Source organism: Corvus moneduloides, chromosome 12, assembly GCF_009650955.1.
Source record: "Corvus moneduloides isolate bCorMon1 chromosome 12, bCorMon1.pri, whole genome shotgun sequence".
In the NCBI taxonomy this organism is placed as follows: Eukaryota; Metazoa; Chordata; class Aves; order Passeriformes; family Corvidae; genus Corvus; species Corvus moneduloides.
The window spans coordinates 12,678,515-12,966,872 of NC_045487.1; the positions used below are offsets into that span (position 1 = coordinate 12,678,515).

The following is a 288,358-nucleotide window of genomic DNA, read 5'->3' on the forward strand; positions in this document are numbered from 1 at the left end:
TCATGCTCCACTGGTCTTCCATTCCTAACTTCATTCCTGTTCTTGCTTTCTCTCATAAAACCCTCTAACTTAATTACTTCTTTCATTTCATTTCTGTTAATGACAGTGTCATTATCTTTTGTTTTCTATCTTGTGCTTTTGGATTGCAAATGCTTTTATCTCTGCATCACCTCATTCTGACTTCGTCAGAACCTTGCTGCACTAGAAGCCTTCCTGTACAAAATAGCTCAAAGTGTCACTCTTCGTTTTGGATAGAAGGTTAATGTCCAATGATTCCGTCATCATTTTCTCCAAAGGGGAGAAATCCAGAAGCCAGCAGATCTCTTCATAAAAGATCACTGTTTAAACTGAAATTTCATTTGTCATTTCTCCACATCAGCTGTAAATGGCCATCTGCTTGTAAGTAGCTGGAGCAGCAATTGTAAACCAGCAACTAAACAGGGCAGGCATCAGGAAGAAAACAGGCAAGTACCCCAGAACGAACTGTCAGTGAAAACAGAACTGCCACGGAACCCAGCTGCATTTGCATCCAGCATTTGCCTCTGCTAGAAAGATTTGAAATAGGAAGCTATTTCTGCTCCATTACTTTTAGAAATAAAACTTCTAAAAGGGATGTGACCTTTAAGGATTTCATACAAGGAACTGTAGAGCTCAAGCTCATTTGCAACCTAGGACTAAGTCTTTATAGTGGTATGGCAGTAACTCCACACATAAAAACATCAAAAATACTTTGTTTCTACAGCATTAATCATACTTTCCGCTAGCCTTGAAACACAGCATTCTTTCATCCAAAACAGCATCCCCAAAGTAATACTACATATTTTAACTTTGCTGCTATGATGAGAATAGCAATTACTGACTCTGCACATACTTTCCACTTATTTTGTAAAAATTACCCAGTATTTTTAAAGCTAGTATTTTTACTGGCTTATATGACAGCAAATATATAAATGAGACTATATTCACTTCTCATGTACATTAAATTACCCGCTATGTTTATCTGAATTGCAACACTCTCCCATCATTAAATATTCATATCTCACTAGACCTTCATTCTTTTCTTCATTACATGAAATAATTTTTCAATGACTGCTTCACTGTGCAGTGTATAATATCTAGGATTAAAGCATCAATAATTAGCACTGGGAAGAGAGAAAAAATGCAACAAAAAGTCCAAAATAATTAAATAATTTAAATAATGGTTCAAATTACCTCAGAGGAATTACAACCAAAAAAAGGCTAACATATGATATTCTAAGAGAATATAAAAAATGTAAATAAAATGCTGACACAATTTTGTTCTCCCAGAAACATCTAAGAAAGGAGACACCAAGTCATTGGCTGGTAAACACTGTAACGCCATCAGAATTACAGCTCAGTCCCAGTCTACCTCATAAAGGTTCTGTCCCATCACTCTGAACTCTTTAATCTGTATAAGCACAAAGTGAACATATTAATTGCGCTTCAGAAATACTGGATCTGCTGAGCACAGAGACAGTCTCAGGGAACTGGTGGTCCCTGAAATCACCTGTCTCACTGCACGTAAACACAACAGCAACCCAATGCAATGCTGCACTTTCTATTTACTCTGGATTTAATTTATTTTTAACCCAGGCACATGACAGATCACACAAGCACAAATCTATGGACAAATAAAGCCATCTAAGTGTCAAAAGCTCTAGATTTCTATTGTGAGCTGATATAAATGACATTTTGAGTCACTGAAAATACAATTCGGTAAAGGCACAAGGAAAATATTCTGAGCAATAGCACCACAAAATATAAAAAGTTGCAGCTCCACTCTGGTTTTCATTTAGATGGCAGGATATTTTGGATAAGGACCATCTTTCTGTGGGTAATTATAACACCTAGCACAATGAGCCCTTGACTTACATAGTGACAAAGCAGCTACCAGAGCACACATCAGACAGACAACCTTTTAATTGTTATATTCTAATGTTAACTGAAGCAAAACCATAGGGATATCATAATCCATAAAAAAATATCTGAGAGTTTTCGCATGAAGATGAGATCCAACATGCTGCTAATTTGGTCTGATAATCACAAAGAATAAGAAATTGTGAATTCTAGATGATAGTATGTGAATACAGATCCACAAAGTATATTCTCCCGACTACTACTACATCTGACTGTGAACTAAGACAATGAAATACGGAACTTCAGTTTCACTTAGAAGCAGTAGTTCCTATATTATCAAATTCAAAATCACGTCAGATATCTTTGCATTTATATCCAAATCTCAGCATTTCTGGAGAATCAATGCTGACCTAAATGCTGAATATTCTGCTCAAATAAAATGAGTCCAAAAGGAGATAGCACAATCCTGACATTCCCTGTACACAGAATCCTCCTTGTCATCTTCCCGAGTGCATGAACATCTTCCTTAGGTGAATGAACAGGCATTTGAGGTCTTCAATGACTTCATGGATAAATCGTTGTTTTACTGAAGATCAGGCAGCTCTCTAGGAGGAGGGGTTGACTTAGTGGTGGTCCTCTAAACTGTCTGCAGGCTGGCAGGTACTGGAGACGTGACATTATGAGAAAAGCTCAATGGCCTTTTTTTATGGGAGCAGCCGAGGAAAGCACCCACCATTCCCAACAGCCTAAAAGTTCTAGGAGTTGGGCCAGGTGGACTGAGGTTTTCCTTAACATTTGAATGCTAAAATCAGCCTGAAGATTTTTGGCAGTCACATCCAACTATATAAAGGCAACTTGAAGCAGCCAGAGGCAAAAAAAAAGTAGGCAGCTGGAAAGTCAAGGGCACAGGAAGAAAGGCATGGTAATATATCCCTGCGAGAAAGTAGGAGAGCAAGTGCACTCTGAAACAAAAGACTAGGAACTACAAGCCAAGAAATTATTTGCTGTTGTTTGATCCCATCCATGTTTAGATAAGGAGTACTATAGGTATTGTCTGTGAATAAGGAACTGCTTTTATGTGTCTTCCCACATGAAAATTTCTTCTCTTAGCAAAAACAATCTGTAAAACTCTAAACAAGTAATAAAGCTCTTTGGCTATTAATAGCCTGCATTTATAAAGCACCAGTTGTCATCAAGAATACTCAGTGCACCAGTCACTCCCAGAGCAACAGACCCATCGTTAAATATCCAGCAAGTGGTTGTATCAATAGTAAAGGACAGTGAAACATAAATCTACATTTGGCTAAAAATAAAGAAGGAAGAAGGAATATGACCAAATTTGCTAAGGACGCCAGAAAGTTCTACATCTCCCTTTTAGAATATGCTCTTCCTAAGTACCCATGTAAATTGCCAGCAACATCTACACATTCTTATGCATTTAGATAACTTATTTTAAAAGAGTAATGTGATTTGCCATAGAACCTGCAGTAGATGTAACACAGAATTCATGCTGAGAGGTCACTTTAGTATTTTCCTTCAGGAAAACTCTTTTATCCAAAAGATATAATTTGTTCAGTCCAGTAAGTCAGATATTTTAGGGTCTACTCACTAGCAGTGGAGTTTACAAGAACTTCCCTTTTCTGCAAACGCTGCCCAATCTTCCCTCCTGTGCCTTTACATTATGTTGAGCTCTAAGGTAAGGGCCTCATCACAAAAGTCCTTGTTTGGTGGGCATCCTTATAACCTCTGCATCAAGAAATGTTTGGAGCACCTGGAACTGTTGTTCTAAACTGCAGTGTTATCTTGCACTTAAATTATGTGAGTCTTTTTTATTCTTAAGGAACCACATTCCCCTGGTCAAACAAACAAGATCCATCAATTCCAGTTACACTGACCAGCAGTGTTCTACATAACCAGTCCCCACTAATAAATATCCTTCCACCCAAAAGGATAATCAGTAGGACTAACCTGAGAAGGAAAGCTGATGTTACTCAAAAGTATTAACTAGAATCTGTGCTAAAATGAAAAGCAACACAACAACCCAGAGGTCCAATATAGTTGCCAACATTTTTCTCTTTTGTGTGTCCTCTAGAGAACGACCAAAAACTGAACCAGGAAGCCAATATAATAGCATGAACTGAAGTTTCTTTCATCTAAAATGACCCCAAATGCTCTCCTGGAAAAAAAAAAAAAAAAGAAAAAAAAATGTGGGGGAAGAAACTTGTCTTCCCACACTACTGCTAAATCTCTGGGTTAAAAATCCATGCAAATCTAATGCAATGAAGAAATGTGATGAAAATGAAATTAATGTACATTTGAGGATTTGGAAGAATCCCCCTTTCTTTTGAACATATAAAATGAAAAGATCCACAACACCCAGAAGGCTGTGAATAATTATTTTTACTAACAGGACTGCCAGAAATTTTTAAACACTTACTAAGCACAAGATTTCAAGATTTAAAAAAAATTAACTTTTAAGTTTTTTTCCCCAGATTCCTTTCCTCAACAGACTTCACATAAAGAACTTATTTCAATTTTCCCCTCTATTAAAAATAAATGACATTAATAAAGCCAAAGAGGAGGCATTTCTATTCATCTAAATTCTGCAAGGAAGCATATTTATGCAGATGGATTTGGAAATGAACAGCACAAATCATTCAGAAGTGTGGCTGCAGTGCCTCAGGTCTGGCCTTCCTTGTGAAGTAAACAATAAACTCGATTCTGCTGTTAACTTAGTGATTGCACAGGTGCCACACCAACAGCATATTCTCACAGCTGATACAAAATACAAGTTCATCTTACTTCTTATGAACTTTCAGTAGCTGAAGCTGTATCACTTGGTGGCAAATGAAGGCTAAAGCACAGAACTCAGAATTATTTATAATGAGAGCCAACAGAGAGTTCAAATTCTTCTGTTGTTGGCACTGAAGTAATCCTAAAGTAACTTGATTTCTAGAACAAAATTGAGTTTTGATCTAAAATACTCCAGGAGTTGTGCTAACAATTAACTGCAAAAGAGTGAAGTAGTCTTTTTGCCCTTGTGAGCTAAGCTATACTCTTCCAAGGAGGAAGCATTTTACTGTTTATGAACTATAGCATTCCTGGGGAGAAACCATCTATCCTATCTGTTTTGCTCTTCTCTCTTGCTGATCAGCAAGTATTTCTATCAACCTGCGATCTCTAGAACATGTTGATGTGGGCTGCGAAATCCCCAACCACCAAGACTGACAAGGATTCAAGTATTTTTAATTTAATTTGTTAAGTAAAACATTATCTCAGTTCTTTTACGTGGTAGCCAAGATGGTGGCATAGCAAAAACAGCAGCTCATCCTTCCTGCAAAGTGCCTGGAATTTCATATTCACAGAATAAGCTCTCTTGGTATAAGGAAAATAACATAAAGCCTATGGTCAATGCTGTTTGTAATACAAAGAGGTTTTTAAGCTATTAACAGACTTAGAATCTTTCAGACTCTAACTGAACAGGTTTAATCAGCTGTCTGTTGGCTAAAAGAGGTAATCACATTTACACTCTTACTCCCTAATTTAGCCAAATTAAGCCATGTGCTTTCTTCTTTGGTTATAGATGTAAAAGCTCCAGCTATCTAGCTGGCCTATACAGCAAGACAGGCAGAACTCTGTCAGTGAATGGCTGCCAAAGAGTTTAAGAAAAAAATGTTGTCAATATTTAAGAATAGGCCATACAACTCCTTCCCTAAAAAATGAAATGCTCTTGAAGCACATTCAAGGCAATTGTTCACCTTTGTAAACCAGGTGAAAATACTGGGACTGTTATCTGGATTTCAATTCCAAATTTACTCTAGAAAAACAACTACTCTGTTTTTTTTAATCAGTTTGTGAGGTGAGCATCCTTGATAGAATGATAAAGTTCTGACAGTCTGCAATAGCCTGGGGAGACTATTCAATACGTCATTGTGCTAAGGCAGTGCTGTACTTCTGTTAAATACTTTAATACAGTGATATTGACAGGACCAAGAGAGCCTAAGGTAAATAAATAATGTCTCCCTTTTGAGAAAGTTGTTTGCTTCATGGTGTCTTCATCCTTAATAAATGCTCAGACTCGCTTTATGAGTTACACTTTTTTCACAAAATAAGGATTATTTTAATCACTTCAGTGACATACACCATGACACCTCGAGGCAGGTAAAAAAGTGTTCAGGCTCTGTTGAGTCAGGCATCAACAAGCAGCTGTAGAACATCTGCATGTTAGTTTTAAAGACCAGAGCCTTACATAATCTTTATCTATCCAAAGAACAGGATAAACCAAGAAATGGTGATTCATCTACCCAGCAGGTTTTTTTGTATTATTTCTGTATTTGCCTACATGGGAAACTGTAGTAAAAGCTAAAAATATTTTTCATATCAAGTAGAATAAAGCTGTTCTACTTCACATTCTTCAGTTTTTAGCAGATATTATAATTTCACAGAACAGGATGTTACTTTTTGCTTATATTTAGTGTTATATGTCTTTCAAGATCATGTACTGAGCAACAATCTAAAATAAATTAATACACTCAGCAAGAGATGAAAGAAAACAAAAATAATGAAGAGGCAACATGGTGTAGTACTTGTTATAAAATAAAGAGTTTGTGAGATCAGAGGGAGGAAAAAAATCAGTGTAGCTACATATTTAGGTGAGATTTGGGGTCAGACTCTACCTGTCCTTTAATCGTTTTTTTTTCAACAGCCCTGCAGCCCCAGCATGTAATGTGTGGTTAAGACAACCCACCTGTGTAATTGGAGATATTCTATCCTACCCTGGCTCCCTGTCCATAGTGGGCCTCTGTGCCTCAGCTCTGACCTTAACTCCTCATTCCACCACTCCTTAGCAAAGCTGATTAAATATGGAGCATCTTAATGGACTATTATTTATACTAACTTCATCCTTATTGTATAGTATATAAAAATACAAATTAAAATAGCTAAACCATATGTAGGAAATACCATTAAATATTCTAGCATATGAAAACCATTAAGAATTTCATGCAAGAAATCTCAAAAATTGCACAACAAAATTGCACATACTCCTTTCTCCTCCTATCCCAGCAAAGAGCAAATATCACAGCCAACATTGCATATACAATTCTGTATTTGAATTCTGAGCCCTAACTCTTAAAGTCAGGCTTAACTGCTATCTTGAGCTGGGAGGAGAGTTTCTAAATTAACTATTATTAGTTTTGTCTGTACTCCTTCATTGTTTATCCCCAAGGCACCATGGGAGTTTGTAGTTGACCACCAGGGGACAAGGCAGAAAGCTGTTAAAATAGAAGCTTTTGTAAATCTTAGGTAGAGTGGCTCCTACTATTTCTGTGGTGATACAGCAAACCAAAAATGTGACTGCAATACTGACCAACAAAAACCTCTACAGAGATTGTAAGTTAATAGTGCCCCCATCATTTCTGTTTCCATTGCTGCTCTGTTAGATGCACCAATACAGGACCAAAATACCATTTTGGTACAGATCTTTATAGATACTGAATACGCCTTTACCTTGGCTCATCTATGTGTACTCACACCAAACACAAAGCTACTGATTTCTGTTCCTTTTGGCCATGAGGTTGACTTAGCAATACACCTCTGGAAAATCTTTTAGTTTTCATCATATTACCTACCGCTGTACCAGCATTATTCCCTTCCCATGTTTTACATCCCGTATTATGTCAGAATAATAATGAACCAAATCAAAACACAGAATGACAGTGTTTACCTGATGTGAACATGCTCTGAGAGTGAAATTAGACTTGCTAAAACGCACTTGCATAAAACTCTCATCTTTTATATATATCATCTGGTGTTCTTAAAAATATGTAAGTACATATTATGAACAAAGTGCAGTTCAGCACAAAATGAAAATATGCTGGACCTGCTACAAGTTCCTTGTCCAACAAAAATTAGCTTTTACATGTTGTGGGAACATCTCTTGCATCATAATTTAAGGCTTATAGGTTTTTTGCTGTTTTGTCATGTCTTTCCTCATCAAGCTTTTCTTGATGGTTTTTCCACAGTTAACAGAACTCCAAATTTTCCAATTATCTGTGAGTTTTGCCCCCATTTGCTCCATGTACCAGGACATGCTTAACTATCGCCCTTCTTCCTAAGCAATTTCTTCTTAAAACCTTGCTATTTTCATCCATGTCTTCCCTGAATAAAGTAAGTCCGTGAAACAAAATCATTTTAAGCATATTACCTGTCAATTTTCAGTCATTGGCATGTAAACATGTATTTATCTTCTTTTGGTTGCTCAAATGAGTGGTAAATTGAGTCAGGTAGAACTGAGATCCTAGCACTTTCTAAAAACCACAATTAGACTGTTACGACTTTATCGATCTTGCAACCTACCAGTGAAAACTCTCATTTAAATTACAGTCTTGTAAACTTTTCTTCCTTCACTCTAGTAAATCCAAACATATAAATGAGGGGAAGAAAATGAAGTAATACAAATTATACATAGATATGTTAAAAGGCTATTCATCAGTACTTCAGTTAAACATCCCCAAACTCAGAGTGTTTTTGATGTTAACATCTTTAATCATTTTGCACACACAGAATAGATCCTATGACATTTTGACTTCTGTATTCTGTTAAAAACAGCAACAAGACAAAAAAAAAAGTGTTTCAGTAAATATTATCATAAAATATTGATTTTAATTTAAACAAAAAATAAGCAACCTGAGAGGCAATCAAAACATTCAGACTAAGAAAAACACTGTAAACTTTATCTTATTTTATCCTGCAGTTCTTCTCAATAATGTTTGTTTATAGCAACAAAAATAAGTATTACAATGTGCTAGATAAGAACATTTTAGGATGATTAAATAAACCTAGTGCTATTTTATCTTTAAAAAGAGATCAGACTTGCAAAGAAATACTCATTAGTAATTTGAAAACCATGTTATGCTACACTTGCATTTAATAAGGTAACGATTTACATTTATGCAGTACCTTTTATCCCAGAGCAATTTACAATTTACAGCCAGAGATTATCACTTCATCTCCAGTGGAACTCAGCAACTGTGAAGTGTTGCTCTGTACTATAAAGCACAAATTCTGGTAGGTAACAATAAATATAAGGTTTCAGTTGAATAACTGTGACCCTTAAATTTATGCCTCCAATTAAATCAAACAAAAATATTAAATTATTTTTATGAAGTTGCATTGCTCTCTTTACCTACCATCCACTTGCAAAATGAGAAACAGGTTCTACAAGAAGCAGAAAAACATTTGCCCACTACAGATTATCTAAAACTCAGCAATACAGCTGGTCCAGCAAGGATTCTGAAACTGCCACCTAAGATATGGGTAGAACTTCTTCCTGAAGTGCTTCCTATAAACAACAGTATTTAGGAATGTCTTGGGATGAGAAATCACATTTAGAAACACCTCTGATGTTCAGACATGACAATATAGACAATGTTTAAGAGAAAAAAATATAGATATACAAAGCATTTAAAATGTAACAAGTTTCACTTTATCCACTAGAATAATCATATTACCTTAAAGCAAGTTGTATACTTCCATTTTCTGTGAATTTACTCTCTGGAATGCACACTTTCCCCTTATAACCTGCATTAACAAAGATGAAGAATTGCTCCTTTAAAAAACAAAGAAACAAAACAAAAAGCATTGAAGGCAAGAAGTTATATCACTAAAAATACATTGGTTTTAGGGTAAAAACACTGGCTAGCTTGCTCTAAGGTTAAACAAAATCAGTTTTGCTTTTCCAAGAAAATTTGGCAGGAGTGTAACTATGACTCTAATTCGGGCTTTTCTGTATAGAAAAATAAGGACGTGAATGAAATGGACAGAAAGTATAAAACACTGATAAATCTGAAAACACCTCCTTGTCCAATCAGCCTGTGGAACCACCTGACATGAGATATGGTGAAAACCAAAATATGAGCTTAAAATTTCAGACACCAGTGGATCATTTCATCCTCAGCACACAAGCAAAGTCCTTCAACATTGGGAGGTAACATCCAGACTTGATCTCACCACCACACATTTAAGTTGCCTAATGCAACTCCATGTAAACTTTCATAACATGTTAAGCCATTTTTAGAATTTGTAGTCTCCTTTGGAGACATGATGACCCCAGAAGGGAAAGAAGAGTTAAACCTACATAAAAAGTCCATTTCAGTTCCAGGATCAGATTCTGATTCTTGCCCTGGGGCCTCCAGAGGGCTGTTGTTCTGTTGACCTTCTATCAGAGTGGGCAGAAGGAAGACACTGCAACAAGAGGCAGCTCTACCTGTTGGTGACAGAACCAGACAGATCACTGACCTGATTGATTTCATTTCACAGGATACACAAAAGTCCTATAAGAAGTGGCCATATTGTCATTTCCATGTTTTAAATTAATAGAAAGAACAAGTAAAGCACTAATTGATCATCTACTGTGAAAAGATCTGGAGAAATACTTAAAGCAGCAATGTGAATACCCTGTCAGAATAAATTATAAAACATGCATTTCCATATATATCTCAGAGCAAATACTTCATGCAGTCTGACAAGGGCATTTTGAATTGATCACATCCAGTTCTTCTCGGACGCTCATGCATAAACACTTGCTACAACAACATTAATGAGCAATGACATAAGGAATTTTGGTCTAACCAAACAGACTCCATCTGAACAGTTACATGCTTAAACCCTTAAACTCCTTCCCCATCTCCCTTAAGCAAATGAGAGGATTTTTTTTCTTTAAAGGTAAAAAGATTGATCATATAGTTGTCATTCAGTAAACTTTTTTCAGCAAACCCTCTCAATAGAAGTGCAGTATAGTAAACAGAAGCATGATAAAGCTACAGTGGAGCCATGTTCCTCCTCACAGATTGCATCCACCTCCCCTCTCATTCCACATCAGGCTAGTTATTCTCAAAGACTTTGAAAGAACTAAAATTGGTTCAGAGTTCTAGTAAATCAACCTAGCCAGAAAAATCTCTCACAGTTTTCATTTAATTTCATTTTCTCTGGAACTGTCACTTTCTGAACTCAGCCAATCTTTTCTAAAGACTGTATTCCACCAAGAGGATTTAGAATGAAGGGAAAAAAAAAAAAAAAAAAAAAAAGCAGAAGCTTAAACTAAAAGTTCTTAGTAATTTCTAAGAGATTCATGGTTTGCATTAGGTCTTAAACATCTGGATATTAAAATAATATTATTTTGGTTACATATAATTAGTAATCTGAAGGGTCAAGTGACCTTACAGTACACTCTGTTTATGCTGCTCTTCTCCAAGCTTTCACTCAGAGAACAAAATTGCAGAGCATATCACAGGAACTATAGAAGCGTGTTCCAAATTGTGAGTTCCCATCCACACTACATCTTTGGTCATCAGTACCACTTAGAAGTTTCAGGAGACAATATGTGTAACATAAGACCAATTATCTGCCACCTGGCTTGTGGTAGGAAAGTTAAAAATATTCAAGGTCTAATTTATGCAAAAATCTGCAGAGTGCTGAAGGTACTCCAGGAGAACATGATCCAGGATGCCATTATCTATAAGAACAAGCATTATAGCAACAGATAACCATCACTGGTGTTGTCTGTCTTCTGAAGCACCAGAATACCAATTCAAAGAGTAAGCTCCTCCTTACAGCTAACATGTGAAGGTCTCACTTCTACTACACATTCAGGCAAATGAAGCAAAACCAAGTACATTAGTATCCGTTGGGACACTACCCTGGTTGCTTGTTCTTAATGTTAGCAACTACTACTACTTAGCATGAGAACTGCTACTTCTTTTAGTACCTAAATATGATACAATCATCAAGGAGAAGGCTACATCAGATTTTCAATTTAGTCTGAACAGCCCATGCTGAAGTTGTTCTTAATTTTCACTTCTTTCTAGGTTGTAGACAAAAAAGCCAAACCAAACTCAAGCTAAATACCAGTCAAAACATCTTTATCTTTTCCTGCCTCAATCTGAAAATAAAACTTAACTGTTAGTTTGATATTTCTGTTAAACAGGAATGGAAACTTCCTCTTTTTTCCCTCATTTTTTCTTCCCCTCTGAAAGAAAATTCTGATTACTGCTTCAGAACAATAGTTTGACTAACACTGACATTTGTCAGTGGACCACACTTAGCACAGAAATTGTTTACTTCTGCTAGAATTTGCAGAGCAGCCTTATACTGATTCTTTTATCTTCATTTTTCTCCCTTGACATGAACACCAGTGCATACAATATAAAATGTAGTCTCTGCACACACTGTTCTGCAGACCCTGTGGCATCCTGCTGAGCTCAAACACCTTCCTTTAAGAAGTTTAAACTAAAAGTGACAGAAGGCTGGACCTTTAATTCTTCTTGTTGCAGGGAGAAATATAAATAGGCCCCACCAACCTGCCCTTGCAAACATTATCCTCCCCTTTGGTGCCCATGTGCATTTGCAGGAGAGTACAGGGCCCATTCCCTCTGCTTTCTGGTCACAACCTGTGCAGCTCAAGCCACCTCCAAAGCACTGCAATGCCACAGCTCCTCTCGAGCTCCTCCGTCAGTGTATAAAATACAAATACCTGGGGAGAAGCTCTTGCACCTGTTGGGAATGTGAAGGACACCAGACTCCAGCAGATGAAAACCAAAGCTGTTACATGGCAGGGGGACACTGCAGATCCCATGTGGCCCTCTCAATTCTTAAATTATACATTTCCCACAGAGAACTGTATCAGGATTTCTGAACCAACTAACAGACCATTAATAGCTTGAACGCAAACACCTTCAGAAAGAGCTGAGCTAAACCCAGAATTTATCCTACAAAATCTATTCGACTACTTGAATGAAATTAAAGGTCTTTAAAAAGTAACCATTAATGTAGTGTCATGTACTGTGCTTAATCAGATAATAAGCAAACAAAAGCGGTCTATTATGTAAATTTCCTTCACTTGAACATGACAAGTTGCTTTTCCTTTGCATATTACACCACCAAGTGGCCTAATGCTCTTATTTTTTCTGTTCAATTTGTTTCCTCTAGAGATACCACTACACAAAACAAAATTTAATTTAAAAGATTACTTGCTACCTAAACAAAAAAAAATTAACTGGAGTATCATCTAAGAGATTCAGCCAGACACTTGTATTAAACGTTCTCCTATTATAGTTTACAAGTGCAAATTTAATACAAGTACAAATTTCGTCATCTTTTTTCCTCTTACAGCAACTTAAAACTTCCTAGGAAAAGGTTTCTCTCCATGTTCCTTAGGTAATACATGTCTAATGGAGCACTGTGATGTGCCTGCTATAAGCGCAGGCATTTTCAGATGCTTTATTCAACTTAAAACATGACAAAAGTAATTAAAATACATACTGTGGAAAGAAAAAATGTCTAGGACTTTAATTAAAGTCTGGCCAAGAACGTGAATCAAGGAAGTTCAGAACTGGCTGGTAATATCTTAATTGAACGAGCAAACCTTGCATGTACTTGAAATGAGCAGGACTACACACGAGTGAGAGTGATGGAATCAGGCTCAGAACCAACAGTAAATATAATTTGGTTACATCTCAAAAAATTATTAGGTTGGACCCATCAGTTCAAACTAGAGCTCAAACTTTTCATCCTCAATTTCAATGCCCACTCTTATGCTGCTACCAGATGGTGTGGTTTTATCTGGAAATCCACTCCATATTTTGACTATATATATATATATATATATATTTAAAACATATTGGCCTCTGCCAGTAACATCTCTTCTCCCCAAGGAAATTACCTGCTGCAATTGCTAAGACAGGCTTCAGTTCCAACTTGCTTGCTGTTCAGGTTTCTCCCTTCTTTTGCTCCAAACCCACTACTTGACTAGGGAAAAGCAGGGATGATGGATAAATCCCATTTGTCCATCAATCTCCTCTCATGAGGATCCAGCTGAATCCTGTTTAATTTTCCCAACCTGTGCAGCAATAGCAGCCAAGAACCAAAGTCATAAATGTTTAAATTTCATGCAATTTCATGCACGTCTAGCAAAAATTTTGCTATTTTAGTTCAGAGATGTGCAACAAGGTATTTCTTCAGATGCACAAAATCACTTCAAAAGAGAGTTATTAAAAGAGGTGCCTGCAGGTTTTGGGCAAGGTCACAGGAAAGATATTTACGAAACACAGACTTGTACAAATACACACACATACACAGATCTTAGGGCATGATCCATATGAGTGCTCTATGGACAATAAGATAATCATGCTTATGACTGAATCACAACCTTATTATAAAGTTTATTACAGTCATAAGGATCTTGGGGAAGAAACAGATAATTGCCTATTTTCATGAGTAAATGAATTAGACACTTCAGTGCTAAACTGAAAAAAGAGAAAATGCATCATAATGATGAGACTGTCTATTAAAATTAAGGGAAAAAATTCCATCTGTCACAGTGGATTTTGTCAGGACATGCACATGGAAAATGACAATGTGTCTTTAATACTCACAGAACCAAGAAAATAGTAATATTGATCACATCTTTCAGCTAATGAGTAACTGACTTAAAAGTCATATTAATAACAGAACAATCAATAAAATATTGACTACATTCTTTACTTCAGCCATATGTATTCGGGTATTATTAGAAAGGTGTGTTAGTGTAAAATACTGGTTTAAAATGAATGTCTGTCACAAAAACTGCTTATCCCAATTTTTCCATATGTCACAGACTACAAACCAAACCTGCTTATGAAAAATTCTCAGTGACTTTAGCATCCCAGGTTTCTATATGTTTCTGCACTCACAGAAACTTTCTCCCTAAGACATTGCCACTCTCCTCCTGTGCCTTGCAGCAGCCACTGCACCTTCCTGCTGTTACCAGGATCTACCTCTTCCTCCTGAACCAGTGATTAAAGCAACAAGGTTTCACCAAGTTTTTACATCTTTCTTAACACATTAAATTATAATACCTGTGCTATATACTCACTGAGCAAAAACAAACCCACAAATGACCCTGCTTATTGCATCCTTCTTTTATCATTTGGAAAAAAACCAACCAAAAAAAAAAAAAAATGACCAATTTAAATAATTATGGTATTTGATGTCTAGCAAAATGAATATACACTAATATGATCTTATGCTTTCCATGGGTCTCAATAAAAGTTCTTTAGGAGACGGAAAACAGTACATGTGAAAACACTTGGATATCTTGGATGTGTTGGAGGCTAGACGGGATGGAGCTCTGAGCAACCTGGTCTAGTGAAGGGTGTCCTTGTCCCTGGCAGAGGGATTGGAACTAGGTGGTCTTTAAGGATCGTTCCAACCCAAACCATTCATGACTCAACCATCTGTTTTCAAGCATTTTCGCTGTTAGTGGCTAACAGTGATAACACACATTACTGTCTCTCACTCTTAAATGCTTGTTGCTTTAGAAACTTGACACAGATTAGGAACATGACTCTCAGAAAATAGGCAATGAATTGAACTTATTAATCCTGTGCATGCAACCAACAAGAATAACACTTTGCCTTTCAAATATCAAATGGCGATAACACTCTTCATAGGCTTACAAATTATATTTTAGACAGTATGCCCAACTAGGGTATGAGGGGTTCAGAGGGGGAAGAAATACTGATCTTCTAATGTGAAAGCAGAGCTAGAGACAAGGATGGCAAAGCCAGTGTGTATTCTAGGGGTGCGTGTGAGGACTAACTGTTCAGAAGTATCCTTCTCTGACCCAGAGGAGGCTATTGAAGGACACACCTAGCAGCTCTCAATATTGGCCAGAATCTCACATTACTTGCTGGTGTATAACTCTCTCAGATTTTATTAATTTCAGGGCAAGATTAGTCAGGAAATTTCAGAATAACAATTGAACAAATGGTCTTGCCATATGACATTTAAAAGAAAAGCCTTAGAAAGTCTGCCAGTCTTCTTGTGGGAACAGAGGATATAGCAACATTTTTTTCATTCTATAAAACATGTCCTTTAAATATTTACTAGTCTTGTATTTTCTACATGTGGTCACATCCCAAGCAAAAGCCCTCTACCTCTCACTAAAGCATGCTTAAGAACATTCACTGCATGTGTAATAAGAGTATTAAAGGATCCAGATGTGAATTAGAAAAACAACTGCATCCATTACAGCTGAATTTCAAACTACTGGAGTAAGATCAAGCAGGAAAGCTGTGGTTTATTCCAGAGCACCACCCACACAATTCTCTGAGTAGGAGACCAAATGACAGTAATGTAACCAGCAAAATGCAAAACAAAGCTGTCACATCTGATTACACTCCCAGTGACTGAATGGACAACAGACAAGAGATTTTCTCGATCTTCACAAGCTCTCAAAACAAACCTTATATCGCTGTACAGCCACACATATCATAAACTTCTAATTAACAACTTTCTTCTTTTTGGCTGTAAAACATCACATATGATTCAACAAAGTTGAGGAATACTTACAGGACTATTGTGTGGGAATAAATTAAAGCTTCTCTTTTGAAATAGAAGCAGTTTATTTTTCCACTCCAAACTTCAGAGAAGTGACATTTCAAGATGCATTATAGAAGAGGTCTTGGCAGAAAACAATACCTACACAGTGTTGTTGAAACAGCAATGACTGCAGCTTAAGCAATAACAAAAAGTATACTATTAACTTTGAAAGACTATACAATCAGAGTTGCATTTAATTTTGAAAACCAGTTGCTTGCTTTGGGAGCACTCTCAGGCAAGGCAAATGGGCAACTTGCAAGACTTCTAGGAGGTCAGAATTTCTAAGTTACTTTTGACTTGTAATGGACAATACATATATTTTCCTTAGAGTTTTAACATGATTATAAAGTATTTCTTTTCAAAACTGGTGAGCAAGTTTAGGCACTCAGTCAGCAAACCTGAGCCTGTCCCAGCCTGTGGAGGACAGGCACAACCATCACTGCTGTTTGGAGAGACATGTCGCTTGGATGGGTACAGATTCTACACACCTCTGCCAACCCTCCCTCGGGTAGACAAATCCCCTGCTCTTCTCACTGGTACAAATTCGGGCACAGGTTCTCAAACTCCAGGAACAGCAAGCCACGGCTAGCGGCCTTTGTCCCGGATTGAGGGTCTGTGGTTAGCTGGAGCTCTGCCGGACGTGCCCGGCCAGCAGCAGCAGCCAGGTCACGGCCACACCACAGCCAAGGAGCCGGCAACTCTCTCAGGCCCCTTGACATCCAGTCGAGTGCAGAGTAAACTCTGCTGTCAGAAGGACAGGCTGCCCCAGCACCCCTTCTGCTGCTGTCACTGTTGGCCCCTGGCACTCACAGTCATGGCAGGGGACATTCTGTGGCACCGGCTTCCGTGAGCAGCAGCACTCAGGCTGAGTACTCGGGTGGTGGAGACACCATCCCTGGGGGTGTTTAAGGAAAGACTGGACGCGGCACTCAGTGCCAGGGGCTGGTTGACGCGGTGGTGATCAGTCACAGGTGTGACTCGATGACCGCAGGTGTCTTTTCCAGCCTCAGTGATTCTGTGACTCCGTGAATCCTGCCGGAGCCTCTGAAACGCTGCAGTGCCCCGGGGCCCCAAGGGTGGGATAAGAGGGACAGGGATGCAGGCACAGCCCGCCTCAGGCTGGGAGCAAGGGGCACCGCCAGGGGAGCAGCAAGGAGCTGCTGCCGGCTGCGTGAGGGGAGAGGCCGCAGGAAGCTGGGGGCAGGCACAGGACAGGCGAGATTCACCTCAGATATTAGAAAAAAAAAAAAAATCGCTCTTCGGATGTCAGGCTGCCAAGGGAGGTGGTAGAGTCACCATTCCTAGAGGTGTTTAAGAGGTGCGTGGATCTGGCGCCAGGTGATGTGGTTTAAGGGTTACAGTGGTAGTGCTGGCTTCACAGCGGGACGTGATGATTTTAAAGGGCTCTTCCAACCTTGAACATTCCACGACTCGGTAGGATGCCGTGAGGGTTCTGGAGAGGCGACGCTGCCCGGGGAGCGGAAGGAGCTGCTCACAACGGAAAATGCCCCGAGCTCGCCGCTTCAGGCGCGGAACGTATCCCGAACCCCACAGCACGCCGCTCCCCGGCCACTGCGCCTGCGGCAGACCCCCAGCGCGCCAGGGGGCGCTGCGCCGCCGCCACCGCCTGCTCCCGGGCCGCGCGGGGCCGCGCCGGGCTCCGCCTCAACAGCGCGGCCTCTCCCGGGCGGGCCGGGCCTGGGCCATGGGGAAGAAGCATAAGAAGCACAAGTCGGACAAACATCCCTACGAGGGTGCGTCCCTGTGGGGGTGGGCGGGCAGAGGAGGCCGGCCAGCGCGGCCCGAAGCGAGCGCGGGCCCTCAAGCCCCCAGTGGCGGCCGCCCCGCCCCGCCGGGCCCATTTGAACGCTCCGCGCTGAGGCTGCGGGGCCCTCGGTCCGCCGGCGGGCCCGGGGTCGGCAGACGGGCGGGGCTCGGCTCTGCGCGGGGGAGAAGCAGCTGCAGGGGCTGGAAATGAGGAAATGGTGCGGTGACGGCCTCTGGAAGAAGCCAGAAGCAGCGGAGGGATCGCGCGGGGTTATTGAGGACGGAAGTGTGTTTTCTTTGGTACTCACACAGTTTGTTTCTCTGCTGGTTTAAGAATACGTAGAGAAGCCACTGAAGCTGGTGCTGAAAGTTGGAGGGAATGAAGTTGCTGAGCTCTCCACTGGAAATGCAGGACTTGATTCCAGCCTCTACGAAGATAAATCAGAACATGAAAAACACAAGGACAGAAAAAGAAAAAAGAGAAAGAAAGGAGAAAAACAAGTTCCTGGAGAAGAAAAGGAGAAAAGAAAGAGAAAAGTTAAGGTATGTGTTCATACTACTGCATTTTAGCAAAAAAAAAAAAAAAAATGTTTTGACTTTCTCTAGGTTTCCCATCAGAAGGTCAGCAGATAATGACTGTAACTTGTATCGTTAGACGGGAATACGTTCAGACTCGGTGTGTGAGGTGTTCCTGTCTCTTTTCTAAAGGACACACAGCATTAGCTGTCACATTTTCTAAAAAACTAATTCAGTGATACATTGCATTGTATGGCTGAATTATTTCAGTGTCCAGCAGATGGAGACAGTACATAAAGAATACAGAACTGTTAAACACTTGCAAACTATTCTTATTTTTTAAACTTTCTGAATTTGTTTTGAAAAATCTAGAGAGCATTATGTACAGTAATAATGCAGGGTTTTCAGGTGCTCTTACATTTCCATAACGATTTTTCCAGGAGGATAAAAGGAAACGAGATCGAGACCATGGAGACAGTGAGGGAGAACAGGAAATGAAATGTCAGACCCCGGTCAGAATGGAATTGTCGCCAGAGAAACCACTGACGAGTACTTTATCAAAGCAGGAAGGTAGGGGTATAAAAGAAATTTCTTTTGCTAATTCATGTTTTCTCTAGTCGACTCATGTTTTATTGTTCTTTGTTTCTATAGCAAGTGACTTGGCATTTTTTGCCATCTCAGTGTTTTTCTCCAAGTCATACAAGTTTGGAATTAGCTTGCTGTACACTTCTTTAGCACAGTGGTGTCTGGTACTTCTGTCAGAGCGAGCATAATGGCAAGTAAGGGCAATGAGAAATGCAGATCCCCTGTAGGTATTGTGGGGTTTGCCATCATATTCTTTTCTTTCTACTTAATTCTCAAGGTGTATCAGCTTTGTTCATTGATTTCTAATATCTTGGAGGTTTAATTCCTTGTGCAATCAGTTCTACCTCACACCCTTTCTCCCCGCCTTGTTTTTGGTCTAGAGGTGGAACAGACACCCCTTCAGGAAGCTCTGAATCAACTCATGAGACAGCTGCAGAGGTAATGTCTGTGCTCCAGGCTTGCAGAGCTGTGTAGTGAAAATAACACACAGTAAGGGAAGGGGCATATACAAAGCTGAGTGAAAATATTATTGTTAAATATATTGCTAAGAGGGCTATTTTAGAAATTTAAGTGCTAGTTTAAGAACATACACTTAGAACTTCTCTTCAAATTAGGCTTCTTGTGAACACCTGCACTTTCAAGTTCATAGTAGTTTTAAAAAGCTTTCAAACCCAGGATAATTTTCCAGTAATGTGATGCTTTCTTTAGGGGAACCTTTTGAAAGGAAGGCACAGGAGTTTATAATCAACTTGCCAAAGTTTCTTTTACCTTGAGTTCTCCTATTTTAGCATTATTTACTATAAAAAGGAAGCATGCACTTGAAAACTTCAACCATGTTCTCTTAATGTCTTACTAGCCAAATGTCTTTTGTTTAAAACAATCAAGTCTGCAGTTCTTTCAAGCAGTCTCTTATTTAAGATAATCTTTCTTGACTTTAAGAGTATCTGTGTCTTGTACAAGAGTGGTTGAAAAATCTTTCTCTTTAGCTGTCTCACCAGATTGAGCTTGAAACTTTGTTTGCAAGTTTTCTCTTATCCGTAAACTTTCAAGATCTAGGTGTGGTGTCAGTTATCAAAAAATGCCTGTGTTAGTTTTGGCTCCATTTCCCTGCATACAAAAAGCAGCACTTTTGATTTTGAACCCTGTCTCTTCCCTTCTGATAATGTCAGAGTAAGCGATGAATGACAAGAATATTCTTACGATATATATATATTTTTTAATTAATTATAATATAGTATAAAATCCCTGTGTTAAAATCCAAAATCTTTTTTAAAAGTTTGGGTTTTTTCATCCTTTTTGGAACGCAGGTAGTTATCTAAATATAGAAATAACTTCTAAAATACATTTGTAGCACTTTTTTGGTATATGGGTTTGCATACAAGATCTTTTCAACCTTGAAAGAGAAAGATTATGCTGACACAAGCTATTTCTCTCTTTATAGTTCTGAGTCCTTTTCAGCTTAGGTATTTCCTTTCTGTTTAATTCCAAACTCAGTATGTTCTTTGTTATAAGTTGAAACATCAAAAACTGTCTTTCCTTTCTTAACAGAAAGGATCCAAGTTCTTTCTTTTCATTTCCTGTGACTGACTTTATTGCCCCTGGCTATTCCATGATCATTAAAAACCCAATGGATTTTAGTACCATGAAAGAGAAGATCAAGAACAATGGGTACCAGTCCATAGAAGAATTAAAGGTAATGCTTTGAATTTTGTTTTGACTACAAAGATATATTATACTCAACTGACCTGAAGTCTAATATTTTATGAGAATATAAAGATGCCAAAAAGAACCAGTACTTCTGCCTCAAGAAATGTTTCTTCTTGAATTTTTGTGAGCGAGTAAGTTCTGGCAGTAAAAGAGAAAACACTTCTGGTTTGCAAATGTGCATCTCAAAAAGATGCAGATGGTTTCAGGTTTTGTGCAGCATTACATAGAACCTGTCAGTTTGTCCTTCAGCCTGTTTTTTTAGATCTGTTACTTCTTCCAGTCTAATCTAGTCATGTAGATCAATGAGTGAAGGCACAGTGTGCTTGGTCCTGTTGGCAGCAACCACTTATCCTGGTGCTGTAATGTGTCTAATGGATTTAAGGGCCTGTTTTTAAAGCCTCCTAAAGCTTTTAAAAGGTGTGGGACCTAGTTTTGTTTCGTTTTCTTCATCAGAAATACTCTCTAGTTCTTTACTGGGCTAGATGAGGACCTGAGAGGTGTAATTTGTGTGTAATTAAGAATTAGGCAGATGTTAGTTTATAGTATTGGTTGTATTTTCTTGCACATTCTTCTTTAGATTGCCAAAACTTAAGAAGAATATTACCTATTTTAACAGTTGTTTCTAGTTAGTTTTTAGTTTTAACTTTGTAAATAGATGAGAATGTGATAAAACATATTCACCTGTAGAGGCTGCAGTGCATATAGAAGTGCCGTTTCTAGCTCCCTTGAATTTCAAACAAGCATATGTTTCTTCATTGTAATTAAAATTTTTGCATATTCTTTGTAATAATTTAACTCTGAACTGCAGCTTTTCATTGTCTTTGTTATGTTGCTTCACTTTGGTTTTGTTTTAATTACTGCTCATTGGAGGTGGGTAGTTGTAGCTAAGAGGGCTTCCCTTAAAACTTGAAAAACTACAAACAATACTAAACACTTAAGAATACTTGCAGGATGTTTGTTGGGCCGATGGATTCAAGTCTTAAAACTAAGTTACATACTTATTCCTGTTTACATTTTTGATAGATTTCTTAAATTCATTCATTAAAAGTAGTCTTTAAGGTTTTTTTTTTCCCCTAAAGCTTGAGACACCACATTAGCAACAAAATATCAGTATAATACGCTGTAAAATTAACTTTCATTCCAAAATTATTAATGTTCATACAGGATAACTTCAAACTGATGTGTAATAATGCAATGATTTACAACAAACCAGACACCATTTACTACAAAGCTGCAAAAAAACTGCTGCACTCAGGGATGAAGATACTCAGCCAGGTAACAAAAAACACCAACCAAAATATTAAAAAGTATACTGCTTCTTTTTTTGATCTCTCTTTATTCCCTTTTACAGGGATCTCTTGAAAATTAATAAAACCTTGCTTGGTATTTATCAAATGCTTGTAGGTCGGAATATAAATAGTACATTGTTTTAGTACTGCTGCCAGATCAGTCATTGTACAAATAGTTGCATTTAATATTTCACCTTCTAGACTCTGTTTATATTTGCTAGTGTAAGAAAGAACTGAAATAAAATGAGCCTCCTGGTTAGGTTACAAAAGATTAATGGAAACAGCAAATAAAAGGATTTTGATGTTATTTAGGAGAGAATTCAGAGCCTGAAACAAAGTATAGAATTCATGGCTGACCTGCAGAAGACAAGGAAGCAGAAGGACAAGACAGAACTGCAGCAAACTGGGGAAGAGGAAAATGGTCCTGGGAAAGACAGAGCAGAACCTATGGATGGTGACACCAAAGCATTCAAAACACCTAGCAAAGAGCACAAAAAGTGAAGTATTATCTGAATAGTTATAGGATACACCTTTTAAATGCTACTGAAACAAGATGACTTAGGAACCAGTGGATATGGGTTTCTCTCTGGTACCACTTATACACTAAAACATTTTCACCTCAAGGTGTCAACACTTACAGAAAGCATCCTCATTTACTAAAACCAAATAAGTTTAGAATCTTTTATGGGATAAAATCATTTTTGCATGTAGATAACCTTGTACTGCTCATCACCTCCATTCCTTCAATTATTTTCTGGTTTAGTGTCTATTTCACAGAAATAGTATAGTTTTGGAGAAAGCTTGCAAACATGAGCTTTTAAACATATTGGTACAAAAAGCTACATAGCCAGTTTCGATTACTTTTTGTTGTTGTTGTTTGTGGCTGTATTTGAAACATGCAGCTGCCTAGCTACAGAAAGTGTACTTCCTGAAATAGCTTTTCATATCTAGAAATACCAGGTATGAAGATAGTAAATATTTAGGTAGATAAATACTGGATACTCAAATGAAGAGTATCTAATATACCAAAAGTATCTTAGTTTTGTGGGAGACCTTTACACAGAAATCTTTACGGTTACTAACATAGCATCTGCTGCTGTAAACCTTTGTCACGTGCCTTCCCCAGCTGTATTAAATACAGTCATATTCAATGGCACTTTCTTTCATTGTTAGTTGTTTGATCTACAAAACCAGTTGCAGAGTTGGCTAAAACAATATTGTCACAGTATCCTTTTGTGTTATTTAGCCAGTTGGTGTTCCAGCTAGTCACTACATTGTGTGGGTATATTCACAGGAAGGACAAAGACCTGCTCGAAGACAAATTACGAAGCACCAGCTTGGAAAGGGAACAAGAGCAGATTGATCGGATTGTTAGGGAGTCTGGAGGCAAGTTAACCAGGCGCCTTGCAAACAGCCAAGTAAGTATTGGGGGATTTGATAAGTCCTTTCACTTTTCCATAAACCAGGCTTCCTTGGCATCTTACACCAGTTGAAACTCCACATCCGCTTTTACTACAGCTTACACCATTTTGCACCATTGATAATCTATATAACCACTTTACACCATTGATGATTTATATAACATCATAAGGTTAAAAAAAAAAATCGCTATTTGAATGTATGCTAAATTTCATCAGCAGAGCAAGTTGAGCTTAAATTTTCAATAAAGTAATAGGAAAGGATGAATAGTAGAAAGCTCAAGAAAATAAATCTGACCTGCAAAAATCTCATAGTTCTGAAACAGACACATACCTGATCAAAGGTTATTAATGTTACAGGAGAAGGAACTCAGTTTGGTAATACTATGCTTGTTTCATTTTCTACATTTTTTGTCTCTTGGCCTCTGTAGAAACATTAATATTTATCATATCTTAATTCCTTGTACCTATACCTATAATAAAGTTACCTAGGGAAAGTAAAATTTTAGAGCAGCACTCACTTCTGAATGACTGATTTCCTTTCTTATTGCTGCAGATAGAACAGTTTCATTAAGTGTTTTCATTAGTTTAAGGATCAGGAATTTCAACTACTATGTAAATTAAAATAGTCTGATCTTATTTCAGTGTGAATTTGAAAGAAGAAAACCAGATGGTACAACCACTCTGGGCCTTCTTAATCCAGTTGACCTTGCTGCAGGAGGTAAGTTAGTATGGTTCAGGTAACAAGCCACTTCTACCTACCTGGTCTGCTGCTTCTTTGCAGGGGCAGATGAGCAAATCCTGGCCAAGAACTGAATGCCTCTTCCCAGTCTGATAAAGATCTGGATTGAAAAAGCTGCAGCTGAGGGATCACACAGCCTTAGCTGTGGCTGCTGTTAGGCGCAGCTGGTGAGAGCCCTCAGTGCTGTTGCTTTTCTGGTTTGTGTCAGTTGTTTGTGGAAGCTGCAAAAGAACAGTTTGCTGCTGAAGAATTTCCTGGGATCCTCTTATTTCTTGTCCATGTACAGAGTGCAGTGTCTGCTGACCCAAAAGGTCACAGATGTTTCAGAATTGGGAACTGTCTGGGTCCCAGATCATTAATATGAACCATTTGGATAGAAAAGCACACTTTGAGAGCCATGTCCTGTTTATTCTGAGTTTTTAGCTGTGAGTGTTAAGTGAATTTAGACATCGTCCTATGCCTTCTCTGTTTATGTATTTTGATATATCCTATTGCAGAACCAGGTTACTGCCCTGTAAAGCTGGGAATGACAGCAGGAAGGCTTCAGTCAGGGGTTAATACATTACAAGGGTTCAAAGAAGATAAAAGAAACAAGGTTACTCCAGGTAAGCGCTGATGTTTTTTTAAAAAATACAAATTCTTCTTGTATAAACAAAGTGTGTTGATCTTGTTACTAATTTGGAACTAAGGACTTCTAAAGATAAAGCACGTTATTATGTATTGCTGCCCATGGCAGGGGGGTTGGAACTGGATGATCTTTAAGGTCCCTTCCAATCCAAACCATTTTATGATTCTTTGTGTCTATCACACAATTAAACAGCACATCACAGAGTCCAGCTTAATTTAAACATACAAAAGGGATGAAATATTTACTTTTCATCTACATGGAGAAGAGAAACTACCAGATAGAGAAAGGGTTTTGGTAGCTTTAAAAGACGAGGGGGGAGCCTGAGAACCTGTTTCCAGCGTCAGACTGTTCATGCTGTGCTAAGGCACACAGTGGTGTTAATGACATATTTGTAAATACAAATGCATTTGATGTTACTAAAAGTTGTTACATTGTGAACAGATGGTGTTAGGTGAAGGCTTGTTTCCACCTTAAGAAATACATTCCTTTAAAGTTTCTTTTTGGAGATTGTTTTACAGCCCCTTCTCATTTCTATCTGATGCATGCAGAGCAGGGTAATAATTAATACTGTTGTTATTCAATTAGTGGCATACTTGAATTACGGCCCCTTCAGTTCCTATGCGCCAACCTACGATTCAACATTTGCCAACATAAGCAAAGAAGATTCTGACTTAATCTATTCAACATATGGGGAAGACTCTAATCAAGGATCTTCCAGGTAATCCAGCAACCAGGATGCATAGTACAGCTCACATGGACAGAAGCAGTTATGTGCAACTCTCTGCAGGATGGGCTTGCTTTTCTGTGGAATGCACTGCTGTCTTTATAGCTCGCAGGGGTTTGTGTAAGAAACAAATAGTTCAGTAGAAGAACCTGCCTCTAAAGTGTAATTAGCCAAGGTGGAAGTATTTTGATGCTGCTGATTCCTAATAATACACTGTCTAAACTTAGATGTATTTATAACTGAAGGGTTCATGTTCAAAGCCAGGAAAATATTGAGTTGTACAAATGTTTATACAAACAGGATTTTTTTTAACATTAAGTACTGCTTTGAACGAGATACAGCTTTGTAAAAATAATTAATTCTATTGGTTTATTATTCTTGATTATAAAAACTTCAAAGCTCTTTCGTTTTACGAGAATTTCACAAGGAGCAGGCACAGTGATATCAATTCTTAGGAAATGGGGAAATACTTTAGTACAGTGTTAACATGAAGTGCCTGTCCAAGTTTGCTTTTGTGTTGATGCGGCTGCCTGAGACACTACACTTTTCCAAGTTTTCCAGTGTTCCTTTCAGAATGGGTTCCTCAGCTACAGAAGGCATGGATGATTAAACTAAAGCAAGCCATTTAGATCAGGCCCTGTGCTACTTCTTGTGTTTTCTGTGCTGCACATACTGGTTTGACCTTGCGTAACTTTTTTACATTAGACGTTTGATACAAAAGTAGTTACCTTAACTATCTTTATTCTTTCAGTATTCAAGATTTTTTTATGAAATCCCAGGATTATCCTCTCTTAATGGCTGATAGTTTGCTTGATGTTCTAACTAAAGGAGGACATTCTAGAGCTCTCAGAGAACTAGAAATGGTAAGAATGGATTTGTGTGCTATCTGTTCTTTGATTTTAGCACACATGCTCTAAAGCAAGAGAAAGATGGTGCTGATCCTATTGATGAGCTTCCTTTTAACTGATAGAATTGGAAAATGAAGACTGACCTTTGTCTCCAGTGGCAGGATTTTCTGTAAAGGAATTATTATATTTTTAATTAGTGAAATGTGAATATTAACAACATATTGTAGATAGAGATATAATCACACATTTTGTCCATTGTCCCATTCCTATTATCACTAACTCCTGTTCCAAGACCAATAAGCAGTTGTTTAAAAATGAGGTGATCATTGATAGGCTTTTTTTCCATGAAAATTTTATCACATTCCTAGCTGCCAATGTTTAGTTCAGGAGAAATAATATGTAGTTTTTCCCTTTACTTGGTACCGTGCTTTTAAACTCAAATATGTGCTATGTAAAAATACCAAACAGCGTCTCTTTAAATTCTTAGGAGATTCCAGTCCTGTCTGTGCTAAACATAACTGGAATCAAAGGGGCTCATTTGACAACCTTAACTTAATTGACAATCCAAGAATTATTTGTGAATCTCCTCAGAACAGTTCCTTTTAACTAAAAGTCTTGCTTTGAGTTTCAAATCGATGCAAACTTGAAATAAACAGATTGTAGCCTTTTACTAATGGGTCAATTACCTAATTAATACTAGAAATAGTTCATGGACCAAAGATCACCTTTTTCCCTCAGTTCACACCTTTCCTTAGCATCACACGTTTAGCTCTTTCCTAGTACCCAGTAGGGGCACTGATTGACAGGGTTTGGCCACTTACTCTTGGCAGTATTAAGGGAAATACAGTTACATACAGAAACAGAAAATATTTCAGCCTCTAATAACCACCCTTCCTCTTCTACACCTCAGTAAATAGTCTCTGATGTGACATCACTGTGAACTTTGCAAAGAGAAAACCTGAGCTGAAAAAATGTATTTTAGTAAATGTTAATACCCCAAGAAAGACCCTAAAAAATAGCTGCATTATAAGTTGCTTTACAGTGTAAGAACATTACAACATTGCATATTTACCTCTCTTTAAAAATACTGCATCTTTAAGATTTTTCTTTGAATTTAAAAGAGTAATTTTAACGCCTTCTTTAAAAATCCTTTCTCTATTTAGCCATTGGAGGAAGCTGAAGGCCCACATGAAAGAAGCGATGCAATGAAAGATGTAAAGGTATAATACTTCTATATTAAGTAACTTCTCCAACCAGCCTGTCCAAGCTCACAGATATAAAACTGCCTAAAACCTTCAGGCCTGTACAGCCACACTGAGACTTTGACAAGCTGTAAATACACCCTGTGACTTGTAAAAATGGTGTGTCCCTTTGTAGGCATGAGAAGAGTAAGGTTCTCCAAAACATTGTCTTAACTATATGTCGACAGAACTGGAAGAAAATACTTATATATTTTTGTTTGTGATTGTTGGGAGCTATAGCTTTGTTTCTGTCGTAATCTGGGTTGGTTTAACATGAATTTGTAATGTACGTGTAAGATGCCACATGATATGTAGCAGTCTTTGAGAAGTTCTCACTTTGTGCCCCTGTAGGCAATACGTTATAGATCTCAAATCATTCCACCCAAACATTGCTCAATTAGAGAAAGCAGTTCTAGGGCCAGGGCTGCTCTCCTGAAGCATCTCTTCATCTGCAGCCAGTGCCCAGGTTTTCTGAATTTTGGCCTCAGATCTTCGATAAAATCTCCTTTAGGTGAGCTGAAGAAAATTTTAAACTGTTTTTAAATTGGGATGCTGGTCTTAAGTTACTACATCATTTGTGCATATCCCCAATGGTTTTGCAGATGGCATTTTCTATTTGGGTATGAAATAGAATAATAAACAGAGTAACTGTAGAACAGTAAGTTTCACAGGGTGTCTTTTCAGCTTTCCCTCTGTATGTCCACTTTATTTTTATAGAGCAGACTTGTTGGAACCCTGGGTTCTGAGAATTTCAGCCTTTCAGTGCTGAGAGGGAGTGATCCTCAGAAACACACTATATTCGATCCAAAACCCTGGGAAAAGTTTCCTAAATTGTGCGATAATACTGAGGTCGTTGCTGTGTAATTAAAAGTTACGTCACTGGGTGAAACATGTAGAAATGTAGAAAATTAGGTTTAAGAGATATAGGTACTAATAGGTTACAATATGGAGGATTTTGGGTGTGGATTTGTGTTTTCTTTCTTCTTCTTCTTCTTCACAAATCTGAATGTTCTGTCATTGGGTCAAAAGTTCCGCACTGCAGAACATGAAAAGTTAGTAATTGGATTGTAAGTAAAAACATATCTCATAATTGGTTAGTTTAGACTTTAAAAAGCTTGGAAAATTAAAACTCACAGCCATTTTCCACCCTTCCAACAAAGAGGCACACACTGTGCAGCTGTGTTACTGATAAGATACAATAAACAGCTAAGTCCGAACAAGAATACTCGATCTCCTGCGTCTCAATTCAAACTCTGAGTAAAAGAACTCAAGATGTAGAGAAAAAGAAGAAAAGGCAATACAGACTAACCTTAACTTTGTGTTCTGATCTTCCCCAGGCAGTTTTGTTGTTTCAAGGCTGAGTATTATCTAAATTATTACTTGCTGGTTTTTTGGGGTTTTTTTTCAGGTTATGGAAATGGATATTGCTGCCAGGTTGGACGCTAATAGTGACAGACTTACAGCTCTAAAAGCAGTTACAAACTTTGGCATGCCTATAGAAGAGTTTGATTCTGAGGGTGAGTCTTCTTGGTAGTCATACTTCTGATATATGTCTGTAATTCTTTCAGTTTCTCAGTCCCTTACAACATTTTATATCATAAAGTAAGTAAATAGACTTTTCTTAAGTCTTACTAGTGAGGACTTTCTTCTTCTCTTTAAACAGAGGCTGAAATCTTCCAGAGGAAACTTGATGAAACAACAAAGCTGCTCAGAGAACTCCAGGATGCTCAAAATGAACGACTGAGTACAAAACCACCCCCTAACATGATTTGTCTTCTGGGTCCATCTTACAGAGAAATGCATTTGGGTAAATACACTTTTTCTTATCATTCTTGCAGAATTGATCAAGTCCCAACTGCTATCAACTCCAAGAAGGAAAAAGTCTCAAGAGCTATAGTGTAGATTATGTGCCCTGCTAGGCCTAGAAGATTAATTTAAATTTTTTTTGCATGTAAAGCCAGATGAAAATTTTGAACAGTAGTTACAAGTATTTCCTCTTTTTTCCTAAATATCCCTAGAAGTGATTGAAGCTTCTCTATGCCATGGGGCAGACAATAGCCAAATACCTCCATAAGTTTTGCAGTGTCTTTGAATAAGGGTTGTTTAACTATTACCAAGTTCCTATTGCAAGACTAGCTTTGGTCCAGGATTAATCTAGTTATCAGTCTATTGTGTTACACTAATTAATACCACTCATACATTCCTTAGTTATTTAAGCAAAGCTTCTTGTGTTACAGGTCAATTAAATTACACAGCTTGTGTTAATGGTAACCCTCTAAGACAAGACTCTGTGCAGAGAGTGAATGTTTTGCAAGTAAAACTGACTTGTGCAACACTATTCGTGGTCTAAACTAAACCATGTTGATGTGATTAGATAAATTCCCCATTATTGAAGAAATATGACTAAGTTGGTACTACACCAAGTCTAAACCAGATCAAATACTATCTCTTTTAAGTTTCACTACTTACAGCTTCCTTCTTGAGGGAAAACCACATTTGTAGCAACAAGAACAATCTCTCTAGTTTACATCCACAGCTCTGTGCTGAATCCCAGAATCTGTCTATTACTAGCAATGGTGCTGTGTGGGTGGCACCAGCCCTCTCCCAGCTGCTGAGTGTAGCCCAAGTTTCATTAACTTACTCTTTAACTTCCGGTGTTTCCTGATGGCAGCAAGCCTCGTGCAACAGCTGTTTCACTCTTCCTGTTCTTCTTACCCATCTCTTCGTGCCCAAGATGCCTTGCATGGCTGCACGCAGCACAACAGAACTCTTCTGGTGCAGAAACATTATTTAACATAGTTCCTTTTGTACTTAAATGATTAAACTGCTTGCAGGGTGCTTCAACAATTTTGTGTCTATCTATAGCATATAAACACATCCTCTTACCTTTTCTAGCGGAGAGAGTAACCAATAACCTGAAAGAACTTGCCCAGCAAGTGACTCCAGGTGATATTGTCAGTACCTATGGAATCCGGAAAGCAATGGGAATCTCGGTTCCCCTGCCTGAGACAGAAGACAACTGGGTAGATCTGACAGAGGGTGAGTATACTAAAACATCTTGTAGCATCTGTTCAGCTGGAACAAAACCACAGCTGGAGATGCTTATACTAGTTTATGGTAGAACGTGCAGTAGTGTGGTTCCAATTTTCAGTTCTTCTCTCCTTTTTAAATTCTGTTTCAAATGGAAACTTGCTGCCTTTGGTCTTGGTCCAAAATCAATCTTTTGTATGTATGGAACTTTGGTTCAGCTACATGATTACTTTATAATCCATCTTATATTACTGCCAAGTTTTAAAGCTTGGTAATTCATTCAATTTTAGTTTTTCCATTTAGTGTGAAGTTGCAGGAGAGGAGTTAAAATTCCTCACTTGCTAAAATGAGAACATCATGATTCCTTCTTCACCAGGCTTTTGGCTGCACACTCCTTTTGCTTAGTTTGGCCAGCTGTTGTGCTTTGTAAATTGACAGCATTTCAACTCACCTCATCCAGACAAAAGTAGTGGCTGTTTTGCTGGATTAGGGGGTCTGATCAGTGGAGTCTCAGTGCCAGACCCAGACCTCCCCTGTGTAGTACATGTGCACCAAAAGTGTTCCTAGAGTTGGGGTAGGGCAGGGAAGAATTTCTTCTCAAGAAATGCAATTCACATACCAAATGTACTCGATCTGTGGTTTGTGAAAGTTTTCGTTAAATAACATTTCAACTGAAAGAGTAGGATTAATTCAGGAACTCGTTCCTATTTTCAAGGAAACTGCTCAAGAAATTTCAATTTCAAAATTACTGAGCCTTTTCTTTTCCATAACATTACACAGAGGCTTTGTGACAGAACCAACTGGAACACAGGATTTTCTGGGACTGTTGCAGACCAACCAGCTAACACAGGGCTATCTGCACAAATAGCAAATGACTTGTGGTGTGCTCTGCTGTATATGTATGTCTTTCATTGCATATTCTGTGCTCAGTGACCTGCTATCTGTTGTAAACTTTCAGACTTTGAAGAGCCTAAGAAGACCATCACTGTCCCTGAAAATGAGTGTGGTGCAGTTACAGGCTGAAGATTCTGTTCAGTTTACAGCTGTTTGTTTGATTTTGTTTAAGAACCAGGTAAACGTCCTTCAGGTGCATTCACCATGTGTGTATATTGTGTGTTAAACTAATTTTGTTTATTAAATTTTGGAACTGATGGCTTTTGAAGGGTTTGTATTAGTTACTTCTGCTACGATAAAGCACTAAACTATTCTTTTTGCATTCTCTATTATTTTTAAGCTCCTCTGCTGCATATAAGTTTTCCTAGACTACCAAGTATCTGGAAAAGTCAAAGCATAACTAAAATGTGCCTATATACCGTGCAGGGACTCAACCAAAAGTTTCTAGAAGCAATGTGTAGACTTGTCTCTGAGTCTAGTTAGTGCAAACATCATTGGTGTCTGAACGTACAACTTCCCTCTTTTTAAAATTACTGTGCAACTCTCATGAACATGAGGAAGAGAAATAAACTTTTTATATAAAACTGATGCAGTGTGATGAATTAACAAAAGCTCAGCTTTGTGAGACTGAATGTTTCTTAGAGAAACCTTGCTATCTACTTATAGCATCCTAAAACTGGAGGGCAAGCTCAGACCCATGACCAGAAGTGAAACTAACAAACCCACCTGCTGTCAGTATATAAAAATACCCCATGGGTGTAGTGTAGTGATCTCTGAGACACTCAGGCAGACAATTCTTCATATTATGTAGAGGTATTACCAGACACTGTCTGGATAATGATTCTAGGCTTTCTTATCAGAAAGGAGCATATATTTAGAAACCCCTCACATTAAAAGGCAGTTCCCTGTTCACCAAAGCTGCAGACCAATAGCACAGCTCTCAGGCACAGAGAACTCAAGCACCGTTGTCAGGGTACAGGTGCAGCCAGTGGCTCATCCAAGGAGGCTTTTCCCTGTGCTCCTCACTTCTCTCACACCCTCACACAGTGCTGCACATGGCTTCTACCCCAGGCATCCTTAATTGTTTTTAAATGTTGCTTTTCTTTAATCCATGATCCAGTATAACCCTGGACTCAAGAGGAGTGAGGTGTAGTGTTCCAGTTCCATCTGCTCCGCCATCCCTGATGTGTGCAGTGGCAGGGAACTGAACTAAGAGGTAACTTGCAGGCCAAACAGCATTGTGAATTCCACCCTCTTCCCTCACTCTTACGGCCAACATCATCCTTGCTTCTTCCCTTCCTTCCTCTCTAAAAATGCCTGCAGAAACATTTGTTTTTAAACTTTCACAACTATTAAAACACATTCCAAAAAGTTCTGTTAACCTGGCTTTTTCTCCAGTAGTTTCAATTCTCCCAGAAGAGTTCTTAATAGTCACCACTGGAATTTTTTCAGTTCTAGGTACTTGCAGCTGAATAATTACTCTAGGGAATGAATTTTTCCATTAATATATAAATCATTTTAGTGTCAAGAAAAAGACAAGATGCATGGCAACTGTACGAAATCCTTACTGGCTCCTTCCATAGCATCTCATTGCCCACCACTCACCTTTCAGATGGTGCAGGAGGTGACTGCCAATGATGGAAATATTGACATCTCTCATCAGCTGTTGAACATGTAGATGTCACTCTAAGCATTTTCTACTGGCAACATTTTTTAAAAAGATAAACTAAACTCAGTATTTATGAATAAAAATGGTCCCATTAACTCTGCAGCACTATAAAAAATCTGCCTCTTTTTCATGGGTATCTTCATCAAAATAATTGCAAAACTAGACATGTTTCAAGAAGATTTTTTATTTCATAGTAAAAACAAAAGTTTGTTCTTTAAAACAGGTTGCTAAGTTCCAGATGTTATTAGCTCTTCAAGTTAGATACAGTGCCATTTTTTCAATTTAAGAAAAAAAATAATGCTGCAAGGAAGATTTTTCTACTACAATTGTTTCCTCAATGTTAAGTTTCACAGTTCACTCTCAGAAGGACTGCTGAAAACAATTATTTCAGTACAATTGCTTGTTAAATTGAACTTTTTCTGTGGTTGAATATAGGTTTCATATTATACAGTTCCAGTTCTGGTGAGAAATTAGTCATCCTCTTTTTCATTACACACAGTTTCTAACTTCCCCAAGAAGGCTGTGCACAGCACACCAACTGAGCAGTCCTTTCAAACCTGCAACCAAACCCAACTCCTTCCCCTTTGGAAGCTGCAGCTCTTCCTGCCACTTCTGCAAATGAGGTTGAGTTGAAGTTACACCCAAACAAGTTATCAGCCTGACAGGCAACATCATGTAAACAAAAGCATTTCAAAATGCTGTTACAGACAGAAAATGTTCTTTCATAGATAACTTAAATCTACAGTCTACTAGTTCTGTGAACAGGAGCACTTCAGAGCCAGCTCTATTTATAGGCAAAATAGATTCTTGAGACTAATGGTCACTTTACCTAACATGACATCAAAGACTGCTGAAAGGAGCCTTTGACACATGCATGGTCCTATAAAACAATAAATATCTCAAAACAAATGCTTGCTGAGCACCTGTAACTAACAAATACACAACATACAAGGGTAGCAAAAGCTATTTGAAGGTTTATTCAACCACAACACTGACTTGCACTAACATGACAGCAAGAATGACACTTCCTTCTGCAGCAGAGCCCATGCGTGAACTAGATGACCTCAAATTAAGGTTTTCTTACATGCTGTTTTCTGTTGGGGACCTACTACATACATAGATTAGATCTACAAAATTGACAAAGGCTATAAGCACAATTTTTAATCCACAGTTGGACAATATTTAGATTTGTTCCTATCTTGAAACATAGTCACTTCATGTTCTATAGAAATTACACAGTAATTAGAAAGCGTCAGTGATGCACAGGACTGCTTAAACACTTGTCCAGGACAGGTTGGTACTAAACCCAGAAGCATTAGGAAATGCTGCTCTGTTTGTGGAAGAGTAAGGCTCAACCAAACAGCTGTTACACTCACTAATCACTGTGCTGTTCAGCACTACTCCATGTGGTATATGGGAAAGGGGGAATCCATCCTTAGTAATGGACATAATTGGGCACAAGATGTTAGCCTTACAAACTACTATCATCTCCACCAACAGAAAACAGATTAAGAGATTGCAATAAGTTAAAAATGCCAATGTAGAAATTAGCAAAAGCCACTAACAGCTTAAAAACCTTACAAACTAAACTAATCTACACCAAGTCCACAATGATGTTATGAATGCTCCACTCATACTTCCAGTATTGGGGCTCTGCTGAAATATTTCCATTATAAATACATTTTTTCCATACATCCTTTCCATACATAACCTTCAAAACCAGTTTATGCAAAAAATTGCATTGCCTTTGAAAGGCATAGAAACCAGCCAATGGCTAGTCAAACTGTGGAAGTAAGAACAGAAAAAAAAAAACAAACCAAACCCCACCACAGACACAGTTCTGTTTATACAGTATCTGCTACTGTTTCTAATACTATTTCAGTAATTCTGTTCTTCAGCTTCCCAGCAATTCAGAACAGATTATTTTTTCTTCCCTAAGTGCCCTCAAGAACACAGCACAGAATCAGAATTCCTGCGGGGATCAGCAACAGCTGGTGCTGTCAGAGCCTGTCCCCCATGCTCCTCACCATCACATGTATTTTTTGAAATTTAAAGTGAAAAATTTAAGACTTAGCATGACTGAACAAAATGCACATGCAGATACTAATTACAGAGAAATACAAAGGAGAACATGTAATATAATGTAAACACACTGAACAAGATGAAAGTTACTTCTGAACAGCTCTTGGTCATCAAAACATCTGCATAACACAAGGTACTGCTGTGGAGGAGGCGAGGGTGGTGAAGTGACCCCATACTGTGCAATTCAGGTTTTTTCTCAAAAGAGCTCAGCACAGTTATCATATGATACACTTGAGTTTCCTTACATTCCTCTTCCCGTTATTCAGCTGTCTTCTGCTGTGAAGTCTGTTCAGCATTAATAGCAGGATCCGCAGAGCCCGCAGTATCACTGCACGTGTCTGGACAAACACAATACTGTAAGCAGGTGTGTGTCAACCAGGCAATGGAATGTCCTAACATGGTAATGAGTTCTACAGTGCATCCACACGTGTCACCGGAGCTATTAAGACTCCCAGTGCAGGTAACTGAAAATGCTTCATGGCAATTCCAAGTAAATCTTCAAATTACTTCAGGAAAAAGTAGTCTTTTTCAGACTGACGGTTGCGTATCTTCTATGAGCTTCTCAGAATTCTTCTTCATCAAAAAAAAATTATCTTGAGATGTAGAAGAGATATGAACAGTATATACATGTTTTTAGAATAAAGTCCTTCACATAAGGAGGGAAATTCTACATCTTCACAGAAGGGAGGCAGATCTAAGTCTATTTTGGTTAACTTCATTGTAGCCTCAGTTCAGTCCGAGGCCTTGGAACTTGGCTGTCTCGGTGCAAACAAAGTAAGTCCTCAGTTCTCCCTTGCCTTTGACATTGATGAGTCCCCTACATTCACATGAGTATCCCAGCTCCTGTAGTATTTTGCTTGTTTCTTCTGTGACCTTTGTGTGAAAAGAATTAGAAACTTGTGAATAATCAGAAGAATTTCACATTAAAGCAAAATTCCACAACCAATTAGAACTAATGCCTTAGACATTGCAAGGCTCATACGTTTACCTGGATCTTGCCAAGTTCCCCCGTACTCTCCATTCGGCTTGCAACATTAACAGTGTTGCCCCAAATATCATACTGAGGCTTCCGGGCACCAATCACACCAGCAATCACCGGGCCATGATTGATTCCTGCATAAACACAAGCAGGTGTCATTGCTGAGGCAGGAAGTGATGTGACTTCCAGCTTCATTGTTAGCTGTAGCTTCAGGTGAAAAAACCATCCGAAAACTTAACTGCAACACCTTTTTAGCAATCAGTACTGTTCTATAAATATTCATACTGTGGCTCGGGAGATGTGAAGTGACTCACTCATTGTAAAATTAGGAAGTCTAGGGCACAAAGCAAAAGTCTCTCTCTTCTACTTTTAATCCAGAAATAAGCATTGTTAATGACAATACTGTCTAGTCAACAGCCACTAACAAGGTACTTCACTCCTCATCTGTACCTTTCATTTCCTCCAAGTTCATCCAGCTGCACTGTTCCTGCTGCTCCCTCCAGTGATGAGAAAAGCCCATCCATGGAGGAGCCTGGCCTGTCTGAAAAGCTGACCAGACAGCCTTTGGCTGTTCAGCACTTGGACCTACATCATCCCACCTCATTTCTCACTTGTCTGAGCTGTGGAGTTCACATTCTCCACAAGCAGTACTTACCAACACGTAGGCGGAAGTTGTTAAAGGAATGTCGGTTGATGCCATCCAGTTTACTCATCAGGGCAATTCCATACTCCACCATAATCCCAATGTGAGCATGCTGCCTTTCCCTATCCTGTGCAAGTCATAATACATAGTAATGATCAAATTACAACATGGAAGGCTGTGTCAGGCTGCTATTCCAAAGCAGTACTGGCAGGGACCTGGAGTGTTTATAAGGATGAGATCACTCGTCCTTGTAACCAGAACTGCAGAATTTCAAAACTCCATTAAATTCAGCTGGGATGGCTGTGAGGCAACAAGCGTGATATGATTAAATTTTATAACAAATTAATGTTTGTCCTTTAGGATTTCAGCTTTAATTTTACATATCTTGGGTGTATTATTGTATGCATCTTAATGTCATACACAAAGCTGCTATACTGAAAACGAGCCAGAGAAATTCTTCTGGGTGACAAACACTTTCAGACCTAATGTGGCACTTCATGATTCTCTTTCTGTGCCAGTTCTCAGGTATCACAAAAAGCCTACTGTCAATTCCGAGACGGCCTTTCCTTTGGCTCCCATTCTTTGAGTCCCCTATTATTAGAGCCCTTCTGTTAGGCATCTAGGAATGTTAAACTACTGGAATCAAAGATGAAAGATGTAACAAGTATGCTGGGATTACAGACTTAATATCTGCTTTGGAAATAAAATGAAACTAAGAGATAAATAGTGAATTCAGCAGGAGACAATACACTCTTGTCACCTTTTTCCGTATTTCAGGAAGCCACCCTTCACGATTTACTTTTTTGTATCAGGTTACATTTTGTTACTTTGAACACAGCTTTTCATCACAGAATACTGAAGGCAGATTCGGAGCCAACGTACCTGGTTGTTCTCCTGGCCTGGTGTAACACTGAGACCAGCTGCTGCCATGTAAGTGCTTCCAATGGTTTTTATTTTTTCAACACCACTAAATTTAGGTTTTAACAAGAGCTGTTCGAATGGAAAGAAAACAAAAACTTGAGACTTTAATACCACATTTCAGTGTACTTAACCAGAAATTTTATACTGTCTACAATAAGCATTAAACATCTCTAGCAATACTATCACTCACATGAAGATTAGATAAAATACTGAAAATTAGGTTCACAGTTTTACTCTACCCACTCACAGGAGAAATACTGTGATACTGAAGTACTGAAATAAAGTCTTTAAATTCATGACTTTAAAACTATACTTCTAATGGATTCGATGATGTACTTGGAAATCCCAACCAGATAGGAATACATGTTTCAAGACTGCAAGACTAAGTCAGAATATAAATTCAGTATAAAAATAGTTTTCCCCCCTCTAATGCTCAGAGATCTAGTGAAACATTTATTTTGCAGTAAATATGTAATCCAGTGCATTTTTGAAAGAAGCTTAATTACCTCATCAAAATCAGCAATGATTTCATTTAACAGCCGCAGGCATTCCAGGCCTTCTTTATTAACATCACATTCAGTGTAAAACACCTTAAAATCTGGTACCGATGCAAACATGACACAGACACAGTCATAGGATTGATGGTACCAGTCCTAAAGGAAAACAATAAACCCACACATGGTCAGCAGCCACGTTCACCTACAAGTGCTCACACTCATGACAATTGTCTGTAACCAGTAAACAAATTACAGCTTTCCTATGAAGTCAGCCACGTCTTTTATTCTATCAGAAACATTAACAAAGTGGATTTGCCTAAGGAAAAGCTGAGATTCCTTAAAGGTATCTTAAAGGTTTTCATCTACTTGGACGCTGCCAATCTTCTGAGACACAGCATTGTTCACTCTGATGACATGCTGGCAGAATGAGATTTCTTTAAAAAAAAACCCCTCATTATCAGTGAACTTCTCTCTGGGAGATATTATCTGTTCGTCAACTAATTTCTCTAAAAACTATGACCTATCCTCTGGTAAAATACAGGCTTTGGAAAGCAGTAAATCTCGTTTAAATATTTGCCAAATTCTGAGAACAGATTTCAGTGACTGACACTAAAAGTTTGCATTTTTCTGAGGCCATCAGGTTAACAGGTTCTCAGGTTTACAAAGGTCTTGGAATACAAATAAGAGGCAAGGATTGCAGAAGTTTACATTCTGTTCTTTTTCGCATCATTATATATATCACAGAAGTCCAATTTGCTGTCCTTCACATAGGAGAGACTCAACATACCTCATTTCGTTTTTCTCCAATGAAATATGCAGCAACGTGTGCTGGAAGTACATTTTCCAGCAAAAGCCTGTTAACATTCTCCATAGTTTCAAATTGTTCATGCTCTTTTTTAAACTTATTCTTCCACAGACAATCCAGTCGACAGTAATAGTCAATCTGCAAAGAGACCAGATAGGATAAATCCATAAAATAACTCGTTGAAAAATATTAGGCAATTTTCTCAAGAAGTATAGTAGCAATAGTTTCTTCAAGGCCTTTTGGGTCTATATAGTTATGAAAAATGTGCTTAGAGAGCAAAGGTCAGAAAAATATGAAACAACCACTAAGACCAAATGTCATTTGGCACCATCAGGTATATCTACCAAAATGACACTTTAATAATATGATGATTATTTTTATCTTGAATTGCTATGTTGATTTGGAATGAATACTGATATATAAACACAGATAGATCAAAAGTGGAAGAACCAGGAAGTTATCATGTCTGTGATGCAAACACTGTTGAAAACTAGAAAAATATTCCCATCCTTTCACAGTAAAAATTTTTTGCATTACCAGCAACTAATTACAAGTATGTTATCTTCAAGACCAGAATATTAAAAAAAGATAAAAATATATACTAATTTGAAGCACGATTTCCAGGAACAAAACTTTTGCATTTTATTTAAATCAACTTGCTGCAAGTAAAGGAACTACGTGATTACATTTTAAATACATACCTGTTTTGCAAGTAAAACTAGGGTTATGTAAAACAGAACCAGATATAAGTTAGTCATTATCCTTGGCTCTTTGATGAAAAACCTGAAAATAAGAAAGCAGTACAAAGTCATCTGTATGCTTTAAAGAAAATCTGCACAATGGAGAGCTGGGCTAGGAGGTGAGGGGAAAAGCATGTTTGTTCACACTTGCACCACAGTGTCACTGTGTGTTTGTGCCAGTGACTGCCTGGGGACAGGTCCTGTCCTAACAACAAGAAAGGATTATCTGACAGTGCAATACATGGAATGATTCATTTCACATCAGGACACACTGGGTGCTGAAACCTTGTTCAGCAGCTGTTGTAGTGAGATGTTCAAGTAAACATGGCTTTATCTTAACAGAGCCATCTTAATTTTCACCAGACTGAGTTTCAGTTTCCATCCCACACTGCCCTACAAAAATATAGCCAACAAAACCTTGAGGTAGGAAAAGAAACTCTCTTATTTGTGAAAGGAAAGACAATAACAAATTAAGAACCTGAATTCCTAAGACAAAGACAGCAGTAAAATCATACCTGTATCTGAGTCACCACATATTTTTCATAGTAAGATCAGTCTTACCACATCTATTAATTTTCACAAATGCAAACTAAATTCTCATCATATGAATGATTAAGTTCACACAAGCTTTTTTAAGGTGTGCTGACAGGTTACAGCCCCTGCAAAATAAGCTTATTCTAATCTTCAGCTATGAAACTACGCTGAGGAATCTGAGAAAGACTTAAAAATTGACAATAAAACCTTTGCATGTGATTTCTCTTCAGTATTTTCAGTTTCTGCAATTAGATCAGGTAAATTGCTGTTATTTTTCAAAATATCTTCACTTAGTAAGGTTAGTACATGTAGAGTTCACCATCCTATTGACTACCAAGGTCTCACAAGCACAGCTTGTGCCTCAGACTTTTAGCAAGACTTTTCTTCATAACTTAACAGAAGATCAACCTTATTATGACATTAATATTCTACTTCCTAGTCCTTAATGTAATCCAAGGCTTCCAGGGATCTCAGAAGCCACATTACAGAATGTTTTCAGAGAACACACACTTTGTTTAAAAAGAAAAAGAAAAAAAAGAAGGTGAAATGGCCTAATATTATTTCCAGGTTGTTAACTTTATAGAAAAGTTTGCAATGTCTGGCTCACATGATTTTGATATTTAATACTCCAGTAAGCGCACAAACATCTAACACCTCCTTAAATGAAACATTAAAGGAAAAGAAACTTTACAGTGCACCTTGTACTGTTGCCATAGAAGTCTTTGTGCTGAAGGGTATTAAAAATGATGAGGTAGACAGTCACAGCAATGGACAGGAGGAGAACTTTGAGTTCGAAGCTCATTTGAAGGAATACCGAGCAGGCTATGAACCCCAATATACAGCAGTAAGCATAATACTGTAAAAGAGGAATTTAAAGAGCCTTTGCATTATTCAGAACCTATGTCCAAGAGCTGTTCAAACCACAGCAAATGTTCTGGATTCATGGTCACTACAATTTAAAACAAAGAAATTACAGTCACTTAAAGCTTTATTTTTAATGGCACTAAAAGGATAAACTTAATATTGATTTTAGTTTACTTTTAAAATTTGTTATGGGTAAACAAAAATATTTAAACAGAAGAACATCAAAATAAGTAAGCAGTGCCAGATAAAAACTGAAGCATTGAGAATTTATCTCCTGAAGTTTATTAATTTAAGCAATTATTTATTTAAAGTTCAAGACTAATCTAAAGTAGTTCATAGTCCAGTAAACCAGCTCTAAACCAACAAGTCCAGCATTCTAATCCTATTTTGACTGTGCTTTCCCATTGTAACCTTAAGCAGATACCACATTCCCACCTCCCACCCCAGTAACATGTGAAGACCGTGACTGGTTATCCAGCCTTAGACACTGCTCCTTCATAAGAACTTTGATGCTAAAAAGCATTATCAAGCTATGGCCACTATCCCTATTGTGGAATTACTGAGCACTTTTCCAGGGGAATCCCAGTTCAGGCATGGTGTCCAAGGTCAGCATGCAGCTGGCAGCACCAAACATGGTACCAGGTGTAGACAGGATTGCTCCCTGCAGCCTGGGCACAGGTGTGAGGTGCTGAACTGCCATACTTTATTCTACAAGCAACTCTGCTCCTCAAGAATTCAGTTCTCTTTACGCACAAAGCACAGTTTTCCCACCTATAATAACACAGACCTGCCACAGAACTGTGAGATTCTTGGCTAAACAGTTAACATTTCTGCTAAAGTGAATGAAACCAGAACAATTTATGAGGCAATTCCTAATCAGAGCCCATATATAACACATGATACCAACACTGTCATCCTAAAGACACTGAGTCTACCTCCAAAAGAAAACACTCTCCCCTCAAGCCAAACCTCTGAAAAAGGAACCACTATGTAGAGAACACCAACAGAGGTCTGTCAGCCACTTAAGCCCTTTCACTCTATAAAAACACTTTCCTGGGACACTTGCAAGTACAGCTCTCACCTTTCAGACTCAAACATTGTCATCACCCTGTTCTGCTGGTTTTTTCCTTAGAGCTTTAGACCTACTTTTAAGTCTGAAATTTCAAAAAACTGCAAAGCCATACTTTACTCAGCACAACAACAGCAGCTGAATAATCTTGATATCATAAAGAAATTTTCTGCTGTCAGATACCTAAAAAAGCTACTTTTTATAGAGCAACAGAACCTGCCACTTGGCAGTAATATACATGACATTCAAAGATCTGGCTTTCAAATAAGATGCACTCACTACTTACTGTTTCCTCAACGCAGGAATGAGTTGTGTTTCCAAAAGCCTGATTTACAAACATGCAAGAACAAAAAATTACCAGATGAATACAATGTGCATTTCATATGTGTAACTTAGGATTTGTCATAAGCACGTGAATGAAAGACTCCTCACACAACCTGCTGCACATCATTCAAAAATATGTCCATCATCTAAAGGGATGGCCAGGTGGCAAAGGAGCATCCCAAACACTTGGATGAACTCAAAACAGAATACTACTTTGGAATTAAAGACATAACAAGTGAAACCCTTAGAAATAATAAGGGTATTATGCTTTTGTGTATTATGCTGAATTTAGCTTTACAGAAATGCTAGAGAATACCCTTCAAATATGCTGAGAGATCAAAATAAACCAAAACTTCAGTTTTATACATGAGTACTCCAGACTTCTGCAAATCCCTACAGGATGCACAGGAAAGCCATATATAACAACAGAAAATATCCCTTATAACTGCCTTGTGTCATGAGCAAGTCTTCTTGTTCAACAATTAAAAAAACCCCTAACTTTATAAATAATAAGAAAATATATCAAAATACGGCCATCCATCTATATGATAGGAGTTGGACTTTGATGATCTTTGTGGGTCCCTTCTGACCCAGGATGTTCTATGATTCTATACCCACCATCCAAGACTCATTTCATTTTAATCCTAGAAATTAAGATGGTACTCTACTCACATTTGTGGTAGCACACAGGTCATTTGATCCAGTAAAGTTGGCAGGTTTGTTCTTTTCAGTAGTCTTGATTTATTGGAGAGGAGGGAAAAAAACCACAAAACAAAACACATCAACAAAACCACCATACAAACGTGCTAGCAGATAGTCACTGATTTTAAGTTTTTTCTCCATGTATTATACAGAGTGCTGATCTGGTTGTCTTTTCAGTGCTACTGAATAAATGTTGAACTACAATGGCATCCCATGTAGTTGTATTAAACATATCTGCACACACAAGCTGCAAGAAGGTTAAAATTTACTTATTTTCTGATTGGGGGGTAAAGTTTTACATTATGGCTGTGTTAATCTAGCAGCTATCTGGCACAAACATGTGGTTTTGTCTCATCCCCCAGTTTCACAGCTGCTGTTCCTGTTTTCTTTCAAGCTGCCTCTGGTGGTGTTCACATGACACCACTGTGAGTCAATTCAAGGACCTAAGCCAGCGGAAAAAAGACCCTACAAAAGAAAATTAAGCATTTTCTGCAGTATTGCTTTCAGAATGAACTCCCTGTGGAATCAGAAGAATGGCAAGGCAAACAAACACAAAGGATCAGGAGGACATCAGTTTTAGTAGTTAACTATCAGTTAGGTGGAACTGTTAACACACAGAGCTTGTTTAAATAAAAAACACAGCACAGTTATTCAAAGGTACATACCCCAGGTGCAATACACTATTCAAACTAAATTTATAAAACAGATGCCATTTCCATCTTACTCCAGCAGTAACTATCCTCAAAGCCTTTGCTTTTCAAAGAGCCCTCCCTCATCTACATTACTGCTAGTGAGTGCAAATACCACAGTGAACTGCTTGAAGTGCTGCCTGCCACAGCCAAACCTTTAAAGCCACATTAAAAAAGGAACACCATCTTAGTGATGAGGGTTACAATCAGGAGTTTTTATAAGTGCCATCTTGAAAACAAGAAAAGGTGGTGCAAACTAGAACTGAAATCTATCTACATGTACTTTCAGTTCTACAGACTGGGTGCTTTTACTTGACATCATGCACTATCCCTGTGGAAATCAACTCGTTGCAAATCAGCATTAGAAAAAGCAGCAAAAACTGGTACTTCATGAAAAGAATACAGGAAGTTACTTAAACTGCGCATGTTACAATAAATTCATCAATTAATGTGATTACTTACCATATTAAAAATGGCTATAATCAGCAAGGCAGCTATAGTGATGACTGCTAAAGGAAGCCTAAGCAAAGGCATTGTTTCCACCTTTTCTGAGACAGCACACAGATGGCGCAGGAAAGGCCACTGATCTGAGCAGCACTTCTGTAAACAAAATTAATTCATTTCAGTAACAGATAACAGTTTGATACAGGGGAAGAAATATTTCTAAATATAAAGCTGACCTTTTTGCTACAGGAGAGTGTCAAGAGCCTTCACTGGAATTCTAATTTAGAACTTTGAATCTTGTCATTCAGAGTCAATGTTTAACACCTTTCCCCAACTGAAAACAGAGACAATGCTTCCTTTCTTCAATGGGGTTGGGTGCTAAAATTTTCTAAATTTTGCTTTAAAAATACAGAATTATGACCTGTTTGAAAGTTCTAGAGAAAAGTAAATAAAAACTCAGTAAAAAATTTGTATTTTTTTAGTTATAGAGCTAAAATGTTATATTTGGAACTACATTTTCAGATTACTAAATCAAAACCAACCATAGGCAGTCCCCATTCTTGCCATCCCCATATCCTCCAATTGCTGCTACAGAGAAGAACATTCAGTAAAGCATATAATTTTAATGACTGCAAGCATTATTCCGTGATACTACACCAAAACACTCCTAGCATAAAACTCAAGTCTGATGCAACTGCAGTCTTGGAATTTTCTGTTTTCTCCATGTGTTTCTACACATGTAGAAAAAACACCTGAATGCATGTACACACATCCCTCTCTCTACAGACATGTATGCAAAAATCCATCTATATATATATAAATACCATACATACATAAGATCCATATATCTGTCTAACCATAGTATTAAATGAATCATAAATCTTTATCCCATGTCCTGAGTGCAGTTTTCTCCTATTTTTTCTTTCCCCTTTACACAGCTTGAACGTGGCTCTGTAAGAGACCGTTTCTCTGCTGGGAGAGCTCCATCCCCACCCTGGGATGCTGCAGTGCAGTGGTGGTGCCTGTCCTCAGCAGCACCTCAGACTTCTCTCTCACCCTCGCTCTGGCACAGTGCAGGTTTGATGAGTGCAAGGAACAGTCTAAAATCCCTTCTCCAAAATCTCTTCCCTCTCCCCACCCTGCCCCCAGGCAGTTCTCTTGAATTGAAGATTTTTTTTTTTTCCTTTGTATCATTGGACTCTCCATCACTATGGGCCCTCTCTGTCACTGTATATTTTTAAACAGTAATTTCATGTGTTTAATAATGCAAAGAAAAAGGAACTACAAGTGCAAAGTGTCCTAATTGATGTAATGGTGAATTTGGAATTCTAACAGCTATGAAATTGTTGCCAATAAATTATTCATTTGTTTGTAATTTTCACTACACTTCATAAATTATTATGAAAACTGATCTTCTGTTCCAACTTGTTTCAATATTGTTTCCAGTACAGAAAGTAACAGTATTTACAACCAAAATTACTATTAATGACCAACATAAAAATAAAAATACATTTTAAGAAAATCAACCCCGCCTCCTCCCTCCTACCCATCTATTCTTGCACCCAAATAATTCTGAACTCCTGTGAGAATTTTCAGACATGAAAATCTGTTTCAGGCAATGGAATCTTCTGGTAACTTGAGGTTCAAGGCTCCTGTAACTCCTATTGAAGTTACTAAAATTTCATCAGCCTAAAAGATAGACCAAGTTGCTGAAATATATCCATCCACTTTTGAAAACAGGAAGTGTTTTTTAAAAGTAAACTTACCAGACATTTCTCAGCAAAGCACACAAACAAAATGAGCACAATAATGACTGCAACAACTCCAAAGGAGATTCCCAGTTTTGCAGTTCTAAACAGAAGAAGAAAGCACTAAACAAACCAAGTTTAAATATGATTTTTCTTCAAATAGCACTGAATGACCACAACATCACACAGGTTATGGTTGCTCTGTTACACAATCACTGCTTTCAGAGATTCTGCTCCTGTTGGCCTGAGCCACTGCCCTGTGCATAAACCACATGGAAACTGCACTGCAACAGCCACAAAAAACAAACGTGCCATAAACTTCAGAATTATCCATCATCTGCTTTCTCGGAGGTGTGAGAAGCAGCTCAAAGTAGCTCTTTGTAGCTCTACAGAAAAGGATCACTGAGCAGAGTTTAACCAGCTAAACCCCATCTTTCTACTGCTCAATGTCCTTACAGCCAACTGTTCTTATAAAATAATATTTCTCACTTAACTGACCATCTCCCTGTCTGTACTATAAAGAAATATTTCTATTTTATTTTCATACTGATGTCTAGGCTCTTATGCCAACAACATGAATGCACTCCTTTATCATGGAGTAAATTAATGTATGTTTCTTGAAATGTAACCCTTCAGGAACTCCAAAAAGTTCCACGCACATGAGGTTCACTTTAGCTGTTGGTTAACTTGAATTATAAATAATTAAAATACCCAGCACTTACTTTGGCATGATAAACATCTGGATCACAAATATACAGAGGAACACGAAACTGGCACAGGCAAAGTAACTCCTGAGTTTTAGAATAGGAATGGTGCGATACTGAAAGACAAAGAATAAAGCATCAGGGTCACTTTCAGGGCTGTTTTTTCTTAATTTTATTACATTTTTGTGATGACACATATATACAAGTTTATACTGTATTATTAAAAATATATCCAGAACTAAAAGAGAACAAAAGAAAATCACCACCCCCCAAAAAAAAACCCAAAAAAAACCACTTGAACATCTTTCAAGAAAAATAGCCCAGTCTAAAGGATAATTTCCAACCTAGAGGGAAATCCAGGCAGTATGTAAATCAGCTCTCCACAGATGCCCGTGGTCAAAATCTTTATCAAATAAGGACATACACAGAAGTAAACCTAAAGTGAATGTACAGACCCACACCAGTAACTAATCCACAGAGCAGCAAATTAAACAGCAGTTATTCAAACAGAAAAAGTACACTGCACCTAACAAACAGTATTATATCTACAATGAAACAGCCACAGAAAACAAAGTATTTTTATTATGGATGCAGAAATCCTTTTTTTTTTTTCCTTCTTTAAATCTCTTTACTTTTGAGAGAAGTAGTTTATATAGAAAAATTGCCAAACTCCCACAAACTCCCTCATGGCAAGAATTTGATCACAGATTAGAGACAATCTCATTTAATCTCAGAATTTACATTCTCATGGAAGAATGACTGGCTCAAACGACTCATGAGATCTGCTTTCCATTAGTTACCAAAAACCTCTTAGGATGTGCAGTCACCTCCAGAATCCAGTTTCAGAATGAAAAATTTCAAACACAGCCTTATGCTGCTCTGAAGGGCAAATCAAAGACCAAAAAGGATTATTTTGCTCTTACCAACCTCTTTTTCAAGACCAGGTTCTGCAAAGATCAGTGAGAATCCACAGAAGTCATCTGATTTGCCACACCAAGGACTGCAGCCAGAGAGAGACAGGGGTTACAAGGAGCCAAGGACAAAGACACAAAATCATCGCTGCAGTTGAGACCCCACAGCTCATGGGCTGAGAGTGCCACTCTCAACACACATTTGATGCTTCTGCAAGGTCTTTATGTTTCATAGCAGAACAAACCAGTGGTTATGTTTTTATACATCTGACAGGCAGATCCACAACACTCACAGACAGCAGCATCTGCCAGCAACACAAAAAATGTGTAACTCCAAACCTTCCTGAAGGCTTACAAATAGGAAAGTATAACAGCAGATGTTAGAGAGGGCTCACAGCCTCCAAAAACTTTCCCTTAACAATATCAGATTCCTATTAGGAATGCCTGAGGCACAGCCTTCCTAGAATTTAGATGAAAGAATTTTTCTTCTCAAATTCAGTGTTTTACATTATTAGGAATTCAAATATTGTATTTTAAATTAAAACAAAACAAAAAAAGACCAAACCACCAGCATTTCTCTGTTTGTCTGCTTTTAAATGCAAATGTACTGCCAAAGGAATTACCTGCACCTGACAGACCATTTGCCTTCAGTGGGCCAGACACTAAAGCAACTCTATTTTGACTTCATACATAGTTTTTTTGTTCAGGACAACACCCACTTCATGAAACTTCTTGTTTTAATAAAGAAAGCATGAACATTAATTTCCTATCCCATCCTACACTGCATTTCAGCTCATTACTTTGGGACACTCATAAGAGACAAAGCAATGATTTTCCTAATTCATAGTGCCACACCACATTGAACAGCAAGACTGATCACCAGCTTGCTATAATAGTGCAGTAACTCTCATATTCAAATTAAATCGAAAAAGAAACTAAGTAAAAAACAAAGACCAAAAAAAGGGCAAGACAAAAATCCTGATGATTCTTCATTTTGCAAAAGTAAATTTTAGATCTAGGCCTAAATTGAGAATGCAGGTTAATCTCAAAGAAAAGATGAAGAAAAAATTTAAGCACTGCATACTTAGTTGAACTGAGGCCTTCAATGGTTGACATCATTTCATCATAAATATCTTCCTCTATCCTTCCCTTCTGAGATGAATTTCTGAGGATGAAATGAAGTCTGTGTGACAAATGCTACTCAGAAACAAGTAATGGGTACAGAGCACACTTTCTCAGCACACAGTGGGGCAAGCTTCCAGGGAAAAGTCAAACCAGAATGTGCCATACTGATTAAAACATACACCCATGAGTACTTTACTAAGTATTTCTCTAGTTACTCAAATAATGCACTTTTCAAGACAGCATTTTGACAATCTGAGGGAATGTTCCACAAGTGAAAATCAGCTCCTTATTTAACTCAATGCTACAGGCAGCCTTGTAAGTGTCAATTCTTTATCACATTGTAATGGCAAACATTAATAACACTAACCAAACCCAAATCTTTCCACTGCTCTTTAGGGCTCTCCCTTCCCAATTCCCTTCCACCCTGCTGCAGCCCAGCAAGCAAAATGGAATCTGAATGACTGAGGGGCAGTAAGACAAGGAGGGGGGAAGCTCCTTTTAGAGTCTGCTAACAATAACAAACATGAGCTGAGAAATCTTCTAAAGGCCAAAGATTTATCTTAACCTTTCTAAGGCAGGACTACCATACACACAGTGATTAATCAACCAAATGATCACATGCTTACAGCACACTGAACTGCAAGAGAAGCACACGAGCACAAAAAAAAGAAAAGAAGGTACTTGACAAACCTATCAGAAGTTCTCTGGCGCCCAGTAGAACACAAAGGTATTTCCTAAATAAAATAGGAATTAAGAATAAGTTACACACTCTTTGAATTGCAAACAACTATGGAAAACAAACATCAAGAAACTGCCAAAACCATTTTTATTCAAAAATTTTTAAAAAATCAAGAATCATTCTCAAATAGAAAAGCTTATAAAAATCAACCCTTTCCAGCAATGTTTTCTGCTTTAACAAATGAGAAGTGAGTGTTTTCTGAAAAAAAAAGATTGATAGAAAACAAGTAAACAGATCTTCCCTCCCATTTTTCTCTACACACCAAAATAACTAAGCAAGCACCAGCAGAGGCAAGCAGACTGAAAACCACTTCCACACCTGAATGGATGTAGTAAATTAAAATTTACTGCAGCTGTGGCTCCAGAACCACACCTAAAACCATGCACATCTCCTACTTCCAGCTTTCAGGAAGGGCAGATGGAAGGAAAAATTAGTTTTCTTGTGTTTTGAAATCTTAAAAACCTTGAGAATTCTTGATCTTAAAAATTCTTTACTGATAAAATCCAGTTGCAGGGAGAGCATGTGGAGGGCCTATTTATTTTCTATACATTTCAAGTAAGTATTGAGTGCATCTATCTTTTTTTTATAAAGCCCCATGTAGCAGGCAGGATCTCAAGATGGAAAAATGATAGGAAAAATAGATAGTTTTGCTCTGAAGTTATAATATGGTTTATAGTATGCTAGAGAGATTAACAGTCTGAATATGGTTCAGTCCAGACAGAAAGAGATGTTGCACAGATACCCTCTCAGCTCTGTGTGCACACTGAACACCAAGGGTACGAGCCGACATTCAGCCACAAAAATCACATCAGGTTTTGAGTTTCACACCGTAGACACCAGGAGCAGTTTGTAATTGCAGGTTGCCATTAACCACTCGAGGCCTCACCTTCCTTTGCCTGCCTTGGGAACTGGAAGAGTCGCTGCTGACGCTCTCCCTGTGGTTGAGGTGGGCGAAGGGCCTGGCTGCTCCCCAGGACTCCAGGTACCGCGTCATCCGCACGGACGCGCGCATCTTCAGCCCGTCGTTAACTCGAGTTTTAGGGAGATGATTGTTTGATAGGCATTGTTTGGACTAACAGAAAGAAAACACACTCATGGAGAAACCAGAAATTCAGACAAATTACAAAAAAAACTGAAGCTCTGTGTACTGAGTAGTTTAAGACTATAAAATCTCGCTGTTTAGTAGGACTCTGAACACATCAGCAACATGTCAGCCAACCTCAATTCCTTTATCTCAGTTAATTAATGTGAGCTAAAACAAGTCACAGCATACACAATGAATTGCTTCAGCTGCCTTTACGAGCCTTCACTTGCAACACCGCACCAGTCGAACTTCCAGGTTTATTTTCAGTGATGCAAGGACTCACAGGATCTTACAAACACATACAGTTTCCTTGCAGTCAGCACTACAGCAGGGGAAAAAGGTTCCAAATACCTGAGCTGGGGTGTATCAAACAGTGGTTAGAAGATCCCACAAATTACAGACTCCACATTAGATTATACCCCTGTGCCACAGGTGCTGAGTCAGGCAGTACAGATGGGGTGTACAGCAATACCCTTGAAGAACTACAGGGAAGCTAAAACTACAGAATAAACCAAGACAACTGGTAATTCTCTAACATTTCACAAGTATCTTCAAGGGAGCAGAGACCATTTTAATGGACATAGGTCCTCATTCTGATAGTATGTGCTGTGTGCAGCTGGGGGAGGGTTGCAGTACTGAAAAACGTAACCAAGATGAGATTGATTTCTTGCTAATTAAAAGTGGCTCTATGCTGTTCCTTCCTGTAAAGATCAGGACGGAAAGAAGTTTCTCATGTGCATTCCTTTTTCATTCGAAACATTTTACTCATCAACCACAAGCCAATTCAAAATAGCAATACTCCAGGTGTTTGTAGTTACCAGGCTCTAAAGGAGCAACCCACAGTTGCTAACTTCACACCCTGAAAAGAAGGTGAATCTTACTTTTCAGATAGTGAGGGAGATGTCTGATGCTATTTTACAGGGAATGTTTTAGCAGGAAGTGGCCAGTTAGAACAGGTATTCTTTCATTCCTTCATCCTCACCTTTTGAACTGGGTTTTTGAGACATTTCACACAAATAGTTAAATATGTGTTTTTACTCTAAGTGGGTCACATAAGAGGTTTCAGCATAACACTTGCTACCTTCAATGTAATAGGCATGTCATAAAAAAGCAGGATGTCCTTTCAGATCTGAACTCCCAAATCCAAGCTGCTCAGATGACTCACACCACGCTTAAATTCTGTTCCTGAATGAAAAACTGTATGCACCACAGAAACCTATGATCTTAAAATGTGTGTATATACTTGAACAAATATATATATGTTTAAAAAACACATACATACCCTTGGATCGACCACTAAGTAGGTTTTGATATTCATGGATTCAAGGTAAGGATCCCTTAGGTGTCCATTCCCTTCTTCTACTTCATAAGCTTTGCCTAGGTGATTTAATGTCGCTTCAGTGATGTGCACACGGCTGAGAAGGGGAGAAAGAACAAGAGACCCAAACACTCACAGAAAGGTCACATTAAGCATTTAATTTACATTTCAATGGCCACTGCTGACATTTCTGCTTTTCAGACATCTCCTGCTTTGGCAGCCAACTGAAAAATCCTGCCAGTACTTAAAATTATATTGCAATCTTTTACTACAGTACATCATTCATAGCAAGCATGCTAAAAAACCACTTCCCATAATGAGATAGTATCGGCATAAAATTAAATTGAAATAAGCATGGAGATAAACGAAACAAGAAGAAATGTGATCAAAGGAGATCTGATGACTCACAAGACAGGCAGGCTCACAGACAGGTTGTGAGAGCTGCAGGGAAAACTCATGAACAAAACACAAGCGAGGACTGCTTTGTGCTAGAAATGCACAAGGAGGGGAGGAGACAGTTACAAAGTCTGGGAAAAGAAAGCTGGAGAAGGTTTTTCTGAACTCTGAGGAGAATTCTGAAAGTCTGCCCTTTCTGACTGATACAATCCGAGGACAAGACAACACAGTAACAACACCAACACGCTCTGAGGAGAGCAGCCAGTATTTTTCTGAACCTATTCACACTTTCCCTTAAATGTTATTTCGCTCAGTATCCCAAATCATGTATTTCCACATAAGTTATGAGTAATATCTTTCCATATAATTTCTCAACAAGAGGCTGGAGGGAGTTCATAAAACAGCATTTCTTAAGTTCTACTTTCTCATTGTTCACCTTCCCATGCTTTTCTCTCTTTTCTTTGGCACAGAGGGGTTAGACACTCTCCTACAATCCATTAGCTCAGGGCTGGGAAAAGCACAATTCCAGAATGGAAACTGGCAGTGTGCAGCACTGCTGCCTAACTACAGAGAGCAAGGGAATCACTGTCCCATCCACCTCTCCTCCTCAATGCTGAACATAGGTTTGTAGAAGGTAATGTATCCAAGACATGAAAAGTACTGACTGTAGCTTCTAAGAGGGAAGAATAAAAACTTCCTCGGTACTTTTCAAGCCAACAGTAAGAACTGCAGAGGGTGCATGCTTTTATTTGTTTACTGGTAATTTTCTAAAAAAAAGTTTAATTGTTACCTTGACTACAAAGTTTTGCAATTAAGGTGAACCCTCAAATCTGAAATTTTCAAGTTTGCTCTAAAGCATCATTTTCTGCCACAGAGACTGGGGCATTCTGTGTGATGTCTGTACCCTGAACCTTAAAACACCGCCATGTACTGCAGCAAGTTTCCTGTGCTTTTCCACTTATGCCAAAGGCAGTACATTTGTTCACGACCCACCGTTTTGCATTTTACCAAGCGTCCTTCCCCCTCTCCCTCAAATCACACGCTGCTGCAGGACATTTCTGATCTTACTACAAACTTCCAAATTAGATGCCAGTGATCTCTCAGCAGTTACTAATTGCCTACTGGATTCCAGGATAAGCACATAACCAAGAGCTGCTCTCACAGGCAAGCTGGAGCACGCACTGTTGCCCTTGCCATGTCAGGACAGAACACCCAGCACACTGTACCCAGTTTCCTATGCTGACAGGAGAACAACGCATGCTGAGCTTTCAGACATTTACACGTTAGAGAGAATTGGTCACAAATGCATTCTTAGTTTTGGTTTCATGCTAATCCTTTCTGCTTTAGTAGTGTATTACACTGTTACGAACACGAGCAATTTTTGAAATCACAAGGAAGATGAACAAGGATACTCTGTCACTGGAAAGAAAATACTTATAAAACTAGAAGTTTTCCTGCATCCTTTCAAAAGTCTTTAGAATTCCTTCATTTACAGAAACTCAAAATAGATATACTTCCTATTTTAAACAAAACCTCTAACTGCTCCTAATGATAAAGCTGCTTCCAAAGGAGCTAACATTGGAATGAGGACTCCCCAACAAATAATTTCCCTGCAGAGCAGGAAACAAGTATAATATAACATTTGCATAGTGAATAATACCCCTTCTACCCTGTCAGGCTCAGTCTTCCACAAGTGGAAGGTGTTTCCTCTGGCCAGTTTTAAAGCACAAGATAAGCAAGTACTACACAGGTATAGGAAGTAATAAGGGTAATGTTTCTGAATCAGCATGACAACCTAAACTAGCTTAATTCTTTACCAGCTTATCAACTATAAACCTGACAACCATAAGGGAATAATCAGAGTTTTCAAGATTAGGCAAAGGTCCTAAACGTGACTAACAAAGTATGTTTTTGTGCCATATTCAGAGTCATGTTGTTTGCTTTACCAACAAAAGAAACTTTACAACTCTGTATTCTTGTTTAATCACACTGAATCAACACACCAAACCCTTCAGCCTGGCTGATGTTGGAACTGTTAACCAAGCTCCAAGTAGTTTTCTTTCTGTTTCAGTCGCCAATGCAATGAAGTATTTTGATATTCATAAGCCCTTATCACTCGATAAATCACTTTAATTTCTAAGTTACAAACATATACCTACAAGCTGTCTGAGGTATAGAAATAATAAGAAATACTACAATGTCACTGATTAGAACCACTCACCAAAAAAATCTAATTTGCACAGACTACCATGAAACCAAAAAAAATCACGGTCTGATTTGGGAACGAAAAAAGGAAAAGTCTTATAATGGCCTTTTTTTGTGCAAACTACCAAAATAAGAAAGAAAGAAAGGGGTTCTTAGATGAATTCTAATTCTCAAATTTAACTTAGAAAACAGAAAAAGAGTATACTTTCCTAAATGAGAAAAATGCAAATGCTGGGGTGTTTGAAAAACATTTATACTTGTTCTTTTCCATGAGCATCTTAAAAAGGATGCAAGAGACCAACCTCAAACCCAATCCTTGTATTACTGAGCAGCACATGGCAAGTTACATTCAGCTCTCCAATTCAGCACCACTCCCTTCCCTTCGTTCTGCCCATGGCAAATGCACAACAAACAACAGCTCAGACTCTCCCTGCTGGGATACTCCCTGATGCATTTTAATTTTGGAGTCATTTGTAGGGTTTGAGTGGTGGGGCTGGTGAATATAGAGCTGATACAAAGCAGGTGGGACTAATCAATACATTAGCAGAAACACTGGGTAAAGACACAGCTTAGCCTTGTTGACCTAAGACGCACAACTGTTCTTTATCTAAACTCACAAATGTACAATTATCCCCATGTACAGCATGGATTAGCTAAGTCAACATAATGCCCTGCTGAAGATGCACATGTTTCTCCAATGAAGGGAAGGTCAAGAAGCAGTCACTTGCCTAAGAATAGAATTTTATAGCCCATTGAAAACACAGTCAGAAAATATTAACGTTTTACAGCTCTGCTAAGTACACATTTGTCCTATTTCCACCATGCCATGATGAGGATTTGTGTCATGGCACAGTTACAGATTCCAGGCCCATGACAGAGCGATTCAGCCCCGGCAGGGAGGATCCTCACCCCGGCACTCCGGCGGATTCCATGCGGTTGGCCAGGGACACGTCGTGTGACCACACGTCGTACTGCCACTTCCGCAGGCCGATCACCCCGCACAGCACGTTCCCGGAGTGAATCCCGACCCTCATGTTGATGTCCACTCCCGTGGCTTCTCTCACCTGCCTGGGGAGGCATGAGGGGATTAGAGCAGGAGACTTTTCATTTTCTCTCCTCCTTCTGGAGATCTGTTAAACTTTAGTCTCATCATACACTTGGTGCAAAGATGAGACAAACTTATGATCAGAACTATCCAACTACAGATAATAAATGCACTTTGAATGTTGACAAGAAAACTAATTACTTTATTCAATATCTTCACAGTATCTATATTTTAAACAGCCTTCTGTGTAATACTTACTTTATTGCTTCACACATGTCGAGCCCCATTTTAACACAGTTCCTGGCATGAACTGGTAAGGACACAGGCAGGCCTGAGACACAGTAGTAACAGTCTCCCAGGATTTTTATTCTCATGCATTCATTCTCCTGCAAAATTACAGCAAACTTTTTTAACAGGAAAAAATTGACTGGAAGTAGGCCAAGAGCTCCAAAGGCTCTGGTTTGAAAAGTCAGGCTTTGTTCAGTCCTTGTTGAAACAAAGCTTAATTCTTTTTCCCCACATGTGAATGCCTGGACATCGCTCACTGGAGAGAAAAAAGAAGATGACTTAAAGCATTTCTGAAATAGAACCACCTTGTTAGTTTCTCACCTTTTTCTTGGAAGCAATTGAAAAACTATAAATAAGATAAAACTGTCATAGAATTTATCATCTGAAGAATGAAATCTATTTATCTATCTTTTAATCTTCACCTTCATTTGAATTGTGGGCAGTTTTCCCTCTATTTTTACAAGGCAGCCTCATAAGTAACAGTGTGAGGTGTCATAAAACCTCCCAGCACTGAGGAAAAACTTAGGAATTCAGATGCCCAATCTGGTAGCTGTGCAGATGCAAAATGGGGTTTTTTTGTCGTTTCAAATATGACTGAAGAGGAAGCTGGCACACACTACAGTTTGCTATTGCTAATAAAAAAACCCCACAATACAGCAAAAAAAACCTTTCCTAACTGTGCAACAGAGGATACTGCTGCCAATGACTGGCAGGAGAGAGCAAAAAGTCTCTCACACACTGTCTTTTGTTAACACTTTACTGAATAATTTTAACTACAAAGGTTGCAAGCAAGCCAGGACTAATTCTGCAAGGCTGTGTTGTATTTGACTGATGAGCAGAGATGGCTTAATTTGGGCCAGCCAATATCTCCAGCTGTTCAACCCTACCTGCTGTGGGAACACCCCAGCAGTTCCTAAACCAACTCCAAAATCAGCCCAAATGTGTGACAATTTCCCAAACTGAGCTGTTCTCCCTTGTCAGTTAAAGCCTTAACAGAACATCCATCATTCTCCACATCTTAATCCATCCCAGTGGGTTCTGAGCAGTGCACAAGTGACAAGCTTAGAGGGATCAGCAGGGAAACCCAGCCCTGGATTAGAGCTGCTGTACTTCAGCATCCAGCTCAGTGTCCAGCTTAGCCATCAATTTTTATTGGGTAAACTGGAGCTTGCAGCACTTGTACATTATGGAAAAGATGACAGAACGCTCTCTGGCAGAACAAAAATAGCACAAAAAGCAGGAACCTCTTCTCACAGCTCAACCACAGAGTTGCAAAAGACCTTGACTCACTAAATCCAGACATTACAGTGCAATTTGCAGACAGGAGTGAGAAATTAAAACATAACACTCAAAATTTAGAATTTTTTCTATTTTTCTATCTGCAAAACAGTTACAAAACCTGACCAAATGTGTTTAACCTCAGCTTCTATACAGCATTAAAAGAAATTTTGCCATTTGGCAACTAAGATGACAAAACTTTACAGGTGCTTCAAAACAATACAATTGCAATAGATATAGTATAACTCTTATTTGTCAGGACTTGAACACTTAACAGCAACTGAATTCAAACAAACACAAAGATTAGCCATGTCATTTAGTCAAAATTGTTACCAGCATTTTAGTCAGGTTTTAATCAGTGATATATTTAAGGATTTATTCAATGACATCCACAAGGGTTTAATTACAGCAATTTCACTCCTCTGCTACATTAATAATGTTACAGTTTTCCAGCTTTTTCTGACAAATGTTTAGGATTTCACAAATGCAACACACAAACATGTAGGTAATACAGCCCCTGTAATGTGAGAAATAAAAACCTGAGTTTGTGATTACAGCTGCAAAAAATTAACCTCAAGCAGCACCTGGAAGTGGTAACAATTCCTGCCAGGCTGAAGGGTCAGTACTGAGGGTGTGTCTTAATAGGGACCATTTTAAACTACTCCCCATTCTTTCACTTTTTCTAAGTATCCATTAGTAACAGAAAGCTTTCTTTAGCTCACTCATAAGCTAATGAACTCTTTGCCTGATGCCTCTGAATTCATGAATTTAAATGTGTATCTGAGAGTTCTCCATTTGTGGAGTCAAACAAACCTTCAAGCTGAACACAGTAGAGCTCCTGAGTGGAGTTTGTACACAGAACCTCCTATAGCCCTGTTGCAATCACCATCAGACAATTTCCTAAATGATACAGATAAACCTCCAAACCCAAGAACTGGAATTACAGTAGCAGCTTGCTAAATCTCCCATTTTTTGTTTTAAATTTTGTTTTACTGTGATTTGGCTAGTTAGCTTTAAAGCCAAAGCATCTTGCCTTTCTGACTTCAGGACTGACACCCCGCTGCCTCCTGTTGTGCAAAAAGACTTCTTTTTCCAAAGGCCTTTATCCTACAGCACAAACTGTAAACCTACCTTTGCAATTTGATCAAACTTTCCAAAGAGTTCATTCAGCATCACTACAAGTTCCTTAGGAGAGCAGTCACTGGCAAGGCGAGTGAATCCTACGATGTCTGCATAAAGAATGCTAGACAAGAGCAAAAGGAAAAAGCAGGAAAAGTGAAATATGAAGATATGTCAATTCTACAGTCAGCATAACTACTGAAATGCATTTAAGAGAAAGCACCTCTCTCCTCTTTGGGAAACAACTCCAGCAAAAAGGGTTCAAGTATCTCCCCTGATTTAGAAGACAGCACACCAGTTCAACACACATTATAATGGGAAAGAAGCTCACTTCAGCCTGAAATTCTGCCTTCAAATTTTAATTTCATTGGATCATATGAACTGATAAGAATCAGAAATTTATATTAATACAATTAGTTCTAGAGTTTCCACTTACCTAACATTTTGGTGCCTTTTTACATATAAACTGTGGAAGTTGTTGTCATGCATTTGCCTGTTATCATTAGTTTCCTTCAGTCGCTCAATGATTGCCAGCTTCATTTCCATAGAGATATGAGCAGGCAGGATGGATAAAAGCAAATTTTCCTAAAAAGAATGGGGTGAAAACAATTATGCAAAATTATTAACACAGTGCAGTTTGAAACTGCAGAATTTTATTGACTGCAAGAAGGCATTTAAAAAAACCAAAACCGAAAACGCCTTTATTTGAGTAATGCATGTCAGGTTTTCCAGAAGACACTCTTACATTGCTGTTCTCCAAGTTATTGATTTTACAATTATGCAAGGATGTTGCATATTCTTTCTTTTGCTCCTCGTGGCCTAGGTGTGACACCCCCTTGTAACCATGAAACATACACACAGAAAAATTCAGTATTCAGTACCAGATTTTCTGGATAAATTACATTTTGTTTTGTCCACTAATCTCAGTGTTACATTGGCATTGTCCTATAAAGCTTCTATAAAAGCTTATGTTCTGTACCTAACAATCTATTCAGTATTAAAAATATTTGTAAATTCTCAAATGCTGGAAAAGCAGCAACAGATACAAAAGTGTCAGCTACATGCTGCTATAGCTTAAGTGAACCAGGAAACAGTGCCACTGAAATGAAGTCTTTTGAACTCAACGAGAAACAGACTCCTCCACATGCACTTCCATTGTTTGACTACTCAGGGCACCATTTTACACTGACTCTGATTCAAGAGCCCATTCTTCAAAGAAGACCCTGGTAACTTGCTGGGCAGAAGAGGATGACAAAAAGAGAATACTTTGAGCCAGGAAGGGCTCTCCCATCCCAGAGATGGAAGAGGAAATGTGTGGAGCAGCTACAAGCAGGAACTTTTTTGGACAACATCAACAGCAAGATTAACACATTGTGCAGCCAAGTAAAATGCTAAATGCTGTCCCCTGGAGACAAATCCTTGTCCCCTTTTCCTGAATACTGCCATGTGCAGACATCAGTAAGCTGCCAGGGTTACTTGATTAGTGCCTGCCACCAAGAAGAAATACCCCAGCATCACAGTGGGAAGAGGTAGCCCTTGAGCACAAAGTACTTATCTACGCAAGGCAGCAGTTTAGTTTGAGACTGATCCCAGAAAAAGAAACACCTCCTTTCCCTTATCTACTGTTTTGGTACTAGGAGAGTCAACACTGGGAAAGAATTTAAACTGGCAGCCGAATCCCAGGGAATATAACAGGGCCATGGGAGGCTGACACATCTCTCAGTTTTCAAGGAAGCAATGAGGAACCCTGAATTGCAGTTCTCACACCTTTTTCACAGAGAGGAAGTGGGTGGCAAAAAGGATACTCAGAATTGCCTGACAAATTGCAACACGGATGAAAAGAAAGCTCTTCATAGACTTAAGCATATTTACACTTCAAACAAGCAACCATTAAAAAAAAAAAAATTCCCAAAATCAAAATCCTGAACACCCATGGAAGTGAGCACATTGCCCAGGAAATGAGAGCACACTGCCTGCATAAGGTGATCAGAAGCTTCCCTGGCAGCTGCATGGGGAGATTCTGCCAGGGCTTTCATGCATATTTGTCATCTCATCTCCCAAGATTAGCATCAGAGAACAGATAGAACTAGCAGTGTGGCATTTTCTTCTTCTCAGTTTGATCAGGTCAGTCACCTTTCAGCCTCTTCCTTTTATCTAATAACTGGTGGGCAGAGAACACGGTACACATCAGCCTTGTAGAGCTCTTCTTAACTCTGTTTAAACCAGGAAAGGTTCCCCAGTTTCAGCTTTGATACCTCTCTACAATCCTTCCTCAGCAAGAAATTCATGTTCCTTGCTTATTCTTTGAATACCACTGGAGTTTATGGAAATAAATACCGAAATCTATTATATGATTTTCTTCTCCCTTCACACCCAATTTTCTCCTTCTACCAAAGGAAAAATAGTTTATAAGACAATAAAATACAAGAACAAATAATACTTTAGAATTCAATGCAAAAAAAAGGTGACCAAGGGAAGCATAAAACTAACTGCTAAAATTACCTTACATGTAATTTCAGGGCATTAAGAGCAGATTCTCAAGTTACCTTAGGCCAGTCCCTGGAACAGTTTATTCTAGGAAAAAAGGAACTAAAATGACTGGCAATTACATTCCTGTAACAAATACTGTGATTTTCATGTAGACAAGCCCCAGAGAACAGCTTCCTCCCTTTAACTTCCTTCTTTTGTTATACACGGCACAGCTCTTATTTTTGACACTAGGTGGGTATCACAAGGATCAGACCAAGCCTTTCAACATGGATTAGTCACCAACGTTATGAATTTATACAGACTTAGGAAACGAAAACAAGGAATTCATAACATGAACTAGCTCACTCACTTGTTGCCTCTTCTCAACCTTCAGTTTCATTCGCACCTGAATGCACTTTAAGGTGTATCTGTACAAATCCCACGAAGCAACCTGCATTTGGCGTTTGTGAAATGCACCCACGAAGTTGCCACAAAGGAAAATTACAGCATTGGCAAGGAGCTGCACAAGAAGGAAAATATTTACCCACTACAAGGCAGTCACTGATACTTCACTAACACATGTATTAGTCCCATGAAAACAATCAATCCCAGACCATGTTTCATTTCCTCTTACCCCATCCCATAACAAATCAGGGTGTTGCTATCAGCCAGCATGGACCTGGCAGATACAAGCTAACATTCACAGTCACAGGCATTCCTGTGCAAACATCCAGCAGAATAATGAAACAGAAAATCATATTATACCATTTAACATTTATTTGCAGGCACCAGTGTTTGATTTGTGCAAAACCAGCGCACAAACTCATGCATCAGCACACTGTGTGGAGTCTGGCACAGGCCTGCACAGAATGAGCTGGGGTGCTGCTTTGAACACACCCTGTTAATGAGTGTTGGGAGCCCTGAACACAGCGAGCAACACTCCCAGGCCCTGCTGACACCCCAGGGCAGCAAGGGCCCTTTTGATCCACCCTGTGGGTAGTGCCTGACGAAGTTACAAAGGCCCACCTGAAAGAGCACAGATTGGGAAGAATGACTAAGTTAGGCATATTTTTAACAACTTAGTTTAAAAATTAACAAAACAATCCTACTTTTTCCACTTTGGTCAGAAAAACAAAACGCACAATAGGTTTAAAAATTTGCAATTTTACAAAAAGCTCAAGACTTTTTGGGCCCAAGCTCCAAATCCATGAACTTGAAACATCCATGTGAAAGTTTGGAACTTTTCTAAACAGAATAGTTATGCCAAAAGCAAAGGGTAACATGACTAGGGTATTTCATTATGTAACCAAGTTATTTCCTTACCTGAAACAGAATGGATTCCTTATTTTCTTGAGAAGTCACGCTTACCACAGTGCTTAGAACAATAATATGGGAGAGAGCAGAAACAACACTAATTATGACAGCACCTCTCATCCCAAAGGGGAGCATGGTATAAACTGTGAAGATCATGAACAGAAAGAATGGCACCTTTGGAAAGAAAAAGGAAAAAAAAAATAAAAGAGTCACTACAGAAATAGGAGAAAAGTAGCAGGATTCTTGCTCAATTTCAGGCTGAACAATTAGATATTGACATTTCAAAATACAGTTCAAATCATAAGGACAGTGGTAGTTCTAAGAGTTTTGAGGGATTAACAGCTGTAGATTCACAGACACGATGGGTTAACATGACATATCAGCTACAATTTTTTTCAGTTGTCCTTGCCCTTTATCCTGAACTTATCCTTTACAGCTGGAGATGCACTTTGGATGCACTTTGTACTCACACTTCAGGAACAGTGTGTTGTAAGGGTAGCAATACTGAATAGAATCAGATTTCTCACCTTCTGCAAGATATTTTTCTAATTTTAACATCACCCAATCACATGTGTATGTTTGCTTCGTGTTTGATAAAAACCAAAAATCCAACCAATACTTCCTGGTCCTCCCACAAGAGAATAACCTTTATTACCACTAACTATATATTTAGCTGCACAGATTCTACAAAATGCACAACAGGCCACTAAACTACTCCAGATCAGTGAGAAGGTCTGTAAAACTTAAATCCATATTTATAGAACTTTTACAGCTGTTAGCTTATATATACGGAAACTAACCACCCTGATCAGAAGAATGTATTGGAGCATTCCTGGCTCAGCTCCATCTCATCATGGCAACTCAACTTGTGCCATTCCAGAGAAGAGCTTCCTTCGAGGATGTCTCAAGGTCCAGTCTGCCCTTAAATGTTTTGCCAGAATAAATAGTTTGACTGGGACAACAATAAACAGACAAATAAAAGTTTTCATTCAACGAAAATATTTTTCTTTGTGTATCTTACTATTTTAGCTGGAGTAAAAACATTTTTTTCTGCCATATTTGCAACCCCCATCACACAATGTTCTGAATGCTGTGTGATAGTTCTATAAACATGGGCAAGCAAACGCCATACCTGCATTTAAACAGTAGCTTTAATTAGTGATAAATTCATAACTTGAGGTGAAAGTCTGAAATTAATCTATTCACTTTTCAGAGTAGGGCGTCATTATATTTTAGACTTAAAATCAATATAAACGAATTATTACCACATGAAAACACCACACTGGCTTGCAGCACTGAAAGCAGGAAACCCAATCTTGCTTTGTTACATATTTGCATTTATAGTTAAGAACAATACATTTGAGGGATTTTCCTAAGGTAATAGGCACTTCCTTAAGTTAAAAAATACTGAACAGCAACTCCAAATATACAGTGCTGGATCCAGGCTATAATGCAAATCAGATTTTGGTTGTTTAACTGATAATTTATATCTTTCTTTATTCAAATAAAGAAGGGAAGGGGCAGAGTCTGTGAAACAAGATTAAAAGTCCTTTTTATTTAATTAAAACTCTTCTGCTTGCATTATGAGATCTTAGGAGGAGTTTCCTACAAATTATGATATTTCTGGCTTCATGAAATCGCCCATCTTCTGGTCAGAGATAGCAAGCAATGGAGTTTAGCCACACCCAGCAATGCCAGGATGTGTCATTAACTCTTATTGTTCACTTCACCTCTCCCACTGACTTAAAAACCTGCTCCCTAGAGTACACCCAGCTCTGGAGTCCTTTATACATTCTTGAACATCTCTTTGACCCATATAAATTATCAAAGCAAGTATTACTAATAAAAAATTCTCTCAGAGATTAATTCATAGTAATTAAGGTTTAGTAAAAATCCTAAATAAAAATACAGTTCAATTACAACTTAAATATGCAATTCCCACATAGATTTATGAAGTTATCCAATTTTCTCACTGAAATGTGTTCTCACTGTAATACAGAACACCAACTAAAATTTACTGCAATAAATCAGCAAAACCAATTTTTAAAAGTTAACCTAAATCTCAGAAAAGTTATTACACAGTCATAATATTCTGAAAAAATAAAGCACACAAACACATTCATACAAACACATCCACAACTGACTACCAGTTCCATGTAAGTACCAGAATGAACACAACATACCTGTTCCCACAGCTGGTAATCACTTCCTTTTTCAAAAAGGGATACATATCCCACAGTGAGGAAGCAGATCCAAATCATCACTCCAAATAACGTCAGCCATCTCCGAAACAGGGATTCCATACACAGCAGGAAGTACATGACTGTAAACACGGCCAGGGCGGCACACACTGCAAGGATGAAGGCAAGGTGGGAATGTGCTTCCTGCAAAAGCAAAACAAAGGGTTACAGCTGGTCCAAATGCCCCCTTTAGAAAAAGGAAAAATGCATCTATACTATCCTAGAAACAGCTTGGATGCCTTTAAAATAAGTTAACCTGAGTTCCTAAGTAGACTAGCTGTGGCAGCATGAATCTTCCTGATATTCACACATACAGAGATAATATAATAAATACTATTAGAGATACTCATTCTACCCCAGTTCCACCATTATTATTTTCCAAACTAGCTTTAAAGACAAACCCCAGACCACTAAGTTCTAACTATACTATATCTATAATGCAGATGTACCCAAAGAAATGTATTTAGAGTTCAAACTTTGCTAAAGAGGAGTGTAACAGCTCTCTTTCTAAGTTTTACAGGAGATAAATTGTTAAAAATAGTGTTGCTACTTTTTTCCTTTCCTAAGAAATAAAAAGTAAAAGGACAGAAGTGCAATTGGTGAGATTTGATTTGTTGCTAAAGAGAGACTTGAAGACCCTTTATCATGAAGCACAGTGTTTGGAAAGCGTTGTTAGAAGGCAATGAAAGATTATAACAGCTACTTTACTACCTTTTTACAACATTATCTTTAAATCAACTCATCTTTTTACCAGCTGTCAGCTGAGCTTGTAGAACACCAAATTTCTTTATGGAAAATCAAATTACACTACATAAAGAAATCTTAAAGCTGCATCTTTTCTATGCCTATAGGATCACTGCTCTTTGCTAAATAAATATTGATTCCACCGATCACCCACTATACTGGGAGATTCCTGTTGTGTTTTTATTAACAAAAAAAGAAAAAGGAAAAAAAAGGAAATTAACATATCTTTTAAGAAAAAATCACCTCGGAAATAACCTAACGAATAACCAAGTCACTACAATACTTTATAGTTCTTAGATGACTCTAAAAAAATGCGAGAAATGCAGGACATTTTAACTTGCGTTCCTGTTCCTTCCTTGGCCCTTACTTAATATCATAGCTAGCATTCAATACAGATTATGATTTGTTCCTAGCATATTGAAAGGAAAGAGCAATCCTTTTAGCAACTGTACATGTGCCTGAAAACAGTCTCCACTCTTCCCATCCCTTCAAAAACATGCACAGCATTACACGCACAGTTACTTGATTTCTTTCAGCACTGCAACTCTGATACCATGTGGCTCAAAATACTATATAGCCAAAAACGTTTAGTGTGCTGTCACAGTGACTCCTTATCATCTCTGGAAACATTGAACATGTACAAAAGAAGTTTACTCACATTCGTAACAAAAAAGATTATAATTAGAGTAGTCCAGAAGAGGATTGCAATGAAGAGCAGCAGCAGCAGGAGGGGATGCTGCTGGCTGGTGTAGCGGTACTTCTCGTAGAGCGGGTCTGACATGCTGCAGTCATCGCTGTCGTTGAAGAAGTATTTCCCTTTAGCTGGCATCTTCTCCCAGGCTGGCTGCTATTTCTCTCAGTTCCCAGTGCACAGAGTAGGACACAGCTGAAGCTACAGCTTCAAAGAGAAGTTTTGTCGTTTCACTGCTGCTTCTGTGATCCTTAGGCACACTGAGTAACCCACGTTCTCTGATTTTACTTCTCATGAGCACTAACTTCAGATTTCCAACACAATCGAAAGCAAGAATTAGCCTCCCCAAAACCACGGCCAATTCATCATCAGCTCTAAGCGTGAAGCTCCAGATCAACTTGCATTGGTGTAGATAAGCGTTTTTGGCATGAGGGCTTTTTAATTATTCCTTTTCAAATCTCTAACTCCTTTTCATAAGCTTGAATCTCACTTCCTGGGATGAATCCTGCAGAGAGACAGGATGAGTAAATTAATAGTTAATCATACACAATGTTCCCCAAGGGGGGAGGGAATAAAAATAGTTGATTCCTTAAACTTTCCTTGAACTTTCTACCTGCATGCTCTGAGCAGGGAGCAAAAGCTGTGTGCTGCTGGTGGGTGGGAGCCCAGGAGCCTCGTGCACGGGCAGTGGTGCCCGGCAGCGCTGGGGCAGCGCTGGCCAAGGGCTGCTCTGCTCACCCCGACTGCACCTTGTTCGGGCAACTCAAGCATTTTCATATACAAATGTACTACATGGGGGTTTTTGCCTTTGAGCAAATGACACAGTTCCCGTGAGCGTATTGTGTAATTGAATGGTCACAACTCTTCAGAAGTTGTGTGTGTCTCTGTGTAAGTGTCTATATAATCTTTAATCACAATACACTTGGCATTCTTTTTCAAAACATGCATCTTAAAAGTTAAGAAATCTTTTTATTCATTTCACATTTTAATTAAGGCATAGAAAAATGAGAAAAGAATACACCTGTCCAAGGCAAAATTCATTAAATTTTTTTTTAAAGATACTCTACATCTAGTTCTGTGTATTTCATTCTACCCTAAGTAATACTGTTTCCAAGGCAATACATGTGTTCTGCTAAACAATGAACATTAAGGAATAAACTGTATTGTCAATTACTAATGACCAGTGTTTTTCAAATAGGTTCATGAACATGAATATAGTTCATTCAATGCCAAGAGCTATAAAAACAAAAACACAGAGATGTGATGGAAAACAGGATTTCATAAGTCTTATTAAAACTTAGTAACAGGACCACAGCTTCTTTGCCACTTGACTGCTGTCACCATGGTGCCCAAGGCCATTGCTCCAGGGAGAAAGAACCCACTAAAACCTGCTTTTTTTTTTTTCCCCCCCTCAGAAAAGCCAAATGCCAGCCAGTTACCTTCAAAAAGCAAATGCTTAACTGCATACACACATTCAGACTGCATTCACACTACAAGCAGGAAAAAGTGTCAGAAAACATACTGAGCGATTCTGCCTCTGGCAAATAGAGCCAACCACTAACATACTATCCAATTATTAATGACCAAGCAGGCAAAACCAGATATATCAACAGCAAGACTGGACAAAAAAAAAAAAGTGTTACTTTTGCAAAATGAGTAACTAGAACTTCTTGCCCAGAGTATACTACAAATTTGGATTAATCACAAAAAAAGATCATGTTGCACCACCTTTATTCAGTAACACCCAGAATAAACTGACATATGTATAAATATATTAATACGTATATATATATAATATGTAAATAAAATTGAAGACCTCTTTTAATACATCTTTCCCATGTATACCTAATGTCTCACCTGTACTGGTTATTACTGAGCTTTTCATCATAATTAAAGTCCTCCCATTTTTCACTTAAAAAAAATTATTCTGGTACTGATACCATTTGCATGTGTATAATAATGCTCTTGAAAACAAGTGTGAATCTCAGAAACCACTGACACTCAAAGGAGATATGAAGAAGAAATCAAAACATTTGCATCATGTTTTAATGCATTTTCCATATCGAAGGTAACTGCACAATTACTTCACTTGGCTGTTAGCCAGTTTTTTCCTGAAGAAGCAGCTGTCAGAAGGTGTGCACAGGGGCAAGTATTTCAATCGGAATTCGTCTATCAGTAACAAAGACAACACACTCTAGACAGTGGGAAGGTTTGGACTGTGATGCACCAGAGAGGCAGACAGCTCATTAAACAGCCTGAGGAATTCCTTTACCATGGGGCTGGGGGTGCAGGAACTCACTCTGCCTGATGTGAACCACTAGGTGAAAGAGATGACAGGCTTGCTATCCCAGTTCCCTCTAAAAGTGTATTTCAGAACAAAAACAATGAAAAAACTTCTTTGATATACTTGCAGAAATATTTTGAGGGTAATTGTGATGATATAGAGGTATTTTGAGAGACAACTTTGTTTTTCCAGTTAGCAGAATTAATTTTCAAAAAATAACTATTAATTTCTAAGCAGCGATACATTCACAATTATGTAAAACAAATTTTCCTGTCTTGGGCTACTAAATATTAAAATCCAAGAAAAATTACTTCACAGCTTGCTTTCTGTAACTTCTCCTGATTATGTCAATGAAAAAACAGTACCAAGGACAATGTCTATTCTACAGAATTATACTGTGTGGCTGTGGTTCAGTTATCTGATGCTCAAAAGATGAAAAATGGGTGCAGTGTCAGCTTGGAACCATCTCTGAATATTATTGAAGAGTTTTACAGGATAGAAAATTGAAGAGACATGTCTTTTCAGTAGTCTAACCCATTTTAATAAAAAAGAGATTGCTATCTTATTGATTTGTTTCTTCCTGGCTGATCTCCATAGATGTGCATTGCTAGTAATTATGAATGACCCCTGGGTCACAGAACTTTCTTCTCAAAACTCTGCTAGGTAAAGAAACACCCCAACATTACTTTATTGATTTACCAAGAATCCATAATGCACCACCACAAGTGCTACTTTGAAACGAGTAATTCAACTCCAAACTAGTTTCAATTTGAATCCCCTGTCCCACTGCCACTAGCACCTCCCTTTTTAAAAGTCCCCACTTTTTGTGTCTTTCCTCCTTTGAATTTTTTCCAACAACCTTCTGAAAATGTAGAAGGTAGATTTGAGAGGGAGAAGAAGATTCTGTCATGGATGGTATCACACAGTAGAAAAACGATCAACTCAACATGCTCCTGTGTATATGTTTAAGAATCATGTGAGCACTGGGTACTACAGCATCACTTTTACTTTTTTTGGTCAGTGTTTCTTGAAGATTTGTTGTTATGACACACCAAGAGAGGTGTAACCCTGAAACAGCAACAACCCACAAAAAACAACACTCCCAGAAGCACCAGTGGTAAACACACTGAGCCAAATGGGGACTGGATCTGGACTGTTGCCCTAAAACCATGGAGCTCTGATCAGCAGTTTATCAAGAAAAAGCCTCATTTCCTTAGAAGCCTTCATCGTTTTTGGATGAAAAAGAGAAGGATTTGTCACTCAGGTTAGGATATGCAAGGATATATAAGAAACAACACTGGAGGTATGAGTTAGAAACAGCACTGACAACCTTCAGGAACAACCACCAAACAAATATGATTTAGTCAAATCTGTGTGAGCTCTATAGCCATTTGAAAGCCAATTAACATGTAAAACATTTTGCCAGATAAAGAAATTTGCCCAATGAATAAGTAAGAACACTGGACATGCAAGAAGTATAAAAAAATGACAACAGAATACCTTCCAGAACATGAATCAAAACAGGTACTTCCTTTCAAATCTACTCTGTTTCAAGTCAGTGGAAACAAGGATGTGCTCAGATTCAGCAATAGAAGCTTTTGTAGGTAAGTACTGGGCAAGACCTGACACAAAAGAACAGCCGCCTTTCACCTGCAAGCAAAGAAGACATTTCTACAAACCTGGGTATTGCTCTATGCTTTCCTCGCCACAGATGGGACTTTTCAAGCATTGCTGAACTCTCCAGTCTCCTACTGACACATCAATAGAATTTTGTCGCAAAAAATACGAAAGCAAATATTTCATTAGTCTATCAGGCTTGGACTGAAGCCCTTATGTTCTCCCAGGCTAGTTAAAGCTGTCCACCGTGCTTTGTGTCAATCCAGCACGTTTTCTTAAGAACTGGCCTGGACTCAAAAGCTGCAGAATAGCCATGGCCTGTACAGAGCCTGTAGAGCCCAAGTGTTTTAAAGAAACACACACCAGCCCAAGGGTGTTGATGCATGGGGTAATTTTGTCCCCTTCTTCCCCAGCAGTTGTCTGCATGGAGCAGTGTGAGGGCAGATGGGGAAGGGGAAAGGGAAGGGCATTCAAGACATGGAGAGAGCAGAGAAGAGCACAAAATCACCCATCCCAGGGAGCTCCCTCTGGAGCTCTGGCACAAAGAGCAGTCTTCCCCCAGCAATGCACGGTGGAGCAACAGAATGAATGATGTGCTATCTGATACAAAAGTCAGACTGATAACAACAAAACAGCTCTTGGGATGGCTTCCTTTATTCTCTGCCTCTGCAGAGTGTGAAGAGTTTCCAGGTGCTAGCTCAGTCACAGGCAGGGGAGGGGGCGTGGAAAACCTGCACCCTCCTGCCCACCCTGTCGCTCACACACCAGGATGGACAGACAGTCAGTGACAACATCCTATTCCCCCTCTCTTGAGAGAATTATTCACAGCAGCTCCCGACCAGTGAAAGCCTTTCCAAACAGAATCCAAGTATGTTGTGGTTCTGTTTTTAATTTCAAAGCTCCTGATGTATTCACAAGCGAACACAGCCACAGTAACCACCTGGATAATTTATAAAGTATTTTTTCTCTTAGTTGTTCATTTGCCAAGGACTCAAGTCTTGATCACCCAGAGCTGCCTAGTTACCAAAGAGCAGTGTCACCCTGAAATATTAGAACAAACCCTAATAGCAAGAACCAAGCAAATCAATATAAATTGCCTTATTCCTCTCAATATCTTCAGTATAAAATCAAGCAGAACCACTTTTTTCTTCTATAACTACTACAGCACCAGACAGACAGTACAGTTTTGATTTTCAGTCCATCTTTTGTTTCACACAAATAACAACAGTGTTTCTGAAATTACTTTAGCAATTTCCATGACAAGAATGATCTCTGACTGTAATTACCCATTAGCAGATATTAAAAGGGAACCAGGAATCTATAAACATGCAGCAGAATAATTGAAGGAGATTAGTAGCTGAATTATGAATCTCAAGTAAAAATAATCTCCAGTCTAGTGGACTCCACAACTATTTCAGTCTAGGAAATGAACTTTAGCAATCCAAAGATCACAGGAAATACCATTCATGTTAAAGACAACACTTCTTCCTTTTAGACTTTGCTTTCAAATGCTAGCCTGCAGCCATCTTGGCTTTTTCTACTCATATAAAAATATTGAGTGAAGAAGAGGTGTGTTTTTAATGATCTATCTGCTATCAGTGAGTGTCTTTACAAAGGTGAACCTCTTTTTATACATATTTTGAAGTTTTTCATGTGAAATCGCACCTTTCTTGCTGAAGAGCTCCTTCTGCAATACAGAAAAAAAAATCTTACTTATATTCACCTTCTATTTTCTCACAAAAACTGAGCATATCCACTTCAACTCATCAGCACTCAGAACTATATTTACCTTAAAAAGCCAAATCAATACAAAAAGTAGACTGTCATTCGAAAAAAAAAAATCTCATGACATGTCAGAGCAATCAGTGACAGTACATCCCTTAGGCTTTGCCCTTGAACATTGACAGCCACAGCAATGATAGTGCTAAATGTACTGCAAAGAAAGCATTGAAACAGAACTTTTTAAATTCACATTCTTATTTTGGTAGATTGAGTCTTCTCATAATGTTTGTTCTACAATACTTTTTAAAGTAGGAATAAATAACAAGTTGTTTAATTTGGAAACAGTCCTTCAGTCTTTTGCACAAGCGGAAGACGTGAAATAACAAAGGCTGTGGTTTGGTAAGCTGCTGAGTCCAGGAGCCAGCTCTGAGCAGCCAAAGGAGAAGGTCTGGCTCACTCAGACCCCCCATCCTGTGCCAGGTGCCTGCACCCAGCTCCTGCTGGGCTCTCTGCAGAGCCCATTCACCAAAGACAGCAACAGAAAGACAATTTTGGCAGGTCACTTCCCTGTCAGGGTGGGGGAGTGCAGCAGGTAGCAGAGGTATAGATGATCTCCGGAGCTGGCCCGGGGTTTGGAAAGGAAAAGCAAACCACAAGTAGGAAAGCAAGCACAGCAGTGAGCTCTTAAACTGACTCATCACTTCTCACGGGTCCACAGCCTAAGAAAAAGAATATCAAGGGTACCACTGCTAAAGCTGGGGGTGGGGGGAGGGTGTTTGTTGCTCATTTTTAACTACCAGTATTATTACAGGATGTGCTCTGTGGAAAGAGATTACAGTCACAAAGAAATCTCTGTGCTACTGATCCAGGTAGGACAGAAAACAGTGACAGAATATGGTTCAGAAAACTGATTGGTAATTTAAGACAAGCTCACAAACTAAGTTAGTAAAAAAGAAAGAAAAGTCCATATAACCAGACTGATGCAACAGAACTATATGTGAGAGTTTACTACTGTTCTAAGGTACTTTTAATTGTGAAAACACGTAGTGGGGTTCAACCAACAAATCTATTAAGCCTTGTAATTAAGTGCTGGGTCTGGCTCAGCAGGGCGGGGGAGGAGGAGTCCTTTTATAACACTGGTTTTCACAAGCAGCAAACTCCAGGGTGTAAAAAGATACATCACACCAGAAGAGAATTGAGCTGTGCTTTGCATCTTTCCAAACCAAGGTGTGTGATTATTTCTTGACTTCCCGACCCCCTGTCACATATTACAGATAGATTTTCTGACTTTAGCTGATTTAAAATTGAACTTACCACAGCAAAAGTCAATATTGCCCTTACACTTTCAGTTTTCAGACCTATTTAAAATTCATGTCTTTGAACACAGTGTCCTCAGAAGCCAGGATGGATTTCAATGTGTAATTTCAGTTTAATTATATCAAAAGCAGAATGCTTGTGCAGTTATTGAAAGCACTAAAACCTGCAATATTGAGCTATATAAACTGCAGAAAAAACCCTGAAACACAGAACATTAAATTTCAGCACTATGAGGAATTTTCAGCTGAGACAGAAATAAGGACAGAGTCCTTGTGTGTGTAAGACCCAATAATTTCTATTACAATATCCCTGATTTTCACAGAAAGTAAAACTCCTGACATTTTCAGAAGATCTGTTTCTTAAGAAAAAAAAATGCATCACACTCAGTAATACTGAGTCTCTGCTGAAATCAGCAATAAAACAAAAATTCAAGAAAGGTGTGTTTGAACTGTCAATTTGGTTTTTTTAGGCATTGTCCCATTTAGATTACAGACAGACAGACAGCAAATAAAATAGCGCAGGCTGACAAGTTTTCTATGCTCAGTATAATTAATTACACATAGAATGAATTCTCTGTCACCTGTATTGCAATATTCTGAATATGCCTCAGATAACCTATTTCAGTAAAGCAGTCAAGAAGCACAGATGTGACAGAGCCAGAGTATTGGGATGTAACTGGACTCGTCTATGACTAGATACAACAACAGATGTGCAAAAAGTAAAAAAATAACAAAAATTTTGAAAATCACTGTGAACAAGAGTGTAATGGGCATCATATATTGCTCTCATTTTTTTCCTGTCTCACATAGTTATTTAAGGGGAATGTACAGTTCAACATAGAACTGAGTCTTTCCCACCTCTAGGTAAATAGTGTATTTGCACAGAGCAGGTGCAATGACAATATGGCATGGGACAAGGCAGGAAGAAGATAAAACCTGCCCTGAGTAAGATAAGAAATCACTTCCGATTTCAGTTGAGTCCATCTAAAACCAGTAAAACAGAGAAGGAGGCTCCTCTCTCTCCTACCTGAAATATTCCCACCCCACTGAAGTGAATAAAAATACAAACTGACATCTGAAATTCAAACAATGCAATGACACAACAACTTCAGTTTCCTTGACTTTTGTCCCACTCTCTAATTTTTACAGAACAAAGTATTTTTTAAAATTATTTTGTCAAACATGGTTGCTTCTGAATTTCTGCTTACTCAACTCTTCCCGAAACAATGTCACTTTGGACATAAAACTCAGCCCAAGGCCAAGAGATGGACACAGAAAAACATGATTGTGCATCAGTACTCGGAGCAGTGCACTGCAGGGTGGTATTGCAGCACAAATATATTTGTTAATGTATAAAATAACCTTTGTGAAAACAAAGTCTTTGTACTATTTAAGGAAGAAGGGGGAAGGTAAGGAGACAGATGAAATCCAAAACCCCCTTTAAATAATGACTAGTACTTCAAGAGTAAGTCCTATCAAATACCTGCTTTAAACATCTTATTTCTCTATAGCATTTATTACAGGGGAATTTTAACGTTCCCCAAACTTAACCGTGCAACATTTGTTACACCACCACATCCATACTTCACAGCCAAAAAAACTAAAACTAACACTTGCAATAAGGAAGTTCCCTCCCTTGGAGGTTAAATATTAAAAACACCACCAAGGAGACAGACATTTCTTATGGAAGCATTGTTTCTAGAGTCATACCCTACCTCAGGACACAAAGCTGTCAAACACCCACAATTCTTTTTTAAAAGTTTTCCAAAATGTAATACCAAGTTTTGGAAAGGTCCTTCGTGGAGTCATTCTGAAATAAAACAATGATAGACGACTGCAGACCTCAGAAATCTTCTATTTTCAGTCTCACTTGACAGCAACACACACTAGAAAACTGTTAGGAGTTGTGTACATATTTATCATTGATCCAAAGGGCCACAGGAGCCAAACATTCACAAGGGCCTGGGTGAGCTCCTTTGGATCATAAAGAGGGAAACATGCAGAAGCAGTGAGAGCTTTCCAGTGACAACCAACATGCCTCATGGAATTTTTTTTCTACATTAAGTTTTGATTGTCTACTAAGATACTAAGATGTCTGAACACAGATCTAATCACTATCACTCTTCTTGTTTCATCTTATCTTTCATCTTACCATTTACAAAGCTTTGTTTGACAGCCAGCCCTGTCAAACTGCTCCAACTCCAACAGGCCACTGGAAACTTGCACCATGCAAAGCACTGACTCACCAGGGCAAATGTGGATATCTCACCTGGCACAGCTAAAACAAAGCAGACACTTTTAAATTAAATTCTCCTGAAGCAGATTTATCCTTTGGATTTGCTGATACTAAGGCCAGTTAATGAGTATTAAAGCAGAGCTAGTTAATTCCAAACCTGAAATAATACCCCAGACACAGCAAATCTTCAGGATGTGGCAAAAATCACTTCTCAAAACAGCTTGCAGTTACTGCCTCAAAGTGACGTGAAGTCCACAGAAGAACCTTCCAAACCAGTGAGGCACCACGAACACCCAAGTGAAGGTTACACTGCTCAGCACCCAGCCGGCCCCCAGGGCTGGGTGCTAAACCAGCAGCACTGAGAAAGCATTTTTACCTGGACTGCAAAGCTCAGCTGTGCACAGCAGATTACACCAGGCTTTTATTTACTGGGACCACTGATAAGAAATGCATGCTTGTTGTTTGCTTACTGTTACAGGCCACAGGATTCATTGGCAAATTCCATATTTCTCCACTCCACCATGGTCTGTTCACTCATTTTGGAATTCCTGCAGGATACTGAGTGCAGCCTGCTCAGGTGTAATCCTTGACACTAAATCTTTTGATGTAGCACACACAGGAACCTGCAACAAGACAGGGAATCTTTACTCCAGTGACCACTATAGGCATTAACAATGCTTTATTTCCTCCCCTCATAGTTCAAGGAAGAAAAATATACTCAATCTCCATCATACATTTTATGAACCTTTACCCAGACAATCAGTAGAAGAAAAAGTACTTAACTAACTGTGGCATGCATGAGTATAACTTGATTGAAACACTTCATCATAGTTGGAAATGCCTGAGAAGGAGGCTCAAGACTGATGAGAGGCATCATCTTTATGCTAACTGATCCCAATGCGTTTCAAGCAAGGCCTGCATGACAACAAAGGGCACTGCTAAAAATAGGGTAAGAATGTGTAACTAACTTTGTCAACACTATAGATAATGAAAGTCCTACGTTTTTCAGGAAGTTTTGTTACACACAAGATCAAATACCAGCAATTAAAAAAAACAAAACAAAAAAACAACGCTCCAAGAACAGCAACTTAAATTAAAAAATATATAATTCAAAACAACTCAAAATATTGCAGATCAGCAAATATGACAATATGGCAGGAAAACAGCTGAAAAAAAAACCAAAACCACACCAACAAAACATTCCTTCTCTGGACCTTGTAACTCTGGATAAAGACTTATCTACTTGCTAGTGTGCAAATGAAGAGATTCTGACACTAAGTTCGCTTGTCTTGGAATACAAGAAGAGCAGAAATGCATATTCCTAGGATGTTGTGAACAGAAAATTTTGTCTCCAGTTAGGCAGATGATGACAAGACGTGGTTAGGTATCATCCTTGAACCCAGTGCACCAGGTATCTAGTAGGGGAATTCATAACATGCATAACAGCTCCTGGTTTTGTCTCATTCTCTTCCTGCCTTATCCTCTTCATATGCATTCTGGGAACAACTCTGCAGATGTGACAAGATGCCAAAGAAGTTCAACACCTCAGCACAGCACCAGGCACTGGCAGGAGCCCTGGTTCCTCACTGTTCCTTGTTGGAATCCAGTGCACGCTCACCAGGGGCAGGAACCCAGGAGTAAATGGTTATAGAGCAGTGTTGAAACAATGACCCAAAGAGAGGCCCAGAGCAGGAAATCTGAATTAGGATGCCACTGAGGAACTTGATACAAGTTAAACAGCTGTGTTGGGAAGAGACAGTATCAACATCTACTTCGCAGCTCACCCCAAAGCTGTGTCACAAGGGACCCACTTTGGAAAGCAGAAGGCAAGGGAAACTGCCAAATAATCTGGCACAAAATCAGAATGGATGCAAAGTATTTTATCATAACAAGAATTAAAGTCAATCTATTGCCATTTTCTGTTAAATTTTTGGTAAAATATACAAACTACTTGAACCACCACTCAAAATAGGCACTCCACTCTGTCACAGTGGGTTAAATGTCTAGCTCATACCTAAGCCCTGGGACGGCTGTGGCCATTTCCATTAGATTTTGGCCAGGAGTTAGCTGTACCTAGCCAAGTCCTACATACATCAGCATTCATAAAAGTTGGGTGAAAACTGGAAAATATTCTTATGAAAAAGGTTAAAACCCTGACAAAGGCTTTTGGCAGCCTTGGAGAGAGATGAGAGGAAAAACCACAAGAATATCTCACAGAGTTCATCTGAAAAGGCAGATATAAATCTGATGTGTCTGAGCATGCGTAAAAAGCAGATAAAAATAAGACTTCATTAAACCTGTTACATGTTCAATTTGGAATGCCTAAATAAGCTGCTGCTTTACTTTCACTGTGTTATGTATCCAATATTAAGGATGAGTCTCTGATAATCATGAGATGCCTCATGTTCCTTTGAAATGGACCAGTGTTATCTGGAGAGCAGCACATGAGAAGGATGTCCCAGAAATATCATAATGCCTTTTAGAAAAATTAACTATGAGAGTTTTAAAAATCATCCCATGTTTATGAAGGTGCTCAGTTGTAGTTATTCATATTTATAACACACTCTAGAGAATTACAGTGTGATTTTAGAGAATAATGTCAACACCAAGTAGACAAAGTTTCACTGACTTTTACTTTTTTTTTTAATTTTTAAAATCTATGCCTAAAAACATAATTTTGGTCAGAGCCCTTGATAAACAGCTTTATGCAAGATTCCCTTTAGTTACAGAGGGATCAAGGCGCTGCTCCCTAGAAGTGTTACCTCAGGATCAGGTCCTGGGGACAGTATACTTTCTGTCCTACACAGACATTATAAACAAAGATAATGCACAGGAGAAATGCTCCACATCAAAACATAAAGGGAAGAGAGTTAAAAAAGAAAAAGATTCTCTCTGTATTTGTAACTGAAGTTCCTCAGAGGCACAGAGAGCAGTCTGCTGATAAGCAGCAAGTTTCCGGCAGTAAAGTGATACACAAAGTGCTTGGAGCCAATTTTTGATCTACAAGACAGACAAGCCTCTCTGCATTCAGCACTAACCACAGGAGCCTATTTCCCTAGCAACAGCTTGTGGGGCACTTTCATTTTAACTGAAGAACATTCAACCAGTTACATTATGAGCCCTGCACCTTGCTGCTACAGCAGCAGTTGCTTTTCACACCTACCAAATTGTTATTTGTGTGGTATTGAGCTGCTGGATCAATGCTGCACCTGCAGCACAGATTTGCTTTATCGTGTTTTGGTGGTTTGGGGCTTTTTTGGATTTTTTTAACTATCTGAACTTTATTAAGCTAAAACTGGTCAAAAGTCAAAAAAACCCCCAAAACCTTACAGTATGGAAAAAAAGGTAACTTATATACTTAGTAAAACCTCTTTTATTTTCCAGATATTTCCTTTGGTTTAAGTTTGGAGTATTAGAGCACAGAGAAGCACTCAACAGCAGTCATGTATGTAACAAGCACAGTCCTTGATTAATTTTAGGGAGACTTAATTCAAATAAATGAGACAGAAAATGTACTGAACTAATAATTCAAAATCAACTAGTCACCATCAGATCAAATGGCATAATGAGATAAAAAAAATTAAAGTGACAAAAATTGAGAAATTGCAATCTAGGAAGTAATCATTCAAAACTGAGAAAAAGCAATATCCTTCAATGAAAATGTAATTGAACGCTACAACACATCCATCCCGAGTTTATCCTCAGACACTGAGGAAGGAAACAACAAGTTTTCATTAATACTATGCCCCAACGAAATGAAAACCACTGATGGACATAAGCCATAGCCCAAAGGTCCAACCTGTTTCTTAAAGATAACCATGATTCAAAGACCTCACATTCTGCACAGAACCCCAAGGAGAAAGCCAGCAGTTACACGTAGGGAAAGTGCTCAACCAAAACCCATGCAATGAAGCACATCAGGAGCAGATCTGGGAAGAGAATCCAAACTTGAGAGTTTACTGGTCAAATCTTCCCTGGTAGATCAGGGAGTTCCTGTAGAAGCACAAATCACTTAAATTAGTGTCAGCTGTTCAAAATTCTGATTATTTCTGACTTCCGCTGGAGTTGTTCAGCGCAGTTTAAGAGCAGGCCTGAGAGCCAACTGTTGCCAAAAGCCCAAGAACATTATTTCAATAACCACATCCTGTGGTTAAAGCACAATAAATTCCAGAATTATTTTTCATCCTTGTAATCCCGTATTTCCACCTTGTGCACATACAAATTCTCAAAACCTTCTGAAGCCCTTAGCCTCTGTATGAGAAGGACAACTATATTTAAACCAAGAAGTCAAATCCATTTTCTTTCATCCCTCCTATGGATTTTCTCTGACAGGCTCCAAGTGTGCAGCATCCCCTTTCTTCTCTCCTAAAGGAACTGACCTAATGCCAACATCCACCCACAAAAGATGCCAACAACATAAATGAATACTCACAAGACATTTTAGGAATACAGTAGTCCCAAGCTAATAAGGCACAAATAATTTTTGACTATAACAATTCATTACAGTAAACATCTTTGTTGGCACTTAAATCTTTTGCTGGATTTTATTCTCCTACTTCCAGAAACTGATATAATTCCTGGAGGAGAATGTCTGTTCAGTTGTGCCAGGAAGCACAACGCTGGGCTTTAAATATCACATAAAATAATAATTAAGTTATTGTGTAATAGCATTATATTTTCAAAAATAAATATATAATTAGATAAGAATGCATGATGTTAAGGATAGCAGAATGCCCGTCCTTCAGCTCCCACTGACAGACATGGTGGTTACAAAAACAACACAGTGAATCAGTGCTGTAAATTCACTTACAGAAACGAGGGGGGATCTTTCATTTAACACTAGTTTTCCAGTAGCAAATGGAATCAGCATCTCTGAGCAAAGGCGTGACAGAACAAGGGATGAAATCATGAGGTTCCTTTCATTCCTTTCACATGGCTGTAACACCACCACTACTGAGGTACAGTTCAAGCTGACACCTTTGCCATAGCTTCCTTATTGCTAAGGTACAGCTCCCTGCCCAAGCAGCAAACCAGATATAATGGGGGAGGGCCTACATGTGGAATGGGAGGTGTTGGGGATGTGCTCAATTACAAACATCTTCAGCGGCCAGTAAGCGTTTATTCATAAATCACCATCCTCCCTACACACAGAGTTTAGGTCAGTTTAATGAACAGAAACCTAGAGAGGAAGTTTTGCTCTCCATTTTAAAGAAATAAACCCACAGGTCCTGGCTATGGCTCTGCAACAGGGGCATCTACAGTAATATTTCTCAACAAGTTTCTCCTCCTCTTCCCTCTTCCTCCCCACCACTTATTCCTATCTTGTTGCCAAACCATTCTTTCAGTATGTGCATGTCACTGTTTCTAGAACTACATAAAGTCAGTTCAACTCAAAAATAACCATTTGTCTCTCCTAGGTTTTGTTTCTTTTTGTCCAAAAGGCATATGGGGTCAGTGATGGTGTGCAGCAGCTTTGAGGGCACCTCAGCCAGCACAGCTGAGAGCAGTTGGCTGCAGAGCAGAGGCAGAACAATGAGGTGACAGCAGGAATGTGCTCCTTAACCTAAAAATGCTGCTGCAGTGGTCATAGGGAGGAACTGTGCTTCCACATGTGCCCCAAGATGAGGAACAGCCCAGAGAGATGCTAGGCAAGAGCCAGGAATAGAAGAGATCAGCTTCTCAGGGGAAAACAGACCTCTCAATGCCTTTAGCACTAAGCAAGTAGTCAGGGTGGTGTGAAATTCTCTAACGTATGACAAAAGCCATTAATAGTTCAGTTATGCACAGTCTGTGACCTGCAGGAAATAGTCAAGACTGAAAAGAACAGGGACAGATAAATATATGCAAGAAGCGAAGACTCACCCCAGTCAGATTGGATCACCCCACCTCTGAAAACTGAATGAGGAGATCCAAGATGTTCTCCCAGAGCAAGGAGGAGAGTTGTAGTTGCATCATTTTTCTAGATGAGCAGTGTCAACGATTTATGCTGAGTCAGCCCTGAGCCCATCAATGCCTTGCGCTGGTCCCTGGGGCACTGTTCTATTAGAAGTGATGACTTTCACAACAGGCTGCTGAGCAGGATCCAAACAGAAACACACTTATTAAAGAAAGGAGAACTGCTACTTTATTTTTCAGTAAGAGCAAGAACACGCTGCCAGTACTTTGGGCAACTTCCAGCAGCCAAATTACTGTTAATGTCCAGAACGCTTTCCACTTTTGTCTGGGAGTTTCCAGGATGAGTAAATCAGACCTCATGTACTCTTATTTCTATCAACAATTCACAGAATGAAAAAGCCAGAAATAAATCAGACTTGCTAGAATCACCCTGTGAGCAGTACTCAGGTTTATGCTTCCACCACTAAATCACACTTCAAGTTTGCTGCCTAAAATTCCAGTAATTTCATGAGGAGAAAAAAAAAAGTGCTCTTCCCCTCCACCTTACAATTTTTGCATGACAAGATATACACCAAAAGAATCTGTATTCAAGAGCAGGAAATAGGGAAGGAAGAATTAAGGGACTTTGCAGATAAAAAGAACTATTTGAAAAGTTTAGCTCACTCTGTTAGGCAGAATGCAGTTAAGCACACAAACTGAAAAAATATCAAACATATGTGACCAATTTGCAGCTTCTAATATGTTTTTTATCTTGCGCACCTTCCAGAGGCTAATCTCCAAACCAAGTACTTTTGCATTTGATTGCCATCTCAAAAGACATATGAGCTCCCAGCGATAAAGAAAAGAAAAAGCCAAACATTTATGTGTGTAGAGTGTTTCTGACGTAACACAATCCGCACATATTTACAAATCCAAACCCCACACACTAACAGTTCGCTCATTTTTGTTGGTTTTAAATTGATTTTAACAAATGAAGCAGAAATTACTGAAATACCATATAATGCAAAATATGATAAACCCCATGTTCATATCTATCTCTGAGTTAGCCCACTTCATACAGGAACTAACAATCAAATGTTTCAGGGTAAGGAAAATCATAAGCCATATGCAACCCTTCAGTGACCTTAACTGTGCATAAAACAGGCAAATCTACATTTTTAGGTACTCTATGTATTACACACAGACATAAAAATGCTGTAACCTTTATTTAAATCATAAAACACTGGTTTACACCCACATTTCTACTACTTTATCACCATGCTAAGCCTAAGCATACAGACCTGCAAGTCAGAAACAAGGAAGGGAAGGAATAAAATGTAAGTGAAAATGCCTGTTATGTGTTTTTGTTAAAATCCACTCCTTAAAAATGACTGTTAGCAATTACTCTGTTCAGGTGCATATATGTTGGACTATACCAATAATTTCATCACTGGCTATTTGCTAAATATACCTATAAGCATGTATAAGCACAAAGAAACCCCAGATGATAAAATAAGTTGAAATTAATTGTAAGCAAACAGTCAAAACTTAGATCTCAAAACACTCTAACTGCTCCACAGCATTTTTACAAAAAGACACTGGAAGTGTTCAGTGACAAGCATAGAAAAAGGCTTTCTATGTCTTTCACACAAGCTCCCATCTTTAGGTGGTTTAAAAAAAGGTGTGTGGGGGAGACAGCAGATTTGCAAGAAATGTGCAAAAGTTCAAGTGATGTTCAAAGAAAATCAGTGGGGTAAAAGAAAAAAGTGTCCCGTTGGGAAACATATTGTACACTGTCAGTGGCAGATGTCAAGCACAAATTAAGAAAGCATTAAGATAAATTTTTATATTTAGACACCAGCTAGTGTCTAAATGTGATGAATATGGAAACCAACAATCACTGAACTCTCCACCCAAACCACTGATTTACGAAATCCTGATTTCCTAGACGGGCTGACAAAAGAAGTAAAATGAAGCAAAATCAAAGCTGCAAATCAAGCATCCCAAATATAAGAGAGATTTTACACGTACTATGAACACTAGATGTACACTTTATCAACATCACAGCTGAAAATAAATCTGTATTATGAACATAAAGCAAGACTCAAATCAACCAGAATAAACAAAAGTTAAGATTTTGCAGAAAAAATATATTCATGACAGCAAATATAATAACTAATACATCAATTATTTAAAGTGGTGTTAGATTTTATCAATTTCCTTTAACGTTTCCTCCTTTGGCTGAGATGAATCTGAACGTTAGCACAAAACCATGTTTCCCAAGGGGCTCTGACTGGGCTGTGTGTGAGTGACCTCCCCAGAGCCGATACAGACTGGACACAAATGGATACTCCCCCCTTGCAGCCAGGGAGCAGCACTTGGCTCCTCCTCTGAGCCCTTGAGTGATTGTCCCAGTTTGCCCCGGTTTTATGACCCTACAGAAAGGATCAAGAGGAGGTCAGTCTAAGGAACAGGGATGATTCAGTGAATGACGCATCAAGGAACTCAGACTGCGGGTCAAGAAATCCCAAAGAAGAAAAGGAGTATTCTCATTCTGGCAAGAGTCAGACAAAAGAAAAGTCAGGAAGCTCATCAATAAAAGCAGATATTTGTGTCAGTACTCTGAGCACGCAGTATATCTAGTTCTGGTCAGAAATTAGTCTCTTGCACAAACAAGCTACTGTACAAACTCAAGGTAACTGCATCAATACAAAACCCAAAATGGTACATTCCAGAAACAGAGCATATAACCTTCGCCATATAGTTCTTCAATTAGTATGCTTGAAGTTATTGGGAAATATATGTAAAAAACTAAAGGTCCAAAGAAACTGTTTAAAAGTTTGCTGACTTCGTCGTTAAGACAGGAAGGAAATTATAAAAACGTTTAGGACCACTGACACAGCACTGGTGTTTTATCAGAATATTAAGGTTAGCAGACATTTTTAGTGGACCCTAAGTCACATTTTGTGTTTTAAACAAAGTTTTTAGCATTTGACTGCAGAGAAACACTCACATTCAGCCAAAAGGAGATAACAATTCGTAAGAGAAGTGAGGAATCAGCATACAGTTCTGAAAGGCTTTTTTCTTTTTGTAAACAATTCAAAACCAAAAGCTATGTTTGGCAATACTGCAAGGAAGGTGCAGTAACCCCTCATGTTACTACCATGTTATAAAAAAAGGCTTGGCTTTTTTAGAAAGAGAAAGGGCAGGTGAATAAAACTCACTGTTGCCTATCTTCCCTATGCTGTTAGCTATATAGCAACATAGAAAAGAATTAACAATTAGTGAATAGTTTATGGGAATACAAGCAATCATCTCAAGTAGGTTAGAACTAGAGAAAACTACATCTTGAGATCATTCTGATGCAGGGTTTACTTCCAATAAAATGGCACACAATACAGTTTGTGTGCTACAAATGATCTGTCCAAATTATCAAATTATCCAGATTTTAAAGATTTTTTAAAGGCTACCATGGCAAAGAAAACTACCTACCTAGTTATACAAACAAATTATCAGCAGATCAATTAAAACATGAAGATTAATAGCATGTAAAATTTCCCATAGTAACTGCCAATGTAAAAACTCACAGCCTCCTGTAAAGAAAAGCAGAATAACTGGTCTCACAATTTACCTTATGTTGGATAACAGCATACACAGGTAATAAAAAAGGCATTTTAACTTGCTCCCTGACAACATTTTGTGCAGCCACCCTCCTAGGTTATTGTCTAAAAACTACTGTGGCCATAATTACCATGTTGCTCCCCTGGTGTAAGAATATACATTTATGTTAGAAGGTATTTGTGCAGCCTGTGTGCATTGCTGGGGGAGGTGAGGAAACTCTGCTATCATAAGCAGCTCTGCTCTGTAATCTCAAATTCCTCATGGCTGTCACAGGAGCCTACATGTATCTGAAGTTTTCCTGGACATTCTTAAAGCTCTTTAAACATAAGAGTCCTTCATTTGACAAGGGGAGCACAGGAAGGGCTGGTTGGATGGCACTGCAAGGAGCAGCACTCAGCCTCCTCTGCTGAATAAGACACCAGCAAAGATCATCCACAACCACCTGGCTGTTCCCTAGCAGAACAGGTGCATATAAAAACCAGTTTTTCAGGTCTGAACTCAAATTGTAGGGTAACCATGCAACAGACCACCCAAGGGTCTGTGACTGGCCAGCAGTTGCACAGCAGCAGAGGGAACCAGAATCAAAGTCTGCTTGGATCTTTCTCACGAAGCAAAGCCCATACGGGGAGTGTCAAGTACAGGAACAGGGACGTGGGAAGCCTGGGAAGCATTGACTAAATCCTAAAGAACACTTCAAAGAACGAAGATTCAGGGAACAGCATGCTGTATAGCTTGTTTTGCACTGACCAGCAATTGCTAGCATCGCCTGGAAAACTGCTTTAAAAGTTCCCCCCACTACTAGCTCTATGTCTTTGTGACTGTCAGCTATCTCATGCCTCCAAGAGTTAAGTGTTACTAGCACATGGGATCCCAGAAAAGTTTGTTTACTTCAAAAAGACAGAGTCAGAACTGATTTTAATGTCCAGGGCATTTGTTCCTAAGGTCCAGGCTGAGTGAGTGGGTGCAGAGAGGCAGCACCCATTGCATATGGGGTGGACACAAATACAGCTGACTGGTGTCTTCCAAAGAAGGCACAAATCAGGGTGATACCATCACTAACTTGCATACAAAAAGAGAACTTATTAAAATTCAACCACAAGGCTGGAAAGAGCGATGGAGTTGTTCCCCACTCAGAGCTGACACACTTCCCCTGCCCACTGCCAGGCCACTGCTCTGACAGCACAGTTCAGGTTACAGCAACTAAAAAGTATTTCTGGACAACTTGATTTCCAATGTGTTAGGCAGCTGCCTTCAGAAGTGCTTCTAAAATACAGCAGGTTTCCAGAAGACATACACTACGTTCTCCCTTCCGGTATCTCCAGAGTCCCCCCCATCGATGGCACTAACCCAAGCCTGACTCTGGATCAGGGCAAGTTCTTCCCGGGTCCACTATAGTATCATTGTGCAATAATAATGCAATATAATTAGGTCTCCTCTGCCTGCAACCCATCCCATTTCTGTGAGGGCAGTGCACAGCTAAAGAAATCCTTCCTCCTCCCCCTGATCTCACTTTTTTCTCCACTTGAAAACCCTTCAGGTTCTACTGAGAATATTTTTATAGCACATGAAAACTGCAACAATTGATTCATGGCTTTCTGATTCCCAGAGTTCCCATGGTTTCTACAACCACATAGTTTCTACAACTACTTACCAGCAAGTAGTAAGTTTGGTTGTTTTGGGGTTTTTTTTGGCTAGTGCTTCTTAAAAAATTGGCTGTTTGTAAATGCACAAGCCCAAAGAACGATGCCTGGGATACTGATATACAGAATGTGATGAAGATACTGGGGTACTGATGCACAGAATGTGCCATTCAGAAAGATAAAAAGACACAAGCACAGTATTTTCGATTCTGTGGCCTTCAAAAATGATGCTTTAGTTAGTTTTCTTTATTTATGCCAATAGATGTACATGTATCTTTACATATACACATTTTTATTGGCAGCAGAGAACTCCAGGAAAAGCCTAACCATGAACAATGCAGTTTAAAACAAGTACAGGAGAATGCATTTCCAAATACAGCTGCCTGCATAAAAGTAGGACAGAAATTAATTCAACATGTAAAACAAGTGTCTAATGCTACTGTGATAAACCAGTTTAGCTACAACTACATCCAAAATCCCTGTGTAAACATGCTTGATAAATGGTTATGGAATACAGAGCCAATATAAGAAAAGAGCAACTCATTTCTTGCCTAAGTCCAGAATCTTGAAAAGCAAAACTTCCTCCTTTATTCTCCCAATATAAGATACATTAATTGCCATTTAATCTCCTTTATCTAACAAGATTGTTAAATAATTGGTCTGCACCTGATCAGAAGCAGTTAACACCCACATGCAGCTCTGCTCAGACTGAAAACCTGTGTCACTGAATCGTGTTCTACAACTCCACAAGTGAGCTCTGAACATGCCAGCAATCAACACATCAGCTCACTGGAGAAAATAAAACAGCTGGTGTGGAATTTCGCCTTTTGTGGCACTGTAAAAACTGCATCAAACTGTTTTTACAAAGTAACTACACTGGGTTTTTGCTATTTCTTTGAAAGCCAAACGTGGTGTTTGTACTGTTATCAAATCAAATTCTCACTTTTCAGAGCAACTCCTAGCTCTGAGTACCTTCAACAGCTGTGTATTTGTATTTGCAATAACACTGCACAGTCTCAAGCAAACCACAATATACATCAACCCCTGCTGTAGCGCTGCAAAGCATCTTCTGCCTTATTTTGAAAGTGCAGCATCCTGAGGGAGAAGAGAGTGGGGGGCTTGTAATTGTTACAATTAGCAATCTAAAAATAAAAAGTAAAAACTACTAAATTCAAAACAGGATACTCCTCAGGAACTTGAAAAAAAAATACAGATGATTTTTAAAAAGCACTACAGTGAAATATATTTACGTTAATTTCCTGATGTAAAACAGCAGAACAGAGCTCACTCTTAAGAAATAGTGAAATCGGGATAACAATTCAACTGGCAATGCCTCCAACCAAAGCACAGTCCAGATCACTTTTCCAGCATGTTTTCAGAAGTGTAACTTACTACTTGGATAACCAGGAGCCAAATTTTACAGTACAGCCACCACTGACAAGGAGGGAACTGTCCCCACGCGTCTCTCTAGAAGTTCAACAACACATTCTGGCCACTTCCTCTAGGCTGGTTGTTCTGTTCCGACAGAGGAAAAAAATCATACTTAAAAAATGCTTATCCTATGAAAAAAAAATTGCATTTTGTCCATTTAGCTTCATGAATCATCTGCAGCAGGTCAGATGAGCACCAGTGCTGACTTCAGGGGGGGGTGGTGGAAGCACAGGGGCAGGAAGTAAACAGAGCTGCTGGCTTTTAGTGACAGCTGCTCCTTGAGCCAGCTTAGCTGCACCATAAAAATCACAGCCTTCAGTGCATTTACTCCTGTGTTCATACTCAAAGTCATATATTTCTAGAAAAAACCCACTTTTTTTATTCAAACATCATTAGTCATTGTTACATAACAAGTGAGCAGAAAGGGATTTAAAGTTCCCAGGACGTTCCCAAAAGAGGCTGTGTCCTCCTGTATACACACAAGACCTTGCTGGAAAAAAAAGAAAAATCATTAATTCATGAACAAGGTGGATATTTCATAACAGAGAAAAACTGGGCCCAAAAACCCCAAAACTCAATCTGCTCACAAGCATACAAAGTGACTGGTAGTTATGTTAAATCTAGAGGAATATAAATTTTAACCTCAAAACCAAGTTCCTGATTAAAATATAATGCCTACAAACATTTACCACATTTTCTGTTATTTGTATTAGTTTATTCCCATAAACTTGTATCTCATGAATATATAAATGTTTGTTTTCTTGGCATTGAAATGCCTGCCATCTTCACAGCTGAAACTGCCAGTAAAGAAGGAGCAGAAGGTCAGGCAAAGAGTGTCAGGAAATGAGAAAGTTCTGATAGCGGTACCCCAACTTCCTTTCAAATGAGAAAATTGAAACCAAAATTCTGTTCTGCTACTGCAACTTATTTTTTTGATTTATTCCCACATGTACTCAGTAGCAATAACAGGGAAAAAGAGACAGACACACAGAAAAGCTCCAGTACAAAGTTCATCCCCTTTCAACTTGACCCAGTCTGGGGTTTTCCCCACAGCCTGACTAAGTCTGAGCTTGTTTGAGCAAGCAGGTCCTGCCTGAAATACCGCAACAGATGGGCTCAGGTTGACAAGAGCCAGATGCTAAGAATATCTGGCATTTAAATGATCAGGGCTTTATTGCCCATTGCCATTAATTTCAGTTGAGTTTGAATAAACTTCAGTGAGCTCAGTCTGTCCCAATCTACCTTTGTGAGCTCCTTCCCAGCTGCACTCTTTACCCAGCCCTTCCGTGTGATCTGTCATCCTATTGGAACGCTTGTTCCCTCACTATTTTGGTTACCTGGATGGAAAACGGTATTCAAGTAAGAATTAGTCACTGCTAGGTGGTTTGATCATCGACTAGTTCTTTCAAAGAACCCCCAGTATGAATGTTTATTTTTATATAAATAAAGCAGAAAATGTCCCAGACTGGACATTAAGTAAATAATTAAGTAATGACTAAAACCCAGGCTATAGCACAAATGAAGAGCATCTTACTGCAATATTTTATTCAACTCATTGAAATGCTAACTCATTATTATTAGTCATAACAAAAATCCATGGAGTGAAAAGTAATAACCTAAACCCAAAATTATATAGTCACAGGTAAACTATTTCTACATTTGTCTACCTATAAAACACTTACTATGTTGTCTCCTTCCTTGAAATAAAGTATGCAGTCTCAAGACCTGACAACTTTGTCAAAGCCCTTTAAAGCATTTTTGTATTGATTCTATTATGAGACTATGCTTGGGGCTTTATAACAAGCCATTTACAAGGCAGCATTATCAAAAAAAAAGAGAATTTATTGCTATTCTTGCTGAACACCTCAGAAAAATACATTCCCTTCGTTGTGGGCTGAATGGGAACTTGCATGTCAAACAGCACTTGTCTCTGCATCCCACAGAACAGAAGGTGGGACAAAGCCCTGCCACTACTCTTAAGCGATGCAGGACACTGGAGAATGAGCCTGAAAATTACCTCCTTCAATTATCTTTGCCAGCAGGCCCCAGCAGCAACCTGAGCAGAGCAAACACACAGACACTGCAGTGAACAAAGCACACACGGAGCACTGGGGCACTGGAGGGAGAAGCTGCCAGAAACAGCCAGCTCTGCTCAGAAAGACTTGTCACCTTTCTCTGACTTATGCCAGTTGCAGCCTTGGTAATCTTTGTTATTTCTGTTTTTAACTAGAATCATTATTTATTCACTTTAGTTTTGTGCCCAGAGACAGAAGTTAAACACACCCTGTTGGTTCCTTCTCTCTAATTACAGACCAGAAGCTACTTTTATTGCTGAAAAGAGGATTACAGAACAGCTGTTAAGAGAGGAACGTTTTGGCCATTAGCTGTGAAGGAAGCTCTTAGGAAAAGCAGTGTATACAGCCCTGCTGCCACAGGACAGACAGCTTTTACTTTGTTTCTTCTTTAATGCGCAACAGACCTGAAGCCTCTGAACTGTAGGGCCTGTGCTGTAAAAATCAAACCAGCAGCTTGGCTGCTACAGGGGAGGATGTTTATTTATTTTTTATAAAAGTGCTACTGAAAAGAGACTACACAAAACAAAGCTGTTTGAAGGGCACATTTTGACACATGTCATAATTCCAAGGTAGTGAGGTAAAGCAATGCTTTGGTTAGAAAAGGAACAACAGCCCCAGGTTCTACTTAAATTCTGCTGTTTATCTTTGAGTAACATAGACAAAATCATTCCACCTTTTACACCTTAACTTTACTAACTCTGAAAAGGTAACATTCAGCAGTAGCAACCTGCACATGGTGTGCAGGAAATTTCACTACAGCATATTTATGCTATCATATGTTATTATTAAGCAAAGAAAAACACTTCCAAAGGGAAGATCCAATGTATGGCTTGCCCCCCTGCCTGCATATATGGATTACCCTGTTGCTCAGCACCACAAGACAGAGCCTGGATCCTACTTGAGGAGCCTCAGGAAGATAGGATGGTGTTAGAGGTGAAAGACAAACAACAACAGTTACTTGAAGCGATTTCCAAGTCTCTGGAGATAACAATGATAGTGATTTTTATTATGAGATAAGAGTGTTGTAAAATTCCTAATTTTTTAAGACAGCATTTTTTTTCCAGCTGAAAATGTTGTGGTTTTGTAAGTAAGAGTAGGAGAAAATCTGAGATTGATGTGTTTACTGTTCTCAAAATGTAAAATATAAAATTCATTTTTTTAGCAAACACAAGACAGACTCTTCATGAAGTCCGCTGTAATGGCCTGAGGAAGAAGTTGCACTTCCTTATTGTAATACAAGATGATCTAACTACACAGTGCTTACAAACTATTTCACACTGTAACATCCTGTCAGTTTAGCAAATAATCATCTTGAAACTTTGCAGATGTTAGTTTAATAGATTATCTCTCTCTTTATGCGGTATTCAGGTTAGCTCCTCGAATGGCGCTTTAAATTTGAATATTGGCTGGGTTTTATTAGGGAAGAAAAGAGAGATCTTTGGCTCAGCCAGGTCCCAACTTTCATCTGAAAAGCCTTGTTGATTTAAGGAAGATCTGTAACTCTTTAGCAGTGCACCCAAGTCTTTGGAGCTGCTTGTGAGCTCAGCTGTTTGCCAGAGAGAGCCAAAGAACAGCAGAGAGCAGCGAGTGGCAGCGCAGGGGCCAAGGCTCCCCAGTGCCACTGACCCTCCCGTGGCACCCACAGCACATCCCACTCCTGCCCAGCTGCACCTACACACCTCAGCTCCCAGGCTGACTTCCTAGGACAATAAAACACCTCTTGATTTACACGAAAAAGTATTTCTATACAGAAAAATCCCAAATGACACTTGCAATACAGAAGCTTTGCACATGCTGAGTGCAGTTTGACCATTACATTTTATTAATCTGAAACAAATCCAGGTAGTCTGGATCCTTTTTCAGAAAGATAAAACATAGCTTCAACACAAACTCTAAGACTGAGAGAGCAATCACCGGGTGAAGTATTTCACCCTATGTTTTACAGTCTTCATAATAAGTTAAAATCAGAACAAGTAATTTTGATAAATTCTGCAGCGTTAAACCCAAGTCAATGGTGTAGCGCAAGAATAAATCTAAGTTTTCAATTTAGAGATTTTATTGTAATTGCATGGTGAATACTGCCTTTTTCTTTTTTATTTCTTTTTCTTTTTTTAACCTAAGAGCAACTAGCAACTACACAAACACCCACCTTAACAGAAAACAGTGATCATCGTTTCTAGGCTTACACCTTAAACTAATTAGCTCTCAACCAGCACCTGCTCTTTCACTTAGCACAAGCCCTGAGAACATAAATACCCACATACATTAGGGAATGAAGTCTCTCCTTTGTTTACTCTTAATGGTGTTGACATTAGTTTCATTAAGAAAAAATTTAAGCAGTTTAATGGCTGCTTTACAAGAACCCCCAATGACCCTAATTGCTGTTCCTAATGGCTTCTGGAAGCAAAAACAACATGCTATAATGGCCATTAGAAATCCATATTGGCTTACTGTTTTCAGAGAGGTATTGCATGTACCCCTCTGTTTCTGTTCCACACTTCTGGATAGGGGAAACTGTCAAGGTGTGGCGACTTTGGCAAATACTGGTTTTAATGTCACCCACTCCAGTGAACACTTTTTTCAGAAGTACTTAATTCACCATAGACACAAATATACCATGAGTGCACTGTATGACACCTCAACACATTCTTTCTCCACCTATAGCGGATCATAAAAAACTGTCCAGATCTGTACTTCAACATTTGAAAGATCAGGATACGTAAACAAACAATGAAACCCCTCCAACACATACAACAACCACTCCCCCCTCTTTATTTATTTACTTCTGACACAAACATTAAACCCTTCTGGAATTTTTCTCTTTCTCTCCTGGAATGCTGCTTGCATAAAAATAGTACAGGAAATTATTCTTATTAGCCTTTAAAATATATAATAGCTACAGAATTTCTTCATAGTACTTTTCCTTTTTAGACATAAACAAGTTCATATATATATATATATATATATATATTTTTTTTTTTAAGGTGAGCTCCTTTTAGAAGTTCCCAGGTCCCTCTCTTCTATTAACAAAAAAACCCCCACCCCCCCCCCTCCAACCCTTCCATCGTGAATCTTAGCAGAAAACAGTAAGGTCACTAATGCAGGTACATTTACATCCTATTTCCCACTATGAAGAAATTTTCATATTGCTGTGTCCAGAAGCTTTATTCCCTGTAATAATTCTCAACCACTTCAGAATCAAATCCAAAGTTTTTAGGTACACTTGTGGGGATTTTCCCCACCTTGTATTTGCACAGCACTTATCACAGCAGGGTCTTGGGGCACAACCAAGCGTGTCAGGCTCCCAGTAATACAGATGAAATAGAACACATCTGACAGGAGAAAAACAGACTTCTGTGCTGAACCAAATTCAAACATTACACCGCATATTTACTTTGTGTCTCCAAAAAGGTTTCAAAGTGTCTCTGCCCAGTTCTCAGCACCTGTGCTGACCACATCCTTACTGCTTATGACAGAAGTCTCAGGCTTAACAGACTTCAGTATGGTCCTGGGTCATTGCTGATGATATGCCCCGTTCCTGATCCTTCATCTGCCACTGGCAAACATCAGATCCCAGCAATAGTGATCCAATGCTGTTCTATATGTTTTAAAGCATTTCAACCCCTTTATTACCAGTGGTTATAAAAATGCCATAACACATCCCATGGAGATTAGAAATAACTTACCTATTCAGCAGTAAAAAAAGACACAAACCAAACTTCTGCTGATATTTCAAGCACGCTCTGGTATTTAAGTACCTCCTTCAGCAGTTTAAAGCCCTATTGTGCTAAAAAAGTGCAATCCAAAAAGGATCCAAAATACGCTCTAGTAAGAAGCAGCCAGCTTTTGGCTTTTGAGTGCAAAAGACAACCCCAAACTTCTCCATTCATGAACCAGTGCTCAGGCCTCGCAGCTTTACCAAATCCGCCTTTTCTGAGCAAAATAAACTTGGAGAAGAGGTTTATGGGCCCCAACACTTTTTCGCCGTTCCCAAGTGTATCAAGTGGTGTCACACGAGGTAGTAAATAACCATTACACGGGAAACTCATCGAGCCCTCGACTCTTGCTGTCGTGCTCCGCGCAGCGCGACCCCGAGCCCTCACCCTCCCAGGGCATCTCCCCTCCCAGGGCGGTCTCTCACCTGCGGCCGGCGGAACAGCAGCGGGGCAGGGCTTCAGCTCCTGCTGGGGCTGGGACCGGGACTGGGCCCTTCTTCTGCTGCTGCTGCTGCTGCTCCTCCTCCTCCTCCTCCTGCCGCCGCCCGAGGTGTCTCTGGGGCCCGCGGAGCCTCCCCGGCGCGGCGAGGGCGGGACCGCGGCGGCATCGCCCCTCCTGCCTCTGCCTCTGCCTCTGCCTCTGCCTCTGCCTCTGCCTCTGCCTCTGCCTCTGCCTCTGTCTGTGCCTGTGCCTCTGCCTGTGCCTCTGCCTGTGCTTGTGCCTCTGCCTCTGCCTCTGTCTGTGCCTGTGCCTCTGCCTGTGCCTCTGCCTGTGCCTCTGCCTCTGCCTCTCCTCGGCGCGGGGAGCGCCGGCGGCACCTCCAGGGGATCGCCCGAGGGGTGAGGGGCTCCCCCTCAGCTCTGCCCCGCTCCGGGTCTGCAGCACCCCGTCCCGCACAGCTCGGGGGTTCCGTGTGTCCCCCCAGCAGCGTTCACACTGTACAGCGGTGGAAACAAACTTCTGCCCAGGACTCTGAAAAATACAAAAGTTTACAGCCAGCTTTTTTACTTCTGGCCACTACTGTGGTGGTTCTGGCAGGACTCCCAACCTCGTCACAGCCAGGCTGCACCCGGGGACAAGGGACCTGACCAGCTGTACCCGAGGGACCTGACCATGGCTGCAGCCGCCCCACGGCAGCGGGGTCCCATCGCTCCATTGGCTTGAGTCCCCGAGACTGCTCTGTGGGAGTTTCGCTCGGCTGGCAGTGATTCCTCAGAGCATCAAGCCTTGAGCATATGGCCACTAATTCAGACCCGGCCTGGCTCTACCACACATCAAGTCTGATGCAAAGCTCACTGGAGGCAACAGAAAGAAATGCTGATTTCCATGGATTTTTTGGATTAAGCTTATCGGGTGAGCTGTTAGTCACTGGCAACCGCACACAGCCCATGGCAGGCAGGCGTGTGCCCAGCTACATGCAGCTACAACCACGTGTTAGTCATCCATGGACGTCCCATTACTGCAATAATGCCTTAGTAACTAAATACAATTTGTATTTGAGTCCTGCCAGCCAGCTGGTGCTTCCCACTCTCAGTAGGCCCAAGTGATGTGCTTGAATTGACTCTCAGGGAGCAGCAGCTCAGTGCACACACCACAGGCGCGACAGCTTTATGTGACTCTCTAAGCTCCTGTTCCAGTATTAGCGGGAATATAGGAAAGGCTGTGCTGACTGGGGCTGCCCAGCCATTAGGATGATTTCAGGCTGTTAGGGCTGGGAATTTTGGAAAGGAATTTAAATCCAGCTTCAGCAATGTGAGACAGTAGATAAGGCACACAGCTGGAGAAGTGGTTACGTACCTGAGGCACAGGACTGTGCAGCAAGTGAACTGGACTCTGCTCCTCTGAACCCTGCCCTGCAATACTTTCATGTGCAGTCTTGAGCATGGTACCTAATCATACCTTGGTCTTCCCGTTCCTGTTTTGGATGTAGCGTCCAAAAGCATTGGAAATTATAGGCACATTCAGATGGAAGCAGTGCATAGGCTATTCAGACCATTTCTTAGGGGAGAGGAGAAGGATCTTCCAGTAAAATGATTGTTAAAAAGAACTGTCTTCACTGGAAGTTGGATTAGATAACAAGATTTAAAAACTGCAGGAAATGGAAAATACATTGTTCTGCTGAGATCATAAATGGAGTAGTTTCAGAACAGATGGACTCAATTTATCACTTCATCAAAATTTTGTGGACCTTCCGAGTACCCAGATTGCTTAACATCATTTCTGTATAACCACAAAAAATATTTGCTATCCCAGAGTAAGATCCAAAATTCCTGCATGATTCAACACGACTGACATTGTAGGGGTTTTTTAATGGCAGCAGCTCCAAAGCATTCCAAGTGCTTTATGTACACTGTTGTGCAGATTACTCTTAAACTATGAGCAATTACTGTAACATATTTTTAGCCCAAAAAAAAGGATAGAAAAGGAAAAAAAACCCAAATTATGGAAATTAATATCCAATTCCCTGCTTCCTGCATATGTTACATACAGACTTCCCCCATTCTTTTTTCTGCAGCTGTTTCTCTCAGCGCTGGCAGCTGAAGCACAGGCAGGGCTGGTTCTCACAAGCAGATGCTACCACCCCTTACTGGAGAGCACCTGGCACTGCTGGGAGCCTGCTCAACGCCACCACCCAAGCACAAGGATCTGTCCTGTGTGAGAAGAGTGACAGTATCTCACCTGTGCTTTTAGTGACTTTTAGACTTATCTTTTTGCCCCTGTAAATTATCTAAAATAAATTTCCTATACACACGTGGTAGCTGCAAATGTGGGATACTGTGGAAATGTAGCCCTTCATTGGAGGTCCATCTGAAGTGTCCAGATTTGAATACAGCAATTCCTAGGGTTGTATTTGTTTCTGTGAAAGTGTTCTTCACAGTCAAGCAACCATTATTTTTTTCAAGCTCTTGCTTAGAAAAATATTCAACAGTTCTAAAATTAGATGTACATCTTGAGTGTATAAAGTCAGAGTATTAAACACAGAAATCTAAATCTTTCTCAAGATTGAACTGGATAACTGTACCATAAATAGTTTTAGAGATTTGGTTAAAACGCAACATATTTGCTGATAAAAATCTAATAAAATAAAATTTTTAGTTTTTTGTTTAAAGTGTTTGTAGATAGGATGTTTTAAACAAATGTAGTTGCAAAGTAAGTTATAGAGCATTACAGGAGTCTGTTTTGTACAATTCAGATGTGTGCTTCACTGGAAATTGCCATAGTACCCAGGGCCATAAATCAATATGAAACAGAGAAAGATCACTATTTTTAAAAGAAGCAGAGATAGAAAAACATAGTAAACTTCAAGTATGGTTCTCATCTGAGGGGTTTACATTTTTCTCTTAATAAGTCACCGTGGGTTGAACCTGCCTTCAGTTTGAGCATGCTTGTACTATTCATAGTAGTAAAGGGGATGACAGCATTTGGTTCTAAATAATTTTATTTGCAAAATGTTTCAACATTCAGATTTTCAGTGGCTCCCATAAATGAGTCAGTTAGGACTCAGAGGATGGTTGCTGACCAAATAAACATGTGACAAAAGCAAATCAGAAATATAGTTATAACCTCAGAAAATATTCTTTAAACCTTTAGGAAAAATTTGAAAATTAATATAGAGCAGACGGTTTGTGGGTTAGACATTATATAAAGTAGCACAATATGTTAAGTTAGACTTGTAAAATTAGCAGACAGACTTTTAATATGTTCATTCCTTTTAAATGCTCCTTTGATGTCCTGCAACACCACAGCATGTAGGGTAGCGTGCTTCACCATACTGCCTTTTTGTAGTTCCTCAAATACCCAGAAACAGTGACCCCGACAACCTTAATTTCTGCTTTTCTTCACTAGTTTCATCATTCTGATTCAGAAAGCCAGAAATAAAATGTTGTTTTTAATGAACTCTGCTGTAGGAAGTATTTATTAGAATATTGTTTGCTTGTTTGTTTTGGATGAGATTTAGCATCTATTTACCAGTGTGCATCTGCACACACTCCACTCTCTTTGGCCACTGATCAATTTAGAGAACGAGACAAACAACTTGAGTAAATTATTTGCTATTTCCTGTAGAGATATCTAATAATAGAACAATCCCAATGTCCTAGGCACGACATGCTTAGGAAGGATATAGTAAGACATTATTTTGAGCTGCTACAGTGCTGTCACCCTCATTTACAGGACAATATTAGAATCAATTGCTGAAGACCATTAGGTTTATGCTGCTAAACGCAGGAGCACCTCACTGCATCAGCCTGGCTAAAGAGAAGGCAGAGTTTCGCTGCTGTTACGTGGTTTGCATTTTTGGCTCCTGGATCAATTGAACAAACTTTGGGGAATAGTTTGCTGCTTTCTGTAAACAGAGCAATAGATGTCATACATGTTTCTTTAAGGACATGAAAAGCTATTCAGGTCTCTCGTCCTATTTGTTATTTGTTTTAAAGTTGTCAAAGACTCTTGGCTGACTTGGAAAGACAATCATGTTTTCTAGCATTCCAGATTTCATTCAAGTCAGTGGGACAACAGTAATTTCTCCAAAGAAAACTTGAAGCTCACAGCACTGGAAAACAATAATTAGGGAAGGTACCAACAACGCAAAGAAGTGTGTGACTGAGGAGCTTATGCAGTGTTTCCTAGAGGAACTGAAGGACTTAGGAATACAAGTCCCACCACCTCCAGCTCCAGTGCCTGGGCTAGGAGGTTTTGTTTGACTTCTTGGATTGACAACCAAAAAAACACCTGCATCTCCTCTCCTGTTCATGCTTAAGATTCTATCTCCAGAACAAGAAAACGCATTATTCCTTGGAAAATCAGTGCCTGGTTAATTGCTTAAACCTTTTTACTTGTACTTGCAGGTGTGATTTGTACTGAACCAAGGGCTATAGATCAGACTGGGTTTTAAATCTTTCTGTATACTCAAGTTGATCTGTACTAAAATGGAACGTTTTCTTCTAGAAATTTAATTACTCTCAACAATGACAGACAATCTGGTCTGTGGCTTCCTAGAAAACCGTTAGATGGTCTTTATTGAAGAGTCACTCTTTTTATTAATTGGTAAGTTACACAAGAAAAGAAAAAAAATGAAAGGAAGACCGTTTCCCTATTAGGTGCCCTAACGCTGCAGGTGGAGTTTGTCACAAAATGGAAGATGTTATTGATTGAAAGAACACAGAAAAGAACAGATCATTTTATGTTCACAGTAAGTGATGAAACTATTTAGCTAACTGTTTTCAATTTGCACTTTCAGTATCTCTGCATTAGTAGCTAGGATGGTATACTGGAAAGAAAAGAAGAATACTTTGGAAAAATCAGTAAGGAACGAATGGACCATGTATTTAACTAGGAGAAAATGCTCTTACATAAATTGGAATACAATTCTAGAACACAAAATTCTAAAAGAACCCACTAGGAAATATGGATTTACTAAAAGAAAATCAAGCCAAAAACTACCCCAATCCTGTTACAAATCAATTTTAAAAGTGTGTGGACAAACTTCATCTGATTAAATCAATGTAGCCCTAATATAGTGAAACCAATGAAGAAAAAATTAGTTCTGTTACCTGAGGATGTAGCCTTTCATATTACCTCACTGAGCTAACGAAAGTAACTTATTCCTTGAAGATTAGCTTATTTAGACCACAGTGGGGATTATAAAAGAGAGAATACAAAGTAAAAACATAACCCACCCTTTATTTTCTTTTATGCTGAGAAATGGAGTGTGTTCTCTTCCAAGTAGTTGGTATTTTCAAAGAAAACAATATAATAACTGTGCCAAAGCTGAGAGGGACTATGGTGGAAAATACTTTAGTTTCTTACTATACTGAAATCACAGAGTCCTGCCTGCTGTCACTGACATCAGTGGAAGAACTCCCCTTAAATTAAAAAAAAACAGGCTGTCACAATTCTTAGAGTAAGGCAAAAGAGTAACCTAAAATTTCCAACAGCAAAGGTTTCTCTCCTTTGCAGTAAAATCTTAGAATTTATTGATATAGTAAACTTAAAATTATACTCATCGTCACTACACTTCTTTTCAGTACAACACATTATTAACTGAAATCATCTGGGCAGTGATTAGTTTCATGAGGTAAGGATTGTCTGGTGCTTTAGCATGTCCACATCACAGTCAGTTGTGCTGGCATTACAATAAATTTTTTCCATGTGGATAGACTACTGAACCGGGAAGAAACCTGGCTAGCTTATAACAGGACTGTATCCAAAATGGATACTCTCTGTCTTTAAAAATGATCCATCCAGCTCATAAAACTTAATCTCAAGGAAGGCCAGCAGCCAGTTTGGGATACAGGACAGCCGTGATGTGCTACGCAGGCCAGATGAGGCACCAAGGTAGGAAAAGCCTGTAAAAACTGAGACACTGATGAAGACGCTAAAGAAGAAATGAAAATGAATAACTTTCCAATAATGACGTCCAAGAAACAGACATCAGTTCTAATTTATGTCCTTTTAGTGTTTCAGCAGCTCATCACAATATTACAGTTTTCCCTCACTAAGCAGCACCAGAACATTAAGACTCTCACAAATGTACCAATACAGTAATTACAGTTCACAACTACTGTTTTTTTGTGGACAGTTTTTTATGTCTAAGTGTGAGAATTAGAAAAATAAATACATAATACAGAAACTATAGAACTGCATTATTTCATGACTTGTTATTGTTTTCTATTGCTTTTACTTCAAAAATACTCCTCTAAAATGGTAACCCAAAATATCACTTTATTCAATAGAAATAAAGTGCAGTAATGCACTTGAAGATTTAGGTGTTGTTTTGGTTTGTTCCTTTAAAAATCAGACTGTCCATGCAAGGTAAAGTTATCAGAGCAGTGCTCAGTGTAACTGCAAAGATTGGATTCCTTCTTTTTCACTTAATGCCTCAGCTTCCAGATTCCCAACAACTGTATTTGCCTGAACTCTCCATGAAGTTTGTTCTGCTTTTGACAGACCATCATGTGACTTTGTTCTGAAGAGTTCAGAAGTACTGACTTAAAAGTCAAGTGCCAAGTGCTAAAAGCACTTGGTGTAGGGAGAGCAGGTCCAGGGCAGTGTGGTCTCTGCCCGAGCCAAAGCTGCCCCTTTGCACAACAGAAAGAGGCCAGGGTAGCCTTTTCTTGGAGCCAGGATTGCTCTTACCACCTTGGCTTTTCACCCTACTAACATTGTGCCAATATTACTCTGCAACAAAATTCAGTTTTCTCAGCTCTACCCTTAGATTAGTGGGATTCTGTGGGTAGTTACCACTACCTGAAGGTGCTACTGTCTGCATACAAACAACATTATAAAGCAGGAGCCTTCAAACTACCTTTTGTAGTTGGAGTTGGTGGCTTAGACACTGCACAGAAGTGATTCAGTAGGTGGCACACACTGCAGGTCAGACATACTCGAAATTTTCAGCAATTGTGCTTTATAGATAAAAGTTGATATCATAACATCGGTTTAGTAAGAGACTTTGGGATGAAAAGGATCTTATAGAAATAAGTACATTATTTTATAAGTTATTCCTCCTGTGCACTGCGAAAAATTTTGAAAAGGAAAAGCAATCATGAAGACAATATGAAAGATTTCTACCTGCTGTTGGGTTAGCCATTGATTTTTCTGACTGAGAATGTCTTTTCATACTGATTACCAGGCAACCACAAAGGAGCTTGATTCAAGATCCACTATGGTGAAGAGGGAAAAAACTCAAACCAGCCTTAATCAGTCTCCTACTTGCTGTAAGAATGAACAACAGTCCTGTTTGGAAATAGGTCACAGGAGGAGGGAAATTAAAACAGTAACAATTAATGCACATTTCACCTAAACCACATCATGTCTTTTTGTAAGAAAAATATTTCTTCACACTCCTGCAATAATCTGTTGTGTACAGACCAGCAAGATGGATTTGTTTGAGGATTTTGGTTTTGTCTTTTTAAGATGGGAGCTTTAAGTTCAGCACAGATATTTTTGTATTACATTGCCAGGCAGCATAAACGAGCAATTTGAACCAGGATTATTTTCAGATTTCACTGTCATCAAATCTAGCACAACAACTGAACTTTAGACCTGGGAAAATGCAGGCGAGAGCACAGATTAGTTTCACTAATACCTATTCAGAAGCATTTGATTGCTTAATGATCTTTAAGCTCAAGAGTCAAACATTGCTTCATACAGAAGCAAAAGTCATTTTATATACCCACACAAGAGCATTTTATTTATTTTAAATAGGCAAGCACTCACCAAATCTGCACTCATGGTTCCTCAGATTTCTCACCACAGAAATGCATTCTTTACAAGCCAGCTCTTGCACAGAGTCAAGTATTTTTTTCTGGCAGAGTTTTGCACTATGGGAAAGTAGGACTTCATTATACAGAAGGACTAAAAAACTCAGCCTCACATCCCAACATTAGATTGTCGAATAATTTACACAGAAACTAGCTTCAAATGTGGATATGTGAGGGCAGGGGGACACATTCCTACTTCAGCCTGCTTAATCAATGGGGTTTTGGGTCTATTTTCCTTTAAAGAGCTGCTGTAGCAGCAGAAAATTCCCTTCTTAAAGCACTAACAATCTGAATCCCCTTTGTGCTTCACTATAACCTGTTGGACAGGATTTGATAAATGTCACATTTAGCACCAAAAAAACAAAGGTGGGCTCAGTTGAAAAAAGGATTAGGAAACTCAATGCAGCAAGTTTCAAATGTGAAAAGCTATTTAGACCTGCTGCAGGGCAGAGACACCTTCAAGAGATTCATTGCTGAGGTCATTCGTATCCCACAGGTAATGCCTGAGCAAGGGGACCCACAGCACCTCACTTTCATGCATCTTGGAAGCAAAAAGATGCCATTCCTCCAAATGGCTTTTATGCAGAGGATAAGATTTTTCATCTTCCCCTACTTCTGTGTGTACCTAAATGATTTTCAGAATCCCATCAGCTTTCAGTAATTAACTTACAGCAAAGTAAAATTCACAATCTTATTCCTGCCTGGTTTCATCCATATCCTGCCCTGCTACAGGGAAGGAGCAAATGGGAACAGGCCATCTCTTAGCTGGCTATTGCCAAAAGAAAGGCCCATGGAACAGCATGGCCAAGGTGCCCAACAAACGCACCATACTTCTCCTTTTTGGAGTTTTTTGAGTTCACAGATTGACAAAATGATCATGGTGGGCCAACCACTAAATATACAAACAATTAAAATCAAAGCTTTTTAAAATAACTGATCTAAATTTTAGAGTAATCTGAAATGTATATTATCTAGCATTACCATGCCCAAGTAACAGACACTTTCGGGCACTCTCCTTTCTATTTTCAAGCAGATATTTGACAGAAACTTTGGGCTTGTAAAGACTCAACAAAGCCATTCCAATTGTAATTCCTGTGTTACTCAGGACATTAAGTAACTTGCAAAGGATTCTTGGTGTTGGATATTTCTTTCTCTGGGATCATCTCAAACATCCTAACAATCAACTTTGAAGGTTAGTTCATTAGGCTCAGAGCAAATTACTTCGGGGAAGAGCCTAAGGCACTTTGGCAAAAGGAAAATCTACAGCCATGATGAAATTAAGCATCACGAGAACAGCAAAGCTGTTTTCAACTTGTAGATGAAATCATGAATAATGTAATTGTCAGAACTGCCAGTAAATGGCTCCTGGAAAGAGAGTCAAGACACACTTACACTTAGGTCACTGCACTCAGAAAACATTTTTGAGGAAAACTTGTGAAAACACTACAAATTAAGTAGGATATAAAGCTCTCAAAACCTGCACTTTCAAGATGAAGTTTTAAGACACACTAAACTTGATTATTAGAATATTATTTTGCATTGTTAAGCAGAAGAATTGAGTTCTAGGAATCAGCAGAATAATCACTTTTTGCCCTTTAACAGTAGCTGGAATAATTGAATTTATTTTTTGCTACAGTCTCTAAATAGGTAAATATACTCCCTTCTCGAGTAATTACACACTTTATCTCCTATAGCTTTTACTCTTTAAGAAATAAAGTTGGAGACTATTTTCTAACCAGCTGCTCACACTATATTTAGGATACAGTCATGGTGACTCCAGATATAAAATGGAAAAAGTCCATTTTGAAAGTACATTAAAAAAGTTGCCACCAGCCACTGGACTGCTATTATTTTCTAAAGATAACAAGCTTGGTTTTCAGTATTTAAAAACCTGAGCTGTAAATTCTGAGGAAACAGAATCAAGTCTTGTCTCAGAAGGAAGATTTACTTACATTTCAGCTTCTTTTCTGCCACAAGGGAGAATGACTGACAATTAACAAATACACAGATCTTTAACTATAAACACCATTTGATCAATTTTCTTTTCAATTAAGATTCTCAGCAAATCAATTTCATGCCGAACAGGAAGATACATAAACATTTCAGGTTATTTATGTATTTCCAAGGGTCAGGGAAGAAAGACTACCAGAACTTGTAGTATGTGCACATCTCCGAAGGGAAGACATCAACAAGAACACACTTCAGTAACATCAGCCACACTTCAGGAATTGCTGAACATGGAGTTTAGCTGGAAGCAAATCCAATTAACTCTTGCATAGTTCTACACAAACCCCCTGCTGCTGCAACACCACCCCAAAGCCAAGTTCAGAAGACAACGGATCCTTCCACAAGTTTCCTGTGTATTTGAGGATGAAAATTAGACAAAAACCATACATAAAGAAACCTTTACACGTGTATATTCTTCCATTTATTCTCGGGCTTACAGACTCTGCTCCAGCTCTCTTGAAAGCAAAAACAGCAGACCAGGGCCACCTGAACAAAATCAGCTTCCAAACTCCAAGCAGAGGGCCCAGGACTCAACTGGGGAAGGACCCTGACAGTACGAAAAATGTTACTTGAGTAACTCTTTCCACAGTGCTGTGAAGGGGAAGACAGAGTGTCAAGAATGCTGATAAACTGCAGTAGTTAGATTAAACATTTATTTTTTTCATATATTCACAAAATCTTCACAAAAGTATTGAAACTCAAAAAGGAATTAGACTTGAGTCAAATACAGAGATGAAATGTACAAGACAAATGAGCAGGCAAACTAAAAGGTCTTGAAAGTATTTTACTTCAGATTGAAAAACGAACAGTTCAACTGTTCCGTTTAAATAAAGTTTTGCAAGATATACAGTATTTTATGAATACAATGCTGGTCATTTGAGGCAATGTAAAATACCTCAATTTTTCCTTCATGCTTTTTTTTTTTCTTTTTTTTTTCTTTTTTTTTTTTCTTTTAGAAAGATACTGTTTACCAAAAAGAAACTTGAGCAGTCCAGGAAAAGCTATTTTCCATTAAATTTATGAAAACCATAAATTGAGGCAAACCTAAGATTCCCAATGGAATCAAGATTATCTTCCCGCTACCACCACCTTAAAATTATCACATGCTTATTGGAACACTAATATCTGCACCCTAGGAGTACACTTGCTTTCAACAATGAGGGTGATTCTTTTAAAAACACTTCAGTGTGGTAAATGCGATACAGATCTTTGCAAGTATTAAGTTTTGGAACAGTTTTGCTAATAGCAGCTAACAATACTGGATTAATATAATTTATAAATAATTGTTCCCTAAGCGGTGAACATAAGTCTACACATTCACAATAATCTAAAACAAAATAAATAGTGATTATGCATAATGTGGTACAACTTTTACTAGTTTCTATGAAGAAAAGCTGAACATCTTGATAAAATTATCTGATCAAATTAAAATATGACTCTAAAAATTTAAAAAAAAATTGTCAAATTAACATCACTTAAGCTTAGTGTTGGAGTACATGTTATGACTTTCTGTATTTTTGGAATATATATATATTTTCCTTTTTGAAGTAAAACACTTTAACACATTGAAAATGTTTATTAATTTAAGTGATGACATCAGTTCTGGTCTCATTTTACTTTAAAAATCATTGCACTCATTAGCGCCCATGAAGGTCAGGTTGGTCTGTAGTATTCTGTAAATGTATATAAAAAGTTTCTCTAAGCTAACAGTACTTTTAATAAAAGCATCATCTCAGAACTGCTGCATTTAATACAGCCACATACGCCAAGTACAGACTTTCCTCTTTACAGAAATATGTGAAAGTAAATGCCACTTAACTCTTTACCACTGAAGTGTCCCAACTCCTGTTCCAAACTATGCTTGTGAGTGCAATTTTACATTTCATTCGCATTCATGGCATCAAAGGTACTGCAACCTAGACTTGTGATGCGACTGAACCACACACATGTGGAGTTTCAATGAAATGAGAACTAGGTCAATGAAGAAATATTATGAGATATGAAAGGTTTGGGTCGTTAAGGCAATACAAAGTATATTTCACTATTTGAAATTGGTTTGTTTTGTTTTTAGTAATTAAGTGTAAATATAAAAATGCCTAAGAGGGGAGTGAGAAAAAAATACTTTAATTGTAAAATTTACTTAAAGCTTCAACAGTTATCATCCTCCTACAGGAGTTAGCAAAAATATAAAAGACAAAAAAACCCAGACCTGGAAGGGGGAGGAAAGGCACAAACAAGGAGGCATGGGATTAAAGCAGCCCAGGAATGCAAACGTCTGTAACAAACTGAGTTTCGTTGTTTTGTTTTTTTAAAACCAAAAAAAAGAAAACAATCACCACCATCAATCAAACAAAAAACCCCCGAGTGGCCTTATGTTGTTTCTTTAAAAAAAAGAAGGAAGGGTCGAGGAGAGACCACTAAGGGGAGGAAGAGAAGGATGCAACTATAAAACCCCATTGCCTGAAATGATGGCACTCTAGAAAACAAGGTGAAGGTTACTTCTCAGAGATGACAAGCTCAGTGTCTACACAAAGTACATGTACACTTTATACAAATGAAAATCTTCATTTGCCACCATAAACCTTTCTTTCAGAGGAACAGCTTTTGCAGATCAAAAGTTCTATTAGATCTTCCAAATGCCAAGAAAAGAAATTCTGAGCAATATAACTAGTCTCTTTATATGGATGTTAAGATGACAATTCAGATTATTTTCCAAACTAATCCTGAGAAAAATTTATGTTTACAATTTAAACAGTAATGTTATGTAAAAAGTATTAACAAATCCACTATTACAAATGTCAGTTTTCCTATATGGTCATCTATATATACACAATAAAATGGTAAGTATATGCAAAAATAATTAAAAAATCATGCACAAATTACTTTCACCTTTAAAGGCTGGGTTTCCCTCAAAATACAATTTTTTGCCTTTTTTTTCCTATTTTTTTGTGTTTTATTTGTTTGTTACCACCCCCTAGACACACTGAGTACTATCTCTACAGGTCAGCATGAGCTGATGGGAAATACATTTATTTTACATTCAAGCTTTTATATCCTAAATGACCCTGTTGTAGCATATGACTTATCAAATGAGCAGCCTTTTTCCTCTTTTTAAAAAATTATTTTTTCCTTTTTTTTCCATTTTTTTCTCTTTTTTTTTTCCTTTTTTTTTTTTTTTGCAGTGATCAATCTTCATGTTCCGTTCCGTGGCGAGCTGGGAAAAAAAAATGCAGTTGCTAATCTATGTCTGAACAGTCTGAAGCTCCAGAAGAGATCCAAGGAGTCACTATCAAACTATCCTGTAGCATGAGATCATTGCACACAGAAGAACAGTCATAAAGTAGGCAACTATCTACAAAGGTCTGACAGAGCTGCATCCCTCTTGTGTTTCCTCTTTTTGCCGTGGAAAAACTGATGGTGTGATTTGCTGCCTTGGTGTTGTTTGTTTGTGACTGAGGTACCGTGGCTTGAGTTTGTTGGACCTTGGAAGCCTTTGTTAGAAGAGCGAAATAACCGTGCAGATCCATGCTGTGGAAGAAAGAGAACATGGTAAATCCATGGGAATAAAGCATTGCAATCACACATCCCTGCTTCTGGATAACGAGCATGGTGACTTCTGAAAACGGCACAACTGAAAAACTTGCTACGGCAAAGGAAGCCTGGTCATTGCTGAGACAGCAGCACAGCACTGCCAATCTCCCACTTGGGTGTTTGCAAACAAATATTCATCTCTGGCCCCAAAATGAGTCCAGAGAAAAGAGCAGAGCACTTAGAATTTTGGAAAGGATAAAGGTGTTTTACAGAAACGTCCATAATCCAAGACAATAGAGGAAGATTGCTCAAATCTCATCCAGGACTAATCTTATGCCACATCTTTTCAGAGATGTAGGGTATGTCAGATCGTGCACATGCACATTCCAGCCTGGAATTAGTTCTGCCCAATAACACAAACACACATTCATGGCATAGCCAAGGCCTAGTGTGTGAATTGTCTTGTTAGAAGACAGATCATCAGCAAATAAGAGGCATGACTTCAGAATTATTTTCAGGAATAGTATTCCAGAGGGTTCTGGACTATGTTTCAAACATAAAAGTTCTAAATTTTGAAAAAGTGGAAGAATTTAGACTGCATATATCCAGAGTATATTGTATATAGAGGCATATAATGTTTCCAGAATACTGAGTTGCCATAGAAGCATTCCTCAACGTGGGAAATCTCCTAAATGCATAAGCTCTGATGGGTGTCATCATAAAGATGTTTGTCTATAGGAGAAAATGAGGGGGAATGTCACGTATCAGCAAAGAATCTTCACCTCCCTTAGTGGAAGACAGATCAACAAGTTATCACCAGCTAAAAGAGCAGCCAGTCAGAGTTTTAAACATACATTTTTGCTAACTGCTTTTCACTGAGTGTAGGCACACCTAATTTCTCAAATTTTGCAATCAAAACTGGACTGACGTGCTTTTTTCAAAAGAGGAAATGGGTGCAACACAGCTGTACACCTCTGGAAAATTTGGTGTCCCAAAATAAAATCAGACCAATTTCATCTATTTTAAAGCTGGGAAAGCCACGGTTGCAAATTCATCTGCGCAAGCTAAACAGAGAACGAGGTGGCTTTAGATACAATCAGTGCTGGAACCTTTTTAGTGGGGCAAAAGGGAGGTGAAAAATGCAGTGTTCCCTTTCCAGAACAAGTTACCCTTCCGTGGGGGATATGTGTAATATTCAAATAATCTACACAGTTGTTGTTTCAAACATTCCACAAACCTGAGATTTGTTCGTGTTGCTGGATGTATTGGCTGTTTGGCTATTTTGTGTTTTCCCACTTGACTGGGAGGATTCCAGTGACACTTCTTGTGACCCCACTCTGTTTGTGGTAGACTGACGACAACTCAACTGTTTAGAGGTTTTGCAAGGTGTTCCATCAGAATCCTTCAGGAAAATGTAAAGGATTAGTGAGTTTTTCTTAAGAGTGAGTTTTTCTAAAAGTGAGTTTTCCTTTAAAAAGAAAGCTAACAATGGACAAAATTGAAAACTTGTTTATTTTACTAGATATTAAAATTCTTTCAATCCAGAATTCTTATCGAGTAAACAGATTTAAAAATGTGTGATTTTGGTTTTGAGATTTGCCTTTTGTTTTTTAAATAGAATTCCCAAACAAATTTTTTTCAAGGCTTTAGGCCTGTTTGTTTTTTAAAGCATGTGGCTTAGAACTACCAGTCTTATTTATTTTTAAAATACAGTTTTCCCAGAGGAAAGAGGGCTGTGGAACTTTGTATCTACTACAGTCACTTTCTACATGTATTGTATCAAAAACACACTGCAACTTACATGTGTCGAAATTGCATAAGAGTTTGCATCTTATGCAAGTTAGGATTCTGGATGAATTAACTGACTAGGACTGTGAGCTTCCAAAATGTATTCTGTGACAATATAAATCAGAAGAGAAAAACCCTGAAGAAATTTTAAAAAGCCAAGTCAGAAAACCTCCAGTACTTACTACATCACTAGAGCTGGACAGTGTGGATGATGATGATGATAAAGGACCTGATGAAGAATTTGAAGAATGTTTACTAAGTGTTTCTGAAGTTTTATTCCTAGGCTTTCCCAGTGCTTCATTCTCTTCAGCAAGATTATTGTTGCATTTGTCCAGCTGCTGAGTATCTACTATCAAGGTTACTCCATTACCTAATAAAAACAAAACAGAAACATCACCACACATAAACTGCAAAAATATGTTGCCTTGGGGTTTTTTAATATACCCCCTAAGATACGTAATACATGTTACATCCCACAGGACATGCACAGACATCTGCACACATCCACACCCTAAATCCATGCAGACACACGAGCGCGCATCCGTGTGTGTGCACTGCAGGCCAGCACCTCCCAGATGGGTGGTGACTTCCTGATAGGATTCACTAATGCACAGAGCATTGCCCATGGTTCAAGATGGAAATTAGGGACAGAAGACATGGAAGAAGGCAGTAACAAAGTTCAGATGTGCTGCTGCAGATTGCTTCACGCCACGCTTCAACAGCAATCAAATACATAGGTTTAAATTCTGTTCCTATATGCCCAATACTCAGCAACTCCCATTTTTCTTCTGCTGGAGCTGCTAGTATCAGAAGAACTCCAAGTAAGCCTCATTGCTTTGTATGATTTCCTACATTGAAAATTCAAGATACAAGAACTCTCATATCTCACTAAGCTCTGCCTTAAAAAAAAAAAAAAAAGAATTGGAACTTAAATCTAAACTATATCAACATGACAACCACTGTAACTGTCACCATTACCTTCCTCATACAGGGTTATTTTTCTTTTTTTGATTGCTGTTTTATCTCAAATAAGACACTTAGGAGTTAGAGATTCACATAATGTCCATGTGTTGCCCCACCAGCTGTATTTGCATGTAGGCAGCTAAAAGGGAGGTGATGGGAGCTCCTGGAACTGAGCACCGGCTGTCTGCCATTCCCAGGGACAGCAGGGCCACCAGGGCCTGCAGGCTGACAGCACGAATGGCACAGAGCACATTCAGCTGACAAATCACTAACACAGGCTCTAAAAACAAGCAAACAAAATCTCAACCTAGCCAAAAGAATGGGTAGTTGCGACATCTTCTCTGATTAATCGCTAACAAGAGAACACTTCTGATAGGCATAATTCGAAAATTCATTGCAGAGTATTAAACTTAATTTTAGTTTGAAAACTTCCAGACAGCAGACACACCTGCACCAAGAGAGGGTGGCAACTGACTGCTAAAGTCAGAAGATGGGCAATGGATTAAAGGTGATTCAAAAGGGCATTGGCATTGTCATCAAGTTCCCTGGCTAGATTTTGTGTGCTTCCATTTATTCAAAACAAGAAACATAGTTGATATTTCAGGACTTTCCTGTTTAAAATACTTATTCCACTTATATAGTGAATCCTGGTTTAAGTATTGCTTCCGTACACATACGGTATGTTAGACTTTAAATGAAGAATAAAACCACAGAAGTTATGAATTCAGATTTAAACTAGAATGCCCAGTAATTCTTTTTAAAACCTTGTCCACATTTGAAGGACAAAGGAAATGTGACAGTGACAATGCAGTAAATTAAATTGGAAGTTTTTCCAAAGTCTCCTTTTGGAAGGCAGCACTCTTTACAGACCTCTCTACTGACCAAATCTATTGCAGTACAATAAAGATGGGCCATTTTACTCTTGTAGAAATCTGACTTTTCTGGATGAAAAGACAAGAATACTGAACAAAAAAGGAACTTGCTATTAAGATGCACACATTGCCTTATGTGAGGCAAAAGGAACAACAAAATCTATACAATCAAGTTGTGAAGGAAGTTTCCCCCCTCAGCCCTGCTGAGTCAAAACTCACCATTACATGAAGATTCTGTCCTGCTTTGCATTCCCCACTGCTTGGATATCCAGTCTCTGTATGTGGCCACTTCTTGTGTTACTCTAATTATTCGCCCTAATATACTGCAAACCAGGAAAAAAACAAAACCATCACCACAATTAATTTTTAGACACAGAAAAATACAAGCAATGAATGTCTGAGATTTAGAATCAGAGACTTTACCTTTCTGTTTCGTTGTTAGGATAATATTTAGCTATTGGGGAAACTGCATGGCTCAGAACAACATAGGCATAATCAAAAGCCTGCTTCACTTGCATGGCACCATAGGAACTCCTCCCAACATCATTACCTTAAAATAAGAATACAAATAAATGAGTAAGGTTGAAACTGTGGTTATCACCTTTCAGGCAGGAAACAGTAATCTCTTTTAAAAATTGCCCTTAAGTCCCAACTAACTGCAATCACCTCTTGTAGGACAGGATTAGCATAAAGCATAAATATTTGAAAGAGCTTAAAAGATCTATAGATGTTTACATGTACAGAAGTCCAAACCAGCAATTCTCTGGGTAAAAGTACAATAAACAAAGAAAAAAAAAAATCCTGCACTGCATCTATCACACATTTAAGTACTGTTATTCTATTTTGGTTTCTGAGGGTACCTGGCTGTAAGGGATCCTCGATGTACAGCATTGATGGTCTGTAGCCATCCAACATGCTTTTCTGCACTTCATCCTTGGCAACGTAAGAGCCACCATCCTTTATTCGGATTCCAGTCTTCAGATAATTGAAGTGACGTCCATATAATTCAAAAAACTCTATTAAAAGAACACCATAGTTGGCATTGGGCATACAGGCATCTTCCCTGGGATGCAGCTATTAAGAAGAGAGAAAAAAAAAATCATTTTTTAAGACTTCAAGTTTAAAGCGCTTTCTCTTTGTCACAGAAAACATGTCTAAATACAGTAATAAATAATATAACATAAAGCAAATATGTCTAAACATAGTATTTTCCCTTGATTAAGCAGTTTTGCATCTTTAAGATACTGCGACAACTTTTATACAATAATTATCTCTTTAAAAAAAGGCTGTCAAGCACTAATCTTCTTGCATTTTAACTTTAAGTCCAATAAGTGAACTTCCAGCACTAATGGCAGGGTTCTTGCCAGGTTAAAATATCATGCAGATATTTGCACCTCACAAAACTGAGTCTGCAATACAAATACAGGCTTCCCATGTGCACAGCTATATATAGGACCCCCTCTGCTGTTAAGTAAGCAGCCTGAGAGACTGTGAACAAAACCAGCTCAGAATCGTAACAGAGATGAAACCTGACTTTTTTTTTTTTTTTTAAATGAGCAAATGGAAATGCTGTTACTCAATATAAGAAAAAAATGGGGTTGGGAGAGATTTTGCTTTTAAACTATATGCCTGTTGCCTTAATTTCTTTTGTGCTCAGCAGGGAACTGCAAAGGCACTCAGCAAACACCGAGCTCCAGTTCCAGGCTCAAGTTTTAGAGTAGTATGGACATACACTTGCAAACACAGTTATAGGTAACATTTAGTTCAGGAAAAAGAACAGGGCTGATACAGCCAGAAATCAGCTACTTCATATTTGTCCAGTATTTTCCTCCCCCACGCACAACAATATAGATTTAGCTCATGCATTTTGTTCTATTAGATTTAAGAGAAAGTTGTAAAACATGTTTGTTTGGTATCAGCTTAGAAACCCAGAGAATCCAGATTCCACTGCATTTGTTGAAGCACATACAGGATATATGACCTGGAGATCAAGTGTTATAAAGGACAACTGCAGCTAACACCAACCTTATGGAACTTGTTCCAAGTAAGTTACCCAATATTCAAGCTGTTTTACCATGAATGACATATGTCATATCATATGTATCAATAGCATATGTATCAGTGCCTGGCACTGGTACACCAACAGATGTTCCAAACACCTTTCATACCAAAAGGATTATCATCAGAGAAAGAACAGAAGACAGGCAGGACATTTCTAATTTTAAATGAAAAGGGCGTGCAAACCCATAAACATGATGGCTTAAATAGTTAAATTTAAGGGTGGATCAAATTCTTTCTTAAGGTGATGTCCTTATGCACCAATGGCATTGATAGATTCCATTGAACTTACCTGAAGGAAACTGACAGCCATTAAAAAGAGACTATAAGAACCAATTCCACCTGTAAATACTTCATTAAGGTCCCTCTGCAACAGGAACTGTTTCAATACTAAAACTAGAAATGGTAACACAGGATATTTCTGAAAGAGAAAAACAAAGCTGTTACAATACTGTGATGTGAGCATACAATGGATGCTGAGAGAGCATATTGAAATGTCTGTTTTATATTCAGTCTTAAAGCTAAGTATAATTCTAACCTATCATTTTTAGTGACAGGGAGAAGCCAAGTGCCCTGCCTGTGATCAACACAGGTATTTTACCTGTTTGACTCTGGTGGCAGATATTAATAACAAAAAAAAGTTACTACATCATAAAATCGGAACTATTTGGTTTGAATATATAAATACACTTGCTTTTCTCATACAAGTGAGAAGTATAGCAAAGGAAGAACTACGGAGATATTGGCATCTGTAACAGAACTTTCTTGCTCCAACTGAGGGGCAGCTCAAAGTGTACTGAGATTTCTGTCCTGGAAGTACTTTGGATGCCCTTAGTTAAAGAAAGCCCTTCAAAATTACTACACCCAGGTAACATTTTCAAATGAGTGAAATACCTTTGGGTAACTGGTCCTTTAATAGGTTTATCTGCATGGATTCCCCTAAGAGGTGTGGAGAACACAGACCTTTCGGACAGCAGAGGAGGCTGGGCTATGCCTGCACTCTGTACACCCCCCACAGGGGAGGGGCAAAGAGGCTCAATAATATCACTGCTTTTATCAACACAGCCAAAAAGTTCCTTAGTGTCACAGATGAGATGTGGGTCATGAGGTCCATGACTACAAAAAGATTAAAGGGAAAGAAGAATTTTGCTAAGAACCTCTCTGCATGAGCCTTACAGTGAGTATTGGGAGCCCTATTTAACTGAAGATCCCTAACTATTCAACTGAAATTTTGAAACTACTAAGAACTTCCTGTTACAAGCTGAAGTGTTGAATATCAGTATATACCAAAACAGAAAGATGGAATTTTTCTCAGAAAACTGCATACCCTTAACTAAGGCTCCAACTGCCTCAGACTTCCTAAATAACCTGGATGAAGAGAAGGAGGCCTCTCCAAGCCTAATACCAAATATGACACCTCAGTTAGATACTGAAAGTTATGTGGGACAAAATAAGACCCAAGAGATTGCCCCACAAGTGTTTTATAGAGGGTGCTTCAAGAACACCAATGAAGTCACTTGGCAAGAACACACCAAGTTTTCTCCAAGTCAAACAAAGGACCCTCCTCAGCAGCAGAGACACCTGTGCCACCTCTTCCTTAGCTGCCCAAGCTCAAGGCCAGCTGTGGTGTGGCACAGCTGCACAGCCTGGGCTCAGGCTGCTGGGAAAACAGCCCTGTGGGAAAGCACCATGTGAGAAGCCTTGCTGGGAGTGCCTCCACTTTGCTTGAGAGCTGCTTCCCACCTCAGCTGTTCCCTGTGCTGTCTGCCTGAGCCACGTTGCCCCACACTGGTGCTAATCCTGACCCTAATCCTGGTCCTAACCACAGTCTCAACATCCTCACTGGGCACTTGTCTGCCAGGCGTTGGCCAGACTGGGAGCTGACCCCAGCTACTGTCACCAGACCTGCTCTGCTCTTTGGGCTGGGGGTACCACAGGGCTGCAGCCTTGCCCCTGCTGCCACACACAGCTCCTGCTGCACCCCCGGGGCACAGACCCCTCTCACCCCCTGACCCAAGGCCAAAGGGTCACAAGTAGCCCAGGCAATGGGAACACACAAAAGCTTTTTTTTATTCTTTCACACTCAAAAATGCCTTCTGGCTTTCATGAGAAGACTATCTCCCATCTTGAAATTCAGAAATACATAGTTCTATGAACTACAGTTAAAAGAGCAGAACACTTAAGACAGGGATTAGTGCAATTTCCTTAACCATTGTACTATTAAAACTGCTCCATATTTTATTCTTATGTTCATGTCTTTTAAGGCAACATATCTAAAACTTAAGGACATGCCTCAGCCTTATTAGACAACAAAAAATAACAGAGTAAAAGTGTATGTCTAGTAAGGATGCAGTCAAAGTAAAATAGAAAATAAAATTAAGTTATCAAATACTCAGCATGTAGTTCTATGATAGTGTTGCCTAACCTTGATAAAATCTTTGATGAGCTGGGCTGCTTTAACCCCGTTCTGTACATTAAAGCTTATATCAACTTTTACTTCAGTGAAGGAATCTGTCAGTTTAATAATAGGTACCTGCAAAAGAAAGACACATTAAGTCAATACAGATTTCCAAGACACACTTTGTTTCATTTATAACTTATATGCACCAGTAAAACTGAAATGCTTCATGAATTTATAGAGAGGAGGTAGCTAGTGAAATCAGGACTCACTCTCCTTGCTGATCTGTTTACATAAACTTTGCTTTTCTAACTCATAAATGCTATTTTCAATTTAGTGTTCTGCTGAGCAGAACTTAATGCTTCACCTTCCCAGTGATTCTTTTTGGATTGGTTTGGGTGAGTTGCTGGTGCAGCAGCTCAGCTCTGGTGGGGACCACAGACACCAGAGGGAGACAAACACTGGAGAAACAGAGAAACGGCCCTGGAGACATCAGAAATGACAAAACTCTTGTCACTGGGGTCATCACTTCCTCACCAAAATGAACTTCAATCAAGAAGTACAAGATATGGAGAGCACTCTGATATAGCTCCATCTGAGTGGAGCTCTCTCCTAATAACAGCTGTGACTTAGATACCCCAGTATTCTTACATACTCTTACAATTAGCAAAAGGTATGAAACTATAATGGAATTAATCTATTCTGTGCAAGACATACCACTACCTATTTAGACTGTACTTAGTACTTCTATGTGAAAATTGATTATACCTGCTTACTTGCAAAAAGAAAAATTATTTACTTATGTAAAAACTCAGTCCAGAAATTCACTAGTTTAAACACATCAGTGCACAACACTGACTAGTCCAATCTCTCTTAAAAGCAACATATGAAATATCAGACAATTTCCACAGTAGAAAAAATGCTTTTGTTTTTGCACTAGCAATGAAAATCATACGAAATAAAAAATCTATTTCGTCTATTTCAAATTTAATATACAAAATAGTTTCTGCTTATGAAAATTCATTATTTTAACCAACATCTTTCTTTGATTAGAAATTTAGCTTTGAACAAGGAAATACCCTCTTCCCCCAAACTTACAGTTGCTTTATCTAAAACCTTTACTGAGTTTTCATCTGCTACATTGTGCTTTCTAAGAGCTTCTTCCAGGGTCCAAAGAGGTAATGTCTCCCATTTTCCAAACACAACTAAATCAATATCACTGAAATAGAAAAAAAAATAGATTTATTCAAATTTAAAGACCAATACACTTAAAATACAAACAAATGACATCTATACATAACTAGAATAAAGCTGACAGAACATAGCTTAACCAAATAATTTACTCTGATTTTTCCAAGGAAATGGTTGGACATGAACTCTTACACTTGGGGAAATACAGAACATTTCAGGTTACCTAGGGGAGAGGACAGATAAACACAAATCAATTAGGCTGCAAAGCCTAAGATTAGTCTCCTCAGGCCACAGTGTGAGCAGAGAGGGATCAGCTTCTCTGGAGTGATTCAGAGCAAGAAACTAACTTGTTGTGAATCACCACCTTTGGGCTGTATTAATCAGGAATGTCAATTTAACAGCCTGACACCAAAAGGAAAAGTCCTGTTTCCCGTCCTCTACTCCCAGATGCATGACCCTGTCTCCTCCTTTGTTCCAAGCCTGGTATTTCCCAATTCCACAGCAAATCAGTTCAACCTATTAATGGGTCTGGCAGAAACCTTCTTCATTCTCCTTTTAAAGAACCCCCAGAATATTCTGGGGTAATTTCCTGCCTCTTTGCATCTCTAAGTTGGTTTTCTGGATGATCAGAGCACCAGAGGGCACAGGGTAAGTTTCTGTCCTGTAGTGCCAAGAACAGGGAGCAAGGAAAGGGAGAAGAAAACATGGCAACTTTGACTTCAGGAAGCAACAAGCTATTAAGTAAGATCAAGCCACCTAATTAAGTTCACTCATTAACTCAGCTCCTTGAAGAGGTGTCTCCATCCCACTACACTTCCTCCCTATGCACACACATACTCCTTTCACTACACAAGGAGCTGACATCCTAATTCAATCCCTGAACTCAAACTCAAAAGGTGGCTGGTGTCACATCTGAAGCCAGTGAGGGCTACTGTAAGGTCCTGAGCTTCTTCCTCTTTGCTTCCCAAGTTCTTTGATTTCCCTGCTTGGCTGGGAACATGAAGGAGGTGAGCGTGTAACCCTATAGTTATGCTAGCAGGATACTTCAGTGATATGGAAAAGTGCACAACAGAAAACACAAAAAAGCTTAAAATACTTCCCCCTGCAACAGATTGTACAGGTCTGCTGGTTGACAAACACCACTACTTTAACAATCCCAAAGAAACTACATGTGCATTAGATGAGCTGTCTCCTGCCAAGCAGCAGCAGTTCAGCCACAGACCATTGGGCTGACAAGGACAGGCAGCACTTGGCTGCTTTCAGAATACTGTGTTCAAAACTGGCTTGGAGAGCAGGAATTGCTGCTGGACATTTCTAAACTAAATTAGTGTTAAACTCACTGCTGACAGTTAAAAACAGGAGAGATTTTTCTGATGCACACTGAGAGAGAAAAAGCAGCTCTGTTGCCACCTTGAGCATAAATACTGCCTTCAAAAGGATGCAGAGATCCAGCAGCAAAACAACTGTGTGCCCAAACCTTCAACAGCAGCTTAAGTAAATGGATACAAAGCAAATCCCAACAGCATTAAGAACACACTTCAGGTCCTTCTGAATACCAAAGCCTGAAACCTAAACAAACTATACAGTTACTGAGAGGTAAGGAAAACCTAAGGTGAAGGGAAGCTTTGATAGAAGGCAACAGTGAATTAATGACCAACACACAAATGATGACTATTTTAAAAGTTTGGCATGCATTGCCACAGGAAGGTTTCCTGTGGGTTTATGTACTGTATTTGAAGTATCTGCATTTTTTCTCCCCCAAAACCTCACCTGAAACAAATACTCAAGAAAGACAGCATATTGCAATAGAAAAGCATTTTTGTTACATCTGTTTCAAAACAATCAAGCAAATATAGTACAGCATCCATCAAGTGGCTAGGAATATCTCTGTAGCATTACCAGCATCAAATCAAATTTAATTAAGCCTATTTAAAATAAAATTTTAAAAGGCCAGGAATGAGGCCAAATGTGAAAACAATGAGTATTTGTATACCTCACTTCTGGCTTTACAAATACAAACTGAGAAATTAGACTTCCTTAAAACTCCTGAAACTAAAGCAGGTACTAAAGCATCTGTCAGGTTCTTTGTTTTACAAAGAAACATTAAATAGTGACAAGGATATCCATCACCTGCAGTCAGTACTAGATGTCCTCCTGTTCCCAAAGTATGGAACTCAGCTCAAATGTTATCCTCAGATTTATGCTATTTAAATGTGTTCATCCCCTGCAGCCATTTAAGCCTTTCACTCCATTTCCATTTAGTTGTGATAAATACAATTTCTACACAGAAGATGCCAGTGTCACTGAGTAGAGACTCTTCTTTATGAAAACTAGCAATAAATTTGGAATAGGTAGATGTTGACTATTGTACAGATTTCACAAAAGAAGACTGAAAGAAAAAAGCTAATTCTCCATGTCATATTTTCTCTACAGCACTAACATTAACAGTGTAATGTTAAAGGTTTCAGTTTAGTTGTCTGTGGAGATAAAATTTAGCTTTTCTTTTAGGGTCAGCATCTTCTCTTGGTATTAATGAAGCGAAATCCTTTGCCTTTTTTTGACCACATGGTAATTCAGATCCTTTTACTGATACATGCAAGATCTATATAGACACATGTTACAGTCACTAGTCTTATTTATTGTATTTCTGTACATTTGCAGAGAACTAATAGCTTAACACTTTCTTAGTATAACAAGTATTGACACAAGTAATAGATCCTAGGAGAGTAGATAAATAACCCCAGGGTTACAGGTCCAACAAGTCACTTTTCTCTTGTGTGGAATTTACACTGAAGAATTACTAACCTTGTAGGCAGATATAAACCAGTTTTAAAACTTCCAAATATCTGCACCTGAAACACAAGAAAAGGATATATAAGAAAACATATAGGAAGAAATAAGAAAATTTTCAGGCTTCAGAAGACAAAGAAATCTATTAAGCCGCTTGTAAAGGCTGGCTACTGCTACCCTCCATTGGTAGATTTTGGTATTGCTAACAGGTACTGAACACTTCTGTTGAAACATACACATCTTTAATGTATTAAAAAGAGCTGATCCTCATTGTTTTTACTCATGAAACATTAATAACTTTGACTTTTCTATTAAAAAACTGCTTTGCAATGTAAAAATTGATTCCATGACTAAATTTGTCAAAAACCTAGAACCCAAGACTTTGAAATGCTTAATGACAGAACATTTAAGAGAAACAGTATCAGTTTAATTTGCTTTTTGTTTTCACATCTCAGAGTATACCCCTCAGTATTTAAGCATTTTTGAAGTTTCATGTATTTCCATTACTTGCATACTTTAAAAAAAAATCAATTCTATCATGACCCATTTTTTTTTCTGAATTACAAAGCAAGTAGCACTACTCTGTCTATTTCTGCTTCAACAACAAACAAAAAAGTTTCATAAATTTCACATCCCACAGAATTACTTTATTATGCTGGATTTTTACTAGCGCTGGAGGTGTAAATTATCAGGTTTCCCCTGTAAGCTGTCCAAAACCACACTCTCATTACTTAGCCAAGCCTCACAGGGAGGCTGGACTCATGAGTTGAGTCTCAAAGGGGGGTTGGTGAGACTTCAAAGTAAAAATATCTACACATCTGGGCTAATTTTCAACCACTCTTCTGATGTGTTTCCTGGAGCCACCTTATACAGACTTGAGTATTCTGCTTTAATGAGTCTCATACGCCAGCTTGATTGCCACCTATTTGTATGTCAAGCGACCCACTTTTTACTTTTTTTCCCCTTCAGGATAAGTAAAAGGGGGAGACAGGAAAGGATGATGTTTTGCAAGTGCCTTAATACTTAGTAGACTAAGAAGTAGTTTAGTGCTTCTTCTTGATTTTTTTTTATCACTTCACTCCTCTTAGCCCCTCACCCCATTGCCCAGTGAAAAGTACATACACAATTGAATGTTGGAAGTTCATAGCTTATCAAACTGGCAAAGACTGTGAGAGGTGCCACAGCACAAGCATCAATACTGTACTAAAGCATAAAGGCATCAAAAAGCTAAGAATGTACTACTAATAATTATCACTGTTTTTAATCCAAGATTAATAAAAGTACCCTCTATGATACTGGGTTCAGTCAAACCAGGATTCACTTGGGCACCAGAAACACCAGAAAAGTGCTTTTGCACAATAAAACAAACACTGATGGGTTAGGAAAAAACTAAATGTGCTTTCACATTATCAAACAAAATAGTGTGTTCAGCTGAACAGCAAAGAGAGCCTTTACTGAATAAACAACCCTGAAAGTATTCATAAACTTACTGATACAACATATATGACCTATACCAAAAGGAATGAGACAACATCTGCTCTTGTACAATAATCTGGAGTATGAGAAACACTGAACTATTATAGAAGAAAGCCACACCCACACTTCAACCACTCTCTTACAAAAACTGGAAAGACAGAAGAGTGGGGAAATCAGAACACAAATTTTAAAGGATTTTGATTTATTATCAATTTGGAATTTAAACTGTTGAAGTTCTGTAGCCATGCATGTATTTAAAGCATCCCAAACACCGGACACTATTATGACTTGAGACATGCACATTAGTTTTTGTGGTGTGCTAACACTGCCAATCATGCTTTTATTGTTTGTGGACAGAGATCTGCATTTGCACTCATAAGATAACTTTAGTCTTCATAGTAATGACTCCCACTCCTCTATGTTATCGTAACTGTTTATCCCACATTTCTGTGAACTTGTTCACATTAAATTCTGAAGTTCCTGAAGGAGTTTTAATTACAGTATGTGTCCAAATACATGCTCACAAAGCACACCAGAACTTGGAAACCCACAAAAGCTTGGTAAATTTTTGGTACCAAAATTCCTCCATCAAAACAGAACAAAAAAATCTCTCCACAGCCAACTTAGTTTCCCTTTCTTCTACATCTTTCAGTAGAACTTTCTGAAGTTTGTTAAACTAAATAGAGTTCATCTTTCTACTTCCATTCCCAATCATAGTATTTTCATAACTGAAGTGTGTGAAGTATGCAACATTCGCTCTTTTCAGATCTATGAGGTCACATGGACATGAAGCTGAGGACAATAAGACAAATGTATCCTAAATTCCACTGTGTAAATACTTATTTGTTTAATAGGCAAATTTTCATATTGAACCGGTCAAAAATCTTTGTCTTAAAATGGTTTCATTTAAATGCTTTGGGTTGTTTGGTTTCAGCATAATTAAAATGTTTCTTATGGTCAGAGACTTGCTGATGCCAAGAACTATTCTCACTTACTAGGAATGTTTCCTTCTAAGCACATTCCCTTGAGAAAGAGAGCAAATGACACAATTGCTCACTTCTATAAATAAAGTAACAGTGTAGAATACCTAGTTTTACCCCCCCCTCCATCTGCTTTTTCAGCCTTTTCCTAAGTGGAACAGGGGAGAGGGAAAAAAAAGGACTTGCTCAGGCACATTCCACATGTATGTTCTCTGTACACTTAGATTCATGAAGCCTTATTTTCCTTTTGTTGGTACCTGATTTTCATATATTTATATATATTTTTTACGCCTTACCTATGTGTTTAGCGAGAAACTACTAACTAAATGTGTATGTTTAACTTCCAAGTTTATTTTAGCTGGTTTGGCTGCATCGACGACTCAAAATGAACAGCTTAAACATTAACTCATCACTTTACACTACAGCTAGAGCTGAGGACATTGGACCAGATAACACTCCACCTTCTCAGAGCATGTACTCAAAACTTGAATCTTAGAAGTAGCTAAACCAACACAGATTTTCAAAAAGTTAGTGATTAACTCAAAGGACTGAAAAATTACAAGAGACTGTCCAAGTTGAACACAGTTGAGTTCAGCAGTTCAGTTCCCAAGCTGATCTGGCAAAGCAAGTTTTAGAAAAATAACATCACAGTAATGCTGTTGTCACCATTCAGTTCCCTTTTAGCCTCGAGAAAACGGAAAGACATACAAAAGGAGAATTCTTCCTCAACGTAACAACTGCAGACAAAATGCAGTTGGGCTTTGAAGAACAGTTATTGACTCGAGAAAAAGGAGCTGGCACACTCTCGCTCTCCAACATTTTCAAGCACAGCGGAGAAAGACAGTCCTGGCAGTTTTAACTGGCACTAATTGAAAAGTGAACTTCAGTTTTCCAACTACACAGTGTGTGCTTCCTCTCGGTCACGTTACAGCTAAGCCCAGTGGTCAGCTGTCTCTTGTGGAAGGGCTTGCAATATGCTTCCCCTCCTTCAATACCTTGCGGCTACAAACAACTTTCAGCAGCTTAAAGACAGACTGTTTTCTCAAGGACGCAAAGAGTCCTATATACACACACACCCCTCTAGATATGTATGTAAAAAGTTATTCTTAATACAAAAGACTTACAGATCAAGCCTGTCCTATAGAGTATCTCTGGAAGCAGTATGTTCTTGTGCCCCATTCAAAGTGCTAGTGGCAACAAAGAGAGATAGCCTGGTAATAAATCCATTCACCCCATTAGACTAGTTAAGTTTGCAGCACACAAACTTGCCTAGGAAATAGCAACATTTCTAGGCTGAAGCAATCAGTGGTTTTGGTGAAATCCTCTCCTCCAAGGCACTGGCAGGGTGAATCACAGCATGCACTGTTTCATACCCACACTGTTCCCTACAACTCCTGCTCTTGATTAAGGTCTACCTGGCTGTTTCACTGGGGTAGAGGAGAGCTGTACAACACCTGTGACACATGCTGCTCTCTTACACAGTTCCCATGGAAAGGTTGCTGGGTTTGCTCAAAGAGAAAATTGCCAGATATGTGGAGTAATGACTCAACCACCTCCCTCCAGCTGTGCAAAGGCAGCAATCACCGAGTGGAGAGTGCTCCTTCCATATGATGCTCACTGATACATTGTCCATAAAAATAATCACTTTGAAAATGTGAGTATATTTTACACACAAACCCACACACCACACACACAGAGCTTGTACAGAATTCACATTCTGTCATATCCTGTTAATTTCTAAAAACACATTCCAAAAAAACAGGTTAAGATTTGAAATGAGCAGTGGATTTAAGTCACTCATGTCAAAACACTATCTTTACTGTGGCAGGATCAAAGAGCATTCCTTATACTAGAGATTCTGCTGTCTGAATCTGGTTTCCTATTCTGACTAGCAAGCCCAAATTTTCAGCTACTGTATCTACAAATAGATGACTACAGCTAGAAATTTACATTCTGGAAATGAACACCGTATCAGTAGAAGAATACAACTAAACTAGATTCAGTTATGCCAGAAACCCAACTATGTGCCCATAAAACCATATTGACTTATAAACTCAACTTCCCCGTCTTCTCTTTAATCTAACCTTTATCAAAAAAACCACAGCTCTGCATAGGAGAAACTCTTGTTTTGAATGAGTATGTACTAGCAAAAACCCATCATCAGTGGAAAGAGGCATTACAGATTACAAGCTCAGCACACAGGTCTACAGGCTTGCTTCTTCCTATACAGAGACTCCTGGGGTTTTTTTTTAATTTGTAAAATATATCAATTTAGTTTAACTGCCCATTAAAAATACCATGGGCTATGTAATGCGACATTGCTGGTACACCACCTTAACAAACTTATTCAAGATTACGGTTCTTTGCACTAAAAGCCCTACTACTAAAGACAGGAGTTTCAGAAGATTTTTTTTTAACACAATACATGCATGCATGTCTGATATGTTCCCATTCATCTTATCAAATAAATATTCATGAGACTGAACATTACCCCACCTTATGACTTTTCTTTGACTACAACAGGACTAACTTGTCTGTGGTCCTATGTGTGATGGAAAATGTTAACCTGTATTATTTGAGAAAGAAAGATCACCTCTCTCATTTCAACAGAAGTCTTCTTATGTTTAACATGGAAAAATAAACAGCATTTGCAATGTTATAGGCGTTGTTCCCGTTCAGGCAGTTTGATGCATCCTAATTCGGGTTGTACGGGTGTTAGGTAGGATAGTTGAATGTTATGATTTGGGTTGTATGAAGTTATGCTGCTCAGACTGTTGAACAGAGTTGGAAGCCCTTTGTTTCAAAAGACTGCAGGTGATCTAAAGAGGCCAGGAGGAGGTGGTGATATGGAGTATGGAAGGTCCCTAAGCGCCATCGGGATGACATCAGCCCTGAGAGAGGCAGCTGCACCCACCAATCACCAGCCTCCCTCCAACCCGGACCTTGCACCAATCACTCGACGCATCGTGGGGGAGGGGGCGGGACCTAGCGACGAGCCAATCATCACCTGAGAAGCGGGAAACCTAAGCCAATGAACTGAGCCGCTAAGCAGCAACCCTGCGGACTGACCAATCAGAAGGACTGAAAGAGAGCATAAAAGGCGGTGTTCCCCTCAGTACATGTCCTCCCTGGCTTCGAGCCTCTCACAGTGAAGTCCTCTTGAGAACGAAACCTGTCACAGCGAGGTCCTCCCGCTGCTGGGTTAAGAGGAGAGGGCTACTCCCCCTCCTGGGTTCTTTCACCTGGTCTGTTTGTTTTGTTCTCTTTTCTTTTAATAAATTACCAGTTAATCACCTTTGTGGATAACTGGCCCTCATTTATTACATACAATATTCAGTATTTCATAAAGTAAACAGGCACAAAATGTTGCTTTTACATATTAACAAATAAAACAGGGTCCTACTCACATCTGCATTAGGCCAGAGCTCTTTGATAACATTTTCTATTCTGGTCACCACTTCCATCCGCATTCTCTCTTCTTCAGGTCTGGGAGACATATACTTATAGAAGTCAATGATTTCTTCATGAAGACTAAGAAAGAAAAAAAAAAGAAAGAACAAAAACTCAGAAAAACCTCTGCATGCAAATGAAATAGCAACTATTCTAACCAAAAATGCTTTTTAAGCTCCTAGTTCCCAATTTTGTTAAAGGGCAATTTTAGAGCAGCATGCAAATAAAAAAAAAAACAACACATTCACAACACTTTGTAACACTTAGATCCACATTAGCTTCTTATGCCAACAGGTCAATACTGCGCTTCATTTGCTAAAAGCATGGAAGCAAACCTAAATGCAAGTGCCTTCAATTCACATTGAAAGTCACACGCTATTTTAATGCCAGCGTAACACAGAAATGGTTCAGTCTCCAACTATGAACGCAGCTGTAGCTCTGAGTACACACTTCACAAAAATTTAAACAGGTTTTTAGCCAACACTTCCTTGTCAGCCCCTTGGCACCAGGCAGGGAGTTTCACGCAGCAGTCTGTATGTATTCAGTACCACGCTTGCAAAAGTTGACAGTAATTCTGCCAGTACTAGAGCTAGAAAAAGTCCTCCTTTTACTGCTTATAGAAGTCACATAAACTAAAAATGTATTCTCCCCCCATAACCCCAGAAAATAAGTAGTACACACGCAGCAGCATTTGCTCAGAAGAATAAGTGACTGACAGACAGTTAACCCATGTATAATTTACCATATTATATGTGTTTCACATTGTCAGTAAGTTAAGTTTAGCTTGCCTACGATGAGAGCTGAAATAAAAATGTCTTCATAAAGTGCTACAAAATTCTGTGCTTCTGTAGTATCATAAACATCATCAACTTGACTAATAATGCATTTCCAGCCACAGAATAACTAATTTCATTTATTTCCTTCAATGACCATTATATTAATAGCTAGTTATCTTTTAAGAATGGATTATTTCTAGTTACCAAGTGCAACTGCATCTTTCATTAAAGCTCTGAGGGACCACCAAAAGAGATCAATTTATTAAGACCAAGCCCTTAGCTGAGATGGGGAATCGAATACTTCCCTACTGCACACACACTTAAATAAATCAAGTGTTAATAACTGGAAGCTGTATACAGGTGTCAACAAAACTGATTAAAATATCCGACAGTTGTGTTCAAGAGAGTCAGAGCAGGGAAAGAACTCAAACCACCTGCGTTAAGTTCTCCCAATACTGCAGCGTTACAAACACCACAAGCTTCTCTCCCTCCACCACCAAGTTACGGGAACAGTCACAAAAGCCTGGCAGCTTGTGGCGGCCACCACCACAACTGTCTATACAGATAAAGCTAAGAGAAAGACTCCTCTGACAGAGGACATCTCTTACCTCCTCCTACAGCTGCTTTCTTGCTTTTCCTTGGAAGCATACACCCTGGAGTTAATGTGCACATTCCAAACCACCACTTACACCTTACACCACACTGATTACTCTGCCTTCAGCTTCTCAGCCGTCTCCAGTTCTTCTACTCTTCACTGCTATTCCATGTGTTGGCATTTAAACTTTCTTACAGTTATCTTCCCAGTTCAACTACTGGATTCAGGTGAGAAGTATGTGATAAAGGACAGGTTGAGCACTCCAATGACCAAGTTCACTCTCTGTCCTCACTGCCAGTCACATGTACTGAATGACTAATTTAGTTTCCACATGCTTAACCACCAATCTAGCTTTCAAAACCAGAAGCAACAAGGAAAATGGGCAAAACCCCAATAATTAAACTCCTGAAAATAGAAATTATTTTTCAACTGTAATTTGGTGAACCAGCTTACGTACAGGAAGACCTGGGAGTCAGGTCTGTCTTTAGGGGGGTACATAGTGGGGAACTGATCAAGAAACACAGCCCTATTTCTGCCTCTCCTCTTCTGGACTAGCTGGAGCAGACCAGTTACATCCACAAGGCACATTATTTGCCCCAGAGCAGTGTTTTCAGCAAGGACTGAATGCCCACATGCACTGTGAGCCACAAGGAGCAACAGCACGTTGTCTGAGGGCACTGAATGGCATGAGACATGCTGCGATGATACCAAGGGAGTATCCCTGGGGAGAAACTCATGTGTGGCACAGCACAAATCCATACTGTCCATCATTAGTGGGCCCAGCTGCTCCCAGGCTTGTGCTTTATGGGAGTTAATTGTTGCCCTGTCCCATCAGGGAACTTTGAAAGAACAAGGCAATCAAGAAAGAGGTCCCTAAAGTGCACAGAGAGCCAAGCCATACAGACACTGCAGTTCTCAGGGCACGGCTCTTTATTAACTCCACTGACACTCTTAATCCAGATAATTATTACAATTGGTGCATTCTTTAGAACCACATAAAATAATGATGTGTTGTCAGAAACATAAGTATTTCTTTTTCTAAACATAAATAACAGATGTCTGCATTTCTTTGAATGGGATCCCTCTTATTCTTAGGTAGTCATGAAAAGCTTTGTGGCAAAATAAAAAATTAAGTTACCTGCAAACACACAAACTTACATTACAGATGCACAGAATGTTAGTAAACACGTAGAAAAAAATGAAATCTGAACTTTTTCAATGATAGAAGAAAGGCTTAAAGACTACTAGAGAGAGTTCTCATCAGCACTCCAGTTGGAAATAGTACTGTGTTGAATGAAACATATCTGTGTTTCATCTGCTGCAAGACTGCACACTGCCAGGACCTCCTGTGCTGCATAGAGCCACGGTGTGCAGAAGGCAGGCAGAAGCTATAGGGGCTCGAGACTACACCTGGATCCATATTTCTCTGCCCAATAACAGGCTGCTGTCAAGAAATAAGGGAATGATTAATTAAAGCCAAGACAAACAGAGGTAGGGACACGTGGATTTCAGAGCAGTACAACATGACTTAGAGGCATGACTCCAATTAATGTGGAGTTAACTCATGCTGTATTGAAAATCAAAACTCAAGGTTACTCACTGTCTTAATCACCATCTATTATAGTCTCTGTTTTTCAAAACAATTTGTTAGGATTAATGGAGTCTGTTTACAAAAGTCTCTAGTGAAATTTTCTATATTTAGCCAAAATGAAGATCAAAGAGACTGAGATGTTCTTTTTGGCATCATAACAGTATTTTATTATTTAATTATTTAATACCATTACACTCATCAGTTATTTCAGATGAAAGTCTTTAAAAGGAGACTTGTTTATAGAAGGCAGTTACACTGTAATAAACCTGATTTCACTACAGAAAGGTATTTCGTTTGGCTTCATAGTCATACTGAAGCATTCCAACACCCAAAACACACTTAGGATGCATGGAGAGAATTCTCTACAATGCATAAGAGCATTAGTTTGCCTTTTTTTACAGTAAATAAGAGTAAACAAGGGGTCTTTGTCCTGTACGTTAGGAAATCTTAACACATGGGGAAAGGAAAAATAAAGAGGTCTCTCACACTTTCTCTAAACAGGTTTTAAAACAAAGTTCTACCTCCATCACACCTCTTTTCAAGTCTGGTAAGCTGATTCCATCAGAATTTCACAGAGAGAACAGAATTATAGAGAAGCCACTCAATTTAATTTCATGTTCACCTGAGGACAGTGATACATCATTAAAAATAAACTGTGGCTGCAAAAGTTGTAATCACAAAAATGATTTCCCATGGTAACATTACTGAATAGCCCCAAGAGGAACACAAGACTGTGAGATTCAAGTCTTTTAGGTGAAAAATCGCAGCTTTTGTGAGGTGCAAGTACTATAGAACACAGTGCATTACATAACTTTTTTAGTTTGATCACACCTTACTTTATTTTGTAGCACAATTTGTGGGCTCTAAATGTGCAACTCAAGAAACTCAAGCTCCTTTACATAAGACGTTGTTATTCTGGAGTATGAATCTTGCTACACGTCTGGCAATCAATTAAAAAATAATCACGTATGAACAAAATGTCATTTCTGTTTGATATGCAGAGCACACAGGTAATGTGGCCAAGCACATACATTGACTGTACACTTCAGCTACCGACACCTAAACCAGCACAACTCTCTCCTGCTGCAAGTTCAGAACTGGAACCAAGAGTGACACTGGGAGGCACGGCACAGTATGAAACACAACTGGAGATACTACAAGTGTCACTTCCCTGCACTCAGATCCTGATGCAGAATAAATGAGTAGCCCACTGTCCTCACAAATTTTGGCAGCTTGGAGGAAGCCAGCGTGATCAAACCAGTGTCCAGGGCTCAACAGGCACACCAATGGCTGCCCCAGGTGGGCCATTCCCTTGGCCCCCACTGTCCTGAGCAGCTGAGCAGCAAAACCCAGTCCTGCTAAAGCAGAGCAGCCAGCAAGGTCAAGATCATTCTGACCTGTTTTGCTTTATAAAGGATAGCAGTTAAGTGCTGCTTTGTGGGTCAACACACCATATTATACTAACCAGAATAATTGGGTTTAATTGAAAAAATTCCTGCTTTTGTCATTCTGGAATTGTGCTATACTTCCACTCTCCGCTGGCTCTTCTTTATTCTTCATTTCACAGGAGAAATTACGCAGGCATGCATGTTCTGATTTCTCTCATCAGGGTGTTACCCATGGCTTCTACTCCAGCTGTTCAAAATTCTGCTCATCCATCCCAAAGAGCTTCTCTGCCTTAGGCATATATATTCCTTTGCACACAAAAGGCTATTGGCAACGTCACTGAAGATAATTTAAAACAGTGGATATCAATTATACTCAAAAAAACCATCTAGTGCTCGTGCACTACAGTTTGGTTTTGGCAGGATTTTCTGATGGAAGTTTTGTTTGCAGAATGATGAAAATCTAAATTATTTAGAAACTCTGTGGATGGTGGGCTGAAGTAAGCAATGAACACACAGGTGACTTTCACCTTCCCAAACTCTGTGCTTTAAACTTTAAGAGTTTAAGGGACATTTGCAACATAGCCCTGCAGCACTAAACAAGCCTTTTGTACCTGAGTTTTCTTTGGATAAATAATTCCTAAAGGACAGTGTTTAGTTGCCCCTACCATCTGAAGTCTCCTCTGGGCTTAAAAAAAAAAAATCAAAGGAAACAAAGAGAAATACTGTAGAATTTCAGGATTATAATTGTCTTTGGAGAAGAATGTGAAGGAGGAACCTGAGGTATTTTAGCCACTGAAAGCATCAATACTTAAGAATCCAAACTGCATCCATCCCTTCATTCCCAAAAGGAAAGCTAGCATTGCACAGGAGAAAGAATAACTTCAGTTTGAACCCCTACCATTCATGACCTATTTGGTTTTGAAACAGTTTTGAACAACAATTGTACTAAGGTAAAGGAAAGACACAGAGAGCCCAATCTTCACTCTCCCCCTCACAAGTGTATTGGGGAATTCAACACCTTCCTAAATTAACCTTCAATTTTAACACTGATCTTCCATAAGCTTAATAAAATGATTTCTAAATTTCTACATGTGTTGAATAATAAAGTAGGAACAACAGCAGACATTGTAAAGATGACAAATTATTTTCCCACCTACAAACTCAAGCAAAACCAAACATTAGAGTCCTGAAGGGAACTGTAAATATGAAGCATCTGCTGTGGTCCTTTCCCTACCACCTGGGCAGACAAATCCTTTTAATATTTGCTGGCTTAAGTTACTGAAAAAAAACCACTTAACTGCATTTGCAGGTGATTTAATAGGCACTTAAGTTTCATGGTGACTGACACATCAATCCTCATAAGAAAATAAAATTATGCATAATAAAGGAAACAATTTTCAAAAGCCTCAGAGACTTTGACCATCAATTTTTATATCCTTAGTTACTGAACCATATCAATATATTACAGGTCACATAGTAATCATATTTTGAGACACATATGCCCTTATGGGAGCTTTAAAATCAAACATCCCAAAACACGTCCATAATAGCAACCTGACAAAACCAGGGAAGCTTAAGGAGCCGGGTTTTTGATATCACACATTTTTTTCTTCAGTTCACCCATTTGAATTACAGCTTCACAGACCACCTTTTCACAGTTTACCTAAAAACAGACATGCAGAAAAAACCCAGGTATTCCACTGCCATATGATTGCTAAACATCACCAAAAATCAGGATATCCACTGTATAAACACTGTCTTAAGGTGCAAATGGAGAATTTCCCTTTGCAGACAGCTAGGAAAATGAGATTTATATCTGTCCCCATCCATTATAGACCAGGTGTTTGTTACCACTGCCTGGCTTCCCAGAGACAGGGTCTGTTATAACAGGATTACACAAACCACCCTAATCCATCCAGGGCAAAGTTAGCCAAGCTAAATCTCACCACCTTTATCAGCTCTGGTAAAGCATCCACTCTTCAGAGCTGTGGGGAGCCCAAGGAGGAGCCCTCACCCCCTGAGTCCCCGCCCAGATGGTAAGAGGCAAAAAGATGCAAGCAGAACTCCTTCAATGGGCATAGCAACACCCAGAAAACCACGTCTGGCAACCACCTCTGGGCAGCTTTCAGGGCTTACCCAAGAACAGCCTGACCTTTCTAACTAATATTTGTAGTCTACTGAGTAATTCACAGAATTGCCTTTTAGGACCAAGGGAGAGCAAAATTTCCACTAATACGTAAATGATTTAGGAACCCTGATCTTGTTTTCAGGACTAATGTCTTTTGGGGTTAATCTGATCATGCTGATACTGAGTTTGAAAACATGGAGATAATTTGTTCACTTCCACCAATTATGGTGGACTGATTATGCACATTTCTTCAAAAGCTGTGGAGAAAAAAAAAAAACCCACTAAATTTACACTACAAGACCTACACTTTCTATCCTCTGCAAATTTTTGAAAGCCTATTTCTTCCTCCCAGTCGACACCCACTGCCCCCAAATCCCTCAAATTAATGTAGTTTTTTTCACCTATGTTCTGTATTTTACATTAATTTATGGGTTTAACTGCATCATAAAAGGCACTACAATAGCATTGCTTTATGGAAACAGCAGAGTGTAGTAGAGACATTAAAACATTGGACAAAGAAGAAATGTGTACAGTTCTTTTTAATTATTTAAACTGGTATCTCTATCTTTCCAGTTTTGTATTTATTTTATAGATCCTTTGTTTCAATCAGTATGAGTGCTCTCTTCTTCAAACTGATTCGAGCTAGTTCCAACTAAAATTCCCAAGCATATTCTTTAGTCAAGAAGTAATGTAATCAACTCTTTTCCTATCAAGGTAAAAGTGAGCATTTTTTGTGTGTTTATAAATTTCATTACGTGCTTTGCCTTCCTAAAATACACTCTGATGTATTAGAATTTTTTCTACAGAAATTTGTCTTTCAAGAGGTGGAAAAATCCTACTGAACTTTAATTATAAATCAAATGCTTGAATTAGTCCTATCAATGAGTGATTTGAAGTGTAACTCTGCAACTAATCCACTGGCTTTTAAATCCATGCCATATGCACGCTGAGTCTTGCTCTCTATTTTTGCAGCACTTCCAGCAAAAACATCAAATGCCAACTGGAAGGACTGTTTTGAGAAATACCCGTAGTTCCCACTGCCTTTTTTTTTTTTTTTTTTTTAATCACACTGTACATAAAAACAATCTAGCTGAATCACTGTGTGTGTGAGAATAACCTTCTATTTCTTCCCTGGAAAGTATCTACATATCATCCCTCCTTCCCACCTCTGTAAGCAAGTGCTGTGAGAGTCTGTTGCTTCTCTTCCCTCAGGTGATGGAAGATGAATTTTGCTAACAGAAGAGTGAAAAAAAAAATGAAAGAAACTGCTGCCTCAACTGATCTGAAACAAGCAAACAGAACACAAAAATGAAGCAGGAGAAGAAGGTTTTGTACAGGAAAATCAAAGTGGGAAGAGCAGCAATGTGAAGAAGCTGATTTATTTCATAATGACAAGGAGTTCAACTCCAGTAATATCTAATTATCTTGAAACACAGCAGTAATTCTAGCATCTCCTATAGAAGACAGCCACAAGGTTTTTCTTTAGCTCACTTGCTAAAGAAAGTGTTAGTCTGCTGGAACAGTTGCACATGCAGACTAACCATGCAGTTTACAACCTCACCGTTTAAAATACAGATACATATCTTTAAGAAGCCTTAAAGTGCAACTATTAGCATTCACTTTGTATATTCTGTAATTACAACTTCAGGTAAATTTCCAAACAATTAAAACCACAGAGAAGTTGAAGTGGGGAATTAGTAATTCCTCAGCCTGCCGATTCCCTTTGTTTAAAAAAACACTCAAATAGACCAAACAACAATTTATAAGTTTGCTTTAAAACAAGAGTTTAACAAGTAAAAGTAACTATCAGTATCAACAGTAGTTCATTTAATATTAGCTGAACTTTCCAAGTAAAACAGCAATATTTGGGTTTGTGTTAGAGCTGTAACAAAATCTAAAGCTACTAAATTACTGTAGCACACTAATAGCTCTGACCCAGAACAACAGGGACGACCAGAGAGTTTTAAAACAAATAAAGGTCTATTACACCAGTTCTGCAAATCACACCAGTGATGTTACTATTAAACCAAGCTAGAAGGAAACAGCAGGTCAGGTAATCTGCCTTTCTGTCTCCATAAAGCCAGGGAGCACAGATCTTTATACGGCTCTAGTATATTGCTCCTATTTTGTCAGTGTAGTAAATACTATCACATAAACAAACAATCTGTGACCTTCTGATATCTGGCACCACATACTACCTGGGCAGAGGCAAGACTAACACACTCCCAGGAGACTGATGAGCGCTTCTGACGGATAACGGGCTTGGGAAAAAAATCTCCACCTGAAAACTCTTATGGGAGAAAAAACCTGCAACACAGACCTTTGCCACCATGTGTATGGCAGCAGGTCACCCAACATGAAGCCCGGCAAGCCTTGCACAAGGTTTTGTCATACAGAACAGAGTGGAGAAAACTCTACTTCCACACACACAGCAGGTTCTGCCTGGCAAATATTCTTGTTTATGACTTCATAAATTATTTGACTTGAAAGATCAGTTAAATGAAAGAACACAGAGCAATGTAATTATTGACTCCTGTCTCCTTCTATCAGAGCAGATTTACACTTTCAAATGTCGACTCCAAACAAGCCCACACCAGTCCCTAAGAAGGAAAGGACACTACCACGATGCCAGGCTTTCACTGTTCACGTCAAAGCCAAGACAAAAGGCTGTTTGAGGTCTGTGTTCCCACCGGTGGCTGGTGCTGCTGCCACACTTGGCCCCACAGATCAGTTACGCATCCCGAGCATGCTGTGCTCACTCCAGAAACCCTCTGCACATCCATCTGTGCAGCAAACCTGCTCAGTAGGCAGGAGAACCAAGAACAGAATAAAACTCTGAACACCTCTCCTTCAGGAACATGGGATCAAACTGAAAAGAATTTAATAAAAAAATATTAAGTCAAATAACTAGCCATAGCTGCAGTTTGTTAATAACTTTTCAGCTCCAGAATAAGAACATTTTCAAATTAAATGTGAAGTGCCAGTATGCCATCTGGCAAGTCAAGGCAGACTCCCAAGGCTTTCCAGCATCTTCTCATATTCACAGTCTTTTGGGCAGCGTTTTTTGGTTGGTTTTTTTTTTTTTTTAGAGGAGGGACTTTTGCACAGCATTTGGGAACATTCAAGGAATACAAAACTGAGCCCCAAGTTACCTTGCTACATTTCCTATATCAGAAGTATTCAAAACTTCTTATGAAAATATTTGAAGTTAGCAATTACAGTTAAAACTACAAGGTTGAGTTTGCAGCTTAAATTTCTATTCCCTGAGCAAAATGGAGAGTGACCCCAAGTTACCTGTTTTGAAACCAGTTTATCACCCATTTATTACTTGTTAGTTCACTTTGGTGATACTTTGCTACAGTACTAATACAAGTTTAGATGCACTGCTGTCATACCCAGCCAAAACTGAAATCACAGATGTAGTTCTCCCACTCACTTTCAAATGCTTAGAAGCAACTGCAGTGGATGCACTTTGAAGGACGAGGAACAATCACACATACTATGGCAAAGGTACAAGGAACATTTCGGGTAACTTTTTACTTGGATGAATTGCTATCTTTACAGTAGGGGTGTGCACAGTGAACTATGTTCAGATTAAACAATGTATTCATTATAGGACTCATGATGTAGTATTATGGTCCCTTAAAAGTATATATTGGAAACTATTCGTTCATGTTCTGATTTGTTCTCTTGTGCTCAGATACTCTTGCTTGCAAGGCAGGATGCACAGGTACCAGAAACACCATGGGCTGGGAGCAGTAACACTGCAAAGTTTTTTGGAGTCAACAGCCACCATTTGCTCTGGTTGTCATCCCAGGATAGAAAGCTACAAACCATAACAATCAAAAAAGGACACTGCCTAAGCAGATCACAGAAGAATGCTTCCTGTGCTCACCTCTATCAGCCCAGTGATAGAGATGCACACTTAGCAACTTCCATGTCAGGAACTACAAAAAATGCTTCTTCCTCCAATGTAGGTGACAGATCTCATCCTTCCAAGTATCTGGAGAAGCTGGTCTCTGACTAAACCTGTGGATCAAATCATGGGGTTTATCTTCTTTATTCCCCCTGAAGCTTCAGCTAGTATATACGTCAGAAAACTACTCATACAAAAATGAGAAGAAAATGCTAGAAAATACTGCACAGAAATACTTCCCATGAGGCCAAAATGTTAAAAGACCAACCCATACTGAAAGATGACTTAGGAAAGATTTCACACATCTACCTCAGTTACTGGATTTTGCTTGGACATAAAGATAGAAGAATCAGCACATGATGGGAAAAGGGGGACTTTTAACGGTCTGACAAAGACCTAATATCACAAAGGTGACTACTGGAACCCACTCCAGGATGGGGCATCCCTGGCATGGCACATCTCCTCACACCATCCACATGTGCACTGACGTATTTGTGCAGAGTCTTCCAACAGAAGTAGCAAATACAGAGTGAGAGGCAGTGCAGAGCTCTCAGAAACACACTCAAGATTCATTCAAGTCACTTGCTGGAATCAGTCTCTAAAAATAATTTGAAGATTACATAAAAGTGTCTTGTGTACCCAAAACATGAGTAGAAGATGTAGCAGTGACCAGTTGTGAGAGGTTTAAGAGGATCACTGTGAGCTCACAAACTGCAGAATCAATAGCAACTGAAAAAGCACGTTTCAGCATGCCTGAAGCAGGTTTGCTTCAGACGAGCAAAGGCTGAAGTGAACTATTCCAACATATAATGTTCAGTGACTTACTGCCTGCAGGCAAATACCACACCGCACAAAAAACAAGGGAGGAAGTTTGTTAATACAGTTAATCTCTTCTTTACTCCTAGGTACTTCTATGCCAGGAGCTGACACTGTTACTTATTGCCATTGAAACTTTCTCTTTTACCAGCTGTACGCCCTGTCACATTAGTCCAGGTTGTAACAACAGCAGCTTCAAAAGACCACTGGTTAGTTCAAATTTAGATTGAAGAACAATGCAAATTATGTACAATGTAATTACAAAAGAAGCAGGACTGTACTGTCCTTTCTGCCTCATCTCAAAAACTATCCCATAAGAAGTAATCTAACAGCTTGATGAGGCAAACTTCTCTTCCACCTGATGTTGGAAGCAGAGGTACATGTAAAGAAGCTGCGTAACTCAATAACAAACTAGGTCTTCAAGGCAAAAATCAACATGAAAATTTTCTCATGTGGGTACCTGCCAAGTATGACTACTACAGTAGTCATTCCCCATGGATGAATGAGCATAAGATACTGAGTCCGCAGCACACCAGAAAGCTGAGTATATAGATCCTCAAACATATGAGTTGAATCAGCATGAGTGTGACAGAACAAAGCAAAAATTAAATAAAATTAACCTTAGGACTTAATTTTTTCAGCCTGACTCAATAATGTGACCTGAGACTGTGATCTGCAATCATGCCCATTATTCAGATCAAGATAGTTCCTTCACCACACTACGTTTAACTCAATACTTTAACTGGCAGCTGTGGAAAGCTTGCCAACCACGAGTGCCTCTGAATACATAAGAGATAAAGCCAGATTCAAGGCACAAGTCCTTCACACCACTTTCAGAAACTATATGCATACTTTAGATTAAAGCCAAAATCTTACTGAGGGATAAGGGGGAGGAATGCAAATGTATATAAAGGAGTATACTTTTTATAACAACCCTGTTGAAACGAAGCAAACCAAAAAAACCCTCAAAACCAGAACAAAAACCACTTAACTTTTTGTAGCACACAGGAAAAAAATCAGCTGTTCCTGAAGTAACATAGGAAGTGAACAGCTCTAAAATTAACAGAGTGAGAATTAAGAAAGCCTAAGAAAGTAAGTTATCACACTTCCTCAGTCTAGCTTAAACACAGCATCAAGAGGTCAGACAGGGTCAACAAGCTTTGATTAAGGACTCCCTGTCTTCAGACTATACACACTGACACATAATAGTAAGATCAACACCTTAGTCATCACTCAAACTACAGCACAATGTTCCCACATGCTGTATCTTAGAGGACATTAAAAGAAGGGCTTATCTACACTCGGTATTTGTGACAGGTTAATGCAAGTTCTTTCAGGTGTTACTGCATCCATAAACAAAGTAATTGCAAGAAAGCACGTGATACTTTCAATAGGTGCACCCGAATGTAACTGAAAGTAAATCTACACTGAGTGAAGGTGATAGGCCAATGTAGCTACTCATCTATACACCTCTCACTTATCCTAGAATACTACCCTCATTTCCCTGATTTGGAAGTTTCTAGAGGACTTTAATGTTTGAATTTGTCCCTTGTTATACTCTATTACTTGTAGAATCACAATGCTATTTCCTTCACACTGTCTTAACATCTTGAATATTGTGTTTGCTACTTCTCCAATAAGAGATCACACCGACAAGACAGAAGAGCAGAGGTGCACAAACACTATGATCCGACACCTCTGCTACCATTGTTTTCCAGTAAAAATCCTAAAAAATGCAATGCAAAAAAAACCTGCACAATGCATGCAATACAGTATGGTGATGCAGAATTCCACACTATAAAGCCTTGTCAAGCAATTGTAGCAAGACTGTGCCTCTTTCACTGAACATCAACATTGAATAATTCAGATGTAGATCTCATACCATAAGAGGATGTTATGAGGCCATCAGAGAGGCTGATCTGGAATGAGGGCTGCCAAATAATCTTAATTGTCACCATGGGAGGAAGAAAATTAACAAATGTTGCATCCCAGCATAAGACAACTCCAGCCTCGGTCAGGCAGCCAGTTCACCCTCACGCTGAGCTGCTGCGCTAGAGCTGCCCTCCCAGCCATGATCCACCCTGAGAGCTTGGCAGCCCCAAGGGACACAATCAGTGTGGCTCAGTCTCACACAGATTTTGTGACACAACTTTAAGGGTCAGGAAGACAACCATCAGGGACAGGCAGTATCAGGAGACCTGTACTGAATGCAGCAATACATTGATTGTACGACTATGATACAACACACCAGTATCACCAATACAAAGTTACTGGAAAGATTTATACTGGCTCTAGTGAGCTGTAGGAGAGAGTTTTGTACAAACCTATAAACAAGAGTTCTGCTCTCTTGATTCATGTCTGTCTCTTGTTTTGATATCCTACATTCGTAGTATTGCCAGAAAAAATTCCTGCTGTGTTACCTATTGCTTAAAGTTACAAAATGATTCAAGTTCAAATTGCTCCCGCTATAGCTATTTGCAGCCGAGGAAAAACATCTGAAGCCCATACCGAGTTCACCAGTTTTCCTCTCCTCTTCTGGCTTATAGAAATATTTCCTTTAACCCTCATTTCTAGGCAAAGGCACAGAAAGTAAGACTCAAATACTCATGACGTCTTAAGCACTCTTTGGCAGTTCATCCAAAAAGATAATTAAAAAAGACAAACACTCATAATTTAAGAATTTCCAGCATGTTCAAATAATAAATTAACATTCCAACTGCACACTAAGAACAGCAATAGCATTTATTTGCTTCTAATATGTATTATGCAAGATTTCACTGGTTGTGTTGCTCTATCACTACCAGCACACCTCCCTCCCTCAATACAACACCTAAGCTGACTCTAGGCCGCATTCTGCTCCTGCTGCCAGTTCCAACATCCAGCAAGAAGAGCATACAAGCCACTGTTTTACATCACATACAACATAAACAAAAAGCTTTGAAGCAACAGCCATCTCTGAAATTTTGGCATATGCATGATTTTGGGAGCATGTACACCGTATTGAAAAATGTGTTCAGAATCCCCACATGACGAGATCAATAAAAAAAGAAATACTAAGTATTTCTATTATTGCCTATTCTATCATTTTCATAGTAAAGCTATGCACACAACTTCTGAAAACCACATTTAAAAGTTTCCAAAGTGAAAAACAGACTTTACATTCTAATTTTAAATAAATTATTAGAAATGGCCCAGGAACAAAGTATAATATGGAGATGGCAGAAAAAAAATTGAAGGTGAGAAAAGAGCAATAATGTGCTGTCATGATACAGGTCTCCATCTATCTGTGTTTCCTAGGACTGACAATATGATACCAGGCTTCCTGAAACTGACCTTATGCCAACAGTTTGACAACTGAAAAATAAGAGCTACGACCCCAGCATGGTTTAATATAATACTAATAAAGATTCAGGGTGAACAGATCCTCTTTCTTCAATGCATACTGCTACGTGAAACACACAGCAGCTCTTGGGAATCAGCAAGCACACAAGAGGGAATGACACACTCTTCCTATTACTTAATATAGTAATCCATCAACCAAGAAAAGTCTGCCACACTTCTGTTCCTTATATAGACACTCCAAGGTAAATAGGTATCCAAGTCCCAAACAGAAGATATGAATCAGAGAAAACAGAACAGTTCATAAGAGTACATTCACACGCTGTCTCCTTGCACACGTAGAAATCAGCAGCCTCTGAAGTCTTCCTTAAACTGTTTAAACAAAACATGCCAAAAAGTTGGTCCTATTCCAAAACCCTGCAACCTCAAATAATACTGTTATATAATATTCACCATGTATTTCTTAAAGGCTTTATCAAACTGCCTTTAGTCCAGCATCTTCATCCCTAGTAAACCTGTTTCTCTCTCCCAGCCCTTCCAAAAGAAGTAATTTCTTACCACAGGAGGCTGTGGGAAAATATCCGGTTTCACATCCATAAAACCCAGCTGACTGCCTTCAAGAGCTGCACAAGCTGTCACAAGGGTACTGCCAGGATGGTGCTGTGGCATGACTCAGGACGAGACAGAGAGTGACAGTGGATCTCATCAGACAGGTACAAGAAAAGGATCTGCACTCCAGTCACATCCCTGCACTTCTACCTCACAGCCAGGACACGCAGCCACAGAGTGAGGACAGAGTACTGCTCTAGGAGGCTTTTTCAGGAAGCAAGCAGATTTGTGTCTACAGATTTTTCCAAGTAACTCCTTTTTACATGTGATATGCACAGTGAATTCATCTGCAGCCCATGTTTTAATGTACGTGAGTTCACCAAATCCAAAACACATGCAACTATACTCTAACAGAGGATGCATGAAGCAGTCACGCACATGCCTCCTTGTTTCACCAGAAATCAGAAGCCTGTGCACAAAGGTGTTTGTTTCACCTACACTAAGCATTTGTATCAAGTAATATAACAGTAAATCAAGCACCAACCCCGCATTTTATTTAAGCACTTAAGAGTTTATGATGAAAACCAACACAACTGATTAGGATTTTATCAGATTTCCCTAAGTCAGGCATTCAGGCTGGTTTGATGTTTTGCTGGAGGTTCCCAGACTTGCTCTGTTCACACTACACTCAGCTCTTTCTGTTTGTGCTCCAGCCCACATGGAAATCATGCTCCCATGGCTGATACCACACAAGAGTCCGAGCAAACACAGCTAAGGACATACAGGGTCACAGGCAGACAGCCACCTTAATGTGGCTCCATGTCCTCTGGTCAGCTCACACCTGGGACAAGGGGTTTGTGTCTGCCTTAATGCACTTTACTTCTTTCAAAAATGAGACTAAAAGACCTGAGAAGCTGACAAACTTCACATCAAAAACTCATAATGGAATTTCTGTAGCAAAGACTTATGGCTTTAAGCTATTTCTTTCCCTAAAGTAGTTATTCTTTTATTTCACGGTACCCTCTGTAATCCTGGGCAACATGCTGGGAACCCTTACATTAAATAAGCAGAAATCTGCTCAAGTCTGTGCCAATCAGTTCAGCAGCATGGGAGTGTGTGCATGTCTGTGTGCAGCCCCCTCCTGTGGGGGTCACAGGATGCTCTCCCTTTCATGGCAAAGTTTCCATCAGTACTTCAAAACATGCGCATTCAATATTTCAAAATGCAGTTTTCTATCTAATCCGTGTTTCTCCTCAGGAGTACACATCACAAATTTACCTCCTTAAACTCACACATCAACTGGGTTCTTGCCTTCAGATGCAGATTACTGTGAAAACAGCTCCCTACACAGTCCCCAAATCCACAACTCCTTCCTAGGAACTGTGTAGCACTGGGCTCTTTCCTTTGGCACAAGAATCACAGAAACTTACAATAAATAGGCCAAACTTAAGTGCAAGTCTTTATTTTTGGGTTTTGTTGCACTTAAGGCTTCTTGTTTCAGCAGTTCTTTTGTCACCTTTTAGCCAGGCTCAATCTGAACGTGGTGAAAGCTGTAAAATAGCCATTTCAGTATCCCAAATACTTTTTCTTCCTTTCTAATTGTGACACTACTAACATTATTTACTGCTGCCCTTGGGACCCAGACACACAGAGAATCCCATCCAAAACCCCCAACCCACACATCCTCCTACATCCTTGAGTTTTGCTACTAACTACCCCGCCAAGGCAAACCCAATTTAACTCCTCAAAGGTATATATTAACTCAACAGTAACATCATAGTCATGCTGTGAAACTTTTCATTCATTTTCTGCATTATCTGTTCTTTTCAGAACTACTGTCTGATGACAGTCCCCAGAGGATGGAAGACATGGAAGCTGACTCTGACTAGTGCAAAGCAACTTGCAGGCAGCACTATGAAATTGATTTACAGTGATATTTCACAAGCCACCAAGTTAAGAGTGCCGCAACAAAGCAGAGTACCTGTCATGCAAACACCTGCATTATTAATAAAACTGCAAGTCTGAGAATTTGGACTAAGGAAAAATATTAAAGAGAGGCCAGAATACAATGTACACAACAGCACCATTAACTCCAAGGGAGCAAAAACTCCCTTGTGCTGAATGTCTGTATTTCAGCACAGGTAAATGTCAGGAAATATTGTGCATACTTTGTAAAAAATCTATCTTGAAACCAAACGCAATACTGTTGTGGGTTATTTTTTAATTATTTGATTACCTCTTTATATGTGTACATAGCATTAACTTAGAAGAAAAAATATCAAGATTTGACTGAACAGCTACTTAGCTTTTAACCAAAATCTCTATTTCAACATTTACCTTACCTAAATCTTTCGACAGCGAGTTACACACTGTTATGTGTTTACATAATCTGTTCAACTAGCTAAAAATTATTGGACTGGTTTTCCAGGCAGCTGATCAATAGAATTGCATATTCAGAGCTGGTTTTGCACAGCCATCCACACAAGTGACATCCTTGCACTGGAAATATGAATGCCATATGTCAGCTTTCAGTTGTGCTTGCCAACAAATCTGGTCACATCTTTCTAAAAGTGGAACTGTTCCACAACTCTGTTGTATTCCAAAGAGTCAAAGTTTAAAGTGATTAACTTAACAAAATTACAGGGTGGTATATAGGGAAAAGCACTGAGAGCCATTACTACATTTTCACAATTTGCTTAGTAACAATCAGAGAAGAAAAAGATACCTGTTAACACACGAGTAATGATACAATAGCAATGCTGGTATCTTTTTTTTTTTCCCAGTAACTGCTAGAACTACTCAACACGATTTTGGAAATTTACATTGGAAATAATGAATTTAAAATACTTAGTTTAGCAACCTCATTTGCTAGGTTACAAAACTCTCTATCCATCCTTACTGCCCTGTGTCTCCAGATGCAGACAGATGCCTTAGAACACAGTTGTTCAAGAGAAGCTTGCAGTCGGGAGCAAAGGCAGCATCTCAGGTCACACCGCAGGCACAGGAGGCTTCACCTGGCCTTGCCAGCAGCCAGTCAGTCACACTGCAACCTTCACAGCACCTAGGCATTGTCTAGGCTTTCCTAGGAAGCTTCAGGTCCTTTTAGAAATTGCTTCCACAATTTTTCACTCAAATTGTTAGCCAACAGCCTCTTAACACTTTTTATAGCTTTCAAAAGCAAACTTCCATAATTTAGGAAAAGCAACGTAGGAGTGTATTTTAGAGACACTCTACCTTACTGTGCTTTGAATAAAGTAAATAGCTAAAACAGAAGCTCAGCATCACGTCAATATATGCCACAAACTAGACAGTCAATACACATGCAGACTAAGACACCTGAGTATGTCTTGATACTGTTAAAAAAAAAGTCCACAAGGGGCTACCACTTGGAGTTTGAAACAGATACCACCAAAATTTAACTCTAGCAACACTTAGAATACTTTGGCACAGTTGTTGTTATTATTACTAATCTCTTGCTGAAGCTCACTCTTTTTTCACCCCATTATTATTACTCTTACTGTCTTGTTGAAACTTACCCTTTTTCACCCTGTATCTTCAATACAGAAAAAAATTTACATATTTACAAGACACAGAGAGAGTAAAGCACTTCTAAAAATGTTCCTTAGCCTTCAAGTAAATAAGTTACAAGGCAGAATATAACCAGAGTCCAAAAACTAACTTAACAAAAATTCAGTACTTGGTATGTTCTACACACAATACTTTAAAGTTGTGTGAAGAAAGTTGCAGAAAGTTCCAAGGTACGGTGACTAGAACACTTAAAATAGCATAATTCTGCAGTGTCACTTTATGAATTATTATAACCCCAGCAGTAAAGGTAACATAGGAGCTGGCAAGAAAACAGGGAGCCAGAGGTTAGAGGTTAGAACTTGCCTTCCAAAACGACCAGCAAATTTGAATAGTCATTATGACAAATCTTACAGAACAGCAACTTCAGAAGGCAAAGAGGTTGATGCTTTCCTGTGTGAGAGGGCTGAAGGACCCTTAGGTACAAGCTGAGCACACAAAAACTCATGCAACTAAATCACTACTGATTTCTAAAATGAGCTCTGCCAGGCTTTCAACTTTTACCATACACCTCCGTCATCTAGACCCTGGAGGGTTCAAGGCAAAGGTTATGTTTTGAAAAGCGTGAACTTTACAAAAAAAAAAAAAAAATCCACAGAAGTTACCAAATGGTCTTTATCCAGGGCATCACCCATATCAAAAGCCACTGTGTTTAAAAAAAGGGGAGGGCTCAAACCAGTGTTCAGGTAAACAGAAGGTAGATGATTGCCTGCCTTCCATCTCCATGGACTCATGCAATGCGAACTGATGAGACCTAAGCTAACACAAAAACACTAAGGACAAAATATTCAGATCAGCATATGCATTCCACAAGCAGAGATCCATGACAACCATTAAAAACCCGACACTAAAACCCACTGCACACTATCCATGCATGGAAGTTTATTTCTGAGAGCAGGTGCCTGCCTGCCTGCACACCTTCTCTTGTCACGTCTCAGAAAATACACACCCCGGGAAATTACCTAGTCTGTGCGCTTTCTTTTAACACCAAGAGATGATTATTGGTATTTTTAAGTTCTAGTCCCTACCACGCATTTGTTCCGCAGGCAGCACAAAGCGTTAGAGGTGAGCTTGACAGTGCTGCGGAGGGCAGGCGTGCCGGCCCTGTGCCTGCCCCGGCCCCGCGCCTGCCCCGGCCCCGCGCCTGCCCCGGCCCCGCGCCTGCCCCGGCCCTGTGCCTGCCCCGGCCCCGTGCCTGCCCCGGCCCCGCGCCTGCCCCGGCCCTGTGCCTGCCCCGGCGCCGCCGCACGTGCGGGAGCAGCGAGGGCAGCACCCGGCGCTACAGCAGCGACAACCCCGCGCACAGCGGCGCTGACAGCGGAACGCTGTGTCCGAGGAGCCCGGCGGCACCGGCCGGCAGCGTGTAACACGCGCACGGGCGGTGACAGCGGAGGACCGGCGGGGCTCCCGTCCCTGCGGATAGGCGTGCCTTGCTCCATCAGCATACACACGGGCACCGCCGCCGCACGCGTGTGGCCCCGGCCCCGCGGAGCCACCGCCCCGGCGGGCGGGACGCTCGGCGCAGGGGCTGCCCCGCACAGGCCGCTCGAGCACCGGCGAGGCGCAGCTGTCAGTCACCACGGCCGGGCAGCGACAGCCCGGCACCCACCGCCCGCCGCCCCTGCCCAGCCCCGCGGACCCGGCCCGGCTCCCTGCGCCACCCGCTGGGCCCGCGCCGCGCCCCAGGTGCCGCGGCCCAGCGGCCCCCGGCGTGCGGCCCCGGGGCGGGGAAGGACCTCGGCCCCCGCCTCCTCCTCCTTCTCCTCCGGAGGCCGAGCGGGGCCGGGCCCGGCACCCCCCTCGCCCACCCCGCGGACGCTCACCCCACGACTCCCTGGCTGTAGTTCCTCTTCTTCCAGGGGGTGCCGGTGTAGAGCGGCTCGGCTAGGCCGGGCTGGGCGCGGGCGGCCGGCTCGTCGGCCGGGGCGGGGGCGCGGCCCAGCAGCAGGCTGTAGTTGAGCCCGAAGGTGCTGGCCTTGTTGTCGCGCTTCCTCTTGTTGCTGGCGGCGGCGGCGGCGGCGGCGGCGGGCGGCGCCCCCCGCGCGGGCCGGGCCCAGGCGGCGGCCCCCGGGGGCGGCGAGGCCTGGCGGTGCCCGCGGCTGTGCGGGTTGTTGGCGCTTTCGAGCGGCAGGAAGTCGGGCGGGGGGTCGGCGCGGGGGGCGCGGTACATGCCGGGCGGGGAGGCCGGGCCGGCCGCGGCGGGGGCGCTCTGCTGCTGCTGCTGCTGCTGCTGCTCCTGCTGTTGCTGCTGCTGGAAGTAGAGGTTGCGGACCCCCTGCGTGGTCTCCCAGATCTGCATCCACAGGCGGTTCGAGGGGCCGAGCTGCTCTGGCTGGAACCAGGCTATCCGGGGATCCATCAAACGGGGACCCACCCCGGCTGATCCGCTCCCCGCGCCGCGCCGGCCGCCGCCGCCGAGACCCTGTCAGCGGGTCCCAGCGCTAATGGCGGCTCCTATGGAAGGGCAGCGCCGCGCCTGCCTGCTCGCTGCTGCCGCCGTCGCTCCACAGCCCCCGCCCCTCCTGGCGAGCGCGGCGAGGCGGGGCCGGGCCGCTCGAGCCGCCGGCACGCGGGCCGCGCGCAGCACGGGGGGTGGCGGCGCCCCGGTCGCTCCCCCGGCGCCCCCGCGCTGCCCCCGGGCCGGGGCGCGAAGCGGGGCCCGGGCTCGGCGGTCCCGTCCCGGCACAGCCGCCGCCGGCGCCCCCGCGCCCCACGGGGCGACAGCCGCGCTCCGAGGGCCGAACCCTCGCACCGGCCCCGCGGGTGCCCGAGCGGCCGTGACTCCGGCCCCGCTGCTGCCAGCGCGCCGGGCTGCGGCTCGGGCACAGGGAGAGGTGCGGGCAGACCCGGGCCGGCGTCCCCCTGTCCGCACACCGACAGCCGCCGCTGCACCCCCCCCTAAAACTCTTGTGGGGAGGTCGTCCTGTCTTTTATTCCGCACCAAAGGAGAGGCAAAGGCAGCCTAGGTGCAGCCTTTTCTGCAGATGGAAAAATACATCACATACACAATACCCCAAACAGCAACACTAAGTAGTACCAGTTCTTGTTAGACTCGGTTTTATTTTTAGTATTTTCATACTACAGCCTTAAAACATCTTTAATATCAGCTACAAAGTTTCCAGCACTCTGCATGAAGGGCCTACTGCTTCCCCCACTTTCAGAATTGCAGGGGAGATGATTTCTCTTCAGGAAGCTGGAGGTGGAGGGTTTAGAATTAAAAAGTCGCATTCCAACTTCAAGCATTCTGTGAACAGTTTGCGAAGAAGAAGACTTAGCACCATTTCCTGGTGACAACTGAAGACTGAAGTTCTGGGTTCTCCCCACCAGCCCAGAGCAGAACATACTGTCCTCAACACTCCTCTGTGCTGTGTCACAGCGTGTCTGATCTGCACTGACCAAGAGAAAATGAACCACAGCAAGAGGGTGAAATCTGGGGCTTGACAAACTTAATTGCTTCGAAAATTAGGACCAAAAGCTACTACCGAAAGCCAAGTAGAAACCGGTGGGACTTGAACATGTCTTGGAATTGGGGAATAACCACTATGAATAACCCTATTTTCCAAACCCCACATTCTTCAGTTATTCTGAGAATTATAAGCATAGCAGGAAAAGGTAACAAGATGGGTTTAAATGATGTTCCCTGCACATCACAAATGCAAATAGAAATGTTTCAATTAATGAACTGCTTTTTAAAAAGCAACAAAGAAAACTGCAAGTCAAATAAAAGATTTCGCATTACCCTTAAGGAGGTAAAAGTAACATGAAAACAACTGATTTGTTTCCTTTTCTTTTTTAATAAAGCTAATTCTGAAAAAATCCATGATTTAGTGTATACTCATAGCACATAAACACAAACAAGTTTTCTATAGGACTGAGGTTTATTAATTTACAGGATTCCTCAGTAACAACCCTGGTCCCAAGCAAATACAGCCAGGACACAACAGAGGTGGTGTAGTAACACAATGCTTTAGATTAGCAAGTATGCCCGGGTGGCATAAAAAACAAACAAAACCCACACTTTATTATGGTCAAATTGGTTTTTTTAATCACTGCTTTGAATTTTAACTCTAGTATTTACTAAAAAGAGAACTTCCCAGAAAAGGTTATTTGGAAACATCATGCTTTACTAGCTGAATCAGCCATTCATCCATTAAGTTCTGGAAGTGCTTTTCACTCTCCATTTGAAGGGGCAGAGAGGAGCAAAGAGGCCAGTGCAATAGTCCTTAAAAATTAAAAAAAGAATTCACATGTCAGAGGAGAAAGAAGACAATTCTCAATGGGATTTTTATCACAGCAGGAACACAAAACCGGGAAAAGGTTGACTGAAAGCCCAACACAGCTTTCAGCGTGGTGCAGGGATTTATGCGAGCACCTCGCAACGCCAGGGCTGCATCAGGACCCTCATTGTGCTGAGAACACGCAGCAGCCACAATCATTTCAACAGCACACAGATTATTACAGGGATCTTAGTTCAGTTCCCAAGCAGTTGGACTTAAACCCATAATGTAACAGTGGTGCAAGGAGTTCCTGACACCCAGATTCAAAAGAAAAAAGCATCTTCCTATATCCTCAGGTGTGCAAGCCTCAAACTATGCTCTATGTGGTCACTGAATTATGTCTATGTTTGACAAAATGCCTCTCACAGAGGCAAGAAGCTTACAAAAAGCTTCATCAAACAGAATGGCTCACCGTGTGTCAGCCCTGGTGGAAAAACTTCAAGTTCCTTTATCTGCTGTATCTGTCAGAGACCTCAGATTTTGCCAATTATCTTAAAGTTATATATCTTAACAGCTTGTCCAGCACAAACTATATATAGATTGTTTGCTTAAGTCACCTGTGCCAGAAAGGAACAATTACATTATTTTCAATTACCACTACCATTGCCTGAATTGGAATTTGCAACAGTAAATGTAAGGCTAGATGTTTCTATCCAATCCTCGGGAATGTTTTTATTGAAATTCCCTTACTAAGGAAACAGGATTTGAGTTTATGGGCATTTTTTGTTGGTTGTCTTATGTTAACATTCTACAAGATATGAATTTCATTTATAATACTTAAACTACAAACTAGTTTAAAATTCATTTGTTCTCCAGTGCAGTTCTCATTTTATAATTTTACTGTGCTCTCTTTTTTTTTTGTATTTGTCTCTCAAAATACAAATATCAAACCAAGCCAAGCAGTACTGGTTGAAGTCATTCTTGATCCTCTAAGAAAATAGTCTTTAAAAAAAAAAAAAAAAAAGCCCATAAACCCCAAAGAGTTAAACTATTGACTTGACTGTGGTATACAGCCATCTTCCGCTTCTGAATGTCAAGGCACAATGTATAAAAAACACCTCACAACAAATGCACATTTAAATCTTGCCACTTCTTTCTTTTCATAGAGAGCAAGAAAAAAGACACACAAATGATAATTCCTTATTTCCACAGCTGGGAATTCAACATTTTGCAAGCTGCAGAGACCAAGGCAGCAGAAAATGCCAGTGGTTCTGAACAGGGCAGGGGACCCACAGCCCCCTTTGCAATCTTTCCTTGACACCACAGACCAAGGTAAATTCAGCACCTATTTTGGTATTACAGCTCAACTCAGAGCCAGTCTGTTGTGCTCAGCATCAGACAGGGACACAAGTAAAGCAGCAATCCATACTTTCCAAGGATTGTGGTTTTTGACTGAAGCAGACAGATGATGCCTCAGTGACCAGAATAAGCAACCAAATTCAGATACCTGTTTTGATACCAGTCTTATCTGTGTGATTAGATTAAGTGATGAAGATCACTTACATCTATTTAGTATCTATTTACTTAGGCTACACAGTCTACATCAGTCCAGTTTCTGCCACCCTCAAAGTACCAAGATCCGTCTTCCCCTTTGTAGGCTGTAAAGGATCTTGTCTTTGTCTGAAGCATGCCCTAGACCTATTAAATAAACCAGTGTTCAAAGAGCCCCAAAACATTTAATTTGAACATTATCATCACTTCTGCTGCTGCCTTAATTGTCCTTAGTTGTGTCAGAACAACTTCTGTAGCCCCAATGTTATAGCTTAGTTCTTTTGTACCTGTGTATCTCATCTGGTTTTAGTCCCTGATCTGACACTTCTTTAAATCACTCACAACTTGCCTTGTCTTCTATAGATGCATTCATATTCTTCTTTAAATGATATGGTTTGTACTATGCACCAATCTCATTATGAAAATATTTTTCAAGACATTTAGCTCATCAGTGCATAGCAAAAAAATAATCTGTGCATTCCAATTGCCAGAATAGTCTGAGATCTAAATGTCAGTCTGTTTTTTAACTTGAAGAAAAAAAAAAAAGAGTCTAATTGATTATATTAAGAAAACCATGTTTTCTAGCGGGTGCCCTATCTTCTGTATATTTATCTGCAACTTTCAGATTTATATTTGTAGACGAAATGTTTCTTTCACTATCAACCTAAAAGAAAAACATGAAAAAAATACTTTGGTTTTCTGGCAGTCCCCAGGAAACAGATTCTGGGTGTTAACACTTGTAAAATGTAAAGTTCTACACTTGAAACAGTGCTCTTGACTGAATGACCAAAGAACAGCTTTGGAGAGAAGGACCAAAGGGTTCTGGTGGACAGTAAGTTGGAATCACCAACTGCACCCTTGCAGTAACAACAGCTAAAACAACAGGCTGCATTGGCAGGAGCATGGCCAGCAGGACAAGAAAATCAATTACTTCCCTCTATTCAGCACCTAGGAGATCACATCTGGAGTAGTGTGTCCGGTTTTGGGCCCTCTGTACAAGACACAGTAGAGCAGGTCAAGCAGAAGGCCACTAAGATAGTTGGAGGGTGAGAAGACGTACAAGGAACAGCTGAGGAAGCAGGGTTTATTTGGCCTGGAGAAGAAGAAAATACAATTGCTGTTTTCAGCTACCAAGTGGGGGTTATGAGACGGAGCCAGACTCTTCTTGGTGGTGTGCAGTCAAAGAGGACAAGGGGCACATTTTGCAGCAGAGAAGTCCTACAAGGCACAAGGGGAAAAGGGAAAAAAATGTGTTTCCAGTGAGGGCAGTCAAGCCCTGGAAAAGGCTGTCCAGAGTTATAGAATTTCCATTCTGGGAGATGTTCAAGGCCTAGCCCAACCTGCCTCCCAAGTTAGCCCTGCTTTGATCAGGGGACTAGACTAAGACCTCCAGAGATCCTTTCCAATCCAGAACATCCTGCAATTCAATGTAACACCCAGAAAATGAGAGCAGAACTTCCCACATCGAAGTCCTTTAAGTGCTCCAAACAAATACTAGTACCTTTCATCAGGCGAATAGTGTACAGCAGTGTACAGCAAGTATAGCTAACACTAGGACTAAAATCCACACACTGTAGGGTATTATGCCATAATCCACCTTTCTTCAGCTGTTACGCTCCAGACTTCTTCACTGCCTGCCCTGCCAAATCCCTGGATAACCCTGCAACTGCTCCACGCTCACGACTTCTCCTGGATTTCTCCAGGCCAGCCTCAATGGCCCTTGAGCCCTCCCAACCCCACCCTCTCGCTCATTTCACTGGCAGGCATCACATCACATATTTCATCTGACTCCTGTAAAGTAACAGCAATAACAGCACTTCCAGGCAGTACAGCTGCTTAAACTCATCTTTCACTTTCTCTTGCATTTGACAAGATACCACGTCAGGATTTCAGAAAGTCAGTCATTTGCAAGTTACCAGTCAGTTCTCAAGTCTACTTTCCAATCTTAGAGACCAAAATCTAACAAACCAAGCAAATTTGGTCTTTTTAAGTTCCATGCTTTTATCATGGGAAAAATTTTGCTAAAAACTGGATGCCTGAGCTAAGGCAGCACATTGAGAGAGAGGAGAAAAAACCTCCCACTTCAAAAACCAGAAAAACAAAATGCTTTTGTGTTTGGTTGTGTGGTTTTTTCTTGAAAAATGTTTATGAGAGGATCTCAGTCACAGAAACAAGACCAAAGCTTTTGATATATGGAAGTTCACATGCAATTTCCATGAATCAATGATATTTTTAAAAAATAGTTTCTGTATTTTACAGCTTAAAAATCTCCATCACATATTTTTGCAAAAGGTATTGTAAGCAAATACAAATTTACTTCAGGTAATACCTCAGTATAAAAAATACTTTCTGTTAGGTTTACCACTTCCCTGAATTCAAACTCGTCCTGATGTAGAATTACAAGGAAGACTAAAATAGGAGACTTAATTTTCAGAAATACCAATCAAAATAAAGACAGGGAGCTGTGTCTAGGTGTACTATCTGCTTACACTGACGTTCACAGCAAAAAAGCTATCATACTGAATTTATCATAAATGAATCTGAAAATTTTCTCCTCATGAGCCTCATGAAATAACAGATCCAAGTGCTGACAGCAATCTACACATTTGTCACACACTTCTGTTGGGAAGTCTGCCACAAGTGCCTGTGCAATTCTAGGAACAGGTAAGAGCAAATAGCAAATATTAACATTTTCCCACTGCTCAATTCCCTGAAATATATCTTGAGCTTTTACTTTTTTTTTAATCTGTCACATGACCAAGAATATTTTCTAAATTACTTTTTCACACAAGTGTAGTTTTCTGCCAGGGTACATGAAGCAATCTAGACAATGACAGTGGTGCTACGTACAGACCTCAGGACCTAAAGAGCACCTTCTTACCACTCCCAACAATATCAGGGTACACTACGGGGTTTTTTATGCTGATATGTCTTTCATATTGCATCAACCCGAAAGTATAAAAATACTGAATGTTATAAAATGTAGCATTAATATCAAAGTGAAACTGCTCTGCTCAGTAAAGTTTGGAAGTTCAAAACAGTTGTATTTTTTGAAAACATTACTCAATAAGGAAAACCTTAAAAGTTCCTCGATGCTTCAAGTTGGGGTTTTCCCTAATGTCTCCTGATATGCAATGAATCTTCTCAAATTCATCTTCACATTGTCAAGAACACACAGTTGATCTGTACTATATAGTCCTTTGCCTTCTTTTCGCATCTGTGAAACCAAAAGAATACATGGGTTATTAATGGAGATGTTTCTGCTATTAGAGACCTCAAGTTTATTGAAACTCTGTATATAGGTCTTCTATAAAGATACGCTACCCATGGCTTGTGAGAGCTCCAAGGTGTTCGTTCCCATGTACACATGTGGAGCTTAGCAATTATTTCTGCAAGTCAATTTGCTGTAATACACTGCTGCCTAAAACCAGACTAATGGCATGTTATTTCATTCAAAAATCTGTGACATACACTTCTTTTCTGTGGCTTCTCATATGGAAAACCTTGCACATTTAACCAAACAACTGAAGCACCATCAGGTAAGTACTTTGTGTGTACAGTGCTTAGCTTTTAGACCATGAAAGTCACTCCTCAGGCTGCATCTGACCAAATAAACGACGTGTGGAAGGTCATTCTCTATTTAAGACAAGGATATACCTAAAATTACAGTTTAGAATACCAGCCGTGTTATTCTTGAAAATACAGGATACATGAACTGTTTTAATTAACCAAGAACAGAACAAAAACATCCAACCACAACTACAAGTTAAAAACCAAAGATGTCAATTTAACTTCAGAAAGGACTTCTCTCCCACCTCCAGAGACATCTGCAGGATATTTTTTACAACTGTTTCAGAACCATAAAGTGATTTGGACATTAGTAATACTGATGGTGTAATGCAGATGTTGCAATGTAGGTACTGCACTGTTACCTTGACACTTCCATGAACTTTAAGGTAATTGTGTTTGCTTTCCTCTAAAGTGGAATATCAGAAAATCAAACACCTTTTTTTCTGTCACATTATAAATTAATTATCTCTTCTAGGACCCCTACACTCAAAGCTTTAACCCACATCGTGTGCTGAGACCCTGAGCTGGCTGCCCTTGATGCCTACCCTCATTCTGAACACTGGCTGAAATTCCTTCAGAGTTGGAAGCAACTTTATCTGTAACGCCGCCTTTTCTGCTTCTTTACCATCTGCAAATACATCAAAAAGTGCATCCAAGGCTTCCCCTGCTACCACAAGAGAAGATTCCTTCATAGCAACCTCAAGAAGAAATTTTCCAATCATCTGAAATAAGAAAGAAGAATTGATTTTTCCAGCAATTCTAAAGAAAATTGAAAGAAATATCACAATTCTTTTAAGCTTGCAATGCAAAGTTTGCTTTTTCACCTTCAGTGTTTCAGCTGTATCTTGTCCTTTTGCCAGGACACTGCCAAAAATTCCAAGGATGCTCACCACGTTCACTCTAACACTGGCATTGCTGCTTTGAATACCAGCCTCACACAAAGCCAATAGCTGCTCAGGAGTCATACACTGGTCAGCAAGGGGAAAGGAGGGAAGGAAAGAAAGAGACACCATTACATTTTCATGAAAGTTTTGAAATATGACATTTAGACACTGTGCTTTTATAGAACACAGGCAAATTCTTAACAGAGAAACAGAGTCCTAGATTATGAAAACTATATGAATTCTGAAAATGCAATTACCAAGAAGGTAAGTAAACTCTCCTGTTCAATTTAAGGTGTTTCTTCCAAAACATAACCAAAGCTGACAGGAAGTTGAAGGAAAAGTTCTGAGATTTTCACAAATTTACCTAGCTCAATAGTTGCTTCCAACTCTTCACAACTTACAGCATAGAAGCTCAGTTTTCAGTTTAAGACCAGAAAGGACTAGCAGACTAACTAGTTTTGTATCTTGAATAACAAACTATTATGCTTCATTCCTGTATTCAGCTCACTAATTCATGTCCAACCAAGATTCAAGAAGGACCACCAGCTTCAACTAGGTGACATCAGAAAATAAAGAATCCACATTTCTAGGTGCTAATTTTCTAAATATTTCTCATTATAACTATCTCCTAAAGATACCCGTGGCCTATCGCTATTCTGGTTTGAAATACCTTTAATCTGTTTACATCTTGAGGAGGAGATATATAAAAAAATATTCCTGTAAGGTCCATGAAAAACCACAGGTAATGCTATTAAATCTGTTCTTCCAGTGTTCACAACTGCTGAAATTTTGAATTAAATTTATATTGTTTCGTTTCAAAAACTTTCCAGCCCAATCTCACAGGAATTTGAACCTACCAGAGCATTTGAGTTTGAAAGCTTTTACCTGGGAAATGTTCTTTGATGCCATTGTTTGTAGGAGAGCCCTCAAAGCACTGGTTACAGCTTCCAGGAATTCTGTGTCTGTAGGGAGTTCTGTCAAAGAATAGAACCCAGAGCCAGAAGTTAAACAGTAAGATGAGGGACACAGGAAGCAAAGAAATAAATTCCTTAATCCCTTAATTGTTCCTCCAGGTACGACCACAACAGGAAAAGTTAGATTTTCAGAGACTGGTCTATGTAGGTTGTAACCATAGTGATTTGTTTGAATTCAGCATTAACTGCATCTGGAGGTTAGAACACAGCTGGGCCTCATTTTCAGGCACATCCCTGGTTGAGACACTTGTGTGACCTAATGGACAGTACCAGCCACTGTCACCAGAACAGCAGCTGAACACTGGTATGACATGGAGGCCATAATACAGGAACTGAGAAAAATACAGAAGCTGACTGCATACTTTACCTCCTTTCTTCTGCCTTCTTAACCAAGCTTTTCAGACACCCGAAACACTGGACTCTTTCCAATTCATATAAAGAGCATGTTTTCCGGTGGTTTAATAACATTTCAGGAACGTATGACTCAAACACTGCATTATTCTGTTTAACTACGAACTCATCGGTAGCAGCCATCACCTTCCACTGTGTTCTGCATTTCTTGAGGCTTTTTATTTTCCTCTAATACGTTTACTTTCTGGACCACTCCAGATGCAAAACTTCTTGATTTATGCGCATCTCCTCCTTTCTCATGTAAACAATCTGATCTTTATGCCTCTTTTTTACCCTGTAAACCACAGAATTCCTTCTAACCACGTTGATATGTTATCAACTCTATCTGGCAGTTTTCATTACATAGCATTTAAACATCGAAAAATGGGCCTGTGCCATTAAATTAATTTTAGCAGCCTTAGCTGTCTCCAGATAGCAACTTCTCCAGCTTCATCGGAGATCTTTCTGACTATTACAAAGCATAACATGTAGACCCAAAATCTTGGAATTCCTCTCTTCAAGCATGAGACATGTTTTATGTGAACTTCCTTGCATATGTTTTCATAGGTATTTTCATTTCAGCATTTTAGTTTTCCACACACTGCACTCTCAGTAATAATATTGCCATAGACTGATCACACGTCTTTAAAGACAAGTGAGAAAAAAGTGTGTTTTGCAGGCAAATGCATTTTCAAGCACTAATGCAGTGTCATTTTATACACCACAGCAGAGAACTACATAAGCTGCATCTGTGGCTACAAATGAAGACACTTGAAGGAAGGGAAGGAAACTGAACTTCTTGAGCTTCTAAGAGACAAGAAATGACAAAGCCACACATATGCCAGACTTCAACAGAACTGTCTTAGGGAAAATGTTTTCTGACAGTTTTGAGAGTTGGCAGCTCTTACAGGCTCTAAGAATCTCTCTTATTTTTTGTAAACCCATCACGACTGACCTTAAAACAAAGATTATCAGAATAGTCTGAATGAAACAGCCTGTTAGGGACCCACATCCTCAGTTTGGAACCAGGCAGGGTTTTCTCGCCTTTTTTTTTTTTTTTTTTTTTTAATTTCGGTTCAGCTTCTCTCATGTCAGTAACAGAGAGATCATAGCATACATGATCCAACAGGGTTATGGACATTGACGCTGCTCTCATGTATAGGATCACAGAAAGTAGCTGGAAATGCTAACTGCTGTATAGATGATCCAATAACACTGTGCTAGCAGATGTATGGGGAAACCTTCACAGTATTATCTCTATGAAATAATGCACCTTGGATGAGCTACAGTGGATACATTCTAGTGTTTACCAGGATGTATCACAGAGTCTATGAGGTTGGAAAAGACCTCTCAGATCGAGTCCAGCCTGTGACCGATCACCGCTGTGTTGACCAGACCCTGGCACTGAGTGCCACATCCAGTCTTTCCTTAAACAGGGACGGTGGTTGCAGAGTCTCCCTGGGCAGCCCATTCCAGAGCCTAAATACAGATCTAATAGATATCTCATATATATATATATATATATATATATATATATATATAAAATATCTTCTAAAATAGTATTTTTAGAAAAATTAAATTTATTACCTTCTGTTGAAATTGAACCACAGCCAGAACAGGAAGCTGAGCAGCTTTAATATTTAGTCACAAAAACTTTGCACACTTTCTTACTACAAATATATTTCCAATAAAGCTAAGCCATCATAAGCATAAAGTATGTCCTGGGGACAAGGTGGCTGCTCTCTTTCCTACTGTAACAAGCATGGACACTCTTGAGATTTTTGCAACAACCGCCTTTGCCATAATTTGGTAAGATTACTAGAAAAAAAATGATGTGAAAGACTGTGCTAGACAACTTTTGTTTTCACATCTCCTTAGGCTAGTTAGGACATTTAAAAAGAAAATCTCCCATCTTTTTCATGGCTAGTCTGATTGATGAAAAACTGCTATTATCACAAATATGATCAAGCAAACAGTTCTGGTCTCCCAACAAGGCAGTGTTTATCCTCTAAGTGACTTCCTGCATAGACCCAAATGTGAAGCAGATTCTTGCATTACAGGCAGACTTGCTCAAGGTGCATAAACATGTGCATGTGTGGATAAACACATCTTAACGGGATACAGTGTGATGTCAGTACATTGCCAACATCCACTATCCTTATTTTGAAGGACCAGAGGGATAAAATTAGTAATAAACAGCATTAGAACATAATAACATACATGGCTACCTTATATCTAGCTGATCAGCAAAAGGCATCAACCAAGTCCCCTCCACTAAACACCTCACCTGTTTTAGAAAAGATCAGCTGTGAGAGATGCTGTGCAAGGGACTGAAGTGCTGAAGCTCCCCCAAGACAATCCAAATCTGACACCAACAAAATGCTCTGAAGACACGTTAAAGCTCTACACTGCACTGTATTCAGTCTGAAACAAACAAAAAGCACACTGAGCAGGTATTCTTGAAAATACATGCTGAAATATAAAGAAGAATCTTGAATTTAATAAGGCTGTGATCTGGTGTGCAGTTCACAAAAACATTTGTATCTCTTTATTCAAAATCATGTATCAGATCTGCCAGTTTCCAGATCTTAAGAGTAGTCCAAGGATGGACAATCCTTCTAAGAGTTTGAAAACAACTGAATATACATGAAAAATAGTAAGAGAGACAATGAAATGCCTACTTTTTAATTAATGGTTTCCAAGACGGATTGTGCATACAGATGTCTAGAGCAACACTGTTCGGAAAAGCAGTTTTTTCAAGAATCTGAAGAGGGGAAAAAGAAAGGTTTAGCAATAAAGCCTTTTTTTTCCTTTTGTTTTAATAACGTGTTCAGAGGGAAGACTGAAATTTTAGCTTAATGTCAAACAGATACTTCAAACTACGTATTTCAAAGCTTTCCAGATAGCAAATATCTCGCCTGCTAAAAATGCCAGAATTTTCCTCAATTACTTAAATGGTGTAATTATACACTGGATTCAGCATAGCATATTTTAAGTGTTCAACTGCACTAACAACAGGTCATTTTCTAGGTCTCTGCTATTCTTTCTTATTTAGCTCTTTCTTCTTCTGGATTCTGCTACAGGATTTGCAGATAGCTGCAAGTCTGGAAGGCCGTGCCATGAAACTCTGACTATTAAGTACAAAAAGCCTTCAAAGTTTTCACCTTGCACCTTGATGTCTTAGGTGAGAATTCTACAATGCTGCTGAACTAGCACAGTAACTGATTCAAATAATTCAAACTTCACTTTTACAGCCCCAAATAAAAATGAGCAAAACAACTCTGAAACAAAAACATCTAATTTCCTGTCACTGCCAAATACTGTATTTCAGACACTTTTTATAAAACAGGGGGAGAGGAACTTTCACTTTTTCAGTGCTGACTGCTGCCATTCATAAATGTTACTTCCACCTCATTTAGCTAATATGGAAATCTGGCTGTCACGCTTCAGCCAAGTTTCCTTTCTTTCTATGGGTAATCTTTTTTATGTCCAAATCAAGGAATAACAACCTTTGTATTTGGGGAAAAAAAAAATAATGAAAAAACCCCCTACCAGATTTCTGACACACATGACCCCTCTATTCCCACTTACATGAGGAAATTATTTAGATCATGCAAAGATGCACCACCTCTAGGCCAAAAAAGTGAGGCCAAACTCATTTTAAAAAATACTCCTTTCCTCAAGGTCAGTTGGGATAATTTGTTTGCCTAACCTGGGATAGAAAGCAGGAACAAGGGCAAGGACTGTACCATGTGCTGGAAATAAAATAGAAGACAATACCTTCTTTGGAATGAGGTTGTTCAGAAATGCTGAGTTAACCTCATCAGAGAGGCACAGGGGTGACAGCAACAGCCCAGTGCCCTCGTTGTATGAGTTTTCCATGAACAAGTCACTCTCATCACTGCTGGAGAGTTCCTCCCACTCGTCATCGGAAGGATCTGAGAACACATGACAAGACTTGTAAATGTAACATAACAGCCCTCATGCAACAGGTATCCTACTTCCCAAATGAACATGGCTCCTCCACTTCTGGGATTAGCCATCTTGAAGCTCTTGGGCTCTAACAAGCTCCTCACAAACCAAGTGCCATTAAGCCACAGTTCTAAATATTTTATTAAAAAATATTTTATATTCACTGAGGCACAAATATTCTTCATACGTGGGCATGTTAATCTCTGATATTAACAATGCATTGTTTGAAAATATCAAAAAAAGGTATAGAATAAACATTTCATAAAGATTTACTAAGATATTAAGTTGCATTGTACCATTTCACTTTCTGAGGTTGATTCAAGCATGCAAATACACCAGTTTAACTTCACTTATTTACTAATTGCAGTCAGTTTAAGGCAATTGTTTCCTCTGGTAATACTGAGGCCACAGACAGATGTCCTCTGCCTGGGCAGTAACTGGGCTGGATGAAGATGTTACTATCTCCACAGCAAGGCCAGTTGAAAAGAAATGATGACACCAAAGAAAGCCAAACAAACTCTGATAGTCATTTCAGGCAACATATTTCACACAAATTAAACTAGGTTTATAATCTTAAACCTGAACTAGGCTATACTTGCATGACTTATTCTACTAGCAGATCTGTACGGGCAGATACGGTGAGAGGAGATCACTGTAAAGTGAATCATCTGTCCACAGCTAAAGGGAGACTTGGGCTGACAAGCACAAACTACAATCATCGTAATTTATATTTAAACCCATATATCTACATCCACAGAGTTCACACTCATTTATCTGAAGTTTCTTTAAATCTGGTTACATTTTAACTAGTGTTTACCCAAGTCCTAAGTCTACAAGTTGGACTGATCCTCCTATCTAACAGACGAAAGCTCTGTGTACATAGGTCAGGATATTTAACTATTGTGACAAAAAAATATCATATTCACCCCCAAGTAATTTTGTCTGACAACACAGGTTCTCATGAGATGTAGGTCCTGTAGTAACTACAGGAACAGCCACACACTTCTGTGGCAAAAGGTAAACTCACTAAAAATACAGCAAGAAAGATCCAAATGAACGCATTTCACTTGTACTGTGCAAGTTTAAGAATTTATTTGAAGGTGATGGCTGTGGTTTGTCTGATGCAAAGTAACTCATCAAAGTGTGGCAACTTGACCACACAGGCATCTTCTGTTATCTTATGGTAATAGCCAATTAATTCCACAGCCATAATGCTGGTGTTAATAGCCTTTGCATGAGAAAATGGTTGTCTTTCATGCTTTACCAAATCATTGCAGCAAGAAACATGAAAACAAAGCAGTCATCCCCCTTTCAGTCTCTTGCCTCTTCTAAAAAAATTCCTTTTGCATCTTTAGAAAACAAAGAAAGCAAAAAATATCCCTTGAAACCTAACTGATAACAATAAGAGCTGACATTGCAATTCAGCAACAAAGACAGCAGTTGTCATATGTTGACAGAGAGTGAACAGGGCAGAGCAGGAACTGGGATCTAGAACACTGGCCCATAACTATGATCAGGTTCCTTGTAATGTTCTGGGAAACAGAGAGGCACTTCCAGCAGCAGTCCCATCTCACCTAGCACTGGTAACCCAAGAACTACAGACTGGACAGCAGTGGTGGAGTCTCTTGGCTTCTTGCCCAGGTGCCCATCAAAGGGGAGCACTCTGCTTCTTCCCAAACACTGGCCAGTGTTCAGTAAAACACATCTCTTGCCAGCCTGGTTATTTCTCTCAGTTCTGTTGCAAGCTGAGTGTTTTTATGAACTCAGCATAATGGCTAAAGCTATTTCAGTCCTCAAATAATTTGAAAATTAAATGAACAGCTGCCTATGGAATCTCCTAATTTCTAGAGACTGTTTCTGTCTGCCCATGAACGGGTAGAATACTGTAGTGAAATACAACACAATCAATCTTACATTACACTGAGTGAATGGCAGAATATGCAGCTTATCCACAAGAGATTTTCCAATTAAAGGGGAAAGCTTATGAATTACAGCTCATTAGATGAGAAATGCAGTTATGAAAGGAGCTTCATACACTAGGTGCAGAATTTCCTTGTGCTGTAAGAGAAAAAAAGTCACCATTGGGAATAACTGGGTATTACTGTGGATTTTATTAGAACCTGAAAGTCTTACTCAGTTACTTTCTACACAATTACTCCTGCATAAGGCTAAAACTATAATAGCAATCAAAATTTTAAGGTTTTGGAAGGTTTAGGGGATTAGTCTAGTTTGTTTGTTGGCTTTTTAAAATAGAATTTGATAATCTCTCATTTGTTTTCCCGAAGATTAGAAGAAAAGCGATCACAACTGAGTTTCAGAGTTCATAAAAGATACAGAATATCTATACCCTACTCCCCTCCAAGTAACGGCCTCTCTTTCCCTCCTCCTCCTAAAAAGCTCATAAAGGCAGAACTCTGGAAGCCTAGATCTACATTGTTGCCAGAATTGCATGCAAAAGCTGTCCCTACTCCTAATTTTGCAACACTTCTAGTACCAAAACTAAATCAAAGCAACAAGATTTATCTGGTTTAAAAAAATTGATGCCCCCATCCTGCAATGAGATTGGCACACGTCTTGCGTCAAAAGAACAGTCAGACCACACTCTAACTGAACAAAGATTTTGCCATAACAGTTTAGGAAATATCTCTTGGTGTGAGTGCTTTTTTGTTTGTTCTTAAATGTTGGCACATGCAGTATCATAAAAAAAAATAAATAAATTAAGCAACATAAGTCACTTAAATGAAGAAAAAACCACTTAAATTAGATATAGAAATGACAACCTACTCTGTCCCCAGATGAGGATATCAGGGACAACATGCCCACGGGCATTCACCCTCAAAAACCCAGATGACCAAACAACAAACTAAATGTGACCTACTCAGAAACAAAACACACCACAACACTTGCAATGAACAAGACTCCTACAAACCTTCACTGCAGCACATATTAACAATGACTTCCAGAGCAGTCTGCTGAGCCGTCAGTAAAGCTGTCACTTCTTTCAGTTCCCACTTATCAGACTAAAAAATTAAAAACATGAACCAAATTTGATTTTGGAAAACAACATTTAAGAGCCATTTAAAGTATCCAAGCTGTCAGTTAAAAATACAGTCCAGTCATTTCCTCTTCTCAGTCTACACCCAAACTTGAAAAAAAAAACCAAAACACAAATCCAAGTGGTGTTATCTACCATCTTTTTGTTGAATGTTCCAGAGGAAATTTTATTCTCGAGGAATGCCACTTGCACTAAAGTTGTCCAAAAGCCGGCAGCCACACTTACCGGAAGTAAATCCGAAACGTCATTTTCTCTTCTGAGTTTTCCTTTTGGTATTTCTTCCATGTTATCATCTTCACTCAAAACACAGTTTTCTGTAATATCATTCATGTTTTCCTCAGCTTCTGCTTCCACAGCAAATTTTAACCTGTTTTTTTCAGCTTCATTCATATGAATAATTGTTTCACCAGCGTCTATTGCCAATGATTCTGAAAATATCTTCAGGATTGCATTAACCGTGCTTCCCAGGCTGCCTGGTGGAATGGTATCCTTTATATTCCAGATAGTGCCTAAATGTGACATAACCAAATTATATAAATTATTAAAGTGCTCAATTCCCAGCTCTGTAATAGCCACTTTGTAAGGACACAGCCTCCACTACTTAAAATACTCAGTGCTTACATTCACTACAAATGTTCAAGTCTTTTCTCTACAGATTTGTATTTTTTTATAACATTTCATATATTCATCTGTAAGAATTGTTATGCCCACATCTTAAGCTCGAGTAAATTTCAACATGTCAGTATTTACAGAATATTTATGTGGAGTGACCTTGGTGTCACTCTGTACCTGAGATAACAAATCCACTTGCAAGAATCATTTTCTAAGGATTCTCAAAATTAATTTATTACACTCCAGCATCAAAAATCATCATAGCTAAGCATCTGAGGTAACAAAAATTCAAGGTGGAGAATCTGAGGTAAAAAAATCTACACCTATTAAGATCAAAACAACTCCTGTACCACTTACTGATTCATTTCATTGTTGAAAACCAAATGAGCAGTTAAAGTGGGCTATCACACTGAGCAGGGGCTGAAATCAGAATCAAGCATTTAAGACAGTTTTAAAACTAGTTGCAAATACCTATTTGCAGTTCCAAAAGGCAGATATAACCTCACAAACCATATGTACAGGCCTTGACAATCCGAAGTCCAGATCATAGCAGAGAAGACTAAGCCTTCTGTCCTTCCCAGCCTCCTTTACCTGCCATGCTACCCATCCCAAGGCAATGAACCCCCTTGAGCACTGTACCTGCTATCAGTGTTCTCAGAAGGATGTGCTTCATGGTGCTCTCTGGACACAACATCACTGTTTCCAGTACTTGTTGTGCAGAAGCGTTAAATGAAGAAAGAAGATCTGGATTATCTTCCGTCACTGCCTGCAAGCAGTTTGCTGCAGCAAACAACAAGAGCAAACATAATTAACAAACCCAGTAGCAGCTTTTGCTCTGCTAATGAGAAAACATTATCTTCCTGAAAGCTGGAGTCATGAAATGCTAACACAGGAAAAAAAAGTCATGCAGCATTATGTTGTAATGGTCTAACACTGTCCTTCACAAGCTGTGTTTCGGATTAGAAGACATTCTGTGGCAAACCTGTACATAAAACAGGTGAGGACAATACCACATCAGCCATGGAATTGGTTGTATTAATTTCAGCTACTCATAATTAAATTTCTCCATTGTATACTGACAATGGATAACATAAAAAAATGTTGGAAGCACACACACCTGTATCACCATTATAAACCCGTAATAACAATAATACTGATAAAACCACATTGAAAGTGATTGGAATTGTTTGGGGTTCTTTTAGAAGGACTATCTCCTCTGCTCAACAAATTAAACCCTCCATTACCAAAACATGAAAACAAAATGAAAAACATAGCCTCCCTCTAAAGCCCTCTTCCCACAAAATTTTTCTTCCCATGTAACCACCAATAAGCCATTCTCCTTTGGACTGAAAACAAGCACAACAGACGTCAACTTCTTCATTACATGCTGTTCAAAAATGGATTTAAAGTCTTATACTCAGTGCAAAGTTAAGCAATGCTAAAGCAGGTCCATTATGCAATGAATGTAATATCAGTGTTACATTCATATAGTAAAAAAAAAAAAAAAAAAAAAAAAGGTATCTTTAAACCCTTCTCTTTTCTTTTTCACCACTTACCTACTGAAATAGCCAGATCCACATTTGTGGCAAATTTCTTCATGTAATGTAACACAGCCTCCAGACATCCTTCTTTATTGAATATGTATAGGGCAGTATTGTTGCATTCACTAATGTATGAAAAAGATCAGTCAAACCCTTTTCCAGGAAAAAAAAAGAATACTACAGCAACGCTTTAAGCACCCCATACTTGTTATTACTCACATTAAAAAAAAAAACCTAAGAATTATGCATTAGTCAAAGAGCTATCCTTCATTACTGAGGTTATGATCAACTCTATACAAGATGCTGAAAGAGAAGCTGCAAAACCCTGGACACTTTTGAGGAAAGTTATCTTGTGCCAGCTGCTTCCTCACACAGAGCATTCGAAGTTATTTGGGAGCCTAACTACAGTCTCCCGCTGGAGGGTGAATGGCAGCTCAGAGCTGTGGGCTGCAAGCCAGCCCAGGGCTTCCTGCAGCCACAGGAGACTTCACCCACAAACCCACTGCCTCACACATCAGTATTCACTCACTCCACAAAATGACTGCTCCTACCATTCAGAAACGCATTTACTTTCACTATCTAACAGTGGGATTTGTGTTTCTTCAAGTTCTCACAGCTACTCTCTCTTTTAAACTGATACATTGATATAAGCCTAATTCAAACTAAAAAAGCACAGGAGCTAACTAGCTATAAGGGTCTTCAAAAATTTACTTTTGAAAATATTATGTCTCAGCATCAATGCCAGCCCTAATTTTATCAGTACTAAACTTAGCAACAAAATAAGCAGTTCACATTCATTGCCACAAAGTTCAAAATCCCGAAGTGATTTACATTCACACTTAATGATCATACTTCCTGCTCTCAAGCACTGACTACAAAAGCCAAAAAAAAATGAACACATGACATTGTTGAGTCAGAGTTACAAAGGGTCATGCATTCTGTGCAAGATGCTGAACAAGCAGTTTATCTGCTGTTCTAGATTCTAATCCCTAAAAAATAAATATCCCAGTTTAGAAACAAGGCCTCAAGCCAGCAGCCATATCACACAGGCACAGAGGTAGTTCCCACTGAGGCACTGTACAGCACTGAACAAAATCCTGTACGCAAAGTGTATAATGGGAAAAAATGAAGATAAACAACACAAAGCTCAAGCAGAACTTTTGGAATGGATTTGCATCACTTCAATGTTTATAGTCATTTCTGTATAAATAGTATTGCCATTTCTCTTCCTTCACCTGATGCTTCCAATGTAAATTACTAATAGAACAATTTACATTATTTTCTCACATAATAAGTAGATTTTTATCAGTGCCTCAGTAACTAAGGGACAGTTGCCCCAAACAGTTAATTTTTGGGATGACCTGCAGACAGAGGAAGTAGTATAAAAACTCCTCATATTCCTAGAGGACTGGAGTCCACTGATCAGAATTTCATTTTCTCCATTTCTTGTACCATGATATGGATCTACAGGAAATAAATTCAAGATGCCACAACCCAAACTGTACAACAGACTATGACAGAACATCTTCAGAAAACAGGATCAGAACCCAGGATGAAGAACCAGTAGAAAAAAAATTTGTTACTCTTCTAAAACTAATGACCAACCCTGTGCTCTTTTAGAATCCTTCACTTAAAAAAAAAAAATCTACACTAGAAGATAAACTTTTATTTCAGATGAAATGAGGGCTCACCATTATTAGAGCAAGGTACACGTAGGAGCAACACAATCAGAATCAGCAAATGAATGCATCTTCCCATGCCAGGACAGTAACTTCTTTTCTGCCTCAATTAGCACACTCCTTTTCAGGAACAATTTAATTTAGCTAAAATGCCAGTGTTTACACAGCACTTACCATATATTCCACAGCAAATTAATAGCCTCATTGGCTATGTCTTCAATATAATTTTTGTTTATTCCTCTGCATTTCTTTGGAGAGAGCTGGTTAGCATCTAGTCCAGTGCTGCACTACAACCAAACAAAAGAACCAGGATTGGAAAACAAGCCACGAAGAGAAGCAAAACTTTAAAATATTAGCCGCAGTGAGTGAAGAGATCCTCTCATCATGAGTTCATTACCAAAAAACCTGACTAGTTTCCTTTCTCTATGAAAACTTTCTCACTAAAAAAAAATACCTGGGAATTTTAGAACTTGGAAGTTCTGTTTCTTGCTAATAGGCTGTCTGCAGTTGTCAACAGTTCTTTCTAACCACAAAGATTAATTCAGCTAATACCTTACTGTGCTTTATAGTAATGCCATTACTCATATTTTAAAATGGAGAAGAAACATACAGAAAATGATGGTATTGGACAAGGTTGCTCATACAAAGACAGCAGGTAAGAGAACTCAATGAAATTTCCAAACTGCAGTGCAACACCTGGACCAAACAAAGAATACCAATTCAGTACAGGTTATTCTACAATAATTACCCAACTGTAAACCCAAACATCCATTTAGACAAAACTGCTTACCAGAAAAAAACATTACTAGAATAATGTTGCAACATACACGAAGGACCTGGATTCTCACTGACAGAATAAACTTGTCTTGACTGACATTACAAACACAAAATCTCCAGAACTTTCACTCAAAAATCATCCTAGGCAGCAAACCTCACCATGGACACAAGTTAGCTGGCCAAGAGGCAGAAGGTAGTGGTTAGAAATCTCTGGAATAACTTTTGTACCATTAAACCTATTGAAACATTCTTTCAAGTATCTTATTTTAATAATAGCTACAAAAATAGAACTGGTTTTGTATATGGGATAATTCAATGCCTAGGTCAGGTTTAAAATCAAAATAAAAATATACACACCTCTTTCAAAAGTGCAACCAGGGGTGTCATAATGTCGTTTGTCACCATATCATCACAGACATCAAATCCTCCACAAGCGCTTAGATTTCTGGGGAAAGCAAAAAAATTAATGCTTTGGATGAGATACAATACTTTCCAAGAATGTTTCAAAAACCCCATGCATTTGATATTCTTCTCTAAAGGTTATGGTACTTTTTGTTTTAAAATCAATTTGTTTAATTAGTAGCTTTAGTCTTCTACCTCCCTAACACTAACTTCGGTGTTAGAAAAAAAAAATTATTTTCATTTACTCATCAAGCATAACTAGAAAGCTTATCTGTACTAAAACATCATGATACAAAATGTCATACAAACTGCACTCAAGTTCTCTATATTTCCTCATAAAGCCATACGTTTCTAGTGTAAAGCCTGCTCCTGACATTAAAGGCTCACAGAGCAAGAAGAGCCCCTCTCCCACACACTTCAGCTGACATGGGCATAGCTACCCAGACCAGAATTAAAGCAAGAGAGGCTGGCACTCAAGTTCACAGCTGTCACCAGCAGAACCCCACTGTTTCTCCCCGGTGCCAGGATCCCCTCATTCTACCTGTGCAGTAACAAGGGCTTACCGGAGAGCTCCTGCAGCTGTCTCCCGAACAGCTAAACTGTGATCCATCAGCAACGGCCCCAAACAGCGCACCACGTCCCTCTGCACAAAGGCTGGGATGACGTGCTTCTGCTGCAACAGCTTGGAAATACTGGCACAGGCATACTCTCTCACTTCAGCACTCGGATGCTGCAGCTGCAGAGACACAGGGCACACCACAGCGAGGGTAAAGGGAGCTGGAAGGTTATACTGAGTGAAAAGATTGATCAGGGCCAGCACTGTCGCTCCTATTTTACTGCTCCTGAATGGAAGCAAGAGCTTTTAATTTCCATGAAAGTTTATAAATCCTTGCCTGGGTTATGTGTCTTAACTGTATGACTAGATAAATACTATTCTGGATATTTTTAACAAGACAGCCATAGTCCAGACACAGATTTGACGCTAGCTGGCAATGGTGAGACCTCAATTACCATGTATTAAAAAAAGGAAAAAAGTGGTGGGGAGGAAATATTATCAAAGTATCACAGACACAACACATACCACCATAAAGAAAAGTTGAAGAATCAAAAGATAAGAAAAAAAATTATAGCCTTTAGATTAAAAGCACCTGCTTAACAGCAAGATGTTTTCTATGTCCCCAAGACAATGTTGACTTGTGCTGTAACAGAGTTTTAGGTGAGATACAAGAATTACAAATTGTAAAAATAATAACAGAGCAGAAGCACATATCGTAGAAGGTCACAGAGTTTGTTGAAAACCTAACAGAAGAGATAAACATCTGCTGAACAGCAGAACAGAAGAGTGGTAACATCAGATCCTGCCTCCATTGAAAAAGGTGTCTCAGCTCACCCTCACCTGTACCTTTATTTACCCTCTCTTCCCCTCTCTCTCCTAAACAGGTTAGTCCAGAAGAATAACCAAGCTGTGATGTGTTCAATGAATTCGGTTGGGCAAAGTGAACAAAGGGGATTTAATTACTTAAAGGAAAACGGATTTTTGCTTCTGATTCTTAAGTCACACCTGTAGAAGGAGGTTTACACCAGCTTCCATCTGCAGTATTTAAACCAGGACTATGGCCTACAAGTGGCCAAGCCGTCTTCTTCAGCATTTTCTACTCGTTACTCCTTACGTGTGGCTCTTGGACTCATGGCTCTGGCCACCTGTAGAAGTCTCCGGCCGGGGAGACCGAGCCCAAGCCCTGCAAGAACTCCTTGGCAGCCCCCGCAGGGACGAGGGACACGGAGCTCCGCCGCCCTGCACGGAGCGCGGGCGGTGCCGGTGCCGCCCCGCCCCGCCGGGCCGCGCGGCCGTGACGCCGGGGGAGCGACTCGGCGGGAGGGGAGGGAGGGGAGGGAAGAGGAGGGAGGGGCGGTCCTGCGCGGCCGCTCGGCTCCTTCCCGCCGGGGGCGGGACCGCGCCCGGGCCCTCGCCGGCACCGCCGCGGGGGAAGCCGAGGCCTCGCCCCCCCCCCCGTCCGGACCCGCAGCCCCCGCCGTTGCCCCGGTCCGCAGCGGGGCTCACGCCGAGCCCGCCCGCGCCCGCCGCTCGGCCCTGTGCGCACCTTCTCCAGCAGCTCCGCCGCCGCCTCCTCCTCGGGGCCGCGCTCGCCGTCGCGCTGCTGCGCGGGGTCGGCGGGGGCTCGGGGCGCCCTGCGGAACCGCCGCGCCCGGCTCTTGCCCATGGCTGCGCTCGGCGCCGGCGCGCCCACGTGTGCGGCCCCGCGCAGGCGCCGCGCCCGCCCCGCTCCGCACACCCCGCCCTGCCGCAGCCCGGCCGCACCGCCGGACAAACCGCGCTCCGACCCTCGCGTCCCACCCGAGCGAGGACACCGCGCCTACTGCGGGTGTTTCCCCAGGTCAACAACTCAAACAAGATAATTATCAATAGAAACAATTTCCTCTAAGGGCACTTACAGAGGCGGGATTGACCTGGAGGATGGAAACCTGGAAGGGGTTTCCTCTCTGGTGTCAGTATCTTAGATTTTAAGAACCACATCAAATACAGGAAATGTTGGTCCGGTATGAAAGTTACAGAGTGCAGCTATGTATTTTCTGAAGTTCTTCTGTGTTCAGTGGAGATCTGTATTTGCACAGTACAAAAGAAGATAACACCTGTTTATACAAAGATTTTATTTTATACACATTTACCTACAAAATATACAGCAGTTAAAAATAATGGATGGGCAGAAGACTTACTGGAAAAAAAATCCAGAAGACAATTCTTGAAGTTTCAACCGACAAAGTTACATCAATAGGCTGCCTTTAAAAGCCAGTCTACCCTGTAGTAGGGGTTACTGAAGTTGCAAGAGCTTTGCAGTTAGAGTCAATTTAAAGTCCAAAATATTTAAAAAGGCACCTTGAACAACTTAAACTCTTAAAACTTGACAGTTTTAGCTATTCAAAAGTTACACTTTATGCATATATCATCCACACCTTGTTGTTAACACTCTGAATAACAAATTTTGTTATTTTATTGTGGCACTCTAGATTTTCTTCCCCAAATCTGAAGTTATACATTTGCAATACTAGTTTCATATTCTGACTATCACAGCATAAAAATCCACTCAGACTGGTTGGGTGGACTTTAGATACAGTACAACCTTACAACTGGGAAGATACAAGCATATTTAAGACAATTTTAAAAAAATTAAAATCTTAAAATTAAGTGTTTTGAACCAGATCAAACGAGGAACTACGTATGACCACAAGGAAAGTGGCTGGTGCACTATATACACAACTTGACAAATGTGATCCTTGATATATTTGCGAAGTTCTTAGACAGTAAGACCAGTTTTCTCCAGCACAAACAGTCAGTCTTCCTGCGAGCCTTTAAACCAGTTCCAAAAAGAGTGACCAGGAGACAAGGACAGCTGTAATGAGGAAGTGTGCTAATAAAACATCAGGAGAATGGCAAACATTCCTTTCAATACTCTTCATGAGAACAAGAAAATCCACAGACCAGGTATTACTTTTTTCCTGAACATTGGCATCCATCTGCTATTTACAATAGCTTACAAAGACACGTAACACAAATGAGGTTTCATTTTCAAGTTCAACTTCATTGCCAATTAACATACTTCACCTGTATGTTCTGTTCTAGCTGAAGTAAAAAAGTGACACAAATACTGAAAAAGAGGTAATCAGAAGTAGCAAAAGCACTGATAATATGATAACAAAGAATTTGGATAAATATTCAAGAAAGTAATATTGCACACTTTCACTGTCAACTGTGTTAAGACTTTTACTCCCAGGCAGTGACAACCAGTCCCATTTGATTTTTTGCTGTCATACTACCTTAAAAAAGGTCATTTTTGGTTTCCATGGCAGTGGAAAAAAATGAAGGAAGACAGCCCTTATTGAACATGAGGCCTAGGTTTCAAAATTAATTTTCCAGTCTGCAAGACAGAAAACAAAATAAATAAAGTTTGAACCCTGAAAGTTGAACCAAACAATTACATTTCAATGTTATGGACAGTGCAAAACAACACACAAAACAGTACTAAGTATTCCACATTCCAGTTTTACAGACACAGAATTTGCTGAGGTATATACAAGTGCTGTTCAGAAAAACAAACTGTGTGTCTTTTTGAATTATTTCCTTTTTTTTTTTTTTTTTTTTTTTACAAACAAGGTTTAGGCAACGAAGCACTAACACTTACATCATCACAGGACATATTATATTCTGCCAGAACAGTTCGACATCGGGCTGCTATACTGTGTGGATTGTGTCAAGGAAAGCAGCTAACACTTGAACACACAGTAAGCAACAATTAAAAAGCAATATTGGCATAGGCTTCAACAACTGCAGTAACTACACCTGTAACCTGACAAACATTATCAAAGGATACATTGATGGTGCCACCACTCTTTTATGTATTCCAGCAAAGAACAAGCCTATTAGCGTAATACAGCTAATTGTGAAAAATGGGTGATTCCAAAGTGATGTGAAAAATGATACCTAGGAAAGAAATCAGATTAGTCCCACTGCATACTTTCTAAAACACACAGAAAGTCACCGCCTAGGTCGCTTAACTAAAAATAAAATACTGCTCCTAGCCATTTCCAAGTACTTGTGAACAATTCTTTAGATAAGCATTCAGGGTACAGTATTTTGGCAGACGTTATCCCAGGACACATTCCACAACAATTCCAGACAGCTTGAGAGCTTTACTAAAAATCATCTCCCAGTTTCATGTGAGAACCATGTTTAGCCTTTCAGTTTTCAATACACCACTTGACTGCAGCACCAAGCTATGGAACACACCACATTTGGCATTAGCCTGACCTTACCTTTTGTGTCTCTGGGTCTATTAACCAGTTCCAAGCCCCAGTTGCTGTGCAGACTGATACCACTATCAAAATCACTGATGAAGAAAAGAATGAGAGTCACAAACAGTATACCTCACTCATATTTAAACGCATTTATTTTTCAGCAGCAACTCAAACATATATTTCTTTTCTCACTTCTGAAGGAGGAAAAGCTTCTAATTGGAAAGCAGAAATGAAAATATGCAAAGAAACTTCTAATATGGGAAACCCTAAGGATTCTGTACAAGCTTCCTGGACAGAACAAGTACATATGAAAAATCTAAATTCTGTCAAGTAAAAACATCCTAGTCCTTTGAAGAAACCAAAGTTATCTTTTCAAAAGAAAGTTGAAAACGATCTAACAAAAGCATAAAGCTTCTTCTCTACATCATATAAATACTTTCTTTTCAGGATAACAGGACAAAAAGTTAACACTGGCTACACACCCCATTCTAATTAAAATAGAAAGTTCCTCTTTTATGTGAATTACAAAACAAGCAGTTTGGGAAAAAACATGAGTCACTGAATACAATACAGGTTATGCAAACCTCATTTAAATATGCTTAAAAGTTTCCAGTATTTTTTTAAAATTATAACTGACAGAAAATAGCAATTTTGGAAGCCAAATGCACTCCTAAAGCAGGCATGTGCAAATTTAGCAGAACTACAAATAAATATTTGCTTGCACCCTGATTGCTCAGAAAGAAAGGGGTTTGAGGTGGTGGTTTTGCTTTTTAAGTAGTCATTCCTTCAGTTTCTTCATTCAAAATTGACCTCTCAGGAGAAAAGATACTATTTTATGTGTTCTAAAAAAGTCTGTATTCTTTGAGTGGGTAAAAACCAGCAAAGTCTCAAAACAAAACAAAGTTGCGTGTTTCTACCACAGGGTACTAATCCCAAAGCTGGCAACATTTCTGTGGTATTTTCTGCCTTTCCCTCTCCTTCAAACTTTCCTGTCACAACAGCTGCCTTTATGGCACACTGCTGTAACTTTTTCACCTTCAGTTTTACAGGGACTATCTCACCTGATCATATTTAGTTTAAATAACTGTAACAACTGTCTGGAAAGTCTCAGCCTTGAAGAAAAAAACTTCAACAAAATAAAAACCAGAATAAAACAGCAACAAGCACAACAACTTATTGTTCCAGCTATTTCCAGAATAATTCAGCTTTGAGCCAATTCAATCTTAACCTCATTTTTCTAACTCTGGCTAAAGTATTAGTTTATTATCCTGTATTAACTTGTTGCAGAGTGTTCGAATGTGTGCCACAAATTTTAAAGCAAGTCTAAATACAGATTTTTCTTTGGCAAACCTAAATAGAAGATACACACTGGTAAATCTAACAAGCTTGAAAGACAGAATCCTATTTATTGCTTGGAACATCAAACTTACTTCTCCAACGTCCTGTAGCTGGTTGCAAACATGCAATGTATTCAGTAAGTCTTCTTTCAAAAGCTTTGAGATCTGGGGAGGATGTATATCAAACATAATTAGATCTTCATCTACTTAGTAAAACTTCAAAGTAGAAGATAAAAAGAATTCACTTTCCCCCCATGCACACCCAATTCTTAAACAGGCAGAGAAAACCAATGCAATGATCATTTATATGCAATGAAAGCCCAGTCATAGTAGCTTTACTCAACTTCAGGTAGAAAGTACAGTGTTAATCTAAATGCAAGAAACATTCCCACTTACAAAAAAGAAAAATCAATACAGTTGAGAAATCACACTATTTCAGACATCTTTGTAAATACTGAGTTAAGATTTATAGTAGCTTAAAGTGCCTCTGAAAACAGAAAGAAAGTATCACATTTTGAAGTATATCAGGAAACCATTAAGTCCTATAATCAATATAATGGCAATTTTTTTAAAAAAAGTTGGCCATTTGCTTCTGTTCAAGGGATTATTTGTAGTAATGTGGCTTTGTTTACTTTGTTTTGTAGAAACTTTGTGTGTCATATATATGCACACACATATGCAAAAAATCCCACAGCAAACACCAGTCCAATAATCTTACTCCAATAACTTCTTTTTTTTTAGATAGATCTTTCTTCTTATTACCATCATTTTCCCATGGTTTTTCCACTGAAATTACTGCTAAATCCATTTCAAGTTGATACTCCTAATTGTCTCCAAGGAGCTGTTTCACCTTAAGTCCAGGTTAGATTTACACTTCCGTTCAACAAGGTCAATATCTGACAACATTCCAGTCAAAACTAGAATTCTACCTAGAGTTAAATTTCAATTAGGATCAACTTAACTTTCAGCTAAAGTCTCCATCAGGATCAATGTGGAACTTCAACTTCCAACTATTACTATATTAGTTATCACAATAAAGCAAATGAAGAATAAGCTTAGAAGAAATAAATCTATTATGATCACTACAAAAGCAGTCTTCTAAACTGTGAATTTATTCCTAAGTGGTTTGCATGTGAATTTATGGGGGAAGATTACAGCATCTTGACTTCAGCCACAGAACAGCTAACTAGTCTTAATTACTGCCAAGAACACAGTAGTTAATGGCCTGTCCTCCACTTCCCTTCTGGGGAAGTTAAACCACTGCCGGCAATTATAGCTAATTAACAGTTGCCTGACTAGCACAAGCCCCTCCAACTAGTCACTGAAACGAGAGGGGGAACACAAGGCACCATATAAAAACCTGCTCTTTGAGAAACAGCACCCTGAAGGCATTAAATCAGGCTATTGACACCAAAGCTCTCAAGAAAACACTCATGTAACGCAGATATCACTGAAACAAAAAATGAAAAAAACTCTTTTCAGAAAAAAAGAAAATTGAAGTTTTAACTTATTTTCAACTACGCACATTCCAAGAACCTTCTCTGAGTTGATCCCTTTGGCAGCTGTGACTAGCAGGGCACGCTTCTGGGATCCCTCAGCTTGTACAAGCACAGCAACAAAGCCGTGACAACGCCGGACTATCGCTTTCTGTCGACGTTGCCTACTTCTAGTACCAGCTACAAAACACCTGCTAATTCCGAAACACAGGTGCATTTTTAAAATCTCTACCAGTCTTTGGACACTACAAACTCTTTCAGGGTTCTGACATCCTGTAAGCTGTAACTTCAAAGAACTAGTAACGCAAACCATCAAGTGTCTCCAGACAAGAAGCGGCTATTTGAGGTCGCGTTCTTCAAACGCAAGAGGAGCCCTGGCACAGTGTAACGCCTAGTGGGGCTCAAGAGCTGAAAGAAACGCGTCTCACGCAAAAAACCCTGAGCGGGGAAGGAGCTCCCAGAGCACAAGAGGGTTTTCATCAGCTACAGCCGAGCAGCGGCACCGAAAGGAACCGCGAGCACTCCCTTCTCCCAGGGCAGGCAGCAGCCCCTCAGCACAGGCCCTCCCGCGGGCCCTGCTCTCCGGGCCGGCCGGGGAGCAGCGCAGCCCGCCCCGAGCGCGGGACGCCGAGGTGGCCCCGGAACCCCGCCCCAGCTCGCCTGTCTGGGCCGAGGAGGAGCGCCGGGAGCGCGGTGCAGAGGGAGCCGAGGCCTCCCGCGGCCGCTTCGTCCCGCTCCGCAGGGATGGGGCAGCGCGCTCGGGCAGCCCGGGCACAGAGCCGGCAGCTCCCGGCTCGCCGAAGAAGCAGCTCCGGGCTCGCTCCGAGCGGCCGCACTCACCCTCAGCCTGGTCCAGGGAGTTCATGGCGGGCGGGCGGAGCGGCGCGCACCGGGCGGAGCACCGAGCACGGGCCGTTCCCCCGCGGCCCCACGCACCGCCCCGCCGGCCCGGCCCCGCAACAACGCCCCGCGCTACTCGCCCGCCGCGCCGCCCGCAGCAAGCGCGCCTCGCATTGGCTACCGGCAGGGAAGGGGCGCGGCGCGGCCGGCTCAGGGCGGTGGCTGTTGGCACGCAGCTGTGTTGACCTTTATTTATTAAACAGCAGCTTCGCGGGTTTTTTTCTTTTTTTTGCGCCTCCTAACACTCTCGCATGACTTGAGGGAGCTGTTCAATATAAGCATCTCGGCAGAAAATAAAAGCTAGAAAAGATACAATATTATCCCTTCCAGACAGTCCAGGGTCAACTTCTAGGCTTGTTCACTTGGGGGCTTTTCTACACCCCTCCCACTTGCAGTCACCAGACAGCACTCCGGCACAGCCAGGCTGCTCACCTGACTGCTTGTGAGAGCATTTCAGGGCACAGATTTAAACGCTGCTTTTGAAAACAGGTCCACTGAGACTGACTTATGATCTCCCCAGTAGGGCCAGACAAAGCTCTTGCAAGCTACAAGCACAAGCAGTAGGCTGAATATCCCACACAAGCAATTACGGTTCATCGGGGTTTCTATGCAGGAGGATGGCACTGGGCCATGAAGACCATCTGCCTCTGGGTGTGCGGTCTGTATCTGTGTTAGGAGAAGGGGTGCCAGGTGTTTCCACACATCACCCCTTACCCTTCGTCCCTTGGGTTTATTGCCGCAGGAGCGGTGTGGCACCAGAGGGATGTCTTTGGATAGGGACAGCAACAGTGATGGTGTCCCCGCTGTGCTGCCAGTGGTAGCGCTGCTCGTCCCGGCTGTGCTCCAGTGGTAGCAATCGTGTACTGGATGGCAACGGCTGAAATAGTGGCCATCCAAAACTGGTGCTGAAAGGTCGGGTTTCTTTGCCCGTTGTAAGTGTCCCATTGAACATACAGGGATCAGCCATCATGACCCCACAGCCCTGCCTGCTGCTGGCCCAGCTGGGCTACAGAGGTAACTGAACTGGTCTGTTTTCTAAATGAAAGCTTTCTGAGTTACCGACTGACACGATTAGTGAGCTCTCCAGGGACCCGGGCTCTCTGCACTGCCATCTGTTTTCAGCTGACTGGTACTGGAGCCTGGATTGCATTTTGTAGTCCAGTAAGAATTTTGTGTTGCTTAAAGCAGAGGAGCTGCAGTGCTCTCAGGAGTTGGAATGTGGTGTAATTTCTCTCCTTCTGTTTCTTAAAAGGAACTAGAGAAATCATGAAAATATGATTTATAGTAATTTTGCTGTCATTGGTTTAAGCATAATTACGAAAAATTGTGTTTTCTAGAAATTCATACATTACTTTTGCTTTGGTGATGGCTCACTGAATGTAAGTGATGGCCTATTATTTTCTTAATAGTGTTCGAGTCCAGCTCATAGTTTTGCCTAGTTAGTTTACACCAGTTTTGCCAGTGTAAAAACTAGAAGAAACACTAATGTTTCTTGTTGGTGGTTGGAATTATGTCTGCCATGTGGAAAGGCTGAACACCTCAGTGGTGTTTTTTCTGGCTGTTGACAAAGACTATAGCAGATGCTAGCACTGGAGTGTTTCACTGAACCAAAAGACCAGAGTGTGGGAAGAAGATGTTTTCTTCGTTACTAAAACTGTACTCTTGCAGTTTGTAGAACCTTAAATTAATCAGACCCCAAGAAACTGGATGCTGCTCTGAAATGTGCAGTTCTCTGCATAGCCCTTGTAGGTTTCCAGCATCCTGAAAGGATCAGAAAGTTGTAATTTGTATTAGGCTATTTATACTTCTGTGAGCTTGCTGATGTACAGATCTCCTCTGGTCTTTTATGTTGCTCCAGCTATTAGGTTTATATCTGAACAGATACAGATCTCATAAAGCTCTTTTTTATTCAAACTTTGATGATTTGTGACACTTAGAGGCTGAACCTACATTAGGAAAAAAAATTTCAAGAGCTATAACCCTTGAGATACTTAAGTAAATTATAATTCTTTTATTGTTTCTAATGTAAAGCTTCTTGGACAGTTAAAAATGTTTTGGGTTGTCTTTTTCCCCCAAATAGATTTTACTGTCTTCTGTACAATTCTGTTGACTGGCCAAGATAAATGAGGCAAGACAATGTAACTGTCATCACACTACAACTATAACTTGAATAAACTGTTTCTTAGGGTTAGTGCATCGGTTAATAATCCTTGATACCTTTTTCTGCCAACGCCTGTGAAGCCTTAAAATTAACAGCTTAAGGAAAAGGGCTCAGTGTACATTTGGATTGCTTCACAATGCTGAGGTGATTTGAAGAACCATGCTTTGTCAGTTTAGAGTGCTACCTCAAGTATCTCTTCTCGAAGGTGCAAGGGATGCATTTTCCTGGGTTTAGCATTTTTAGTATCTATTTCTGGTTCTCACAGCTGTACTTGGAGCATAATGTGAGAGCATCTGTTGGCAGCATCTGCTATCAGAGATAATTAGGATGGGTCACTTGTTTCTTAGTTTGATTGCTTTTCCAGCCTTCTGCATTTTTTAGTCTACGTATCCTTTCTCCTACTCATTTTCCTCTGAACAATCCCTCCCTCTTGAGGCAACATGTTATTTCAGAGATATGTGGTGATGTTTAAGGCTGTTGCATATTCAGGATTTTTGAATTTACTAATCCTGTATTTTTATAAATCTGTTTACTGTAGTAACTGCCTTCCAAGTTTGAAGAGTATAATCCTAACTTGCATTTAGTGATACAAGGATAGTGTTTAAATGCTTTATATTCGTTTTTTGAGTACATTTTGGAAGCTTAAAGCTTAAATCTTATCAAGAGACTGTCCTTTTTTTCTTTATTCTATCTCATTTTCTCTGAAAAGTCTTTTACTTATCTACAGTAGTGCTGGGGTTTTTCTGCAAGAGGATCCATATTCAGGACTTCTTGGTTTAGACAACAACAACAAAAAAATCTGATCAGAAAACTCCATTACTTTTTTTTTTTTTTTTTGGTAGCAGGCCTATAGAAAATATTTTAAAGTTTATCCTGGAAGATGCATATTCTGTAGAAAAGAGAATGCCTTTTGTAAGACATCTGTACGAAGTCCAGAGGATCATCTCTACACAATATAAGTACAGTGTAGAAATACAGATTTTGTTTGTGTGGCTTGATGTAATAGAAGATTCATTTTCACTTCTTAGAATTGTAGTATGAAACTTGTTCTGCCACACTGAATATAAGTTATGGTTTATATAAGAGAGAGGCTATAACTGTTTGAATTTTGGTAGTCTGAAAAGCTAATTTGTGTTCCTTTGCTCTTTTTCTGCAACTGGAGTGAGGTTTTTATATACTTCTAGGTACTTACAGCAGGGGTGGTAAAACTTCACTGTCATAACACTTCAGAAGACAGACTTCTTTCATTCAGGATAACTTAATTCCTTATTTAGCGTATTGTTTTTCTTTACACATTTGTCACACGAGAGGCACATCAGTTTCTGAGCGAGAAATAGAATCGCTGCCAGCAAACCAATAAGAATCTGCATTTCTGATGTTTCAGTAATTTTCTATTTGTGAATCAGACCATGATACTTCTTATGAACTTGTACTGCTGAACTGGCTGTGCATTTCTGTTACTTACTTACTGTGCTGAACTGGCTTTTACTCAGAAATTAGGCCCTGCCACCCCGAGCCCCTCTGATAACTGAGGACCAACTGGAATGCAAGGGGATTTATTTTCTGCCAAATTTACTTACACTTAGCACAAGAAACTCCCTCATCAACTTCTTGTTCACTTTTTTGTCACTTTTTAAAATTAGGATATGGATTCTGGCTCAGTCTTGAACCATATGTATTCAGCTTTTCCATTTTCTAGTCCTTCCCATTTAAATCCCCAGTAGAGTCTTCTCAGCCTCTTATTCTCTATGTTCTCCTACACATTGTATTTGGTTTTCTAAAAGCTGTCAGGGAACAGATGTATTAATATGATTTTTCTTTGTTTTCAGACTGCTTTAGTCCTTCAAATGTCACTCCTGGTATGAAAATAGAGTGACAACACTGTCTTCTTTTACTGACTTTCAGGTTGAAAGTGAAATGTTTAGAACAAGGACATTTTTCTTTGAAATCTTAGATTTATGCCAAAGACATTGCACCATAACAATACAGGCTCTTAGGAAAACCAAACTGTTTGTTACTAACAATGTAGAGAAGCCAAGACTAGAAGCTGGATCAGTTTCATTTCTTTTGGAGGTAGCGGTGTCATGTCTGTGCTGTGGGCAGACAGACCTTGAGAGGTGATGGGGCCGCTGTTCCTGTGTGCCTGATCATTCCCTGTGGGTATGTCCCCATCTCCCTCCCTGCCTGGCAGCTGCCACCTCTGAGTGGGGCAGCCCTTAGGTGTTCTCAGCAGCTGTGATGGGTGCAGAGCACAGTGGGACAGGTTGTGGTGCTGGAACAGCTGCATTCCTCTGGCAGCTTCCTGAGAGCTGGCATCTAATCATTTGTTTGAACTGCTCTGCTCACAGCCTGCCTTGTGCCAGACACAGGAGTAGGAGGTTTGTTGGCTTTTGAAATGATGAGCCATGTACACTGCAGGCTTGCCAGGATATGCTGTATTTCTTGTTGTATTTCTTGTTGTTTCCAACCATGGTTTTGGGCATTTGTTTGTTCAGCCTGAGATCCTATTCACAGCAGCTGCTGTGAGGGTTGTTTGCATTCAGTTGTCTGCTTGTCCTGTAGGGTTAAAGTTTGATACTACTTTTGCAGAGCACTCATCCCTTCCAGGCTAGTAAGTGCTTCTTATTAAAAACCAGCAAAATAACCACAAGCACACAAATCTGGTTACAGCTTTTATCTCACATAGCTCCATCCCATACCTGCTTCTAGAAGGGCATATTCTGAAATAACATGGCAATCCCTCTGTTAAGTAAACTTCCCTTGCTTTTCTCTCTGTAGTATTGCAGCTATACCAGAGAAGTGGGAGATAATTTCCCGTGAGGTTTTTGGTTAATCATCTTCTGAGGAAAAAACACTGTTTCTAGATAAATACAGAACCTAAATGGATTCTTTATATTTAATTATTTGTACTCAGGTTATCAGTACCTTTAAAAAACAAAATCCATTGTTAGTGCCCTTATAACTGGCAATCCTGAACCCACTTTCCTGTTGCTTCAATAAGCTGTACTATTTATGAATCTGTAATCATGGAAGTTCTTACTGAACTCAGCCAGACCCATAGCACTGAATTGGTTCTAAGCAGAAATCAAGCCCGGTCACACCCAGCCCCTCTGATCTCTGAGGTCCAGCTGGAATGCAAAGGGGGATATATTTTCCCTTAAATTTCTATTTCCTTACTGCAAAAGTTACTTCTAGATGCTGATGCTTAATGAAGGCACTTGCTGCTGTACACTTTTCAGTACCTCTTTACTTAAGGGAAAAATGGATGTAGCAAAAGCTTTAGAAGCATCTTGTGTAAGCAGAAAGTTTGGCTTAAAATGTCCCACTGTGGCTGCAAATTTTTGCTGTGACTGTTGTGATGTCACTGTACTTCTTTAGATTTTATTTAAGCAATGTCAGGAGGAGCTGACTGAGCTGCTCTAAGTGTGTTATAAGGCATTCAGTAATTTACGCAAACCCAAAGAAGGAAATCTGACCTTTTCACGTCTCCCTAGAGTTTGTTAATGAAGAGTGGTGAAGGAAAAATAGTACATTGCTTCTAGTTGATATGACACTCTTTACAAAACAAATGTAGAGTGAAAATCTATTAAATATGCTTATTTTATCAGTTTGGATTTGTCTAGCTTTTAAAAGTCTTTTCTGGTAACATAAACTCATATTTCTTACCTTTTCTAGTAGAAATCCTTACGAAATGCACTGTACCTTTAAATCAAGGTAAGAGAAGCTTAAGCAAATAATCATATTTAATAGTCTTTAATAATAATAGTAGCTTAGCCAAATAGTGATGTAGACTCATTATGCAAATATTGCCTGAATAGAACTGTATAAATATGCTTGTCCTTTTGGCCTTTGGTATGCTGTGTGTATATTTTGCAGGTCCCCAAAAAATTGGAAGGTGGCTTATGTTGGAGATAGGCAAGGAAGCTCATTTCTGATGAATCCTACATTGGTGTCTGTCTATTGTGGGTATTTTTTCAACATGGATTTAAAAGTATTTAGGAAAGATGTTCTGTAACACAGGTGAGAAATATTCCTGGTTAATCTCTAGTGTCTGGCTGTAGGCTGGTGGCTTTTCCTAGTCTCACTGCCTTCACCTGGAGTGAGATTTGAGTCCCAGCATCAAAATGGAAGAAAGTCTCGGAGAGAATGCTGTAAAAGTAATGCTCTGTGGATTGGAATAGATGAATGGGCTGCTCTCAGTAGAATAATTCTGAGAAGTTTGCAGCCAAGTTTAACCATGTTTCTTATGCATTTTTTGCATGTGTGACAAATATCCTCAGGGAAAAAGAAAAACAGGGGAAAACCCCCTTGCTTTAAAGAACTATTTTTATAATTTTTAGCAGTATTGTTAAACAGTAAAGTAGTGAAACTTGGTGATGTTCTAATATAGTTTTGCAGTCTGTGCTGCTCCTTAATTGATTTTTCACTTGGTTGCAGATGACTGCACTAGGGGTGATTGTAGAGAGAAGCTATACATGCAGTTTTACCAAAAGATGCAGAAAGAATGAGACACCTTCTGACTGTCATTGCTGTCACCAGCAAGGAGCAAAAGGAGGTTTCTATTAAGGGTTTGTTGGGGTTTTTTTGGCTAATTCTATTACAGAGATGGTAATTACATAGGTAGGTATAACCTAGTTCAGAAGTGTGACCCTGCAAATATGTAGATAATGTTTGAAGATCATGCCTATTTAATGTTTCTGAATCACCTTAAAACTTCTAGCTAGTTTTAAAATTTCTTATGCATCTCTGAGGCAACATTTTTTGCAATATTTAATTCCCTTCCTCTTCACTGACTTCCATATTTGATGTATCTCCTTCTGATAGTCATGACTGGAACTACCCCAGAGATTCTCTGTTTTGGTTCATGGAGTGTTGCACATTTGTTGTGGTACATAATCTCTTCAAACGAGAGTTAGAAGTTCTCTGCCACTATCACAGTTTAGTGACCTATTGAAATGTTTAGGCACAGAAATCCAGATAGAACTACAGCTGCTTCAGCTGGGTTGGTTAATGTGTCTGAAATGCAAAGATCATGTGGGATAATTGGAGCAGGTTGTAAATTGACTTATAATTTTTTTAAACTATTAAATAGCGAAGCTGAGAAATTCATTTCTTTTCAGTTGTTTTAAGCCAAATATGTGGCTTTATTATGTAGAGGAAACACTTTTAGAACTGCTTAAAAAAGTAGGTGTATTCCAATATATAAAATATTAGTTCTTCCCTGACTATCTACTGTGCCACTCATAATTTCAGGATCAATGTTAACAAACATTTTTGTTGGTGAAGCAAATGGAATTTGTGACTTTCATCTTTCCACATTGCTAAGAAATGTAATCTTCCAAGTTAAATGACTAAAATCAAGTTATCAGTAAAATTCTTAAAGGATAGTATTCAGCATCAATGCTCAGAACGTATGTATTGCTAGTCTTAATTTTTGTGCTATCTTCAGTATTTTTGCAAAAAAACAGGCTACTCACAAAATTACAGTAATGTCAGTGTAATAGTTCATAATAGACAATATTCTTTTCAGCTGAATATTTCCCATTATACTAGGGTGATGAGATAGAATCTGATTATAAATAGAAATAATTTTAATAGTTTTTTACTCTAGGACTAAAATGTGATCAAGTAGGAATCATTAACTAAAAATCTTCCTGATGTATATTACAGCTTCCTACTAAAACAAATACAAAATTTTTTGCATAGCTTAAAATAGAGATCACAATTACTTCCCAATTTTGTGGAAGCTGTTTCTGATCAAAAGAACACATTGTTCTGTGGGTTTCTCACACCTCAACATAGGACTTGGTACTTGTGGCTTCTGGCACATACAAGATGGCAACAGCATAGCAATGGGAAACAGTGACACAGACTTTTATATAACCAGCTTCTCTTTTCTTCAGGGGATTATTCTAGAGTTACAGGCAATCGCTTACAAGAACATGAACATGAGGTGAAAATAACATATCTCACATAAGTCAGATCTCATACCTGCACTCCAAGGAGTTAAATGACTGTTTTGTATTCTTGAACAGCTCAACGTAGCATTTTCCTCTTGCCCTGTAATCAGACTTCATTATTCTATCCAGAGAAAGTTTAGGTTGGTTGAGAGATGTTGCTTAAAATATTCTCCAATTTAGAACTGCAGTTTAAATTTCTTTCAACCCATTTAAATTTTAAACACAGATTCATTGCACTTCTGGGTAACAGAATTTGACCTAGTTAAAATGAGACAGCTTTGAAATAATTCCCTGAATTAATTTCTAACAATGCATAATACATGTAGTGATTAAATGTCTGTCCTGGATTGCTGCTTACATGGCATAAAATGCATGTAACAAACTCACATGTAATAATTAAATTATAGGAAGTTATATAGCAGCTGCATAGTTACAATTTCATTTTCTTGTGCTGATTCTCTGTAAATAAATAAAAATGCTTCTTGAGATTTGTCTCTATTTGTTTCAGAACTTTTTATTGTAAATGTACAAATTTCACATATTTTCATGTATCAGGAACACAATAATAAAAATGCAGTTTCTCCTGGAGCGAAAGTAACTGCCCCCTTCTTCAGTTAAAAATACTCGGAAATTAAGAAAAAAATCTGTACAAATCCTATTATTTCGGGTGTAGATGTTTGTAAAAGTCTTTGTGTGGAATTGGGAATCTTTATCTTGTTCATGATCTAAAGTTAAAACTGATCAATAATGATTTGACAGTGGGAAGGAGAAATTACAGCTTTTCATTTGTATTTCAAATGAAGTTCATTTACTGGTTCTAAATCAAAATTAACCTCTGCAGCTACAGGAGTGCTGTGTCAATACTGAACTGAAGGCTTTAAACATTTCACTCTGTTATATTGCACAGACTTAGCAGCTTTATTTTTCCATCTGTCTGGAGAAGTGCAAAGTCGATGAAAACACCAGTTTGATAAAGCCATCTCTCTCTTCTCTGTAGTACATCATAATGTGCCTGTGCAGGATGCACTGCCTCTCATAGTTAAAGCTTTTGGGAACAGATTTTCTGAGTGTGAGCAACAGGGGTGCACCAGCGTTTCACACAAGACAGCTGATCTGGTAGGTGACTGCCTACAGTGGGAACTGTGAGATGTGCAGTGTGCCTCTGGACATTAGACTTATTTCTGTTACAAGCAGGAAAATACTTGGATTGATTGGAGTTGAAGCCAGAAAGAGACCCTGCAACTACCAGAAGAGAGATAATAGAAGATATTAATTTTTTCCCTCTGAAATGCAACTCTGAGCATCTTTTAAATCTGATGTAAGCTTGCATGTACATAAGAAATAATCTGTAAATAAGTGATAGGCACTAGAGATCATAGGCTTGTATGAAAAATGCTGCTGTGTCTATTAATGGACGTGGATCCTGCAGTATGTGCAGATATTCTTCACAAAATTAGACATGTTCTAAGGACATATACACATGTCCCTAATGGGGAATTGCTCTCTCACAGGTTATGGTTGCAAAGTGTTTGATCATCTGCTAATGCTGTTGAGGATTTAAGTTGTAATAGCATTGCACACAGAAATGCATTTAAGTTAGTGATCATCAAAATCATCAGTTAGTTATCCATTAAAATAAAACGCAACTCTTGGTTTAACAGGATTCAATAATATAGTGGTACATAAACTTATTTTGATTTAAAAGTTTAAGATTCAGCAGAATACCTCAAAAAAAGTCCCCACCCAACAGCATATGTAAATTACAGACTTGGAATATCTGTATCATTTTGTCTGTAGAACTACTCTACAGAAAATTCTTGGGTCTCCTTGTGATAAGGGGAGAGTGATAAGGGGATAAGAGGATAGTGATATTCTTGCAGGCTTCTACTTGTGCTCCTAATTTCTTTTGAAGAGTTGCTCACCACTTCTGTTCATTTAGACTAAGCCTTATTGAACAAACTCATCCTTCACCTGAAGACACAATCTGATGAGGATGCAAGGCCACAGGCAAGCATTGCCATCCACACCTTAAGCACACCTTCACTCCTCTGCTGCCAAGCAGTATTGCTGTCGTAGGCCAGTCATCCCTTCCTAAGGTTAAACCTTGATTTGGGTGAAAGGCTGTCAGGGGTTCTTCTTCCAGCACTCTTTCAGTTTTGTATTTCAAAGTAATTAATTTTGTTTCCATGACTGACTTGATCACTTGCCACAGTACATTTACTCATAGAAGTAGAACAAAACATAGTAGATACTACATGAACTGCAATCAAGTAGATGGGTGAGATATGGAAAAATCTGAACTTGCAAATATTTGGCAGTGATCAAATAATAGTTGAAAGAGTGGAACTCAGCCATGCTATTTTCAGAGCAAATTTTATGTGAAAGAATTGGAGAGTAGGGGAGTATACTGTTCTTTATCTAAAAATGAATTCGTTCTAACATTATAAAAGCATAAGAACATAATGCTCATCTTTCATGTCCTTAGTCTGAAATCAGATTCAGCTACTGTCCTTGCATCTGTTTGAAGTTGGTATGGGTTGAGGTGAACACCTGGCTATTTTAGAAAGGCTTTTTTTCCTCCCCTGTTGTGAACTTTTCCCATTCTACAAAGCTTTCTTTTTTAGTTACCAAGTTGGTTGCAATTCTTTTGAGTTTCTGAAGCTCGTGGGAAACCAAAAGGGCAGCAGAAACGGTGAGGGCGGTTCAGGTTTTAAACATGAATATTCTTGGATGCATAGGATTAGAGTATAGTGTTTTGTTGTAAATTAAATACTGCTTTAATGATTGAAAATGATGGGGAAGTCAGCAAAAAATATTGTAACATCTGCTTAATGGGATTATTTTCTTTTATTAAATGCTGGTGTGAAAAGAAGCTACACGTACACTCTTGACAGCTATTGATGTGCTGAGTCTGATTCCTTGGATGAATACTAGGCACAAACTCTATCAAAACTAGTGACCTACATTATGGTCATGGATTAAATCCTTGCTTAGAACCAGCCTCAGATGACATTTGTTTGTCATGAAATAAAATCTGGCTTTAACTTTTCATGCCAATTGCACTTCATTTGTCAGTTTGTTTTAACTTGTGTGTGCAGGTTAACATTAATATCAGAGAGTTTGACTTTGTAGTGTGCTCATGCTATGATTAGTAACACTGCAGGCCAGTGTGCTCTGTCGTTAATACCTACGGGAGGGTTGGACTGGTGGCTCAGTGCCTGTACATCTTTTAAAGTAGGACACTGAATGAGAGAGGCAAAGGTGTTTGCAGCTGTAGGGGTATGGTGCCACTGCTTTGGCTGCAGTGCTCATTTCTAGACCTGCTTTCAGTTACCTGTTTTCAGACATTTCTTAAGCCTAGTGGTTTTAGACCCTCACAGTTAAAAGAGTGTCCTGTGCAAGCAAAGGTAGATTTTACTGTTTGTTTCAAAACAGTTGACAAAATGCAAAAACTATTTCCAAACAGGACTGTCAGATGCAAAGGATAATTCTTGACCTCTTCTTTTAGCACCTGCTAAAAAGGTTTGGACTTCTGGGATGTTCTTGACATCAACCTGCAAAATGGCGACAGCTTGGAGGGACACCTGGCCTTTTGCCACCAGGTGAGTGACAAAGCCCTGTAGCTGTTTGGTTTAATAACTGTAAATCAATTCTAGTTAGAACCTGATGCTGACAATGACACATCTCTTCTACCTGGAGAACTTAATAGAATTTAAATAATGAAAACAAAGCAATTTTTCTTCAAGCCTGTGTCAGCCTGAAAGGTACTGTTTCTATATGGAAAATAATTAGATCCTTCCTTCCTTCCTTCCTTCCTTCCTTCCTTCCTTCCTTCCTTCCTTCCTTCCTTCCTTCCTTCCTTCCTTCCTTCCTTCCTTCCTTCCGAATTCCTTCCTTCCTTCCGAATTCCTTCCTTCCTTCCTTCCTTCCTTCCGAATTCCTTCCGAATTCCTTCCTTCCTTCCGAATTCCTTCCTTCCTTCCGAATTCCTTCCTTCCTTCCTTTTCTTCCTTTTCTTCCTTTTCTTCCTTCCTTCTGAATTCCTTCCTGCCTTCCTTCCTTTTCTTCCTTTTCTTCCTTTTCTTCCTTCCTTCCGAATTCCTTCCTGCCTTCCTGCCTTCCTTCCTTCTCCTTCCTTCTCCTTCCTTTCACTCTACCCCTTATTCAAAAATCCACCACCATGTGTTTATATGAGAAGGGACTAAATAACCAGTTTTCATGCCAAGCATTTAATTTACTAATAAAACTTCGTGAGTTTTTGTGGTCCCTCTGACCTTTGTCATTCCTGTCCAACCATGGGCATCCATGCAACTGCCTGATTTTTTCCCTTTCAGGGTGGGACACCACAAGGACATGGAACACACCAAAGTTTATAGCAAATCATTAGGTTTGATAATACAATAAAATGAAACACTGAGGTGGCAATTAACCTTTCACTGATAAAAGAGGGGATTGATTTTTAGATGTAAGCAGATGTGGGGAGGATGACCAAATATAGAAACTACAACTGTATTTGTTATATTTTGTCACAGCCATTTGTGTTAAACCAGTACAGCCCCAACAGGGAGCTTTAGCCAAGAGGACACTGCTGACAGCACTGGCAATAGTGGAAGTTCTGTAACCACCATCACACCATCTGTCACCTGTGAGAAATGAAAAATTTAAAACAGTTTTTCCATTAAAACAAATGTTCATGGATGTCACTGTTGTACCTTTGTAATTTTAAATTAGAAGTTGTAAGCAGTCACAGAATAAAGTTGTGTGTTTTACACAGTTGCCACCGATTTCAGCTTGGGTTTGAACTTCATCTGACTATTCAGATTGGAATGGGCAGGTTTTGGGCTGGAAACCCAAAGGAATGGGCTGGCTTTCTCTGCATGTTGCATAGGGTGGATGGAATTTCTCTTAATTCATGGAAAGTCCCTCAGTTGTTTCTGCATTTTACCTTAGAGAGATGAAGGTGAAGAGATTGACCAAGAATTGTTGGTGCGAACTGCTCGCCTGTAAACTGACAGTTTGAAACAGTTTGGCAGTTTTATATCAGTCTCATTAACATGCTTGGGATTGGGTATTTTTGTGTTTTCAGCTGCTTTAATTTCCATTATAAATTAAAATTATAACAGTGGGAAAACTAAGGAAAACAATTGAAATAATTGTAGTTAGAAAAGCAGTCAAGTAAGCTAATGTGAAGAACTGCCTTGATTTGTGTTACATACATTCAATCAAATATCAGATTTAAACATCTTTAACATCCATACTATGCAAATACCAAGTATACTTGAACTTAATACATGCAAAATAAATGGCAGATGCTCTGCAAAAATACTTGATTAAAATATTGCTTATAGATTGAACATAAACAAACATGCCAGCAATGCTGATCTTGAAATTTTATGTGGATTTTTCCAACTTCTGAGAGAGACAATTACTTTCATACAGAAAATAGTTTAGAAGTATGGGAAGTATATGTCAAGTTACTGAAAGCAACTTCTGTAATGCATTAAATACATCATAAGTATTACTTGCAACCATAATAGGCACAGCACCTCTTCAGAAAGGAGTGAAATTTTAAAATTATTGGAATGTCTTAAAAAATGTGAAGTAGCTTTTGTTCTATATTTCTGGAGTGTGACAGCTGTTTTTCATAATAGTGGGAGAAAATTTCCACTGGTAGTGAATAGCAAAGAACATGACTAGTATGTGTTCTTATCAGTATATCAGAGTAATTAAATATTTTTGTTCTTCTTGAAAGACAGACTAATATCATCACTGTGCATTGTGTAGTGGAGCATTTCACTGTCTAGAATGTTACACAGTGACTTCAGTATCAAGTTTTTCCGATAGTGCTTGCTAGAGTTGCTCCATCACAACTCATGTTGTCAGATGACTTTTCATTATTAAATTCGTTCATTCTATTAATTAAATCAATTCATAAATTTACTTTTTTGCCAAGAAGCAATACCAGTTATAAATCTTAGTGGAACAAAATTTCTCTGCAGTGCAAACCATAGAAAATAGTCCTGTGCTGGAGAACTAAGTGATGTCTTTCTGTAAGACCTGCCAATTTATTTTTATCTTGCAGCTTTTTTCACTCATTCATCATTTTCATTAATACATTAACTAAACCCTTAGGAACTACCTGTCAGCCCAGAAGAAAGTAATAACATAACTTACTATTTTTCAAGACTCTAATATCAATTTTTAAGAATTATTTGTGGTAAGTTATAGTCTAATGGTAGTGCCCTCATTGGATGATAACTAGTCCTCAAAATTATTGAACCTCACCTAACTCCTAACTATGAATTTATTTAGCTGTTGGTACTACAATGTCTGAGGGCTGCACACACTTATAAATTGCCCTGCTGGTGTCCATGTGAGATAGAAGATTGCATAGGCTTTCCCAGGGGAACCTGGAAGCTTGTTTCAGAGTCTGGAATTGAACTAATTCTCTTGAGCCCCACAGTAGGTCCTTAATCACAAAATCATTCCCCACTTCCCCCAAAGGGATTAAATGTAATAACTTGTATCATTTAAGGGCTTTTCTTTTTTAACACTTGAGGTTGAGGGTTTGAGGTGAACTTTGCTAAAGAGTTAGCTGTCACGGTGTAGAATTTCTCTTTCCAAAGGCGGGGAGTGGGAAGTTGAGATGCTGCTCTGGCACACAGGGATTGATTGGGCCCGGCTGGCCCTGCAGTGGCCTCCAGCTGTGAGTGGCACCTTGGTAAACACTAATCCTTCTGTGTCCTGAGGAAGGTGCTAAAACCAAGTATCCCAAGGAAATACAGTGAAAGACGTACATACCTGCACTGTGAAGAATGGAAATGAGACGTGTAAAAGGGAAAAGGAATAATATGTCATTTTAGGAGTCAGCTTGGGCCTCTGATTTCACATCTGAACAGGCAATTTAAAGGCGCTAAAAATGCAAAACCAGTTTATACCTACATTTGGACACAAGTGGGGACTTCTGTGGGTGCTTACTTTTCAAGGAAATTAGATTAAATTCAGTAACTGTTTGGACATGAAATTAGCGTAAAACTAAACTCAGCACACCTGTGCACAAAGGAAATGTTTGAAACGTCAATCATTTAAATACAGAAAAAAATCCCACACAAACCAGCCAAGTCAAACAAACAAACAGACAAACCCAAGCCTTGCAGAATGTTGTCATCTAAGTGAATTGTAAACTTTGAATTTATTTTCCTGAGGAAACTTCTGAGCAGTGTATGTACTTGTTTCGTTGTCCTGCTATTTTCAGATTCTCACTGTAGTCTTAATCATTATTAGACAAGTAAAAATGCTTGTTTGTCCTTTGATGAGATGTTTGGGTGAGGTGTACTCTTTTAAAATTGCTTAAAAAGGGCAGTGGTCCTTAGACATTCACAGTGCTAGGAAGTGTGGAAGAAGAAAGTGATGTGCAGCACCGTACAGGTGAGTAAAGAGAAAGAAAAGGTAAACTGAGCCTTGAACAAGTAAATATTTAAGTCCTACTGCATTTTGGAACAGTTGGCAGTGCTTCCCTTAGGGAAGAAGTGCCCCAATGGTGGAGGCATGGTGTGAGGGAGGTGGACACACAGTGCTGTCTGGCATGGGGTCATCTCCTCTGCCCAGGAGTGGGAGGGCTCCAACACAAACAGCCTTAGACCTCTCCTTGTGGAAAGCAGAGAGATCAAATTCACACTTGGCTGCTTTTGCTGCTCATTCTTGAGTCACCTGTGAGTTTGTTGAGGTGCCTCTGCTCCCCTCAGAGCCGCTGGCTGTGTGTGGAGTGTGGGGCTGTGCAGAACAGCCGCCTGGCTGAGGCTGGGGTGGAGACGACAAACTTTCTCCATTGTCTCTCTTCAAACCTTTGTGTTACACCTTAGGATGGGAATAAACCCAAAGTCTGGCCGGCATCAGGGCCCACAGGAGGGCTGCTGTGGGCAGAAAATGGCTCTCAACACATCCTTTGATCAATCTGCTGTTTGTTTTCCGAACTGCTTAGCTGGGCAGGAGTCACTTGAGGCCTACAACATGTTTTACCAAGAAGAAAACATACCAGATGAGATTTTAACCAGAACCCTGCTCCAGTGATCAAGTAGAAAAAGAAAAGATAACTTTCATCTATAGTTAAGGCTGACACATGGCCCAGAGTGCTTGAATTATTGACTGCTCTTCATATTGCCAGTAGTGCCATTGATTTACAGTTCCTCAGGTCTCACGTGGTGATATATTTTAAAGGCACTGTATTTCTCATCTTGCCCTCTTACATCTTTAGCAGGATTTACTTTTCTGACAGAAAACTTGTATTTAAAATATTTTTCAGACAAACACCAGTGCTATTCTGACCTGCTTCTGAACTCAAATATTGTATCTATACTAAATGAAAATGTTGTTGAACTGTAGTCCCTCTGCAAAGGCCAGGTAAAGTGTGAGTAACCAAGGCAGGAGAAAGTGACTTCCTTGTTTAAAATGTGTGTTTTGGGGCCTAGAACTTTTTTGCAGTGTACCAACATCCTAGCTGCATCTCAGCCTGATGCTTGCCCTGGTGCCATACACCTAACATGACAGAGGCAGGACGAGGAGTGAAGGAAGCCAGAGGCTGCCCAGTTCCCCAGCTAGCAGCTGTGCTGCACCTTGATGGTCGGAGCTGCTGAGGAGGAAAACAGCTCTCACTCCTAGCCCTTCACCAGGAGCCTGGGAATTGAGCACAAATCATGGAGGGCAAAGAGGCATCTGAAGCTGGTCTCCTGCTGGAGCAGATCAAAGTGACACAGAGAGCCTTGTAGCTGCTGCAACCCAACCAAGAGGGAGGAACCAGTGCCCTCACTTTGCCTTTTATTTCCACGGACAAAATGCAGGTGGCACGCTCTCTACCCACTGCAGACTGGGGAGGAAAGTGCACTGCTCCCTTTGCCTGTCTTTTTTTTATCCTGCTGCCTCACCAGCTGGCAGCCAGTGATGGGCAGGTGAGCGTTTTGCCAGGGGTGGGCAGCTCACCCACTCCACCTTGAAGGCTGCCTGCTGCTGCAGTGTGCCAGGAGGAGGACCCTGCTGCAGGTAAGATCTTCTTCATGGTACATTTGTCTAAAGTAATCTGCAAGCTGCAAAAGCAAGCTTCAGTTAAAGCAGTTTTGCTTATGCTTGTTGTTGAAAGGCTGTATGTAAGCAGTGGGCTGTTTCTGTGCCTTGTGGTGCCCAGGCACAGTATGAATCCTGGGTGGGCTGTGGGAAAACGTGTCTGCTCAGTCCCCTTCAAACTCTCACATGAACTGTGGCATTGAGAAAGAAGAGTTATTGGTTTATGAAGGTGATTTCTCATGTTTTCCAGCTGCAGAGCATGACTAAGGAGACTGTGGTAGGGCAGCAGTAAACTGTCTTTACTGTCTAAATTGTCTTTGCAACAGATGTATTGAAAAATACAAATAGTGGTTGGCTTGTTAATTGCTGAGTGATAAGGGCTGTTGCTTTAGTGTCTGAGTGCATGATGATGGAAGCTTGAGGATTAATTATTTTAATGCTTTTAGATACTGTTCTTTTAAGCACTTCCTAATTCTGCATTCTTTCTCAAACAGTTTTTTTGTAGTTACCTGTGCTACATAGGGTTGGGCATAAGTTCTTTATTGTGTTTTTAGTTTGGTTTTTTGTTTTAATGAGTTTTACTAAAGATGAGAGTGTTCTATGGGTACCAGGCAGGATGCTGTTTCCTCTTGTGTGAAGAAATTTTCACGTGCTTGGTTTTTCTTGGTTTGTGGGCTGAATAAATGGTGAGAGCCTAAATCTCTTATCCTTTCTTTTGGGCTCATTTTTGTGTTGTAAACTTCCTACTTATGTTTGTAAAAGTACATGTTTTATTGGGTATTTTCCTCTTTGGTACTTTTTCCTTATAATCCTTTTATAGTGTTTAATGGGGTGTAACAATATTGGGGAGGTAAGTGGAACGTGTAGAGGGAAGAAAAATTCCATTCTCAAGTCTGTTATGAATTAAATTATGTACAGTGTTGGCTTGACAGTACTTAAGCTACTTTGATGTCTTAGCAGCTTCTTAATATCTCTTCAGTGAGAACTAATTGTTCAGAAATGTTCCCTGGCAGATTCTGGCATCCGTAATTGTAATTCCTGATTTCCTGGGTAGATCTTAGACTCTAGTCTAAGTCAGAAACTGAGAATTGTGTGGTTCTGATTCATTTAAGGTATGTTCAGTGCTGGTTTATGTATTGGGGCTACATTAACAACACTAAAGCTCCAATATCAAGTGTCTAGAAGATGAGGAACTGAGTCTCCAGTTCAGTCCCATTGCAGGTGTGAATGATGATGTTGCTGTATTCTCTAGTTATGTTTGTTCTCTGTCGTGTGTGACTATTCACTTATTTGTGCAGGATGTTTGTCTCAATATATCTGGGGTATTTTAAAAGCAAAGCTGCCTTATGTAATAAAGACAGAGGGTGTTGCCAAAATTGGAAGGCTCCTCATAGATAAAAGTCGGCAACACACTGTAATTTTCTAAGACTGTGATAAACCTGAGAGCTGAGATATCACAAAAATCATGATGCTCTTCCTGGAGTTTCTTGCCTATCACAGCATTTCTGTGTAACTTCGGGCAAACCGAGTAAAGTGTCTGTAACTGGATCCTGCTTGTGTAAGGGTTTCTTTATTTTGAGTACCCAGGTTGGTATGCTGTCAGTGGATACCCCAAACCCTCTGACTCTTTTGCCCTCAGTGACAAGGGACAAAGAAAAGTTAGGGGAAACAGGATGCAGCATCCGGTGTGTGCTAAATGCTGGGTGATAATAGAAGTTTTACTCCCTATAGTAAAAAACCCCAAACCTGATGGTAAATAAAATGATGCTTTGTTCCTTATCAAATAGACAGTCACTCAATTAAAGAAGAGGTGCATCTTTATTTAAATATGTAATATTGTAATCAGAGTGTGTGCCGTACTTTACATGGTATTGGAAACACCTTCAACTTGGATACGTTCTAACACCTGAGCACTTTTTTTGCATCTGTAGAGCTTTATGAGGCTTCCTAGGGTATGAAAAGCAAACAGAAGCATCACTGTATTGCTTTATTTAGAGTCAGTATTGCTTTACTGTATTGCTTTGCTTTATTTAGTAGCAATTTCCTATGCATTACAGTGCAAACCAGCTGTGGAACATTTAAGTGACTGCTTGGTCCTTCTTCTCTCTGACTTTTGGAGGGGAGAGTGCTGGATTGTGTAATTTGTGTAAACTAATGAGCTGTATTGAAGTAAGACACATATTGCAGGTGGTATGAATGGAAGCAGAAAAACTTCTTGGAAATGTATCTGCTGCCTCTTGTGAGCTACTCTGAAATTGCAACAGGAGGTACACTTGTTTCTCATGCAAGCTGTGAGCCTTCATCTTTCACTGTAAGCATTTAGGCTCTTGGGCTAAATCTTTCTGAAATTTCAGCTCTTGACACCTGCGTGGAAAGGCTGGAGGCAGAGACAGGCTGTGGGCAGGCTGAGTTGGTTTGTCAAGCCAAGCACAGCCTCTGTGCCGTAGATTGTGCTCTTCTAGGAAACACTTTTGTGGTGAAACTTTCAAACAGCAAAGCAGCAAGGTAGTAAACAATGAAGATTTTGTTTGTGACTCGGTTGCCTAAGTGAACTCAATCAGTGAACACAGACGCAGGCAAGAGCTGGCTCTTGCTGCACATCCAGGCACAAAGAAAGCAAGTTGTCTTTCAGCTGGGAGATGGTACTTTGGAGCTGCAGCTCTAAGACCGAGTGCTGTACTGCACAGAAAGACATAAACCAAATCCCTGCATGGCTTTTTCCTCTTTTGGTTCCATTAGCAGAAGGGAGAACACTTTTACTGGTGCTGTTTTCAGAGGAAAAATACTGGAATTGCCTGGTTTGAGTCCATATTTAGTGGAGGATTTGGAGATACACTGGTATTCTATTAGAGACCACAGAAATGAGCCATGGCTGTGAAAACAAGCCTCATGCTGTTAAAGTGTTACGATATTGATTTTTCTCACCAAAAAAAAAAAAAAAAAAAAAAAAAAAAAAAAAAAAAAAAAAAAAAAGTTTGGATGTGATAAGTGTCCAGGTACCTTGGCAGAGAAAAGACATCAAATAACTGGGAAGTTTTTTACCCCTCCTGACAATGTACCTCAAGTTCCAGGGCTGTACCCATTAAATCAGTGACTTCTCTTTTTACTGGTTTTTTTTTTTTTTTTTTCTTCTTGTCCTTGTTAGGTCTTGCCAAAACCACTGTTGATATGGTGTTTCTCTGATGCTTTTCCCACAACTTTTAACTCCAAGGGGTTAAGTTCTTCCGAGAAGTCATCTGGTTGAATGGGCAGAGTATATAATCAGATAATCTAACGATGCTCAGGACCCTGGCAATAGCCGGAGGGATTATCAGTGGCTCCCGCCTGTCCAGACGAGGTTGTCGCACTTTTCCTGAGCTCGCTGAACGGTTCCTTTGGTGCCTTTGTTTCCTCCAGCGCCGAGTCTTTCCTTCAAAGGGATGCCACATGCCTGGCGTCCTTAAGCAGTGACGTAAGGCGGGAGAGAAGGGGAAAACAGCTCTTCACACAAACTGTCTGCTCCGCGACTTTTTAAGTTGTTCGCACACGAATGCACCTGTGCGCTCTGCTCCCTCTGGCCCCCTGCTCGCACGGGCCGCGGTACCAGCTCTCCAGCTTAGTGGGAAAGGGCGGTGAGGGCTGGGGAAGTTGGGATTTGAAGTGAGCGGGAGATGCGAGTGGGTCGTTAGGACAAGCAGGAAGCTGGAGGGCTGTTGGGGAAGTTTCTGATAGGCGTTGCCAGGCGGGAGCAGCACTCGGTGGGCCTGGCTTTACTTCAGAGCTTTGGGAGAGCCCGAACATGTGGAGTTGCAGGTTAAGACAAAAACCTTTAGGAAACCCAGAGACTGCCCGTGCCCTCGGGGCGTGCTGGCTCTGCAGAGCCCACGGGTGCATCCCCGGGGAGGGCGAAATGCCCCTGCAGCCCCTGGACGAAGAGGAGAACGCCACTCCTTAAGCGCCCTTCCCTGGCCCCAGAGCCCCGCGCCAGGCCGGGCCCGGCGGGGCGGTGCCGGGGCCCGCACGGTCACTGCCCGGCCCCCGCGGCGCTCCGCCTGCGCTGCCGCCCGTGCCCGGCAGGGGGCAGCGGCGCCCCGGGCAGCGGGCGGGCCGGCTCCCCCGGCCGGGGCCCGGGCCTTTCCCGGCTGGAATGTTCGCGGGGAGCCCGCGCCGTGAGGGACGGCCGGGGCGGCACGGAGCGCGGGCAAGGCAGGCTCAGCAACACCCCTGCCGGGGGGGCGGGGGGAGCGGTCAGCAGGATCCTGGAGCTGCAGGACAGATTTGGCATCTGGGAGCCTTCGGAAAAGAAAGGAGCGGGGTAAAAGCAAGAAAGGAAATTAAAATAATGCGTCTGAGCATTGTTCGGCTCGGTTGGGATGGTTCTCATATAGGTCGGGATGCCTATGTCAGTAAAACGTGATGGAAGGGCTGTATTGTTTCCCTGCTATCCATCTGTACCAGTACCGTATCCTATGGTATTTTTAACCATTCAGTATGGAGCCTGCTCTGGCAGATGATTATAGAAAGAACAGAAAGGAAAAATCGAGCTGCATGACAGAGGACTTCCTTCCCCAGGCTGAGGGGTATCCCGCACAGTCCCCTTCCCGTATCCTGAAAGCATGGATCGGAACAGCTGGGGCTGTGTGTGGTGGGTCGGGGGCCATGGGCGAGAGCTGCAGCCCCGGAGCCAGCCCAGCTTCGGCACAAGAGGTGCAGGAAGGCTCAGTGGCACCACGAGGCTGAGGAAATCACCAGCCCTCACTTGATTAAACTGGAATTTTGATTTAAAGTTCGTTTGTTTGGGGAAAATCAAAGGTTGTCTTCTTTTTTTTGCATCTGTGCTCCAACTGTTCTGCCACTGAGAGCTTGTGGAGACGAACTTGGAAGGAGAGGGACAGAAAGTTGTTTCTGGGTTGCAGTTTCTTTGTCCAACTTCCAACCTGGAGCATCTATATAAGAACATGTAACAAAATGAAAAATTTTATTTAAAAGATGGAAATTTCCATTTAAACATTGGATTAGATTTGGGTGAGAAATGGATACTCTTTGTTAGCTACCTCTGAGTTTTAAAAACAAGGAAACAAAACTACCCCAAAACCAAACAAACCCCGCTGGCCCTGCCCACCATGCCAGCCTGTCCCAGAGGGGTGACTTCAGTGTTCAGGGGCAGTGGCAGTGACAGGCAGGTAACCAGGAACGCTCCACCTCCCGTGCAGGAAGCACTGCACCTACCTAAATGATATAGATCCTGTAGAAAATTGTGTGTTGCTTTGACTTGCTATGATAAACGAAGCAAATGCGGACTGGCTCATGTGTCAGCAATCTCCTCAATATGCTATTAAAAGATTTGATAAATGCAACAGCACTTAAACAGCTATTTTTCTCCAAAATTCCCCAAGTTAGAAACATCCTCCTTTGGCACGCTGGGTTCTCTCCTGTCTTCCCACAGTGTCAAAGCAGATTTGAAAACTCTTTGCTCACAAGCCTCAAATGGGTCCCTGAAGGAAAGAGTTTCATTTCATTTTTTGATGTGGGAAGTTAACAAAATTAGCATAACTGTGCTCTGCAGGGCGAGTGCCGTGCAGGCCAGCCAGCCAGCCACACAGTGCTGAACTCTGTGCAGCAGAGCAAGGTGTCCTGGCTGCTGCTATTTTGTACAGCTCTGCAATTATTCTTGCTGATTTTTACAATGAAACTGATCCCTTTTAATATCTTACTGAAGAACTGAGAAGAGTTAGGAGAAAAATATTTGCTCCTTTCTCCACAGGGTGGAGCATGGCTGTGTCAGGAAGGTCACCTGGCTGAGGGGTGCACCAGGGCTGCTGGGGGACATTAACACATCTAGCAGCCCCTCAGCAAAGGGTCTGGAGCTGCACCACAGTCCCGTGAAAGCAGGACCCTCCTGTGCTGCTGATGTGTCATGTGCTAGCCTGGGCAGAGCAGGGTGTCTCATGCCAAATTCCTGGGCCTGTCTCCCCTGGAAAAATGCAGCCCCTGAGAAGTGGAATAGTTTTTCACTGTGGAAAACAATCCTTCATCCCACTGGTGTGCAAAGTCACCTCCTGTGCTTAGGCACAAACTGAATTATCTGATTAATGTTAGTCTTCATCTGTACTTTCAGCCTGGGCTAATTTTAGAGCTTGGAATAAGGTTGATAACGGATTTGGTTGGTCAGAAATAGCTATTCTGCTTTGAATACACCGAGCTGGATCAAGATGAATTTCCCCACAGAGGCACGTTGTTGAAGCTAAGTGGATTTTGCCCATGTAGTGTGTCATCTGCAATTAGCCATCAGTGCAGGGCCTGTGTCAGAGGTGGGCACTGGGCTCAGCTGGGCTTGTCAGCACCCGTGAGAGCCCCATCCCGTCCAGAAAGAGATGGGGCTCTGGCAGTCGCCCCCACTTGCCTGCCAGCCCCAGCCTTTCCCTGTGGGATGGGGTACCTCAGTCCACAATGGCAGAACTACAGGCTCCCTGGAGGCACAAGCTGGTTTTGGTACCGTGAGTGTTTATTTATGGTACCCCACAGGTGACACTTTGCTGTCTGTTTTGCTGGTTTCTGTTTGAAAATAAATTGCTATGTCAAAAAATTGATGCAGATACTTGGAATGTTTTGGAGAATGACGAGGTTTGCGAGGCACTTTTGTCTACGGATAAAAATGGATAGAAGTTGCCTTACCGTCTTTCCCCAGTGCTTTTGCATTTGAGAACCCCATCCACGTCTGTCTGTCCCCACAGCAGTGCTGTGGGACGTGGTTATGCTGCCATCACATGGGCCTGTGTCAGCGCACTGTCACTGGGAAGGTACCACAGCCACCTGAGCCAGCGTGCAGGGCTGTGAGGAGACATTAGTCTTCTGATGTCTTTCAGGGAAGACTTCTTTCAGGAAACTCTTGAAAATAATTAAAATTCCTTCTGGTCTCTTCTTTAAGAAAAGTACTGCCAAAGAGAAATGGGATGCCAAAAGGAGGAAATACCCCTTCTCAAGTTTGATAATCCTCTCCATATGGGCCTCCTTTCACACTGCAAAGCACCTGTCCAGTGGGGATGTGGCCATGCTGGGTATCCCCACTGTACAGTGTGCCCCTTCCCCATGCCCATTCTGATTCCCAGGCTTATGGAAGTGTTGGAGGTGAGATTTCAATATTGAGGTTCGATGTGAATGAAGCATGGCAGGGATGTTGTTTCATGAAGAAATTGTTTGAGAGCAAATTGCCGTGGATCAATGTAATCTAATTCCTTTGCTTCTGTGATCTAAATACATACTTTAATAATTTATTAAGGGGGAGTGTCTAACGGGCAGGAGAGAAATGATAAAGGGTGGTTTAACAGAAAGTGGTATAAGGCAATAGAATATTGAAGTCAGTCATTAAAAGGTGGGTGATGTCAAAGCAGTTAAAAGTGGGGGGAGAGACAGAAAGTAAAACAGGCGTCGAGTGTTGGGCAAGAAGCCCTGCAGGATCACTAGAAAGTCCAGTGGGTATGAGGTTTGTTCTGTGCCTTTCCATAGGGATCCTAAAGGCATGGGCTAGACTAAAGGGTCTTTCATCTCTGAATTAGATTTAAATTTAAAACTGAAGAGATACAATAGGAGGTTTCTGGTTCTCAAAATTCACTGTTCTTTTCTCCTCTGCTATTAGCTTAGACAAACAGAAAGGGTTTGTTATGGCTTGAGCTGCTGGACTTGGGGCACCCCTAGAGCAGCCTTGCAGGCAGCTTGGTACTGTTGGGGGACTCAGGTGCACACAGCCATCCAGGTGCCACTTTGTCAGCCATTGTCTCTTCCCTCTTGTTGTATGGCCCATTTATGGAAGAAAGTAAAAGCAGACAAAAGCTGTTCTGAGGTGCATTTAAAGGGAAACATCCTCACTGCCGACACTGTCTGCCCACAGAGAGGGATAGGACTGAAGCTGCACAGCAGTGACAGTATTTGTGGCAAAAATAGCACCAGGAGGTACAGGGAGGATTTAATTGCCCTGAAAGTTTAGCAGATCTTGTTCAGATGTTTGAATGTAAGTATTCAGCTGAGTCTCACCAGGATCATAGACAGTGGTAAATTCTACTTCTTCCTGGACCTTATTTTCTGTACTCGTGAGGGCCCTCACACAAACTGGTACACAGGGAATGTGGGTCCTGTTCACACTGTGTCTTTGCGTTGGCTTATGCAAAAGCTTTTAGCATGGACGTCACATGGACATCATCTGGTAAACAGCAAGAATGGAGGGCTGGGAGGTTTTTGGGTTCTTTGGCCTTATTATGTCTTTAAGTGCCTTATAATCTGCTATTTACGTTCCTGGACATAATTCTGCATTAAATAGAATGCAACAGGAAGGACTTATCTGAGACTTGCTCTGCCTTTCAGACAAGGACTTGTCCAAGACACCAGTTTGATTTTCTGCCACACTGGAATTCTTCCTGATAGCTCTGAGGACGTTTCTTAACTGCAGGGTCCTGGTGATGGGACAGTCCTCAGGCTTGCTGAGGGCTCAGACAGATTGATCATGGAGGGCTAAAAAAATGCTATGAAGAATTAATTATTTGCTCCATGTATCCTTGATTTTGCACCCAATAACAGTAATAATAGGAAATTGTAATTTGCATTGATTTTCTATATATTTAATGTTTTTTAAAGTTTACTCTGCAGAAAAGCAGCACTGATCTCTTGCACAATCTGAATCCTGGCTGTACTCTGTGATCTCTTCATGTATTTCTTTTGCTTTTAATAGTACTTACTGATTTGTATGTAGTAAGTGATTTAGTCAAAATTATTTGGAGGCCAAATTTTCTAGGGACTTCTTGTGGTTTTACAATATCATTACTAATGTGATGAATTTCAAATAAATTCAGATATTTAGCAATTGGAAGTCTATGTAAGCACTGCTTCTGGCATGCCTGCTCTAAATGGCCAGTGTGCATTAGGAAAGGTTTGTATCCATGACATTGCTTCAACAGAAAAACACTGAAATAAATAAAAGCAATGGTAACACTTTGCCAAACTGTGTTCCAGACAAAATCCTTCCCCCCACTTTCATTCACCTCTAATTATGACTGGCCCCTCCCCTCTCCCCCCTCTTGCCAGGCTTTCATTCCTGCATTTATGTGGTGCTCTGGAGCTGTTGGTTGGAGGAGCTCCACAATGGGGACAGGAGCTGGGACAGAGCGGCTGACAGGAGTAATGGCTTTGCTTTGTACGTCTGTCAGCTAATGCTTAACTAATGCAGAATTACTGTCAGCCTCCTGTGGAGCTCACTTTCCTCTCCACCTGAATGTGTAATGACTCCATGGCAAGGAATTTGAAATAAACACTTAATGCCTGCACATTTAGAAAATTAGGAAAGTAGCCGAAGTTTGTCACGGTTATTGTCTCGCCAGCTCTCTCTGCCCCGTGACAGGTGTGGGACAGTGGATACTGCAAACCTACTGTGCCAAGCCCCTCACGGCACAGGCGGTCCCTGGGCAGCCTCTGCCCACGGAGCACTGACCACACTGGGATGCAGTGCTGCCTGGGGACACCAGCAACCGCTCATGCCTGGCGCTTTCTGGTCCAGTTGGGGCCGACTTCCGAAGTTCCGACTGAAGTTGGTGTTCTGCATGCAGGAATCTGTCCCCAGGGCCGAGCCCCTTGCTGGGATCAGCCTTGTCCCACAGCAGTGCTGGTGCGTGGGACTTGTGGGCTGCAGCGCACCCTGGAGCCGCCTTGATGCTTCACCCCAGAGAGCAGAGCAGTCCCTGCTGAGCTCTTGTCGCTCAGTTTGCAAACCCCTCTGGAACCATGTGGGAGGAAATATGTTTTCTAAATGGCAGTCATTACCAGCTAATGGGAATGTTAGCAAACGGGGAGAGCTTGGAGATGCGGGGGTGGTCGAGTGGGGGCCAGCAGGAGGGCTGTGCTGCCACAGCGGCTTGGCAGGATGTGGGGGCTTGCTATGGGCAGGCCCAAGACAGCCAATGCCTCCAAAAATGACTGCTGGACCTGGTGAACTATGGCTTGGTGGGATAGAGGCAAATCCAGGTGACATCTCCTTGTAGTCAGAATTATGTTCCCACTTCTCAGTGTCTGTTCCCTCCCGCAGAGGGGCCCATGTGGGAACATATGAGTGTTTCCATGCTGCTTTCGGATGAAGTGGTCTGGGTCTAGTTTTCATAAATTTTGGCTCAACTCTGCATGGGCAATTAGGGGCTGTAGTGGCCCGCTGCCTGCCCTAGTGACACAGTGACAGCTGAAGCCAGCTGTGCTTCCTACTGGTACTGCTGGGATCAGACGCGGTTCTTTGTCCAAGGTCCAGTCCTCCTGAGATCTCCCTGGAATCTGAACCAAAATCATTCCAGGTTGTGCATTTCTACCTGCCTTGTCTGTCAGCAGAGGTGTTTGGAAAACAACCTTGACCTCCCTGTTTTGGGCAGGAAGGGTTGATCAGTGCAGAAAAATTTTGGAGGTGGAAACATTTCCACTGGTGCTGTTAAAAAAGTTGCACATCACCTTCTTCAGTGAACTGAGTATCCTGCTTTCACATGTGCTGCAATAGCTGTGTTAGATCACAAATGAAGAAAGTTGGCTGGGCTGAGATACCTGCCATGAGTGGGCAGTTGTGAGCTCCTCAACGCAAGGATGGGACCATCCTGCCATGTGGGAGGAGGTTTTCTGACCCTAGTGGTCAAATTTGAACTTGTTGTTGGTTTTTTTCCCCATGTACTACTTTTCAACTAGCAGAAAACATTCAGGAGAATAATTGTGTTGAAAAAATTTAAATCTACCATAATTTCTCAGTATAACCACGAGGGAAAATATGTGGCACATACAAATATTGAATGAGGTTTTAAAAGCAAGCAGTGTCAGAGGTGATTGGTGTTTAGTCTTTGAAATATGGCACGAAACTTGTATTTGAAAACCCAAACATGAGCCAAAAGCACATAGTGAAGGCTGGGGCTGCTGGGCTGCTGGGCTGTTGTGCTGAAGTGGGTGATTGCAGGAGGCCGCAGCACAAGCTGGTGACTGGCTGCTTGGCCAGCTTCAGCACAGGCACAGGGTTTCAGGAGGAGGTACCTGCACACAGCCGTGGGAGAAGCTGGCAGTGTCCTCCTTGGGAGCGCAGCCAGTGCCCTGCCCTGTGACTGTGCCCTGCCCCTGTGCTGCCATAGGTCACAGCTGCCTTTGATCCACGTATGCTGTGTTATATCCATGCTGCCTGTTGAAGGGTATGGCTCTAAGGTGATGTGCAGCCCTGGGGAGGAGATGCCTGAGCTGGCTCCCGTTCCCAGCAGTGCCCTGCAGGTCAGGCAGAACTTCCCACTGGCTTGTTAATAACCAGACGTGGAGTGAGTCCTTGATGCTGGGACTTAATATGGGCTGTAGTTATTAATGCATCTGAAAAACAGAAACCACAAGTGAGATGCCATCTCCAACTTGCACTAATGGAAGGATTGTTCCATTTTACTTAGCACAGGCCATTAAAACAGCTTTCAACAAATACCCTGTGCATAAAGAAATCTAGGAATCAACTAGTCACTGAACCTTGGTGTTTGTGCACTCACTTGTTTGCTAAGATAATAAAAATTATGCTTAATTAATTAGAATCATTAGTTTAATAAGGATTTACCGCTTTTGAAAACAGATTTGAAAGCTATTTCTGAAGGCTGTGTCTTTCAAGAACAGGTTGCACATGTTACCTGCCCAGAGCGCCTTGAGGCTGGTACCAGACAGCCTGGTCTGCATACCTGAACTCACACCATTGCTGTAGTGACAAATTGCAAAGCCATTAATTTGTCATGCACTTCTGGTTTGCTTCTCTCCACTGTGTCCAATCCAGGCTCTCTGATGTGAGCTGGTGTCTCAGGGCTCCTTTGCAGATCATGGCACCCCCAGCAATTGCTTCCTGTGCCCAGGCCTGTTAATGTATCCAAGGCAGGGTGAGCACTTTGGGTTGGACTGAGTGCAGCTCGTGTATCTTTATTCCTTGTGCTACACCACTGTTCTTGTGGCTGATACTTAAACTGGGGAAAAAAAAAAGCAAAAGCCAGGAAGGGGTTAGGCAAGAGTTCTGTGCATCCTTAACTATCCCACAAACTGACTCTGTTTCTGGAAATCAGCATATTTGCCACCCTCTTCCCCAGGCCCTACTGAATGCTTGGTGGCCTGGTAGACCTTTGCCATGTGGGATATTTTTGTCTTCGTGTGTTTCCAAAGAAAGTAACTCAAATTGCTTTGGGAAAGCATCTTAGGTCCCAATGCAGACAAACTTGCACAAAGTTCCCAGGGCCCAACTACTTTGAATTCATGGGTCCAAACCACCAAATTTCTTAGCTTTAGAGCCTTGTCTCCTGTAATCTGCCAGCGCAGCAGAAACAGGAAGTTTCACCCAGCACATTCCTCCTGCCATGTGAGATGCTTGCTTTCTGCTCTGGCAATCCTCAAAGTACCATAGAAACAGTGTTTTGGGAATCCAGATTATTGTATCCTGTTGATTCTAAATCCAGTTTACTCCTTTTTCTGGTAAAGGATGTTTTTTCTTAACTGCAGCTATTGTGAGCCAGCCTGACAGCCAGGCTGGAGCACTTCCTTTTCAGGGGTTACCATTGGTAGCTGAGATTTTGCCAGCCAAAGGCTGCTACAGCAATGCAGCTGAGACACGTGCATGTCTGCAGCCAAGATCAGTGTGGCCACAGAGACTCTGGTCTCTAACATTTCTGCATAACCGACTCACTTGTGTCACTGGGGTGAATTACACAGGTGGGTAGGACAACTACACAGTTGTTATGTATTGGTCAGTCATGTGCTGTACCAGGTTCTACCATTTCCAAATAAAGGGAAATTGACCTTATGTTTAGACAATGTCCCTGGAAAAACTTATTTCCAACTTACAGCACCCACAGTTACCCACCAGACTTCCACTCTTGAGTCTCCTAAAGCTGTACAAAATGAAGTGGTGTTTGCTCAGCTCTTCCAGGGCTCCTGCACTTCTGCCAAGAAGTGACAAACATGGTATGCTTATCTAGAGCCATGTGGGCCAAAAATTAGCTACAGCCACCTCCAGCTGTCAAATGACTTAATTGAACTGGACACCCCCATCCTTTACAGGATTTAGATCTGTCCTTCAAATAGCCACTTCCACAGTCCATCAATGTGTTCCCCACAGCACCATCACCTGTCTCCTAACAGGCACAGCTCTAATTGTTTTGTTAAATTTGGTGTGCAGTTTGTAGAATTCATTATCTCTTTTACATGATCCCTTTTGAAGGGGAGGCTCCACGCAGGCTCATTCGTATAGTTCCAGCAGACCTAAAAAGTCAATCTTCACCTCTTCTTGGTACAGCTCCATCTGCAGAAATCAGAGCATAAATGCAGAGTGAGAAAGGGCAGCAACAACAAGAGCAGAAGAAAGTAGTGTGCCTGGGAGAGGGATATGAGGAGTAAAAGACAGAATTTTCTTTGATGTATTCGTTTCCTCTTATTAGTATCCATCTAGTGGTGCTCAGGCTGAGATAGCTGACCTGTCCAAAAGTTAGTGATCCACACACAATCCACTCCCAATAGTGCAAAAGTACAGACATCACAGAATGAAAATAGCAGAAGTCAAGATGAAGGAGGAAACCACGGGCTGCCAGATATGAGTGGGAATAACCTAAGTTCACCCAAGTGGCAGAGGTACTATCTTAGTTTGTGGAGAGTGAGGGGAAAAAATGTCTTAACAATCTCATTCTCCCACCTATAAGCACATCTCTTCTGTTTTCTATGCTGCTACTGATAAAGACTGCCCATGCATGAAAGGACCTGGCAGGGTACAAGGTCAACCTTACACAATTTCCTCTAATTGTGTGGGTCTGGCTGACCTCCTTATTCCAGTGCAAGGAAGGCAGGCAGAGACGACGGCAGGCAGAGACGACAAGGGAAAAAGACAGCCAAAACTTTTCCTGTCCCTGTGTCAGGAGATTTCCTGCCATCAGAGAGTGCAATTCCCATAATACAGGCTCTGGGTGTGCGGGTGGCTGGCTCCTCCCATGGCCTGCCACGGACTACAGGCTGCCCACACTGCTCACGCAAAGCACACGGCAGGAGGCACAGGGCATCACACACACAGATTAGCCCAGCCTGCCTGGAGCACGTGGCAAGCTTAGGTTTGTCCTACTCTCGGCTTTCTGTTCCTCCCAAGGCATTGGGTTGTTCTGCAGAATACAAAAAGGGGGGAAATACACCTCTATGTGTCTTTACCTGTGTGCTGTGAGCCAGCCCTGCACTCTGCTGCGTAATTGCCTCCTTCAGTTGCAGGTCATGGAAATGCTACGTCCTCTTTTCTTATTTCAGGGGATGAAGGGTTGCAGAGAGTGTTTTGCTATTTACAGGAGATCTGCATCATCTGCATGGGTGAAAATGATAACTGATCCCCTGGGTGGCCCACCACCCAGACATTGTGTGATGGCCACCAGAACACAGGCCACTCCAAATCAGTGCATCTCACAGCTCTCCACAGCAGCACTTGTACAGCTCTTCCCAGTGGGTTTCTGCCAGTCCTGGAAGGAGGTGTGTTGGGCATCGGTACTAGCTTAAAAGTTTATTTGAATTGCTCCCTGGGGACATGGCCAGCTTTGTGTTCAGCTCTGTTGGAAAGAGTTGAGAAGAAATTTCACAGAGACAGTAAGTCAATAGGTTTCACTTATAAGCTCATAGGTATCACTTCATAATAATCTCTTTTGACAAATGGATGTCAGTTCTCCAGAAACTTAGCTCAAGAAAGCAGAAAATGAAAACTTGCTGCAAGTTTTTATTGCCAGTGCTTCATGTCCAATCACAGGGAGCCTGTACTGTCTCCTTTCTCAGTACTTGTGCTCCTGAGGAAATGAAAATCTAATAGATGGACAGCAGTAAAATATATCACTGGCTCTTAAAACTATGGTAAATAATATCACAGGGAATAATTATTCAGAACCATTAAAGAGTTCTGTAAGGAGGAAATGTGTTTAGAACAGATCTGTCGCTGCTAGAAGAAGCTGCAGGGTGCGCCCAGTAGCTCTGTGGCTGTGCTGGCCCAGGGCTGGGTTGCTAACAGCAGAAACCTGATGTGCCATGAGAAATACTGGGGCAGGAGGGACCGTGGCCTCCCCTTCTGCAGCAGGACTGCTGGCAGTGACAGCTGTGAGACCTCCTCCACTGGCACGTGGTGGCTGGAGGCTCCCTGGCACTGGGAGTCCTCTCTGTCTGCTACCTGTCCATTAGCACGTTCTTCATGGCCCAGTGCCATCCTCCTGCATAGAAACCCCGATGAACTGAAATTGCTTGTGTAGGATATTCAGCCTACTGCTTGTGCTTGCAGCTTGCAAGAGCTTTGCCTGGCCCTACTGGGGAGATCGTAGGTCAGTCTTGGTGGGCCTGTTTTCAAAAGCAGCCTTTAAATCTGTGCCCTGAAATGCTCTCACAAGCAGCCGGGTGGGCAGCCTGGCTGTGCCGGAGTGCTGTCTGGTGACTGCAAGTGGGAGGGGTGTAGAAAAGCTTCTACTACTCTACAAGTGTAAAAGTTGACCCTTGTCTGTCTTGAAAAGGAGCACTGTATCTTCTTTTCTAGCTTTTATTTTCTGCTGAGACACATACTGAACAGATCTCTCAAGTTATGTGAGGATATTAGGATGTGCAAAAGAGAAAAAAGCGTGAAGATGCTGTTTAATAAAGTTATGGGTTGACATGCCAGCATGGTGATGATACAGCAACTCTATGTGCCCAGGACACCACATGGCCACAGACCCCTTGGGGGCCAGACCTGTACCCTTCAACACTGCTCCCCTCCAGTGCTTGCAAGCCACCCCAAATAAGCACAATCCCCTGGTGTTTACTCCAAAGGCTCAGTGCTCATCTGCTGTAAGCTGCAGCTAATGACTCATGGTCCATGAAGAGCTTTCCAGTTGCACTGTTAAACCTTTAGATATGTACTTAAATCTTATGTTAACAATAAAATGTGAAAATGTGAATATCCAGGTAAAGGCTTCATGGAGAATGGAAGCATGAGGCTCAAAAATATCTTAACTAACTAAGTATTTTGTTTAGTAAAAGGGTAATGTTATATATATAATTTACCAAGGAATTTCTAGCTTCCTGTTTTCCTGAGTGTCATGGTAGTACATTGGAATTACTAAGTAGACAGACAGACAGACAGATTTAGTCTGTAATGTAATAGAGCTTTTTAAGGGTGGATGTAGTTTGTTACTCCCCATGCTGTGCAATCATACTGGGCTGCCCATCGTGTAGGGCTTCCTGGGGCACTGGGATCAGATCATGGTATAGCATTTTTAAGGTCTATTCATTGTATGGATACCATTAAATAGTCTTACCTCAGGCTTTGCAGGATTCAGGAGTGTAAAATGGTAGAGAATGGTGGGTATAACTGTATGGGGAAAAAGAAGAATTAATGCTGTGGGATAAATGCATACCCAAATATTTTTAATTTTTGTTGTTTAAAAACCAGCTTACTCCCAGAAATGTTAAGATGAGAGCCACCATCCTTTTGCCTTTTTGGCCAAGAAGGATGCAGGCCGCAGGACCCAGCAGCCCATGGAAAATAGAATCTAATTCAAAGACTGCATAAAACTACAGTTGGCTATAAATCACAAAATTTAACCTCACATCCCAACTGTCCTACATTTTCCAGGAGTGCATTATTTTTCAGTCTTACATTCACCATTCTGAAGGTTACCAGAAATTAACATGAAGTCCATTTATCCCAGTGTGGTCATTTTAGTTTCTGTGTGTGTGCTGCCTGAAACAGCACATCAGTGATTGCTCTAACCTCCATAACCACAATTTACCAGCTGACATGAAAGTTATGGTGACACAGAAAGTGATTCTATTTAATACTGAGTGTACTTGAGGACTGAGACTCATTCCCTGTTTTGGGGAGGACAAGTCAAGAGTGAAGCAGGGCCTCATGTGGGATGGGGCTTCAGAAGGAGGGATGGATGCTGAAGCAGTCACCCTTGTCCTATTCTTTGGGCAGGCTGTTGTGACACAGAGACCAGTTTTGCTTGATGTAGAAATTACAGATCACACTGGTTTAAATTTCTGCCACAGGAAGCATCTAATGCTTTTATTTGGGGTAGCCACTATGGCAAGTACTACTTTTTCCAGTTAATTTTAGACATCAAGAAAACGTAATTCCTTGGGGTTGCTTCCGGTGCCGCAGCCTGAGAAAGCGCAGCACCGTGTCGGTGATCTGTTTTCCACTGGGGCTGCCGTGATGTGCTGCTCCACACTGCTCCAAAAGAACTGGGGCTGCTGTAATTAACGTAGCAAAACCTTGCTTCTGGTGCCAGTTAATTCCTTATGTTTATACGGTGAAGAGTGCTGAAGAATGGAACTAAAATATTCAATATTTGAAAAAGGAAAAAAAAAGTCAAAAAAAAAAAAGTCACAGGGATGAAACCAACTGCTGTGCACAGAGAAGTAGGGTGTATTGGCAGGCCTGAGGTAGTGGGTAGTGGCTGGGAGGGTCTTGGAGAGAGCAAGGTGTGCACTCCGGCTGTGGAGACCTCCCATCACCCATTTTCCTCAAAACAAATACAACCATGGCAAAAATCTGCAGTTACATTTGCAGGGTGATGAAGGGCAAGAAAACTGCTCGCTGCAGCAGGACTCCCGACAGTCTCACCTCCCTGATAGTTAACTGCTGTCTAAATGAGACCTGCAGGTGTAAAAAGCAGGGAGCAGGAAGGGCTGGTGCTCTTCAAAACAGGTCCGTCTTAAAATACGCATTTCACTATCCAGACAAAAGTGAACAATTTGCATATTTTACCTAGAATATTGTAAGTACAGTGCAGCTCCTGCTGCTGGACTTTTGCTGGCTGCTGGTATAAGGTTTCAGGCTGAATATTTCTGGATTTTCACATTCCTCTCCACATGGAGCTCCGCCTTTTCAGAATCCCCCAGTAACAGCACTGATGTTTTTACACTTGTATTTAACTCATCAGGACCTTCAGGCCTCAAAACTGGACCTGAAAAAAACTTTAATTTAAGGCTAGCTAATTGCTGTCAGAAGCAACATCTACTATTTGTGTTTGAGGAACATGAAGACTGGGACTCTCTGAAGCTCAAGCAGGAGAGGCAGCATGGCTCTGGTGTCACAGGAAGGTTATCAGGAGAGGATTAATTGCAGATTTCTCTTTGTGGGGATAAACCAAGGAGTCAGTTACACTTAAATATGAGCATATGCTTAAGTTAATTTGATTTTCATACTAGATAAAGCATGGTGATCATTAACCAAAGCACTTGAGCTCAGAAGAAAGCTCTTTGCAGCCTGAAGAAGGCATACACTGAGACCATTTGAGCTCTAGCTTCCCTGCCCATGGACAGCATCCTCCTCTGGAGCCAGCTGGACTTTTGGGGAGATTGCGCCTCCCTTCCCCAAGGGATTGGTCCCACTCACATGCATGTTTTCTAATTCTCTTCAGCCCAAACGGGTCACATTAGGGCAGATCAGCATGAACCCATCTGCCTGAGAGCTGGTGCAGGAGCCCCAGAGGGGTGCCTGGCAACCTTGTGGAGGGTGAGGACGCTGGACATTGGTGTGTTCAGCACATGATGCCCTAATTCAGTTTCTAAACAGTGTTAATGCATTTAGGTTATGCTGACAGGGAATACCCTGCAGCTAAGCAGGAAAAAAATCCCCAGATTTGCATGCTTGGGGGTTTGCACCAGTTTCTCTTCAGCTGTGTATAAGCAGTGCAAGTGAAACTGGGCTGCAGGTTCCGCAGGCAGGCAAAGCTCAAACGATTTGCCAGGCCAGACGTGTCACTGCAGCAGAGCTGTAGCTGAACCCAGGCCTCCCCTGCCTCGTGGGCAGCTGGTACCCACAGCCTGGCTCCATGCGAACTGTCCTTGTGATGTGCCTCCCCACTGATGGGTGCTTGGCTTCCTCACTGCCAGGGCCAGCTCATTTTTCTGGGAATGAGGCAATGTTGCAGACAGCAGAGCTGCTCTCCTGTGTGCTACTTAGATACATGCATCCCATGCCCCAGATACATCAAAGTGTATAACATTATGTCCTCATGGAAGCGCTGGGATTCTGCTTCAGGAGTTGGCAATGTTGGGGCGGTTTCTCGCTGGGAGAGCAGGACCCACGGGTGCTGGTGGTGCAGGCAGTGGCAGACAGCTCGAGGACGTGGCACCTGCAGGAAGTAGAGACACGACAGGAGTTTAAAGTAGACATCCCTGCCAAGGGAGCCCCGTGGTACCGGGCACCGTGAGGTCTCTGCTGGTGTTAATCTCACTCACGTCTTCCTGCTGCACACCCTCCAGGGATGTGTTTGTAATGGGGTTGGAGGGTGCCAGCAATCCATAAGAGTGACAGACAAGCTGTTACATTGTTACATTTTGCTACCTATCATTTTAATGTCACTTTTAATGTATGAATTATACCCCTATTGTGTGTAATTATATTTCTCCTCCCAACCCTGCTCAAGGAACAATGAAAAGATGGAGCTGTTAATATTAAAAACAGCACATCTCTCAAAAAAAGTTAGAGGTCACACCTTAATTCCTAGTGCATGAGGATAGTTAATCAAAAGATGATGGGACTAGAATGAGTATGGGGACAGAAATATCCTGTACAATTTCTTGTGGAATTTAATTAGAAAGGAAGTATTAATAGCATCTCTATGTGCAACTCTATTTTGCCTTGCAATGTGAGTAGCCTTACCTGGAACCAGACTGATGAAAAGCTCATTGAACTTCTTTTTCTTTCCTCTTATTTTGTTTTCTTTTTCCTCCTGTAATAAAGGAAAATCATGAGCCAAAATCAATAGTAGTAGTAGTAGTAGTAGTAGTAGTAGTAATAATAGTAGTAATAATAATAAATACTTAATAGCAATAAACCCCAGCAGGAATCAACTTCCTATCAGCTCTCTTTAGAATTTCTCTTTCAGGTCAAGAGATGATACTAATCGATGAGGCATTTTGCAAAAGTTCGTGCTCTACTTGTCCTAGTAATGAACCTTCAGCCTTTAATTCTCTTAGTAGCACATAGTTCCTCGATGGGAAAGTCACTGTGGGGGCCTTCATGTTGAAAAGCCAATTATTTATGCTAACTGGGGGCTTGGTACTGTTTGACTTTGGTCCCTGGTTGCTTGGGCAGGCCTGTTCTGGGGCCACCCTGACACTGCGGGTTGAGCACTGGCTGCACATCAGAGCTTCCAGGCCGCTTTCTTCCCAAATGATGTACTGTGCTCCCAGGGCAGGGACCTCATTCTGCCTTCAGATTCGCAGAGTATGCCTGCTGGATGGCATGACTGGAGAATGTTTCAGCAGAAATATAGATAGCTCATTATAACAAAGAAATGGATTTCCTTCCCTTCCCACTCAAAACAGACTCAGGTTTTTAACACACTTTTTTATTAATTTTATCATAAAATGAGAAAAAATTGAATTTATTCAGTGTCTTACAACTTGATTTCAATTATGAGACTATAAACCAGACTCTGTTTTTTAATGAATTAAGAAATTAAGGCTTTGTTAATTGAATTCAGCATGGCTTGCAAAATGCTTTGTTCAGATGAAAACTGCAACTAAAATGCGAAGCATTTTCTTACTGGTTATTTTGTTTGCTTTCCCTTTGTGGTTCCCACACAGGTGGGCTGAAGACTGGCTGAGGGTGGCAGGCAGAGCATGGCCTAGCTGTGCCTGCTTCTGGGGTGCAGGTTTGCAGCTCTGCTGGGTTGAAATGGGAGATGAGGACCACAGGGAGTTAAGAGAGCGTGAGGAGGAAGCCAAGACTAAATAGGATGGGTCAACCCTTGGGGTCATGCATGCTGTTCCCAGCTCTGCTTCAATGAATGCTATATATGAGGCAAACAGTCCATTCTTCAAGTCCTTTTTCTTTTTCTAATTATTTTTTTTTCTGTTTAGCAATCCTGATACTAATGGAGATCAGGCACATAAACCAAGTGAAATTTCATCCTTAGTCCCCCAAGCATGCTCTGTTGTTGGTGCTGGAGACCTGACTGAAGCCAACCCCACTTGTGCCATTTCCTTTAGTTAGGGCCAGGAGTTTGTCCAGTGGTTTCAAAACAACAGAAAGGGTGTTCAGATGTCCCCTAGGACACCTCTGCCCAACACAAATGCTTTAAATTGTCCTTCTGCTTCTTCAGGTCTTTGTTGTATTTTCAGAAATACTCCTTTTCTTAGGACAATGAATGACCCACACAGCCCATCAGTAAGGTCAGAGCCTTCCCGTGGCAGCCACAAAGAGCACAGACCAGACAGCCATGTGGAGCGGGGCCTTGGTACAGCAACCACAGGGAGACAAGGTGTTTCTGGTCTCCTATCTCTCACACTGGCATGAACAAAGACCATTGCCAACCAAATCACTTGGCAAAGCCGGTTCCTTGCCCTGACATGGGGCCGTTTGCCCACTGAGGTTTTATGGTATCACAGGTAGAAAAGAAGCCAGAGTTTTTGCTGAGCTGCACCATAAAGTGATAGTGCTCCAGCAAGAGCTGCCTCCATAGTGCTGGTGTCAGGAGTCGAGATTCCCAGAGCAGCAGTAATGGGATAAGCCCCTCACAGCAGGGAGGGCCAGAGTGGGGAGCAGTGGGGATGGCCACAGTGGGGAGCACAGCAGGCCGCTCTGTTAGCAGATGCCTGTTAGGAAGGGGGAGCACTTGGCTACCTCGAAGATTGGATTTGTACTTCCCTAGGCAAAAGACTGTGTTATTCAAGGGAGGTTTGCTCTGACCTTTAGATAAAGACAATCTCTGCTAAGCATTCAGACAGTTATTTTGTAGTAGCACCTTGTTTTCCTGAAGATTCTTCAATGTGGGCTTCTTAGGAAAACTGAGATCTTATTTTATATATGACATATGCAGGATGATCTCTCATCATGTCTGGCAAAGATTTAAAAAATATATGTGGGAGCAAGTGTCATCAGGGAATGAATGTTGAAACACAGGCCTTCTGGGATAATTTGAATCCCTGGGCTGAGGGGCTTACAGTTAGATCACTGACTCAGCTGAGTGATTTTTATGACTACATGGAGCCAGGCAACATGCTAAGGGCTGAGCACCTATGTGAATAATAAATAATCCCACCATTTGCATTCCTCCAGCATGCCTGCTTTTCCAACCAATGGCCCTGTCTACCTTTTGGAGGTGGTGGGAGTCAGTGCTTGGTTTATGTCTTATCAGATGGTGGCACAAAACCAGTGAGTGCATTGACCTGAGATGCTGTGCTGCAGGGCGAGCTGTGCCTGCCATGGGACCACTGTGCTCATACAGCCACAGTAGGCTTGTCTAGCCAGCCAGGCAGGGTAGAAGGGGATCACAGCTCACTGGAGTGAGAGTCCACTGCCAGCACTGCAGCAGAGAGACATTTTTGTGACAAGGATATGTTCCCAAAAGCTTGTGATAGGATGAGCTGGGATATTCTCATGGTTTCTTGTGCTGCTGCTAGTGTCACCTTAGAGGAGATAGAAACCTGGATGGGCCTGGGCGTTCTTCCTTTACAAAACCTTTTATTTCTGGAAGGGAACCAGTGGATGCAGCATGAGTGGAGAAGAGGATGGGTATCACCTCCATGCAGTGGCACCGGCATGTTCAGGCACTGGGGCCACTGGCGGCTGTCAAGGATTCCCAGCAACTCTTAGCTCTCAGACTTGTGCAGGCACTTGGGCTCCAATTATAGTGATATCTTGCTCTCAGTCCAATTAAAATTTCATAATCTCTCCACCAGCTGGGGTGGACAGAGTGTACACCAGGTCAAGAAATATCTTCTAGCTACAGTACTTCTCTGGGAAGTTTTTGGCTCCATGAGGAATAGTACCTATACAGATCTGATGGAGAAGGGCTCTAAAACCGCAGAACTTGCAGCTTCTTTGCAGCCCTTTTTGCAAGCTATTTTATTCTACGTTTGGGGGCAGGAAAATTAGGCTTTGAAATATGAGTCGTAGATAAGGCTGTGAGGAAGCTTAGGATCACAGCCTTAGGTGAAAATAAAACTGTAATACATAAAGCATTAAAAAGGTGAAGTATAATGGCAGCCTCCGAAGACTTGTGAACAGCTGCAAGGCAGTCTGCCTTATTGCTGCGATTTTAACATGAATTATATGACACTAGGAAAGACCTGCTCCTGATCAGAGAAATGGCTACATGGCTGTTTGCTGCAATACACTGAGGGCTCTATTTTAATCAGAGGTAGCTGCCATTCAGCCACCTTTTTGTTAATGGTATTATTGATTATTCGGAGCTGCTCACAAGCCTCAAAGCACTTTACAGAATTAGGGGAAGCCTCTAGAGCAGAGCTGTTGTTTGTTAGTTTGTTTTTCTTCTGCAGAGCAGTTTTGCTGCAGACCAAATCCTAAGGTCTGTACTTAGCTCCATCTTAACGAGACCTTGCTTAGCCAAAGCTCCCGCTGGCCTTAGTGCTCACGCAACAAAGGCAGTGAGTGGCTCAGACCCCACCCAGTGCAAGGGCCAGTGCAACCAGTGGCACAAAATGCTTGGACTTTGCCCAAGAATTAAATTGGTAAATAATACATTAATTAATTAATTAATTAATTAGGGTCTTACAGATGCCCATCTTTGAGCTGAGTAAAATTTGGGAACAGCTTGTTGTGGGCAGAGCCAGGTAGGATGCACTGCTGCAGCACCATGCAGAACAGGAAGTTTGAGGCATTCAGCCCAGGCATTGCTGGTGCACTCGAGCATGTTTTGATTCACCAGCTTCTGTGAATAGAGATTCAACCCCAACAACTGCCCATGTCTCTCCCTAGAGCTTTGAATTGAGAATATGATGTGCTGGGAGATAATTTGCTCTCTGAACTTGCACTAGAGATGCAGTTAGTGAGGTGCAAGGAGATGGGCAAGCATGACTTTTCATCAAGTAGGAAAAGTTTCAGAGCAGAAGTCATCGCCTGCTGTGAGCAGCTTCGGGCCTGGCATGACAGCAGCAGTGCTGCTACCATCTGTTGGTGAACAGCAGAAAAGGAGCAACAATAAACCCTTAATAAATCACATCCCAGATGCGCAGGTATGCGTGGCACCACATTGGCCGTCATCCCTCTACAAGCACAGGAAGATGTGCTGTGCTGCAAAGACCCCTTGGAAAAGTTGGGTCAGAAGCTGCCCTAGGGCCAGTGCCGGCTGTGCTGGCACTGGTGAGCAGCAGGTGACACTCAGCTTGGGGCGGAGAGGAAGGCGGGCAGCGGGAGTGCAGGCAGAGCGCTGCAGCAGGCTGGCGAGCGGCGGTGGCCTCACACCTTGTTTTCATCCAAATTCTCATCTCTGATGGCTGTCCTTTGGGGGAGTACCAGGGATGTGGCAAAGGCAGAGGCAATGTCAGGGGGACAGCACAGCTCCTGGGCTGAAGCTTTGCCAAGGCCACCCCATGTGCTGCAAAGCATAGACTCTGCAGGCACAGTGGGTGTTGGGGCCAGCAAGCCCTGCAGGGTGTCTTCTCCAGGGCACAGCAGCTGTGTGGAGTGGTCCTGGCACGGTGGCAATCTCCTGGTGAGTTAATTCTGTATTCCCAGGCCCCTTTAGCAGAATGTCCTGGTGTGGGGAAGCCTGGCAGAGCTGCAAAGAAAGTGGGCTGAGTCACTGCAAACAATGGCTTTTAAGAAAGTGATGGTACGTCTTAACATCCAAGAAATGCTTGTAGAGATCTGAACCTGCCCTTGAAGGTGCTGCTAACCCCTGGCAGAAGGGTTATGGCTCCAGACATTTATTTTTTGTTTTAAAGGACATTCTATTTATCATTTAAAAGTGCTCTCTAAGATGGCAACCAGCCTTGACCACAGCTCATCTTCCCAGCTCCCTGTGGAGCAGGGCTCCCGCAGCTCCCACAGAGGTTTTCTGTAAATGTTGTAAAGCTCTTTTTGTATTTTTAATAACAAGGTGGACAATAACTCTATTTACAGGGAAATCTTCCTTTTGCAGGAGTATCATGTATACCTCTTTCTCATTTGTTGCTGTCTGTTCCTACAACCCTCTTGCAAATGGGTAATCCTTGTTCTGATTTTTTTTCTAGCAGGGATGTTTTGTTTTCCTGTTGGCTGATGCTGTCTGTTCAGTCTGTGGAGGATTAACCTATGTGCTGTTGCTAGGTGGCCTTAAGCAAAGAAATAACGCAGATCACAGACTCCTGCATTCCTACAGTATGTAACTCCCTTGTTCAGCAAGATTTTTCTTTCTCTGTCCTTCTCATGTTTTGTGTTTATGGTTGCAGAAGTATTTATTAGAAGATGCACATGTAATTTGAACAACAATAATGGACCAGAGCCCTCTAAAATGTCAGGTTTGTTTGATCTTAAAATATTTAGTAACTCTCTTTGCCAGCTCTTTCCATGGCTTGTCTTCTGACAGTGTCTAAGCCTCTTCTATAATTTTTAGATTTTTCTCTTCCTCATGTGAAGTCTTGGGCTCCTGAGGGATACACAGCTCATCAGCACAGCTCACAGACACTGGGAGAAGGGGGTTCCAGTGGGGCTAGGGATCGCACCCCTCTGAGACCAGCCAGGTGTGTCAGGGTCTCAGCAGGGTCAGAGCATGATGGGCCTGGCCATCCCATTTTGTACAAAAAAGTACCAAGAACAAGGAAGAGTCCAAGGAAGAGCTGCAAAAGTGATTGCAGGGCTAACAGAATCATCCGGGGAGGAAAGATTAGAATTTTGTAGCTCAGGCATGCCTTACTGCCAGGCCTCTGTCTACCAGCGCCTGTCATATTTTGCAGTGCTTTAGTGCTTTTGCTCAAAGGACCTTTGAAGTCTCTTATGACCCAAATACAGCCTAAATCACAGAGCATTCCCCAGAGAGACATAGCAGTTATTGGCTCGGTTTGCTCCTGGTGAAACTGAGGCAGAGTGATTCAAGAGCATTGTTTTCCTCATGGCATATGCTCCAATGCGCAGTTCTCAGAGGTAACTGCACTTCTGGACACAGAGCCCGAGAGGCACTGCCCCAAGGCCATAGAATACTCACCAAAAACCCAGCCACACTTCTGTTGACTGCAGAGCCTAACTTCTGTCTCTGCTCCAGCTCCTGTCTCTGCCAGTATTGCTCTGGTCCTCTGTGCCCTGCCTTCATGGATATATCTTCTGCTAACAAAAATAGAGAGAGGGAATTGCGGTGTGATTTCATAGTGAAACAGGACTCTGCAGCCTTCTTTTGTGTATGCATGTCTGTACCAACTTCTGGCAGCATTAGAGAGGCAGTGACATCAAAGGCACCCAGTTTCTTCAGGTGGGGGGTGGAAGAGAACACGAATCGGTGTCTCCTTGCTGTGTGTCCCTGGAGAGAGCACCTGGAGTTCTGGCTCTTCCTGGGAGTCTGCACCTTGAGAGATAGCCATCGGAATGAGCCCATTGTATTTATCTGGGAAAGTCTTTTAACCTTTTTTTTATCCTGTTGTTGGACAAGTAATTCCCTCTACTGACTGCTGATATCCTAGGATTTAACTTTCTTTTTTACTTTAACCCATCCTGCTATGTGAACTGCTCACAAGCAGCATTTATCAGCTGTCTTCAGATGCTGATTAGAGCTGAGCAAATACATCACCGTGAATATTTAATGACTTGGGGTTTAAATTTTTCACGTCTTTTCTTGAGAGTTCATTTTATAGACATTTTCTGATATGCAGTTATTCTTAAATAATTTGAAATCTCCTGAAATTGCACACTGGATTCCTAAATGAATATTTCACATCAGTGCCACACAGGGCATTTAACAACTGTCTGTGTAAAGCCCACAGTGTTGCAGACGGGTCCAGCCAGCCCCATCCATGGCCCCATGCAGCTGTGCACTGAGTCTGCACGCTCAGGTGTGCAAAGGTAGGCAGCAGTTGGCACAAATATTTTCCGTATCTAAAACATGCTGTTGTTACTGTTTTGTCCATTAATGCTCAGGTCATTTGACAGTAAGGAAAAGGCAGGTACAGTACAGCCCCAGGCAGAGTTGGCAAAAACCCACTCCAAACTACAGACACCTTTGTTTTGCATCACTATCAGTTGCCCGCCTCTATTCCTGATTCCCAGCAAGGAGTGATGTGACTGACAGGCCTGCCGAGTGCTTACCATGGATACATTCCTCGTTCTCAGCCTCTTGTTTTTCAGGCTGGCTCGCATGTTGAATCTGGCAGTTTGCATTAATAAAATAGGTTGGTCTGAAATGCCCACAGGACTTTTTTTCTCCTAGCACAGCAGGGTGGTTTTTTTGTATATACAAAGGACTCTGATGTAAAAATACATGTTCCTACAAAGCTCTTCTGTTCCTCCTCCTGTGCCTCTTTAGTTTGGCTGCCCTAGCCTGGCCCTGGTGCTCAGTGCTGGGGTGACCATCCGCACCCTGCGAGCTCAGCACCGCAGCTGGGATGGGCTGATGTGAGTATGTCTGCACTGGGGGCCTCACACTGCTGGAGCTCACTGCAGCGGTGAAGCGTGGGCTGGAAGCAGGGCAATGGCCTGGGGTTTAGAAGCAGTCTAGGCCATGGCTAGCTCTGACACTTGGCAAGCCTTGGTTTGTTACCAAGTGTCACTGTGTCTCAGTGACCTATTCTCATCCAGCTAGGCTGCCTGTGGTCATTGGGCAGGAGGCTGCTAAAAATACCCTGAAGAGGCAAACTTCCTTGTTCACACTGATGTTAGTAACTCCCAGGAACTGGAGGAGCTGCAGAGAGTCCCTGGGAACAACCCCTGTCCCGATGCCACCCTGACCGGGACAGGAGCCCTATGGTGGTGCTGGACAGGGTGCACCTGAACATACAGAACTCCCACGACAGAGCAGAGGGATGAGGACCCACAAGCAGGACACATCCCAGAGCTGGTGCCACTGACCCTTAGAGGTACAAGCCATTTTTTCCTCCTGCCATGGCAGTGCCTGAGACAGCAGCCAGCATTGCTGCCTCCAAGGGACTGGCTCCAGCCCCCGCATGCGTGTGGCCACTCAGGGCAGTGAGGCAAGCGGCCTGGAAGGAGCACCAGCCCCCCACACCATATCTCACCCTGTGGGGGACAAACCTCCCTCTCCAAATCGTTGGACAAGAAACAAACTGCTGTGTGTTAGGAACTATTTTAATTCCTGAGGAAATCAGGGCAGTTGTTGCTACCTTCTGAAATGACTCAGCCCTGCGGTAGCCTCCAGCTGAGAGCTCTGCCAGGTGCAGATGTCTGCAAATGCTGAAAGAGAAATTGTGATGGTTTTGTAAACTTTATATACAAACTTTTGCAAACTTCGTATGAATAAGCAATCTTCCACAGGTTCTCTTCTCCCCCTTTCTTATATAGGAGAGGACCCTGTCCCCAGCTAAAGTTAGGAAAGTGGTAAAAACCTGGCACTATCTATGTATAACTTTCAAAATATGAATGCTAAGGTTTTGAAAAGGCCTGAACTTGCTGGGAATTTGTTTCCACTGAAAGTGAGCAGGAGCTTGGCATTTAGCTTCCCTAAATTCATTGGGAAACCCCAGCCTACATGCCTGTTAGATATGCCAGACGCTTCAGGAGCATTTCACAAACTAAAAGCAGAATCACTGACGTAATCGAAACTTTCTGAAGTTTTTGCTGGCCTTCGATATCGGGAGTGCTCAGCTGTTGGTTATTAATGATCACACAGCAAAGAGAAGGCTCATACAAATGTTATGCCTTATTGCTATTGATTGGTTGTAAGGGTATTACTTGACCAGAGATTGGTGAAATAGATTAACTTTATTAATTATTTATTGCGTAGTAACTAGATATTTAATGTATCTGTACAGCTATTGTGTCTCCTCTGCATTTTGATTAACATTTTCTTCAAGCAGGAGAACAAACTCGTGCAGTAAAACATCCTTTCTGACATGAAATCTAGTGGCTTCGCAATGCCTGCCCCCGGCGAGGCTGGTTCTCCTCGGGAGCTGGACCCTGTGCGGAGCAGCCACGGCTGCACCGAGCGGAGGAGGGACCCCGGGGCCACGGCACTTCAAACGCCCCCGTGGCCCGGGGAGCGATGCCGTTCCGCAGCCTCGGCCGAGACAGCGGCGCTGCGAGAGGCGGGCAGCCAGCGCTGGCGGGGGCGCTCGGTGCGTGCCCCGGCTGGGAGCGGCGGGGGGAGGCAGCAGGGCCCCGACCCCCGCTGCGGGGCTGGCGGCAGCGCGGTGCGTGTCGCGGGGATCGAGCCCGGCGCAGGCTGGCGGGAACCTCAGCGGCCGCAAACCGGCGGCTTTGGGTGGCGTACGGCTGCCCGGAGAGGAGCCGTGCCCGGCGGGAGGGCCCGAGCCGCCGCCGCGCAACCCGGCCTGGCCGCCCCTGCCCCCTCCTCCTCCTCCTCCGCGCCCCCGCCTCTCTCCGCGGCGCCGCTCGCTTTCTCACAGCTCCCGCTGCTTCCCGTTCCTCCCCCGGCTCCCGTTGCTATGCCCCGCCGGGCCGGCCGCCGGCAGGAATTCGTGGCCTGTCCAGCTGCTCCCAGAGTGGCCCCACGCCCCGGCTGTGCCGCCGTGAGCCCCTCCGAGCTGCTCGCCCGAGGCTGGGCACGGCACCAGAGCTGCGGGCTCCCAAATGGTGCAGGGGGCTCCTTTCCCACGGCATGTTTTTTCCCGTTTCGAGAAGACATGTCAGGACCTGACATTATGTTGTTCTCCGAGTGGCCATGGCTCCCGAGGATGGCCATCACTTTGGGATCACATTCCCCCGGGATTTGCGGGCACGAGCACTCAGCCCTGCAGCCGCCACTGTGTCCGGCCAGAGCCGGCCTCGCAGCGCTCACCGTGCCCGGCGGCTGCGTGGCGATGTTCGAACTGCCCCGGTGCTCCGGTGGCGTGCTGTGCCGTACCCTTCCAGCTGGACCCCCAAGGCAGTGCCGATCTGGGAAATCCCCTGGCAGTCCCCGGGAGTCTGGTCGCCCAGACAGCAGTGGTGGTTGCCCGGAGAAGTGTGCAAGCTTCAGGAGTGGGAGTCTTTCATCTGCTGCCCTCGTGGATGTTTGTGCCCGGCTCTGAGAAATTCCATGCACCGGGACTCGGCATTCGGTGCCTGATTGGAGGACACAGCAATAACATTGAGCAACGTAGTAACATAACCAAATAAACAGCAGGGCAATTTTGAAAGTTGTATTGTTATACGTATTTCAAGAATTTGGACTGATCCATTTAAAAATGTGCTTTAGGATTTAAAAATAAAACCCTAAAAATAAATGTAAACAAATCCAGTTCTCTTTAAAACCTGTGGCCTCTCCTATTTTGCCCAGCTGACTGTAAGCCATATTGTTGGTAAGACTTATTCCTTTCTATCTACAAAAGGAGTCCTAATAAGATAAAAATAAACACTGACAATCATAGGATTTAAACAGCACATCACTTGGGCTGATAACAGGGAAATATTCTGTGACCCTTCCAAAACCCTCTGGAGAGATGAAACTGAGAGACATATGAAGAAACCTTGCAGATTCTATAGAAACTACTTGACAAATCTTACTGAATTTAATAGAGAATGAGATCTTTTCCCTGGGTTTTTGGCATCATAATTCAATAGCAACGAGATAATTTTCTATTCAATAATTTTCTATTCAATAGCAAAGAGATAACTTTCTTGTGAAATTTTTTACAAGAATAAAAACTGCATGTTCTCACACTGCCACCTGCTCCCTACCACAAGCTCATCCATGTTATCACACCAAACCAGAAGAGGGACCATAAAAATCTCGGTATTAAAGAACAAACTTTCTTTAAAATGCCTCTTTCAGAACTGCCTGCGGGTCTGCCTGTGCAGCTGTGGGGTTTGCTAATCAATAGCCCCATGCAGTACGTTGTGTCTTTTTGCGTAATTACAGAAAAGCAGACACAGAAAAGAAGCAAGTGGAAACAATTAATTTTGTAGAATGGGACTTGATTTGTGTTTCAGTTTTCTTTTCTTCGGTTCAGCAGGAAGGAGCTGGAAGAGGAGGTGACAGCAGCAGTTCGGCTGCCTGTCCTCAAGCTGCTTGGTTTAATGTGAAGCCACTGTTTAGACTTTGCTTTTCTGGACCTGTGAACAGCTCTGAGAGTAGAAAGGCAGCATCCCCTGGGACAGGGATGTCAGGTAGGGACAAGCTGAGCTGGGACACACTGTACTGCAGTTGTGAGCACTGGTTTCGTACTACTACTTGCCAAAGCTGCCAGTGATGGTTTTCTCGAGGGTGAGAAGGTTTTGGTGCAAACGGTCAGCATCTTTACTTGGTGGTGCACACTTTTTAAAGACATGGCAGCATTAGTAGATGGCTGGCTGATGCTGGCAAGATTGGAAATGTGCTCAAGGACTATTATTTTTTTGTTGTTTATGAGAAAACAGGTGGGGAGAGATCGCCTCTCCCTGTTGTTTTATTGGGAAAATATCAATGGAGTGGAAGCCTCTGGAAATGTAGGAATTTTCAGACAAGCTGCGCCTACTCATGTAAAATGCTTGTGAGAGTCTGGACCCTGGCGATGGGTTGCTCTGTGACTCCTGATAGGAGCCGGTCCAGACGGCAGCTGCCTGATTGTGTTTGGCAGTCTTTGGTACCACATTTTGAGAGTTTCCATGGTGTGGGTGCTGCCGGGTCCAGTTCCTGGGGTGAGTTTGCCCCGAGGCCTCACAGCACTTCCTCACCCCTGCTGGGACCGGGCTTAGCGGCTGAGAAAATCCACCATCCAGTTCGAGAGATGATCCCGGGCTAGTGTGAATGGGGCTTTTTGACTCCAAGGAGGAAGGAAAAGTGATGTACCCACTATTAGTTATTAACATTGCTAAACTTTTTCTCTAGATAGGGAAATCTTCTGTCTCTGGAGTGCAATTCTGAACATCTCATATACATTACAGGGATACATGGCACAGAAATTTATAATCATAAAAAAGAAACAACGATGCCTGAATATATGGGGGACATGAATCACTCGTAATGCTGGAGGTCGATCCGTAATATCTTAAATAAGTACTCAGAGTCCAAGTGCTAATTATCTGCTAATGGGGTATTTGTTCTCCTTCAGTTATGTAAAAGTACACAGCATTCAACTTAAAGAGTGCACTTAAGTGGCTTTGTACTGGTGGAGAAGGAACAGCTTTGAAGGCCGCTGCCGTGCTTTGCCCTGGAGCTCCTGGAGCCCCCTGCTGAGCTCCTGGTGCTGCCCTAGCTGTGCCTCTCCTCTCCTCCGGCTTTTTCACTTGTCACTCCCGCTGACTTTCGTTCTCCGTGTCTCAAGATTATCCTAGTCAGCAATGCTGGCAGAGATGTGAATAAAATTATAGATCCTGTATCGTGGTTTTTGCCACTGCTGCTGGCCAGAGAGCAGTGAAGATGCCTGTTGGGTACAAGGGCAGCTTCCACCCGAGTAACAAAGCCCGGTAAAGTGAATGAGCTCTTTGATCGCAACCCTGGCAAGAAAGGGTCTCAGTGGGCACACTGAGCTACTCTCACGGGGAAGGAGATGCAGTGACCCATCCTCATTGCAGAAATGCCTTGTCGGAGCTTGCAGAGCTGAGCTGACATCAAGGAGAGGGTGAAGGACAGGGGCCCGTGCTGGAGCCAGCAGCTGGAGAGCCTATAACATAGTTCTACTGGCCAGCTCACCCCAGAGCCACCGAACACCTTCCTGCACCAGGACTTCACCCACTTTTAACTAATTCAAATAAAGAATGTATTTTTTATTCTTTATGTCCTTTGAGCAGCAGTACAGACCCACGACCAACGAGAATGAAAAGAACACAGAATATGTGGATCATAGAGAGAGACTTTCTCTGAGCTGTGATAAAAATATGGAAACATGATACTTTCTTATCCTAAACATTGTAAGTTGTTAAGTAACACTATAATGCTCTAAGTTATCATTACAGAAATATTCAAAGGGCAGATGCAGAGCCTGGAAAAGTCTTTGTGCTAAAGGTGGTTTTGTCACGAAGTGCAGATCCTCTGCCTGACCCCCACACCTAATTGGAGCAGAGACCAAAAGGAATGCTTTGGTTGGTCAGCTATGGAATACCTGCTTGTATTTGTAGGGCATTGCATGATCTGTGTCTTTAGCACTATTATCAGTAATGACTTTCGCTGTAACTGTGGAAGGGGTTGTGTATGTAATTCATCTACAGATGGGTATTTTGTGATATTTGAGTTAAATTCAGCTCCAGTGTACGATAGTATTTTTCCAAAAATGTCACTAACTGCACCACTTACTCTATCCTGATTTCAGACTATTGTATCTTCTTTAACTAAAGAAAAATGACTGATAGAAGTAAAAGCCATACACAAGTGGAAAAGAATTTAAAATCACTGCTTATTCGAAACGTATGAATACTAATATTGGTGCACATGGCTCGTGCACATGAAACAGGCTCCTAATCCTGTGCATACTAACATTCGTTTCACAGGAAACTTTCCTTTGTTTTTCAATGCCCTTGGGTAACATCTCAATCTCTTTTCACTGTAACTTCTCAAAGTGTAAACTCAGGCACTCTGGCTGCATGCTGCCTGCAGACACACCACCAATTCTTCGAGTGTGCATATCGTCCATCTGGAGCACCTCTAGTTTCTGCTGCTCTGTAGCCCACATTTTAGACTATGTCAGTCCTTGCTTATGACTAAAATGTGGGATGCCAGTTATTTATTTATGTAAAGTGTTTGGAGGCTTTAACTCAAGAGCACCATAGAAACTGGGCTGGTATTGTAGTCGGGGCTTTTATTCAGGTTGCCTGATGCGCTGCGGATGCCGCCTGCCTTTGTGTGCTCCAGTCCCATGTTTATCCCGACGATGCCTTTGTGTTCCCTATTTGGCATATTTTACTGTAAATAAAGAGCGACACTGTCTTGCAGCTGTATCCACTGTGACATTTGACTCTCCACTGAATGATTGCATTGCGCTGTGTGCTTTGAAAACATTATCTCTTTTAAGAAATAATCTAGTCCTTTTAATAATTTCCTGCATGTGCCTGTATTCCTTTGCACATCCAGAGAGCTCAGGTGTTCACTCACCTCTGTCAAACCTCAGCCAGAGCAACTCCTGCCGTGCTAAGGGCTGGTGAGGGTAGAGGTGCCTTGGACACCAGGTCTTGGCACTGCTCAATTCCCATTTTGCATGGTAGTTTTAGCTGCACCCTCTGATCAGATTGTGCAGTATGGCTTTTTCTGGGGCGTGAGCATTTTGCCACATTTCTTAGCTATTATGCGGCATCTCTTAATTAGGTCTATACATATGGTATATTCTTTAATTTAAGGTTGACTCTTACTGGCTGCTCTACAATTATGGTGATCTTCCCTCTGCTGCCTGGTAATGGGTGATCACCCTCTCAGTCTTTTTGTGTTGAAGATACTCCTCTTTTTGATTTTAGAAAGTTTAAATCATTACTGAGGCTGGCTTTCTCAAAGCAGGCCTGATTCATTGGGTGCCTAACTCCCATAGTCCTGATTTAACATCCCTTTCATGAAGTTTGTATTTTTTTTACACAACTGTACCATTTTTATGTAACTTGTAATTGCAAACTGATTCTGAAACACTTTCAAAATAATTGTCTATACTTAGAAATGTATAGGGTTTTGCTCTAAGTATTGAATGCAAGTAAACCTGTAAATATAGAGAGGCTGTTAGTCCCACCTGCATTTTCCAGAGAAAGGCCAGTCAGTTTCCTATAATGCTGCCAGGGTGGGACTATCTCAGATGTCACGATTGTTATGGATATTATCTTCCTGAAAGTCATCAAACTTTAAAAATTAGGTTCACTGTGCATGCATGTGGCAGAAAAGAGCAGAGCAAAATCAAATCAACATCTTGAGTTAGCTGGCATGAAAAGCAAGTGTATTGGTTTCCCCCAGAAAAGGGAGTGCACTGATACCAGCACTGGTGTCTTTGAGGAGAAGCATGGCAGTGAGTGGAGGGGCAGGGACCACCACGGCCCCGCAGATCAGGGCTCGGTGCCTCATGTCAGCCTCATGGGGCTTGGATAGTGGAGGTGGCAATGCCTCCACTAGCAAATCCTGTTTTCAGACAAGCCACGCTGAGCTCGGGGGGCTCCTCTGCATCTCAGGACTGGTTCTCTCTCACCAGCAGCTGCGTTGTGTATAGTGTAGGATCTGTGTCATGCATAATATAAAACAATGACATTCCCAAAAGGAGTTACAAGCAGAGAATCCGGCATCCAAATTGTCCCAGCGACCCAATGAGACATGGACGTCATCCGGAGCTGCAGGAGGGCTCTTGGTTCTGTCCCGGAGAGAACAGCTCTGCACTCTGGCAGTCTTGGCTTTGTGCTTTTATTAAAATTCCCCAGAATAAAAAGAAAAGGCATCTGTGAGGGAACAAGATTGATAAGAGATTCAAAATATATTTTTATTGCATTCTTAAATTACCATAATTAAATTAAATTATTAAATGTATTTTTATTAAATTAGCACACAGGCTGGTGTCATTTGCCTTAAATATTTTAATAAAGGCTGTGAAGTCTTCCCTTGTTATTAGCACTCTTGAAATGCATCTATTTTAATGACAATATAACTTGTGGTGTTGGGAAGAGAGCCTGGATGGGTGAACTCTGCATTTCTCTGGGGGGCCCAGCAGGGTTATGGGACTTTCTTTGCTCAAGAGTGGCTGCAGGACCACATAAACTCCATGTACATGTATCTGGAGGAGATGCACAAATGATGTGTTGTGACAATAGAGCAGCAAAGCATTTAGGCACATGTTGGAAAACTCTGTGGAGCAGAGATGTACTTACAGAGCAGGGCCTGGAGGAAATCTGTGTATTGCTGGGTTTGAAGATAATAGAGAGGGATGAATTAGTAATTATATATGTGTGTGCTACATTTAAAGACAGATTTATGTATGTGATTCATTATTTTTCTGTCAAACCTGCCTTCCTGCTTTCTTTAGCTATAAACTGGGTATTTCTCAACAGATGCCACCATGGAAGGCAGTGGTTTCAAGGGTGCTGCTGCTTTGGCAACAGCTGTAGGAGTGAACTTGAACTACTTTCATGGGAGGGGCTGGGGATGCTCAGACCAGGGCTCCTCACCTTGCTGTCAACTGGGTAGGGCCTTGCAAATAAACCTTCTCACTGGCCCTCCAGCAACAGAAAAGGTAAAAAATAAAATTAAAATGAAAATGTACGGATTTCCTAATGAATTTAAGAAATGGGGAAACGTCGCTTCATTTTAATGATGTGATTTAAAATTATTTTAAAAAATACAGAAAATGTGGGAACAGAGGGCTGGATGGCAGAGGGGTTTGGGGTGGCAATGGGGCTTTCGAATTACTTGCCAAGTGGAATGTGTAAAACTAAGACTGAAATCCCCTCTTTGCCTGATTGCATGGGGATTTGAATTTGGGTCTCTGAACTCCTCTGAGAGTGCCCAACCGCCAGCACATTCTGGGATGAGAATCTGTCCTGCTGAAGCTGTTCTGCTTTGTAAGAATAATTAAATATTCATTGGGCCAGTGAGAGAACAGAAACAAGTTGATAGCCTGGGGATTAAGCCTCTCCAATAAGACAAGCATACAGAAGTAATTCAGTTCCTGATCTCAGAGATGATGAGATGCTCAATGGATATGAATCTAGGGTCACGCTGACCAAATCTACCATGATCCTGTGTTTTTCAGTAGATCTGTATCACAACATTTTTTTCTCCTTGTCAGCCTTCCTTATTTCTTTACAGAAACTGATACCACATTGGTTTTTACAGTGGTGAATCTGTGTCAACTAAGAGTTATCCCTATTTTTATTGGAATCAGAACTGGGGCCATTGGCTCTTTAGCAATCCATCCTTGTTCCAGGCTGCATTTGTGAACCACCAATTTGCTACTTAATGCATTGGGGTGGAAGAAGTATACCTTGATTATAGTGGCGTTATAGGAAACATTTTTTCTGTATGTCCCGTATGTGGTGGTAATCTGGAATCATACAGTAGGAAGGAACTCTAAATCTTTAATATGACATTACTAAACCAAATAGTTTCTGTCAAACCTTAAGAAAACAGAAAATCACCACTAGACACCTATTCAAATGTGATGCTGCACTAAGACAAATTTTTACAGTTCTATATTGAACTCACCTGATTAAATGACAAACTCATTCTTGAGTTGTTTGGGTTTCTTTTGGTGTGGGGGAAAAAGAAAAAATGAAGATGCTTTCCAGATGGAGATCACTAGCAAGAAAACAATGCCTATACACAACCCCCTACACCCCTGTTTGATGCCAGCCCGCAGGCTGGGCAGAGTGCTGCATGCTTCAGCACCTTCCTCTGCCAGGGCTGTTTTCACAGGGTCTTAGCAAAACCCATTCCTTTCCTTCAGGACATCTTCTCTTTTGATGTCCAGATGTACAACTGCGTGGGCTCTCATGATGGCCCATTAGTGCCGGGGTGAGGATGCTTGGAGCCACAATTCCTCACGCACTGCTTGGGGTACAGTAAATGAAGTGCTGGATGCACCTTGTTCTTACACAGCAGTAAAGGCTCCGTGAAACGAACAAGGCCTGTCTAAATGGGAGAAGAAACTCACAGAGTGTTTATCTTGAGTAATTTCATTCATAACTTGGCACCAAGTGCTCCTTGAGATGACAAGTTCAGATTTTTCTAGAATCTGCCTTCCCAGTGGGGAGGCGCGGGCGACTCCAGGTCCTGCTAAATTTAACACCTTGGGAGAGGCAGAGTAAAGTAACTCTTCCTCCCAGCTCTGCACGAACAGCCCAGCGGAGATGTGTGCGTGTGTTAAAAACCGCCCGCGACTTTTCCCGCGGCCGCTGAGCCCTTCGCACTCGGAGGGGATCTCATTGCGCCCGCCCCGGTGCGGATCGAGGGCGGCCCGGGCCGTCTGCGCGGGGCAGCGCTCTGCGGGCTCGGCCTCGGACTCAGCGCGCGCCGGGCCGGGCCGGGCCGGACCCGACGGGCCGGGGGGGGGCGGGGGCGGCGGCTCCGCGCGGCCGCGAGTCCGGTCCGCGGCGGCGGTCCGCGTTTTGCGGGCGGCCGCTGTATTTCCCGGGCCGTCCATGGCTCGGTGCTGTTGGCTCTCTCTCCGTCTGATCGGCGCAGGCTGCGCGGGGCTCCCTACGGGATCAGAGCGCTCCCCCGCCGGGACTCCACTCCTCACATCCTCCTGCTGGGACTCAGCTACATTTCCAGCCAAGCCTGGCTTTATTATGTGTGTCTGCACTGCAGCCCCAGCAGCAAGATCAGGAGGAGGAAAAGGAGCCAGGACAAAGAAAAGAGAGGGAGGCTGGCGAGAGCTAAAGAAAATAAAAACCCAGGGCAGCAGCGGCAGCAGCGGCAGCAATGAAGGCAGGAGCGGTGCCACCTTCCAGCGAATAACCCATGGAGGCAGCTAGCGGCCCCGGCATCGATGCAAAGAAGCACTTACCTTGTTCCGCGAAGTGCGTGCGTGCAGGGGAAGGCGGCGGCGAGCGCGGCCGGCCGCGGGGAGCCCACCCGCCCGCCCGCCCAGCTCCAGCTCCGCGCCGCGCACGGCCGGCCGCGCCGCGCCGGGGACACGGGGCGGCCGCCCCTCGGCCCCCGCCGCCAGCATAAAAAAGGACTCGTCGCCCTCCCCGGCCAGCGGCGGGGGCGAGGAAGAGAGAGGCAGCCGGGGGCGAGCGGGCAGAGAGGGAGGGAGGGGGCCGAGCGCGGCCGAGGGAGGATTTAGGAAAACCGCAACAAGGTCGCACCCCCGGAGCGTCCCGGATTGCCGGGGCCGGAGCTCCTCGTGGGTTTAGACACTGAGTTCTCGCCGCGCGCCCTCCCCCACCCCAAACCCAGGGACCCCGCACAGGGCTCTGCTGCTTTTTTTTTTTTTTTTCTTTTTCCTTTAAAAAAAAATTATTATTCCGAAAGTGCGAGCCGGACTGAGCCACAGGGCGCCTGCAAACTTTAAAGAGAACAAAAAGGCGGGTGGGGGCGCGGGCCGGGCTCGCTTTGCGTCGGTAGAATTTGCACATCCAAGGGGGGGAGGGAAGGAAGGAACAAAAAAAAAACCAAAAACCCAAACAAAAAAAAAAAAAACAAGAAGGAAAAAAATATTGCAACTGTTGCGCCTGCGATTTTTCTTTTTTTTTTTTTTTCCTTTTCTTTTTTTTTTTTAATTTTTTTTTTTCCCCGGGGGAAGGTGCCCGAGGGGGTGGAAAGAGGAGCTGAACTTGCCGCATTGCAACAGGCGAAAGAAGTGAGAAAAATCAAATAATCGATCCCGCTGCTGCCGCTTCGCCTCGCAAAGTTTGGAGGTGCGGGGGGCGGGGGGGCGAGAGAGAAAGCAGGGAGAGGAAGAGAAGGAAGGGACGGGAGGAAGACGAGGAGAAGGAGGACGAGCCACGGCGCCCGGACATGTCCAGGAGGAAGCAAGCCAAGCCCCGCTCGGTGAAAGGTAAGGCATCCTCCGCCGGCCCCCGCCGCCGCCGCCGCCGCCGCCCGGCCCCGGGCAGCCGCCTCCGCCGCCGCGACGCGGCCAATCAGGGCCGGGGCCCGGCTTGGCGGGGATTGCGAATCCCCCCCCGGTACGGGCCGGTGGTGGCGGAGACCCCCCCGGAACCGACGGCGTCTCCCCACGCGGGGCATCCGCCCGCCCGCCGTCCGTTCCGGGGCTGTGTGGGTACCGCGGTGTCGGCCGAGACTCGCCGGCGACACGTGTCGCGATAATTGATGAAAGAAGCCGGTGGCATCGTTGAGGCGGGGAGGGAGGAAAGTTTCGCGGTGATGGTCGGGTGCGGTGGCGCATCAGCGGGCCGGGGAAGGGAGGAATGAGCTCACTCGGGTTTTAGCCGGTTAGCCCGAAATTAATGTTCCTTTATGATTGGGAATAGTAGCGCCGTCTGTTTGCGCCTGCTGTCCAATGCGCGTAAGGGTGGTGGAAGAAGGGGAGAATTAAACCCAATTTGATAGATAGGGGTTGAGAATTTGCTTGGGCTTGAAGAAACAATGGCCAAATTTAGTAACGGCTATATGAATAAAGGTTAGACATTAAACTGCGTACTCTTCTCCATGCCCAGCGAAGCGGTGTTTAAAATCTCCTGTTTACCTCCGTAAGAAAACAGCTGCTGGCGAAACGTAAAGGGAGGGCCGGGACCAGCCCCGCGCCGTACTGCACGCCTTGCCAGCTTTTTGACTTTTAAGTGAATGGGTGCGAGAGGGAAGGCGTGATTCCTGAAGCCTTTCGCTCCCAGCCACGAGGAGGTTAGCTGATGTTGGGGAAGGTTTTATTGTCCTCTGCACAAAGCAGAAGTCGCAAACTCAGTGGTCCGGAGGCTTTGTTGCAGAAACACAAAAGGATCAGAACTTTGGATGCCCAAAAGATGAAACAAAAAGTCCAAAGCTTTTGTAATTAAATAACTCGTGAGTAGCTAAAATTAGCGTGCAGTTAATCGACCAGCTAAAGAACAAATTGAAACCCCATCCAGGGCCATTTTATATTATTTGTGAAATATCCATTCTTTAACAGATGATTGCAATGTAAGTTGTATGTGCTTCAAATGTTTATCAAGTTTTTGTAGAGTCGGTCCTTCATCTTTGTACAAGCCCCTTAATCATTTTTCCCCAAACTAAGAGCACCTTTTAGCATGGTGCTGTGGGGCAGGTTTGCAGTGTGGCTTTGTGACCCTCCGCAATCCCGGACAATCTGCTAAAGGAGCTACTTCAGTAATTGGTAGATGAATGTTACAGTCTGTGGGCAGAAGAAAGGGCAGAGTTAGAGCTATTTCTAGGGGATGCTCTGAAATACATTGTTTAAAACTAAAAGAATTGCAGTTTGAGAACAGTGGAGCAGGCCTTGGGTCATGACTTCTCTTGGATGAGGGGATCACACTTAGTGGCCAGGCCTCTGGAGTTTAAAATATTTTCCTGTGCTAAAGTGTCACATTTATCATTCAGGAAATAGTTCTATGCCAGTGCAAACAGTGTTTGCTCTAGAAGCTCAGTTAGTAAACCTTGACATCTTGTGACATACAATGTTAGATATTTACTATTTATTACTCTTTTGTTTTCTTCCTCATTACTTTTAGGCAGCAATATCTCTTGCAAGTGGTTGATACTTTATAATGAAATTTTGACTCTAATTCTGATACAGAACAGATTACTATTTATTAGAGCACTTTTATGAATTGAAGCAGGTAGCTTACTGGCAAGTCATAGCTGAGAAACATTATCCCTGTAATATAGAAATATCTAGAAGGTCTTTGCAACAGTGAGCTGGGTGAAGCCCAGTTTTTAAAGATTCTAAATATTGCTGAGGTCTCTAGGCATAAAAAAATGTTGTTTCCAGCTTCAGCATAAACTGGATGTAAATTACAGGTCTTAGCTTGAGCTGCCTAACAGGGAGTCTAAGAATGAGCTGAATCTGGGTGAAATTCTGGATAATAGGAGGCAGCTCATATGTGCATGTAGGATAAAAAAAATTCTTCCTTTCTTTCTATTCACCTATATCTTCTGCTTTTAAAAAGTCCGTTGTATACATTTTGTGGTCTAGGGAGCTGGCAACCCAGTAGATTGCCACAGTACACGTTTCCATGGAAATAATTGAGATGTAATAAATAAAGGCACTCTGAGGTCATAGGTTTCCCAATTCAACTGAGATGAAAACAAGCATAAATTACGTGGATATATGTGTGGCATTTAGGACTTAAAATAATTTAACGTTTTTCTCTTTTCCATCTTTTATTTCACTTTGTATAGGAGCATTGCTATTTATTAACCACTACTGAGATTTGTGTATCCTTTTTCATTCAGAAAGATTATGCACTAAAATGGGATCAGCCTGTGCCTGCGATGAAAGGGATTATTCTGCATGCAAAAAGCAAGTTGCCTGCACTTTAAGTGGGAGTGATGCTGACTTTAAAGAAGTGATTGACTTTGACAGAAGTATCGAATGTTGACAAGTCTTAGATGCGCGTTACTGAAAATGAAGTGATAGCAAACCCAAAGTGGATGCCAGCACAGCTGCAGGTCAGGTGGCCCCTGTGCTGTATTATCAGGTCTCAGGTTCAGCCTGGCAGAAACTTACAGTAATTCCTCCAGCTGTAACTCCAGCAGTAGCCCTGGGCTTCCCCCTGACATGGGATTTATGATTTGCAATACAATACACTGATTTGTTTTGACCATTAGTTTGTGCAAACTTGAAGATATAACCTTATAGCTGGTGGTTGGGGACAATATTCTACTTGGTTTAAAGGAAAGTGGTTTCAGGTCAATGAGAATGGAATAAAAGCGTGAGTATTGAGTCTTTGCTGGTTTACAAAATAAACATTTAGGGGACAGTGTGGTGGTAGCAGTGATGGAGTAAAATACTCTTCTGAAGCCTTTACTTCATGTCACAGATGAAGCCCACAGAAGTAATTTTCCTCAGCACAGACTCTTGCCCTGTTGCCAGTAACCTCAACTGCTGAGAGCTTTTTCAGTTCTCTGTAAGGAAGAGTTATACCCTACTCAGTGTTGTTAAAACCACGTGGTCCTGAACCCCAGAACATAACACAGCTGTCAATGTCGAAGCACTCTGTCTTGTCCCCCATTACTAGTGGCAGGGGCTGATATTAACACGGGTGTCCTTAATAGTTTGTTCAGTGCTGGCTGCTGTGGGGACTGGGGGTACCCAGTCCACTTGGGGGGCTGAGGAAAGCATGTCTTCCTACTTCCCCTTGGTCAAACTGCAGCCTCTCATGCTTGGAGGTGGTTCTGGAAGGCGCAGTGCTGAGATGCGGGTAACAGCAACCCGTGGGTTTCCAGTCCCATGTAATTGTAATTGAGGCATTACGGGACTGCCATTTGTAGGGACTGGGCTCGCACTTGCACAAGGTTTTAAGCATCAGATGCACTTTGTCTGCTGAATTTGACAGTTCTGCAAATTGCTGTCAGCTTGCGGGGGTATTTTGTGCATAACGTGCTAGTTGGTAATCAAACTGTTTTGCAAAAGAATGCACTAATTAACTCTAGATTTGTTATCCTGCTTGAAGTTGCAGAATTGCTGTCATATTTTTTTGCTTTCTGTTGGCAAAAATTGCTGATAGAAACTTTTGATTCACACCCTACCTGCCTCATTTGTGTCAGTCAAGAAGAGAAAAGGGGGGTTGCTCATTACTTCGTTATCTGCAAAGTAAATAAAAATACTTCAACCATTTGCTGAGTTCCAATTAGTTGATTGCTATGAATGATCTTCTTTAAAGGAATGCTGTTTTACCTATCTGCTCATACAAAGGTTTGATTTTGAATGTCTTGTGAAAAGGATTCTCTTTGTCTTGATTGATGTCAAGAATAAAAGCATGATGGTAATATCCCTTTGAAAGCTATTGTATTGTCAGCTCTGGCTGACAGCAGGAGGCCCTCCTAGTGCTATAGATTAGCGCTGTGAAAACACTGACATTTTCTTTGTTATATTGCTGTTGTTCTGCTTGCAAAGTCAATTATACAATGTCGGAGCTCAGTTACAGAGTTGACTGTGGAAGTAACAATGTCTTTCATACTTGTCTTAAAGATATAATTTTCCTTTTTTCCCAGTTGATAGAGAAGAACCTGAAGGTACTGGAACAGTACATTCTACAAATTAAATTTTGACAAGTATAACCATAATTGCCAAATACAAGAGACTTGTGCGATTATCCTTTAATTTTACAGTTCATTCAAGTTTCGGTGGAATTTTATTGATACAGTGAAAGCAGCAGCTAGAATTGATAAAACTCATATCAAATAAGATTATGCTCTTGATTGTTCTTTATCAAGAGTAGCTTTTGGGGGATTAGGAATAATTGGAGATGTTGGTGTTTCATTGTGGGGCTGGTGCCCTGAGAGCGTTTGAATCCATGCAGTATTCCGAGCACTGCCTTCAGGGATTAGCCTGCAGTTTTTAATTTTTGCCTGTGTATTTTGCTACAAGCCTAGCAGCGTTCTCCCCTAAACTCCACAAGTCCCATTTTCCTGCCTTTTTCTCCCTCTGGTATACTCTCCTGGACGGGATCTGGGTGGTATTTAACTGGTTTTACTGATTGAAACTCCTGCCTGTGTGCAAACACCTTTTAATTGCGGCCTGTTCCCATTGGTCTCAGTGAATATAACGAATAAACGTGGCCAAAGATTGAAAAGAGTGGAAAAGGTAACACAAAAGGTTTAAATATGAATGGGAAGAAAATAGAAATCTCATATTTTTAGTGATGCTATGTCTAAAGCCATCGAAGAAGAACAACTACCGTTGTACAGTAGTGGCTCTTGGAGAATTCTTCCTATTTGTTTCTTCAAAAATATTTGCACAATCAGTGCAAGTTAAAGAACATCATTCACTGCTGAATTGCTTCAGATGACACATGCAAAAAAAAAAAAATCAGAGACCTCTTGTAGGACGTTAATTGTAGGATTTCTAAATTACTATTATAAACTAATAGAGTAACAAAAGATTCTACAGTTACCAGTAATTTGTCAGGATTTATTTTGTTTTTCTTCAATAATTGAAAATTAATGTCTTGAAGTGAAAGCAGATGTTCATGCCATCCTCTGAATTGGATATAAAAATGATGTTTTGTAGATGCGTTAAGCTTGTGTAAATACAGATTGTCTTATCGTAGATGCGTCTCTGGCTTGGTTTTGTCTATTGTTTGGTGCCAAATTAACTTTTAGGTTAAACGTGGGTAAGTGGTTTCGGCTTGGTTAAATTAACTAAATTGAATGCTTGAGGTGGTACCCAGTGATCAATTACTACAGTAAACATTTTAAAAGCCCTACCTCACCTGCTGGCTTTGTGAATGACGAGACTTTCTCATACTGTAGAATTAATATTTACTTCTATTTGCATAAGTGCACTTGTAATTGTTTACTTGGCTATTTTTATTGAATTGGTTAATTTTTATCTTGCTTTCCAATTCCAATTTGTGAAATCAGTTTTAGATGATTACAACATTTGAAAAATGCAAACCACATTTTTTTGGAAAAAGAAGTAATCTCCTGGTCTCATGTGTCATATGTATTATAATATTCTCTTACACAAAAGATTATTAATTACCCACAATAATTGAACTGTCTTATAAAATGCCTATATCAGCTCCTCATCACTCCATCAATGTTCTCCGTAAATGCCTCTGAAAAAGCGTGGCTATTATATTCCCTTGTATCCTAGTAAATGTGCTGGAGAAATGAAATACTACTAATATAAAACCTATTAGAGACTCCTGCTAAATCTTCACTGACAAATGGTAGTGGAGGGGAGGGCCTGGTTTTGGTGTGTGCGTTGGTGGACACGGATTCGGAGAGTGTGGGTGGGAGCTGGAGCCAAGTGAGGACCAGCTCTGAGCTCTGTGTGCATTTATTTAATGTACTTTTAGAGCCCAGAAGTAGATTCTCATGCATTTTCTTTCCTGATGTCCATTAGTAAATGGAGAGAAGCTAGTTCCTTTTTCTCTTAGACAAATAAGGTGATGCGAGTTTTGAGTATTACATCTTCTTGACAACACCTAGATGTATATATATGGGCAGCAGTGAATTATGGTGGCTTATTGGAGTCACATTATTCTGGGGAGTAGAAGGATATGCAGAGACTAAATGGTCTCTTGTGACATTTCCAGCTACAGAAGGCTCAAGCTTCGACCTCTTGCAATGGTTTGTTTCCAAAAATGTAAACAAAGGGACCTGATGGGGTTGGAAACTGGGTGCTGCCATTTGGAACGGGCTCACAGACCTCCTTGTGGTACTGTGAGCTGGTGTACGGCTTTAGCTTTCCACAGTACGACTTACTTCAGATAGCACTGCAATACCCATCTGAATCTAGCGATAAGTACCTTCATTATATTGTTTGCATTTGCTTAGAAAGAAAACCTTTTTCTTTCTAGCCACAGATTAGGCAACAGAAAGACCAATTTGTAGAGCTTGTAAATGCCACTTGTTAATCATATGCAGTACAATTATTAATTTTTTTTCCCTCTTCCCCCTTGGATGTATTAAGTCAACTTTTTAGCTTTTTTATGTAATTGAAATTTGCCCTTTTGTTACCTGGGCATGAATTATTTTTGAAATGTTGTCATTACCTGCCCTGCTGTGAGGTTTATCTCTTCTGTTCATCCTAATTAAATAAAACATACTGTTGTTTGCTGGTCTCGTGTTGAAGTGAATTACCTGCCTGAAGGCTCGCGCTGGTGTCGGGCTCCCTTCTTGTTGCAGAAGCAGCCGTTGACTAACACAGTTACTTTTAGATTTTCATTTCAAAGGGCTCAGTTTGTGCAGTGTGACAGGTGAATGGTGAATGCTTTACAGGACTTTCAAGAGCTGAACAAATAGTAAAGGACTTATTGCTACTGCAACCGTGTGGCAAGTACAAATGCAAGGCAGCCTTTGTGGCAGAGAAGTGTTTCCTTTGCTGGATAGAGGCCACTCAGGAGACCTGAAGGACTCACTTGGGTATGCTGGAGGTGAAATAATCTCAGTCGTGATCTCATTTAAACCCACCCTACCTGTGTGTTCTCCTGGGCAATTTCTAGTAGGGTTGATCTCGTCTCTCTTTGTAGCATCACCCGCAGTCATGTTCTCCTTGAGTCTGGCACTGATAACGAAGGCTGCTTCAGAAGTGTAACAGTTGGAGTTTCTTTACACAGAAGTTATTTCTAGTTCATATTAGAGAACGTAAACAATGCATTCAGGTTTTAAAGCAAAGCAGAGGGAAAGATCCCTTCTTGTAGAGAAACAGTTTGTTTAAGCCTCTGATAGCACTGCAGAAAATGCGTTGCTCACTAGTGAAATCCTGTTATGAGTAAAAGTACAAGAATTAACAAGTCGCTGTACTCTGGTCTCTGTTGGCTCCTACTAGGCTCTGGAGGTTTGGTCAAATGTGGCCTAATTCTGCTTTCCAAATATTAAAAAAAATTACACAGAGGGCAAAAAGACAAGTTCTTAATATGCATATCCTGGGAAAATCCTAAACCAGTATTTTTACCCCCTCCAGTCCCAAGGCTAATCAAAATTCCTTTGTTTCTACATCTACCATTAAAATATATGCCTCCCTTGGTTGCCTGCTGACTGTACAAGTTTAACCACTCAGTTGATTGGACTCACAGAAGCTGTTACTGGGTTTACGAAGTATTTGCCTATAGGTAATTTAGAGATTGGAGTGAGGGTCCAGGTACTCTCCACCAGGACCGGTACTTAAATTTGCAGCTCTGTTCATTTCTTGATGATCCTCACCTGGCTGAGATGAGGTTTTTCTGGGTTACCACTGAGACAGGTTAGCCAAGCATCCACCTGCTGATTGCTGGAACTTGCTTCACATGGTGGGCAGCTGAGTGGTAATGAGGATAATGTTAATAAAGACAGACTTGCCATGCCCTTTAAAAAGGGAGTGGTGCAATGTAGAGGTGGAGTTTTTTGCTGGGTAAGCATCTGTTTTTGCTGTCTTTAGTGTGAGTACAATTTTTTTTTTCCTCTTGACAGCAACTGGAGGTGGGTTGCGTGTTTAAATATATGTCTAAGCTCTCTGAGTAGTTCTGTTAATTAAGGTTTCCCTTTATGTTGGAAGGCTGTGAGTAGGCTTCTACAGCTGTAGGATGAAGGCTCTATCTTGTTTTTGTGGTAGTGTTTCTTACTGGCCTTGGTGGGGATTGGATTTTGGCCTTATTTCTTGCTCTGCAATTGAGAGAGCAGGAGCAGCAAAGAGATTTGATGGGAGTAGTCATTTAGTATCTAATGCTGTAGAGAGTGTCTTCTGCTCCTTCTGCTGACTCTGAGATTGCTTCTGGGAGGATTTCCAGGGGAGCACTGGGAAGGTTCAAGGTGCAGAAGATGTAGCAGGGCTGTGGGAGCTCCTAGATGGCACTTGGGAAACCCAAGAGACCTGGGTTGTGTTTAACATCTGTCACTGTAAGCAGGTACAGATTTACATGAGAGAAAGTGACTGTGATTCTGCATTCTTTCAATTTCCTACCTGAAAAAATGGAAAGCTAAAAGGAGGTAGAGAAAAAAACATGGTAGAAGGCTGTACTTCATACTTTGGGAAGTGGAAGTGCTAAACAGAGAGAGAAATAAAATAAGGAAAGCAGGAAGTCTGTTGCTGCCATTTGTGTATGGAGGGTGGCTGATGATTAGGTGCGAAGCTTTGGTACAGAGGTTAACTTACCTGCAGCTGTATCTATATTATTTTTAAGTTTAAATTTAAAGACTGGGAGAAGAAACAGGTCTGAAAAGTAACTCTAGCTCCATGGAAAAGCATGTGATTATGCACAAGCAGAAAAGAAAACACTAGACATGTAAATGACCTAAACAAAATAGCTTTTCTGCTTGTACTAGACAGTGACAGTGCTTTCCTGCCTGGAGGAGTGCATTTGTTGTGGTGTATAGTTGTTTTCTGTTTAATATAGAGATATTTGAGGACACGTGTGATTGCAGTCATCAATTCTTGAAGTTTCAACTATTTTAGGATCATGGCAGCATCTAAACTTGGACTGTGAGAACTCAAAATTGTTCAGGGTTTTGGAAGGAAGGGGAGATTAGGGTGGTAACTGGAAAAAGTAGGCTTTCAACATTTACTATGTGAATATACACAAATACATATAGTATATGATGTGTGCTCATCTGTAAAGGAAAGAGGAAGCTGAGAGGAATAGGTAATATCTTTTGTTGGGCCAATTAACATGGTTGCAAAATGCGAGGAAGTTTTCTGATGTACAAGCCTGGTTGCTGTACTGACAAAGCAGCAGCATTCTGGCTATTTTGTTTGATAGGTAAATGTAGCTTTGTTTTAATTTACTTATTCAGGCTATTACTCAGATTTCTGTTGCTTCATTAGCTTACTCACATGAGTAAAGAGATACTGGATTACATAGTAATGCCAAGCTGTGTATTATTTATTGCTGATTTCTGTGGATGCATTTCGGTCGGGTAATTTGCTCACAGCCTCCTTTATTTCTAGGAAAATGGCATGCTTTGCCCTTCATAATTTCTTTGCTTTTACTGACCAGACTGTTCCCCCAGAGGGCATGTGGGATGTGGCAGAGTATTGAAAATACTGGGATGGGGAAGTAAAGAAGGAGGGCTGTGTGAGACTTGCACCTTATTTATGTTTATACTGGACTTACATGGAAAAAATGGTATGTTTCTGGCAGGGGTACTTTGTGGGGACTGTAGTAGGCAACTCTGGGTGTAGAAGTTGTTGCCTCAGATTTTTTCCTTTTTTTTTTTTTAAATGTAAAGAAGTGCTTTGGTCTGATTCTGAGCATACTTGAAGAGTATGGTACAAAGCATTATGAGCCATTTTATAATGAAGCTCTGCGTGCTTGTCTTTGGATCTTGTACTGAGTCTTGCTCAATGCTAGTATATGAGTCTACTGACCTGATTCCTATAATTTCAAGGGTGTCTTTTTTCTTAATTTCTTTCCTGCTTGATAACAGATAAGTGAGATTTGTTTTAGAACTCCCATTTGATTTATTTTGATTACTATTTTTGGTCTCAAATAAACACTTAACAGTGAGCTTCTGTTTTCATTCTTCTCAATATACATAAATTCAATAATAAGCTTGAATTTAAAGGTGAGGGTCTGAAAAAGCCCACCCCTGAGAGCTGCTTGGCAGAGCCGTGGTGTGCCTGGTTTGCAGTGCCCCGAGGGTGATGTGGAGGGGGAGCTGCCGGCCCTGCCTGCAGAGCTGCCAGGCTGCACAGCCGGGTGTCCCTGGCTGCAGCAGGAGCTGCTGCTCAGAGGCCTGGGGGAACAAACCCCCTGCAATTGGCAGAACGATGCTGCTTTGGTGGTGGGGCTGTTGGTGTTATGTAGGCAGATCTCTCACAAATGGGGTTTGCTGGCTGCTCTCACATGCACCAGGAATTCTCCCAAAGACAAAATGCATATTTTCATAAAGAGGCATCTGAGCTATGATTTTCCCCCTTTCCAATGGGTCTGTATTCAAAATGTGGCTCCAAAGCAAGTGCATAGAAAAATGAGCTTTTAATTTGTCACCTGCTGCTGTACCACCCTGTCCTCCTTGAGATGCCAAGTTGTAAATGAGGTTTTTGTATCCCCACACACGGCCATCCAAGAAATGTTCTGTCTGTTGTAGCAGTCAGTGGCACAGCTGAAGACATCAGACTAGTGGCTTAAAACCTGCTGCTGTCTGATTGGCATGGGCAAAGCCAATGTGGTGCAAAACTTAAGCAAACAAAAAGGCAGGTAGAGAAACTGTTGTCTTCAGTGGCTTTGGAGGTCCTGGCTGCCTCCAGAGCAGGGGCTACTAGAACTTTTCTGTCCCACAGTGTTGAGAAAAAAGGAAGCAAAATTGTTTCTTCATGCTGTCCCTCAGAGTGCTGTTAGAAAACTCACTTTAAATGAATAGTTTAAAAATGTAATACAGTTTGTGCAGGTTTTATTTGGGAGAACAGTGTCTTGCCTGGCTGCACATGGTCTCCTCCGCCCTGCCTTTTTGTCCAAGCACTGGGGGTGGCACACATGCCAGCTGTAAATTCTTGTCTCCTAGCAAACCTCAAACCACCTAATAAAAACATTTCTTGAGGTAGCCACCAAAAACTTGATTTTTAGTTTACGCACAGATGATGATGACTTTAAGGAAAAATAGCCCAACCATGGGAGCAAGGAAACTGCCATGATGATTCCTACATATCTGTAGCCTAAGAAAAGGTCAGTGGAGTCCCTCTACCAGCTTTGTTTCCCTTCCCATAGCATCTCCCCCACCATGGAGCTTGGGAAGCTTGAGAGTGTTTTGCTTTCAGGGAATACTTACAGGTAGGATTTCTTCCCCAGGTTGAAGCCTCTTTACTTGTTTTTCCTCCTTTGAATCTTTGCTAGTTTTGCTCCTTGCGGTTAGGGAGAACATGACCACAACCCTGGAGATGCCTTCAGAGAAGGAAGCAGGCAGGGGAAGATGGGGCAGGACGTGGCCTTCCTGCTGGGTAGTGAGTCCAGAGTCCAGCCTCAGCCACTGCTGAGCCCATGGTGGGAGCTGCTGAGGCACTGGCAGGGAGGGGATATGGTAATCATCCTGCTGTTTTGGGAAGCTGAAGGCCGTTGGCCCTCTTATTAGAGGGAATTTATCTGCTTTTCTGTCTGTCTTACTGTCTACTGCTGGCTTGACTTGATTTTCTTTTATTGGGACATCCCAACAGGTTTGTTTTCTTTTGAAGATTTTCTTAATTTGATGTTGCCATGTTGGAAAAACACTCACCAGGTTCTGGATTAAATACAGTCTGCAAATTGGCATATGTTAAACACACTGCTCTGGAAGGGAGCATGGAGATGAATCCTGGTTGGTTTGAGGCTGCCATTACCTTACACTCAGCCTATGAAACTGTCTTTGCCTCTTGGCTGCTTGGCCCAGTCCCATGGCTGTGCCCACTGCTGCTCCAGGTGAGGGCTGATCCGATGGGGTTAGTTCTCCTTCTGCTTCTGGATCCTTATCCTGCTGCTTTCCTAGCTTCCTTCGGAGCCAATTTTGCCTGCCAGTTCACCAGAAAAGTAACCCTGTAGCTCTGTTGGCCATGCACAGCTCTGGTGTGTGTTGTTGCAGGGCAAGGCAAGCCTTCTTGGCAGTGTCTGAGTTCCACTGCTTTGGGTCAAACCTTTGTGGGAAGAACCTCTGCTGGGGAGGCTGGGCTGTGGCCCCTTGCATGGGAAGTGGGTGAGCATCTGTATTTGCAGGGGGCTGATAGGCAGGTTGTGAGCCCCCTGAAAATGTGTCCAAGCAATGATGGCTATTGAAGCAAGTGCTCAAATCTGTAGTGAAGCACAGGGTGCAAAGCCACATGAGTACAGCCTGAAGAAGTTCACTGGAAGTTATGAAGAACAGACTCAAGTTGTACAAATGCTTGCTGCTCTCTGCCATTCCTGGGAGAATCATATGTCCCAGCAGAGGTGGGAGCTGTGGAGTGCTCCGTACTGTGCTGCTCCTCATCCCTCTCTGGATGGGGGCTCCCAGCCAAGCAGGCAGCCGTGCTTTGAAAGGAATGCAAAGCAGAGAGGGAGACGGCTCTTGCTGTGAGGAGGGGAGAAGGCACCCGGGCCAGAGTTCGGCCGGCATCTTTCACTGTTCCTGTGCTGGTGGAAGTTGCTGGCAGCAGCCTTGCATGAGGCAGCATTGCTGGAGAACAATTTACTTCTCTATTCGAACATAGTAGAAATAATGCCGCTAAGAAATTAGGTTATGTATCTCAAGGGAAAAGGAGATTTGTTATTCTGCTTTTAGCTTGCACCATAGACTGTGTCACCATGGGGCCCACACCACCAAGTGGGTGCTTGTGCTAATCCTGGTACTTAAATGCCAGACAGTTCATTGTCAGAGGCTGATCTGTCTCCCGTGCTTGGGTGACAGGAGATACAATGGTAAATTCCAGCTCTTTTGGCTACTTTATAGTCTGTTTTCTTAGGGGTAAATTTTGACTATGGTTGACTGAAATAGCACCGTGTCCATGAATGTCCTGCCTGGGCAGGCTCATGTTCCTGGGCTTGTAATGTTGTAGTGGCTTTGTGGAGCACAAAGCCTCTGCTGCCCAAAGCACCCGGTGTCCTTGGGCCCCTGAAGCTGGTGGCCAGCCTGGTCTCTAGAGCTGCAGCAGTGCCTTGTGCTTGTTTGTGTTCTTACTGGGATGTTTCTGATGCAGTGAATTTTGATGGCATTCCCTGTTAGGAAGGGTCCCCCCCTCCCCCCTGCCTTCCTCCCCCCTTCCCCTCATTTGCTTATTTTTAGTCACATGAAGTAAAAGAATTGGTTGTTTGCCAAGAAGAAAAACCAACAAACAAAAACCCCAAAGCAACCACAACATTGTACCTTTCCTTGCTTTTAAAAAACATTTCCTTGTAAGCGTAGCTAATGATGTGGGTTTTTAGTAGAAGCCTGTGATTTAGTGTTAAACCAATAGCACATCAAAGAATAAAATAGATGGGTTTCTTGTGTGTTTTCCTATTTATTATTAATCTTGTTCAGATTTGGGAAAACTTTGTGGTGTGAAAATATGAAAAAATGTTGTCCCTTATAAAGGAACACAGGAGAGTCAGATCTTTAACTCAGCATGCTTGTGCAATAGCATTGGTTGGGCTGCAGTGTGGGCTCTCAAACAACCTTACTTAAAAAAAAAGTTTAAATTTTATAAATATTTCTGCCTTTCTTTCTCTTTCTTTTGCAATACCTAACATACACTGTCTGTTCTGCTGTTAACTCCCTGATGCAGAATTCCTAAGTTTGGGCTAATAGAAAATTTGGAGGATTCTTCATTATCTGAACCTCTTGAGAAATACCAAATATGTTCCAGTAATTGTGGTGTAGTACAACAGGGAGTCACACTGGCAGTTTGTTGGAAAGGGTTTTTCCTGTAGTTATGAAAACCATACAACTATTAAAATCCCCAAAACTGAAACCATTGGGATTACTCATATACTTACAGTTAAGCGCATGCCTAAAGGTAGATATATTCAGCATGCCATTTTTGACTGGTGTTTGATTCTTAGCTTGAGAATATGAGAAAAAAACCCAAACCATTCCTCAGTTGCTTCAGTCCTGTGCAGCCTTTTCATTCTGTGCTTACATGCTGTAGCACGCTGGGCTGTGGTTCATGATAGGAGCACCTGGGTTTGCTATAAAGCAAATTATTGACAATAAAGAAAAGTTTGCAAAATAGTAAGATACTCCAGGCTACTAGAAGAGACTTGGAGTCAGGTTTTTCCCCTCCTGCCTTCTCTTCTGCCTCTGCTGTGGCTCCTGGAAGAATGAGCCTGTGTCAATTTTTTTTCTCTCTTTCTCTCTCAATGTTTTCTATTGCAGTTATATGCAAAGAGATGATAACATTTGTGCCTTGGAGAGTAGAATGGATTTACTAAATACTGTAAGATGCTGGATAGGTGAAAGTGAAGTATAACACCAATATTATAGTTCAGGTCATAATACTTGGATTTGCTTTGTGGTTGTTTAATTTTCCCTATTATAGAAGTTGCTTTTTCTGTTAACTCTGTTCTATAAAACTGAAAGTGATGCTTGACTTCTAGTTCCAGTATAGGGACTTCTTTCCTTGCTGTGCAGTGTCTTACTGAGAAGGTGCTAGTTGCCTTGCTTGTCTGTCCACAAGGTAGCAATAGTACCAGCTCTCTGTATTTCTCAGTTTCTCTCTTAAAAACTTCCTTTTATGAAATATATCTTGTATGTGACTTTCTCCTGGAAAACACTAACATGTGCCTACAAGTGTACTGATATATCACCCTAAGGAGTTAGTTAGCACACCTATTCTTATGAAACAAAATGCATTTTGTACCTATGAAACTGTCTAAACAATTTGCTTTGAGCCAAAATTTGGAAATATGAAGGTTGTGGAGTGTAACTAATGAAAAAAATGTTTTTGTTACACTTCTTTAAAGAAGATTCATTTGCACTAGTATCAATATGTGAGGGGAATTAATTTTAAAACCAGCCCCAGCCACTTTATAGAAAAATATAATGTAGTACATAAACTCATTTTAGACACTACTTATTCTACTGTGTCCCATTAGTTGATGTTTACACAGCGCTTTGAAAATGTAAAGCGCTATATAAGTGCTTATTATTACTACGTTATTATTATTCTCCCTCTTGAAAAAAGACCCTCTAGGGAGAGGGAGACTTGCTCTGCATTTCTTCTGTAGTGCAGATCCCACAAGAAGTATATCCACTTGTTTTGGTTTGTACATTCTTCCCTCCCCATTTCCATGCTTTTGGAAAAAAAGTACCATGTTGTAGAGATTAGAGCTTTTATTTAGTTTATGCTGGGTAGCTACAGCAATGAGAACATTATTTGAAGGCATATAAAAATCTTAAAATAGCTTTTTATTACACTCTGTGCAACAAAATGAATCACCACCCTGGCATTGGCCCCTGTGGTTTGTGGGTGCCGGGGCCCCTTGCCCTGCCTGGGTGCTAAGGGATAAATAGGAGCAGGTGATGATGCCCTTTGCTGGGATCCTCCTGATGTTCCCTCTTCCAGTGTGGGCCCAAGGACAAAACCCTTAGTGAAGGGAGTGAAGGAACAGTGCCAACAAAGCCTGAGAGGAATTTCCTTGCTACAGAGAGGAAGCACTACAAGTTTTTCTGCAGTATCAGAACTATTGTTTTTCCTTGTAACTTGTATCACTACAGGAGAACAAGATTTCAGTTTAAATTACTTTAATCCCCTTTATTCCTTGACTCATTATAATGAGAATGGCTTTTAGTGGGCAATGTTAACCATTTGCATCCTGAAATTTGAGAGCAATTCTCTTTGCTGCTGTGTTGCTGTGCCATACCATCTTGGAAGCTGTAATCATGGCTAAGGAAATTTGGAGTTATTTTTGCCCAGGTACCCCTAGACTTGAATTGTCATAAGGTGGAGAAGCAGTAACCATAAGCCTCCTTTAAATACAATGTGGAGTTTTCCACTCCACTCCTCCTTTTACCTTTGTTCCACTGTTCTTGGGTGCTCTGGCCCATGCCTGGCTTAATGTTGGGTTCCCTGCAGTGCAGCAGCTCTGCTTCCAGCATTCCCAGCCCATCTTTACAGTCAGCTCCATTTTGGGAAAAGGTAGAGAGGAAAGGGAAAGAGGCCTTGAAAATGTGCAGGAAGGGAGAGTCTGAGGATATTGTTTATTACGCAGCATAATCTGACTGAAGTTTGTCACGGAATTTGGCCCTTGGTTATGCCACACACACAGCCACTAAATAAGGAGGTCACATGCAGCATTTCAGCCTGGTTTCCATCAGAAATGGGATTTATGCATGTACCCTTTGCTGATGGTCTGGTCTGAGCTGGTGTTCCCAGGCAGTGGTAGGGGGTGCTGGTCAATGGTAGCTGTGATCCCAAACTGCTACAAACAACAGCAGGGTGAAAGAAGGAGGGAAGCCCTCCAGATCTGCTGGGAAGGCTTCAGCAAATGGTGAACAGCTCATACAAGCAAATGCTTGCAGTGTGGGAGAGGCTGTAGCATGTGGGAGTGGGGATGTGGTGACAGGTTGGGCCAGTCCTGGTCATGTTCAGAGCTCCCTTTCCTTTATTCACTTCAGGAGATAAATAGTTCAGCTGTGACTGACAACAGTTCCAGGCATTGTCTAAATTAAAGCTGAAGTGTGTGGTCTGATAACTTAAACCCACATATTGTGTTAGTACTTTTTAATGGGTTCATCAGCCTTGTCACTGCAGGTCTCATGCTTTAGCTTCAGAGAGGAAAGCACCAGGCTGCAGGGAGGTGCAGGGATGGGATGGGGCTGGCATTGGCTGGGGGGGAGCAAGGGATGGGGGAAGCACTTTGTCCCTTAGTTTGCATCCCTCCTGAAGCTGCCAGCCCTGAAATAATGGCCCAGGAAATTGGCCATGGGCAAGTTTTGCTGTGCTCAGTGCCCAGGGACTTGTCAGTGTTGGGGAAGTGGTGAGATGGATTGGCACAGCCTTGCATCCCTCCCTACTTCGTTCCTTTCTGAATAGCAATTAATTTGGGAGTGGAAAAGTGTAAATTTTTATAGACTGAAAGCTTAAATTCAGAATGAAACCCACTTGGACACTGGATTGTTTGTTTAATTGATTGCAGATGAATGCTCAGAAACTGAGCTTGGGACAGCAATAGGTGTATGGGCTTGATATGGTTAAAAAGGGCAAAAATTTTCCACTATTTCTCTTGCCTCTTTCCTTCTGAGCCTGACAAGTTTGTAGAAACCCTGTCAGTGAGATCAGACTTGTTACTGAAACCTGGCTCTAGGTAATGCCCAGCACAACCCCTGGGTGATGGAGGGCACTTGCCATACCCCCAGAACAGACACGGTGTAACTGGGAAAACTCCAGAAAGATCAGATGTACCTGGTGTGCCTTAGCAAAGGTAGCTACCTGCAACGGGAGCGGAAGTCCTAAGAACGGCATGCTTATCAAGTTTCCTTGACAGAGCTCATCCCTTCCCCTCTGGGTGTCATTTCCTACTTGTGTTTTATTGACAAACATAGGAAAAATAGAAATGAAGGCGGCAGTCATCACCCTCACCGTGGCATAAATCACGGGGTACAGGGTTGGGGCTCGACCCTGGAGCAGCTCTGTGGGATGGTGTGGCTGTCACTGGTTCCTGAGCGTCCCCACAGCTCCCTGAGGGACAGGGGATGTCCCAGTCTCGCTCCATGCACGCCGTGTAAACGCTAAACACAAGCAGGCACAAAGACGCTCCAGAAACACAACCGGTTTGTGCGGTGGCATGGGAGAGCGAGCAAATCCCCTGCAGAAAATCCAGCGCAGGTGTCCATTCCGGCCACTGAGCCCCGGCCAGGCTCGGCCCCGCGTGGCCGGGGGCCGCTGGGCAGCGGGCTGGCTCCCGGGCCGTCCCCCGCGGAGAGCGGCACGAACAGCCCGGGGCCGGGCAGATGGCTCCCTCCCGGCCGCGGGGCCCCGCTCTTCTGGGAGCGAGCCCCGCTGAGACTGCAACAACAGCAACCCGGGAGCCGGGCAGATGGTCTACTGCCGGCCGCCAGGATAATTGCATCAGCTGGTTACTCCTGCAGCCAGCGGAGCCTCCTATTTGCCCCGCTCTGAAATGATCCTGATTTGTTTTCCTTCTTTTTTTCCCCCCGTTCCCTGCCTTGTTTAAATTTATGTAATTTTTGTGAGGGATGGGCTGAGGCCGGGGGGCGGCCATCTGCCAGAGGTGTCGATGGTGGGGTCCCTCCAGCAGCCGCGCACAGGCAGGTACCTGACCGGACGGGGGGCACTGCTGCGGCCTCCTGCTCCTGCCCCGCGTGTCGCTCGGGGCTCCAATGAGCTTGCAAAGACAAGAGCCGGACCAGTACGACCCTTCCCAGCCTTGGTGGTGCACTGCAGTGTCAGTCCGTGTGCAGTACGCCTGCCAGCCTCCACCTAAATTGCTCCACATACCCGAGCTGCCGCTCCCTGGAGCACGCCAGCCTGAGGTCTGAATACTGCAGCAAACCCCCTCGGGTCCCGTCTCGCTGCCTCCCCCTCCCTGGGTCGTCGGCACCTCGGCGCTGCTGCGGCAGGAGGGCTGCCGACATGTCCGCTGGGGCGGCTCTGCAGCCCTGCTCGCCTGCCACCCTCGCTCCTCCTTTTGGGCTCTTGCTTCACAGACAAAAGATCGGCCTCTTCTAATCGGGGACTCTTCTGTTTACAGGGATTGCTGACAGGTGTGGGCTCTGCTGGCTTTCTAAGATCCAAAATACTTATGGAGGGTAGGCAAAGGGCCCTTGGAGATGGCTGATGTCCCTCTGCTGGGCTCCCAAGTGTCTCGGTGCTTCTGTGCATCTTGCTCTGGGTTCGGTGGGGTGGGGACCGGGAACGATGAAGTGGCTCCTGCTGTTTGCTCTGGGTTTAGCTCTCAGCACGGCACAGGTAGTTGCAGTAATGCTGATCGCAAGTTGCTGCTGACCCAGAGGTCCTGTAATCCCTAATAGTAGTAGGATTAGATTTTTGTCCAGCCAAGTCCTCTTTTCCTTTTGCCTTTTTATTTTTTTTACTTTTGCAATAGTTTATGCCCAGCTGGCATACATTCTGCCTCCTCCATTGACCTTTGCCTGGCTACTCCAGCTCCTAGGAAAGACTTGCCCTTCTTTTGGGAGAAGCTTGTCAACCTGGCCCTCCCTTCTGTGCTGTCCTACCTGCCTCTTTGTCCTTTTTGTGCACAAGATTGATTTTTTTTGTTGCTCTGAGCCTATTTCTGGCCCCCCTGCTCTCATTAAGCAGACAAGATCTCTCACTTTGCTTTCTGGGTGCACGACTGATTTCTGTGGGGGTAGTTTAAGACTTTGGTTTGTATCCGTGTATCAGACTTTTCCACTGGCATTAAATGTGTGAAACTTCCCGAGTTCAACTGGCTGCTGTGTAACACTGCTACTCCTGAGCTTCCCATTAGTGTTTCAAAGAGGGATGGAGCATATCAAAGCACTTGATAAAGTCCATCCTTACAGAGAGAGACTGACCAAACTACACAGCTTCAGTTGCTGCAGCACTGTGGTGGGTTCAGTGAGCTATGGGGTGGTACCAGTATAAAAATGCTACATTGCCCAATTCTGTATGAGTCCTTTGTCTGCCATAAACTCCAAATATGCAGCTGCTGGTGTTAAACCAAAACTTTGCAAAACTCCCATTGGGCTCTTCAGGATCAGTTCTTGTTTCTTATTTTTGTCCTTAGAGTCTGTAGGTGTGCATAATTATATGTATTTCTGAAAGCTCTTACTATGCCTCATTTCAACTTCTGCAAGCATCTTTGTAAGGTCAATTAAATGACTGCAGAAGAAAATTATCAAAAAATGAAACAAGGGAAATGTGCATTTACCCAGATGGGGCTTGCAAGCCAAGCAAAATGTTGTGTTAGCCCAACAAACGGGTTATTTAAGCAAAGTTCTACCAAGACAAACACAGGAGAGTCAAGGCTAAGTGAGTTTTGAAGCAATACAGGATGTGACCCTTTCAAGTTCAGTTATCAGGATTGCACAGGTCGAGAAGATGGGGCTGATTTTTAAGGTCCACTTGAAAATGGTATTGGAAGGACCCTTATAAAAGCACTCTGAGCTGAATTTTTGAAGTACTCCTCCCAAAATTCAGTTTGGGGTCTGAACTACTGCACCACTGGATTCTTTGATTTGCACAATTTACTTGAGTAGTGCCAAAGAAGTCAGTAACAATGAGGTTGGTACAGCTCTACAAGAGGGAGGAGGATGTGTGTGGTGTTGTACCCTGCAGAGGGCACAGGGCAGGGTATTTTCTCCTCTGGTCGCACGTGTCCAGCTCTGGGGAGGAACCAGGCGTGAGTGGCTCTGCCCCCCCTGTGCCTTACAGGGCTGGTGCCTTGTTCCTGGGCACGGTGTGGAGCAGCATCCGGCCCTGGGACAGGGGACAGGCGGCAGTGCCGAGCCAGCATCGGGGCCTTGTGGCAGCACAGAGGGGCTCGCAGAGGAAAAGCACAGATGCACTCATGGGTTTAGCACTGTAACTGCATTTCGAGGAACTGATTCTGCTGCACTGAACTCAATTCCCATTTAATTTCCATCAAAGTTGAAAGTGAACTTGTAAGTAACTGGATTGGGCCCAGTGTGCTTGCAGTCCCTCTGCTGCTAATCAAAAGCAATACTCTGTTGCTAATTTGAGAAGAATTTTTTTTTTTAAAGTAGCTTAAAACAAGAGGAAACTGTCACATCCTGAGTGACATCCTGTGTGCTACAGCAGTGTTCTTGCTGTTCAGTGATCAGAATTTTAGCTGAGGGAATGAAATCCAATCTGTGTAAAAATTCGTTTTCGTTGTGGAGATCTTGTACTATTGCACAAGGTATTTTCTGATGGTAAAATGTAGATCTAAAATCTATATCCAAGTGAACAAAAAGATTAATTAAATTAGCTGACTGAAGGAAATTCAGAGAACACTGTTATTGATTTGATTTTAGTAAATTCATTTTAATTTGTGAGATTACATTTTTAATACTTGAAATTATCACAGTGTTTCACAGTGCAGTTAATTATTTCTCAAATTATATTTTGTTCAAGACTGCTAATTTGGTATCCAGTGCTGCCCAAGTGCTGACGTGCTCTCTGCCATTGAGTGCCTCCCACTCGCAGGGAGCTGCAGTGCCCAGGTTGTCCAGTCCTGCCAGGCAGCTTTGAGGGCTTCTAATTTTGATGTACATTTTTTGCTTGGTGTTTGTTGTTCCTGGGGAGTTTGGGCAAATGCCTGTCCTGGGCAGCACTGTTCCTGCCTGAGCAGTGGCAGGGAGTTCAACATAGAGCCACAGGAGGAGATCTGAGTATCTAGGGGATAGCAGAAAACTTCTTGCCTGTGCCACCCAGGAGCTGGGTGATTGTTTTTATTTTCTTTCTTTTCCTTCTCTTTGGTGGTTTTTTTTTGTTTGTTTTTGTTTTTTGGCAGCAGTCTGCTGTGCCCAGCTTCCTTGGCTTGGGAAGATGGGGCCACTGATTCCCAAAGTGGCCAGGAGGGAAAAAAGTCAACAACTTGGTCTCCTGCCTGCCTGCAAGGGCGGTGGGGCTGGCAGGGTGGCTGGCCAGGTGGGTGCTTGTGACACGTGGTGCCTTCTAGCTTTGTAAACCACAGGGAGAAAATCTGCCCAGCACTCTTGTTTGCTCATTCTTATGTGGTGTGAGTGGCCAAATGACAGAGAGGGAACAAATGGGAATTTTGGTATCTTGGCAAAATGCTCTGCAACCTACCAAACATGCTCTCCCTGCCCACCCAGAGCCAGGGAGAGGCGTTCAGCCTGCACTGTGCCTGCCCCACATCGCTTCTGGGTGTAAAGCACACAGGACCTTGGGACTTGCTTCCCTAACACAAGTAAGCACGTGAAACCAAAGGTGTTGATCCAATAAATGCTGACCTAACACGTTTTAATATGAGAGCAAGTATGTTTCACTCCTCTCGTGTTGTACCTCTTAGCTGTGCTCAGTGCTGCTGGAGCCCACTGTGCGGGCTTTGGCTGTGACACCTCTGTGTGACCACGGGCCTACGAGTGGCCTTCAGCATCTCTGAGTGAGCCCTGCCTGTGGAAGGAGAGGCAGCAGCTAAAGTTAATTTGGCTCTGCCCACAGCATCAGGGGATGATTTACTCCCATCTTTAGTATTTGAAGTCAGACTTAATGAAGGTAGATATGTTGACTCCTCTCCTTTAGCTAATTTATTGGCTTTTCAACCTAGGTATATCTGTTAAGGCATACATTTGCATTGCTACCAGAAAGTTGGCAGTATAGTTAATTTTTCTGTTTTATACTTGGTATTAAATTGCTACGTGGCTTAAAACACCTGGAGAACAAAAATCAGTATTTTAGAAATATGCTAAATAACATTGTTTATTAAGATGAAAAGAACATTAAAAGGGAAGAGGAAGATGCTGCCTGTGTTAATATAGATGTGGATGTATGTGTGGGTTAGCCCACAACAAAAAATGCTGTACATTAGCTGGGGTACAGGCATGGGTAGGTTTGGAAGATGCTAAGGATGTGGAGAAGGGAGGATGGTGAGCAGCCTGGCTGCCTGGTGGCTGTCCCCTGGCACCCTTGCCCACGGCAGGCAGGGTCATACAGCCTGGCACCCCAGCACCAGGCTCTTCTTCCAGCAGTTTGGTTTCAGCACAGCAAGGGCTACCTGCTGGGGAGCAGGGACAGGGGATTTCTTTAAGGTTATGAACATGGCTGTTTGTTTGGGTACTTTGATACTTTTAAAATTTATTCTTTATTTCTTCTTGTCCATTAAGTTAAAAGTGTAAATGCTTAGCAACGATAGGGTGGGGAACCACTTGAAACACTGTTGCAACTCTTGAAGGACAATATTTCTGGTTTTGAAGCCTTCAGTTGTCAAAGCAGGACAATGTAGGAAAATTCATCTGCCCCAGGTGACTATCCTGCCTTGCCATCCCAGCTGTAAATCGGGGTGAAAATGATCCTTCGTCCATTTCCAATTTCTGCCTGAAGGACCCACTGTGTGTTCATAAACCGTCTCATTGGAAAAGCAGACTGTAGCCAGGAAATTACTTTTAAGTTTTGAAAAGTATTAGTTGACAGTGTAAAACCTGATTGCTAAATAAAAAGTTCTAAATAGATCCCCAAATCAAATGCTCTTGCTAGAAAAGGAAAAAAAAAAAGGTTGCAGATATGTGTATAAACATGCATAAACACCTAGATATAGTTATGCTATGAACCTGTGATACCTCCTAAACAAAACCCCAAACAAATACATCATGTTACCAAATGCCTGGTTGGAGACACCACTGAGCTGATACATACTAGAAAAATAATACTCTGGATGGTTAGCACAAGAAATATCCATGTTTGGGATAGGTTTAGCTGTTAAGATATGGTGAAAATTCAGTGAAAGCTTTAACATCTAATAATGGTTCACCCTTCCATGCATGCGTATTCACTGTGGCTCTTGAACATCTGTCCTTTTCTCACCTTGTGTTGGACACACAGACAAAGGCTGTGAGTGTTGCCCAGGAGCGATAATGTCCTGTGGGGGTGGGTAGAGGAAGGGATTCCGTGAAGAAGGTTTTTCTCCTTGGGTTTGTGTGTTTAAATGTAGATCACCAAGACCTCTCTCCAAAAGTACAGTTGTTCTCACTTGTGGTTCTCCCCCCTCATAGGGCAGCCACTGTGTTGTGGATAAGTGAGGCTAGGTGGTCAGAAAGTGTATTTATAGCTATTGTTTCCTGTTCTTGTCAAATATGCAAATGTTAGATTTAATTAAATGAGAAATAATTTTTATTAAGAACTATCTATGCCTCCAGAAACAGAAGGCCTTCAGGATTGAGCTCATGATAAAACATGAATGATGGTGAGATTGTTATATTAGGGCTTTATTTATTTACTTCTTTTCTTTAGAAATTAATCTTACGTTAGATTGAGTAACTCTCAGCATTGTTTTTTTTTGCTGTCCCCTGCTCACTGGGAGCTGTGGGCAGGACCCACTCCTGCAGAGGAGCTGTGTGTCCCCAGGTAGCAGAGATCAGCAGTGTCCTGTGGGGTGGTGGCACCTGTAGTGCCAACACCTTCTGCTCCAGAGACTGCAAGCAGGAGGGCAGCACCACCAGTGCCAAAGATGTGCTTCTTCCTCCTCACGGGCACTTAGGAAAAGCTGAAATTGGCCTAATGAGGGTGGGCAACCAGGAACTGCTTCTGGGTAGCAGGGGGAGGATCCAGACTGGTAAATGATTTTGACAGGATAAACACATCGCTTTCTAGCAGTCTCTCCTCATTTGGGAGCAGGTCCATCTTTTCTTCCCTCAGTTAAGCTCAATTAAGTGTAGAGAGACAAGATCCATCCATTTCATCTTAAAGGTTGCAGAATAAAAATTAGGCAGATAGGTAAGGTCTTATTTTTCCTGTCTGCCCTGTGGGATGTTTTCAGAAAATATTCGTAATATATGTGTAAGCTGCTTTCCAACTTGCTGGTAAATGATTTTACTTTTCCAGATCTATTAAATTTGAATTTTTGTTCTCATTTCAGTCCATAAAAGTGCAAAAGACTTTTTTGAAACCATACACTTTCTGGCATTTGAAATAAATTATTTCCAATTCCTATTAGGTTAAAAATAAAATAATCTGACTTACATATGTGAATTGGATTCCAAGGTTTAGGAAAACATAGAGTGGCAGGAGGCAATGGCATAAATTGTTGGACACTAATTCCATGCTATGTATTTAAAGTTAAATATTTTGTGAGCATGCAGATCCTATAGCTTGATCAAAGCTGTACATTATATTCTGTGAATGAAGAGTTAGTGTTAATAGCTGGGGTAAAATGCGTTTCTAGCTTTGCTTTTTTTCAACAGTCAAGTAAAAATTCTTCTAATGTTTTATTACAGCAAGAGTTGTATGATATTTATTCTTTCTTGTTAAATTTCTGTGCTGTTTCCTCCCTCTCCCCCAGTGGCAATGTTGAATCTTGTTTTATAAGAGAAGGATCATTATGTATAATCAAGCAATTTAAACAAATGATCTCTTAGCTCAAGGATACATATACTGTAAAATAAACTTGCTGAAATGAAAAGCTCCTGTTCCAGACCATCACGCTGTATTTTTGAGTTAGTAAAAGCTCTCTCACTTTGGTTTTGCAAACAGCCATGGCTGCCAGAAGTTTGGGGGTTTTCACTGATCCCTAACCTGTTGGCTGGTGCTTTGATGACAGCACAACAGTGATGGAGGTATTACTCTGTCTTGTTCCCAGTTAAAGTTGAAATGATGTTAACTTTCTGTCTTTGAATAATGCGGTAGTACAACGCCAGCTATGTTAGCACACTGCAGCTAATGACCTTTCAGAAAGTGTTATTGCCTTCAAAGGCAGTTGTGGGTGCTTATTTTCAAGTGGTACAGCCACACAGGGCCTGTGGAAGGTGCACTGCTTCTAGAGCAAAAGGGTTTTTTGAAAGGTATCACTTAAGTTACAGATTTGGAAACATGGTAGGTTGGTTTCTTAACATGTACCTGTTGTTTGAGGGAGAAAAAAACCAGTGTTTGGCAAAAACGTAACCAGCTTCAGCCATTCATTCCGGCACTCCTTCATGGGACTGTCTGGTGGGACATACAAGGTGTGGGGAAGGAAGGGTCAAGCTGGAAAGGGGATGCTGGGAGGTGAGCTGAGGTACTTCCTGCCAGTACTGGAGTTACTTCCCAAATTCTCCCTTCCTCTTTTGGTCATTTGGTCAATGGTGTGTGTCACATTTCTGAGGGTACCCAGTAAGCAGTTGGGCTGTACATCATTATTACCCTGCTGCCTCTTTTATGACCTTGTTACTTCCACATAAATAGGTGATGAGTCTGGTTAGGAGAGAAGGCTTCACTCCTAATTCTACTGACTCCAATAGCCCAAAACCAGACTTTTTAAAGCAATCTCCAGGTTCAGCTGAGAAAAAAGTGTGGGTTTTTTTCGGAGACTGATTTGCGGTCTTGAACAGCATTTATCATATGTGCATAGATGTGGAAAAATATATTTTTTTAATCAAAAGTGCACTAACTTATTTAAAATGCAAGTGTGAGTGAATGTCTGTAGAGCATTATTTTAAGAGCAGGAGACTTTTTTTTCCTCAAGGTTTAAGGAATTAGAGCAAGTGTTAGCTCTGTCCAGTGTTCTGTACCCCAAAAAGATGAACAAAAATGTCCAGATACAGTTCTGGCTTCAACAGGAGCCACTCACATGTCCTGTTTTTTAGAGTTGGCTAGTAATTCTTTTGCCAAAAAAACAAACCCCGATTTTTAAGTAGTACTTAAGATGTTGTATAATGTTAAATACCTTATGGTCTCAAGCTTTCTAGTCTTTTATATATTGGAGCTGATGGTGAGCAGACATGGAGAATCTGCTGTTATTGTGAGCAGTCAGAAACCAACATGTCCACCATGGTGCTTGGCTGTCTGTTGAAGTGAGAGGTGTGCAAGTGCAATGTTGCTCATATTTGAAGTAAAATGTTCCTAGTTTATCTGAAAAGATGTGGAAGAACACACTTCATCCCCCTGAACTTGAATCCAGGAGATGATTTTAGTAGTCTGCAAGGAAATGCAAGCTGAGGTGTGCTCAGGGTTGCCCAGAGCTGGTGCAGTGAGTAAAGCTGTTGCAAAGAGCTCACCAACAAGGTGCCAGCACTAACCAGTGCCCAAGGCTGCCTCTGGCATGGGCAGCGGTGGCTGATGCCAAAGGACTGGCATGGGAAGAGCTGGAGGTCAGGGGCAAGGTCAAGCCTGCTCAAGTGTAATAGAATTGCAATGGCTATTGCATGCATTTAGAGGAAACTTTGTCTGCTGCTTCCTAGACAGACTATCACAAAACCTCACCTTAAAAAAAAAGAACGATTTCACATTTTTGGATGGATTACTTGCATGATGGAGGAGGAAGGACGTCTGTGTCTTTATCGATTACGGGGTTGGCTTTCTGATCAATAGAAAGTTTCATATACACTTGAGTGACGTTCACCTAAAGAGCCCATCCTTGAAGCCAGTCAGCACTAATCCAGCGGGATGGTTTCCCAGCACACGCGGTGTCCTTAATTCCCGCAGAAGGGATGGCGACGGTCCATCCCCCTCTGTAGTGGAGCTGTTTAGACAGTTCATTCATCAGAGTGGCTCAAAGTGGTTTCTGTACGGATGCAGGCACGGCCAAAGCAGGACTGCACCATGAAATGTGAGTAAGCATGGACCAAGTACAAACACAGCTTTCATTTACCATACAATTTCCATAGGATTCTACCAGGAAATCAAGAAAAAAACAGCAAAATCTCATTAACAGGGAAAAATAGAAGTGCAGGTAGGAAATATATTCATCTCTCATAAAAATTTGTAGAGGAACTCTGCTTCACTGACCCTTTGTCTATGGATGAATTTTGCCTGGGAAAAAAACCCATTAGTTCAGCTAAGTAGCCCTGTTTGTCTTGACTATAAATTAATTATCTGAGCATTTTTCATAGCCATTAAGTTGGAAGGAAGTTCTTTGTTTTAAAAGGTAGGTGTTTTTCTGCTTTTTTTTTTTCTGTCTCAGTTTGGCTTTTATTTAGGGCAGTGGGGCTATTTTCATTCTTCTTTCAAGCCCCATTCATTTAGTCCACTGAAATTTAAATACAAAACTTATTGCAAGCTGTATTTCTTGAGTAAACTTCTATCAACATATAGGCTTGAGCCATGTGTGGAAATCCCCATGCCCTGTTTCCCAGGCTTAGCAGCACTCGTAGGAGACAGGACTTATGGCCCAAGGAAGATTGCCAAAACCCTAAGACCAGAAGTCAAAACAAGCAAATAAATATGACAAGGAAATGTTGCAGAACACAAAGCCCTGACAGGAACACTTGTAGTAGAGGAGCAGACACAATAATACTATTTGCCTCCAAGAAAAGGTGTTTTGAGTTAATGTTATTCCTCATGGTCTCTGCCTGTAGGAGAGGGATTTTAGCAGCTCTGCAGGCAGAGGCTGAAAGGGCTGGTGGCCTTTTGAAGGGGGATGAGGTGTTTGCTAAGCCCTTGTTTTTTCTACAGGTGCACTGGGAATCATTGTCCGAAGTATTGCATTTACTCTTAAAATGGCCCTTCCCTTTTCATGACACAGATGCTCATTTGGCTGGTTCATTCCCTCCTGGCTCCTCAAAAATTGTAAAAATTAGTACTAATGAGACTAGTCCAAAGTATTCACCTGGCACCTGCCTTGCATTTCTGTGTGGTGGCATTAGCACAAGCATGTGGGCATGAGCAGACATGCATTGACACAAGCATGTAGGCAGGGGACATTTGCAGAAGGGACATAACCATGCAGTGAAAGCAGCTAAACCCCTCCCTGGCTGGCTGGAAAATTCTGTGGGCTCCTGGAGGAGATGTTTGCTCAGGCTTAGGTTTAGTTTTGCCTTGGTTGCATCATGCCTGAATATTCGCTCTTGGTGGAGAGCAAGATAAGTACGTGTCCCTTCAGCATTTTATGAAACAAAGTAATGCAGATATCTATAAGTGAGACATGACATGAAGCGTACAGATAGTAAGTTTGGAATAGTTCTGGGAGTTAAGAATTTACATGTCTTTATTAATTATTAGATGTTATTAGTGAGTGACTAAGGAACTGGGAAGCTCTAAGCGTTCTTTTGAAGTAGTGTACCCAAATTAGGCTAAATAAATAAATAAATCTAAAAATGTTGGGGAATGTCTGCTCTAATGAATTTTCTAAATACACAAATCACACTTATTAAATCAGTGGATCTTTTAACTGTAAAAATATTATTACTGTTACACTAGGGAAATCCATTCAGAATTATAAAATATTTGGAAACTCTTTCTATGTTTCATTTCAGTGGAAGGGTTGTACATTTAATAGGGGGAAAAAAAAGAAAAAAGTATGCTTTGGGATAAAGTTTTAAAAGCCAGCTTTCCCCCTTTCTTTGTGTGTCAGCTTTCAATAAGAACTGTGTTTTCCTTTCAGTCTTGTTTAAAATAAACTACACTTATAACAAGATGTTGAAATTTCTTTATGGTATGTTAGCACTAAGGACAGGTTGTTAAGGGGTTATAAAAAATATTAGTTTCCATGTTACGGTGGCTGTGTTGGTTTTTCTGCAAATTAAATTTGATGCTACAAAGGGCTATATGTGATACATACAATTTTCTCTCCCTCATTGTAATTTCTTTCACCTTAATGCGGCCAGCAAAGCCTGTCTTTCTGGTAGAAGAATCTCAGCTGGAGAATTCCCCTCAACCTGTGTAATAAAGTTCTGCAGTAGAAGTGTGGGACATCCACTCACGTGAATCAAAAGGAGGAGACAGGATTCTCCATGTATTAGCTTTACTCCTGCTTTTATTTACCCTTTTTGTCTCTATTTCACTTTACATTTTATACCATTTGCGTGTTCCTTCATCAAAACATTTAAGCTCATGTACAAATAAGAGACTTTACCGTTACTGTTTAAGAAGCAGTACAGAAGAATATATTGTTTTATTATTAAAATACAGTTTATGAACCAGAAATGATCATAGATGCAAATTTATACTTTGCACATTTTTTTTCTTAATAAGAATATGTATATTTTCATCTGGGGAGAAAGCAGCATTAAAATGAGCGAGCCTGGGGAGTATTGCCACACACACAGACACACACACGCTTGCATACACAAAACAGCCACAGTGAGAGACTGCTGGAGAAACAAACTCCTACCGACGCCTGGTGAAAGCCCGCGCCCGCTCAGGCAGGGCAGCGCTTTGCTGCCTGGGCTGGCCAGGGCCTGAGCCCCGCCGCTGGCCTGGGACGGCAGTGGAGTGCGAGCACTGACAGCCTGATGCGCTCGGCGTCTCAAAACTTGGCCTTTCTGAGGAGGGGAAAAGGGGGAAATGATTCTACTCACCAGATGGGATTTTTCAAGCCCTCATAGCTCTAATTAAAATGGCTGGTCAGGAAAAGCCTTCTCTCTTTTTCTTTTTCTGTGCTACCTATGCTGCAAACATAGTTCACCAGTGAAACAACTTCCAAGTTTGAAGGATTTGCAGTAAAAATTGGTGTATTTTTTTAGGCTGAGGTGTGGAAATCTGGTCAAAGACTTCTTTTCAGCTTTGATTAATAGTCCTGGGTACTGAATGGGGTATTTGTGGAGGGGAGTGTGATGCTAAACAAAGTGTTTGGTACAGCAGCTCTGCTCCTGCTGGAGCTCACTGCAGCTGGGATGAGGCCTTTAGGCATAATGTAGTAAAACCGGCTTTGAAGAATTATGAAGTAAGAGACTAAACTTGTTTAAGACTAGAGTTGGTTGTGTGCTTTACCATTTCATCGGTGTCCCTCAAGGTAGTTGCTTGCTGTTTAAGTAATTTTCTGTTCTTTTTATCATATTTACAAGTGTGAATTTTTTATTGGCATTAAACTCTCTACCTCAAACCTAACTCTGAAAGTTGGGGTTCCCTGTCATCTGGCACTGCTCAGATGCTGTGAAATGGGAGCTGTTGCCTTGGCCTCTATTGGGTCTGGTTGAAATCAATAGTGGAAAAATACCTGTGAAGTGGAACTTGAGTTATGGTGATGAGAAGAGCTGGAGAGCTGACATCAGCTCCTTGCCAAAGGGAAGGGAAAGGCTACTTGCTATCCATGGCAGGAGCGTCTGAAGGGATGTGGCTCTTGGTCTGCCCACAGCAGGTGGGACAATGTTGGATGGATTTGGCTAAGCAGAATGCGGAAGGGTGATCCCTGTTAGCAGCAATGGGGAGCAGTTTGGGGCAGGGTGTACTCAGCGTGCTGGTGTACCTAAATCTCTATGTGCTTTACCAGAGCAAGAGCTAGTGTAAGGAGTTATGGCCCCACTACTCATCTGCAGATCCTAGTTATCTACTTTCATCCTTCCTTGGTTTGGTTCCTGTTTCTATATACATAGATTATTTTCAGAACATTCCCCTTTCTTTGTGTCATTAGCCTGTGTTAGATGTTAGCCTTTCAGCATTCCCATTAGGTGTCTGAATACAGGGCCAGCATACCTAAATTTCATACCTAAATTTATTAGGTGTCCTGCTTATAGAGAAACTTTATAGCCCTAATGTAAAAATAGTGCTCTTCCCCATCTTTCCTCTGCCTTTTTTTTCTTTTCTTTTTTCATCCCCAGAGAAGCAAAGTTTGCAATAAATCTGACTTGGTGAGACCTTGCGTTCTCTGTGCAAAGCCCAGTATTTGAATTTCATGGTGCTTTGACTAGGTTTTGAAATTTCATTTCATTGTAGCCTTTTTGTTATGTTCAGGAAATAGTCAAGGCATCCCTTTGGCCTGTGCCATCCCTCCAGCTGAACTCTGCCATGCTGCAAGTCTCGGGTCTGATGTCTTCCAGCACACAGCCTCACGTGTTTGTAAACATTGTCTTGGGTGGTGTCAGAGACTGAAATATTATAGTTTATGATTTAAACATTTTCATGAGGGACTTTTAAAACTGTATTCCAAAAGCTGCAGAGAAGACCAACACACCCTGAATGGGGCCCTGACTGAGGCCTTACACCACTCGAAGATGAAGATAAGATCAAGTAACAACTCAGGGCTGGGGACATTCACTGAGCACAGGCTTAACACCTCCAAGATGAGGACCACAGCCCGGGGCTATCAGCTGCCAGGCTTGAACAGACCCTGGAACCAAAGAGTGGGGGAGGAGAGACTTTGGGTATCTTGGAAAAGCCTCCGGTCAGAGGTGCAGTGAGTGCCCTTCCTCCACTGTGCAGAGCCCAGCTGAGGGCTCCTCACTGGGAGGGGGAAGCTTATCCACAGCAGGAGGGGGTGACATGGCCCATCAAAGGATCCCCCCTCAAAGGGGTCCCCAGACCCTGCACCAGAGATGATGCAATAGACCCTCAGTGTTGCAAGGTACAATGTGTCAGGCTAGCCCCTGCAAGGGAGACAGGTGGGCATTCCCACCTGGCCCAAAGCGTGTATTAATCCACGAAATTCTGCATTCTTTGGCCTGTGGTGGCGTGGCTGCAGCAGCGACAGGTGACCCTCACCACCAGCAGACCAGATGAAGGGGAGCAACGAGACGTCGTTGGGACCCTCAGATGGGTGATGTGCTTACCTAACCATTGTCACACCTCCCTGTCCCCCCCCCCCACCCCACTTCTTTTTCTTTCTTTCTTTTCTCTTTCCTTCTCTTTGCCTCTCTACTATTAAATAAAATACACGAATTTTTTGGCATCGATATTTAATCTTGTTTGGTTTTAATCTCATTTCTGGGAATATTTTGATCCTTCTAAGTTTGTCCCAGTTTATGCACAGAGACTTTAGCTTTCTTTGCTTTTCTGGGTTTAAACTGGATTGTAACAGGTGGTACCTGAGATTTGTGTATCTTCATTCAGTATCTGTGCTCAGAAGTGCATATGGGGTAGTGGGGCCTTCACTAATACAGCTTCTAAACCCAAAGTTTGGAGGAAGGTGTAAGATATTGCAATTATTTGAGTAGCACCTTGGTCATTGCACTTGCTGACCCACCTCTGGTCTGTTACTTGCATCATCACCATCATCTTGTCTTTGGGTAAGCTCAGCCTGCTTTTGGCATTTCTAGCAGATCAAGGGATCACTTCACAACTTGCAAATTTGACTCATGGACTTGAAGTCCTGGACACGAATTGTAGGGTGTTAGTCTTCCCTTTCTCTACCTTCCTTGCTTCAGTTTGGTAGAGTTTTGGCATGTATGTTTCTGTCATCCAATTCCACTGCAAATGGAACAAGAGTATTTAAACCCTTGGTTGCTGAAGTAAAATTTATGATTTTATGAGCAATGTGGAAAATACTGGATTCACCTGTTTTGTTTCACTTGAGCTTTAAAGTGTCTGCTTACTCATAGTAGATCTATTCTTGAAGAAGGTGCAAACACTATGGTGACAGTTGCCTTAGAAATGCATATAACAGTGCAGAGGGGAGGGTGCCCACAGGCAGATGGTGCTTGCTGTCCCCTGGCCACCCTGCACCCCATCTCCTTCTGTATCTCCACCTCTCTCACCACCTCTGCTCTGTGCCCCCTGCCTGTGTATGGTGTGGGCTGGGGCTCAGCCCAAGTGGGGCAGGTGAGGGCAGGGATTCTGGGTGCTCCCATTAATTTTGAGTGAAGCTTATGGTGGGTGGTGGGTCTGGGGGTGGAGAATGTCAGTGGGAGCTCTGTGCCAGGCAGGAATGGGCCATCAGCAGGGTGGGTTGCTTGAGCTGGGTGGGGTGCACTCCACCAGTTTCACAACCAGGAAAACTCCAGGCAGAAAAAGCAGAAGAAAGCTCTGAATTCCTGAACGTTTCACAGATTAAATACCATGTATTGCAATTAAAAGGAAAAAAAAAAATCCACCCTGCCCTTTGGGGATTAACATTCAATGACAAACTATAAGAACCATCAGTAAGAGTATTGATCCCAAACGTATCATGGGGTGTCTGCAGGCTCAGTTTTAAGAATACAAGCTTAATGTATTTTATGTATAAGATGTTGATCTTGACAGCAACCTGAAACACTGACTGCATTTTATTACACCTAACCCTCGTATTTATTTACATAATAGATTTGGATGGAAAATATCTGTCTCCAGTGAAGTATGTGAATTAGAAACACAAAAACTAAATATGAGCACTGGGAATAAATACACCCTGACTTGTGAGTCAGGTATGCAGTCTGTGGGAAAGGCTGTGATTAGCCATTATGTATGTCCTACAGTCTTTCTTGTCTCACCGAGATGAGATTTTTATTTACAAGGCTCCCTTTCTCTGGTTGCAGTTCCATTAAGTTTTGCTGTAGCGTTGGAAGAGGCAGGCCCGTTAGCTGCACACAGATTTACTGTGCGAGTTTAAGCTAATGGATACTTATCAGGCAGGCTGTATTTGGTGATCGTCCATCATTTGCTCATTAAACAGTGTATCTAAGTGATTCTCATTTCCTCCCTGCCATGTCTGGAAAGGAGGAAACTAGACACATTACGATGGAATATTAATGTCCTGGAGGATTTAGCCACCCATAATTAGATCTCCTTTGCATAAACCTGCTAGTGCTACCTTATTTTGTTGTTTGTCTTGTTCTTCTTAATCACCTTCACATCTTTTTCTTTTCCTAACGATCTTTTTTTCAGTTTCCCTTTGTAATTCTGTCCCATTTGTCTCATCCTTCTTTTTTTTTTTTTTTCTTTTTTTTTCTTTCTTTTTTTTTTTTCCTTTTCCTTGACCTAGTGAGCACAGCAGTCTGGGTTTCCCCACTCCTCCCTCCTTCACACAAAAAGGCTGACTTTGCCAGCAAAACCCACAGTCTCTGCCAAGCCCTATTACTGACTTTGGAGAAAAGCAGCTAGAGAACTTGTGCAAATTTAGGCTCTGAACTCGCTAAATAAGCCATGTCAGTAAACCCTCTTGTCTTATTCCCTGGCCTGCTGGCTCATGAAAGGACTAATACATAACGGCCCTATTTAAGGTGGAAAAAACCCTTGCTGGCTAAGGGCCACCGATGGCTGGATCAGCTGCTCATTCGGGAGGGAACAAGGAGGTGGCCCTGGAGCTGTGAGCAATTGTGCTGAGGACCACGCATGGCTCCCATGGGGGATCCCAGGATTAGGACATGGGCAAGGAATACACCAGTGCTTCTCTGGGGATGCCCTGGTGTCCCAGTGCTCCTTCCCACCAACCACCAGAGCCAAGTGTTACTAAAGCTGAATGGAAATGATCACACAAACAAGCAAAATGCCTTGTAAACATGGGGAGACCTGAGAGGAATTCTCTGATGAAGTTGATTTTCTAAGGGGAGTAAACTGGCTCAAGTGGCTGCTATAAAGCACACCCAGAAGCTTCTGCCAGGCACCTTTTTGCTCCCCTGAATGTTGGTAGAATGTTGATATGAGGCACCAGGGGGATCTCCCTTTCCTTTCTAGCTGCAAGGTACTGTGAATACATTGGGATACGCTCACAGGCATCTATTCTCAGCTGACTGGCAAAGCCCCTCAAAACTTCCTATTTTCCTGCTGAATGGGAAGGTTTTTCTGTGCACAGTGGCGAGAGAAAGCCCCAGCTGCTGACAAAGAGGGGCAGCCTGGCTCCTGGAGGAGGCGATGCCTGGCTCGGGGCCGGCTCTGCGCCCTGCAGCGCTCCCGGGCAGCGGCTGCAGCTCTGCCGCAGCGCCGCTGCATTTAATAACAAATGGGGCTGCTTCTCATGCTGCTACTACCCTCCTGCTGCAGATTTTTGTTTTGCAGACTCTTGTCTTACCGTTATGATGGAGAATCTTATCAGGGAACATCTAAGGTGGAGAGTGGGAAAGCCTTACAGCAAACTGAGAAGTGATCTGAACAGGAGAGGTTGGCTGGCTTCTGCTCAGAGTAGCCATTTCCAAACCTTTACCACTGCTAGTTGTGGCGGCAGTTCCCGGGGCTGTGCAGGACTAAGCCTCTCTGGGTAGCAGGCTCCGTGGAGCAGAGGTGTTCTCCTCTTTCAGTTTGAGGCATGAGCCTGTCCGCACCTCTCCAAAGGATGGGCTCTAGATGCACACGGAAAATACCAGGCTATTTAAGTGTAAAGGTTGTTAACACCCTTTGTGCTCCTGCCATGCCAAGCAGCTGGAAAGTGACGGCTTTGCAATCCCCGATCCACAAAGTTTTGAGCATCCTCAGCTCCCTTTGACTTTGTGGAAATGGAAGCTGCTCTGCATTTTGCAGGATTAAGAGGACTGTATCAAATCCCAGGCTGCCAGTGCTGTGGGATGAGTCGTGGCAGATGAATGGTGATCGGATGGGGCTATTCTGTGTCCTATGCTGATTTGGGAGCATGTAATTGCATATGATGGGAGGGATGGAGCAAAGGCTGGGTAGGACAGCTCAGAGTTTTGTGTCTGAAAGTGGCAAAGGAGCCTGAAGATTAGAGAAGATCACGGCGCTCCTGTGTGCGAGTACCGATAGCTAGGGCAGGAAAAGATGTGATTAATGTGTGACTGGCTTACAATGCGGCTTGGTGCTGGAGTATTTCTCTAGAGGGAAAGCTGTGAGTCTTGACACGCACATTACAGCTAATACACAGGCATCAGTGAGATTTCCCTGGGTTTATCTGAGAGTTCTGTCACCAACAAAACCTAAAAAAATCCTCCAACTAAAAAGTAGCACCAGCATTTTGTGCATTCAAGGTATTTTGTGCCTGGTGCTTTCTAAGGTTGCTGGCAGGTGAGGGAGTAGCCGTGATCCTGAATGCAGTGCTTGGTAACAGCCCTGATTCAGGAAAGTTCCCCCCATCAGCTGCGGGACATGCTTCTAATCCATTAGATTTCGTAGTAGTTCCTCACACTCTCACAGTTCCTGATGTTTTAGTTAGCGCACTATGGTGTTTTTATATTATGGGAAGTGTTAAACTGGTCCTTGTGGTCCTTGAAGCCTGTGTAATAGGATAAGGGAGCATACACATGCCATCTCAATTACTGAGGGGCTGTTGCTCACTTGTAAAGCTTGATTGCATCTAGAAATCAACATTTGGTGCAGAAGCATCTTACTTTGATAAGGTTAACTTCTTTCCTGGGAGTGATAAAGTGTTAAATAAGCACTGTGACTGTGAATGGAGTTCAGGTAATGGTAGCCCCATAAATAGATATTCTCACTCTTAGGGGAATGGATGCTGAATCCTTTCAGAAGTTTCTCTGAGCACAAAGAACTGAAATCTTTCAGCCTGCAGCACTCATGACCTGGCAATTAAATAAGCATCCTTGGAGAACATCTGAGACGAGCGGGCAAAATGCAAATATTTGGCATGTACAGGAGTGCTGTATTGTGATGTTGCCACTGCCCACAGTTCTTCCCTATGTCAGCCGTGTGCTTGTTCTGGCTCTTGCATTCAGGCCCCACAGTCAGCTGGAGCAGAACAGGGGTCTTCTTCAGACATGACAACAGGGAGTCCTCCTGTGCTGGGGCAGAACAGGGAGGGGAGGCAGATGCATCCTTCCACTTCCAGCAATGACGTCCCTGAACCAGGCCTCAGGTGGGCAGTCCACAAACTTAACCGTCTTTTGAGCTGACTAACAATAAGAATTTCTATGCTGCCAGACCAAGGCTATTTTTAAATCAAACCCAGGCTTCCTGAAGGGTATCAGCTTCATAGATGCCTCTAGATTTCAGCAAAGACACGGATGTTGTAGCAGGCACACGCTTTGCTGAGTTTCCTATAACTATCTCAGGATCATCACCCTGAAGGATGCAGCTAAAAAAGTCTCTGTTTGCAGTGTTTTATCTCTGTGTGCTGGCAAATACTATGGATCATTTAGAAAAGAGAAGGAAAAAAAAAAGTTAATGCTTTAAAAGTAGAAATATAGTGCTGTGAGTGTTGATATCAAGCTGTAGTTCTGGACTTGGAAACTTTTTCTTGCCCATTTTTTAAAACAAACTCCATAGCGATTTTGGCATGAAGAGTTCATGTGTGCCCTCTCTGTTGCTCAGTGTGTTGCACCTTGAGTGTTGTGCCAAAGATACAGGGAGTAGAGTGGGACCAAACTTTTGTCCTCTTGCTGTACTGTCTCTGTATTACTGAAGAAGTAAAACTATGCATTTCCAAAACATTTTAAGCTGATAATTCATATGGAGAGAGCAGATAGAGACCAGAGTAAGAGTGTACTTGCATAGCAACTTCTTTGTTCCAACCATGGCTTAATGTGCAGGCATTTACACCATGTAAATTGGGCAGAAAATGAGCTGAGTTTTTGAAAGAAAATGGGAAGAATACAATTCAGCAGAAAACCATGTGAAGTGCATGTGTGAACATTCTGCCCACAGCTTAACATCAGTGATTTTGTGCGTCTTCATTTTCAATGCCTGCTATGAAATGCTTCCAAAATTTCAGGAAATGCTGAGCCTTCACTATCCTGCTGCCAGGATTCTTGAAAAGTAGTTAGAATTGATACAAGATCTCTAGTTGCTTTGGAAAATCATGGTTCTCTGTCTTGAATGATGCTGCTGTTTTCCTGTGGTTTTCCCAAGCTGCAGTGTTTCAGGCATGTGGGTGGCTCCTGCCCATGCTGAACATCAGCCTTGTGGACTTTGGTGTCCACACATTCAGAGTGATTAACTAGCACAGATGGAAGTGTCTAGACCTTGACTTTGATAATTATGTCTAGCATGTCTCAGAAAATGTATTGTCCTGCTAATGAAATGGGAATTATTCTTACTCTGCTGTGTATTTTGAGAGCGATTGTGTTGAATGATTTGTACGTCTTCCCTGGCTTTGTTTTGCCCATTACCACAAGTTAAGTAACAGCATCTACAAAGTGAGTGTTGATACACATGGTCACCTGAGCCAACCTAGGTTTCAAGGAATGATGGCAAAAATATTAAGAAACTGAAAATTCAGCTTAAGTGAATCTCTGGGTAATATTATGGACTAAGGGTGTTTTTGACTTGGTTCTCAAATAGTGAGACGTGGAAATCCCTTCACAGCCATAGCAGCCAAATCTGTTCTGGGTCCACTATGCCCTGCCAGAGAGGGCTCACCAAGTCCTAAGGCAGTCCCTGGGGGGCCTGTCCCCAGATGGGGGTCTGTGGGACTCCTCTGCCCTCTGTGCACAGCATCATGTCCCCATATCTCCAACCAGCCTGGGAAGCCTCCTCCTGCTTCCCTATGACTCCAGCAAAGACGTGCTACTGAGAGCAAATTTCAGCTGCGAATGCTTGGCTGTTGAAGTTGACTTTAGGAGGATGAAAACATTATATTTCCTTCTGACTTCCATGGCTTCTGCTCACTGCTGAGGTTGAGGAAAAGCCAGCAGTGACACCACTTCAAATGCTGGCTCCTTAAATAACCATTTATATCCAGAAGATTAGGGCAGCCACAGAGGAACCTCTCAGCTCTTGGTTTTATGCCCATTATGGAGAGGGAGCAGAAGCACATGGAGTTTAGTGCCTCCTTGCAATTAAACTTGGTGTCTGTGACAAAGCCTGATCACCTATTTTTTGCTTCCGCTTCACAGATGCCATTTTCCATCAAACCTTTGGTGCTTCTTATTGGGTGTATAGACACAGTCTTTTGGTCTTTTCTGGATGTGGCTGCTTTTGCTCCTTGTTTCTCTCTGCCTCCTGTCTAGCTGGATGGATGGATGGGTGGATGGGCAGGTGAGGATTAAGTGCTTGAGTCAGTTGATACTGCAATCAATTCCTCTTGGAATAGACTTGGCTGTTACTTTTTCTTATGGTTTAGCCTCTGAAAGATGATATTTGCTTAAAAGAGTTAAAGGAAAAAGTAAGGGGAAAGGTGGTGGTAGTGTTGTGAGCAGCAGCTGCAGGGCGATGTGTCTGTGCCTAAGCTCAGGAGGCTCCATCCCACTGGCCTCCTCTTTCCATGGATATGCAGCACTGTCAGCTCTGTGGTGGGTCTGTGCAAGTAGAGGGGGAGAACCTGAAACCATGACTGCAATAATATAAAGTGAATTTCAGTGCTGTTGTCTCCACGTGTAAGTTCTCTGTCCCCTTTTCAGTCATTAGGGAGCAAAGCAAATCAATGCCAACAGAGGCTGATTCAAACCTTTGCCCTCATTTAAGGGATTCCAAAAACCATGGTTTTGTTACGTGCTGGAGCCAGCTGCCCTAGAGCAGCTCAAGGACTGGAGCAGTCTTTGGTGTTTGACCAACATGAAAGTCAGTGTGTTGCTAAAATTGTCAGTGACCAGTGCAGATCCATATACTACTCCTTGACTAGAACCAAATTTATCTCTTTTATGTATTTTTAGCAGACTGGGTTTTTTAAATCTTTCCAAGACAAAATGTAAAGAAAAAATAAAAACCTCAGCATAAAAGTAGTAATATAAAAAACTCTCCAAGCAAAACAACCAAAAAGCAGTCAAGGATAAAATAAAATTAAAACATTCCCCTTGTCTGTTTTGAGTCAGGTACATGAATTTCCAACTTGGCTTATTTAGTTTTGGAGCAAAAACCCTCCCAGGTGTATATAGATTTTGATGTTAAAATGAGACACGCACTCGTGTAAGACTGAAGTGGTATTTTGGATAACTGCGTCCAGAGTTTTTCTGTTATGAGATGGGTCAAAATGGGAACAAGATGGTGGCTTACAGAGCACAAAATGGTAGGTGAGCCCTCAGGAGGGAGCACGCACCAGCCAAGCCGCCTCTGCCACCATCAGGGAATAGGACCAATAATGGCTTCAATAAGCTTCTAGCTTTGCCTCTTGTTTTTTCTCTGTCATTCTCGAATTTAATATTATGTGACACGGCCTTTATGCTAACATAGACTCTGAAAAAAGTCTAACCAAGTCTCAAGTATAATTTCTCCAAAGAAACGGCTGAATTTCATGCTTCTCCGTTACTAAACACGCAGATTTAAGAAAACCAGAGTGGTTCCCCTCTATGGAACACAAATTTGTTTATGGTTTGAAGACAAAGTTACATTTTTCAAGGCACTGCCTATGTAGATTATATTCTCTGTTCCTAATGCCATATGATGCTATCACCAACATCAACTTGATGCCAGAATTCCACAGTGGATGGGGGGAAAAACTGCGATGAAAGCATAAAATCAAGACTCTTGTGATGCAAATGTCAGTGTTCACTGGAGCAGGTTGGCCTGAGTGTACAGGGCTGGTCAACAGAGGTTGTGCTTGTGGCCTTGCAATATGGTTTGGATTCCAGTTGCAGAATTCTACAGAATGTGCATTTGAATCCAGGATAACATGGATGAAAGGGTGAGAGATTGTTCAGTGCATGGACTAAATAATTTTAATCAGAAAAAAAAAGACTTATAATTTAGATTTGTTTGGTGTCAGGGTGACAGAGTGGGCAGGTGATGATGATAAATTTTTGCAATTCAGAAGAAGAGTTTCTGCAGTTATCACTTTTAAATGCCCATTCTGATATTAGTGTAACTATCACTGATTTCAGTAGCAACAGGATCAGGCACTTTTTTACCCAGCTTGTTGTTGGCTGTTCTCTTAGTTATTTTTAAGAATGTAAGAATCAAGTGGTTTTTATAATTCTTAACAGGTAGAAGGTTTTAGCTACATCACTTGCAAGTGCTGAGCATCTGGCTCTGACAGCTTTCACAGCAACAACAAACCTTAAAAGCAGTTATTTGTGACTGCCATATCACAGAACGTGGTTCTATATCAAAATAGTATTTTTTAATTCTGAAAAACTGTGAAGATATTACTCGGTTCTGAATATGGCTGATATGTTAGTATGTTAGGATGACATAAGCCAGGCAATTTTCCCTTCACAGGACAGCTCTTTACTATGATCTGTTGAAACATTCATTTCAAAAACAACCTCTATATTTACAATGGCAATTTTGCACATGCAAGTTGTAAATGTACAGAATTTCAAATGTGAACATTTACCAGGTAGTGGTGTTTAAACATCTATTAAAATATCACATGAACTTACTGCTACCTGTTGAGGAATAAACTGCAAACACAAGTCCCATATTTAGGTTAAAAAGTAGAAAAAAATCTCTTTAGTAAATTTCTATCTTCTGAATTATTTTATAGAAAGCAGTAAGTTCTTTTTCAGCAGTGAAGAAGTCTGTTTTAATACATAATGTCATGCTGGACCTAGTTTTCTGATGACTTTGCTTTCCAGTTGGTTTGTTTTAGCAATCACAACTTATTTTTATTCTTTTTCAGTTGAAGAGGGTGAATCTTCAGATTTTGCTTTGACCTGGGACTCGTCAGTGACTCAATCAGGTAAATATTTTAGGTTCTTCTGATTGCAAAAACTGCCAGAAAGCTGCCAGGCTTTTTACAGGAACTGTATTTTGTATGTCACATTCCTGTCTCAAATCCAAGACTACCCACTGCAACACAATTTTTATATCAGTTCCATATGGTCAATAAAATCTATTACACACAGAGACTAATATACTCTTATCCTCCAGAGAGCCATTCTTTCTTCTTGTGGGCACACTGAAACGGGTTGTGATTTCTCCAGTATAACCACTTTGAAGTTTTCTGCAATGGGCACTGTTACACATTCATTCCAATCTAATTACATAAAAGTTGCTTTAATAGGAATTTTAAGCATCGGTCTCAACTGGAATGTGTGTATTTCTCCTCTCAGAGGAAATTGGAAAGTACTGTGAGGGCTGGAGAATAAAAGTGGTACATCGCCATGGTAGAAAGATTTAAAATTTGAACGAGCTTTTGGTCTGCTTGACAGTAATAAACATGTGTCTGAGGCTTGTTCATCTGTGTTAGGTCAATAATTTGAATAAGGAGAGGCCCAAGAAACTGAACAGGATAAATCAAGTTTGTCTGTGTAATATGTATTGGTAATACAAGCATGAGGATAAATGTCAGATTAGATTGTGTTTAAAGTAACTAGCCACATCTCAGTCACTGTGCCCCATGTAAAGATATTTTGCTGCCTGTTTTTAACATTTATGAAATGCTTAGAATAATTTTGATTTTGAAGCCAGTAAGTCTATTTCTGTGCTCTCTGCACGTTGGACTGTGCAATGGTATTCTCTTAAAAGCTCACCAATGACATGAAAACAGCTCAGAAACTGAGCGGTAATGTGAAAACCAACAATGATGTTGCATTCCCGGTTAGATGGGTTTGTAAGAGTCACAGGGAAACTGGCTCCCAGGAGGCACTTTCTTACTGAAGTGAGCATCTGTCTGGTCTCGAAGGCACAAACTGCCTTTGCATGGCACTTCGTGGCCTTTCACTTTGTGCCCACTGTGCTCTCAGTTGCACTGGGTGCATCTTCTCTGGGCACTCTGGCTGTTTGGAGGGGTTTGTGTTTCCACTAGTCTTTGATAGCAAATATTGCTGCTGCTGCTGCTGCAAACCCCCAGCTGTGATGTCAAAGGCCCCTTTGTGCCTGGAGCTAACGGTGCATGAAAAGAGCGCTCGCCAGCTCTCTTGCTTGACCTTCATCTCAAACAGCAGTGGAGTGGAGTTACCGGTGTTATCTATCACGAGTCTTGAAGTGTATTAAATTCAAAATAGGTTAAGGTTCAAAACAATGACCAAAAAAAAAATTTCTGTGCACAGCAGAGTTAATTTGGGATTTCTGTTGGTGACTATGCCTTAAGTAAAAGACAGACTGTGGAAGGCTTTTACCAAATTAGTAGAGTCTCCATTTTTCTTCATTTACTCCCACAATTATAGCTCTCATTCAAGATGTCGGATGTGGGATAGAATGTATTGTGTGCATGATTTATGGCAGCTTAAGGAAAATGTGTGTTAATTGGGGGATTTTTTTCTTAATACATTTAGCAGCTACAGATGTCAATCTTGTATGTGTATAAAGATGTAATACCATATCCTGTCAAGACAGGATGCAGTACATGAGACACAAGTTGCAGGCTAGAATGTGATTGAGGAACTACACAGAAAAAGCTTAAAAAGCCCAACTTTGTGGTGGTGTGGCTGCATGAAGTCACTGGCTCTTGTGTGGTGTGGCTCCACAGCTATATTCAGTAACTGAAACCAGTCCCTCAGTCCCAGTGTGCGAGACTTTCATTATGTTCTTTTATGATCTTCCTGTTTGCATTAGCTCCAGTAGTGTGATGTTGAAGTTCAATAAAGGGTGAAAAAACATGCTTCAATTTCTTGTTTCATGCCCCTTCCTTCCTTGGCCCAAAATGACAAAATTGCCTCCCCTTCTTTGACTCCCCCAAAAGAAAAAAAAAACCCAAAAGGCCAAACCTGGGACTTGTTAACTCTGAAACATTTGCCAGATGTTTCAAATTAACATATTTCTCTCCCTTCTTCTCCTGTATGTGTTTGTACATCTCTGTGTGTGTGCAAACACATACAAAATGACTTCTGAAAAATTCTGCTGGCACTCTGCACAGCTGCTGTGGGCTGGGGGAGTCATGGTCCCAGGGTTGGGTGGTATGTAGGAACAGCAAGAGCTGTTACCGGTAGAATGTAAACTTTAAACTTTTTAAAAATATATATTTATATTTTTCTACTAGCAAAATATTTATATAGGTGCATCTGTGGGGAGAAAAGGAGCTTTTGCTGCTGTATTTTATTTTGTTCGTCTAACCAGTAGAAGCCGTTCTGGAAATTTTTTCTGTAAGCACGAGCTGAGTCTGCATTCATGGGTCTTGTCCAGGTGGCTGTGATGACCATGGTGTGCCAAATGTCCAGGTGGCTCTGATGTCCTTGGTGTGCCAAACATGGAGCTCCAAGCTTGGTGTCTCCTGATGGGGCTTCTCTGCCCCTGACACGTACTGAGGGTGCACAGCCTGTGCATCCCTGACCAGATCATGGCACTGGGCAAGGGGCTGCTCATGGGAGCTGCTTAGTGCAGCTCATGGAAATTTGGCTGTGAACACCATGGTAACGGAAATGCTGTGCTCAGATGGGTCTGTCTGGTGATGGCTTGGTACAGGACCATCCTTCTTTCTCTGGCAGAGTGTGTGCACAAGTTGCTGTCTTCTCTCATGTAATTGCTTGTTCCTGGTGAAACCTACAAAGGCAAAATGCTTTGCAGGAATCCAACCCATGGTGTAGTTGCACTGAGGAATTTATTTCAGTGCTTCAAATAAAGCTAGAAATAGTGTATTTTTTTTTTTTAATGACAACAACTTAAAGGCTGTACATAATAACTTAGAGAATCAAGAAAACATAGACGCAGAGGCTACCCTTGCACCAGGGTGAATAATCTGAGTCTCCACTAGTCCTGTTTAACAATGGGCATATAGCAAATTTCCTTCCTCTTCAAGTTTTGTAAACATTTTTTCCTTAATGTAAAAGGAAGAAAAAAAGCTTTTCCTTTCCTCTCTTAATCCAAGGACTTAGTTTGTTGTTAAATAGATGGTCAGGAGTGTTTTGCTGTGTAAGAAGCAGTGATGTTTTCTGTTCCAGAGGAGCTGTGTATCTGAGTACTCCTTCCCCTGTTTTCCCCCCCTTAACAGCACATGCAGCTCTTGCAGCCTGTCTGTACTATTCCAAAAGTGTCACTGGGGGTGGACTGGGCAGGGTTGCTGGGGGCCAGGCAAGTGCCCACCTCTGCTCTGCAAAAGGAGTTCTAGCTGCTTCGAGGCCAAGATGAAAATAAGATTCAAGACTTGCAAAACAAAGGTCCGGTCAGACAATGCTGCATTTCTGTTGCAATACGTCACAAGGGTATTATCTTGAGGAGCAACAAGGGACATTTTAAAGAAGTAAAAAGTCTTAGTAAATATATAGAGAATTTAAGGCATTTTAAAGACCTATGAAAGCATTTTATATGGGAGTTGCTGGGGAGTTTCTCATTAGCCTGACTGTGAGGCCCCAGGGAATCTTGGCTGAATTGTCTGGGGCAAACAGAGCAGATTCTGTCTTCTCCTCAGGAGCCTGCAGACCTAAAAGCCTAATTTTTTTGTGTCTGCTTTTGAGGTAGCTGAAGGTATCTTGTTTTTCTCTGCAGCAATGTGTTACAGTACTGATCAAGAAAGAGTTTTGGAAATAGGGAACTGTGGACTGTGGTCTCAGTGCTGGGGACAAATAGCACTGGGTTTGTCTCTGTGCTCAAGTGTTTGCAGAGCATGGGTGTTCTTTGCAGTGTTTGCAACAGGAAAGGCCTCCCAGTGCCCAACCATCCATTAGCACATAACATTAGTGTAATTCAATTATAACATTCCAGAAATCATAAAAATAAATTACAGGTTGGTATTCCCCGCTTTCCCCATTAGCTCCAAATTTCCTGTCCCTGCCACTGAGCTCGCAGCAGCAGCTGGGCACACGTGTGAGGGACATGTTAACACAGCACAGCACGGGGAAAAAAACCAAAACACAACATTTTAGGACACAGCTATTTGATGTTTTTCTGTTAAGATTTCTCCCCTGTGCTTTTTTTTATACAGTACACTGCTTTAGATTTTTAATTGTCTTCTGCAATTTCTTTTGAAGTTTCCCTCCTTTAAGGGAAAGAAAAGGGGAAGCAGCAGCTTTTCAGAAATGAACCACAAAATAAAACCACTCTGTGGTCACTCCTTTTCCTCTCTCTTATGCTTTGCATGGCATCTTCCAGCTATGTAAATCAAAATTTTCACTTGGTATCTCTAGAAGAGCAGCATCTTGACACAATTTGGAGACTTATTTTTTCCACAGGGCTACCAGAGCCCATGCTGGGGTGTTTTTAATGCTGTCTCTGCTGCTTGGGGCTCGCGTTGCCTGTTCCCTCCTGGCTGTTCCCTCTGTTCTCCTCTTCTTTCTGTCTTCTGATCCCGGTGCTGCATTGTCTGCTCCCAGTGTTGAGGGTTTCTGTTCTCCTCTGTTTTTTAGAGTTTGGTTTAATTTTGGCTTCCTGGGGAAGCTGGGGTCTCATGAAGCAAACAGAGACTCACTGCCACAAGTATTCTTGTCTTAACTTTTTCCCATTTTCTGCTTATTGAGATAAATAACAGAAAATGTGTTCTCCCACCTCACCTTTCCCCTTGGGGAGGCCTGTTTTGCCTACGCAGCTGCTTGCCCCCTCAGCTTTCCTCCAGCACCCTGGGCTTGCATGATTCACTGCCTGGTGCCCAGGACCAAGAGCACCATCCTCACAGAGCCCCATCCCTTGTGTGGTGTCCCAGGATCCAGGGCTGTCCCTGCCCTCTGCCTGTGGACATGGGCTGTGTCAGCAGCAAGTCAGGGTGCTCAGAAGAGAGAGACTCCACAGACACCAAACTGTTTTTCCCTATTCCTACATGGATCGGATTTTCTCATTTAAATTCTAAATGCAGAATGCTGTAAAACACAACGTGAAATTCCGTGATCTCTGTTGCAGAGCACTGGAAAGGTCAGTTGCAATTCAGAGCACATTAGAAACTTGATATTTTGCAAGTACTCTGAAATTACCTGTCCTGAGTACCTTTACAAGCTCAGATATCTTCTAAAAGCTGATTTCATTGGTAAATCAGTATGAGAAGATACTGATTACACTGGGTAAAGATTTCCAAAGAAATAAATTTTTGAATTTAGCAAAAAAACTTAAGAGACTTTGATAACTTTTTTAGTTGAATATTTTTTTTAATATACTGTGAGATGTCAACTGGTTGGCTTTGCTGTGTTGGTTTTAAAAATGGCATCCTTGTCCCTGCATTGACCTGTGAGATGCAGCCCAGTCAGTACAGTATGAGGTTCTCAAAATTTTAAAGATCTGCTCTGGAAGCATCCAGAACCCAAAAAAATGCAAACAAGAAATAAAGCTTGGAATGTTTGCAGCTCAGGTTACTGCATTCCCCACTTATTATAAGTTGAAATTTTATTTTCCTTGGTAAAGTGTGGATTTTTACGGTGTCACATTGTAATGTGTCCTTTAGAAGAGAAAATAAAAACAATTCTCCTTTCCTAATTATAAAATTTATTTTTTAACATTCATATTTTACTATTACCAATATCTAAATATTTTATTAATATTTAGATAAATACTAATTTATATATATTTATATACATATTTAAAGAAAGTACTTTTGATAGTGTTTTATCAAACAGAAGATGAAGCAATAGAAAGTACCTGATACTCAGATAATGTGGTGGATGAACATCCTAGACATTTTTGCACAAGATTTTTGTAGCTGGATAATACAAAAAGAAACAATATAAGTAGTTGTAAACCGTTTCCAGATTCCTCTGTTTGTAGGAGCTCACGGCACAACTCTGTTTCTGCAGTCATGAGGGCTTCCTGTGAGCAAGCCTCTGCTCCCAGCACTCCTGGGCTCCTGGGAAGCGGCATGTGAGGCTGCAGGAGGCTGTTGGCTGGAGTGACAGGGAGGTTCCCAGGAGTCCCTGAAGTCCAGCCAACATTGCACAGCTGTAGCACCTTCAGGGAAAGGAGAAGTATAAAAATGGGATTTGTCAGCGCACGCAGTGCAGCGTGGCCCCAACACGTGCGTGTGCCATGGAAACAGCCGCCCCGCCAATCTGCCCGGGCATCTCTGGTGGAGCGGCGCCGTAGGTGTTCCCCTCTTGTTTGGGGAGGGAATCTCCGGCAAGAAGGAGCAATCTTCAGATGTGAACACAGCATGGGTGTCAGTATTTAAATTAGAAGCACACACCTGTGTATTATGGCGTTTCCTAGAAAATACTTACTATTAAAAATGTTAATTGGGAAAATTATAGCAATAGCACAGAGGAGGAGAATTAATTTCCATGGTACAAGAGGCGAGGAAAGAAAAGCTCATTTCAAAGTGAGCTATCGAGTGCTCCCCCTACCCCATCACCCACCCCTTGCCAGACTTTTTAAACAGACCAGCTTTCCAACATGCATTGTCTTTAAAGGAAGCTGAGCAAGTGTAGTGCATGGCAGCATGTCCTTGGTGCCCAGCTTCCCAGTGCCTAAAGCCAGCCCTCCTAATTGCTACAAGCTACATCTGTAAAAGGGAGGATTTCTGGAGGCTGCAGGGTCACAGCCCCACCTGGCCTTGCAGATAAGGTCCCAAGGACTGGTGTGCACTGGGATGCCAGTAGTGCATCAGGACTGGTAATGGGTGGCAAGCTTTCAGTTAAATCTAGGAGTATCTCTGGGTCATCGGGATAACCTCATCTGAAGTCTTGTGAGCTTGGTATATGTGCTGGCATGGAGTTGCTGTGGCTTTGGGGATGTTCCCATAGGGTCTTCTACCAGCAGCATCCTGCCAGAGATACAAACATGCCACCAGCACGAAGGGTTGCGTACTGATGTTGTGAGGTGGGCAGGGAATAACAGGATTTTTGTCCCTGTGACAAATGGTGCTTTTTATTTAAAGGTGTGCCTGTTGGCACTTTATCTGGTAGGAGATTGTAACACTGTTTCATTTCCTAGCACTGACTGAAGGAGGTCAATCACTTTCATGGGTGGATCATCAGGAGCAGCTTTCTTGGCTCTCCAGGGCTTGCTTGGTCTCCCCCAGGCATGAACATCCTGCTGAAGGATCTGCCATTGAGCTGGAGTGAGCAGTGGAGGCGAGGAAGGCACAGCATAGTACCTTCCCATCTTCTTCATCTCTTCCTGTGTTTCTTTCAGCGGCACTACCTTGTTCTCCCTTGCTGCCCAAGCAAAGGGCTGTGATCAGATAACCATTTTTTGTGTTTTTGAATAAAAGTTGTATCTGTTGTTTACAATAACTTTCAGGGACACAACTAGGAGTAATGGGCTAAGGTAAAGCAAAGGAAATGCTGGGCTGAATATCAGGAAACCTTTCCAGGTAGTGGGATCTAATAGTCTGGTATTATCTTCCATTACTCTGGTAACTAGACTGGACAAAGTGCTTGAAATTACACTGTAGGAATGGTCTTACATTAGCAGAGAGATGGATAAGATCACCTGATAAATCCTTCTCATCTCTAATTGATCCAATTCTGCTGCACTCTGGATTTGCTAATCTGCAGATTTGAGCAGACAGAATGGTCAGGAAAATTGTGCTTTCTAGAGCTTATTTCAGTAAATATTTTTATGTAGGAACTCAAAGCACTTTGCAAATGCTAATTAAGCCCCCCAACCTAGTAGGAAGCCTTCCTTGTGCCACTTATCCACACTACTTTGCATTATGCAGCATGCACAATACTGCAGGTTGACCTTCCCCAAAGGGCTCTGGCTTCGGAACTCATGGGCACTTGCCAGCCCATCTTGCTTTGAATAATTTCTGCAGGTCAGTGACTTTGCTTTTCCAAATCTACCTTTCCTGGCTAGTAGGAGTGGAAGAGAATGAAACCATGCTGTCGTAGGAAGCAATTGCAGTGGGTTTCACCTTTGTGAAAGCAGACAGCTGGAGAGTTGAACAGAAGCCTCCTGGTGAACAATTTCTTTCGTTTTCACAGAAACTTGTTCTCCTTTGACTAGTTTATACTTTGCAGTTGTAACTGGTAGCTCAAAGCTTCCAGCCTGAATAAATGTAGAACAAGAATAGTAGAATATATTATGTTAGCCTGTTGTTTAAACAAGAAAAATCAATAAAATATAATGCCACGGTGGTGTGTGATAGCAAGGGCTGTCAGCAGGATAAATAACGACTGCCAGGTTTTGTATAATTCTAACGCTGCCGGCTCCCCAGTTGGGAGCTTGTGTCGGACAGTGCATCCGAGTTCTTGCCATGAGGCAAAGTCTAGGGTAGTATCTCTGTCCGTGGAAATCCCTTTTAAAGTAGCCCAGTCTAATAATTCCCGAACTGAGTTTTCAGGAATGGAGGTGCGCAATATGCTAAACACACCTTTCCAGACCAGTACGACAGCGTCGTTCTGTGAGCCGCTGTTCGCCATTTCTCAGTTCTGTCGGACCTCCCGGTCCCGGGGCTGAAGGGGAACAGCGTACCTCTGGAGGAATTTGGCTTGGCTCGCAGCAGCAGGACACGTCAGAGAGTGCAGATCACGTCGGGGTCACCAGATATTACCGCAGGCCTGGTTCCTACGGTATATCACCATGTCCCGCAGCCATAGGGAGGAGGAGGAGGAGAAGATCCAGCAGCAGGAATTGTGCAGCAAGATTGATTTATTTAATTATTTTACAAACTCTTTTATAGACTTTTTCTTCACAGTCTAATTGGACAAAGGACCAGCCACCCCTTGGGGGTGATTGGCCAAAATCCTAAAACATCCATTATCAAAATATTTTCCACTATACCATAAACAAGACTTTTCAAGGTTGCAGGTGGCTTGGTTGTTTACATTCCCTGCTACCTCTTCCATGAGAGAGAAAAATCTCTCACGGACTTAGAAAATAGCAAGAAGATCCTCACTAACAGCATTTTTGTACCCACAGTGGTGGATCCCCAGTAATCATTCTTCTTAAGAAAAAAATAAATCGTGGCAGTGGTGAGAATGGGGTTTTATAAATAAGGTTGTAAAAGAAGAAAAATAAATGGAATAAACAAGCTGCACTGCTTTGCATTCTGCGCTAAGAACATTGATATGAAACTCTGCAGTGAAGAAATGCATGAAATTTATGATGCTCTGCCCAAAAAATCTTTGCTTATTCAGTACAGGAAACTAGAATCATTTGGGTTGGAAGGGACCTCTAGTGGGTCTCGCTCAACATTGAACTGACTTGTAAAAGTTTTGTAGCCTTTACCATGGTATTTTTGGTTAAATTGTCTTAAGCTATTTAGCTTATCATGGACCAAGAGTCCAAGTATTGTTACTGTAGTATAAAAATGTGTAGCAAACAGAAATTAAGGCTGTAATAGAAGATATGTTTGCATTTCTGTCATTTGGTGTCTAAAGTAGCCTTTTTCCAGTCTCACTACAAGGAATTACGATGTCACTGTCAAAATAAACCAAGCTTATCTCATAATCTTGCATTTGTTGTGTATAAATTCAAATGAGAAAACTGTTAAATGGGACCATTTATAATGAGATTTGAGATACCCTATAGCTCTCACTTGGAGACAAGTGACCTTTGTCTTCTTTGGGGCTGAGTAACAGTGCGATGAAGATTTAATAGATGTGTGCGGAGACCTGGCAGGAGATTGGGGTGTACGTGGAAGAGGCACTCAATGTGTCTTGCTCTACATATTTTTGAATTCCTCGCACTTGGGACTGGAGTGCTGCCTGTTGGTGTGTGCTGCTACCCATGCCTCCTTTCTCCCTTGGATGGCTTTGGTGTTTGTTAGCAGAAATTATTAGACAGTTACAAAATACTAAAGAGAAAAACCCACACAGTTTGCCTGGAAACAGTCTGTGTTGCATATAACTCTGACAAGATCAAGCCTCTAATTAAATTATCTGGCACGTGGGCAATTCTGTTCCGAGATCTGCTGAGCTAATGTGTAGCCATTAGCTCATACAGCCACCAACTCAGAAATACCAAAGAGACAATTTACATAGGGCCACAGCGTGTTTTAAAAAATTCTGGTGAGTTGTGAAGCCTGTAATGTTAATTGCCAGTTAGCACATTGTAATTGCTGTAATTATTTGCAAGTAAAATGATGTGAGGGACTTAACATTGTACTTTTCTTTAGCACTTCACATGTTGGTGATCCACTAAATCTCCTACTTAAGAGTTTTGCTGGTTATTTTAAGAGCTTGACAGCCACTTGCTGAGGTCTGATCTCACCCACAAGCTTGCCATTCTGCCTGTTGGCTTTAATACTGAGCAGTGGCTCTCTGAAGTCTATATTAAAAAAAAAAGGCAATAAAATAATAAATGCAAATGTCTGCTGCTGACCAGTGAGAGCATAGCCAGCCCTGCAGCTGGCCATGCTGGAGCCCAGCTGGGAGAGAGCCCTCAGCACAAATTGCCAAGTCTATTGCCTCCCACCGCCACTCTGCGGAAGTGGGCCAAAAGCTCCTCCGTATGGGATTAAAGGGATGTGTAATAGATTAAAGATCAAAAATGTTAATTAAGAAATGGTCTTTTCTAATAAGATGCCTTCAAGGGCATGGTACCAAAAATGAGGCAATATCTCATTTTGGCAACAGCTCAGGGTTGTAATGAAGCTGGGGGGGGGGGGGGGGTGGTAAGGGGAGAAAGAAGGGACACCTCCTATTCAAGGCAACTCCTTCAGAAGGAGTAAATCAATTAGCAGTAAAAGCGTAAACATGTGAGTCAGGATGACATTAGTCTGAGTGGTGCTGAACAACATGGATTTAGAGGTACACATTTTAGCTTGGCCTTTCCTTGAGGATAAGTTGGTAGTTTGCGACTGATAAAAAAGGACTCCTTCAGTTTACTGGTGTTTAAGCATCAGCCTGGTAATTTGGCTGAAAATAACCAGTCTTGTTGAAAGCTTTGATGCATTTGCAGTGAATCTGTTCAATATATTTTAGTGATGTAATAATCTACATCTAGAAAGTTCACCACCTTTGTTACTGGATTGAAATTTGTAAGCGTAGTGTTTGGGTAAAGGCTTATTTCTCTTAAGGGGAGAGCCACCACTCTGAGCCCTCGTGTTTCAGGCTCCTGCGGGGGGGGAAGTTTATGTTTTACAAATAAACTGATATGCAAGTGTTACTTATGTGTTTCAAACCCAAAAGGTGCTTTTGAGAGCTGTGAAATTTTATTGCATCATTATGACTAAAGAAAACACACTTTTCCTTAAACTTGAGCAGTCTAGTCAGTGAGTTCACTGTTACATTTTCTTAGTAAACTCATCAAAACTCTAAAAGGAAAATTTGGATGTTTGGCAGTGCTTTTTCCTTGTGGTAGAATGATGGGATTACGCATGCCACTTCATCCCACAGTTTCCCCTCTGAGCGCCTTGATACTGCAAGCTGCAATATTTCTGAAGCAAGTTATTTGCCAGCATAAAATGGCGGGAACCTGCAGGCAAATTTCCTCCTATTGGTTGGAAGTTTTTGCTTGTGTAAAGAAAACCACTGGCATGGTGAGATCTCTGTGTAGTGTGTGTATGTGTTTTAAGGCTCTGACTGTTGTTTGCACCAAAGCCAGAGAGGATTTTCAATTTGAGAGAAATATGGTGGGAAGGCGTTTGCTGGCCATGTCCCTCTGTGCATATAGTGAGCTGGGGCCAACTGAAGCACCCTGGTAGAAAAAGCCCTCTGACAAGGGTTTGAAATTTAGATCTGTGTATATTTTATTTTAATCTATTGTGTTCTCCTTGAGAGGAGGAATGATGGTTTTCCCTGGTTTTCCCCTGAGAGGTTTTTTGGACCCCTTGAGCTGGGCATGATGTAGACTTGTGCTTATTGGTATTTAGCTTGGATAGGGGCTATAGGTGACTTAAATGACACTAAATTCCTGTGCCCTGACTTTGTCAGATGAGTAAATACAAATGGAGATAGTGGTTGTTTCCATTCACAGAAAGAAAATTGGAGAACTATTTCTTTCTTATTCAAATAAGATGTTTTTGTGGTTTGTAAATGTATTGTTTTGACAGACTGATTAGTTTCATCTTGATTTCACTTATGGTTTTTGTTAAAAGAAATGTGTAACTTGGTCTTGAATTAGCATTCTCCTAAGAAGGGCTGTGTCAGGCCATTCCTGCTGACACATCCAGGAGATATTTTATCAAGGAGATAAAACTGTAGCAACCAAAAGATCAGTGTGTTTTTCTGATTATGAAGCTTGCTTTAAAGTCTATAAAACCGTGTTCTGAGTTGAAGTGTTCCTCTACATAATTTTGACAATATTAAAGAAAGATATCTGTAGTCTGTCCTTCTTCTTTCAGTGACAAAAGGGAAGATTTCAATTTTGCATTGTTCATTTAATCAAATATTTGCAGAAAAATGGTCAGTTCGTAGTGCTGTCATTGCTTTCTACAGAGTGTGTCCATTATTGGAACTGAGAAAATGTGGGCTTAAATCTTGATACCAGTTCATATCAGACTGTGTGTGATTAGCACAGAAGTCCAGAAGACCATTTATTCCGGTAAATGAATGAGAAATGTTCTGTGTAAAAAGCATTTGGCTTCTCTTCCTTGTTCATATTAAACAAAATACATTTATTGCCAAATTTCCACAGTAACATCCAAGAAGTATAAAGAAAATCAACAGGGTTAGTGAGGTATAACTGAGAGCAGCATTTGGTCTATAATCTTATAAAAGAAAGGTTGTTCAGTAAAAAGGTACTTTTTCTGATTAAGGTGAATTTCAGGCAGAAACCTTGCATCAGTTTGTAATAGTCAGATTGGTAAAACAATTTCCAGACATGATGTTTGTGAAACCCACATTTTTTTTCTCTTTTTTTTTTTATATACTGTGTGTACAGACAGCTGCAGTGTTGAAGACATGAGGGATATCACTTCTGCAAATGCTCTTTGAATCTCAGGGTTTATGTTGTGACAAAAAAGCATAGATGTTTCTGTATAACAGAACTAAATTTTGTTTCATTTTTCTCTCTTATTTCCAAAAAGTGATGCTCAGTGTCCATGGTGTTGTGTATGTGAAATTAAATAAGAGTTGGTGTTGCTCTTTCTCCAAAATGGTTTTTAAAAACTGGTGACTTTTTAGTGGATTTTTTATGTAAAGAGGTTGTAAACCTGTTGTATTTTAAGTGTCTTTCTGAGTTGTAGACAAACAAACAGCTACACCACAGGCTCTGGAAGAGCAGCAGAGCCATCAGTGAACTATTAAATAAGAAAAGACATCATAAGAGTTAAGTGATTTTTAGCTTGATCCTGTAATGGAATAATTTAAAACCATCTCTGGTTAATGAACTCTGCGGCCAGGTGGCATAACTGGCCAAGGATGTAGGAAGTGGAAGCGGCTGAAAAATAGACTCCTAGCTGTGATGGCTGGGAGAGCAGTGGAAGGGTCCAAAACAAAACACTAACCCCTTATTCTGCACCCACCGCAGGCTGTTGAAAAAGCCATTGAGTAGGATGAAGTTGTCAACTGTGCATCTTCCTGCCAGTCAGCAACTAAAACACAAATTTCCTAATGTAAGGAAAAAAGTTGGGTCTAGGTCCCTCCCAAAAAAGTGCCTTTTAAGAAAAGGATAATTTTGTTATGGTTACTACTTTTTACCTTGGCAAAGTACACAGGGAATGGAGCTGCTGAAGTGCACATCATCTAAATTAGGGTTAATTAGAAGTTCTCCCAGATAGCTGGTGCTTCATCAGCAACAAAGCAGCATGTAAATAAATCTAATTTCTCTCCAAATAAACTCTTCACAAGCTTAATTACAACAGCAACAATATCTCCCCCTATCCCCCCCCCCTTTTCATTAGAGGGAGCGGCTCATTATGAGCAATATCTGGTGAGGGCTATCATGAGCAGTCCAGAGCTGCCCCTCTCACAGGTGTCCTTCGAGGCCAGGAAGAAGTGGAGGAACTTCCAGCATACCTGGAAGAGCCCAATTAAGGTAATTCATGAGAAATTTGAGAAGCAGAAAGCACTGATGAAAAAAAAACCCAAAACCACCACCACTATATTCTGGAGAGACTTT

General features: G+C 41.2%; 7 protein-coding genes across 17 annotated transcripts in view; 2 read left to right on the forward strand and 5 right to left on the reverse strand.

Moving 5' to 3' along the window:
- Window positions 1-17,928: 17,928 nt before the first annotated feature.
- BRD7 (bromodomain containing 7) lies at window positions 17,929-32,273 on the forward strand. The gene is made up of 17 exons (XM_032121442.1): window positions 17,929-18,050; window positions 18,398-18,606; window positions 19,020-19,149; window positions 19,545-19,602; window positions 20,713-20,857; window positions 22,036-22,146; window positions 22,473-22,657; window positions 23,455-23,578; window positions 24,224-24,299; window positions 24,818-24,925; window positions 25,534-25,666; window positions 26,424-26,535; window positions 27,684-27,740; window positions 29,170-29,278; window positions 29,425-29,568; window positions 30,657-30,800; window positions 31,750-32,273. The coding sequence occupies exons 1-17, from the start codon at window positions 18,002-18,004 to the stop codon at window positions 31,812-31,814; spliced, it is 1,959 nt and encodes a 652-aa protein (XP_031977333.1). The 5' UTR covers window positions 17,929-18,001; the 3' UTR covers window positions 31,815-32,273.
- A 1,245-nt stretch (window positions 32,274-33,518) lies between these two features.
- Window positions 33,519-94,085, reverse strand: ADCY7 (adenylate cyclase 7). 5 transcript variants are annotated; one of them, XM_032121437.1, is made up of 29 exons: window positions 94,023-94,084; window positions 75,711-75,863; window positions 75,157-75,282; window positions 66,033-66,570; window positions 64,574-64,774; window positions 62,400-62,564; window positions 61,447-61,596; window positions 59,044-59,192; window positions 58,620-58,731; window positions 56,181-56,308; window positions 55,787-55,945; window positions 52,241-52,373; window positions 50,761-50,946; window positions 49,826-49,869; window positions 49,095-49,175; window positions 48,027-48,099; window positions 47,118-47,215; window positions 46,414-46,498; window positions 44,666-44,803; window positions 43,485-43,547; window positions 42,775-42,813; window positions 41,254-41,411; window positions 39,983-40,064; window positions 39,264-39,419; window positions 38,486-38,632; window positions 37,941-38,048; window positions 37,071-37,185; window positions 36,425-36,549; window positions 33,519-36,309 (listed from the first exon to the last, which is right to left on the reverse strand). In XM_032121437.1, exons 4-29 carry the CDS (start codon window positions 66,201-66,203, stop codon window positions 36,163-36,165), a joined length of 3,213 nt encoding a protein of 1,070 aa, XP_031977328.1. In that variant the 5' UTR covers window positions 66,204-66,570; window positions 75,157-75,282; window positions 75,711-75,863; window positions 94,023-94,084; the 3' UTR covers window positions 33,519-36,162. The 5 variants fall into 5 exon arrangements, with proteins under 5 accessions (XP_031977328.1, XP_031977327.1, XP_031977331.1 ...); XM_032121436.1 differs by lacking the exon at window positions 75,157-75,282; XM_032121440.1 differs by lacking the exons at window positions 49,095-49,175; window positions 75,157-75,282 and having other exon boundaries at window positions 94,023-94,085.
- Window positions 94,086-104,508: 10,423 nt separating this feature from the next.
- On the reverse strand, window positions 104,509-146,552 carry TENT4B (terminal nucleotidyltransferase 4B). The gene is made up of 12 exons (XM_032121839.1): window positions 145,873-146,552; window positions 125,324-125,447; window positions 119,476-119,522; window positions 116,578-116,698; window positions 115,507-115,614; window positions 113,374-113,502; window positions 111,884-112,097; window positions 111,447-111,573; window positions 111,243-111,346; window positions 109,371-109,558; window positions 108,638-108,802; window positions 104,509-107,397 (listed from the first exon to the last, which is right to left on the reverse strand). The coding sequence occupies exons 1-12, from the start codon at window positions 146,406-146,408 to the stop codon at window positions 107,218-107,220; spliced, it is 2,043 nt and encodes a 680-aa protein (XP_031977730.1). The 5' UTR covers window positions 146,409-146,552; the 3' UTR covers window positions 104,509-107,217.
- Window positions 146,553-147,089: 537 nt separating this feature from the next.
- On the reverse strand, window positions 147,090-170,289 carry HEATR3 (HEAT repeat containing 3). Of its 4 annotated transcripts, none has more exons than XM_032121485.1 (15): window positions 170,128-170,289; window positions 168,237-168,409; window positions 167,629-167,716; window positions 166,669-166,781; window positions 164,831-164,940; window positions 163,914-164,054; window positions 162,888-163,171; window positions 162,537-162,627; window positions 159,416-159,573; window positions 158,317-158,399; window positions 157,923-158,059; window positions 155,157-155,245; window positions 154,212-154,355; window positions 153,933-154,109; window positions 147,090-153,034 (listed from the first exon to the last, which is right to left on the reverse strand). In XM_032121485.1, the coding sequence occupies exons 2-15, from the start codon at window positions 168,281-168,283 to the stop codon at window positions 152,915-152,917; spliced, it is 1,782 nt and encodes a 593-aa protein (XP_031977376.1). In that variant the 5' UTR covers window positions 168,284-168,409; window positions 170,128-170,289; the 3' UTR covers window positions 147,090-152,914. The 4 variants fall into 4 exon arrangements, with proteins under 4 accessions (XP_031977376.1, XP_031977374.1, XP_031977375.1 ...); XM_032121483.1 differs by lacking the exon at window positions 170,128-170,289 and adding an exon at window positions 169,776-169,907; XM_032121484.1 differs by lacking the exon at window positions 170,128-170,289 and adding an exon at window positions 169,235-169,405.
- A 35-nt stretch (window positions 170,290-170,324) lies between these two features.
- CNEP1R1 (CTD nuclear envelope phosphatase 1 regulatory subunit 1) lies at window positions 170,325-176,280 on the reverse strand. 2 transcript variants are annotated; one of them, XR_004242507.1, is made up of 7 exons: window positions 176,159-176,280; window positions 173,916-173,987; window positions 172,504-172,577; window positions 172,062-172,171; window positions 171,873-171,927; window positions 171,508-171,608; window positions 170,325-171,083 (listed from the first exon to the last, which is right to left on the reverse strand). XR_004242507.1 is itself a non-coding variant. In XM_032121487.1 (6 exons), exons 1-6 carry the CDS (start codon window positions 176,181-176,183, stop codon window positions 171,567-171,569), a joined length of 378 nt encoding a protein of 125 aa, XP_031977378.1. In that variant the 5' UTR covers window positions 176,184-176,280; the 3' UTR covers window positions 170,325-171,566. The 2 variants fall into 2 exon arrangements, 1 of the variants encoding a protein (XP_031977378.1); XM_032121487.1 differs by having other exon boundaries at window positions 170,325-171,608.
- A 46,227-nt stretch (window positions 176,281-222,507) lies between these two features.
- On the reverse strand, window positions 222,508-231,741 carry LOC116450118 (collagen alpha-2(I) chain-like). The gene is made up of 3 exons (XM_032122177.1): window positions 231,653-231,741; window positions 227,900-228,590; window positions 222,508-223,337 (listed from the first exon to the last, which is right to left on the reverse strand). Exons 2-3 carry the CDS (start codon window positions 228,000-228,002, stop codon window positions 222,508-222,510), a joined length of 933 nt encoding a protein of 310 aa, XP_031978068.1. The 5' UTR covers window positions 228,003-228,590; window positions 231,653-231,741.
- A 14-nt stretch (window positions 231,742-231,755) lies between these two features.
- The window catches only part of ZNF423 (zinc finger protein 423), a 230,792-nt gene continuing 174,189 nt past the window's right edge, over window positions 231,756-288,358 (forward strand). For all 3 annotated transcript variants that reach the window (XR_004242572.1, XM_032121819.1, XM_032121820.1), the window contains exons 1-2: window positions 231,756-232,648; window positions 274,239-274,298. Coding sequence is in view for 2 of the 3 variants with exons in the window: in XM_032121819.1 (XP_031977710.1) it covers window positions 232,609-232,648; window positions 274,239-274,298 (100 nt within the window). In the remaining variant the exon portion in view is untranslated. The remainder of the gene's footprint in view (window positions 232,649-274,238; window positions 274,299-288,358) is intronic.

Bases quoted from the DNA above. Each gene is read 5' to 3' on its own strand.
- BRD7 (XM_032121442.1), top strand. From the start codon at position 18,002: ATGGGGAAGAAGCATAAGAAGCACAAGTCGGACAAACATCCCTACGAG. The intron at 19,150-19,544 runs GTAGGGGTATAA...TTTTTGGTCTAG, and splicing joins TACTTTATCAAAGCAGGAAG to AGGTGGAACAGACACCCCTT. The intron at 22,147-22,472 runs GTAACAAAAAAC...GATGTTATTTAG, and splicing joins GGATGAAGATACTCAGCCAG to GAGAGAATTCAGAGCCTGAA.
- LOC116450118 (XM_032122177.1), bottom strand. From the start codon at position 228,002: ATGACTTTCAGGAAGATAATATCCATAACAATCGTGACATCTGAGATA. The intron at 223,338-227,899 runs GTGGGACTAACA...TCCTCCAATCAG, and splicing joins CCTTTCTCTGGAAAATGCAG to GCACCGAATGCCGAGTCCCG.
- TENT4B (XM_032121839.1), bottom strand. From the start codon at position 146,408: ATGGATCCCCGGATAGCCTGGTTCCAGCCAGAGCAGCTCGGCCCCTCG. The intron at 113,503-115,506 runs GTTAGGCAACAC...TTTCTCTTTCAG, and splicing joins TCATCAAAGATTTTATCAAG to AAATATCCTGTGTTACCATT. The intron at 109,559-111,242 runs GTGAGTTTTGAC...TGTTTTTATTAG, and splicing joins GACAGAATCTTCATGTAATG to GTAATGGAGTAACCTTGATA.
- CNEP1R1 (XM_032121487.1), bottom strand. From the start codon at position 176,183: ATGAACTCCCTGGACCAGGCTGAGG. The intron at 172,578-173,915 runs GTAAGTTTGATG...TTTCTTCATCAG, and splicing joins AGCTACAGGACGTTGGAGAA to TGATTTTGATAGTGGTATCA. The intron at 172,172-172,503 runs GTAAGGTCAGGC...TTTCTTTCCTAG, and splicing joins TAGACCCAGAGACACAAAAG to GTATCATTTTTCACATCACT.
- ADCY7 (XM_032121436.1), bottom strand. From the start codon at position 66,203: ATGCCAGCTAAAGGGAAATACTTCTTCAACGACAGCGATGACTGCAGC. The intron at 58,732-59,043 runs GTAAGTGGAAAC...GCTCTTGTCTAG, and splicing joins AAAAGGCACCAAAATGTTAG to CATTCTTTATGCAGACATCG. The intron at 49,176-49,825 runs GTTTGTCAAGTA...TTTCATCCTCAG, and splicing joins CGCCAGAGAACTTCTGATAG to AAATTCATCTCAGAAGGGAA.
- HEATR3 (XM_032121483.1), bottom strand. From the start codon at position 169,895: ATGGGCAAGAGCCGGGCGCGGCGGTTCCGCAGGGCGCCCCGAGCCCCC. The intron at 164,055-164,830 runs GTAAGTGGTGAA...TGTTTGCTGCAG, and splicing joins GGATCTGGCTATTTCAGTAG to CAAACTGCTTGCAGGCAGTG. The intron at 155,246-157,922 runs GTGAGGTGTTTA...ATTCTTTGACAG, and splicing joins GCTGATCTTTTCTAAAACAG to AACTCCCTACAGACACAGAA.